The sequence below is a fragment of the Pantherophis guttatus genome, chromosome 3 (assembly GCF_059756535.1).
Source record: "Pantherophis guttatus breed Tessera chromosome 3, ASM5975653v1, whole genome shotgun sequence".
In the NCBI taxonomy this organism is placed as follows: domain Eukaryota; kingdom Metazoa; phylum Chordata; class Lepidosauria; order Squamata; family Colubridae; genus Pantherophis; species Pantherophis guttatus.
The window spans coordinates 139946550-140223753 of NC_142065.1; the positions used below are offsets into that span (position 1 = coordinate 139946550).

Below are 277204 nucleotides of genomic sequence, written 5' to 3' on the forward strand. Positions count from 1 at the left end.
TTTTTGAACCCTGAAATAAGCGCTTGGCCTTATTGCCATGCACTCAAAAGCCCGATTGGGCTTATTATCAGGGGATGTCTTATTTTGGGGAAAACAGGGTATGTTCTTACATTCGTTACTCCTACGCGCTTTACCTCTTTGATATTAAACATTTGGAACAATGGACTCCCTACTACTATATTCATGTGGGAAGCACCGAAGCACTTCTAGGTTGAAAGGATTGAATGTGACATCACTGTTGCCCAGGATATGTCCAGTTGGGAGCTCCTTTCATGTCCCCATTAAGTTGCCCACCAAAGTGGTATCCATCCCTCTAGTCTTGGTTGTCCGCTTTTGAACTGCTGGGTGGGCAAAAGCTGGAATGTGTGACAGGAACTCACCCTCTCCATGGAGCAATCGGGTTTCAAACGCAAGCCTGATGATCATCAGCCCAGTGTCCTAACCTCATGAGTCACCAGTCTCCTTTGCTGAACTGCCTGAAGATCCAGGAGTCATCTTCAATATTGAACTGAATCCAGAATTGGTTTAACATGAATTACCTTTCAGACCCAAATATTCCATTAAAGTGACTTAGTACCAGAGAGTTTTTCTCAATTCAACTACTTTTATAGTTGGGCAGGGGCGGGGGGGTAGGAGCAAAGGTGAAATGTACTACCAAGAGCTTTGGTAGTACAGTGGTCTAAGGCACCCTGTTATTAAGCTGGTTATTAAGACCAGCTGCTTGCAATTATTGCAGGTTCGAATCTCGCCAAGGCTCAAGGTTGACTCAGCCTTCCATCCTTTCTAAGGTAGGTAAATTGAGGACCCAGTTGTGGGGGCAATAAGCTGACTTTGTATAAATATACAAAAGGATGAAGGCTATTGCTGAGCACATTGTAAGCCGCCCTGAGTCTCCGGAGAAGGGCGGCATATAAATCAAATTAAAAAAAAAAAATGCTACCGGTTCAGGGCGGTTTGTCCAAACCAGTAGTGAAAATGCTACTGGTTCTCTGGAACCGGTAGTAAAAAAATGCTTTAAAAAGTAAAAAAAAAGGTTCCGATAATCAGCTGTGACAATAAGCTGTGCCGCACGATCCTCAGAACTTTTTTTTTTTTACTTTTTAAAGCATTTTTTTACTACCTATTGCCCGAACCAGTATTTTTGTATAAAATAAACACACTTTTGTATAAAGTGTGATAGTTTGTTTCTGAACTATCTGTCACTATCTCTGTGACTCTGTGAGGTTCCTGCTTGTTGCAGGGGCCATTTTGTGTGAAGTCCGGCTGCTTTTGTATTGTGTGTGAGTCAGTTCTGTAGCTTTTGTGTTATTTTGTGTAAAGTGTGATAATTGGTTTTCCCTATCACATGACCACCAAGCCACGCCCACAGAACCAGTAGGAAAAAATTTTAAATTTCACCACTGGGTAGGAGATAAGGTTTGCGGAAAACCCACATAGGTTGCTTTAAATTCCCATGATATAAACCAATGCAATAAATAATAAAGTTTTCTTAAATTCGAAAACATCACCCATCATAACACCAAACTAGGCAACTACACTGAAAAAAAATACAAGACGTAAACTTGTCAAGTAGTAGTTAGGAAGTGCAATGGTGCAGAGGATTGGTCTCTGGTAGAAAATTATTTGGGACCAGCACTTATCACATAAAGTATAGCAGAGAGAAGATTGGATGGAGAAATTTAGAATTCAGTTTTTTTATTTGGCAGCTGTGGACCAGGCTGCTTTATTTAGAATATTTTGCTTTGTGCAAGGTAGTTACTTATCATGATGCAACATCTCCCCTCAACTTGTTTCAAGTTGGGGAGGCTTGATCTGCTCTCCTCCCATAATCAGGTGGATTGAAGCTGGGTTGCCTCTTGACTCTCAGAAGAGACACTCTGGCTCACTTTCACGTAGATCAAAGCTCTGATGAAGTAAAGCACACTTAGAAACTCCACACACCCTGTCATTTAAGGTGGTTGCCCAATGAAACTATCATAAGAGATTTCCTAACCTGGAAGTGGAACATTTTAATCCATTTCGTCAGGCTATAGTAAATACCCACATTAGATCTTTAAAAGCACATTGTCTTATTTTAGCGGATTTCTTCCTAACACAAAAGCATCTCGAAGTGCCAAATGAAACCTTCTCTAGGAAAGGTCTGGCCCAGCTCTTCAAGGACTGAAGTAAACCATCCCCTCTCCCCTCTCCTGCACTAATTATGACAAAGTTTAAAAGTTTATGATAGCAATTGAAAATCTTTATCACCCCAAGAACAGATGGCTGATAAGGCAGTTTTGGCTGACCTGTCCAATGAAGTCACCGAGACTCCTTATCTTCCAGAATTTTAATTGTCTTTCCAGAAACTCTGTAATTGGATATTGAATAACATTAGCATGTTTAATATCCAGTGAATTCGAAATGGCTTTTTTTTTTGCTAGTTTATATTCCCGTACAAACTTTGTTATGACAAGTTGAGTTACAATTATGGCTGACATAATCAATGAAAGCTGCCTGGGAGAATATATTTACTTTTCTAACTGGGACTCAAGGCACCCAGGAGTCTATCTGTCTGTCTGTCTTTCTTTCTTTCTCTCTCTCTTTCTTTCTCCTTCCTTCCTTCCTTTTTTATTTACTTATTTATTGGTTCGATTTATATGCCGCCCTTTTCCGGAGACTCGGGAACTTTTTCATTATAGGATAAAACAAGGAGAGGTCACACTATTAATTCTACAAATCACTTTTCAGGACACATTTACCTGTCTTTAGCATTGACTTCAAAATACTACACTTACATATTTATTAATTAATTGACCAAGTTATATGCCATCCATCTCACTGTGTCAGTAACTCTGGGTGATTTATAATAAAAGAGATCATAAATATGATACAAGAAGTCTGAAAGAGCCTCTACAAGGAACCAGTCACCCCATATGGCTGCTTATCATTCTTGGATCCCCAACTAGTTGGCTGAACCAGATCTTAACACTGTCAAAAACAGTAGAGGCCAAACTCACTTCCAGAGGTAGGATGTTGCACAGGATGGGGTCAATGGCGGAGAAGGCTCTCCTCCTAGATCCCACCAATTAAAATTCTTTAGTCAAAGTGATATACACTGTGCCCTTCCTGCCAAACCAAGTGGGGTGAATCAATGTAATAGGGACAAGACAGTTCATCAAGCCTATATATATATCACACATTGCTCCTAGAAGCACAAGGCCGAAGACACCAGCCTGAAGATGACGAATGAGACTTCATCGAAATGTCGCCAAGGTACTTCCAATTTTATGCGGGAGAAAATCTGAATAACCAAAGACCTATGTATGTATGTATGTATGTATGTATGTATATGCCATCATGTCACTGTCAATTCTTAGTGACTGCATTTCTCCATGACAATCTATTCTTAACTTGGTCCTTCAGGTGCACACATTGCCACTTTAATTGAAGCCCCTCCCCTCTGCTGGTTTTCCTCATTTTCTCTTTCCCTCCATTTTCCCCAGTGTTAGAGCTTTCTCCAAAGAAGTGAGTCTTTGCATAATGTGTCCAAAATAGGATAATTTGAGCCTGGTCATTTGTGCCTTGAGTTCATTGAGTATACATCTTCTTAACGGTAGTGTGGCCCAGGCAGAACGTAGCAGAAAAGAGCATTCTGTTTAATACCTTATTATTTCTTATGACACAACAATATGAATAACACTATATTTTCCTTATTTTTAGACCATGACATACTATGAAATAAAATATTTTATTGTTCACAAACATAGGCTGGGGACACGACATTCTTCAGAAAGCATATGTTCTTAAAAAAAAAAATCATTTTTAAATTTTACGAATACAGCTTTGCCTCTCAAAATGGAGACAAAACGTATAAATAACAATAAAAAAAAGCACAAAAGCAAACATGATTTCATTTAGTTTCATTTAGTTTTTTTTTATAGGCCATGGTCAAAGTTAAGCAAATATACTACTGTTTCCTTCCCCCTTATTTTCTCATGTCTTCTGGATCATCTAGATCTTTTTCTTGATGTTCTCGTTCCCACCTCATTTCTTTAAGCTCTTGCCGGTATTTCCGTTCAATGAACCGTTTTTGATGGGCCATCTGAGGAAAATTATCTGAGATAAGAAGAAATATTTCATATCAATAAAATCCAGCCAATGAAATGATCTTGCCACCATCAAATATAACATCCAGCTGTTATTATTGTATTACCAAGTCAGGATAAAGAGTACTTGTTGCACATATTGTTTTGGCTGTAATCCCCTATTTACTTTGAAGTAGCCTACTGATTTATATGAATAAGATTTATGTGAATAAGATTTATCACATTGGTTAGCAATCAGGGGATGATTTAAATGGAGTAAGATAAGGCACAGTGCGATAATAAATATTGGGATTCGGTTGAGATGCCACCACAAAGCTATGGAGTATTTAACTGTATTTTCTATTTTACTAAAGTTTCCACAGATATCTGATTTGAGTTGATGACTGCTTAGAGATCGTATTAGGAATGTAAGAAGATGAGTGATCCTCGTGTTCCATGAAATACTTGTTCAGCAAACTTCTACCATAAAACATGTCAGCAGGAGGGCTGGAAAGATCCTTATTATGATGATAAAATTCTACCATAAAACATAGATTATTAATGGATTATGCTGAGAAGTCCTGAAAAATTCTATCATTCTTCATCAAAGATGAGAAGAGGCCCATCTGGAGCTAATCAAGCCAATTTTCCTCCATTACTATTATAACAGGCATGTGCGTGTGAGAAGCAGAAACAGAGAAGCCATTAGCCTCCTAAAGACCAAAGCACCCAATCTAGAAGCCAAAATCAGTTAATACAACTCAGGAAAAGTGGTGCAAAATAAGGTGTATAAACATATCAACAATGGTGATGCCAGATGGAAGATCAATGTGGAAAGTGTTGCCCGGGTTGAATTCTGTGCCAGAGAACAAATTGCCATGTGTGATAGATGAGCTTGTGCTGATGCTGAAACAGCTGGTGTCCTTGGGAACAGGAGACTTAACAAAACACCACCTGGGAAATGCAGTTGAAGCAAAAGGTGAAGGAAGAGCTACGGAAAGCAGAGCTTTGACGGTTTTTGAACTCAAGAGGATCTTATTAAGTACATCACTTCTCTGAAACAATGTGACATTTTGCAGGTGGGAGAAACCATGACCGAGGGACCAATATCTCCTAGTGGTGAAGTGTCAGAAGTCTTTCCTCAAAGAATGGATGATGCTTTTAACAACTCAGATTTCATCCCAATGAACAAAAGCATTTCTGCAGAAGCTGTGCAAAAAGAAGGTGTTTTGGCCAATTGGTTTACAACGGAAGACAAAGTTTGGAGAGGTCTTTTCTTATGGATTTTCTCCAGAATCAATTAGAAACTTTGACCACTCTTCAACATTTCATTCAGATATACACAACCTGGCTAAGAATGTAATAAGAAACTTACCTAGACAGCTAACATAAAATCTTGTTTGTCATGAGAATCCCTGATTTAGCTTTGAAAATATATGAGCTAAGTTAAAGACAAGAAGTATGCAATCTTTCCTGCTCAGGGCACTGCCATTGGCCTTTAAGGGACCTTCCTCAAATTAGGAGATGATGTGATTTCATGCATATTTATCTTTAGTTAGTATTACTGCCCTTTGATTTATATCAGCCCTCGGAGCAGTGGTGGGATTAAATTTTTTTTACTACTGGTTCTATGGGCGTGGCTTGGTGGGGTGGAGTGGCTTGGTAGGCATGACAGAGGAAGGATACTGCAAAATCTCCATTCCCACCCCACTCTGGGGCCAGCCAGAGATGGTATTTGCCGGTTCTCCAAACTACTCAAAATCTCCGCTACCAGTTCTCCAGAACCTGTCAGAACCTGCTGAATAGCACCCCTGCCTTGGAGGTAGGCCAAGTCGAGAAACTGGCATTGCAGGGATTCCAGGATTGCCATTGTATTGTTGGAGGGTATTAACAACAGAATCTTGAAAGCTTGTCCAAATTTCTTTCCGTCCCAACATATAGAAAATAAGAGTATAGTAAAGAAAATGAAGACAGGGTTACTGTGAGTTTCTTTCATTTGCTTCAATCGCTGGACTGCGTAATCTCTTCTCCAGGTCCCTCCTAGATGGCTTGTTCCTTCCTTCCCCAAGGTCAGCCCCTAAATTCCTTTACATTGAAAAATGCCCCGTGTTAAGTATAGCTTTTTAAGGGAGCTCCAGGATCAGCCTACAATAGGGATCCTCAACCCTGGGTCCATGGATTAGTACCGGCCTGTTGGGAACCAAGCTGTGCAAGCCTGTGTAGGTTGCCTGAGCGAAGCCATCCTCCACACTGTTGGTCTGTGGAAGACAATTCTTCTTCTGAAACTGGGTCAGAAGCCCGAAAGGTTGGGGATCCCTGACCACAAGACTAGAGGCGCCTCTGGCTCAGAGACTTAAGATTCTGTGCCCATGTTATAGGTCAGTGTTTTTCAACTTTAGCCACTTTGACCTAGCATGCTGGCTAGGGAATTCTGGGAATTAAAGTCCACACATCTTAAAATGGCCAAAGATGAGAAACACTGCTACAGGGAAAGAACTGTAGCATGATTTAAAGCTTCTGTCCCAGGTCTCCGTATCTTCCGCATTCATACCATGAAGCAAACGATTAACAAGAGAACGTAAAATGTAAAATGAAAATGTAAAAATGAAAATCTCTCAGAAGCAGGGGTGAAATCCAGCAGGTTCTGGCAGGTTCTGGAGAACCGGTAGTGGAAATTTTGAGTAGTTCGGAGAACCGGCAAATATCACCTCTGGCTGGTCCCAGAGTGGGGTGGGAATGGAGATTTTGCAATATCCTTCCCCCAGGAGTGGGGAGGGAATGGGGATTTTGCAATATCCTTCCCCTGCCATGCCCACCAAGCCACACCACGCCCACCAAGCCACGCCCACAGAACCGGTAGTAAAAAAAAATGGATTTCACCACTGCTCAGAAGCACATATTCAATGAAAGAAAAGCCAAGCCTTTAAAATGTGGGCCAAAGATTTCAAGCTGGCTGATGGAAGTGGACAAGCTGAGCTCCGATAGATAAAGCTCTGCTTCAATAAATAAAAGGCAGAGCAACCTCTGTCAGATGTTTCAATAAGATGGAGAGTTACGTAGGGTTGTAATACAAAGATTTAGGTCCCAATTTGGCAGTAGCTTGTGAGTTTTGCCATCAGTCTTACACGGTGAGCACACTGCCCCCCATCTAACAAAATAGCGACTTTATTTTAATCACTATACCTAGATCATCAATGCCAGAGGAATACTTGCAGGCCTGAATTTAAGCATGGGCTTAAGTGCTTTGCTGGACCCAGGCCAGAGAGCTCTTGTACTTTACTTGACTGAGTCCCTGACGATTAGATCTGAAATATGAATGCTTCCAAGGGATTATGATGATAAAGGGAGAAAGCTAGACATAAAAGTTGTGCAGAATAGCAAGCAAGCAAATATCCCCCCCCCCCAATTTCAGCTTTCACCAAAATACAAGCCCACTTCAAACGGCTCATCTCCTGCAAGTGACATTTTTCAACAGGGGGAAAGGATTTTATTTAGAAATGGAGCCTTCGGTTCTTTTCCACAATGCCCTCATTCCCTATGTAGGCACAGTAGGTACTGTATGTAGCCCGTGTCGACATCAATGGCCCCCTCAGGCTGAAGCCAATAACGATCCCCATCTTCCAAACAATCTTCTGCAGATATTTGCTCCTCTTACTTTTTCAAACAAGTTTCTATAGTAGCTGCCTGGGGCAGCAGTGCACCACATCCTTGTTGTTGCTCAACTCTGTGATAAATTATCACAAATGCTGGCCAATCTGTAACAAGGCTGTGTGAAAATGGCCCTGAGGGACAGGAGGGGTTGGGGGGGAGGGGCTGCAGCTTTAGACAACGATCAGACAAGAGGTATTTCAGCCCACAGAAGAACAAGGAAGGAGAAAGTTCTCCCGGAGTCTCAGGAGGGATTCCCCCTTGTTCTCTGAGAAGGAAGGAAGGAAGGAGGGAGGGAGGGAGGGAGGGAAGGAAGGAAGGGAGGGAAGGAAGGGAGGGAGGGAGGGAGAGAGGGAGAGGGATGCTGTGACTCCCGATGATGTGGACAGGATTTTGGGGAGACTTAGTGCGGCCACATGTTTACTGGACCCGTGTCCCTCCTGGTTGGTACTGGCCTCCCGGGAGGTTACACGAGGCTGGCTCCAGGGTGTTATCAACGCTTCATTGAGTGAGGGTTACTTCCCCGCGGCCTTGAAAGAGGCGGTGGTGAGGCCTCTCCTCAAGAAGCCGTCCCTGGATCCGGCAATATTGGCCAACTATCGTCCTGTCTCCAACCTTCGCTTTCTGGCGAAGGTTGTTGAGAGTGTGGTCGCGCGACAGTTTCCGCAATTCCTGGAGGAAACATCCTATCTGGATCCGTTCCAGTCTGGTTTCAGGCCTGGGCACAGCACGGAAACGGCATTGGTCGCGTTGGTTGATGATCTCTGGAGGGCTCGGGACAGGGGTTGCTCCTCTGTTCTGGTCCTGTTAGACCTCTCAGCGGCTTTTGATACCATCGACCATGGTATCATGCTGCACCGGTTGGAAGAGTTGGGGATGGGGGGCACCGTGTTACGGTGGTTCTCCTCCTTTCTCTCCGACTGGTCGCAGTTCGTGTTGACAGGGGGGCAGAGGTCGACCTCGAGGCCTCTTATATGTGGAGTGCCTCAGGGGTCGGTCCTCTCGCCCCTCCTGTTCAACATTTATGTGAAGCCACTGGGCGAGATCATCCGTGGCTTTGGGGTGAGATACCATCAGTACGCTGATGATACTCAGCTGTACATCTCCACCCCAGGCCACCCCAATGATGCCCTTGAAGTGATGTCCCAGTGCCTGGAGGCTGTACGGATCTGGATGGGGAGGAACAGGCTCAGGCTCAACCCTTCCAAGACTGAGTGGCTGTGGTTCCCGGCATCCCGATATAGTCAGTTGACTCCATCACTGACTATTGGGGGCGAGTCTTTGGCCCCCACAGAGAGGGCTCGCAATCTAGGAGTCCTCCTGGATACACAGCTGTCCTTGGAGGAACATCTGACGGCTGTAACCAGGGGGACCTTTTATCAGGTTCGCCTGATCCGCCAGTTGCGGCCCTTTCTTGATCGGGATTCCCTGTGCACAGTCACTCATGCCCTCGTGACCTCTCGCCTTGATTACTGTAACGCTCTCTACATGGGGCTCCCCTTGAAGAGCACCCGGAGGCTCCAACTGGTCCAGAACGCAGCAGCGCGGGTAGTGACGGGAGCAGCATGGCGCTCCCATGTAACACCGCTCCTGCGCGAGCTGCACTGGCTCCCAGTGGTCTTCCGGGTGCGCTTCAAGGTGTTGGTTATCACCTTTAAAGCGCTCCATGGCATAGGGCCTAGCTATCTCCGAGACTGCCTGCTGCCACCGACGACCTCCCATCGACCCGTGCGCTCCCACAGAGAGGGCCTCCTCGGGGTGCCATCAGCCAAACAATGCAGGCTGGTGACCCCCAGGGGGAGGGCCTTCTCTGTGGGGGCTCCCACCCTCTGGAATCAGTTGCCCCCCGAGATAAGGAGAATCCATGACCTCAGTGCCTTCCGCCGTGCCCTTAAAACCTTCCTTTTCCAACAAGCCGGGCTGGCCTAATTCTTTTTAAGTGTTTTTAATTGTTTGGTTTATTGTTTTAATTAATGGGGCCAAATTTATATATATTTTTTTAACTGTATTTTAATATTTGTATTTGATGTTTTTATTTGGCTGTTAACCGCCCTGAGTCCTCAGGGAGAAGGGCGGTATACAAATTCAAAAATAAATAAATAAATAAATTATCACAAATGCTGGCCAATCTGTAACAAGGCTGTGTGAAAATGGCCCTGAGGGACAGGAGGGGTTGGGGGGGAGGGGCTGCAGCTTTAGACAACGATCAGACAAGAGGTATTTCAGCCCACAGAAGAACAAGGAAGGAGAAAGTTCTCCCGGAGTCTCAGGAGGGATTCCCCCTTGTTCTCTGAGAAGGAAGGAAGGAAGGAGGAAGGGAGGGAGGGAAGGAAGGGAGGGAAGGAAGGGAGGGAGGGAGGGAGGGAGAGAGGGAAGGAAGGGAGGGAGGGAGGGAGGGAGGGAGAGAGGGAAGGAAGGGAAGGGTGGAAAGAACTTCCACTTTTACAGCACATTTACAATACCGTAGAGCAGTGATGGCTAATCTTTTTCTCTTTGTGTGCTGAAAGTGCTTGCGTGTGCGTGTGACAGCATGCATACGTGCCAGCACCCATAATGCAATGCGACTCACCTGCGCATGCACGCATGACCCCCCGCTCCCCCACGCATGTGCAGGTGCCCCCCCGCCCCCCCGTTTTGGGCCTAGTAGGCCTCCCTGCAGCCTCCTGGGCTCAAAAATGGGCCGCAGGGGGCGCTGCCCCCCTCCAAGCATACACACGCGTCCCTCACCCCCCCCCCGCACATCCCAAAAATCAGCTGGCCGGCAGGAGAGAAGTGCTTTCAGACTTGCAGGATTTTTTTCTGTAATCTTAAAATCAAGGAAGCACTCGTGATTTTGATTTTTGCTTTGGACGATCTTGAAGGGTGGATACAGTCTGAGTGAGCGGCAATCAAATCTCGACCTGTTATGAAAACAGGAGTCTGGAAGTCCTTGACTTACAACAATTTCGTTTAGCGACTGTCCAAAGTTATAACGGCACTGAAAAAAGTGACCTATGACTGTTTTTCGCACAAGCATTGCAACATCCCCATGGTCATGTGATCAAAATTGAGATGCTTGGCAAGTGGCTCATATTTATGATAGGCTGCAGCGTCCCGGGGTTGTGTGATCCACCTTTTGCGACTGTCTGACAAGCCCAGTCAATGGGGAAGCTTGGTTCATTTAACAACCATGTTACTAACTTAACAACTGCAGTGATTCACTTAACAACTGCGGCAAGAAAGGCTGTAAAATGGGACAAAACCCGCTTAAAACTCACTTAGCAACAGAAATTTTTGGTTCAATTGCAGTCGTAAGTCGACGACTACCTGTATTTTGTGAATGCTACACAGGTGAATAGAGAAAGTCCATGAGCCTGGAGGTAAATACCTACTGGCAGACCCTGACTAAAAACCAACATGAAGTTCAGCATCATTCATGACCTAATGAATGAGATAATAGAACCTAAAACTGTTTGTTCCACTAGTTAAAAAATTGTTTTACTAACAGGAATGATAATAGTAAACAGGAATGAAAATAGTAAATGTTAGGGCAACATATTCACTTGTTCACTTTAACCTGTATTTTCCCTGTGTTGCACGCAATGCCTACAACTCCTCCCCAGAACTACTCTTTAGTAATTTCCAAGAAACCCACTTACATTTTTCCAGTGCATCCATTGCTGCACACATCTCTGCTTGCTGAATGCTGCAAAAATAAATAAATAAATAAATAATGACAAATGTAATTCAGAAGCAAGTTACAGCTTCCCAGAACTGCTGTGCAGTAACTAATTTTTCAAATAATTACTGGCAGTTGTTACCATAAAAACTTTTCCCGTCCCCCATCCCCACTACTTATACATTACGGCTTTGCAGAGAGTTATTTTTTAAAACAAAGATCCATACTGTTAAACATCCCCCCCTTCAAAATTCTTTGGCGATTTGTTTTAACAAAAGCAATTAAAAGTCAATTAAACAAACACAAAAACCCATCTCCAGCAGCAAAAATGGATAGCAACATTGTAGCCCGTTTCTTCCCAAACCACCTTATTTTACTAGGGATTGCTTTAATGTTATTCTTAACATTAGTATGCTTTGTGCAAAGTCACGGAAAAGTGGGAAAAAAAACCTTTTAAATGTTATTTATTCTGCAGATAGCACTTGGCATTTACTGTGTAGAGAACTTTAAGATGTTTTTCCCATTCTTCTTACTGAAATCATTTTTCCATAAAATGGACAATCAGGTTGGAAGATACTAATTGGTTTACAGATTAGACTGAGTTGCCACTGAGTCCAGATCTAGCTGGGCCTTGACACCAAGCTGGAGAAGGCAACAGTATGCTAAAAGTAAACCATGATTGTGCACCCAGTTCCAGCTTATCTATTTGCTGGAATTCAATTCAATTATTTGAAAAGAACTTGTGAATATTAGAGTGTCTTTCCAAGCATTAAAGCATTAAACAGGGTGACTCTTCTCCAGCTTTCTATATATTACTCCCTCACTGGATACTGTCTTGTGTCCTACCTCTCCCCAATGAAAATTCTTTCTCTCCCTAACAGTCATTCTTTTTAATATGTCCTCAAACACAATTACAAGAGATTTTTTAAAAAATGGAGCTTAGGACTTAAAAAAAAAAGTTAATAATGCACTAAAATATTTGACAGAATAAAGAGTAGTGACTGGCACATTATCTCTTGACCTTTTGGCACTAAGCAATGTCACCAGAAAGAATATTTTATGAACTTAAAAGGTTCTCCCAGGAACAACAATAATTGAAACTTAGTATTGTGTCAAGTTGTTGCTTTTTGCCACTAATAGGCACACTTCTCCACTCTCACCTTGGATACCTGACACTGAGAATCAATGTGCCTGTGAATCTTAGATTGTCTTGATCCCAGGTTAAGATGCACAAAAGTTTTCTAAAATTCACTTTTTTAGGAGTCCTATTTAATACGTCAGTGAACATCATATAGCTCTCCTTTCCCAGGCAGGCAGGCAGGCAGGCAGGCAGACAGGCAGATAGATAGATAGATATGGATGGATGGATGGATGATAGGCAGGCAGCAGACATATAGAATATATAAGTATTCAAACATTTTACGTACCTTGGTCCCTTCCCACATCCTATTCTCTCGCCTTTGAAGTAAACAGCCACAGTGTATGTCCTAGCATGAGAAGGTCCAACTGTTTGCAGTGTTCTAAGCCATAAGACAGACAGCAAAAGAAAAAAACAGTCCTGGAAATGTTCTAAGATGTCTGAACAGAAATGCAACTATTTTAACAAAGGTCACAGCAGAAGGATGAACCTTGACAGATTATTTTATGAGACAATGCCATCCTTTCATTAATGGATATTTATGTATGCTTAATACAGAATTTTCCCTCTGTCAATCAATAATTGCTTCTCTTTCTGATATAACCTTCCACTCTATGTACATAGTTATGCGGCTAACATCCACTGCATTATATATTTTAGAATGATTTCATACTTCAATCTTATAGTCATTTACCTTACCCTTTACCGCAGTCTTACTTCTTATTTGAATGGGATGGAATATACCCTTAATATTTTGCCCTTGACCCAAAAATATAATCATAAATGATGAAACATCTTGACATTTTCTGCAGCCTTTCCCCCCCCCCCATACATATGGTTAAACTGATACTACCTGTTCTAACAGTAACCATTTTGTTAAACAACAACAAAAAACATCTGTTCCTATCATGTCTGAAGACAGCATGAATAGAAAACTACTTGGAAAGCAGGTAGGAATTTTCACCAATGTCTCTTATGCTCCAGGCTGTGCTAACACTACAAGATTAACTTCCCTGGGTGATATTTTTTTTTCTCCCATTCTCTCACTTGCCTTTATAGGATATAGGATATATATATATATATATGACATATATACATATGCATATACATATATTGTCCCCAACAATCTGGGTCCTCATTTAACTGACCTCAGAAGGATGGATGATTGAGTCAACCTTGAGCAAGTCAGGATCGAACTCCTCTCAGTGAGAAGTGAGTTAGCCTCACTATATATATTTTGAGACATGGTGATGCAGTGGTTAGTATGCAGTATTGTAGGCCAACTCACTGCCCGCTGCCAGGAGTTCGATTCTGACCAGCTCAAGGTTGACTCAACCTTCCAAGGTCAGTAAAATGAGGACTCATATTGTTGGGGACAATATGCTGACTTTGTAAACCACTTAGAGAGAGGGATGTAAAGCACTATGACACGATATATAAGTCTAAGTGCTATTGCTATTCTCTCATAGCATTTCCATCATCAAGGAAAAGTAACTTGGGAGATGACTGCTGCACCTGCAGAAGCAATTGGGTGAGCTTAAGAAGCAAAAGCATGCCCAAAGCTATCCTAGTGGAGAAAGTGAGAACTGAGTTTGGGAAAATTGAATGTGTCTGAGACTATCAATGTCTACTGTACATACAGCCATCATATTGCCCACCTGCACAAACTTTCTTGACTATATCTCCAATGCTTTAAACTGAATCTGAGATCCAAAGTGTAACAGTATACTTTCATTTGATCAGAGCAACTAATTCCTTCTTTGAACAAAGGGTGTGATACTTAATTCCAGTCATATGGGAATCTTTTAAAAAAGGGAGTCACAAAATGATAATGCATGTATACAAATCAATCTCCTTACTTATACAGAGGAATGTCTGGCTCCTTCCCTTCTGTTCTGAGAGTTAAACAGCATTGCTGGAGTTGAGATTTTGGATCATTCCAATCCTGATTTAGGATGAATTCCTAAAATGGACAAAAACAAAAAGAAAGATAGAAAAAAAGAAAAAGAAAAGGAAGAAATAACAACTGTTCACAGGAAAAAATGGACTGGAAGTAGGAAAATACTTTTCAAATGTATTTTTCTCTTAGTATAGGTAGGGTTGCAATTTGTGCGTGTTTAAGGTAAAGGTAAAGGTTCCCCTCGCACATATATGCTAGTCGTTCCCAAGTCTAGGACGCAGTGCTCATCTCCTTTTCAAAGCCGAAGAGCCAGCGCTGTCTGAAGATGTCTCTGTGGTCATGTGGTCAGAATGACTGAACGCCAAAGGTGCACAGTTGTTACCTTCCCACCAAAGGTGGTCCCTATTTTTCTACTTGCATTTTTTACATGCTTTCGAACCGCTAGGTTGGCAGAAGCTGGGACAAGTAACGGGAGCTTTACGTGGGACTAGGGATTCGAATTGCTGAACTACCGACCTTTCGATCGACAAGCTCAGCATCTTAGCCCCTGAGCCACCGCGTCCCTATGCGTGTTTAAATAATGCAAAATTTGATTTAGTGTGACTGATAAATTGATACCAGGTCATGCTTAATGCAAGACAAAATCCAAGTAACCAAGACTAACGTAACTGCAATTAACGCTAGTGCATGTGCAGTTAAGGTTGCTATTAAGGTTGTAGATGTTGGGGTTCTAGATGTTTTAGTTTATACAAAATGGAGCAAAGGAAAGTTTTGTTCAAGGGAAGCTTAAAACAAAGAGGCTCATTTTGAAGACAAAATGCAGGAGATAGCAATTACACTTTGGATACAGGTTTATCCACTTTTAATATTGTTCAGCATTTCATTAATAAAATATAAAAATTATATGTAAAAACTTTGCCTATTTCCATTGAGCTGGAAGCAATTACCCTATTTTCCATAGAAATGTCACTTTGAATAGTGCAAATTCAAATAATGTGATCTCTTCATAGGATTCATTAACTGCACTAATCAAGAACTACGTGTATCTAAGCCACTAATGGGAGAGAACAGAGATTTAAAACCTCTATTATTACTCAGGACATGGAGAGCAAAAATCTTAGTTCAGCTGGGACTTTGTAGCAAAGTCAGCTTCTCGGCTGTGTAACACATAACAATCGCTTTGAGACTTACTTTCAATCGTGGGAAAAAGCAGACGTTCATGAAGGTGTGGACATATTCCAGATCTTTATCTATGTACAGAGCAGCGATAAAGGCTGAGGAAGAAGGGAGAACCAAACATTACGGGAATATTACTTTCTTTCAAACACACTTTAATATTTCTAGACAATCTGTTGCAAATATTCCAAGTCAACGGTGGACCTGCGACGGTATATATTAAGACATCAAAAAGACACATAGTTGGGTGAGAGGTGTTTTTACCATTTTGGGAAGAAGGAAAGTCTGAGAGAAGGAAAAATATTACAGGGATATTAAAGTCTACATTATCCACAAAAGAAATGAAAGACATGAGTAAAAAGAGGTAAAAATAAAACGAAAAGCAAGAGCAGATAATTGATTTACTAAATATGTTTTCTCAGAAATAAACAGCAAGGAAATAACTTGTGTCTTTCACTTCAAGTAATTCACACACACTAAAGATTTGTGGAGGGAGCTGTAGGAAAGCTTGTGCTTTTAGCACTTTCTATATCTACACAGGAAAGCATGTTTTTGCCCTAAAGAGCTGTGTGTGTGGGAGTGCCTCTAAGGATTACAGGTACAAGGGCTATACTCTGGATTTTTGTTTCACTCGGTTAATACAGCGTAAACCACAATGCTACAATCTCCATCTAAGGTTGGCTGGGAGAAACACAGAAGATGGAAATGTGTGTAATGGTCTCAGCCTAAATAAGTTTTTTTTCAAATTTGACAAATCTGAATTATGGTAGTAGACATCCAAACATCTTAAACTTGCCAAGTTTGAAAAAATACTCATCTAAATTACAAACTGATCAAATTATTTTCAGTCAGTATTTTAGTCCATGTATTTTAATGAAGACGACTCTTCAGCTTAGTATCCTTTGTATAGTTTGGAACTACAACTGACTGATTAATTCTGGGAATTATAGTCAAAGTGCTTTTAAGAAGACACTACATTGAAAAAAACCAGATTAAGCTGTTGTGTTATTGGTCCACTATGAATATTTTCCTTTTGGGGTGAGAAGTGGGAATTCAAACTCTTAAAATGTGAGTTCCACTTAGACCTGGAAAAAAACAGCAAACAAATATTCTGCTAAACTTTGCAATGTTTCAGTATTGGACTATGGCTTTTTCTTGCTGCTGCTGTTTTACCCTTACAATTTTTTTTTCTTGCAGCTGCTGCTGTTTTACACTTATAAAACAAATTTCTCCCAAATTGGCTTTTCCCATCCCTGTAATCTCAGGATGTGTTTTGGCTTAATTTTCAATCAGGTTGCTACCTTGACATATCAGGTCAAGTATCAGATCAAGAACGATATTTCCAACCCCAATCAAAGATTCTTCCACTTTTGTTCCTAATACACTAACAGGCAAATACCTACCTACTCTTTTCAGAATTGTCTCTTCTATCTTAACATGTAGAAACCAAGTTTCTACTAAGGAAAGTTTCACCTTCCTGCCTGATTCTGTTTCAGAACAGAGTTTGAGGCAGTTGGGTTAATTCAAGGTCACAGAGAAAACACATCATCATTTTTATATTGTGGTATAGCCTTTCTTCTTTAACAAAAATTGAAAACTGAATCAATGAAAAATGCCAAGATCTACAAAATTAATTAAGAAGCAATTCTGAAAAACTAGACAAAGAGACAGTTCTTCAAATCCCATTGTTTAGCCAGGAGACTATAAGTTTTTAGAAATAAATCACAGCAAAGCACACACTCTCAGAGCCTTGGCCATAAATTATGATTGTTTGTGAACTACTTCCATTTACTAAAAGGATCTGGCAAGAGACACTGGGTCCTCTCAACTCACAAAATGTATTAAAATGTTCTGGATAAAGATTACCTTTTGGGCCTAATATTTATTGCCACTTCTCTTGCACAGGAAGAACAACCTTAAGAAAAAAAAAACCCTCAAACAAGCTTAAAATTAAGAAAAAGGCGATGTTCCATTTACAATGTGGGTTTTCATCACAGTGCCTTTGGAAAGAATGCTACTTAGGAAATTATAAATTGATTATATTTCAAATAAAAGAAGGGAGTCAATTTTTTTCTTTTGTTTCTTTAGTTGGCGTAACTAACTAAGAATAGGCGTAACAATGAAAAGCAATTCATTTTCTAATGTAAGTTATAGAGATGTAGTACTACACATTTTAGATCCTCAGGATGGCAGCTAGTGGTAACACATCTATCATATAAATAAACTTTCTTTAAGCCACCACCTTAGAGGTTCTTTGAGCTGGTTCTTGCCTTTAATTGTTGCTGTACCACAAGCTTTTGAAACATTATTTAGCTATCAAACCACTAGAGAAAGAAATGAATTAACAGCATTAGCACTTACATTCCAAAAGATCAGCTAATGTTTTTGTTCGCAGTGCGACAGGCCGTTTGGTCTTATCGTTAGTAATGGCAAACTCCTGCATGCCCAGTTCTTCTGCCACTTTGGCTTGTGTCCTGTTGTTGACCAAAGAGCTGCGCAACAACTGCCAAGGCAAGAGACTCCACTCAGGTAAATGTGCATGGCATTCTGAGGAGCAACACCCAATTTTTAGCTTAGATTAGAGGTGGGGAACTATGGCTATTTTATGACTTGTGGACTTCAACTCCCAGAATTCCTGTGCCAGCATGTCCACAAGTCATAAAAGGGCCATAGTTCCCCCACCTCTGGCCTAGACACATAACATGTTGTTAGCTTTTGCTTGACTAAACAAAAACAAAGAAATGCTACCGTTTATCTGGTCTAAACACCTCCTGTTTTCTTCCAGCAATTTTTAAAAGAAGGCACAAATAGAAATGAAGTGTACACTCTTATCCCATTCCCTCTTTCCTCAACCTCCTCAGGTTAACAGGGAAGATCTGCCACATTCACCCTACTGCATACCTTCAACCAACCTGTAAAGGGCAGAAGAAAAAGGGTAGAATGATTCAGGTGCTCCCAAAATATACAAGCGTTCCCTTTTCTTTCCTGGCCTCAGAAAAGCAGAATGATTTGTGCTGATTTTACACTACTTCTATTTATCTTAAATGTCAAGCATCCTATCCGCTTTGTATATGTTCTCTTTTTAATAAGAAAGGCAAACGTTGAAAAAAATTGCCCACCCACGCAATCAAATGTTATTTGTCTTGGTACCCAGTGATCCTCCCAGCTCTTTTTAATTAGCCACAGTTTAGACCAGTAGTATACAACTTTTTCAGGGAAAAAGTCACATTTTAATGTTGAGATCATATCATAGTTACCCAGAGAACCAGGGAAGTTTGTCCATTTGCAATAGAGATGACCCAATAAGTGAGACCAATCACATAATAACAACTGACCAAAAAACAGACTGGTGAGGCTCATCCTTCCCATCCTCTCTAGCTGTCCTCCTCAAACAGACACTTTGAAGCCCCAGTTTACCTTTTCTGGACTGGTGATGGACACATCTGCACATAAAGCTATGGACTACAGCCATTCATATTCTTTAAAAAGAAATCTAAGAAAGTCTATCAGTCTTGTGTAGAATCGAAGGGTATTCTTGACAATGCTTTTTAGTTTGTAATTCTGTCCAAAATTCAATTTATTTTTAAAATAGTTTGAATGAACGCTTGAAAACAAATAAGGAATTTTCTGCTGTTAGGTTGGTATCTGTAGGCACTATGTTGGGCACATCATATTAATCCTTTCATCTGTATCCCAAATTATGCCTAACTGTAACTCAAGGTAATGGAACCAGCCCAGTTGCTTGAAATGCAATTTGAAACTGAATTCTTGTGCTTGTGGTTACCATGAAGCCCTTCATCGAGTCTGAACAACAGTGGCCAAATCATGGTTAATCAAAGCAAAACTTTTTTGTTTCTCCTCACAGTCATGGGAGAAAGAAGCACAAATGAGGATTATCTAGCTTCTTTTTGTAACTGCTTGGCCACAGTTTAATATCACACTGAAAGTAATCCATAGTGTGCCTTGCTACTTGCATCTGAAACAAAGACAGCTACTTAATGATTTGCTAATTATAAAAATGTCTAAGAACACTGCTTCTAGCTGTTAAAGTAAAGTTGCAAAAATTCACAAGCTGAAGATTTATTATTTCCATATTTGATTTTGTAAGCGTTATTATGGCTTTGGCTAATTGAGCAGAAATAGTTTAAAAACATATAATCCTCTCATACTGGACAAATGAGTTGGTCCCCCATGTGTCCATTGTAAGAAGATAACGAGTTTTTTTTTGCGGGGGGGGGGTGTTGTTTAAAGAAATGCAGCCATCTATGAGACTCAAGAATTAGTTGATGGGGGAAAAAAGGCAAATGCGCTAATTAACAGCAATAACTTTCCAAAAGAATAAGCACATAATATTCTTGGGATTATTTCTGCTATGAATCAAAGCAAAAATGTTGAAATTTGCATAGGATATGAAGAGTGGATGAGTAGCTGAGAAGGTGAAATTTCTGCAGAAGACTAAAATATATGGGTGGTATTTGAAAGAAGATAGTAATACTGGGAAATGGAAGGCACATGACACAGAAAAGCAACCTTCGGAAAACTGTTTCCAATGGATTCAATGAAAAACACAATTTGGAAGCGTCAGCCTGTTAGTAAGGAAGCAACATATAACGTATTCACAAATCACTGTGGGTAAGATCCCAGAGTTGGTCTCCTCCAGGTCCTGTCAGCTAAACAATGCCGGCTGGCGGGCCCACGGGGAGGGCCTTCTCTGTGGCTGCCCCAGCTCTCTGGAACCAGTTACCTCCTGAGGTCCGGACCATCCCCACCCTATTGGCCTTCCGAAAAATGGTGAAGACCTGGCTTTTCCGGCAGGCCTGGGGCCATTGATCTCACTCTTGCGATCCGGCGAGATCCGGCCATGAATGGTGTGATTTGAGTTTTAATGTTTTTAATTTTTAAATGCTTTTTATAATGATTTTAAATGCATTGTGAGCCGCCTTGAGTCTTCAGAGAGGGGCGGCATACAAATTCAATTAATAAATAATAAATAAATCAGATGGAACTATGTCATCAATCACAGTGAATTTAAAGAGCTTGGATGCAAGTGAGCTCAAGGGAATCAAAACAGAAAGGGAATAGGGAGTTATGTTCCACTTTCAAACAAAAAAGGTGGTGTTAAAATTTAAACTGCTTAGAACCGTGATGGCGAACCTATGGCACACGTGCCACAGGTGGCATGCGGAGCCATATCAGTCGGCACGCGAGCTCAGCTCCGGCACACATGTGCGTGCCAGCCAGCCAATTTTTGGGCCTTCTGGGCCCACCAGAAGTAGGGAAACAGGCCATTTCCGGCCTCCGGAGGGCCTCTGGGGGGCAGTGGGGAAGGCCGTTTTCACCCTCCCCAGGCTCCTAGAAAGCCTCTGGAGCCTGGGGAGGGTGAAAAACGGGCCTACCGGACTCACTGTGCCATTGTGTGCCAAAAGCGGGGGGAAGTGTAGGTGGATCACGCACTCATGCAGGAGGGTGGAGCGCATAGAATTATGGGTGTGGGCACGTGCGTGCACGATCTTCCTGCGCTCAACCCACTTTTGGCATGCAATGGCAAAAAGGTTAGCCATCACTGGCCTAGAAGGTTCAAAGATCATACAGTATTGATAAGGGCACCTGCTTTTTTTATCTTTTTAAAGGATAGTGATCGTGAAGGAGCAGCAGAAAACCAATCAGCAATTACCTTCAATCTACTTATGGCTCTTCAGCCCCCAGTTCTTGTGGGCGACGGTCATATACATCCTCTAAGACAGAGGTCTTCAAACTTGGCAGCTTTAAGACTTGTGGACTTCAAGTGAAAGGGGCAGGGGGTTAGACTAGGAGACCTCCAAGGTTCCTTCAAACTCTGTTATTCTGTATTCTATTTATACTCTTATCACCAAACTCTTAAAAATGATTCACTGTCTCTTTTAATGAAAAACAAAAAAACCCCTAAGGGTTATACTTTCTAAGTAATGCAAAGTCAGTAAATTGTATCTTAGCATCTCAAGTCAAGGCTAGGCAGGGTGCCCATACCGGAACGTTTGAGAGTCCTTACTTAATAACAGCACAAGAATAGTCATTTGTTCCGTGACTATTCAAAGTTACAATGGAATTGAATGAGTCGGACTCATGAGTGGTGCTCAAGTTCTGGCTGTCGCAGCATCCCCTCAGTTCTGTGAGTGTGATTCAGACACTTGATACTATACCTGGCCTGCATTTCCAATTGTTGCCGTGTCTCAGGTCATGTGATCAAAATTTGTAACTTTTCCTGCCAGCTTCTCACCGGCAAAGTGAAAGGGGAAGCCTGGAGGCCTTGCCAGCCATGGTTATGTGAGGTTCTCATGATAGTGCACAATTTGCTTAACAATGGCAACTGGAAACGCTGGCACTGCTGTTATAAATTGGCACGGTCACATCATGTTGTGCTTAAGGACAGTGCTGATTAGCAATGAAGTTTCTAGTCCCAATTACCATTGTTAAGCAAGAATATCCGTAACCTCATAATCATTAGCATTGCTGAGGCCAATAAAAGAAGAAGTCTAAGTAACTGGAGGATCAAACCCTGATGAAGACACAATCAGCACACCCACAAATTGTTTTGTAACCCCTTTCTTCCTGCTTTGAAATAGAAATGAAGGATCTTTTGACAGGATAGATAATAGAAGACAGAGCATGAGAGGGAAAAATAATACACGAGGAAGGGGGAAAATGTACCTCGGACACGTGCTTTCTCTGATTTTATCTATTCTTATTATCATCTAAGAGATGTGTCTCTGTAGTTCCTTAAAATTCCTAGCCCCCTAAAAATTGTGCATCCACATCCTAGTGTAATGGAGAGCACTGTTTTTACATGCAAGGAAACTATAGAGATTCCTAGTTGTGTGCACTTATTCATTCACATATACGCGTGCGTTCCTTTTTTTCACATATAGACATTCATCATTCTGCCTCTTTTACCCCTTTTGCTTCTTGAAGCATACTGGTGATTGCCGGTTTCTGGAATGTTTGATTTCCTGCCACGAACGGCAGCAGAAAACCAATCAGCAATTACCTTTAAGCTCTTTATGGCTCTTTAGCCCACAGTTCTTGTGGGCGACGGTCATATACATCCTCTAAGACACTGCTCTAAGATGTAAGATTGTTCGCCTACAGTTTAGCTTATTAATCAGGAAGAAAGCTGGGATGAGGCTAGAAAAAGCAAACTTCATAAAGTTGCTGCTTGAACTATTAGCCCCCAAGAAGCAAGAACAGTGCCCCATATTAATGACCTCTGTTGATTTCAATTGCTTTCGCTCTCCTGCAAATGAACTAGAATTACTTCTAGTTTTTAGAGGAATAACTTAATCACCACGGTTATTAAAGCTATTGATTTGTTTTAAAGAAGAGATAACATCACTCCCAGGCTCCATAAATCACATTTCCTTGATTGTGGCAGGATTCACATTTTCAAATTAACAGAACCGTATTAAGAGCAAATAGAGGGGTGATGTTGCGGATATCCAGTTAAGCTCAGAATAATTCACTTTCACAAAGTTCTTCTCTTTTTCTCCATTTCCTCCCATAACCACTATCCCAGTTTTACTCCTGCCAAGAATAATGGATGATACTCTCACCGTCAAGTGGCCTTCATGATGATCAGGGAAATGTATGAATAAGTACTCGGTGGCCACCAACTGCATTATGGAATCACCCAAAAACTCCATCCTCTGATTATGGCCCCTGAAGCATGAGATTAAAGGAAGGAAGAGATTATACAGAGAAGGGAACAACACTACCTTGGTTTAGAGAGCTGGATATTTTTAAAAAGGCAGAACAATACGCTGCTGATCGTATCAGACAATACAATGTATTTGTATTTGCTAAGTATGGGTATTTGTGGGAGAGGAAAGGGGAGGCAAGTGACAAAACTTATTTAATGTCACCAAGTAAATGTTATGATTATGCATGTAATTGCTGCATTTATGGGATGCCACTGTGCACAAAATGTCATTTTTCAGGTTGCTGCAAATCCCACCACTGCCGGGTAAGACAAAATAATGCTTTTACGGTGTCAGAAATAATAAGGGGGAAACCACTATAAATTTAGCTATGAATCACTTTATGAAAACATAAACTGTAGGAATTGAGGGGATAACATCAAATGTCCCTGTGAAAGAACATTTGTTTGACTATGGTTCTGCATAAGTAAAAAAAAAAAAAAAAACACAAGCTCTGGATACTTTCAGCTATGGTTCTTCTGCACAAATCGGGTGATTTGATCTTTGCTTAATTCGAATGAAAAGACAATTTTTTGTAGCTAGTTAAAAACAGAAGAGATGATTCAACCTATGTTAGGGTCAGAAGCAAACTTTGGGTAGTTAAGCATCTCAATAAGCAAGAATGTTGTTTCTTGTCCTTCAATATTTATGTGATAAAATCTCAACTAATCTGGAACAAACAAATCTGGCAAACCATAGATGCTTTGATGGACCTCTAAGGCCAGAGCTTTTGAAAAATCTGAACTGGGAAAACAGTTGTAGATCAGCATCAGCCCAATCTCTTTTCCTGGAGAAGAACAGCCACTCAGCCTTCCTGCAGAAAGAAAGTGCAAGAGAGAGAGAGAGAGAGAAAAAGTCTCACAGCGTCAGATGGTTAAATCCAACTGTTCTCAAAGTGAAAGCCCGCGCCAAGAGGCGAACGTGAGTAAAAATTACTCCAATAGCATCCTCAAAGTCAGTCAATTTCTGGAGGACAGGAGACGTCTCAATCAGCTGTCTGTCAGTGTTAGATTCTTGCAGCTGTAAGTCAATATTAAACAATGAGGACAACAAATTAGTTTAAGAGGAGAAACTTAAGAGCTGAATTCAGAAAGCAAGGGAAGAAGCTTGATTAGGTACTTTACATTTTACTTTGGTAATATGAATCTTAATCACCACACAGCAGACACTTTGGTAGCTTGCAATGCTATCCTAATAATACACCATCAGCCAAAGATCTACATTTCGTAGGTTCCAGGACTCGTGTCTTCTCTGCTGTGGCCCCCGTCTAAAGGAACATCCTTCCTCCTGAAATTAGGTTAGTTCCATCCCTTTTGATATTCTGGAAGGCCCTCAAGATCTGGTTATTAGGGTTTCGACAGAACTGGGGACTTGACTAGATGGCTCCATTGTTGAGGGGGGCATTTTTTATTCTCCCTTCATTTTGGAGATTTAAGATATATATTACTACCGTTTTTGCATTTGTATTCGTTATTATGTTTTTATCCATGGTTACGCACTAACCAGAATCACCTTCAGTGAAATGGGTGGCAACATAAATTTGATTAATAAATTTTTAAAAAATCAACAATAATGCATGAAGTGAGCATGAAGCTCTTTTTAATGGCAAACTCTAAAGAATGCTATCGCCATCACAAAAATCAATCCATTAATCAATCAATCAATCAAGGTTCAGGATCATCGGGGGTTTTTTCTCCTATGTAGCAATCTTGTTTAATTTTACTATGCTTTATTAAACAAATACTAAAGGTTTCCTACAACTATTTCCCCCAGTCTTATTCACTCCATATTTATTGGACTTCAGCTCTTATAACTGATGGACAGCTCAGCTTTCCAAGTTCCTGGAAGGACGCAGGAGGTCATCCAGTGAAGTCACCTGGAGGTGAAAAACCAATATTTTCTAGCTCTTTTTTGGGGGGGTAGTTTGAGAAAAGATTGTAAAGATGGGAATCAGGAGGCCCCTGTTAAGCAAACAATTCAATCCTTACTTTTAATGCCCTTCAAAAATGGCCTTTGCCAATATTCAAACTAATTTGAGGCCACTGGAGGGTTAGGCAGAAATTAAAGAGGAGGAAATAGGAAGAGCATACCTCTCCTTTTCTTTCTGCACCCTAAAGCCACAAAAGGTGTCCTTAAAAAATGAAGTTGGGTTGAAGGTCAGTTCAATTTTGTTCAGTTGATGAGGAGGAAAGGAATATAATGTATCCTTTGTTCCCATTCCCACCCCAATTCTCAGTTAAAATCACTCAATTCTCTTTATTTCGGTTATCAACCAGCAGTGGATTAAAACACAAATAAAATTCCATCCTCTAACTAGTACAATTTGGTCACATTTCAGCAGCACAATATCATCGTTCTAGACATGAATCATGAAGGGCTATCTGAAAGATACATTGGAGAAAGAATGACTAAATGCGGACTCTGCACCATAAATTTAATCCGAAATGCATTTTGATACGCTAACTAGCAGCATATAGCTGACCTTGAAATGCTAAGCAGAATCGGACCGGGTTAGTAGTTGGATGGGAGATCCCCCCAAAACTCAGGGAAGATGAGAAAAGGCTCATGGAACAAAGCAATAACCAGATGCTGTTATGGTGTTGCCATGAGAACTACACAGCAGTGACTGTGAAGTCAACCAGTCAAGCTCAGTCTGAAGGAGATTTTAATCTAGCTTTGAATATAGGATGATTCAGTAACCTACAAACATGTATAAACATAATAGTTCCAAGAGTTCTCAAAAAAATAATAATTCAGGATTCTCATGTGTTCCAGGTCTGTAATTTTATTGATAATTGCAGAGGTCCTATTCTCTATTCCTTATAAATATTGTACATTTTTAGCTATTGCCAAGTTTTATTACCTCTCCCAGCTGATTTTTTTTTCTTTCAGCGATGTTGTTAACTATGTTATCTATATATTCTATTTTTTTCCAGTGGCCCAGGGATTACCTGCATGCTGAATTTTTTTAAAGATATAAATGTAATCAATGAATCTCTCCATTTTTTCCCTATAAAAACGTATTTCAAAAGGTTTTATTCCACTGTAGAATCCTCTGCCTGTTTTCTTTAATCTAATATTTTCCCATTAAATTATTTTAGCTGGAAGCTAGCAAGAATGCTCGCTGAAAGTGTGAAAATAGGATGCTCAAACTTGGGGATATTGCAGGAACTTAATTACATTTTTTTTATAGGCCTTGTTCCACTTTTGTTAAAATTAGCTTTTCTAAGGGCAAAACCAGAATGTGGGGGATGTTTCAGCCAGTGGTGTGATTTTTTACAAAAGTATCAGAGATAAACAATGCAATGCTCCAATAAATGATAGGACTTACCCATCTTTATAGCACATTAGCAACATTCTGTTTACAGTGCATTTAGGTATTCATATGTAAACCATAGAAATAAAACTTTTAGGAGCAGCAATCATGACAAAGATTGATAGACAAAAATTCATTCTTTTCTTTTACTTTTCCTTACTTTTAACATCTATTTTGCCTTATTCAACTTCCGGAAAAAAAACCCACTTAAGTATTCATACCATAACTGTGAATAACATACTCCCATTTATATCTTGTATCTTTCTGCCCAGGGATACCAAAATTGCATATGATTGGCCATCAGAGAGGAGTCCATTAAAGAACATTTCCCCCAAAATTCTAAGAGCTTTGGAAAGAAGTGCTCTTATTCTATCTTTAATTCAATATATGGGAAGACACAGGGGTGAAATGCTCCCAGTTTGGATTGGATCGCCCGATCAGGTAGCGATGGAGGCGGGTGGTTCGGAGAACCGGTAGCAAAAATTCCAGCCCCCCCTCCCCATGCCCAGCTGAGCCACACAATCATCAGAGGCTTTTTTTTTTTACTTTTAAAAGCATTTTTTCTACAACCTCTTCGGCCGAAAAAATGCTTTTAAAAGTAAAAAAAAAAAAAAAGCCTCTGATGATCGCGCGGCTCAGCTGGGATTTTCAAAGGTTTTTAAAAGAAAAAAAGCCTCTGATGATCAGGCAACTCAGCTTGGATCGTCAGAGGCATTTAAAAGAAAAAAGGCTTTTTTTCTTTTAAATGCCTCTGACGATCCAAGCTGAGTTGCCTGATCGTCAGAGGCATTTAAAAGAAAAAAAGCCTCTGCCGATCAGGCAACTCAGCTGGGATTGTCAGAGCCTTTTGAAAGCATTTTTTTACAACCTCTTCGCCGAAGAGGTTGTAGAAAAAATGGTTTTAAAAGTTAAAAAAAAATGGCCACGCCCACCCAGTCACATTACCCCCCACCCACCCACCAAGCCACACCCACAGAACTGGTAGTAACAAATTTTAGATTTCACCACTGGGAAGATATATTTTTTTTCTTGCATGCCTTGGAGATGAAGGAAGAATCAACCTTCCCAGGAGATGATTAGGGAATAAATTCCTTCATGAAGACATGTTGCTAGCTCAGAAAAGAACCTTCTGCAGAGAGCTGCTTTCTATCTGGTTCTTGTTTTAGCAGAAGAAAGTTCCAGCTGAGATGCTGACAGTCTTCTTGAACCCCCAGAGGAATCAGGTGACATGAAAAGGCCACAAAGGTGCCCTGCCTCCATGAGGCTTTGAAATTTGTTGCATTTTTCCATCCCGAGATAGTCTCACGGTGAGCAAAGTTGCCAGCTTATTCTCTCCCCAGTGCCACCAAGCTGGTGATCTTCCACATGGCTGCCCTGTGACTGACATCTCCTTGCCCAATTACTGCCTGTCTCTTCTAAAATTCTTGCCTGCCTTTAAGCCCAAGCGCTTGACACTTATTAGCTACAAAAATTCACAAAGGCCACGTGTGCATGTGAAATGCTCAAAGATGTCAACACAGCCAAAGACCAATAAAAGGCATCCTTAAACTGTTCTGAAATTCGTTAGTGAAAAGGGGAACACTTACTTGCAGAGGGTGTAGCGGATAATTAAGCCATACTTCCCGCAGGTCCTGCAAATGTAGAGAGATGCTTTTAAAGCTCAAGGGAACCGTTTAACAAGTTCCACATTGCTAAATAAAATGTCATTCTGCAACAGATTGAAATGGCTTAAGATGCTGACTCGGCTTCTTGCAAATTCAATAGTGCTGGCAAACTCATTTTTAAAAAGCAGGCATTCTTTGTTCAAACTGCCTGTAGTGCTTCCATTTAGTTCATGTCAATTAGGTGGATGGAGAACACACACCGTTCAGGAACTACATAATGGGTTCCTTTTTTTTTTTTTTTTTTTTTGCTTAAAGTTCTGTAACTAAAAATTCAGGAGTTTCATTCCAGCCAAAGGAAAGGAAAGGAAAGGAAAGGAAAGAAGGAAAACATCAAGACAAATTAACCAAAGGTGAACGTGGAGCACAATTATATTTTGCACATAACCCCACCTGCATGAGACCAAAAGCTTACAATAAATAAACACTATACATGTTGGTCGTTCCTGCCAATACTTCTCTTGCAACATACAGGTAGTCCTCAACTTACAACAGTCCGTTTAGTGACCGTTCAAAGTTACGACAACATGGAAAAAAGTGACCTTTTTATGACTTATTTTTCACACTTATGACCACTGCAGCATCCCCATGGTCATGCGATTTACATTCGGACGCTTGACAATTGATTCATATTTATGACAGTTGCAGTGTCCTGGGGTCATGTGATGATCATACTTTGAGACCTTCTGACCATGGGGAAGCCAGTTTCATTTAACTACCGTGTTATTAATTTAACAAATGCAGCTCCATTCTCTCAACAAATGGAGCATGAAAAGTCATAAAATGGGGTCAAACTCATTTAACAGACGTCTCACTTGGCAACATAAATTCTGGGCTCCATTGTGGTCGTAAGTTGAGGACTGCCTGTACTTGGCCTGCAATTTGCACTAGAGAAGTGAAAGGGTTGAGGGAAGGCATTCATCCCTTCCTTTATTCACTGTTAAGTTCCCTACATCTTCGCTCAGCTGCATTTCCACAATCACCAAGATGCCTGTACACATCAGGAGATTTCCATACTGATGGTTGAAAATATAACTTTTTTTAAAAAAATCAACTTTTATTGGTTTTTTTCACTCCCCCACATTCACCCACATCTTTTTGAACAGAGTATTGGCCATATCTTATCTTATACAATTTATAAATTCAAATACATTTTACTCAATTACCATTGTTGCCACAATTTTCTTTTTTCCCCTTTTTTTAATCATATCTCAATATTTCTTTGCTTACTTATATAAACAACATCTTCGTTCACCCTCAAATTCTAATTTTCCTGCTTATTCATATTTATTCTCTTTTATTTTTTAACCATTCATTCTTTATCTTAGTATATTTATATATGTTCGGGGTTGCCTTTCTTCCATTTCATCTTTTTTGTTGTACAGCAATCTTTCTTCTCAATCCTGCCATTTCCCTCTCTTCTTTCCTTCTTACTTTCTTTTTCCCTCCTCTCCTGCTCCTCTCTACTTCCTCTTCCTTTCTCCTTCTCCTCCTTTCTTCCTCCCTGTCTAGCCCTCTCTCCTATTCTGATTTCCCCTCTCTTCCATCTCTCTACTCTACCCTGGCTTAGAGTTTCTGATTTTCTCAGAGCCAGCAACCTGTGATGTTTTCTTCTCCTAAATATTACCTTTCCAGCAGGAATTCAAGGGATGGCCAATCAACTTCATGACCGACTTTGGACTAAGAAATAAGTGCTCAAAATCATCCAGTGAACTTCCAGGGCTACAGAGGATCCTGAACCAGCTTCCACAGCTTATTGCTATCTCACATTGGTCTCATTCACTTTTTCCTTCTCCTCATTTGTTCTCTTTTCCCCTATGTTCTCTTCAGCCCTGTCAATCAGTTTTTGTCCCCATCAATCCTCAAATAAATTATGTCAGACATGTGAAAGAAAGTCTGGATACCAGACTTTGCACGCTCCTTCTGAGCAAGATAATAGAAACTTGCGACAGAGTAGTCTTTTCTGGCACCTTGTCTTTACAGCCGAAAACCAGGCATGTCCGTAATTACAATAATCTTTTACTTTATTTAGCTAGATCAAGGCATTATATTCTGAGAGGCAGGATTCTTTTCAATTTTCCTCTGAAGCACTTTGATTTAAAGCACTAGAGAAAAGCAGAAAACACGGTGCGAGCTATAATCAAGGCAGAAATGAAGTCATACCTTGTCGTTAAAGAGCAGGCGTCCAAACAATTGTTTGGCTTCTTCCAGACTTCCCTCCAGGTAAACTGCCCCTGTGCGGGAGAATGTGCCGAAGATTAAAGCCTACATTTAGACCCACTTAAAGAAGCAAGTTGCAAACTTGAGGCTGCTAACACGTGTGCTGCAGTTTCACTTACCTATAAATTTAGGAGATAAGGGGCTGTTTCGTATTCATCTCACTAATAATAGCGAGAAAGGGAAAAAGGTTGGCAGCAACTAGGTCTCACCTATGTATGAGATCTGCATCCACAGTGATTTTTGCCACATGTAAGTGGCAAAAATAGAACAAGCATCCATGAACAGTTGCTGTCTTGTTCAATTCATATGCAAATTCCCTTAAATGTATGGCAAACTCTTTTCTTTGCAGGGAAAAAGATTTTTGCTTTTTCATTTCCCTGCAAAGCAACTAGCTTAAACCAGAGCTTCAAAAGTAAACAAGTCCCTGTCGAACAGATAACCCCTCTGGATCAGGGGTGGTATTCACTTACCTTGCTACCGGTCCGCAAATGGGAGCGCGCTTGCGCCCTCGTTACGCTCACGCACACCTTATCCATGCATGCACAGAGCCTTCTGCACATGCGCAGAAGATCAAAAAAGGGATATGATGATGTCCGGGCAGGTGGGCGGAGCCTGCCGCTGGTGTACCCGGATCACGCAATCCGGATAGAACTCACTGAATTTCACCACTACTCTGGATTCATCTACTTATATTTCAGTTCTTTAATTTCTTATTAAAATCCTATATAAATTTGTTTAGAATAAAAAGGCAATGTCAAATCAATTGTTCATTGTTGCCAGGAAAAGTACCTTAACATGATTTTGATTTTGAAGGAACAAGTACAGATTAGGCAAAACCTGGTTCAAAAACAGTAAATGTGAGAGGGACTAAATAAATCGTGGACCATCACTTAAACACGACCCAGCAGTGTGCGGCAGCAGCCCAAAAAAGATAATATAATTTTTGGTTGTGTAAACAGATGCATAGAATCAAAATCACATGAAGTATTAATAGGGCTTTATAAATCCTTAGTAAGACCACACCTGGAATTGGTCACCACATTACAAAAAAAGATGTTGAGACTTTGGAAAAAGTGCAAAGAAGAGCAATTAAGATGATTAAGGGCCAGGAGACAAAAACATCTGAAGAACAGTTGCACGAATTAGGTACGGCCAGTCTAGAGAAAAGAAGGATTAGGGATGACATGATAGCAGTATTCCAGTATTTCAGGGGCTACCAGAAAGAAGAGGGGGTCCATTTATTTTCCAAAGCACCAGAAGGGAAGATAAGAAACAACGGATGGAAACTAATCAAGGAGAGAAGCAACCTAGTATTAATGAGAAACATTCTAATAGTTATGACAATTAACCAGTGGAACAGCTAGCTTCAGACGTTGTAGGTGCTTCATCACTGGAGGTTTTTAAGAAACATCTGGATAGTCATCTGTCTGAAATGGTATAAGATCTCCTGCTTGAGCAGGGGAGTTGGATTAGAAGACCTCCAAGGTCCCTTCCAGCTCTATTCTGATTGATTGATTTGAGAGACATTTTGCATTTATATTTTCCCATGCTCATGTTAGCCCCTAGTTGAATTTCACATACCGTATTTTCCGGCGTATAAGACGACTGGGCATATAAGACGACCCCCAACTTTTCCTGTTAAAATATAGGGTTTGGGCTATACTTGCCATATAAGACTGCCCCTCTTCCAATGCACACCAAATAAAAATTAAAAAACATCAACTGGCTCAACCTACAATGTAAAAGCAGCTGTGCTAGACCCAAAATGGACCCTGTAACAAGCAGGAATCTCACACAGCCACAAAAAGCCCCCCAAAAAAACTTTCACACTCTAAACACACACAACACAACACAACTGGCTCACCCACAATGTAAAAGCAGCTGTGCTAGACCCAAAATGGCCCCTGCAACAAGCAGGAACCTCACACAGCCACAAAAAGTCCAAAAAACCAACTTTCACACTTTACACACACAAAATTCCACATACAGCTTTGTGAGATTTTGTGTGTTTGTGTAGTTGGAGTGAAACACTACAGAAACACACTAAATCTCAGAAAGCTGCACAAATATTATTTTATTTTATTTTATTTTTATTTTTATATGAAAGCTAAATTTAAAACTTCCTAAACGGCTTCCTAAATGGCTAGGTCTAAAAAAGAACAACTAAAAAAACCCCAATTGACTATTTTTTTTAAAGCTCCCAAAGAGGAAAAAAACTTACCCAATAGAACAGGGGTCTCCAACCTTGGCAACTTTAAGACTTGTAGACTTCAACTCCCAGAATTCCTCAGCCAGCTTTGCTTTGCTGGCTGAGGAATTCTGGGAGTTGAAGTCCACAACTAACTCCTTGCTTGATTGCAGGCAGGGAGTTGCTTGCTTGCCTGAATAGATTCAAGCAAGCAAAGCAAGGCAAGCGTTGCGATTAGCAGCTGAGGTAAGCAAGCTGGAGGGGGAAAACTTTTTCCCTTTTACATGGCTCTGGCCATCCCAGCTGAGTTGCAGGGAACTCAGCTGGGATGGGATCGACCGTCAGAACTGGGACCGTCAGAGCCATGGTTCTGGCGATCCCAGCTGAGTTGCAGGGAACTCAGCTGGGATCGTCAGAGCTGGGATCCTCAGAGTAAAAGGTAAAAAACTTTTTCCCTTTTACGTGGTTTCTGGCGATCCCAGCTGGGATCGTCAGAGCTGGGATCCTCAGAGTAAAAGGTAAAAAACTTTTTCCCTTTTACGTGGTTTCTGGCGATCCCAGCTGAGTTGCAGGGAACTCAGCTGGGATTGTCAGAGCTGGGATCGCCAGAGCTGGGATCGCCAGAGCCATTTAAGGCTCGTCAGAGCCTTTCGGGCTGGTCTGCCTGGTTACAGGAGAACTACACCCGGCGTATAAGACGACCCCCGACTTTTGAGAAGATTTTCATGTGTTAAAAAGTCGTCTTATACGCCGGAAAATACGGTATTTCTTTTTTGGTTAACTACAGTACTTATTTTAATAAGACAAAGGGCAACTGGTTGGGAATTCTTGGAGATATAAGACACACAGGGTCACCAAGCTTGGGAGGCAAATCCTCACTTATGCTCTGCATAATAGAATAGCATATGCTTGATTACAAAATGGGACCACTGACTTATATACAAAATGGGGATAACTGAACTAGTCCCACCCCTTATTTCACACACTGAATGCACAACTCAATCATCACTGGTGGAGACTGTCTTTTTCATGCAAGGAATCTTCAACAATGTGGATAGCCTCCCTGGACAGAATAGTTTGTTCCCTGTTGACAGTTGTCGTTTCCTGTGGTAGATAATAAAGATAAAGAAGGAGGCAGCTTCCTTAGTTACGGTTAGGCCATTGCCCCTCAGCTCTGAATGGACCCCATCTCATTATTTGGATCTGACTGGCTTCACTCTTGTGAAAAATAAGGCAATCCCAGTTCTGAAAAAGCAAAAGTTACAAAAGCAAATCCCGCTGCTAATGCATTTTCAGCAAAACCAAACATAATTCAGACCTTTCTCAAAAACTTTGAATTCAGCTGTTCCTCTTAGGTAAGAGCAAACAGGGGACAAATGCCTGCCTGCCTACCTACCTATTAACTATCATTTGTATCCCTATCTATCTATCTATCTATCTATCTATCTATCTATCTATCTCTCTATCTATCTATCTATCTATCATCTATCTATCATCTATCAATCTATCATCTATCTACCTACCTATATATCTACCTACCTACCTGTTGTTGTTGTTAGTCGTGAAGTCGTGTCTGACCCATAGCGACCCCATGTACAACGTTACTCCAGGCCTTCCTGTCCTCTACCATCCTCTGGAGTCCATTTAAGCTCACACCTACTGCTTCACTCCATCCAGCCACCTCATTCTCTGTTGTCCCCTTCTTCTTTTGCCCTCAATCTTTCCCAGCATTAGGCTCTTCTCCAGTGAGTCCTTCCTTCTCATTAGGTGGCCAAAGTATTTGAGTTTCATCTTCAGGATCTGGCCTTCTAAAGAGCAGTCAGGGTTGATCTCCTCTAGGACTGACTGGTTTGATCGCCTTGCAGTCCAAGGGACTCGCAGGAGTCTTCTCCAGCACCATAGTTCAAAGGCCTCAATTCTTTGGCGCTCAACCTTCCTTATGGTCCAACTTTCATAGCCATACATTGCAACTGGGAAAACCATAGCCTTGACTATACGCACTTTTGTTGGCAGAATGATGTATCTGTTTTTTAGTATGTTGTCTAGATTTGTCATAGCTTTCCTCCCCAGGACCAAGTGTCTTTTAATTTCTTGGCTGCAGTCCCCAACTGTGGAGCCCAGGAAAATCTGCCTACCTACCAGGGGTGAAATGCTTCCGGTTGGAACCGGATCACCTGATCCGGTAGCGATGGCGCCGGATGGTTCGGAGAACTGGTAGCAAAAATCCCTTCCCCCCCCCAATGCCCAGCTGAGCCGTGCGATCATCAGAGGGGTCTTTTTTTTTTTTTACTTTTAAAAGCATTTTTTCTTCGGCCGAAAAAATGCTTTTAAAAGAAAACAGAAGCTTCTAATGATCAGACAACTCAGCTGGGATCGTCAGAGCCTTTTAAAATAATTTTTTTCATCCGAAGAGGCTGTAGAAAAAATACTTTTAAAAGTAAAAAAAAAAAAAAGTTGGCCACACCCACCCAGTCATATTACCCCCCACCAAGCCTCGTCCACAGAACTGGTAGTAACAAATTTTACATTTCACCACTGCTACCGACCTACCTATCTATTAACTATCATCTGTATCTCTCTCTCTCTCTCTCCCTCTCTCTCTCTCTCCCCCTCCCTCCCTCCCTCTCTCTCTCATATCTATCCCGCCCAGAGACCCCACCGCCATACCTCTACTATTTCCAAAACCTGATTTATTATACCAATTAATAGCACTATTAGAGAAAACTCAATCCCCCATTTCATTTCATCTGAAAAACTGAAGAATTTGATTTATACCAGAGATATATCTCTTTGGTTATACATGTTTGCCATTCTAATATTCCCCCTCCTTTTCGACATTAAACACCAAAACAGTGTGAAGAGGCAAGCTGAGTTAAGATGGATGGCTTTCCCCTCTTATTTTGATCTGATGAAACACAATGTAGCCTGAGGCAGAACCCTTATGGCTGTTACGTTGTTTGAAAAAAATAAAAAGATGAGGGGGAAAAAAGACCCAGAATATATTTTTGCAGGCAAGCTAAAATGCATGAGAAAGAGACAAGAAATCCAATAATAATCTCACTGCTTGTACCCCAACCCCTTAGAGGAGAAATCATGCTGAACTGAGAGCAGGGAAGGGAAAAAATAAAAGATAGATCCGGATGTATTGTCAGATCTCCCTGTGACTCACAGTTAAGCAGTGAAGGTTTCAGACTTCCAATTGCTTAATAATAGGAACAACAAAACGGCTCTTTCCTCAGCCCCAAAATTATAATGCTAAAATAAAGTCTTTGCTAACTAGGAATCAATTTTGGCTGCAACACTGTGACTGTAATTCTGGCATTCCAGCAAGTTTTTGAGCCCAGAGTTTATCTATATATGACTATGTTCTTATGTCACATTATGCTTTGGCTTGTATTAATAATAGTTCCAATAAGCCATGCTGGTTTGGTTCACATATGATGCTAAGGGGTGGGTTTTTCCAAGGAAAATGAGCAAACATGTTCTTTACTGTTGGCTGCTTCGTATATATACCCATAACTGAAAAGGCAGATCTATCTGTTGAAATATAACTTGGTCATAGTCAGACACAACTTGATTTTGCTGCTAAGATCAATTCCCTGTTGTCACAGAGATCGATCAATCAAAAGGAGAGTTAAGACCCAAAGCCAGAAATAAGTAGAGGTAGATGCATATAAAACAATCAAACTCAATTTCTTCTGCTGTTTAAGAGATATATTCTATTTTCAACCCTAGGAGCCTATACAGTAGAGTATGAGACACAAAATATGGCTCCTGGATCAGTTCATCACAGCCATTAGAGCTCCTGAACAAATGTCAGTGAAATTGGCAACAAACTGCTCAATTGACCAGAAAAGTGGGAGCAGAAATTGGTCAATCAAATAAATAGGTACTTATTTTTGGCTGGTGATCACCTAGGTTATATATTTCAAAAGACCTATCATCCCTCTCAAAAATAAAAAAATAAAAAATAAATATCCACCCACATTCCAGAATGAGAACATTGCAAACTCCCCTCAACACACCAAGACATTCTGCCCCTGCCTATTTGCATGAAATAATTCCAATTCTACTGGGCCAACGAAATTATTAATAATCCTTTAAAGTATGGCAGCCAAAAGATTGCTTATGTAGGAGAGAGCTTTACATGCTGCCACTTTCTGAATCTCATCATCCAAAATCTGCCATAATATTTTAGGGAGGAAGGAGTTTATTAGGCTCCTAGGTAGCTGTAGCTGGATCTCAGAATGAGTTATCAGATGGACTAAGCCCAGTTTGTAGCCACTTCTCTCTTTTTATGATGACTGATTTGTAATTATAGGGGGGAGGGGGTTGCATCCTATACTCCTAGTCTCCTCATATGTTTTTCTTTTGCTTGCTGGTAATCATTAGGATCTCATTTCCTAACAATGCTTCTATCAGGTTACGATGTCGTAACCTTCTACATTAATCTAGTTTCTGTTCATTATGCTGCATCTTTCATTTTCTTGTGTTTTATTAGATTGTTCTTTAGCAGATCATAAAGCTGCTGTACTTAATAATCTTGCTATCTCTTATTTTTCTGGTTTTCTTCTTACTGAAACAAGCCCAGCCCATTTTTGGAGTTTTGTGTGACATATGTCCAATTTGCTTTTTTTCCTCCCTTTTTTGGTTTTGTTCCAATACACACAAAGGGAATAAACATGTGTATAGCAAAACATGTGTTACTGCAATACTTTTCTGTGAAAAATACTTCATTTTCTGGAAAAATTTCAGGGGTGCCAACATTTATGGCCATCACTGTATACTAACTCACACACAATGTGTAATACAGGGTAGGAGACACTTTACGTGAAATTGGTTTCGGGAAGGAGAAAGATTCAGAGGTACAATAGCATTGAGAACATTCTGGATTGGGTTTCTCTACTTTGTATTTCAAATCAGCTGTTCAAACACCAACAGCAGGGGTGCCAAACGTGTGGCCCGGATGTGTCACACACTGGCCATGCCCCATTTTAGCGAAGGGGCAAAAAAATTGTGATACATCACATGACGACAATGTGACGCCGCAAGTTTGACACCCCTGACCAACAGGGGGATTGAGATATATTTGACATAGGTACTTCACATTTCTATTTCTCCAGTAGAACCATCAATCTCTTGGGAGATTGATAGCCCTATGAAATGATGTTATAGATATTGCCATCTAGAAGTTGTCCAGATAATAATAATAATAAATCAGTAATCCTATTGGAAGCATTACATAGCAAATAACAGAAACTATGAGATGTATCCTGACCTATGTTCAAGAAGCTGTTGCTTCTTGATTGTTATCTGGTAAAGCCAGCAGACCATTCACTATTCACTGTCTGAAACAACCCTGCATTCAATAGGATTATGACAGCAGCAATCCCCAGGCTGGTTACTGAAGAATGATAACGGTAGACCACTGTTTCTTAACTTCGGCAAATTTAAGATATATGAACTTCAACTCCCAGAATTTCCCAGCCAGAAAAAGACTCCACTCATAATCTCTATGTAATCATCTTTTTGAATTGGAAGGATACCTAAGATCTCTTCTGAGTTTATATTGGATATATCTGCACTTCAGGTTGGCCACACTTGTCATAGAGCATCAAGAATGCAAAATAAAGAGGGGGGGAGGAGGGAGAGATAAACAAGAGCCAAATTAGAAGCAAGCAAAACACCACAGAATTCCATACTTAGAATCAGGGAATGGGAATACAAATACTCAACTGATCAAACTTACAGCGTAATAGAATTGGATGAAATATATACAGTAGCAATGAGAAAAAAAACATTGAGGGATATTAAAATGCTGAGATCAGTAAGAGTTAGTGCTACAAAAAAGGGAAAAAAAGATGTAATAATTTAAAAGTTATGTAGAAGAAGAAATAGATAAAGAATTACAAAAAAATAAAATCAAAGGATGAACCAAGAAGCAGTTTCAAATGAATCGTATTCCTCAACTTGAAAACATCCATGGCGAAAAAGATAAAAGTGAGGCACATTTTTAACTGGGAAGATGTGGGGAATGGAAACATAATGATCTTATTTATATGAATACAGTCATTAACGGAAAAACATGAAAGAAAGTTCACAGGAAATAAAGAGGGAGTCAAGAACAAAGGTTATGGAAAGCGTTAGAAAATAAAATGGAAATACTAATGGAAAGAAAGTAATGTTTAGAGAGTTAACATCTGGATTTTTGTTTGATTTGGTTTTATTTTTTAAAAAAATGCACAGTGTGAATACACAAAAAGTGTATGTGGTTAGCAATATACAACGCAATCACAGGTCCCAAAAGCAAGAAGTCGAATGAGGATTTGGGGATTTATTGAAGAAAAGAATAATTATGGCTGCTTTCAGTTACATTAATATGCTTTACTGCCTTCCTTGAACTGAGAAGAAAGCATATTGACATAAATGGAGCTATCACCATTGCCTACCTCAGTGGTTCTCAACCTTCGCAACTTTAAGATGTATGGACTTCAACTCCCAGAATTGGCATGCTGGCTAGGGAATTTGGGCAGTTGAACAGCATACATGCTTTATGTTCGATTCTTGGTGTTGCAATGACAGATGTGATCAACCTGAAGTGCAGATTTAATCAAAGCCTGGAAGAGTTCTTAGGTATTCCTCCAATTCATGGAGACTAGGAGTGCAGTCTTTTTCTGCTAGGTTGAAGAGAGACCAGTTTTCTCTACCCCAGCAAGAAAAACCTCTCTCTCTCTCTCTCTCTCTCTCTGTGTGTGTGCGTGTGTGTGTGTGCGTGTGTGCGTGCGCGTGTGTGTTATAGCAATAGCACTTATATACTGCTCCATAGTGTTTTACAACACACTGGGTGGTTTATAAATGTCAGCATATTGTCCCCAACACTCTGGGTCCTCTTTTTATCAACCTCAGAAGGATGGAATATTGAGTGGGTCAGGGTCGAACTCCTGGCTGTGGACAGAGTTAGCTTGCAATGCTGCATTCTAACCACTACGTCACCACTAAATCATATCTATACGCACACGTACATGTATGAATATATACATGTTCATACATACATGTATGTATGTGTGTGTGTACAAAGGCATGAATATGTGCACATACTCTGCATTCTTCTCATAACTATCTTCTCCTACATCATAAGGATGTTCCACCACCCCCATGTGCCAAACATCATTGGTTATTAACACCATCCCAAAAGGCCATCAAAACTGGAGAACCACTAACAATCAAACCCATATTTACAGGGCACTCCAAGTATACCTATCCAGAAATTCTACTGTTTCTCTCAGGTAAGTGGGTAATGGCCTGTTCTTGTTCTTTTTTTTTCTGAGATATTTTAGTCCTTGTCCCTCTGAAACTCAAAATGTATCATTTGTTCCATTTTCTCTCCTATTATATCTCATTTTGGGATGACATGTCTCTTGATGTTGTAATACCTGAACCAGTTTTTATTTTTAAATTGCTTCTCAAGATGCATTTGTACTCTCTGGCCCTTTACCCATTAGCTAATTTTCTTCCATTCCCTTTCTATTATGTTTCCTTTCCTTTGCTATTTTTCTTTGTTCATGAGATTATAAGCCATCAGACAACACTTGCTGATTTTTACCTGCTGCATAGCATTTGTTTTGAAAGCACTTTAGAAATTATATTATTACACATAATAATAAATCTTAAACATTAGGTTCACACCCTAGAAAGTGCACACAGGATGGTAGCCTTAGTCCCACCAGGGCAATTTATTTTAAAAAGGATTCAGTTCAGCATAAATGCTGTCATCATCTCATATTTAACACTTGCTCATACAGCAGAAGTCTAATCTAATTCCTCATTGTTACACAACAAAAGTCTGATCTAATTCTATCTTGCTGGATCAAGTCACAAACAAGGTAATCTACATTCTGGCTAACCTCAGAACCAGGAGTTTGACTTTCATCAACTATTATTTATGAAGTTGAGAAAGAGTTCAGAGTTGAGTGCTTCTCTAGCACATAACTTTGAAATTTCATTTCTGGCTGATATAAAAGTGTCCTCATTATATCTTGGCCAAGCAGGAAACAATTGGCTTAACATCAATACAGTAAGCATTTAAATAAGTGCTTTGTTTTTATACAAATTTGCACAATACTCTCCATGCTCAGTTTCTAAGAGGGAACTAAAATGACCTCCTTAGTTCATTTTTAAGATCTCAACCTGCAATTTCAATAGCAAGTCTTAATATTTATTAGAAGAGGGTTTAAGGGATACATTGAGGATAATTAAGATAAGCAAATGTAGCTAAATTTATATGTGGACAGAGATGAGATTTTAAATTATTTTTAGGGTTTCTGTGGGAAGAATCTCTCCCCCCCCACCCCATATGCTTTTTTCTTTTCTTTTTGAAAATTAAGTTTAGGATTTCCTTTGTAAGGTACATGTATTTCTGCATCAAAATATAATAAACTGAATTGAGGATTTTTGGCCACTGCATGGTCAAAATGTGATGGTATGTACAACAATGCCAGAGAGAGAGGATTGTTGGTTTGAAAGAGGGGTCAAAGAGGCCATCTATGTCAAAATTGAACAGCCCTCTCTCAACAGAGGAGGAGGGATACACCATCTATCCCTGGGTGTCAAACTGATGGCCCACAGGCTGGATGTGTCACATGCAGGCCATGCCCACCCCAGCTCCGCGAAGGGTAAAAACGTCATGAAACGTCACGTGACAGCAATGTGACACCACAAATTTGACACCCGTGATCTATCTCCTATCTGCAACATAGGAATTGTAGACTTTCAGCGTTTTCAGCAAGGCTCATTTGCACAACTCAGGTGACCGAAAGGAAACAGCTAAATCTCCAAGTGGCCTCTAAAAGAATGCAAATGACCAGCTGTCTGTAAGGAATATAAATCCTTCCATTCCCCACCATCCAGTCACAGCTGATGAAGCTTCTTGGATGAGTAGTGAAACATATTCAAAGAAAAACAAGAAAGTTCAGTTGCCTCTTGAAAAAGCACCTTTGGGATTCCGGAGACTGAAAAATATAATCCTGGGCCTCAAGTTTCCCATTCCTTTCTAATGAATATGAAATCCTCTAACTATCTGTACAGAATGTACATATTTACTATAGCAATAGCACTTAGATTTATATACCGCTTCACAGTGCTTTACAGCCCTCTGTAAGTGGTTTACAGAGTCAATATTTTGCCTCCAACAATCTGGGTCCCCATTTTACCGACCTCGGAAGGCTCGAATGCTGAGTTAACCTTAAGCCAGTCAGGATCGAACTGGTGGCAGTCAGGAGAATTAGCCTGCAATACTGCATTCTAACCACAGCCATACAGTGAAGGCTGACAAAGAGCAAACTTAAAATACATAAAAGCCACAGCATAGTTTTCTTACCTATCAAGGCTTCAAAGCAGTTGGCCATAGCATGCCGCAGGTCTGATTCTCTGCATAAATCAGGTCCATGAGCATAAAGCATAAAACGATCCAGCTCCAGCTTCTACAAAACACCAAGACAGGTTATTTTCTAAAATGACAGATGTCCGAAAGACTGCACCATATGCATCATGAAGAAAGACAGGCACAAACAGGATTATGTATGGATTTCTACAGTGATCTTTCTCAGAAAGAAGGTCAAATGGAAAAGATATCGTGAGCCAGAGACATACTTAATTGACCTGTTTGCTTGCACTAATTATTATAATTTGCACGATGTTTTGATGAATGTAGTGGATGCTAAACTAAAACTGGCAGAAATGCTGCATTAATCTCACAACACTCCAAACACAACCTCTAAAACGTTTTTAAATGATGGATAACATCATGGGTTGAAATATAATAAATACAAGCCTACTTTAAATTTGTCTCTCTGAGTCTCATTTCCTAAGTGATAATACTCTATGTAAACAAGGAATCAAGATAACACTATTGCGACAATATTCCTGATATGCTTAAAAATATTTTTTATTTTTTAAAAATATTTATTTTATTCAGGTGCTCAAAGCAATGTATACATAGATGCCCCTCCTCTTATATTTTTCCCCACAAAAGCCATCTTGTACCGTAAAGAAAGTTCATTGATTGGTCCAAAGTCACCCAGAAACAGTTGAATATGGGTCTCCCCAACACTTTAAACATTACATTACCGGTTTGTCAGTATGTGTGGGCTTCATTTATCCAAAACACATCTATATGCCTATCCCCATGTTGATTTTAATGAAGAAATATTACCCAGACTGGGTTTACTCAGGGTCATTTAAATGTCAACATTTTCAGCCTATATATGAATGTCTCCTAAATCCTTTAAAAAAATACTCTGATGTTAATTTTCTAAGTCAACATTTGCATTTATTTTTAAAAGAATAAATAAATTCTTGGACAAGATGGGGTAGGCAGAAAATGTGAGAATGGGGATAGAAAATGGCTTGGGAACAAACCTGCAAATTGCAACTGGCAATGTTCCATGTACTGATCTACATGGACAAGTGGGGCAGATCAGAAAGCGCATCCTCAAATACAGAGCCTGTGCTGCCAGGGGAACCCATGGTGCTGAGTCAGCCACCAGCTCCACATCCAGGGGTAAAATTCAGCAGATTCTGACAGGTTCTGGAGAACCGGTAGTGGAAATTTTGAGTAGTTTGGAGGACTGGCAAATATCACCTCTGGCTGGCCCCAGAGTGGGGTGGGAATGGAGATTCTGCAATACTCTTCCCCTGGAGTGGGAATGGGGATTTTGCAGTATCCTTCCCCTGGAATGGGGTGGGAATGGAGATTTTGCAGTAGCCTTCTCCTGCCATGCCCGCCAAGCCACACCCGCCAAGCCACGCCCACAGAACTGTTAGTTAAAAAAAAATGAATTCCACCACTGTCCTCACCCCAACTGCAAGTGTCTTCTAAACAGCTCTCAAACACAAGCGGGATGACTTTATTAAAGCATCTGGTTTTATGAATGCATGTCTTGCTGCTCAAAGTATCTAATTATTGGTAGGTATTTCAACATCCGAGCATCTGAGCATTATGAAATAATAATAAATTTACAAGCGTTCTGATTCTGTTCAATATTTGGGATTATTTATTCCTGAAAAATATCCTACTTGACAGAGCTGAATAATCAAATTGTATAATGCAGATTAATGGTGACTTTTATGGATGATTAAAAGTACCTACTGCATGTGTCCACAGGGAAGAATAAATGTTGTACTATCAACTAATACCAACTCAGGATTGGTTTATACTTTGAGAGGAATGTCTGTGATAATACCATTTTCAAACAAATTGGTGTGTTAATTATTAAAGTGTAATGAAACAATCAAACTCCAAGGATCTTCCTTTCAAAATTGCAACTTTCATATGAAAATGAGAATGTTAATTTTTCTGATTTTTAATTATATCACTGGGCGTATATATTAACCTCTGTGCTGAACTGAAATGAAAATGACACTGATTTATGGAATGTTATGCACCCACTTTAGAGCTATTATTTGGCACTTTTGAAATCTTGGCAAGTGCTTGCTTTTAAATACCAGAAATTCTACTGTACTTCCAGCAGTGAAGGCAGGCAAATACATTTGCACGATAAATAAGAAGAAATTAAAATGTGGTCCCTGTGCCAAGGAGAAACCAGGTCTTTGAAATAATTTATAATTAAAAATGGGATGGATGGATCTGAAAAGTGGATAAATACCCTTAATTAGCAAATAACCGGTGATACTTCCTTTTCTTTTCAGATTACATTCAAACCAGTAAGTAAAGGGGACAATGATGGTGATTCCTCAGGCCTACTAAATTAATTGCTACTAAATCATGTACAAACCATAATTTAATCCTGGATTTAAATGCTGACCTTAAATTTAGCGGATGAAGCCAGATGGTACAAGATGCAACTCACCTCTCCCAATTTTATCTACCATGATAATTCAACAGGCAAGGATCAAAGGGTAGAGAGCCTGGTCTATCAAGATTACAGCTTGTGGATCAGGCTTTACCTACATGCAAATTCTGGATGTATACTCCTTCATTTTGGTGGTCAGGTAGTCAGTGTAGGAATTCACCCTATTTCATTACAGTCTGTCTTCCTCAGCGAAGCACAAGATATCTTCAATTTTAGATTAACCTAGGCCCTAAAATCCTGAGGGATTTTAAATGCAGTTAGTCATCCTGAGTACTCACCACAGCAGAAAAGCAGGCTACAGCTCAATCAATACATCAAACATCCAAAGATGCTGAGCTAATTTTTAGGTTTTTTTAATAAGGTCCATGGAAATAAGTTTACATCAAGTTGTACTTAATGTCAACTCCAGAGTGCCTGGCGGCCCGGAGCTGCCATTCTGATGGGGGGAGCTACAGCAGGAGCTAGTTGTCCACCCAGGATCACCCTCGGTGGTCGGCGGCCACTGGTTGGCGGAGTCGGCAGCATGGGAGTCTCCAGCAGTAAAGCGGAAGCACAGCGGCCTGCAGAAGCACCAAAAAGCAATAAACGCCAGCGTGGGTGTTTCCGGCGGCAAGGCAGAAGCACAGCGAGCTGAAGGAGCCTCAAGGAGCAATAAATGGCATTAGGGAACTTGAAAAGCTGGAAAGCCCTCCAGCTGGGAGACGGACCACGTGGTGACGGGCAGGCGCGCAAGAGTGGGGGCATGGTGGCGGGAACAGATTAAAAGATGGTGGGGAGCACCGGATGTTAGCTTTGAGAATTCTTCTTCATTGCATTATTCCTTAGGTGGTCAGTGAATGCCGGAGGAGATAAACTACAGTTGCAATCCTACTTCTTGTTTGGAGGGTTTTTTTGCCTTTGGAACCTGACACTTAAACCAACTGAAATAATGGCACAATTCACATTTAAGGCCAAGTACAACTCTCTGTTTTACCTTCACATGAGGTTAAGTCATAATGTGTTTTGTGATGGAGGTGTTTTTTTCTCTTTCATATATAAATACAAAATCACATCAACAAAATAAACCACAAGTATTTTTTGCAATGAACTACATTTTTTTTAAAAAAAGGGTGAATTATGAATCTTGCCTCCTAACTATGGAGCATTACAAATTACTCTAGAAACTGTCATGTTGTAGTTAGACATTTTGTTGGCTTCCTCTCTTTTAGGTACATCCCTCTCCCCCAGTACTGGGGGATGGGTGACCATTGGCTGAGTATTAAATGATTATTTTGCTCATATGCAAAAGTAGCTTTGGACTTGAGGTAATAAAAACTGGCTTAATGTTATCTGCAAACCAATCACTGCCTTCTCTTTCACCATTAACACACATCAAAAAGTTTTCATTATTGTTTCATTGAAACACATGCTGCCCATTAAATCAGAGTGTGTGACCACAGTCTGAAGCTGATTTGCATACTGTGCTTCTGAGGGAATTGGATTTGTTATGATGACGGATATTAGTTTGAGCTAATATCCATTCATTATGGAACCAATAATTCTAATACGGAAAGGGAACCAATTAACTGAATGAAATCATATATTTCACTAAACTATAATTATAACCCGATAGTGGTTGTTTGTAGAACTTGCCAAACCAGAAACGAACAAAACACTTTATGGCTTATTCCTATTTTGCAAATCATTGTTTGCAAGGAATCAGAATTATCGGATTCTTAAGGAGAAGAAAACAAAATCAAATTGTTTGGTAGGAATATAGACAATACCATTATATTATGCACTTTTATTTGCTGAAAAACATGCATTAAAACTTAAGAACACAGAGATAAAAGCAAAATTATAGAATATCTTATTGCTTATGTAAATATATTCTAGTAGTATTTTTCTCTCTCTCAAAAAAGCAGGCAAACTTTCATGCATCTCTTTCAAAGATATTGATACCTTACTCCACAGCTCCACCTAGGCTTCCATTTCTTTTGAAATGTAGATTCCTGATTAGAAATCATGTTATCTGGTTATCTTCTTTTAAATGAAAAGGAATGTGCAATTTATGGTAATTCTGGCCTAGAAAATTTACTGGGCTTCCACTGTCATTCATTCATCCTACATAGCAGAAAGTGTTTTAGTCATCTGTATTTCCTGTATGCATTAGAAGAGTTCACTCTGCATTTTTGTGTGTTTCTATTGATCAGTGTATTTCACGTTTCACTCCCTAAAAATATTTCATGGAAATGATTATGTAACTGAAACATGCAGCAGTAGAATACTAACAAGGGTTGTACATATTCTGAAAATCATTTGGATCTTGTTAAAATCAACCATCCCCCTCCCATGCATTAAATAAAGGCAAATTCTTATGAGGCTTTGGGCAAACCCCTCCAAAGATGCCTTTACTTTAAGAGTCTTTAAGAGTCTTCAGTGATGCGGTTGCTCAGGGGCTAAGACGCTGAGCTTGTCGATCAAAAGGTCGGCAGTTCAGCGGTTCGAATCCCTAGTGCCACGTAATGGGGTGAGCTCCCGTTACTTGCCCCAGCTTCTGTCAACCTAGCAGTTCGAAAGCACGTAAAAAACGCAAGTAGAAAAATAGGGACCACCTCTGGTGTAAAGGTAACAGCGTTCCATGCGCCTTTGGTGTTCAGTCATGCCAGTCACATGACCACAGAGACGTCTTCGGACAGCGCTGGCTCTTCGGCTTTGAAACAGAGATGAGCACTGCCCTCTAGAGTCAGGAACGACTAGCACGTATGTGCGAGGGGAACCTTTACCTTTTTAAAGAGTCTTTAAGAGTTTACTTTAACAGTGAACCAGAATGAGTAAACTCCTTAAAGAAGCAGCACCTTTTTTTTCCAAGCTCATGCTGAAAAAAGTCAGGCAACTTTAATGATCAGGTAGGAGATTCCGTCCTTGTGTAAGGTCTGAAACATTTTTTCCCACATCACTTTGGAGGGACAAGGATTAGAAATGTAAGATTTTCAGAAATGTTCAGGAATTTTTCTTTTCTTTCTTTTAAAAAAATGGAAATTATGAGGGAAATTGTTACATACAGTAAATGTCAGTCTCATAAAGTAGACCAGATTAAGGAACAGACACCGAATACTTCCCTATGCCCTGAATTCAAGGTCACTGTCTAAACTCACTCCGAGGGACAACATTCATTTTTATTTCACTCGTTACTGATATACAAGTAGTGCTTGACATATGACTGGTCAGTTAATAACGATGGACCTCCCCAGAGCTATGTATGACCTGTTTTCAGAATCACATTGGTCACACAAGCACAGATGGCCATGCAATTGCATTTTAGGTGCTTGGCAATCAGCTCACCTTTACAGATGTTTGCAGCACCCCACACTCACATGACTTACTTTGTGACCTCCCCCCCCAGAAATACAAATTACTTCCAACTTCTGCCCAAAAAAAAACACAGAGGAAAATAAATTTGCTAAACAAATATGGCATTCACTTAATGACTGCCATAAAAATGTTGTAAAATTGGCTCTGGCCATGTGATGCCTTATTACGACTGTAGGGATTTAGGACCATAGTTCTGGTTTCAATTACAGTCATAAGCCAAGGGCTACCCATAAGATATTTTTTTTGCTGTTTTAAGAATAAACAGACAGGCAAATGTACACAAATATATACTAAACTATTAATTGTATTATTTCAATTGTTATAAAGTGCTGGTTGTCACTTATAAAGCCTCACAAGGCATAGGGCCTGGTTACTTAAGGAACCGCCCAGGGGTGAAATCCAGCAGGTTCTGGAGAACTGGTAGCAGAAATTTTGAGCAGTTCGGAGAACCGGTAACGGAAATTTTGAGTAGTTCGGAGAACCGGCAAATACCACCTCTGAGTGGGGTGGAAATGGAGATTTTGCAGTATCCTGCCCCTATCATGCCCAAGCCACGCCCATCAAACCACACCACACCCACCAAGCCATGCCACAGAACCGGTAGTAAAAAAATTTGGATTTCACCACTGGAATTGCCCATCTCCCATAGTATCTGCCTGGCTGATTTGATCTGGCAGGTTTGGTGTGCTACAAGCTTCTTCAAATGAGCAATGTCATCTATTGCAGGGGTCCCCAACCCCCTGTCCATGGAACGGCACTGGGCCACGGCATGCCAGAATCCGAACAAGCAAAGCCCCATCCATGGGATGCAGGCAGCATGTGAAACCACGCCCCGTCCGGTCCACGGAAAAACCTCTCTCCACGGAACCGGTCCCTGGTGGCCAAAAGGTCTGGGACTGCTGATCTATTGGGACCATGGACACTCATCTTTCAGGTTGCATTGTTTGCCCTCTGGAAAAGAGTTTCCCCTCCAAGATCCTAACAGCCCCGTTACTCCTTCTCAGCCCAACCTACCTCACAGGGTTGTTGTGGGGAAAACAGGATCCAAGGGGTGTTGGATATGTCTGCCGGTTTGAATTACTTGTAAAAGTAATAAAGGGGGGAATACTATCTAACTAAGTCCCGTATTTTTCGGAGTATAAGACGCACCTTTTTCCCCCAAAAAAGAGGGTGAAAATCTGGGTGCGTCTTATATTCCAAATGTAGCCCCACCCAGTTCTCAAACGGAGGCTTCAGAGGCTGAAAAAAGCATCAGAAATGAAGCTTCAGAAAAAAAGTCCCCAAACAGCTTCAGAGGCTTTTTTTCTCTGAAGCTGTTTCAGAGGCTTTCAGAGGCAGGAAAGAAAGTTTTTCTGAAACTCCGTTTCAGAGGTTTCAGAGGCAGAAAAAAAAGCAAAAATAAGCAAGGCACGGAGCTCACAACCAAGGAATCTGTTGCTAAAATTCACCTCTGGGAACAGCTGATTGGGGCTATTCCGGGAGACCGATCCACCTGCCAATTAACTTTTTTCTTATTTTCCTCCCCAAAAACTAAGGCGTGTCTTACACTCCGGTGTGTTTTATACTCCGAAAAATACGGTAACTAACTAAATAAATAAATTCAAATAAATAAATAACCCTTCTCTTCACAATATTCTATATGCATGGGTGGCATTGCTTTTCCTCAATGAGATCGAATGAAGGCTGGAGATTGCAGCTAAAAACTCATATGAGGCTTTAACAGCAAAGGGTCAGTATTCAGAAAAAGATCGGCAGAAGTAGGTTTAGAAAACAAGAGCCCTGGGTGATACACAGAGCTTTCTCTTTTCTTGGAGTCCCCTCTATAGAGGGAAAGATGCAAGAGTTCCCTATGGACAATCACTTTAAACCAAACATATAGAAATGTGTACTTTTGATGATGTTCTTCTCATGAAAGTTAGTGGCAATTTTACTCTCCATGGTTATAAACTCACAATCAGCAATGTGAAATAGGTTCAAGGAAAAAAATCCAGATGCTGGAAAATGCTGAAGGAATAGGATTACTTGGTTTTCTTTAAAATATGAGTTTTAAATCTACTCTTTTTTGGATATAGAATCCAAAATACACAAAAAGTCAAGGGAAATTTGATTCAGACATTACTGTATCCTTGAAGCACCTAAACTATCTCCAGGAACCAGGCTAGAAAAGTATGTCTTGCCATCTTTTATCAGTACGGGCATGGAAATAATCCAATTATCCAGCCCTTCTCATAGAGTTTGCATTTCATGTCATTCTGGAACTTTGTAGGAACAAATCACAGGAAACTAAATCTCCCCACCTAACGGAGACCTAAATGCGAGCTGTGTCAACTTGGAGGACAAATCAATTTTGAGTAGACAAGCAAGTAAAAGCAAAAATGACAGAATGATTCCAGTATATATATATATATATATTTTGAAGTCTAGAAAGATAACCAAACCCTCCCACAGCTGGACTACAGCTACTATATAAGAAGAGTTAACCAAGGGGGGAAAAAAACCCAGCTTTTCTGAAATCTCTCCTTTTGCTATTGCTACATGCTCAGAATGCAAAATGAATCCTAAATATGGGGAAAGATGAAACACAACCATCTGAACAACTTCCTATTTACACCCTTGAATCAAGAGGTATAAATCTGGCACGAAGACAAAACATAAACCTGTCTGCTTCATATTAATGATGTTCACGACAGTCAGACAACAATAGCTTCAGAATAAATGTTCACAAGGATGACATCTGGCAAAAGGGGTAGAGAGAGATGATGAAAATTGAGAGAGGGGGACTTAGAGGCATCTAAGAAGTGTAAGGGGAAATCAATGAACTATGTATGTTTAGGAGCATAAGTGGCACTGGTTAAGGGAGAGTAAATTGAAAGATCAATCTAAAACTGTTTCGGTTGTAAGTAAGTCACTTCGACATTTTCAGTATCATCTAGCATCCCCATAAATTTTTCAGAAGGCAGACTCTCGTATTACGGTGGTATTTAGAAGGATTGTTAGTGGGAATAATTTTCAGGCAAACAAAATCAGAACTCAAGGAGAGAGGCCAGAATTCAAATTGCTTCCAGAGCAGGAAAAGAGGAGCCTTGGTGACACAGTGGTTAGAACACAGTATTGCAGACTAACTCTGCCCACAGCCTGGAGTTTGATCCTGGTTGGCTCAAGGTTGACTCAGCTTTCCATCCTTCCAAAGTCAGTAAAATGAGGGCCCAGATTTTTGGGGAAAATATGCTGACTCTGTAAATTGGTCAGAGAGTGCTATAAAGCACTATGAGGCGGTATATAAGTCTATTTGTCACGAGTGTTTCCAGGATTGCTGTGGCTATCTGCCTACTCACAAACAGTATGGTTTTAATCAAGCCATCTGCTGTTGGCAATTACCTGCAAGCCTTCCCCGCCCTAGTTAATTGCAGGTTAACTCCCTATATAAGCAAGGACCTTTTGCTTGCTACTTGGGCCTAGTCTAATCTAGGCCTAAATGCACAGCTCCTGCAGGAAGCTTGGTGCAACGCTGCAGATGGGAGAAGAATGCAGATAAGGACTCCAGACGCCGCTACAGAGAGACTCCCACGGATGCTTGCCTTTTGCTGTTTTGTAGCACGCAAGCTATCATCGGGACTGCTGTTGCTGGACCTTCTTCCTCCCACAAGCTTCAAGCAATGTTTGCTTTTTGAACTGTTTTTACTTCAGGTGACTTTCAGCTGTGAAGCTCGTGCTGCTCCCACCATGATGGCCTTGATGATGTATCGACGCCGAAGCTGCTTACCTTCATGCTAGCTTTATTCTTTTGTGAACTGTTTCGGTATTGTGGAGAGGGATCTAGGGAGATAGCCTTGTTTCACATACCCAGATAAGACTTTGTTTTTAATGTGTTTTCTTAAAGACATAGTGCTTTTTAAATGTTTTAAAGTAAATTATATTTTTACACAAGACGCCTCTGTCAGAATCATTTCAGTCTCAGTGTGTTTACTCATGAGCTGGTTCACGGTCCGGGGTACCCCTCAACCCCATTTCGTCACAATTGGTAGCAGAGGATGGTTTAACGAACTTACGCTCATGTGGTAACGCGCTAGACTGGAATGTCTGCAGTTGAATAGATGTTGACTAGGGCAGCAGCAGCAGCACAAAGTATGAAGTCACAAACTGGACTGTCTGGGGCTCAGGCCAAAAATGTTTTGGCTGAAAAACCCCAAACTCTAATTGACTTAGAGAATAGTGGAGCTATAAGTTTTGGAGCAGAGGCCTCAACTCCTGAAGGGCCTAAGATAGTGAATAAACCATCATCACCAAAAGAAGTAGAGACTGGAAGAACGCCACTTCAGGTCTTGAAAACAAATACAGAGGTGGATGATGAGTTTAGGAAGGCAATCCTTCAGTTTTTAGGTTTGCCCACAGTAAGTCAGAACCCGACTGCTGATTCTAGTGAATTATTAAAGAATTCAGCCGTGAAAGGAAAGAAGATCGAAGTCCTACAAAACACCGGATCGGTAAGAGACTTTCAATCTTTTCCTAAAAACCCCACCTCAGACCATAAGTGTCGAATGGGGGATAACAGACTGCCTGATTCGAATGTTCCTGCTTCTTTGTTAAACCAGCATGGCCAAGTTGACATTGCGCCACCTGCTGTTGAAGCCATCATAGATCAGGCTATAAAGACTTTAGCTCCCTTGATGACATCAGTGACTTCTGCTAAAAAATTAAGAGACTCTCATGTTGAGCGTAAGGTTGCAAGTGTGATAGAGACTTTGGCAACCATTTTAGGCGATGGTTTGCAGGCACCATCGGCTCAACAAATAGGAGCTGCGCATCCCAAAGCCCCCCTGATGTCTGCGACTAATTCAGCGCACGCCACGAGTGGGATATATCCATCCGTGACGACATCGACATCCAGGACGGTTCCGGAGGCTACCTCAACTGAAGATAGGAATTTGGGAGCGCGTCCAAAAATTCCTAGAGATGTGCACCAGAGAGGACCCTCGAGTTTTTGTGATCAAGCCAGGATGAGTTTTGCATCCGCACAACGTGAAGTTTTAATCCCTCCCATTGGGGAGGAACGATCGTCAGAATGCCAGATGGAAGACACTGTGCTGTGTGCTTCCATTCCAATGCCTTATTGCCCGTTCCAGGACGGACCACATTTTGAACATCAATGTCTATTTCCATGTTTAATAATGTACAGGTCCTTCCTCCTAATTTTAAAAGTTTAAGTGTGGGTGGAGGAAATTTTAAGGAATGGGTTAAAAGTATTCAAGTAATTTTAATGAAAGAAAATGTTTTATCGTTGCTGTTAAAACCCCCACCTAGACCATGGTCCTTAGAAGTTGATATTTTACACCATAAGGCCTTTTGTATTTTATTGATGTCCATTAACCCTGCACTATATCCCAGTATACCTAGTAACCTGACCGTAACAGAAGTTTGGGTGAAACTACATAAGCTATTTTGTTCAAAAAGCTCCCATGTTACAAACAGAGTTTATAGGGAGTTCTATTCCGCAAAGTTGAAGGCGGGAGTAGATATTAATGAACACTTATGTGAGTTAAACAGGTTAAGGCAGGAATTGATGTTGAGGGGGGAAACAGTGTCTGAACAAACCCTCATTACTGTTATACTCAATTCCCTTGACCCTAGCTGGGATAATTTTATATCGCAACTGGATAATGTTAGTTGTAATAACTTATCTTTAGAAGTGTTATCTGGCAGACTGATTGCTGAAGATAACTTGCGAAAATGCAGGGCGGCTTTTCACAAAAAGGAAAAACCTTTAAGAAGGCCCGATAGTTCAGATAGAGCATATACTATCGGAGAATGCTTCAATTGTGGTTCAAGAGAACATTATAGAAGGGATTGCCCACAAAATGTGAATGCTAGGGCATGTTCAAAGGCACCTTCTGATAATAAATGTAAAAGGAGGCCATTGCCTCCTGGTAGAAAGCCAAGTATAGATGTTCCTAACCACAGAAGGGGTAAAAAGCCAAATGGAGGCAACAAAGGGAACAATCCCAGGTTTAATGATAGCTCTGTAGGTATAGTGGAAACTACTGAGTCAGAGCTTACAAGGGAACAGCGAGAGCAACTATGGTTAATGGACAGTGGAGCCAGTAACCATGTTGTCAGTGACCGAAGGTTGTTTGCTAATATGAGAAGGCATCAATCCATGGTCAAAGTTGCAAACGGTAAAAAGGTGAATGTTGTTGGCATTGGAGATGTTTATATCCCTGGGATAGGGGAGATTCACGGAGCATTGTATGTACCAGAGATAGATCATAATCTGCTAAGCCTGATTATGTGAGAACCCTAGAGTGGAGATTCTGTTCTCAGGAGAAACAGCTGTGATCAAAAACAACAAATGTGTGATTGGGGAGGTTTTGAAGATAGGTGGCTTGCCTTATTATTCCCCCAATACGAATGCTGAGTCCTGCAGTGATAGCAATTATGCTATCTCATTTGGTAGTAACAATGAATCACAGTTAGAACTAGGTGATGAGGATCAAGACTTTCACCAGAGGAAGCCTTGTAAAGACAAATGTAAAGTTAATAAAAAGTTTTTAAATTTTAACTTAGAGTCAGATAGTAGGAAACCTGAAAATGCTAATGCAATTGCTACAGGTGAGCCGTTGCACAATGAATGCGCTCACTTGATGCATCGTAGATTAGGTCACGTGAGTTTTCCTATAGTAAAGAAGGTAACCGAACACTCAAGGGGAACCAAGATCAATGATTGTAACACATTCCTAGACTGTTCAATTTGTAGGAGTGCAAAGTTGAAGGCGAAATCTGCGCCCGAGAAGTCTCAGAGGTACTCTGAACACCCGTTTCAGCTCGTCCACATGGATTTGGTGGGTCCATTTGCGCCTTCCGTGGGTAAGAGACGGTACTTTCTTACCATAGTAGACGACCATAGCAGATTTGGATTCGTTTTTCCCCTAATGTCCAAGAGTGAAACGTTGACTAAGTTTAAGGAATTTTGTAACTTAGTCCAGAACCAGCACCAGGTCAGAGTTAAGAAGATCTTAACTGACAGGGGGATTGAATTTAATTCCAGGCAGTTCTCCAGCTGGTTGAGGAGTAAGGGCATAGTCCACTTACGCACCGCCCCTTACTCTAAGTTTCAAAATGGCGTTGCAGAACAGCGCAGCGATGTATTACAAACTATGATGCGGTGCGCCCTAGAGGATTCCGGACTAGACTTCGCGTACTGGGTAGAAGCAGTTAGATACGCGAATTACACCTTGAACCGAGTGTGGTCTAGTGTAGTGCAGAAGACCCCATACAAGGTGCTATACGGCCATAAGCCTAGCTTGGCACACCTCCACGTTTTCGGGGTGATGGCCGATGTTCATGTCCCGAAGGAGCTCAGGAGAAAGGGAGACCCAATCTCTGTTAAACTGAGATTTGTTGGTTATGAGCAGGGCTCCAAGGCATTTAGGTTTGCCTACCCTAACGGGAAATTAATGATATCAAGGTCTGCCACTTTTCACAAAGGGGCCAACTGGAGTAAGATCCATGCCAATGAGATTCTTACTCGGAACCCTTCCCGTAGTCGTCATAGGCAATTGGAGGATGTATCGGAAAACCTACCCGAGGATAGGGATACATCTGGTTCTGGGAAGCGTGCATCCCAGGCACCCTTGAAAGGGGTATTGAAGCGCAAGATGGGGGTAGCCAGGAAGGATAGGCGCCCAGCTTCTGAGACGCATAGTGATAGTCACGAGGTAGATGACTCATCGGACGACTCTGATGTAAGTGACTCCCCTAAAGGCAGACCAGTTAGGGTTACCAGGGGCAATAAGCCTAAGAGGTACGACGACTTTGTTACCTCAGTCGACCAGGTTTTGGCCACCCCTCAGAGATATGAGGATGTGTTGGCCTTACCTGACCATGAACGACAGAAGTGGCTGGCCGCCATGGATACAGAATTAGACAGCCTGAGAAGGCTCGATGTATTCATGCCAACAAGATTGCCCAAGGACAAGAGGGTGATCGGCACCAGGTGGCTTTTCAAGCAAAAGCCCATTGAAGGTGGGGGCTTTATCTATAAGGCGAGACTAGTGGCGCAGGGATTTTCGCAGAGATTCCCTGACGATTATGAGGACACCTTCTCGCCCACGGTGCGCCCTGAAAGCGTGAGAACAGCTCTCACCATCGCTACCATGCGAGGCGAACATGTATATCAGTTCGATATTCAGACCGCGTACCTGCACGCCCAGTTAGACAAAGAGCTGTACGTGAGGATTCCTCAGGGAGTAAGCCATCGGGAAGACGATGTGTGGTTGTTGAACAAGAGCCTATATGGCTTAAAACAATCTGGTAAGCGATGGTATGAGTGTCTCACAAAAAGCCTGAGAGAGATGGGCTTTTTACCATCGTCGGCTGACGAGTGTGTTTTTGTCAAGGAAGATCAGGGCATTAGGGAAATAGTACTGTTGTACGTCGATGACATACTATATATTTGTAGATCAGAGAACAGGCTTAAGAAGTTCTCTGAGGACCTAAGTAAGAGTTTCGCCCTAAAACCATTAGGTCACATTAGCAAATTTTTAGGGGTGCAATTCGTAAAAACCGAGAAGGGGTTTCGGCTCTCTCAGGAAGATAAGATTCAGGAATTGCTTAAAAAGTGTAGCATGGTAGAGGCGAAGCCATGCGATACCCCTATGGCAACAGACTTCCTTAAGAATATGTACACTGAGAGTACGGAGTTTGAGGATAAGACCCTTTACAAGTCCGTGATTGGGTCATTGTTGTACATTGCAAATTGGACTAGACCGGATATCAGTCTAAGTGTAAATGTGTTATCTAGACATTCTGAACATCCCACACAGTACCATTGGAGCGGAATCAAACGACTCCTGAGATATTTAAAAGGTACTGTGAACTATTCATTGTTGTTGGAACCAGAAGCAACTAGAGAATTAAGATTGAGTTGTTTTTCGGATGCCGATTGGGCAGGGGATGTTAGATCTAGAAAAAGTACCTCGGGGTACATTGTATACCTAAATAGTAGCCCCGTGTATTGGTACTCTGGGAAGCAGAAGTTAATTGCAACTTCCACAGCGGAAGCTGAGTATGTAAGTTTGTCCAAAGCTTCCAAAAACCTAGTTTGGTTTGACGATCTTCTGGTAAGCTTATGGAGGCAGCCCATGCAACCTATAAAAGTCTATGAGGATAACATGGCTGCCATTAACATATCGGAAGCCGATGCTGTAGGCCAGAGATCGCGCCATATTGATATACAAAACAAACATGTGAGGCAATTGGTGAAAACAGGTTTCATTAAGACTGTGTATTGTGAAACCAAGGAACAGGTAGCGGACGTGTTTACCAAACCGCTGCCCCGTGACCAACACCTCTATCTTCTGGGAAAAATGTCGATGGCTATGTGAATGTACTTACCATTGATGTATATATGTACCCAATGTAGAATGTATGTTTGTTAACCAGTCAAATAGCCGCAGAGAAGGGGATTGTCACGAGTGTTTCCAGGATTGCTGTGGCTATCTGCCTACTCACAAACAGTATGGTTTTAATCAAGCCATCTGCTGTTGGCAATTACCTGCAAGCCTTCCCCGCCCTAGTTAATTGCAGGTTAACTCCCTATATAAGCAAGGACCTTTTGCTTGCTACTTGGGCCTAGTCTAATCTAGGCCTAAATGCACAGCTCCTGCAGGAAGCTTGGTGCAACGCCGCAGATGGGAGAAGAATGCAGATAAGGACTCCAGACGCCGCTACAGAGAGACTCCCACGGATGCTTGCCTTTTGCTGTTTTGTAGCACGCAAGCTATCATCGGGACTGCTGTTGCTGGACCTTCTTCCTCCCACAAGCTTCAAGCAATGTTTGCTTTTTGAACTGTTTTTACTTCAGGTGACTTTCAGCTGTGAAGCTCGTGCTGCTCCCACCATGATGGCCTTGATGATGTATCGACGCCGAAGCTGTTTACCTTCATGCTAGCTTTATTCTTTTGTGAACTGTTTCGGTATTGTGGAGAGGGATCTAGGGAGATAGCCTTGTTTCACATACCCAGATAAGACTTTGTTTTTAATGTGTTTTCTTAAAGACATAGTGCTTTTTAAATGTTTTAAAGTAAATTATATTTTTACACAAGACGCCTCTGTCAGAATCATTTCAGTCTCAGTGTGTTTACTCATGAGCTGGTTCACGGTCCGGGGTACCCCTCAACCCCATTTCGTCACACTATTGCTATAGTTGCCTAGTAGAAGCCTGCCGGATACAGTATCAGCCCATCCAATCTAGCATTCTGTCATACAATAGTAAACCAAATGCATTTAGGAAGACCACAAACATTTCTCCACCACTGTTGCTTCCCTGTAGCTGGCATTTGGGGCATTTTGCCAGTGTTTGAAGAGATACTGAATAGCCATCAAGAAAAAAGAATTCTAAACCTAATCTTTCCTTTATTTAATCTTAGACATAGAAAATAGGGTTGGAAGGAACCTTGGAGGTCTTCTAGTCAGCCCCCTACCTAAGAAGAAGACCCTATCCTAAACAGATGGTCCTCACCTCATCTCATGTCACCAAACTCCAGTTCGATATGTCATGTAAGTCAGTTCTCCTGCTAATGATTCTGGACCAGCTTTGATATCTGATATTGTAAACATGGAAGAAAAAAATATCTCTGCTCACATGTTCCAAATTATGCATCTCTTCATTCAACTTTACTCTCAGATACAGATCAAGACCCTTTAACAGAGGTTTTCAAACTTGGCAGCTTTAAGACTTGTGGACTTCAACTCCCAGAATTCTCCAGCTATCATAGCTGGCTGGAGAATTCTGGGGGTTGAAATCCATAAGTCTTAAAGCTGCCAAGTTTGGGGACCCCTGCCCTGCAATTTTCCCTCACGGGGTGACTAAGGGAGATGTTCTAGCCCTCTAATAATTTTGGTTTCTCTATGCTGCACCTTTTTTGGTTCCTCAATTATTTTTAAAATGTGCTCACCAGAAATATCATATAATCCAAAAAAAGTGGGGAAAGGGAGAGGGATTCTCCAAAACTGGCTGCTTTAATTCCCTTCCTAGTAGTCTTGTGCATGGAATTCTCTCAGGCGCAAAGGATCAGGACTATTCATTAAGTTGCAGTTCAAAAAGGATTTACTGCCCAAGGCTATATACAAGAATCTAATCAACGAAAGTTCAGTTCAAAATTGGTGCCAGATAAGGGTCAGCGGAATTCAAGAGGGGTTGTACTTGGACCATCTGAGGCAACCTAATGACTCTAAAATGATGACGTGCTTAACTCTGCCTCCTAGTTCTGTCTCCTCCTACAAATTCATTCTTTTTTATAGCAGCTGTACACTGTGTTGATATTTTCATAGATGTCTTCACTCTAATTTCAAGATCTCTTTCCTAAACACGCACTGCTATCTCAGCTCCCACTAATATATGTGTGAAATTTGGATATTCTTGGGCACCAACATAAATTTCTTTTTGCTTGCTTACACTGAACTCCATTTGCCATTCTGAGGCCCATTCACTAGCTTCTCTTGTAGTTATAGTGAAAAAACTTACTAAATTTTCAGGGACTCTTTATAAAAGCCTCCGGAAACTTTATAAACCCATGTCAATCACCCCAACATCCCATCTTACATAGTCAATTCCATCTGGGCGATAAAACTTGGGGCCGCTTGGGAAATCTGCAATGGGTCAGGCTAGAAGGAACTGCTAATGAAGGCCATTAATGGAGTTGAGAGGAATACCAATGTAACAAAACCAAAAAAAACTATAATAAAATATATTGTGATAAAATATACTACTATGTATAGTATATAATGAGTGATGTGGTGGCTCAGTGGCTAAGACGCTGACCTTGTCGATCAAAAGGTCAGCAATTCAACAGTTCGAATCCCTAGTGCCGCATAACGGGGTGAGTTCCCATTACTTGTCCCAGCTTCTGCCAACCTAGCAGTTCGAAAGCATGTAAAAAACGCAAGTAGAAAAATAGGGACCACCTTTGGTGGGAAGGTAACAGTGTTCCGTGCGCCTTTGGCATTTAGTCATGCCGGCCACATGACCACAGAGACCTCTTTGGACAGCGCTGGCTCTTTGGCTTTGAAACAGAGACGAGCACCGACCCCTAGAGTCGGGAACAACTAGCATATATGTGTGAGGGGAACTTTACCTTTACTAGTATATAATATATAAAATTATATACACAAACACAAAAGTAACAATGTTCCTTAATAGAAGAGCTCAGGGTTGAATTGCGGAGTCCTTGGTGCTCTCTGAGCTTGATTGTTTGCTTGCAGATGTTTCATTATCAAACTAGATAACATCATGACTAGCACTGATGATGTTACTTAGAAGGCAATGAAGCATCTGTAGAGAACAACCAAGATCAGAGAGCATCAAGAAGTCTAAAGTTCTTTAAAGCATACTATCAATAAACAGGCCAGCTGATTACAAATAACTAGTAAAGGACATATTATTTTCTTTTTTCTATTCTGTTTTAAGTTGGGTCAGTTGGGTCAGAGTTATATGTGAATTACCAAACCCAACTTTATATTTTAGCATCCCAACTAAGAGCTTTCAAGTGCCTCTTCTGAAGGCTGAAATATCAGACCATGTCATCAATAGGGCAACTGCATAGTTGCTCAAACTCACTTTGGCAGTTCTGACCTTTTCAATTTGATCTATTTAGAGTAGGTTTTGCATTCCAACATTTCATTATGGAAATATTTTACCAATTCCCAAGAACATAATTTAGTCTTAAGAATTTGTGATGAAAACCGAATACCCATCACTTTCAGTCATTTCTTAGCAAAGACACACCTTCATTCACAATCACGTTCCATAGACATAATGGAAATTATTAAGGTCCTTTCAACAGGTTGATAGACCAGGTTATAAAAATATGACTTGTGTACAAAAGAGCTCAATGCTATTCCTGCAACGTATTGGTTCGGAACACACCTTGATGTCTTCCAGTTATCTTAAGATTTTAGAATCACAAGCAATGGCTAATCAGGAGATTCCGTAAATTGGGACCAAGATATTAGGAGGAATCAGATTTTATGTTTTGAGTCATAAACTGAAAGGCTCACCTGCAATTGAGTTCTTTCCATAAGTTCCTATTTATTTTAACAACATGCAGAATATTTTAAGCTCCTTATGATCACTGCAAGATTTCCACAATACGAAGCATTTTATCTCCTTTCTGCCCCTATAGCTAACTAAACCTTTGCAGTAATATTAGAGATTGAGTCTCATGATTTGAACGCTTGAGCAGCACCAGCTTTAGGCCACTTTCAAAACCTGAAAACTCAAAAGCTAATCTGAATAACAGAAGAGAATAACAGAATAGCAGAGTTGGAAGGAACCTTGGAGGTCTTCTAGTCCAACCCCCTGCTCAGGCAGGAAACCCTACACCATTTTGACAACTGGTTGTCCAATCACTTCTTAAAAACTTCCAGTGTTGGAGCATTCATAACTTCTGGAGGCAAGTTGTTACATACAAAGACTTTGCAAAAGGGCAAGGGATGGGATGAATCAACCTGTATCAGCCAGACATTATAGTTATCACAAACCAAGATGCAATAATAACCATATATACCTTAGCCAGCATTGCAAGATGTTGATTCTGAACAATGGCAGTACGGTATGTTGCTAATCCTCCTTCCTCCAAGCTTGGGAACAAATAGTACAGATGGACACTGGAAATAAAGATAAAAATCACATAGTAGTAGTGTGCATTCCTAAACTCTACCAGCCTTGAGTATAGTAGAATAAAGGTTTTATTGACAATAGTTTTTTTTTTAAAAAAAAAAACAAGGATGGGCAGGCATCATATGAAAGAGACCTCTGTGATGCAATTCTTTCCTAATTTATTTATTTAGTAAATTTACAATCACCCATCTCATATACATGTCTCTTAATGATCACAACTAAAAGAGAATAAGAAACAAAATCATCCATGTTATTTAATTCTATAGTAAGTTTGTCCATTTCTGCACACTCAAACCTGGAAAAACTGGTATCAATGGATAGAAAATAAAAATATATAGATCAAAATAAGACATAAATTGTGTTTACATATATTTGATCAAGGAGTATCTAGAATATATGAATAGAGTTAAGAGTTATGTACTGTTGGAACGACGTTGAATTGTATAACTATCATGGATGTATTTTTGTTACAGACATATTTGTATTAGTATTTTAATATTTTAAATTTTAATAAAGGTTTTCTGAAAATTAAAAAAAAGAAAGAAAGAAAAAAGAAAAAAAATCACCCAGAGTTAAAAAGCAATGAAATATCATAAAAATAGTGATCGAGAAGACTTTCAGCCATTCAAACAAGCCATGACAGGGGCCCACCCTTACTATCAGGGCCCCAACTCAGTGGTAAATAAGTGCCTTATAAAAGATCAGAAGGATCAGAGCAAAGCTAATTTCTGGGTGGGCACCAGAGCAGGAAAGTTCTTGCAAATGGGAATTGAAGCAGGCCTTTCCTACCAGATATAACAGGATGGGTAGACCTGAAGAGAGATATTTCCATAAGTAACCCAGCACCAACCTGTGAAGATCTTTGAAGCTAACTAACAGTGGCTTGAATTGCAGCGCACAGAGCAGAGGTGTCACATATGCCAAATGACCAGCACCAGGTGAAGCTTCCAAATCCTTTTCAAGTGCAGCCCCATGTAGACCACTTTGCAGTAATCCATTTAGGACTAGCGCATGGGTGACTGTGAACACCCCCTCCTCCAGTCCAGGAATGGCTGCAACAGGAATACAATACCAAATTGTGCAAAAAGACCTCCTTGCCATGGCTGCCACCTGCTCATCAAGCAGGAGCTGTGAGTCCAGAAGGACCCTCTGGCACAGAGGTTCTGCCCAAGGCGGAGCAACCCCATCTAGAACAAGACAGGGAAGTTATATAGAACCAGGGGTGCCAAAACACAAAGCTATTTGATTTTACTAAGATCGAGCTGAGGCCTGTTGTTCCTCATCCAGGCCCCAGCTTTCAGACACCAAGCAGGACTTCTACAGTATCACTTGGATGGTCCAGAGCAGAGATATATAATAGGATATTATCTGCATATTTATGATAGCCCTCCCTGAATCAATGAATAGCTTCACTTAGTAACTTCATGTAGCCAATAAAAAAAGAGAGAAGAGCACGGAGTCTACAGCAGAGGCCACTGGCTGACCTTTCTTCCTCTATAAACATTGACTGGAAGCAGCCTTGAAAAACCAGCACAGCACCCTGCTGCCCACATCTAATCCTTGCAACCAATCCAGAAGGATGCCATGATCAATGTTATTTAATTCCTGCTCCCTCTCTCTTCCTGATTAAGTGAGTAGAAAAACAGATCATACATTTGGTGTTTTCATCCAATTACTGAAGTAGAACAGGGCTGTGAAACTCGCAGCCTGCGGGCCAGATGCGCCACCTGCTGGCCACGCCCACACCCAGTTTAGCAAAGGGGGAAAAAGTCCTGATACATCACATGATGATGCCGTGACGACACGAGTTTGACACTCCTGGAGTAGAAGAAGCCACAGGGAAGTAGCTTTCATACCGCTTATTCCAGTAAAATAAGAACAAGGGTTTCTCTGCTTACTTTTTCATACTTTGTACTGTCAATAAAATATGAATCTATTGAGGGAGGGAGGGAAAGAAAGGAGGATAAGGATAAGGATAAGGATAAGGATAAGGATAAGGATAAGGATAAGGATAAGGATAAGGATAGGGAAGGCAAGGCAAAGCAAGGCAAGGCAAGGCAAGGCAGGAAGGAAGGAAGGAGGAAAGGAAGGAAGGAAGGAAGGAAGGAAGGAAGGAAGGAAGGAAGGAAGGAAGGAAGGAAGGAAGGAAGGAAGGAAGGAAGACCAAATAACAAGTTCCATGATATATTGTGGCTCTCATTAAATTCAGGAGTTTTAGTTTTAGAACAATTCTGCAAGGTACTAAAAGCTTCTTTAAAAAAAGAAGAGAGAGAAATAAATGTTAAAAGAAACAGATAAAATTGATTCTAAAAGCGCATCACTAACCTCATACATACATTAATTCCTGGAAAAAACTGACTTTAAAACATTTATTCATCCTCTTTGCATGTTTTTATAGAAATGATCGGATGAAAATGTAGAATTTCAGAGACATGGCCTAGCCACGGTTCCTTCAAAGTAAATGGCCCTGAATTCAATCTCATTATGTGGAGATTTATCTGGGAGTATATTTAACCTAATAAATCTACAGTATGAACCTAAGCAAGGTTGCTCAAAAGAATGACTGTATCTAAGGAGGATAAGACCCGTTTCTCAAATAATTTTACAGATTCAAGCTTCATGCTTTTAGAGTAGATTTGGAGGATTTGTGTCAGCTGTGGAAAGTCCAAAGTAAGCAGTCTTAGCTTTTGACAAAAAAAAAAAAAAAAGTCCTGAGGAACTTGTAGTCACTCCATAGTTTTCTGCATCTCTATGCTGTTGTGCCATGATTGACTGATATTTGCAGCCCAAGACTGGTAGCATCAGAGTAACATTGTTGTGAAGCAGTGGGACTTTGGTGAGAGGACAGATTCCCTTGCTGAGAGGCAAGGAGATGCTTATGAAAAGAATTTAACTGTGAGTTTGCAGTGTGATGGGAAGATCTTTTGCAGATTAAATTCCCTCGGGCCAGAGATGTTCTCCGTGTTTGCCTGTCTGATCTTCCTCTTCAGTAAATAGGCATCAGAGCTGTGCTTTTGATTTCAGAAACGTTGTGGTGAGGATTCTACTGTATGTGATTCACAGAAATGACATTAGAAGAAGTTACATGTTCACCGTGCCGATTTTCAAATCTCAAGAAAATAAATGAAAAAAAAAGTACTCTGTAATCCAAAATAGTACAACATGGCAATATGTGATGGCATGAGATAAATCAGCTGTCATTCAAAATATATTATTTTTAGGATTTTTTTTTTTAAATTTAATACAAAAAAAAAAAAAAGCTCCAAACTATACTCCTTCAAAGTAGTTGTTAGAAGGCATTAATAGTGGCAGGTTTTTTTCTCCTTTATCTGTAATGCTGCAATATTTTTAGAGTCTCTTTTTAAATAAAACAACTACTTTTCCTAACACAGCTGAGATCTGAAATTGGTTTTGAAAGCTGTTACCTCAGGTTTTTATTTTTTTTATACTGCCTTCTCTCACAAATAACACTTATCAAGAAAATGGCTGCTGTTTTCACTAAGCTATGAAAAGTCAATTTTATGGGGATTTTTTTTTTTTTTTTGGTCATTTTTCAGTACTTTGAAAAACATACAAAGCCAAAATGATTGAGTGATCATCCATTAACTGGAAGGAACTTAGTGATCTTAGTGATTTATTTTTTTAAAAAAACTGTGAATATATATATGTGATTGCCTGCTCCTAAAAAGGCAGAATGCCAAGCTTGCCTTTATGAGGTCAGGATTAATGAATAACAGACTTTGAAAGGGAAGAAATGTTTCGAGATTTACTTGGAAACTCACATCATGCTTGAAATTATAGGCAGAAAGATCAAGGAGTACTATGACAAGATGACGAAACCCATCTCAAAAGATGTATATCTTTTATTTGATGGCTATAAACTTAGAAGCATTTTGGTCCTAAACTAGCCACTGCTCAGAACAGTTGTGAGGAATTCTAAATTACATTTAATGGAACAAAAATATGAGCCTTTTACTTCACTCTAGTACGCTTTTGGGTCCAAATATGGTGTTAAACTTCAGAAATATCTATGGACTTCTCTTATTCTCCTCTATAGTAACATCCAAAAAACGTAACATAGCAATTACTCTGAAACTAATGGATGGAAGAAATGAGCCAATAAAAAAGGGGCAAGGCAAAAACCCAATACTTGGGAAGTATCCCATTGGGATAATAAGTAGACTTCTTGAGTCTTCTAATACTCTTCAGCTTTAGGCATTTCAAAAACAGGCACTAATCTCCAATTGTAGGTTACTAGTTTAAGGAGACTGGAAGAGAAAGGAGATATTTTAAAAATATTTTTAAAAAGAAAAAAAAGAAATGCATGAAGGCCAGGAGATAATAAAGGATCTTCATTTTACCTGTGTTATTCCAGCCACTAAGGAAATAACAGCAATATGAGTGGAAGACTTGGCTCAGTTACAATTTGGGTTTAGTATCATGTCTAAATGACAAAATAACAGAGTTGGAAGGGACCTTAGAGGTCTTCTAATCTGATCCCTTGCTCAGGCAGGAAGCCCTCTACCATTTTGACAAATGGTTGTCCAATCTCTTCTTAAAACCAGTGTTGGAGCACCCATAACATCTGGAAGCAAGTCATTCCACTGATTAATTGTTCTAACTGTCAGGAAATTTTCTCCTTAGTTCAAGGTTGGTTTTCTCCTTGATTAGTTTCCATCCATTGCTTCTTGTCCTGCCCTCAAGTACTTTGAAGAATATGCTACCGGTTCAGGGCAGTTCGCTGGAACCGGTAGTGAAAATGCCACTGGTCCGCCTGAATCGGTAGTAAAAAAATGCTTTAAAAAGTAAAAAAAAAAGTTCTGACAATCATGCGGTACAGCTGATCATTTGAACTTTTTTTTAAAAAAAATTAAGCATTTTTTTTTACTACCGGCTCAGGCAATAGGTAGTAAAAAAAATGCTTAATTTTTTTTAAAAAAAAAAGTAAAAAAAAAAGTTAAAAAAAAGGTCCGACAATCAGCTGTGACGCACGATGGTTTTTTTTTTTGTTTTGTTTTTTACTTTTTAAGCTCTCTGTGACTCTGTGAGGTTTCTGCTTGTTGCAGGGACCATTTTGTGTGAAGTCCAGCTGCTTTTGCATTGTGTGTGAGTCAGTTATGTAGCTATTGTGTTTTTTTTGTGTAAAATGTGATAGTTGGTATTCCCGGTCACATGACCCAGTTGCACCCAGCCAGTCACGATACCAAGCCACGCCCACCCAGTCACATGACCGCCAAGCCACACCCACCAAGCCACATCCACAGAACCAGTAGGGGAAAAAAATGAATTTCACCACTGGTTGACCCCCTCTTCTTTATAGCAGTCCCTTAGATATTGCCATATCACCCCTAATCCTTCTTTTCATTAAACTAGACATAACCAATCCCCCAACTGTTTTTTTTATATGTTTTAGTCTCCAGTCCCTAATCATCTTTGTTCCTCTGCACTCTTCTAGAGTCTCAACATCCTTTTTGTATCGTGGCGACCAAAACTGGATAGTCCAAGTTGGTCTTACCAAAGCATTATAAAGTGGTACTAACATGGTTGTATTTTAGCATCAGATCTTCCCTCTCTTTATAAAAGAAAATCAACTTTTGGGTACATTTTAAAATGAATCCAACTCTTTCTATGATCATTCCTTGAAACAGTCAGGATATTTAAGGGAAGCCTACTTTTTAATTCAACTATTTGCTGGATCATCCTAACAAAATTCCAACAGTTGACAAGTATAGTATTTGTGACAGTATTTAGACAGAGACCTAGGTCAATTCAGAATATAGGCCCAACTAGATTTGGAGACACTTGGTTCATTAGACAAGTTGAGGGAAAATGCACTTGGTGCTTCAATCAATGAAAGGGTGGGGCAGGGCAGAAGTAATGCTAGGCAAATCCCTGTCTAACAGTTTCCGTTTCCTATCTCTAAGGGAAAATGACAATACTCAAAATACGTAAACTCAACTCAAAATATGCCAAAAGGCATATGTACAATTAAGTGCTTGGCACATCAGAAATACTGCATAATTTTGAAAAAGGTACAGATTTGGAGGTCGGTAAGTTTTCTTGTTAAAAATGATGAAGTCATACAAAAAAAATATCACTGGCCAGAGATGTATTGTATAGGTTTAAAAACAGGGTTGGACCACATTTCCCCCTCTAATTTAGTTAGTTATATTCCAAGTCTCCCACAACCAACACAAAAAGGTATGGTAGAATTTGTTGCTGTACAGCACCTTTTGAGGGCTGCCTTTCTGTTCTCAGTGACTAAATGGGGTTAAGAGATGAGAAAAGGATGATTTATTGCCTGGCAGAACCAGAACGCAAACACTTACCTAGTTAAAAACTCAACCACAGCATCTCCCAAAAATTCCAAGCGTTCGTTGTGGTTAATCCTGCAAAGGAATGCAAAGACGATTAAGAGTGGTTCTTGCACCCTTAAGTGACACTGCTGATGGAAAACAGCTACCCATCACTTCTTTGGGCAATAAGCAGAAAAAGTTAGCCTCCTGCAGTTTTTCTTTCGGAATGCTGAATTCCCGATGCACAACAGTGAATATCTGGGCTTCTCCTCCGCCATACAAAAGCCACAGGCGGCCTGAAAGGTAATAAGGCAGATTATAATTTTGTGTTGACTGATTAGTAAAAGAGAGGATAATGACGTGCAAAAGCCTGCTGCGAGGGACTTTTCCGTGTGCTGTTATGCCTGTCAATGATTTAAAAGAAATGCCTCCCCCTAGGCTATCTATAGACTCTTGGTGCCAGGCACACGAAAAAGAAAAGCACCTCGCAGGGAGCGCGCCGTTTCTTGAAACAGCTATAATAGCGAGCCTGACCCTTCGTCTTCTTTAGCGGTTTTATTCTCTAGGTACAAGCAGGATTACAGTTTACAAGGGGACTACATGCTTTGCATGCAAAACATTACATATTCAATCCTTAGCATTTCTCTCTAGAAAAGAACTACTGCCTGAGACTTTGGAAATAGTCGCTGGGCTGTGTAGAAAATGCAGTATTGAAATAGATGGACCCAACGACCTGAAAGGAAGGAAGTTTTCCCTACATTTCTACATAGGTGCTTGCACAGTTCTTAGAAGTATCCTTGCCCTTTGAACAAGAAGGAAACAGTCAGACCTACAGCCAAAGAGATCAACAGGCCTCTAAATATTATTGTGCAGGAAAGCAAAATACTGAAGCAGGACTGGGAGATATTTCTCCCCCCCCCCAAAAAAAAATTGCCATTGGTAATCAGAAATTCAATTATGGTAATCGGGAAAAAATATGGTCAATTCATAGTAATAATATATTTTTAAACGTCTGATACGGCTAGATAGCTAACTAGGCAATCACTTGCAAAATAGGATTACTTCTTCCATCAGATTCCAAAAGTGGCATCATGGCTTGAGGGTACAGATAATAAACACATATACTGTTTATACTGCAATAAACACATATACTGTAGGTCCAGCTTTCTGCTATTTCACTATAAGATTCCTTGGGTAGCAGGTGAATAGCTTCTGGTACCCACAATTAACTAGCAAAACCAGCTGAAATATGTAGATCCAAGATGGTCATATGAAAAATAACACATGGAGCTGGGGAAAGGCATGTGAAAAATAAATAAACCAAAAATTCAATCTAGATCTTCTGGCATCATCGTTTTGAGAGAAAGATGATGATCGTTCCTGGTGGCATTCAAGACAGGGAAGTTTAATGAAGGATGGGAATGAGTTTTTCATGAAAAGCGCTGCCCCAAATCCACTGCCAGATATTGTCAATGAAACAAATCTAAATGGATCACTATTTGGATTCAATGTATGGTAGTTTCCAATGCAACTAAGAAGTAGATTTTAAAAAAACAAACAAACAAACAAACAAAACTGAGATAGCACAGGTCCTTACCCTGCCCCATGATTAGTATCAATACTTTGCAGACCGTATGTAAGAATTCAGTCTTAAATGTCACAGTTTAAGCACAGCCAGGGCCCTACATTAAGATTTGGATGCACACCTATTTATGGTATACATCTCACTTGTATATTACACATACCAGATCTCTTTCTTTCTCTCTCTCCCCACACATACATACAGAGAAAGATTAAAAGTAATTAAGTACAGATTGAATTTAATTAAGAATGAGGGGAGGGAATAAAGATTTGATACAAATATACTATACTTTTCTGTGGAGAAAAAAGAGAACAAACACCATCAAAATAACTCCACAGTAGTATATATGACACTGCTGTAATTGCACAGTATTGTCAGATATAGCCTAAGAATGATACACAATCTATAAAATTCAGCTCTCCACACGAACTGAAAGGCAGGGTTACCATTAAATTCTGAATTGTAAACATTTCTGGAAAATGTTCCTATGCTATATGGATATGATTGGTCTGCACAAGTATTTGGGCTATAATACTTTATGAGAAATCTATTATACTTTATGAAGTTTGAGCATATGAAGAAAACTAATGACATTTAAAGAAAGTAAAAACTGATCTGAAGAAAAATATCTTTATCGGATATTGGAAAAAATAAGCAATAAAGAAATAATATGAAATTGTAATGTGCTTTGCTATCTTAATTATTTAGAATAAAAAGCAAACTCCATATAACTTTGAAATTGTCAGGCCTGCCTGAAATAGAAATTTCCCATGGAATATATCAGCACTGGAATATCCTCTAGCCCCCGTAAGTCATAAGAAAAGAAGGTCCAGGAGCATCATTCTACAGCAGGACCACCCGGCTATACTGACTGATGATCTTTATCACCGCACAGTTTGACAGTGAACATGGAACTCCTTTGAAGTCCATCTCAAAAACACAATTGGCTAAAAGCAGTGTTCCATGTATTGACTGGTGCTAGTCACTATTTTATTTTATTTTATTTATTATTTTATTTTATTTTATTTTATTTTATTTTATTTTATTTATTTATTTATTTATTTATTTATTTATTTATTTATTTAATATTTTATTTTATTTATTTTATTTTATTATTTTTTTATTTTATTCTATTTTTTCATTCATTCATTCATTATGCCGCTCACCTCCCCTATAAGCTTACAAGTTAAAAAATACCGTAAGTAAAAATTATTTAAATATTTAAACATTAAAACTGCATGGATTATGATTTTAAAACTATACTGAAACCAGAACCAAGAGACAGATACGATGAGGGTAACATTTCTTACCGCATCAACCACCTCCAGCAGTGAATGCTCACTTCGGGGGCCCAGGCCAACAGCAAAGCAGAGTTTGATATCCTTCCAGAAGGCCAAAATGGTGGGAGTATTATGTTCGCATTACACTTATGCGGTTCTACCCCATATTGGTTACCAACAGATTTCTAGTTGCAATTCAAAGGGATAATTTTGATTTATAGAGCCGTATGTGACTTGGCACCTTCAGGACTGCCTATTTCAACTAGAGTTCATTCTTTCCTCTCTCTCACCAGCTATAAATGTCACATAGTTGATAGCCCTGCCTAGTTAGACCTCTCAGACAGTGGTGGGTTTTACTTACCTTTGTTACCGGTTCGCTTACTTCTGCGCATGCGCAGAGCGTATTTGATGATGTCCTGGCAGGTGGGTGGAGCCTCCCACCGCCGCTACTACCGGTTCGCCCAAACTGGGGCGAACTGGTAGCAACCCAGCACTGCTCTCAGACCAGAATTTCTCGGCAGTTGAAAACATAATATTACTTATTAAATGATGGTTGGACTTCAGGACTAGGGCCATTAGCCAGAAATTTTGATGTACTTTGAATATTTGAAACAGTACAAAATATTAGAATTGACAATGAAAATATTGAAGTGGTGGATAGTTTCTGCCTTTTAGGATCAACTAACAATAATAAAGCCAACAATCAGTCAAAAAATAAACCACAAACTAGCTCTTGGTAGATTTTACTTGAATCTGACCGCTGAGTTGCAAATCTTAGTTTGTACGAAACCAGCTGTCCTTCTGCATTTGTGAACTTGTATCTTCTCCAGCGTTTTATACCATGTGCTCTCTCATTGTAAATGCACCATGTTCCTATTAATTCAACTGAAATTCTGGAGACTTGTTCACATCAGAGTTAATGCAAGCATTACATAATGTGAATATCACTGCCAGACACTTGTAATGCATCCTTCTTATGCCCAGTGGGGGAAAAAATGTTTATACACATACCTGGAAGGAGTTGGATCATCTTGACCAAGACGTGACATAATATTGATCAAAGTATTTATACCTGTAAAATACAATATCACATTTAAAAATGTATTCATATATTCAATATTGTAGCTTCCTTTCAGTCTGGTAAAATAATTTCCTCTGGTCTAATGTACAGTAGTACCTCGATACTCATTGTTAGTTGGTTCTAAGAGGTTCAATCAGTACCAAAAATGATGAGTATCGAATGAATTTTTCCTATAAGAAATAATGTAGTGAGTCACAAAGCCACCAACATCGACAAATTCTAGCTAGCTTGTGTGTTGAGTACCAAACAAATGATGAGTACCAGGACAAAATTTCCGTGTCAAAATGCGTTGAGTACCAAATTTGGTGAGTTTCAAAGCAGTTGAGTACCAAGGTACCACTGTAGTCTGATAATTACAGGGGGGATATTTATGAAGAAACAATAAACGTTTTGCTTCTCCAACTTGCTTTTTAAAAAAGGTTCAAATGAAGAACTCTTGCAAGCAACTTCGATGCTCACATCAGAGGAGGAAATGGCAACAGGAAAGACAATCACACTGACCTTTCTTCCTCATATGCATATGGTGAACTTTCCTATCCCCATATTTGGGTTGCCGAATCCCACAATTTGATAAGGAATTTCTGGCATGGTCTGGATTCATTCCAAAGTTCAAATGATGGCTTGGGTGAGTCATAGCAAGCTAAAAAGCAGAATTCCAAAATCAAACTGAAACACAACAAACAATGTTCATTCAAGTTCTAATGTTCAGTGAAACCCCAGGGAAATTTAACTATCGTATTTTTCGGAGTATAAGACACACCGGAGTATAAGACGCACCTTAGTTTTTGGAGAGGAAAATAAGAAAAAAGTTGATTGGCAGGTGGATCGGCCTCCCAGAATACCCCCAATCAGCTGTTCCCAGAGTTGAATTTCAGCAACAGGTTCCTTGGTTGTGAGCTCTGTGTCTTGCTTTTTTTTCTGCCTTTGAAACTTCTGAAACTCTGTTTCAGAAAAAACTTTCTTTTCTGCCTCTGAAAGCTTCCAAAACAGATCTTCAGAAAAAAAAAGCCTCTGAAGCTCTGTTTGGGGGCTTCTTTTCTGAAGCTTCATTTCTGATGCTTTTTTCAGCCTCTGAAACCTCCGTTTGAAAAGCTGGGTGGGGCTACATTCAGAGTATAAGACGCACCCAGATTTTCACCTTCTTTTTTTGGAGAAAAAGGTGCATCTTATACTCTGAAAAATACGGTAGGTTTAGTGTCAGGAGTGAGCCATTCGTGGTTTTCCAAATGTTGTTGGAAGTGTTTTATCTAGCTAAGTGAAAGAAATTCTTATCTGCCCTCCCCAATCCTGACAAAAGAAAGCTAGTGATATATAGGTATTAAAAGCACATTTCTCTCTTCTTGTGTAACAAACCCTCATTATTTGATATGATAATCTTACAGGCAAATATACTATGTTAAATGTATAATTATAATACACTGTAATTCTGCTGTGAGAATCTAATTGCTGAATCTAACTCTGATTTTAGTTTCTGTTTTTTGTAAAGAGTTCAAGTATGATAGTATCTGTGAAATGCTATGCATGACAATTCAGAAGGAAGCCCCACTGTGCCCAGTAAGCTTCCTTTCAGATACCTGGGCTTACGTTTAGGTATTCAGCCCAAGAGCTTCTTATATTTTATGTTACATTGTGTTTCATCATCACCAGGATATTTATGTACTTCTTTGTTCATTTTGCAACATTTGTAAACACTGTGATCAATTATGTCAGTAGACGATGAACCACAAAGTAGAATTAAACAGAATAAAATAATGAGGTGATCATTAAAATAATAAACTCTTTGCAGACCCATTATCAATACTGGTCGAAAGCACAGTGGAAAAAATTTATTTTAATTGCCTTTGAAAATGGAAGGAGAGGACCAGACATATTTCTGGGGAAAGAACCATATTTTTCAGACTATAAGACGCACTGGAGTATAAGACGCACCAAGATTTTGAAGAGGAAAACAAGAAAAAAAATAGTTTTTGGCCTCCACGTCAGTGGTGGGTTCTAATCAGTTTTACCACCGGTTCGCATCGCTCACGCGCTTTGCATGCGATCACCGCAAAGTGCGAAACCTGCGCTTCACGCAAGCGCATTGAGAAAAAAAATAGCTGAGACATGGCAATCCCCTCTGCCGCGCCTTATAGCTGACCGAAAAACAAACGAAATAAAGGTAGGTATAGCATGGGGGCGAGGGCCCAAATGACATTCAGAGAGAACTGGTTCGCTCTCCTATGAAGACTTCCACTACTGGCTCTCCGGGACCGGGGAGAACTGGTAGCAACCCACCACTGCTCCACGTGTCCGGTTTTTTTCCTCCCCGGCCCCAGGACCACTCTGCAGGCCTCCCAAACCCTCTGTGCACCCCATTTTTGCAAAAAACAGGCCACACATTTGGAGGGCACTCGTATTTGCGCAAATGGATTTAAACAGCAATAAGACATATATTGGTATAAAATGTATACCAATACATTTCTTTCCTGTTCTCTTCATTTTATCCCAACTTAGTACAGTAGTCCTATTGAAGTATATGATTGTCAACATGAGCTCACCTGCAATAAACACCGGTCGTTAAAAGTGTAGCCTATTAGTCTGTCCAAATGCATCAAACACTGATGGTAACGGATGTGGTGTGTTAGGACAGGAAGCATCATGGCATGCTAGAGAAAGAATCATCACAATTCACGCTAGAAAATCCTTGAATACAACAAGATCCTTAAACACTGCTTTTAGCTACTACTTTACATTCATAATATACACTGCAGCTATTATAAGCACTTTCATAATTTTTACAAAGGCTTTGAAAGAGAGCAATACATTATACCCATGCTGCATAAGGGATATGTGTGTGAGAAAGCAAGGAGAACTAAGTTTTTACATTATCTAGTAAATTAGTGGGTACAGATCAATCTTAGATATGGGAGTTCATTGCTTACCTCTTTATCTGCTTAAATTAAATTCAAAGTGTAACAATCAATTCTCAGAGCTGTCCAATAAAATGTTATTTTTAATTCACTCTCCCCCCCCACTTTTACAGAAGATAAAAATGATGAAGTATAGAATTTATCTAAATCATACAGTATATCCATGATAACAGCCACTTGAGTGGAACTCTAAAGCTTTTGTGTATTGATCTAACGCAGGGTTGTCAAACTTGCAGCCTGCGGGGTCGGGTGCATCATGCGTCGGCCACACCTACATCCAGTTCAGTGAAGGGGGAAAAAGTCATGATACCTCACGTGATGACACCATGACAATGCGAGTTTTCCATTAACCAGTTCTGGTTTATGGAAACCAGAACTGATAGGCACACAGGTTTAGAAAGGAGGAAAACAGAACATCACTGACTGTAAAACTAAATGTTTTTATACATATACACATACTCAATCATAGCAAATAATATTTTGGATAATTAACAGACATAGGGCTTCTAAATCAAGGGAAGCAATAGTCTGTATTAGTGAGACCGCCTTATTGAATACTGTGTCAAATTCTTTAAAAAGTATTCAGACAAACTGGAATATAAAAATACAACAATAAATTGATTAGGAGGTCTGGAAAGTCTTATGAGAAGAGATAAAAGGAACTGAGAATGTTTAGCTTTGAGGAGAAAAGAAGGGGGAAGCGATAGCAGTTTTCAGAAGATGTTAATCAGAAGATGGTCAAGACCTTCATCATTCAAGCAATCTAGAACCCAGGCCAAGTTGGAGTTTGGATAACACCAGGAATTATTCATTTACAAGGAGCAATCCACTGTAGAGCAGAGAGGATCTCTTCAGTGCCTCTCCATGGAGGTTCTCAGGAGAACTAGCAAGGTGGGGAGAGAAGAGCTTTTGAGATGCAGCTCATATGTCTAAACCCCTAAGTTCTTCACTTGCCTTGTTGTGCTGTCTGTCCAAGGGCAGTGAAAATGAAAAGCAGTATGTTATTTACTGAAATCCTTACTGTGAAAACTCTGCAACCATCATGCCCAGGGACCATGCCGCAGGTATTTTGTTAGCAGCATGTTGAACACAGGGACATTTCAAATTTATTAAATTGAAACTCTAATCCTGAACCAATCTATTCCACTGGGCAAGAAAGAAAAATACTACACCAATAACTTTCAACTACTCTGTAATGTGCTCGGGCTCACAGTCTCACTACATACTTAATTGCATCCAATCGCTTTTTAATCTGGCAGAAAACAGCATAGATATCAGTATGATACACATAGATAATAGATACACATACAATAGAGAGACACAGACACACACATACATGTAAAGATACTCCGTCTCCTTTGACATCTTGGGGGAATACATGAATATATTATATGGGTATATTTTATCTAGTTTTCTCTCAAAAACCATGGATTCTGCAATAGAGCAGATCCATTGCCATTTGGTACGTTGCTGTCCTTCACAATAAAAAGAACAAGAACATTTCAGTGTATAAGCTGCAAAGGATTTCAAGGCCATGAACAATGTAAGTGCTAAAAGAAAGAAAGATGCTGTTTGACATGGATTTTGCATTAGAACATTTATTCCACAAAAACAAAAGCTACATATAAAAAGAAAAACATCGGAGGACGGGGAGGGATAATAGCACTGATACCAATTCCACTTTGTACATCTCAGTTTCAAAGTAACCAAGAATAATAAAAATAAAAAGATAGTTAAGCATGATTGAGAATCCTTCTTGTTCAAAATTTCACTTGTGAAGTTCTGCTTTCATATACATTTTTCCCTCCTATTGCCTGCTGTGGGACGGTCCAGAAATGAGTATATGTGCCTTATATCTCCACTTTTCTGAAGTTTGATTATGTGACAACAAATTGGTCACAACTCAATGGTTTATGAGCAGCCATATAGATGTTCTTTAGGACTATTCTGAAAGGAAATGGAATGATGAGTACCCTATGCAAAACCTTCTGTTTACGTCAGAAAAAAAATGCAAGAAATACTCGGGTTCTCCAGGATTAGATCCGCAATAGTAGATTTGTTGAATTTTGAGAGTTTGGGAGCCATGCTCCTCCTCATTTGTATTCCACAGGTTTGAAAGAGCCTTAGTTAAAACTGACTTTCACCATCCCCTAGGAAGACAAAAGGAACTTCAACTCACCTGACAGACATCAGAACGAATTCCCGTCTTCCAGAATCCTTGGCTGCTCAGCTCAACCGTTACTTCCCGCCGCATGGTATTCTTCTGTCTGATTTTTTGCAGGGCTTCCTTTAGAGAAAGAAAAAGAGAACGGTATTTTGCTAAGGAATCAACATCCCCTTGAATTTGTGGAAAACTTGAGTCTTGATGAGGAAACATCCTTCATCTGTTCTTTGGAATCTCACAATGGAATTATCAGTGAAATCAAAAAATATAACTGAGAGCTTGGTCTAATGGCAACATAGGACAACCCACTCTAACACATCTTAGGAGAAAGGATAAATAGGAATGGGTTTATTACTGCCACAATCTGGCATACAAATATGCAGAACCAGGAAGGGCTGGTGGAAACCCTTGAAATTAGGACTGGATGCATCCAAATGGTACACTGTCTTACAGGAAAAAACAAACAGGCTGTGATGAAGGAAAAGATACATCACAAAATATTTCCTATATTATGTGTGCCTTGAAAAAAATATCTGCTGCCTCAGCATCTGTTTGCCTCACAACCTCCATACTCGTCACTTTGCCAGCTCCCAGTAAGGCAGTTAAGAAGAAAAGAAAGAAGCATCTGTTCTAATGTACTTGGGGATACACTGAATTTTAGAAGGGAAATAGTTCAGCTGCTGGTTTTCTTGCAAACCCATCTCGTTCTTCTCAATAAATCTTGCTAAAGAGATTCTTTGAGAATTGTGCTGGAAAAAGAATTGCTTTCAGTTTAGGCAGATGCTAAAGAGCCCCACAGAGGGCAGGATTCCCACCATAGAACTACTTATTATAGAGGGTTATAAAAAGAAGTTCCTGCAAGCACAAATCCACATGTGCAAATCACAGACACCACAATGAAGAATAATGAGGACAAGCAAGTCTTTAGATGTCTCTTTATCTTGCTGAAATCTTTCTACGGTAGGCTTCTGTTAAAGCGACTGCCTTAAGACCCCCGAGTACATCCATGAGAGAAACAAAACAAAACAAAACAAAACAAAACAAATGAAGCAGAGACATTTTCAGGAAGCAACCAGTCGGCTCAGGTGATAAAAATCTAGAAACAGAGATTTACACCGCAGGGTGATAAATGTCAAAGCAGCACTCCTTCTCTCTTTCTGGTTTGCAGTGAAATGTAATCACCCACAAATCCTATCTGCTATAATTTTAACAATAACGTGTCCATTATTCCCTAGAAAGAAATTTCTTCTTTTCTTTTAATAAAAAAAGTTCTTGTCTTCCATTTGTTCTACACTGCAGCAATGAAAGGCTTCTGTAAAGTTGAAAGTATTGTACAGTATTAAAACAACAACAACAAAAAATAGTTCTTGTCTGTCCAAACCATGGGGCAGGTTTATTAGTAGGGCATGGACCTTCCCACTTAAGAAAGGAAGCCAAAAGTTGATTTTGCAAGACTCTAAAGCTTGTAACCCCCTGAAGGCCAACCCAACTGGAATGTTGACACTTGGCTGTGCGAGGCTGCTAAAACATTAATTGGAAGAAGTGCCATTGCATAGAGGTTTTTTTCTGAGTAAATATCTTTAGGTTTACACTATGTGATTAAAAAAAAATAAAGCGTGAACAGGTTCCCTATTTTTCCAGTACAAAACTACTTAGCAGTACAGTAATGTCATTTTTTTTTTAAAAAAAGAGACAATGTTTTGCTTTTTTAAAAAAAGGAACATGACATTTTCTGTCTCCTTCCTTCCCCTTTTGCTCTCCCCATCTCAAATCCATGAAGTTGTCACGTTATTATTTTCTAACCATGCTTTTAGTGTAGAATTTTCTGTTTGTATGGGTGAGATGCCAGAATTTCAAGATTAGATCTGGCTACCTTAGTATGCGGTCTCTCAGCCTTGACCAAGTCCATAAATACACCTCCTTCTTAATTGGAGATACATTTTAAGAGTCGTTAAGTGGTATAGGAGAGCATTCTGGTTTTAAAAGGAAATGTGAGGTTGCAACATTTTACAAGTAATGTATGATAGATAATAGGATTCTGCAATTAAAAGGAAACCCAGGTTGGATGTATGACAGCTATTACATTGCCTAAAGCAACTCCTTTTCTTGTTCAGAAGATGTAAATACTATGGAAGTGAATTTTAATGTCCTTGGGCTCTAGGATATTTCACACAGGCATATCACAAGCACTGAGTACAGCAACAAGTCTTATGATTTGGTTAAAGGGATTGAGCTATCAGCAGCAATTCTTTGTCTGCTCAAATGCAACCCCCTTTTTTTTTACTGATAGAACTCATGGGCTTAATTGTGATTTACTGAATTGAGCAATCAAAGATTGAAACTAAAGCAATGGTGGGCTGCTCCTGGTTCTATAGAACCAGTAGTAAAATCAGTGGGAGGCTCCGCCCACCTTCCACGACATCATAATGGGTGATCTGTGCATGTGCACGCTCCCGTTGCGAACCAGTAGTAAAGGTAAGTAGAACCCACGCCTGAACTAAAGGTACTCCCCGACTTACAACCGTTCATATAAACACTATTCAAAGTAACAACTGAGTTGAAACAGGGAATTATGACTAGTTCTTGTGCTTATTACCGCAGCATCGTGGCATCCTCGCACTCACATAACCAAAATTCGAGGTCTTGACAACCAGCATGTATTTACAATAGTTGCCGTATCCCAAGGTCACACGATCGCAATATACAACTTTCCCAGGAGAAAGCAACGTCGATGGAAAAAACTGGGTTTGCTGAACAACCACATCATTTGCTTAACGGCCATGGTGATTTGTTTAACAACTACAGAAAAATGGTTGTAAAATCAGGCACAATTCACTTAACGATCACATTGCTTAATGACAGAAGTTCCAACTGCGGTCATAAATTGAGGAATACCGTACATTTTAGTACTGTGCATTTCTATCATCTCCTAAGAATTGCAAACAGCTCATATAATGGAAGAAATGTGGCTCATGGACAAAACTAAAATTAATCAGATTAGACAATTCTGAGTTGATGGACCAGTGATCTCATTTATACAACATAGCTTCCTGAATCCCTAGAAAACAACTACTATTATTTTAGAATATTCTAATATATTTTGATATATCAAAAGATCCCCAAAATTGCAGAAGCCATACGCAGTCCTTGGGTAGTTTATTATTTACTAATTTTCATCCTCTCTATCCCCACTTTCCACTCATAAGACTTTCTGCAGCTAAAATAATAATAATGAATACCCATATTAAATTAAAAAGTTAGTAATTTTAAGTAAATAGTAATTAGTAAGGTTAGTAAAAGAGCTGTGGTGGCACAGTTATTAGAATGCAGTATTGCAGGCTAACTCAGCCGACTGCCAGCAGTTCGATTCTCACTGGCTCAAGGTTGACTCAGCCTTCCATCCTTTTGAGGTCGGTAAAATCAGGACCCAGATTGGGGGTCAATATGCTGACTCTGAAAACCGCTTAGAGAGGGCTGTAAAGCACTATGGAGCTATATAAGTGCTATTGCTAGTAATGAAACTTGAAAAACCTGGCTTTTGTGCATACAAGTGAATTACAGTAAATTACATTTTTTAAAAACCCAGTATTCTTCCCAAGAACCCCCAAAGCAAGCAGACACTAGCTTTACTCCCTTAAAATTGCCAACTGCCCTCCTCCCTGTCTATCTCTCGCAAACATCTCTTTGCATCTTCAACCAGAATACAGAATACTGTACCTTCTAGCTGTAAAAATTTTCTAGTTCAGACTCACCCAAACGAATAACAGAATAACAAAAAATAAAACACTCAGATGCCTATAACCTTGGATAATAAACTAGGATTCATGATAGACTGCAGTTAAAGGCAACTGCCAAACCAACAATTACCAGAAGATGAAATTATAACATACTTCTCTCTGAACTAATTTCTGTTTATCCGCTTGTTTCACTTTGGGACTATTAGCCAGCAGGTGGCGTAATTTCACATAACTTTTCCAGAGTTTTTGGTACCTGAAAGAGATGACAGAACTATAGTTACATTTTGGAACATTGTGTGTTTAGCTTAGTCATCTGTCCAGAATTATTTATACACTGGAATTTGCTTCATAACCATACAGACAAACTAATACAGGTTGTCCTCGACTTACAGTTCATTTAGTGACTGTTCAAATTTACAACGGCACTGAATAAAGTGACTTATGATCATTTTTCACAGTTCCAACCTTTGCAGCATCCCCATGGTCATGTGATCAAAATTCAGATGCTTGGCAACCGGTCATATTTATTTGCAGTGTCCCTGGGTCCTGTGATCACCTTTTACGACCTTCTGACAAGGAAAGTCAAGGGGGAAGCCAGATTCACTTAACAACCATGTTACTAACTTAACCACTGTAGTGATTCACTTAACAACTGACAAAAAACATCATAAAAAGGAGGCAAAATTCACTTAACACCTATTTCGCTTAGCAATAGAAATTGTAGTCGTACGTCGAGAACTACCTGTATATTTCCAGTATCATCTATCGCAGGGGTGTCAAACTCAAGGCCTGGGGGCCAGATCAGGCCCGCGAGGTACTTAGATCTGGCCTATGGGGCCACCTCGGAAACAGCGAAGGACCAGCCTGTGGTGTTTCTGCCAGGGAAAACGGGCTCTTGGGCTCTGTTTTCGGTTGCCACAGCCTCCTGCAACCCTCTGCCAGTGAAAACGGAGCTCGGGAGGGCCGCGCTCGGAGTTGGAACCAGAGTTGGCTTGGGCCACTGATAATGGAAGTGAATCTTTCCAATAAGGGAAAAACATACCAAAAATAATTTTTTTTTTTTTAAAAAAATGTGCAATGGGGTATTCAGGGAAAAAGGATGATTTTGCATGATAAAAGTTCATTCAGTTAATTCCATCAAATCTTTGACCACAACTATCTGGAATCTCTCATGGAGACAACAGCACTTTGGCCACTCTCAACAAAAGGAAAAGGAGGCAAACATTTTAGATATGGACACCTGACAATAATATTAAATGTTTCACTACATATACATATTACTTATTTTAAAAAATGTTACGTTGTTTATTAGTTCCATATAATTAATAAGGGAGGAGCTTACTGTGGGTCTCCAGCATAACTGAGTTGAGCTGGTCGTATTCCAAAATGGACGATAATGGGAAAAGTAATCACTTCAGGGTTGAATTGCTCACGATCCAACTGATCAATGCGAACAGAACTGGGCTTCTGCAGGAACAGAAAAGGGAAAAAAAGAAAGAAAGAATAAATTTTCCACTAATAATGGCTCCATCAATGTTTATTTGAACTATGTTGGTGGCACAGTAGTTAGAATGCAGTATTGCAGGTAAACTCTGCCCACTGCCAGGAGTTCAATTCTGACTGGCTCAAGGTTGACTCAGCTTTCCATCCTTCTGAGGTTGGTAAAAGACCCAGATTGTTGGGGACAATATGCTGACCTTGTAAACTACTCAGAGAAGCTGTAAAACACTATGAAGCAGCAGTATATAGGTCTAAGAGCTACTGCTATGGAGTTTTTGGCTACACATAACTTTCTAAAGATACAAACAAACTTCACATATTGAAGATTTCTATGAGCTCTCATGCACTATATCTACTAACACTATTCTGAAAGGAGCTAGCAGCTCTACTTGAAAATTAGCAGTCTGAAACTAGCAGGATCTCTCTCAATTTTAATTGGATTTTTTTTCCTGGGCAAACAAATCATCCTATTCACATGTCCAAATATTACTATATGATGAAAAAGTGTGAATTATTCTTTCTGTTACTCTTTTCACATTCACACACAGAAAAGGGTTGTCTAACCACAGAAGTTTCTTAGGCAATGGAAAATTTTGAGCTGGCTAAATAAGTTCAGCCTGAACATAAGACAGACATGGAGAAGGATAACAAGATGGTCACCTCATTTCATGCTACTACTATTATCCTGTTTCCCCCCAAAATAAGACATCCCCTGATAATAAGCCCAATTGGGCTTTTGAGCGCATGGCAATAAGACCAAGCGCTTATTTCAGGGTTCAAAAAAATATAAGACAGGGTCTTATTTTTGGGAAAGCACCTTAGATTTAAAACACAAAATGGCTGAGGTTAATTTTAGGTTGTTTAAGTTACTGTTATTTATTGATTACAGTAACTTATGGGAGGACTAAAATTAGAATTACCATCCTTCTGTTTCTCCCAAAAGTTCTCACAAAATTAACCATTCATTCTGTTTTTATAGTGTAAGGTTTCACCCAGGAATTAATATGTTAGGACCTCATAATGGCTGAAAGGACTAATATTAATGTAGGCTAGTGGTAGAAACAATAAAAAAATCTGATAAAAGTTTAATTATCTTGCGGGAGCCACTGTCATTCTAAACTTTACAATTAAAACATCACTCCAGAAACGGATGGATACTTAGCCCTGAAGAAGACTCAAAATTCATTTTTATTTAAATAATGCAATGCTCTTCTCAATAAATTTACAAGGTTATGCTCTGTGAAATATTCCTCTTCTCTCTATTCCTAATTTAGTCTTTGCATTAACAAAGAAACAGAAAACCCACACAAATCTTCCTCTTCTATTTGTTCCCAGCAGAAATTAGAATAATTGCTATTGTCACTATAGGGACTTGACAGAAAAGAAAAATATGCACACACAAAACCTATTTTTCTTCCTTTTTTCATTCTCATTTTAAAAAGCTACATGGAGAGACACACACGCATGCAACCAAGAAAATGATGCTCCATAAATCCCCACATGATCTTTAGTCATTATAGACAAGTAGCAAGGTGAGAGGTTCATTATTAAAATCCACAAAAGTTACTCCTGTTGTCAGAAGTACAATACATATTAAGGTGAACACAACAGGAAGAGGTGTTTATGTGACATGAGATTTTCTTTCTTTTGGGAGATGGATAAAACGTTCTGGAGCATGGAGGAGGGAGGGAGACATTCAAGCAGATCATTTATTTAAAACTCATTGCTTGGATTGCTTTCTGCCTGCCTTCCTATTTTTTTTTTTAATTTACTTTCCGAACTTTGTATTCCCTTGTCAGTATTTTATCCTATTGTTCTATGCTTGTTTCATTGGCATTCAGCATATTAGACAGACTCGATGGAACCTAATGCATTTAACCCACACATGAATACAAAGGCATGTTAATATCTTAGATCAGAGTTCCCCAACATTTCCGGGTTGGCGGTCCGGGAGGGGGGGGGCGGCAAGGGGAGAAAGAGAAGATGATTTTGTGCACAGGCAAGCACCTGCTGCTTGTGCGAGTAGGGCTGAGACACTCACATGAGTGGAGCCATGAACGCTCACTTGAGTGGGGCCGCAAGTGCTCAGGATGATCACGCAAATGATACCCCCGAGCCCCAGCAATACTCGCATGAGTGGGGCTACAAATCCTCAAAATGTTTGCGTGACTGGGGCTGCAAGCCCTCACCATGTTCGCAGAAGTGGGGCTGTGCACACCCATGCACATGCACCAGCTGGCACTCACACAGCCCGGTTGCAAATAGGCCGCAGACAATTCATAAGAGGTAGTCCTCGAGTTATGATAGTAATGCAGTCTGCCCATTATGGTCATAAATCCTCATGGTCATAAAACAGAAGAAACAATGAAAGTTTTTTGTGGTGGTTGTTAAGCAAAAGCCACAGTCATAAAATGAACAATGGTTTTAGTTTGCAGTTTTGTCAAAAACCAGAAGTAACTGCCAATTTTAGGGAAAACTACAGTAAAATACGCTTTTGTGACACGGGATGCTATAGACATCCATATATGCAGCTGTGTTGCTAAGTGCCCAAAGATGGTCATGTGACCATGGGGGTGGGAGGGAAGACGGCACGACCACCAGAACTTTTCACCTGGATTGTAAGTCCCCCTTTTCGGGTTAGTCATAATTAATTATAATCGTTAAGTGACCTGTTATAAGTCAAGGATTATCTGTAATCAAATACTAAACGGAAGTGAAAAGTATCTTGTGAATAATGGACAAATGGATAAACCTCTGTAAAAGACCTCTGAGATTGACCCTGACAAGTAACTGCTGGATCAGGCCCCATTTAGCTTTTATTGCATCTGCCACCACCATAGCTCTTCTAGCTTTTGATCTAAAGATACATTTTTGTTTTTATTCTGACCTAGGCTTCCCCAGCAGCACGAAGCCGAGTCCTCATCCCGATAAACCCCTTTTATTTAATTTACAGGGAATTCCTCTCCAGCAAAGTCTTTCCTTTCCCACAGTCTTTCAAGATAGTTCACAATTACCGACCTTTATCAGGCTTGGACAGTGGCCAGGCCGCTATCTTTCAGACTCCACACTGTATTTTGTGTCCTACTTGTGGCCCCCCGCAAAGGGGGCCACAATTGATGCCATGATTTCAATGGAATACTCAGCCTCGTCCAGGTTAGAGGACTCGGGGTGACAAATGGGGTACGGAGTGACACATTGCTCAACTGTAATAGATTCTGTGATAATGTAACATTAAAAACATACACTTGTCAGTAGTAGTTGGGATGGCTAATATTTAGTGTATATTTACTGTAGTTTTATTTCAAGAGAGAACATTTCAATACCATGCCAGAGCTGGTCACTATCATTCCTTTGCATTCCTCGGCATATTTCTGCCACTCCAGCTCTTCCCACTGTAGCATATTGGCAATCTCTTCTTCTGGCACGAGCGGTTTATTGCAGCGTAACAAATACAGGAGGATCTGATGCATTGAGAGAACTTCCTTCCCGCCATCTTAAAAACAGAATGGGACTGGTTGTCAGAATACACTGAAAGCATTTGAAAACTAGCAATGGTTTCAGGGCAGCTAAACACCTTCTGCAGAAAACTTAAACAATCACATTAAGCCATAAGCTACAACTGGTGGGATTCACCTATCACACTAATTTATAAAGCAGTCTGGAAATCAAAATAGCTGGGGTGAGCCAAATAAACCAAAGCCAGGCCAACCATATTTTGGCCTAGAATGATGCACTAACTCAAATATTAAGCCACCCTATATTAGCCACCACACAATTGTTTGAACTTGGGTGGCGCTCAATTTAGTGCTTGCACAAAATCTATAAAAATTCACAAAAAGTCCAAAATGGAGGTTGTGTGTACAACTTGAAAGCAGCTGCCAATGACTAATTCCCCCGTTACACATTATATTAAAAGTTAAATGTAAATTATTTTACAATTTTTTTGTTTCACAAAGCAAATGCAAGAATTTGAGAGAGGGGGGGTTGGAAGCCACGTTATATCATTTTTAGGTCTTAAAATAAGCAGCAAAAAGACTATGTTTTCATGTCAACCTGGACTTTTGCCTTCAAAGCTAGTAGGACTGTGATACCATATCAAGACATGGTATACATAACTTATTTCACAAGCCTGAAAGTCTACAATTGGCTGGATTTTAAACATATTTAAATTTTATATATATATATATAATATATATATATATATATATATATATTTATATTTTACTTAAATATATATATATTTTACTTAAATATTTATAAACCACCAGTCTGGACCCAGTCACCCAAGGCAGTGCAATACATTCAAATATAAGTTTCAGCAATAAAATACAATAAAATTATATTAAAAAGTTCATAACCAAACCTTAACGTTCAAAACAAAAACAAAAAAACCCCCAAAATAATTACATCAAATGTAATTCAAGCAGTAGAAGAAAAGGCACTTCCAGTGATAGACAGAAATAATAAATATCATCAAATCTTTGAAAACAAAACATTTTTAAAAAGCACGCCTTCCAACCCTAATATAAATACACCTTGGCAAGATGTCTACGCATGATAGATAAAAAACAAACTCAAGGGAAATCCTGCTCGCCTTCTCATTATTTGGGCAACAGTTAAATTTCAGTGGAAATTTTGTATGATGGCTGCTGTTGCTAGAAAGTGATAACTGATCATCTCACTGATAGTTCTGACTCGCTTTAAAAGCAGCTTCCTATGAAAATTCCATTAGAACAGTGAAATAATTTGTGCTGCACATTCTCCATTATAGAGAAGAGCATCTAACACAACAGAAAGCTTTTAGTTCAATCAGAGGTGACCATAAGTATAAGTTTCCTATAGGTAGGTCTCTGGAATGAAGAAGAAACCAGAAACAGAAAACCAGCCTCAAAGGTAGTGCATTACAGGAGTGTCTACGGAGATTCTCAGTCATCCAGATCATGGCTGTCCCAAAGGTGCTTTTTCAAAAGGCAACTGGACTGGACCAGTGGTGGGTTGCTCCCGGTTTTGTCCGGTTCTTTAGAACCAGGGGTGAAATACTCCCAGTTCGGACCGGATCACCTGAGCCGGTAGCGATGGCAGTGGGTGGTTCGGAGAACCGGTAGCAAAAATCCCTGCGCCCCCCCCCCCCCGCCCAGCTGAGCCGCACGATCATCAGAGGCTTTTTTTTTTTTACTTTTAAAAGCATTTTTTTTACAACCTCTTCCGACGAAAAAATTTTCAGAGGCTTTTCAAAGCATTTTTTTCTGCAACCTCTTGGCCAAAGAGGTGGTAAAAAAAAATGCTTTGAAAAGTCTCTGACGATCCCAGCTGAGTTGCCTGATCATCAGAGGCTTTTCAAAGCATTAGAAAAAATGCTTTGAAAAGTTAAAAAAAAAAAAGTTGGCCACGCCCACCCAGTCACATTACCCCCCCCACCAAGCCACGCCCACAGAACCAGTAATAACAAATTTTACATTTCACCCGTTTAGAACCAATAGTAAAAGTGGTGGAAGGCTTCGCCCACCCGCCCAGACATCATAATTGACAATCTCCCATTGTCCCATTGCAAACTGGTAGTAAAGGTAAGTAGAACCCACCCCTGGACTGGACGTTCTTTATTTTTTTCCTTGAAGACATTTTGCTTCTCATCCAAGGAGCTTCTTCAGTTCCAAGAAAGTTCCACACCCATTTGCACTATTCAGGTGACCCTGAGGGCACAGATAAACTGAAGAAGCTTCTTGGATGAGAAGCGAAACATCATCAAGGAAAGAAAAAAAAACATAGAAAGTCCAGTTGCCTTTGAAAAAGCACCTTTGGGTATTTCAGGAGTGGCAGCCAGAAATCAAACATTCCACAAAGCTTCTGCTGCTTATGAATAATAACCAAAAATTCTCAACAAGTCCCAAGCAACATTTATACGACATACTTAATCAGGGCAGTGAAAGCAATAATAATAATTCTAAACTTAGTTACTTTTAGGCCTGGTTAAATTGGTTTTCTTATGGGTGCTGCTTAGCATTCCATTTGAACCTTAGTAGCAATCTAAGCTTTGTGCATGGTAGAAAAACAAGTGTTATGGCTGAACATAGATACTAAATTACTTTAAGTATTGAAGTTCTTAAACTTGTAAGAAGTGACACAAATAATATAGATTTATAGCCAAGGTGACAACTGAATGTCTGTGTGGATTCTTCAACACACATTTGCAAGTTTGGAAGAAGCATAAAGGTAAAGATTCCCCTCACACATATGTGCTAGTCGTTCCTGACTCTAGGGGGCGGTGGTCATCTCCGTTTCAAAGCCAAAGAGCCAGCGCTGTCCAAAGACGTCTCCGTGGTCATGTGGCCGGCTTGACTAAATGCCAGAGGCGCACGGAATGCTGTTACCTTCCCACCAAAGGTGGTCCCTATATTTCTACTTGCATTTTTTACGTGCTTTCGAACTGCTAGATTGGTAGAAGCTGGGACAAGTAACGGGAGCTCACCCCATTATGAGGCACTAGCGATTCGAACCGTTGAATTGCCGACCTTTTGATCGACAAGCTCAGTGTCTTAGCCACTAAGCCATTGCGTCATAAACATAGAAATAAACATAGTCATAAACATAGTCATAAACAGAAGCATAGTCCAGACCAATATTTCTCACCCATGGCAACTTGAAGATATATGGAATTCAATTTTCAGAATTTCTCAGCAAGCATAGTGGGCTGAGGAACTCTGGGAGTTGAAGTCCTCACATCTTCAAGTGTCAAGATTGAGAAACACTAGTCCAGCCATAGATTTATATCCTCTCAGAGAGAAGGAACTAAAAGAATAGCTGTCACACTGAAACCAAATACACTTACCTGGAAGAAATCTTACGAAGCGTGGCATGAAATGGAACCGAGGACATGAAGTATCACTGTTTTCTGATGAAGGACCTTATATAACAAAATGAACAGCAATGTGTCGTATATCATAAGGTGCAATTTCATAGAACATTTACCTGCACCTTTGGTACTTCAGTAAAAATCAAACTACTTTTATAGAACTGAATTTGCATTCTACAAATCTGCTACAAAGCAAATGATTTTACATCCTATGAAACAGTTGTTTTGTTTTGTGAAAAGAAAGTTTTTTTATCCCTCCGCTTGGAAAAGATTGGGAACACAGGGTCTTCCAAATATCATTATACTACAGATGGGTAGTATATGGGTGGGACTTATGAGAATTAGCATCTGGAGTGAAACTTAATAGAACTAAAAAAAAAATTGTCTAATAAAAGGAAAACTCAGAACATACAACGGCATGATCTCAGAATTATAGTGGACAATAGAGAGCATTTGCACAAAATCTGCCATGGGCATTGTTATCATAGCTATGAAATATGTAGAAGGTTATAACGTATCAACTATTTATGTCCACCACACAACACAAACCTGGCTTTTTATAACCACTGAACATAATGGATGGGGAAGTTATCCCTTATACTTTTCTCCTTCTGCCTGTAAACTTTGAATTCTTTGAGTATATCTATACCTTCTTTTAGTTTCTCAGAAACTATGCAATATTCATATCCTCTAGACTGGGTATCTCCTTTCCTTAAATATTCTGAATTAATTGACTGCCTCCTAATTTAGGGGTAGAGGCAGTTCAGTGAAGAGGTTAAGGCATCAGGCTAGAAAACTGGGGACTGTGAGTTCTAGTCCCATCTTAGGCAATAAACCAATTGGATGACCTTGGGACAGTCACTTTCTATCAGCCCTAGGGAGCAAGCAATGACAAAACGCTTCTGAAAAACCTTGCCAATAAAACTTCAGGGACTTCTCCAGGAATCTCAAAATGCAAATTCCAAAAAGAATTTGGACATGATTGAATGGGAGGGGGAAAAAAAAATAAGGTTCCCACAAATTTTAAGGTCAATGTCTCAATTTTTCAGAGCATATCATTGACACTTTACACAATATGATGGCGATAGAGGGCAGTTAATTCTATCTAGTCTTAAAAGCAAAATACTTATTTATCAGGAGACAAACTTATTTATATAGCTCTTCATATGGTTTCTAACTCTCAAGGATGCCCTTAACTATCATCTCAAACTAGCTTATCTCTTTATTTTTCTTGGACAAATGTGGGGGGGGGGGGATCACAATATAAAAATGTGATATAAGTCCCTGACTTTTGCTTTTTAACAAAATACCTTCCCTTGAAATATTCTGTAGTCAGGTGGGGGAAGGGTTCTAGCACGCATCAAGAGAGAATCTACCAGCACATTAATACAGCAAATAAACAACTATGCAGCAATTAGAGATCTCCCATAAATATACTTTTAAGATAGTTACCAATCAGATTCCAATCGTACAGTTCTAAAATATCTTTGAAGAGATAAGAAGAGAAGAGTTCCAGGCCTCGGACACAAAAGTTCTGGGGAGGGGAAAACAGTAAGCAATTCATGACCATACAATAAACATCTTCACCAACTTACATCATGAGATTTGAATGTATTCCCTGAAATCAGAGATGGGACGGGACGGGATTGGACAGGATAGGATAGGAGCTAACCACCCTCAAATTGCAGGATCCTCTCCCCTCAGCCCAAGTTCCCATTTCTTTATGCTTATGACAAGGGGACTGAAAAAACAAAGATTACCGTATTTTTCAGAGTATAAGATGCACCTTTCCCCACCCCCTAAAAGGGAGTGAAAATTTAGGTGTATCTTATACACCAAATGTAGCCCCGCCCACCCACTGGCCCCCACCCTATGGCCTCTGCCTCCCAGCAGTTACCTCCTTGCAGCAAGCAGCAAGAAAAAACAGCTCCTTTCAGCTTCAGCACAGCCTAATTAGCACAAGTTGATTGGATCGGCCTCCCGACTCTCAGCTCTTTTGCGCAGACCTCTGCTGCTTGCTGCAAGGAGGTAAATTGCTGGAGCAGATTTTTTTTTCCTTGTGCTAATCAAGCTATGCTGAAAACAAAAATGAAAGCAAAGCAGGCTGTTTGCTGTTTGCTGCAACGAGGCAAAATTGCTGGGAGGCAGTGGTACGGTACTTTTTACAAAATCTGAGAAACCAGAAATGGAGATAGTAGCATCTCCAACAGTCAAGGGGAAAGATAATCCATATGTTATATTGGCAATTTTCTTCACTCACCCCTCACCTCCAGCTGTGCAGCCCGGTTTCTAATGGGCCACAGCCCAGGGACTGGGCCCTGTGTTAGGAGAAACGTTTCCAATTTTCTTTTTTTTTTCCTACTACTTTTAATTGCTTCTGTCTCAAATTGGGAAGGGGGGAAGGATTATTAAATTTTTTCCTGATTTTCTTTCTCAAAACAAAAACACACAAAATGATTCAGAGGTCTTTGTATGTTTCCACGGACGCTTTACTTCTTTAAAAGAAAATGGTGGTGCAGTGGTTAGAATGCAGTATGGCAGGCAAACTCTGCCCACTGCCTGGAGTTCAACTCTGATGGGGGCTCAAGATTGACTCAGCCTTCCATCCTTTCGAGGTTAGTAAAATGAGGATCCAGGCTTTTGGGGTGGGGGGCAATACGTTGATATTGTAAACTGCCCAGAGAGAGCTGTAAAGCATTATGGGGTGGTATATAAATCTATGTGAAATAATGCTATGAAATAATCTCTAAATATGTTACAACCAGAAGATATTTAGGTAGGATATTCACAGTATTCGATCTGATTAGGCTTGTATGCAGAGGGCATGCTATACAGCAGGGGTCTCCAACCTTGGCAACTTTATGATTTGTGGAGTTGAAGTCCACAAGTCATAAAGTTGCCAAGGTTGGAGACCCCTGCTATACAGTATAGCTCTCAAATATAAGATCAAGAATGCATTTCTTCTACTAAGGATCAATGACATTTTCATAAACAAAGCAAGGAGACAGTCCTTCTGTACTGATGGGATTGCCTCTTTTTTTTTTTTTTTCTGATCTCTGATTCAGAGGCTGTTGGGTTTCTACTTGACCTCAAATTATGAGGTGTGAATATCAGGGGAAAAGCCTACGTTGATAGGCGAACCAAGTTTAAACTGCATCTTATAAAATAAAAGCTGTTAAAAATAAATTTTACATAGGTTTCAGAGTTTCCCCAAGTGTTTGTTTCCCACCCCAACCCCAAACAAATCAAGAGCTAAAGAATTGTGTTATTGTTGGTTTTCCCCATTCTTTTAATTTCCAGACTTTTTACTTGCTTAGTATAAACATGGAAGCCTAGAGTTCTTTGCAAGCATCCTACATAGTTTTGTATTAAAATTCCAAAGCCAGACTAACTCCAGATATAAACTCTATATACAGGTAGTCCTCGAGTTACAACAGTTTGCTTAGTAACTGTTCAAAATTATAACGGCACTAAAAAAAGTGACTTATGACCATTTTTCACACTTATGACTGTTGAGGTATCCCCACGGTTTACATTTGGATGCTTGACAACTAACTCATATTTATGACGGTTGCAGTGTCCCGAGGTCACGTGATCATCTTTTTGCAACCTTCTGACAAGCAAAGTCAACGGGGGAAACAGATTCACTTAACCACCGTATTACTAATTTAACAACTGCAGTGATTCACTTAGCAAATGTGGCAAGAAAAATCGTAGAATGAGGCAAAACTCACTTAACAAATTTCTCACTTAGCAACATAAATTTTGGCCTCAATTGTGGTCGTAAGTTGAGGACTACCTGTATGAACAAATGAAATATCCAGAAAGGTGTATCTTTCCCTTAAAATTCACTTATTGGTAAGGTTAGTATTGGTATAATGAGAGATATCCCAGATCATCTCCCATCCAGCACTTATCTTATGAAGAAATGTGGAACAAATAATTTAAATATTCATACTCTACTTTGGAGAAAAAAAATGGACTGTTGAAGAAGCAAGAAATAGAAGAAGGAGGAAATAGAAAATGATCTCAGCAGAGGATCAATATTTAGCTTCCTAAATAGGAACTTTGTCTCTGAAAATATTTATTTCTCTTTTCACAGTACGTTCTTTTCCTCACCGAAACTAGTTAATTTTATCATTTTAAAGACACCTCTTAGGCTGAAAATGTTACCTCTACCCTCAAATATATATATATCTTTTTTTTTTAACAGAGGTACAATAATCTGATTTTTTTTCCCATCTGAAGAAACGTTTCAGCAGCCCTTAATATTTTACTCAGCTGAGGTTACCGGGGGGGGGGCGGGGGGCATATGTTTAACTTGTTTTAAGTCTTGCTTTATTGTATTTTTCTAATTATATTTCAGAATCATAGACATTGTGATTCTAAAACAGTGTATCTTTAATTACAAGTGCCTACCCAGGCATACAATATGTTCCACTTCAGAATATGCATGAATCAAAAATTTAAAATATCTTGGTGCATCGCAAACCAAACAGATGTCTTGAATAATCACACTCATAACTTACTTCAGGCATCATCTCCTCAATGAAATGAATTGTATAATCAATGTTAAATCTGATTACTTTGCACAGAGGAATCTAGAAAGAGACAAAGAAACATGGAACACTTTTAAGGAGCAGTGCAATCAACACTCTTAAGAGCCTTTGCTGTCTTCTGATCAAACGTTGCATGCGCAAAATGTTGCATATGTAAAATAAAGTTTGTGATGACCAGCTGGCAAATGGCATCAAAAGCAGAAGGGTAATGGCATGATCAAATGCTGCCACCTACTGGACATTTAAAGCAGATGCACCAAAGCGACTGAATGTAACAAGTTACTTATGTACTGTGTAATGTACATTCCCTGCAATGAAAATATATACACTGTAATGAGAATACAGGAAAGCTATTCACACAATTTATGCTATTCTAATCCATCAAATAGTTTATACTTTTAGAAGGTGAGATACAAATACAATTACAGAACACAGATCGTTAATAATACCAGTGGACATTTGCTAGTAAAGAAATACTAACATTATTTGATTACAGAAGAAGAGAATAACAGATTTGGAAGGAACCTTGGAGGTTTTCTAGTCCAACCTCTTGCTCAGGCAGGGAACCCTATAACATTTCAGGTAAATGGTTGTCCAGTCTCTTCTTAAAAAACTTTGTTGGAACACCCACTGCTTCTGGAGGCAAGTCATTCCACTGATTAATAGTTCTGTCAGGAAGTTTCCCTTTAGTTCTAGATTGCTTCTCTCTTTGATTGGTTTCCATCCATTGTTTCTTGTTGACTCCCCCGCCTTGTGGCAACCCCTTAGATCGGGGGGGGGGGCAAACTGGTGGCCCACAGGCCAGATGCGTCACGCACAGGCCACACCCACCCCAGCTCCATGAAGGGAAAAAATGTTGCAAAAACATCACGATGGCAACGTGACGCCACGGGTTTGACACCCGTGCTTTAGATATTGGGGTTGCCACAAGGAAGAGGGAGTCAACCTATTCCCCAAAGCACCTAAATCACATAGTATTTATTTTGCTTTAAAAACTTCACATCAGCACTCTGATCCGTAATATTACTCAAATAGTTGCTTGGCTTATCCAACAGTCACTCCAAGACAGGAGTTCCCCAATTTCATGCTCCTGTGATTCCTAAAATATAAGAGAGAGCTCCGTGCCCCTTGCCAGTGAACAGAACCAATGCTTATATTGAGGTGAGGAAATGGAAGCCCTCACTTTAAATCCCATCACTACATTTTAATCTATATTTCATAGAGGTGCACCAACTTGCACAGGCAAAAAACAAAGAAGAAAAACCAGATCAGGTTTTGACAGTCAACCCCTCGCTCTGTTTCGTCTGAGCAAGCCTGCAGCCAGTTTACAGGGCAAATTTTGACAGCATGTAAAAACCCCTCGCAGATGGGATGATGAGAGATATCCCATCTCACACTGCTGCACGTTATTAGCTGAAATAAGATTTGACCAGGGTCTTACTATTCCCAGTTCATGCTCTTCAAACATAGCAGAAAATGAGCTCTCATGGTTTAATTATAAAAGGTCAACAATCCTTGGCTGCCATCTCCATCCAGGCTACAATTTTCCAACTAAAACAGAAGACGTGCTTCTTTCTGAGAGGGCAGCTTAGTCTGGGAAAAAAGTTATGCCTTTTTAAATAAAATGGGTTCCCACTTTTTAAACTCTTTATTGTTCTCTCTTGCAGAATTGTTTGGCCACAGAAGTGCAGTTTTTAGCCAAGAAATTATTCTCGGTTTCATATTGCCTGTCAAAATAGACAGACTCGACTTAGAACAGTTCATTTAGTGACCATTCAAAGGTGCCAAAAAGTGACTTAGGACCGTTTTTCACACTTACGGCCGTTGATCACATCCCTGTGATCACGTGATCAAAATTCAGATGCTTGGCAACTGACTCATAGTTATGACGGTTGCAGTGACCCAGGGTCATCAGATCCCCTTTTGCAACTACCTTACAAATAAAAGTCAACGGAGAAGCCAGATTCACTTAACAACCATGTTACTAACTTAATAACCGCAGTGATTGACTTAACAGCTCTGGCAGGAAAGGTTGTAAAATGGGGCAAAATTCACTTAACAAGCGTTTCATTTAGCAACAGAAATTTTGGGCTCAATTGTGGTCATATGTCGAGGACCATCTGTAGTAGTTTAATTGATAGTTCAATAATAATGCAGGAGGAGGAGATAGTTTACTGATAAACTGTCAATATACAGCAACAGTTTGGAGTTATGTTCCTCTGCCATCAGTCTGTTTATGTAGTATGTGTTAAGCCTTATGAGTTTAAAAGAGAATTGAGAAGATGCAAAAATAGGATGAATGCTCTCTCTTGCAATTGAACAGCTGATGTTTTAGGAAGATACCCTTCTTCAGAGAAAATCCCAATAATAAGGCTCTAGAGAAGTCCAGAACCAAACCTTTCCACTCTATAAAATATGTTGTTGTTGTTGTTAGTCACGAAGTTGTACCCGACCCATCGCGATCCCATGGACAACGTTCCTCCAGGCCTTCCTGTCCTCTACCATCCTCCGGAGTCCATTTAAGCTCACATTGACTGCTTCAGTGACTCCATCCAGCCACCTCGTTCTCTGCCGTCCCCTTCTTCTTTTGCCCTCAATCGTTCCCAGCATTAGGCTTTTCTCCAGTGAGTCTATTTTGTAGACGCCTATAAAATATAGGCGTCTACAAAACAAAAAATGTTTACATGTAGAAATGCAACATTTCATAAAACAAAGTAGTAAACAAAACACCTATATGGAATACAGGCTAAAGTGAGAAACTCAAATGAACCCAAGGGAGATAGGAAATCAGTCTTATGATTAACTCTGGAGAAGTATTGGTTTTCTCCCTCTAGGCACCTTACACATTTCAATCTGGCAGTAACTTCAGAAATAATAAAACAGAAGTAAATAGCTGCACTATACAAAGCCGTATTATTAAGGCCCTTTTATTCCAAAACTATTTATTCTGCTGTGCAGCAGGTTCTTCAATCCTACAGAAAATTCCCTCTGGAGGATTGTTCCAGTAAAACTCTCGAAAATATGGTGGGAAATTAATTGGGCTGTGCTGGCTTGGAAAATTATTTGGAAGAAGGGCTTTGGACTTTACTCTGCTATTCATTAAAGCAGCCTGACTTTTTTTCAGACCCTTGCACGAGCCTGTAAACAAAGATTCCATTATTTTAAGAACTTGGTCATTCAAAGTAATGTAGATTTTAAAATATTGTTTTTTCAAGCATCTGATGCCCAAGGTCCAGAGCACTCTTCCGAGATATTTCAGAAGCATGCATAGTCCTAGGAATTAAACTGAGACTTCTTTAAATACAGAAAAGTAAACACTATACGAAACAGCCAGGATTTGTGGGATCCCTACTGCTCTCTGAGCTTGTTCGCTTGCAGACGTTTCATCACCCAAGTAGGTAACAGCATCAGTACAACTGGAATATAAAAGAAAACATACTTACATTTGTGAGAGGAGCATGGGAAAACATGGAAAATCCTTCAAAAATGTACTCGTGGTCATCGTACTCTATGACGGTGGGTCTGTCTGTCTAAAGAAATAAAACCAGAAGCTGGGAAAAGTTGCCCTGGGGGAGGCTCAAGAAGTTGCTATCACGCTGCAAATTACTTACTAAGAAGTTGGTAGGAGGTGACACCGTAATGCGGTAATGGAACAATCGTCCAGCGTTGTTGGTCATAGGACGGCAAGGTTTAATAGGCTTTAAGGAGAGAAGAACAGAGAAAAGACATGATGAAGGAAACTCAATCCCCACAAGAGAGTAGAAAAATCCTGACCATTTCAGTGGCAACCATTGTGGTTGCTAAATGAGGACTGCCTGTAGAGAGTCTGGATTATGCATGTACGTACCATAAATAGCCGACGCCATTTGTTGCGAAGAGATTTCATTTCAGTTTTTTACAGCGTTAACATTAAGGAAACATAGACATGACAGAATACAAAGTTGTCATTTTTAAAAAGATTTTAAAGGGAAGATTTTAAGCTGGCCAATCTCGTGTTGGTTTAAACCACGACAAATGGGAGATGATATAATCCAACTTTTGTTGGGCAACTCAATATATTTGAGCCCCCCAATTCTTTATTAAGACCACTGAAGAATATTTCTACTTTTTCTGGCTGTTGCTTTTGTTTTATACTCCAATCCATATTTGGTGGGAGTTCTAACATCAGGGCAGGCTGGTTGGTCATTCCATGAAAAATTGTATTATATTTTATTCTACAGTTCGGAGAAGGGAAGAAAATCTATATTGGCTTGGATCCTAAGAAGAAGAGAGAAAAGAAATGATGAAGGAAACTTAATCTCCACAAGAGAGCAGAAAAAATCCTGCTTCTTCTAAACCAGCCACCCTGAATTTAGAACCATTTAAACATCTGGACCGCCTGAATTCCCAGCCATTGCTGAGGGTTGTGATGTCTATACATCTGGAGGGTATCCAGATTGGGAAAGTATTCTGTCGAGCCCCAAGTGAGAATGGCTGAACTGAAGCAGAAGAAATAAAACTAAGCCTGTGTAAGCTAGGGAAAGGAAAGGAATGGACTTTGCTTCAGGAGCACTGTGGGGAGGCCGGATAATTGCCTATTTTGATGCTTCTCAATGTTAAAAATACCCAAGTGTAATTATTTATGTATTTATTTACTAACATTTATACGGCTGCCCATTTCAGGAAAGTGACTCTGGATGCCATACAACAATCCAATAAAACAATAAATCTAAAACAACAATTACCTCAAACCATTATATAATAATTATTTTTAAAAAATAGTAAAAAAAACCCTATACAAGTAGAATAAACCAGAAAAGAAAATAATAGATGGAGGAACGTTAATAATAGGGGAGTTATTAATAGATCAATGCGCTGACTCAGCTCTTCCCACCTGAAGCAAGAGGCTTACGCATGTAAGACATTAACAGAATTGCAGTATTGCACATCTGGAAAGCTGCAAGCTAATCAAGACTGAACCAGCCTATCATTCCCTGCTGGGTATATTTTCTTCATACAGGTTGCCTTCAAACTGCCAGTTGTTCTCCTTCTAGCTACAGCCTTCCAAATATAGATGAAAGATTCCAGCAGCTCCTGAAAATAATAATTTATTAAGACTTGTATGCCGTCTGACTCTCAATGAATTTGGCCTATGGTCGGAAATGCTACAGAGCTCCAGATCTATGCTAATAGAAAACAAAGCCTCATTTTAGTCCTGTCTGGCAGATCTGCCCGTTGTCAGCCATGTCCTTAAGCAATTCTCCTCATTGAGAAACTAAAATCCGGTTACCTCTTCTCCAGGATAGATTCCATGTCTTATCCCTGTTCTCCTGGCTTTGGCACTACATTTGCAAAGAGGCCCATCGTTCATCTGTTTTAAAAGAAAAAAGGGTTAAAGTGATATTTTTAGGAACAGAGACTTTAGGAATAGGAAAGAGGAATAGGAGTATTTAAAGAGAGTGGGCAAATATCCAAAGATCATAGATCTTTTTGAATACTGTAGTCTTCGACTTACAACCCTTCATTTAGCAATCACAGTTATGGTGGATGTCTCCAAGAACTACTTACAACCTGGTTTTGAAGTTTCAATAGCTGCCCCTCACCCCACAGTCACGTGATCGCACTTGGGCATTTGGCAACTGGCCCACATTTATTACCTTCTGCTGTTTTGTGACTTCTGCTGTCATGTGACTCTTGCAGTCATGTGATCATGCTTTATGATGGTTCTTACTGGTAAAAGGTGCTTAACAACCACAGCTTTCACTTAATGACTGGGATGATTCAGTTAAAGACCACTGCAAAAACAGTTGTAAAATCAGGTATGGTCAAAATCAAGAGGGTATAGTGACCCTCTTAATGTCCAGCATGATTTACAACTATCATTCCAGACTCAATACATATGTATGTAAATAGCATACGTATATGTGTGTTATATATGTGTACACTTTTGAGAGAAGACAACAATTTCATTTTTTATGTGTGTCAGAGTGCCCACAGAGAAAAATGACAATAAAGGTTATCTTATCTTACTTTACCTTACCTTACCTTACCTTGTCTCTACCTGTGATGTTGGTTCTACTATTAAACCTCTTTTTTTCTTTAACAGGGAAGCTTTTTCTAGAGAGCGTTAGCTTACTCACAACTTAATAAATCCATTTATTCTTGTCTTATTTTGTTTCCCACCAAAATCAGGATGAAATCCTGATGATGAAATTGCTGTTTTGTTTTGTTTTGTTTTTTTTAATTTGATTTATATGCCGCCCTTCTCCGGAGACTCAGGGCGGTTTACAGTTACTGTTGTTATGGAAACTGCAACAAAGATCTCCAGATCAATACCAGGAGGTTGAAATGTGATCTATTTAAGGAGAAGTACCACATCTGGGTTGCAAAAGTCCAAAGGACGACTAGGTGGCAGCAGAGGTAAGAATTTCCTGCCTCTTTTTGCTACCATCTAGTGTCCATCTGGATTTCTGCAGCTCAGACAAGGCATTTAATTTAAAAATTTAAGGCAATATGCAAAGAAGAGCTGATGCATCTATTTATTTAAACACTGCTTTGAGGTAATAATTATTCATAAAACTAAAGATTTAAAAAATGGATTATAGTACTTTTCAAACTGTCCACTTTAAGATTCATAAATGGAACTGGGCAGAATGGACCCAATAATCTTTATTGGGGGGTATTGAATGCTTAGAATCCAATTCTAGCCTAGGCTTCTTGTCAATATATTAGCTTTCTACCTGAAGTGAAGTTTGACATTAGAAAACACTCCTACATGAATTCTGAAGAGATTACATTATTAGTTCTCAATTTACGACCATAATTGAGCTTCAAATTTCTGTTGCTAAGCGAACCACTTTATGACCTTTCTTGCCAGGGTTGTTAAATGCAGTTGTTAAATTAGCAACACGGTTGTTAAGTGAATCTGGCTTCCCCATTGACTCTACTTGTCAGAAGGTTGCAAAAGGGAATCACGTGATTCCGGGACACTACAACAGTCATAAATATGAACCAGTTGCCAAGCGTCCAAAGTCTTGATTATGTGACCATGGAGATGCTGCGACGGTTGTAAGTATGAAAAATGGTCATAGGTCACTTTTTTCCAGTGCCGTTGTAACTTTGGACAGTCACTAAATGAATGATTGCAAGTCAAAGGCCAGCGGCATGCTTTTTTTCCTGAAATTTCCAGTTATTAGCCTCCCTAATAAAAAGTACTAGAAGTCAGTTCTGATTACAGTAGTCTTCGACTTGCAACAGTTCATTTAGTGACTGTTCAAACTTATAACGGCACTGAATAAAGTGACTTATGACCACTTTTCACAGTTCCAACCTTTGTGGCATCTCCATGGTCATGTGATGCTTGGCAACTGGTTCATATTTACAACGGTTGCTGTGTCCCGGGGTCATGTGATCACTTTTTGCGATCTTCTAACAAGGAAAGTTAATGGGGAAGCCAGATTTACTTAACAACTGGGTTACTAACAACTTCAGTGATTCACTTAACAACTGTGGTGAGAAATGTCATAAATGGGGCAAAATTTCCTTAACAAATGTCTCACTTAACAGAAATTTTGGGCTCAATTGTGGTCATAAGTGGAGGAATTCCTATATTGTTCTATTTAGTTCAGGTTCGGGCTAATGGGAGCAGTAAGGATACTTGCTAAGTCATTTTTTCCCCATGTTCTGGAATTCCTCTATATCGGATGTCCCCGCAATTGTGGACCAGCACCAGGCGCAGCATGACAGAAACTGAGCCGTGCAAACAAGCAAAGCCCCATCCACGGGATGTAGGCAGCATGCCAAACCATGCCCCCTCCGGTCCTTGGAAAAACCTTTCTCTACAGAACCGGTCCCTGGTGCCCAAAAGGTTGGAGGCCACTGCTTTTGGGACAATTTTGGACAATTGTCCAAAATTCAGTAGGCAATGTCCCATCTTTTTAAGGAAAGAAGAGCATTAATTGGGCGAGGGGGACATAGTTCCTCCTCCAAAATCTATTTTGTCTAGACAGAACTCCTTTCTTATTCAGCACTGTAGCACATTTGAAGTTTCTGCTAACAATAGTTTGACGGTCCACAAAGGAACACTATTATGGAAAGAAAAAGATAGCTCAAAAAGCATATGATTCTGATAAAAGCATTGGTGGAAGTTAGTGTTTTTGGATACAGCTTATTATTTGTTCTCTGGGCATATTTCAATTTCCAGTGCCTTCAATACTACAAAAACATAGGCAAAATTAGAACAAAATATAGTGTTCAGATTTAAACTTGGTCTATTGAATGCCATCTTTCAAGTCTCATTCAAGGTGTCAAGAGTAATTCAGAAGATGATCTCAGAACGGAAGGGGGGGAGTGTGTAAGATGCTCAAATTGCTGCTTTTATATCAGAAGAGTAAGTAAGCCTATGATTTCTCCTCAATATAAGTGGCTGATCTTTCTAAATTTATGTCTGCAGATTGTAGCCCTATTATTTTCAAAGCTAGGTTCAGGACACAAAAGCAATACGTCAACAATTTTAAGTGCTTTCCATCCTACAACGGGTTTGTTTTAAATTAAATGAAAGCAATACACAATACACAAGATGTCTTGATACATGGATACAACCAAATGAAAAAGGATAGCTAACACAATTTACTTCATTAGCTCTTGTTTGTTGACAACCATTGTGTTCTCTAGATTAGCGCAGCATTAACCATTTTGGGATTTTAAGGTAAACAGACTTGTTCTACCTGATTTGCTTTTAGAGAAGCCAAGGTCATCAATTTCAATTTCAATTGAGAAGTTCCATTTAGATTTAATAACTAATTGGAGGACAAAAATGTAAGAAAATAAAAGTGGGAGAAAAAAAAATTAACAGAAAAAGAAGGAACTAGAGAAGGAATTCACTGAGGCCATACTTTTCACCTGTAAACAATTGGACATCAGTTGTAAGTAAAAATTCAAATTGGCGAAAAGATGCTACATTTAATTTTCAATTTTGTTCCTGTAAAGTAAGGGGTCCATGTTAAATTTTAGGGGTCTGTGAAAGTGTATGGGAAAAATATAACAAGTTTATTTTCATTAGGTTTTAACTGAAGTTCATCTTATAATTTAATAAAAAATATATGCAACCAAGTAATTTATGCCCATAGACTCCAAAAACAAAGCTTAACTTCAATCAACTTCACTAGAATAATTATTATATACCCTGTTTCCCCCAAAATAAGACATCCCGTGATAATAAACCCAATCGGGCTTTTGAGCGCATGGCAATAAGGCCAAGTGCTTATTTCAGGGTTCAAAAAAATATAAGACAGGGTCTTATCTTCGGGGAAACACAGTACCCTAAAAAAATGAAATACAAATACATTTAGTGTGTGAACTACATTTTCCTCTAAAAGCAGGATCGATAATGGTGAACAGAGTTTGGATTTGAAAGGTTCTTTTGTAGCTAAATAACCATACAAGCCATTAATATTTTAATAGCTGAATTTAAGCACAAGTGGTTTCCTTTGTGATATAAGCCATTAAATGCATAAAATTTTATTTTATGCATTTAAATATATTTTTCTATGAAGCAGTCCATGGCACAAATAATTAAAAATACCTGACATATAGGTTGTGTTCTGTTCTGTTCACTTATAGATTCATTGAAATAGACAATTTGATAGGAGTGCCCAAATTTTTGCATGCAGCTTTATAATATATGTCAGTATATGGGTATATGCATAATTTTGTATTTATTTATTTATTTGTGATGTTTACATAGTGTATATTACAGGTGGTGACCCTTTGAGAGCTCTATACAATGAAATTTCATTTTAATGTATGCCGATCAGTGTACATTCAAAGTGATAATGCAGTTATTCTAAATTTATTTATTTATTTATTTATTGGTTCGATTTATATGCCGCCATTTTCCAGAAACTCAGGGCGATTTACAATGCGTTAAGCAATAGCTTTCATACTTTTGTATATACCTGCTTAGTAGGGCTTTCTAAACTATAGGTTAATCTCCCAACAAAATGAATGGAAAATGAGCATAAGGAAAAAAAGAACATACAGTAAGCCAAAATACTCCTGAAAACTACTGAATTGAACACCTTTTGTTATAAAAACTTCCTTGATCTCTTCATCTTTGACAGTTGCCACACTCTTAGGCTTTCCATTAGCAATTATGTCTAATACTTGAACCTGTTCAGTTCCTTGGGCGTAATTTCTAATCCTAGATCAGGGGTGTCAAATTCGATTTCATTGAGAGCCGCACCAGGGTTGTGTTTGACCTTGGGGGGAAAGTTGGCGTGGCCAGTTCGACATCACTCGATGCTCCGTTTTCAGGTGCCACCGTCTCCTGCAACCCTCTGCTAGTGAAAATGGAGTCCGGGAGGGCTGTATGTAGCCCTCCCAAGCTCCGTTTTCACTGGCAGAGGCACCACGGGTCAGTCCTTTACTGTTTCCAGGGCGGGCCTGCAGGCCAGATCTAAGCACCCTGCAGGCCTTGAGTTTGGCACCCCTGTCCTAGATAGTCCTCAAGTTACGACCATGATTCAGCGACTGTTCAAAATTACAACAGTGCTGAACGAGGGTACTTATGACTGGACTTAAAGTTGTGGCAGTTACATGATTTCCATGACCATGATTCAGGCACTCAAAGGCCCGGCTCACAACTACATCACAGCAAACAACAATCAAATGATTCCCACAAGCAAAGACAATGGGGAAGATGGCAAGGAATGTTGCAAATTTTCTCCGAAGGAGCCCCACTAAAGAGTACCAGTTCCCAGGAAGATGTCTTTTGGAAGTCTATTTGCTTTACTGAAAGGCAGATTATTTGCTCATTATTTACTGAAAGGAAAAAGGCGGGAAATTATTTAAATAAACAAACAAGCAAATAATCTGCCTTTCAGTAAAGCCAAGGCTGATTTTGTACCAGAATGGTCAATTTATCCAGCCAGCAGAACCTGAAATACTTAATACTGCCCCAGCTTGATAAGTGAGACAATGCTCCTCCATACCCCCAGTTAAGTACAGGTAGTCCTCAACTTACAACCACAATGGAGCCCAACATTTATGTTGCTAAGTGAGACATTTGTTAAGTACGTTTTGCTCCATTTTACTTTTCTTGCCACGGTTGTTAAGTGAATCACCGCAGGTGTTAGTAACACGGTTGTTGTGAATCTAGCTTCCCTGTGGCCTTTGCTTGTCAGAAGGTCGCAAAAGAGAATTACATGACCCCAGGACACTGTAACTGTCGTAAATATGAATCAGTTGCCAAGTGCCTGGATTTTGATCACGTGACCATGAGGATGCTGAAATAGTTGTAAGTGTGAAAAATGATTGTAACGGTCGCTAAATGAACTACTGTAAGTCAAGGACTACCTGTACAGAGCCAGGTAAGCAAAAATATAAGCTTGGAGAGGCTGAAACCAATGCAGCAAAATGAGTCACTATTAAAATAAATCTCGCTCCTAAAGGCCTAGGATATAACCTTTCGCCTTTTTCCTCAAGTGGAATACCTGTCCAGGATCATTGTACCACAGCTCCTCGTGCAGACGATCAGGGTGGGCCTTCTTCCGCTTAATTTCAGCAATGACATCAAAAACCTCTGAGTCGGAACTGCTGGAACAGCTGTCATCTTCTGAGTCACACTCGGAATCACTGGAGCTCCCTGAAGGCATCAAGTGACAACAAAACGGGAGATTAAGAAAATTGCCTCCTCATTTGGACTCCTTCCTTGGAAAGTCTTACATGAGTCAGAGGTTGACCAATGGCCTTTTGTTCCAGAAGTGGAGAGACATTGAAGAGGAGGTGGTCAACAAATGCTTCCTTCGAATCAACACAACGCACCCAACTCACTGTTTCTTTGTTTATTAAATCTGATTGCCCCTGACTGAGATGGCTCTGGGAAACCCACCATATCAAACAAATGAAAAAAACAAAAACAAATGAAAAGCACAATAAGATAGGAAGAACCAAGGTGGTATCTGATCACTCAATGAAGAACTTGTATAAAAGTTCACCCAATGAGGGGATCCCATCCTCCCTAGCCCAAAGCTTGGGACAACAACTATAAGGGTGGGGAGGATTGGGAGCCACACGGATTTCAAGAAGGATTTCATTCTAAAAGTTGGGGTATTCCGAATGCACACAATGACATTGTTAAGTGCACCAACTTTACCATCTTTTACCAATTGGGCAGAAGCCATGGGAGATAAGTGGACCCTCAGGATAATGCCATGTAGGGCCATGAAGAGTCTCTCTAGCACCTTGAATTGAGCCCAGAAGCATACCGGCAAACAGTGCATCGGCAAAGCAGAGGTGTTACATGTCCAAACCATTACGTTCTGAACCAGTTGAAACTTCCATCGCCTTCAATAGTTGAGCCATGTTGTGATGAGGGCATGAGTGACTGTCTTACAGCCTCTTGATCCAGCTCAACCAACATCGAAGACAGAATTATGCAAAGGACTTCCAAGCCATAGCTACTATCTGTTTTTCCAACAGGAGCTATGAATCTAAGAAGACCTGCAGATTACACACCGGTCTTGAATAGGGAAGTGCAACTAAGATTCAAAGAAATTCTGATTAAGGAATTTCATAACAACAGCCACTCAATTTTGATAGGATTAAGTTGAAGGTGATTTTCCCCCAGCCTCCAGACACTGAGATAGGACCTTGATTGCACATTTTGGCTAAATCGGGTAAAAAAGATATAATTGAGTATCATCAGCATATTGATGATACCAAACCCCAAACTGGCAGATGATCTCACCCAACAGTTTCATGCAGGTGTTAAATAGGCTTCCATTAAATGAAGCAGACACCGCTCCAAAGGTCCAGCCACAGCATATCAAAAATAAAGCAGAATTAAACTATACTTTCTTCATTTTTGGTAGCCTCTCTTAAAATAGACAGATCATCATAAAATTCATTCAGTATCAGTTATTTCTTTGCATCCAGGCTTTTGTAAAACTGCTCTGACATGTAGAGAATGGCATAAATGGAATGGATGAAAGAAAATAAAGAAGTTGTAGTTGGAATGATAAACCAGAAAGTTAGTGTGAGATTAAAATTGGTTTTAATGACACTGTTAAAAATAGTATGAATCATACAGTGATTTTTTTTTAGCAATTTAACCAAGGAAAAAAATTCAGAAAGAACTGCTGTAGTAACAAGAGATAATTATCCATCTAAAAGACTGTTTTATAAATTCTATTAACTGGATTAGTAAGTGAGAAGTTGAATCTAATTGTTGTCGTTCTTACATTGAATTTTTCTGAAAAGCTAAAAGATTCACTATAAAAAAATGTTATCAAAATGTAAATGAAAAGTATTATTCTCTGATATAAATCTGTAGCAAAGAATATTTTTACTACTGTAACTAATAAGACTTTGGAGTAGGTTGCTCATGTCTGCAACTCCCAATGTTAAAAATGGGAATAGAAAACTTGTGGTCTCGCACTTAAACATGAGTGACATGAAAAACCTGGCTAGTGGCTAAGATGCTGAACTTGTTCATCAGAAAGGTCGACAGTTCGAGTCCCTAGTCTAGTCTCCTGTATGAGCAGGGGGTTGGACTAGATGACCTCCAAGGTCCCTTCTAACTCTTACTGTTACTAAAAGAAAGAAAAAAACATAATCTTTCCGAGTGGAAAAGTCTGTATATTATTGGCTCTGATTCTGCCCATCATTGGCACTTGGGCCTCCAAAGATTACTTCCAGATGTTAACAGACTAAAAAAGTAAAAGATCCATGACCTTATCTTCAAAATATGACACCTCCTTGCATTCCAAAAATCTGCCACAGCCTCCTGAATACAATGGCATAAGTCTCTCGTGGGAAAAAATAATGCAAACTTCATTCTGGTCTTCTCAGACTAAACAATATAATTATGTATCATGCAATGCAATGCAATGCAATACAGGTAGTCCTCAATTTACGGCCACAATGGAGCTCCACATTTCTGTTGCTAAGTGAGACATGGGTTAAGTGAATTTTGCCCCATTTTATGACTTTTCTTGCTACAGCTTTAAAGTGAAACACTGCAGTTGTTAAGTTAGTAAACATGTTTGTTAAGTGAATTTGACTTTGCTCGTCAGGAGGTCACCAAAGATGATCACAGGACATTGTGACTGTCAGAAATATGAGTCAGTTGCCAAGCATCTGAATTTTGATCATGTGACCATGGGGAGGCTGCAATGGTTGTAAGTGTGAAAAACGGTCGTCACTTTTTTCAATACTGTTGTAACTTTGGTCACTAAACGAACTGTTGTAAGTTGAGGACTACCTGTACAATATAGACCCAGTTTGGTTTAGTGGTTGACACACCATGAGGCCAGAATTCTAGTCCCACCTTAAGTATGAAAGCCGGATGTGTGATATTGGACCAGTCACCCTCTCTCTAGCCCACCTCACAGGGTTATTTTTTGTGGGAAAAATAGGAGGAGGAAACAGTATTAGGTATGTTCACCACCTTGAGTTATTTATAAAAATAATAAAGGTAGAATAAAAATGAATAAATAAAGATGATGATGATGGTGATGATATCATCATCTATGGATGTTCTCAATCATCCAGGTCATGGTTGTCTCAATCATCCAGGTCATGGTTTCTAAGAGGCAATTGGACTTTCTGGTTTTTCTCTGAAGATGTTTCGCTTCTCATCCAAGAAGCTGAAGAAGCTTTTTGGATAAGAAGCGAAACGTCTTCAAAGATGATGATGATGATGATGATATGATAGGCTTTCTTATCTTATTCCAGCTTCCCACAACAGAGAAAAAGATTGAAGAACTGAACACTTAATACAGGGTTCGACGCCCTAAAGAAAGCTGAATTTGACTACCCCTTCAAGGGGTATCTTCCTGCAACAAATAGGTTTTGCCCATTAGACACTCACCTACATCTTCATCTAGTTTGGTTTTAGGTGGCTCCCATGGAGGCCTGGCAGCTTTGGCCTTTGCTTGACGCTTTCCTAGCTCTTCTTCGAATTTTTCATACAAATCTCTGAGCCGGCTTGTTCCCACCACTGTGGAATCCCCCTTGCAAATGAAACCATGGGAAAACAGAAAAGTTACAGCTATTTTGAGAGGATAAGGATCTGCTGAAAGCAATCTAGCTATGTAAAAACAACTTCTCCTCAGGCAAATAATTTATATTGGTGTTGCCATGTAAACATAGATATTCCGCCACAGAGTAATATTTAACATCCACCCCAGCATTGATCACTAATGCAGAGTAATAAAAATGTGGGAAAATGTTCTACTCCATACAGATGGACATGAGAGATCATCTGCTCTCTGTGGTTTTGTGCCTCCCAGATAAACATGCACAGCAGCAAAACCATTTCCAAATGGTAAACAGCAAGCAATTCAAGTGTAAATTGTTCTTTTGTGAAATAATCATAAAATCCTATTTATAATAAGCTGCAACCAAACATAAGGCAATAACTGACGGGTAGGACTGCAGGATTTCCTTATCCAAAAATGCCTTTCATGACTGCATACAATATAGGAAGCCCCCACTTACCACCTGCTTCTTTCAGAAACCACTCAAAGTTATAATGGTGCTATCCCTCAGTTACATGATCCTGTCATGTATTCACCATTACACTCAGTATTCATTGTCCTGTTTTGTTTTCCTTTTTTTCCTTTGCAGAGCAGAGAAATTGGAGAAAAAGGGATTACAAGAGAGTAATGAGGCACACAATGGGGAATACACCAGCTTTTAGCTGAGCGTGCTTAAGGCTGCCAGTGCCACCATATTGCTTTTGACATGTGTTGCATGTTGTATGCTTGCTTACTCTCTTGTAATTTCCTCCTCTCTGCAAGAAGAAGAAGAAATAAACAATTTCTGTAGACAGGTGTTTAACGCACCAGGCTAGAAGCCAGGAAACTATGACTTACACCAGCCCAATTCACCTCACAGAATTGTTACTGTAGGGAAAATAGGAGGAAGAAGCAGTATTGTAAATGTTCGCCACCACATTATTCATAAAAACAATGAAGGCAGGATTAAAATAAATAAAAATAAAATAATGAAATAAAATAATTCTCCTCTGCCTGACCCTTTGCATCCTTGCTCCCAGAGCAGAAGGAATGAGAGGAGAAGAGTACAAAACAGTAAGTAGCCACACAATGGGGAATACACTGGGCTGTGTATTTTTATTTTAGGCCTATCCCTAGTTTATATGTCAGCAAACAAACAAACAAAAACACCATGCAATGTTTAAAGTGATATCCCAAATTTCTCCTAAAAGTGATGTTCAAAGCAGTTCACAAAATTGGAATACAGATCAAGTGTAAAACTATAATTAAAAGGTTAACATTAAATCAATTTTACAAAAAGAATCAATGTGGATATTTTAACCTCTGATGAGGTTTTTTTTTAAAATACATCTGATTTTTAATTGTAACCTCAAGCTTTAAAAACTGCATTTTGATAAAGAATATTGATCTTTCAGAGATAAATTAAAGTCTGCTTTCAGAGCTGCTTATCAGCCTACTATTGAATACCATAGTTATTATATATTACTGAAGATCAAACAGTTTTAGTTAAACCTTTTTTCCAACCACTCCTTGCTATGGAAAAAAAATCTTTCTAATAACTGACATTGGAATCCAATATATGATACAGCTGCATATTTTTTTTTTTATTATACTAGATGCCTCTGGGCAGTATTTTTATTATAGATGCCTCTGGGCTCAAAACTACAATTCTGTAGCCATGCACCTGCCCTAGCTTATTAACTTGGTATACATACAAATACCAGAGTTTCTTAATTACTTCCATTAGCTGATATAAACTCTAATTTAAGATATGTAACATTCACAATCACAAGTAGTCCTCATTTAGCAACTGCCTCACTAGGGAACTATTTTCTCCAACCAATGCATGCCTGTATGCCAAAAGTTCTGCACCTGACAATAACACATGCCAGAGTATCACTGTCATTGTTGCATGGGAGAACTTTAGCTAAATACCATGGCAACAGCCAGCAATTTTCACAAGTCTCTCTCTCTCTCTCTCTCTCTCTCTCTCTCTCTCTCTCTCTCTCTCTCTCTCTCTCTCTCTCTCTCTTTTCAAATATCAATCATGTCAGTGACTATTTTGGTGGAATCAATTGTGGTTGCTAAATGAGGACTACAAGTAGAGTCTGGATTATGCATGTACGTACCATAAATATATGGTCCCATTTGGTTGCAAAGAAATTTCATTTTTTACAGCATTAATATTAAGGGAACATATACATTACAAAATGGAAAGTTGTCATTTTTTAAAGATTTTAAAGGGAAGATTTTAAGTTGGCCAATATCATGTTGGTTTAAACCAGGACAAATGGGGAGATGGCACTCAGAATAATCCAGTTTTTCTTGGGCAGTTCAATATATTTGAGCCACCAAATCCTTTATTAAGGACACTGAAGAATATTTCTACTTTTTTCTGGCAGTATATTGTTTGCTTGCCTTATAGTCCAATCCATACTATTTTCTTGGTGAGAGTTCTAAGATCATGACAGACTGAACAGTCATTCCATGAAAAACCGTATTATATTTTATTCTGCGGTTCAGAGGAGGAAGGAAAGATCTATACTGACTTGGATCCTAAAATTAACTAAAATTACTTATGGAAAGTAAACTTCATATTTTTTTTTCTCCCTTTCTGCAGCCCATGAAAAAACTCTGGGAGATTGGGAGATTCTTCCTGTAACATAGCAAAATAGTGTCTAGGGAGAAAGTGGACGAGAATATGACATTGCCCGAAAATCAGGCACCTGTCCCATCACCACAATTTTGAATAATGTTCTGAAAGACACAGCCCAACACTAAAGAGAAACCTTATGGGGACTTCAGAGAACTGCAGAAGTCCTGGGAAAAAAAAATATTACCTCATCTTCTTTAGTCAGTTCTATTTATAATCCAAGTAATTGGTTGCCAGAATTTCTGAGAATACATACCACTTGATCCATGGGATCATTTGAATAGTAGCTTTCTGAATGGGTACAACGAACCCACACTGGCTTCAATAGATCCTGATCTTCTTCCTCGTTCTTTTCACCTGTAGCCTCTTCTGGCTCTTTGTCCTTGATGGAGGTATAACCTTTCTCTCTGTTGGCATTTTCTGACCACCGCTCCCTGTCTTCTTCCCAACGGGGTCTCTTTCGGTCCTGGCTGGGAGATCGACTGCGCAAGAAGGGAAGGAAGTAAAAAAGTCTACATTTAATAGCAAAACTAACTCCAATTCTCATGTAAATGCATCAGCGCCTCATAAAAAGATCGCCATTAAGATCTCGGGACAAACTATGTTTCAAGTAACGGGGTGCTGACAGAATGTCATACAGCCAGTTTAGTGCAGTAGTTCAGGTGCTGGATTAGAAACCAGGAGACTGTGAGTTCTGGTCTGCCCATTGGTATGAAAGCTAGCTGGGGGACTTTGAGCCAGTCATTTTCTCTCAGCTCAACCCACTACACGTGGTTGTTATTTTGTGTGTGTGTGGGGGGGGAGGTGGCAGCATTATATACACCGACTTGCATCGTCACGTCGACGTCATGTGACGTATCGCAACTTTTTCCCATTTTGCTAAACCAGGGATGGGCGTGGCCAGCGAGTGATGCATCCAGGCTGCGGGCCGCGAGTTTGACACCCCTGATGTACGCTGCCTCAAAGTGTAGAAAATAAAAACAGAAGATAAATTTAATTAATAACAATTAAATAAAATTTAATTCCACTTCAAAATTCCCTATCATATCCCCCAAAGTATAATGTATTTAAGAGTTAGGGAGAATATAAAGCCAGGGCAATCATAACAGTTTTCTTTTTACATATAACACTTCTCCTAGTACAAGACAAAACTAATGTTAGCTTGTCTAACCTAACAATTCAGATATGTTGGCTTCATATCCATTATGCTTAACCAAGACGGATGAGCAAATTGGAAGATGCTAGCTGAAGTCCAAAACTTGGTCACATGAGATGGCCTTTCTTGTGAAAATAAAGAAACAGACAGACAAAAAAACCAACAGTCCACTCACTTAACCATTGAACTTACACAGACCCCCCCAATGATCCTCACAGATGACCCTAAATTTACAACTATTCACTTAGCTACTGTTCAAAGTTACAACGGCACTGAGAAAAGAGTGATTTACAACCAGTCCTCGCACTTACAACCATTGCAGCATTCCCATGGTCATGTGATCAAAATTCAGGTGTTTGGAGACTGGCATGCATTTGTGATGGGTACAACAACCTGGGGTTATGAGAGTGCCCTTTGCGGCCAACAAGCAAAGTCAATGTGGGGAGGCCAGATTCACTTAACAGATGCAGTCATTCACTTAACAACAATGGCAAAAACATTGTAAAGCCAGGTGCAATGGAAATTCCTGCCCCAATTATAAGCCAAGGCCTACATACACAGTACCTACAATCTGTCCTTAAAGTTTTGACTTACACACACACACACACACACACACACACACACACACACACACACAGTGTCATATGATCGCATTTCAGGTGCTTGACAACCAGCCCGCATTTATAACTAGTTGCAGTGCTCTATGATCTTTGACCACAATTTGCGAGGTTTTTTGCCCGTTTCCAAATTCTGGCAATTCTGGTTCATTTAACAATAATGTAATTTGCTTAACAATTGCAATGGATCAATTTATGACCAGCATCAGAAGATCAAATCAGATCATGCAGTGAGTCACTTAACCGTGACAATTTACGACCAAAATTCCAGCCTAGGGTTGTGGTTGTTAAATGAGGACTGGCTCTAGCTCTTAAGAGTCAAACGTCTTACCTTCCTGTTCTTTTGTGATCTTTCTTATACGACTTTTCTGTAGATGGCGACCGTCGACTGTCCCGGTGCCTGTGCCTGTCCTTTTGATGTTCCCTTTAAGAATGTTAAAAATAAATACAATTCTCAGTGTGTAGAAATATTCAGGTCCCAAAATATAGGGTGAGAACCAGAAGTGAATAGATTATCAACCTAAAAGCTCCATAGTGCAAGGTATACCATCGCTTATCCCCATGTCACTTATGGTGTAACATCTGCAAGAAACCTTGCTTTTCTTCCTTAACCTGACCTAGTTCACACTTATAGGTTTTCAACCAGGATTTGAACAAAAAAGCCAGACTATAGTGAGTGCAGTGGTTAGAATGCAGTAATGCAGGCTAACTCACTGCCAGGTGGCTCAAGTGGCTAAGATACTGAGCCTGTCGATCAGAAAGGTTGGCAGTTCAGCAGTTCAAATCCCTAGTACAGGTTTTCTGTGTGAGCAGGGGGTTGGACTAGATGACCTCCAAGGTCCCTTCCAACTCTGTTACTGTTACTTCTAGGAGTTCGAATCTCACTGGGTCAAGGTTGACTCAGCCTTCCATCCTTCCGGGGTCGGTAAAATAAGGACCCAGATTTTGGGGGGCAATATGCTGACTCTGTAAACCGCTTAGAGAGGGCTGTAAAGCACCATAAAGCGGTATATAAGTCTAAGGGCTATTGCTATCGCTGCAGACACTATAAAAGATGGTACTGGGATGACCACGGTGGATCTGAAGGAAGCAGTGTGAGACAGAGGGGCATGGAGAGTGCAGATCCATAGGTCAGACATGATTGAATGGCTGATAATGACGATGACTTACGAAGCCTCGGAAGAAGTAAGAATTGCTGCTTTATTCTCAGCTCTACTATAATACAACACAAGGATCAACAGCAGCCTTTTCAAGGAACAGGTGCCATTATATGATCTTGCATGAGGGTATGGGTGCCCACCAATAAAAAATCTTCCCAAACTTTACAAAATGATTGATTACATTTCAACAGATGGTGAAGATTTTATGCGAGGACACCAAACGTTCATGAGATTCGGGTACTTGGTAAAATTTCTTACATTTTTTAAAATCAATCGTAATTTACAATGGGCATGGGTAGCATTAAGGGCACCAAAGTGGGCAAATGGGAGAAAGATAATGCAGATACTTATTCAGGAGAAAGCAAGCCACCCAAATTACCAACAGGTTCTATTCACCTATTTCTATACAGTAGTTGCCAAAATTGTGGAAACCTTTTGGGAAAAGTGTATTTTCTAAAACACCACTTTTTTTGGAGTAGTACCATAAAATTATATATCAATGGAAAGATAAGGTAGGTAAATTGAGGACCCAGTTTGTGGGGGCAATAAGCTGACTTTGTATAAAATATACAAAAGTATGAAGGCTATTGCTTAACGCACTGTAAGCCGCCCCGAGTCTCCGGAGAAGGGCGGCATATAAATCAAATTTAAAAAAAAAGAAAAAAGAAGAATGTAATGCAATAACTTTTATGAAGGATTTGCTATTAGAATAGCAGTTACAGTATAAAGAAGAAAAGTGAAACACGTAGAAAAAATTAGATATACAAAAATTATCACCATAGAAAAAATATACAAAAATTATCACATCAGTTAATACTTAGTTGGGTAACCTTTAGCATGAATTATGGCCTTACAACGTCTTCCCATGGAGTGATCCAAGTCTTTTAGTTCTGCAGCTGTTATAATGTGAAACCAAGATTGATTGAATGATTGGTTCTATTAACTGGGTTTTATTGCTGGGTCGCTTCTGACTAACAAGCTTCTTTAGTCGGCTCTATAGATTTTCAATTGGGTTAAGGTCTGGGCTATTCCCAGGCCATTCCAGCAGTGGAATATGATTATCCTGAAACTCCCAAAAAAAATGGTGTTATTAGCCATCAAACCTCAAAGGTTTCCACAATTTTAGCCACTACTGTACATCTGCTGATTCTACCCTGGTCTTTTAATTTTAGCAATGAAGAACCATCTGAGCAGGAAGTAGTAATCACTTTTCTTTCCAGAAAACAGCACAAGCAAGAGAAGAGAGCACTTCAAAAACCTTTGATATGATAGGAGGAAAGCTAGACTTGATGAACAAAATGAATCTTAAAACTTCTGAGAATCTGGAACTAAAAATAAAACAGGAAGACAAGAAGACGTGGTGACATGAACCATCCCCTCTGGACTGAATGTTCCCAGCATCATTTATGAGGAGAAGCAAAAAAAAAAAAAAAAAAAGCTCTCTTCTCTTTACTCCTTACTCCTCAGTTAGCTCTGAATTTCTGGGATATTCTGCTTTTCGATAATTACAAAGGAAACAAACAACAAGAAAAATGCAAAAGATGCAACAGTGGAAAGAGTTGCATCTGAATTTAAAGAGAAGATGCTTACTTAAGAATATTTTGACAACTGCAAAAGTGTTAGCGATGTTAGTAATAGCTTAGACTTAAAAAAAAAATGGGCTTATATTTCCTTTTCCCCCCTCTTTTTTACAGGGTGGATTTGATTTAAATCGAGTCGATTTAAATCATGATTTTAATCATGATTTAAATCACTAGTAAAAAGACTTGATTTAAATCAACTTGATTTAAATCATAATTTTTAAAGAGCAACTGTCATCTCTGCTACTCCTTTGACCCGCTGTTGACTCTCTGATAGTCCCAGTGTTGGAGAATATACAGCCTCATGCTACATAACTAAGCTCCATTTCATGCTGAATAAACTATTTATGTATCTTAAATAGAAAACTATCTTACGATAGATTTTTACCCCAAAAGTTTTTTATTAAAATAAATTCAATAAAAATCAAAAAAATCTGATTTAAATCAAAAAAATCCAATTTTTTTGATTTTTTTAAAAAAATCATTGATTTTTTTTTGATTTTTTAAAAAAAATCATTGATTTTTATCCACCCTGCTTTTTTATGGAAATAAGTTTTCTTTTTTCTTTTTTTATTGGAGAATGGGTCAAACTACTGACCAAAACATCTGAAAGCAGGGCAAGAAGCAATGGATGGAAATTAATCAAGCAGAGAACCAACCTAAAACTAAGGAGAAATTTCCTGACAGGACAATTAAGCAGTGGAACGACTTGCCTCCAGAGGTTGTGGTTGCTCCAACACTGGAGGTTTTTAAGAAGAGATTGGACAATGATTTGCCTGAAATGGTACAGGGTTTCCTTCCTGAGCAGAGTATTGGACTAGAAGACCTCCAAGGTCTCTTCCAACTGTTATTCTGTTTTTCTGTCTACTTCCACTGATCATTCAAGTTAGTATTATATTTAGAAGTCTGTCAATATTGTCGAACAAGTGTTACCCACCAACAAATGCAAACTTGTATGTACCCAGATATCTGTGAGGTTCAAAAAAAAAACACCAAAGAGGAAGTCTGAACTACAGGTAGTCCTCAACTTACAACCACAGTTGAGCTCAAAATTTCTGTTGCTAAACATGACATTTGTTAGGTGAATTTTGCCCCAATTTTACAACCTTCCTTGTCACAATTGTTAAGTGAATCACTGCAGTTGTTAAATTAGTAAAATGGTTGTTAAGCGAATCCGGCTTCCCCACTGACTTTGCTTGGCAGAAGGATCACCAAAGGGGATCACATGATCCCAGAACACTGCAACCGTCATAAATATGAGTCACTTGCCAAGTGTCTGAATTTTGATCACGTACCCATGGGGATCCTGCAAGAGTCGTAAGTGTGAAAAATGGTCATAAGTCACTATTTTCAGTACCGTTGTAACTTTGAAGGGTCACTAAATGAACTGTTGTAAGTCGAAGGCTACCTGTGGTTTCCCACAACTAGCAGAACTACCACGTGTATCCTCAGTCCCAATAAAAAGCAAGACGGAAGAGAAGAATAGCACCACAGATAATCCAGATTACCTGTACCATTCATAACTCCGATGGCGCGGTGGGGTTTTTCCTCTGACATAATCCGATCTATGACGACTACTTTCTGCCCGCCGGCGATCTGGGCTCCTCCCACGATCCCGCCGGTCACCATGATTAGTGGACCGATGCCGATCCCCATGTCCATGGCTGTGATCTCGATGGCGATGTTCGTCATAATATTTACCCCTCTCTGGAGACCTCCGGTCAGTCTGAGATTTTTCTACCTGGTATTCACTTGGATGCCGGAAGTTACTGCTGGTGCTACCACCGCTATTAGCGCTACCACTGTTGCTTTGATAAGAGTTTGCACTGTGTTGGTAGTTATTAAAGTTAGGAGGCGAGAAGGTCTGCTGGGAATATCCTGGAGAATACGCGGGCTGGTAATTTACCTGTTGAGGCATTACCGGTGGAGGCACGGAATGTGGTATGGATGGAGGTGGCATCATGTAAGGGAAGGTGTTTTGTCCAGTTGCATTGGCTAGAACGGGAGGATTACCAGGATTTGGGACAGGGGGAGGAGCTGGGGGGAAACAAGGAGGAAGCGGGAAGGTCTGCCTCATTTGAGGGCCTGAAAAAGGAGGTCGGGGAGGACATTGGGTGATTGAATTTTGAGGCGAAGGGGGGATTGGTGGGGGATACGGGACAAAATCTGGCCTAGGAGGGACGTAGTTTGGAGTTGGGGGGTTCGCATAGATGGAGGTGGTTGCAGGTTGCTGATCATACTGATACTGCATTGAAGACTGCTGAGGATGTATCTGTCTCAAGTTTTGGGGGCGAAAGGTTTGTGACGAAGCTCGAACAGTAACTCCTCCTCTGCCTCGGGGGCACCCACGCCCGGAATGAAAAGACATTACCCAGCTAGAAAGAGAAGAAGAGAAGGCAGGAGAAAATGATTTTGTCACATTTCTTTGCGTTAGAATAGGGAAGAGCTAGTATCTTAGCAGCAGGCCGTGAAAAGGAGCCCATACCGCAATATTTTAATAGCCCTTATTGATTTCACTATACATTTGTTTGCTTAGTGTGAAGGTCACCATTCGATGTTTTGGAGAAAAATTAAACTAAAAAATCTCTGTCTCTGAGAACTTAAAAATATTTAGATAGCATCATCTAAATTATTGAGTTCCGATGGCACAGTGGTTAGAATGCAGTATTACAGGCTAATTCTACCGATTGCCAGCAATTCAAACCTGGCCAACTCAAGGTTGACTCAGCCTTCCATCCTTCCGAAGTCAGTAAAATGAGGACCCAGATTGTTGGGGACAATATGCTGACTCTTTAGTCTAAACCCTTAGAAAGTGCTGTAAAGCACTGTGAAGCAGTATATAAGTTTAAGTGCTAGTGCTAGTGCTACTGATATATCAATTATTACTAATTATGTAAGTTTATTTTGAAATGGGTAGATGATTATTCCGAACATAAGCACCATTTATTCATACTTGCATTCACTGCATGTTTGAAGCTGCATATGTGCTACTCACCTATGAGCTTTGGTGCTTTATCTTTGGTCTACAAATCTACGCATAATCTTTCAAATGGCAATATTGTCTAATATTGGCAATAATATCTTCCTGCAGGTTCTTAAGCAAAGACTCAACCACTATCAAACTAAATGAATTAAATATTAATTCATAAGGGACTCTTTTAGATTTTGCAACCCTTAAAAATATTAACTAGGAAATAAATGCTGCTTATCTTTTTGGAATTTGTTTCTGACTGAGCATGCTTAAGTCTGCACTCTGCATTGTATTACACTTATTCGTTTTAATTCAGAAAATACCTTGTTTACCAATTGTTTAGTTTATGCATATCTTTTATTATCTTTCCGTAATTCTAGGATAATTTGACGGACAGTTCTTAGCTTTCACGTCCAAGGAGAGATTATACATTTGATTGCTCTCTGTTTTACTCGGGGTTTGCTCTTTTAAAGACCTCCATCTTTTCAAAAGAAAAACAAAATGCGTGGTTATTAAGATTCCTTCTTAACTTCGTGAGATTCCGGTTTTAAATCGGGGAGGGGAGTAAGATAAACAAGTTGAAAATTGAAAATTCCAAGTGTTAAATATCAGCGAAGCTATTTCTCGCACTATATATTTCCGACACTGTGCAGAGCTTTTAAATAAGAAAAGGACAAAATAACTGCATTCACAAACATTCTCATCTTCCACCAGAACAAAGACGACACAGAAAATCATCTAAATCCCGCTTAGCGTCGTAGAACCATTACCTCCCTATCAAGAGTCCCGTGCAACTTTTATTTTACCTGGAAACACTCTTTTTGACATTCCACAAACGCAAAACGCAGGCACCGGCAAAGACAGAGAAAATGTGCGTGTAAAAACCCTTACACCGGAAGAAAACACTTGGAAGGAGGAGCGTGCATGATATCCAAACGGAAGCATAGGGGGAAAATGTTTCTTTTTCTAGCAAAGGAGAAAAGGGCTAGGGAAACTTATGATTAATTAGTTAGTGATTAGTGACACTACAATATTTTGGAAATTCCTGGCAGCCAAGATTCCTTGTCCTAAAAACGGAACAATCGTTGTTCATCCTCCTCCCTCCTTTCCTTTCCCAACATGCCTATGTGTGTCACGTCTAGACACGTCCCCCCGTTCTCTTTGGAGCAAGATCAGGGTTAGAAGTCCGGTCTTGGAACGTAGCGTTTCCCAGCATTCGATGCCCTCCTGCGCTGAAGATCTCGGCGTTCTATTTTAGAACCTTCGATGTCCCGAACGTTCTGTGACCTATAAGCTGATCAAAATGAGTAGCAGCGGCGGCGGGGAAGAGCAGGGCGTTGGACACGAGAGCAGTTCCCTCCGCACGTATCCGAAGTTGCCAGTTTGGGTGGTGGAAGATCATCACGATGTAAGTCAAATGCCGGTCAGCAAATGGTTTCGTCGCAGTTCGCTAATGCGCGGCGCTGTGAAATTGGGGAGCAGCTCCGAAGAATTCGCAGGACTGGTTTGTTATTGAGTATAAGCAGTTGAGGTTGAAAACCTAAAGACTTGGTCACCACTTGCACTTTGCCCTACGCAAAGATCCTTTGATCACAAGTCTTCTCTCTTAGCCCCCCCACAAGGTTGCCCTTATCTGGTCCTCAGCCCAAGAATGGTACCAATTTTAAAATAGCATTTTCCCCCCTTACACTGAATTCTTACACTGAAATTAGCCTACCGGGGCTTCAAAACCGTCACCCTTTGTTAACTAATCATTTTGGAAACCGGGTCACCTGACCTGTTAGGGGTGTAAACACAGGTGTGTTAGGGAAATCTAAAATCACTTTCGTTTCTAAAAAAATATGTATAAAGCAATTAGGTTTTCACTAGGAAAGTCTGGTTTTTCCCTGTAGAAGTTCACTTTTAGCAATAATCTGGAATATTGAGATTTTCTTTTAACCTAGTTCCAGCTGAAGAGGAAGGTCCTTGCATTTTTCTGCTTTAACATTGTTCTGAAACACGGTTTTAACTTTACAGGTGGCAGCCCAGTTTTTCTTCACTGTGGTGTCTCATGACTCTAAATGATTTTTAGGCCACCTTTATTCCATGAATAGCAGTTGAACTCGATAAGAGCCTGAGTATCTTTTAGTCAATTCAGGATACTTGGTACTTAGGACCGTAGTATTCCTTAGGAGCGAATTTTATTGATCTTAGGTTATATAACTGGGCATAAGTTATTGTTAAGATGGTTGGGATAAAGCCAATTATTTCCAGGGCACCCCTATCCTTCTTTCTGATGACATTCCTTGCAAACCTGATGAATCATAAAGTTTATCCATAGTTTTTTGTGCCCTAAAACATCTGCACTGGTGTCATTTCAGGTTCTTCCCTTCATTTACCGAGCTATTGGCTCAAAGCACCTTCCTGTTAGCAACATCAGCTTTGTTCATTTGGACTCCCACCCAGATCTCCTTATTCCACTGGACATGCCTGCAGATACTGTGTTCGACAAAGAAGCTCTGTTTAGGTATGATGGTGCAGTTGTATTGACTGGGTAGAAATTTAGCTTAAGTGAGCATACAATTGTTAGCTGTTGGGGAAGTGTTTTCTATGCCTTGTTCTTGGACTGTGCTGAAATTACATAGACATGTGACAAAAAACTATTCAGCTCACGTTACATAACCAAATAAGTAATTTGGGGCGAAATCAGGTGAAATTCAGCAGGTTCTCACAGGTTCTGGAGAACCGGTAGTGGAAATTTTGAGTAGTTTGGAGAACTGGCAAATACCACCTCTGGCTGGCCCCAAGAATGGGGTGGGAATGGAGATTTTGCAGTATCCTTCCCCTGCCATGCCCACCAAGAACCGGTAGTAAAAAAATTTGAATTCCACTACTGGGCAAAATGTTTACATTCTTTAAGCTTTATGATTTTGTGTATGTCTTATACCTAAAAGGCCCGATGGGGGTGTCTGAAGTTCATACAGTAGAACCTCTGGTCACGAACTGACCAGTAGAACCTCTGATCACAACTAAATCGGGTTCCCACCAGTGGTGGGTTGTTCCCGGTTTGCACCGGTTCACAAGAACCGGTAGTAAAAATTTGTAGTAGTTCGGAGAACTGGTAATAACATTGGCTGGCCACACCCCCGAACCAGTCCCCCACCCGGTCACCGCTCGCTTACCCGCCCACCTCATGAGAGGCTTTTTTTTTTTTAATTTTAAAAGTATTTTTTCTACAACTACTTCGGCTGAAAAAATGCTTTTAAAAGTTAAAAAAAGCCTCTGATGATCGTGCGGCTCAGCTGGGATCGTCAGAGGCTTTTAAAAGCATTTTTTCTACAACCTCTTCGGCCGAAGAGGTTGTAGAAAAAAAAATGCCTTTAAAAGCCTCTGGCGATCCCAGCTGAGTTGTCTGATCGCCAGAGGCTTCAAAAAGAATTTTTTTCTGCAACCTCTTAAGATTGTAGAAAAAATGTTTTTAAAAGTAAAAAAAAAAAAAAAGTTGGCCACACCTACCCAGTCACATTACCCCCCACCAAGCCACACCCACAAAATAAGCCACACCCACAGAACCGGTAGTAAAAAAATTTAGAACCCACCCCTGGTTCCCACCAAAAAATTCACAATTTTTTTTCCCGCAGCCAATTTCCCTTTCCGCTCCATTTTTTTTTGTAAGCGCCAAATTTCCAAAATTAGGTTTGGGTCACAACCAAATTGGTTTGTGACCGAAGTTATGGAACGAATTATGGTCGTGACCAGAGGTTCTACTGTACTAAGAATTCTACTTATCTAAGACTTAGTATATAGAACTAGCTATCCTGCCCTTTATTTCTGAGGTCAGTTCTGTTGCTTTATGTAGAACAACATAATGAAGCCCCAAAGGTGCTTTTTCAAGAGGCAACTGGTTTTTCTTTGAAGAGGCTTCGCTTCTCATCCAGGAAGCTTCTTCAGTTCGGAAGAAGCTTCTTGGATGAGAAGCGAAACATCATCAAAGAAAAGCCAGAAAGTCCAGTTGCCTCTTGAAAAAAGCACCTTTGGGACCACCATGACCTGGATGACTGAGAATCTCCATAAACATGATGAAGTTTGTACATCGTTTAAGAGGAAGCCCCAAAATTAAATGAGGGTGGACCATAGAATGCCGATTGATAAGATAATAAGTTAGAAAGGAATGCCTTGGAATCTAACAACTGAAGAATAGACAGGAGAATAGACAATTTTCTTTATTCATGTCCACTTTGGTAGATCTGATAGGGGCCGGGGCTGGATTTCACTTCCAGGTAACATGTACTGATAGGCTATAGCAATAGCATTTAGACTTATAACCGCTTCACAGTGCTTTTACAGCCTCTCTAAGTGGTTTACAGTGTCAGCACATTGCTCCCATCAATCCGGGTCCTCATTTTACCAACTTGGAAAGCTGAGTCAATCTTGAGCTGTGAAGTTATTGGGTAAATAAAGAGTTCCTTCAGTGACCCTTCATTCTAGACGACCAACCTTTCATCTGCATGTTGTAGGACAATAAAATCACTTCAGGTACTTGACATTCTTATTTCTATCTCTAAGCAAGGATTCACTATGAAAAGGATGTTAAATGTAAAATTTAAATGTATACTGTGCCATATAGCTCAGATTTGCATGTGGGAAATTTACTACGAAATGACATGATAGCAATTCCAATATTTAAGAGGTTGCCACAAAGAAGAGGGAGTCAACCTATTCTCCAAAGCACCTGAAGAAAGGACAAGAAGCAATGGATGGAGAGAAGCAACCTAGAACTAAGGAGAAATTTCCTGACAGGACAGTTAATCACTGGGACAACTTGCCTCCAGACATTGTGGGTGTTCCAACGCTGGAGGTTTTAAAGAAGATATTTGGATAACCATTTGTCTGAAATGGTATAGGGTTTCCTGCCTGAGCAGAGGGTTGGACTAGAAGGTCCCTTCCAACTCTGTTATTTTGGTTAGCAATGCAATATCTCATGAGATAGCGAATTTTAATTTCCTGGATTTAGAACATAGGTGTTCTGCCCCAGCTACGGACCCCAAAGAACGCAGCACACATAAAGTCCGTTCAAACCTTAGTTTACTGAATAAACCAGTCTTTTACAATTGCATTAACAGCGCCAAGAATTCAAAGAATAATAACTGAAAGCTTATTATGGTTGGCAGAATGCCCAGAAGCAATTTGCAGGAAGCTGATAAGATAAGCAAGACAAGACACTAAGGTATGTGAACGAAGTTGTTCCCTGCAAATTGCTTCAGTCGGCGTTCCTCCTTAAATAGGCTAAGGGAGTGGTCAATTAGCCCCAAGCCTTACTCTCAAGGAGATCTCCTCCTGAGGAGCCACTCCTGCCTTTTGGCAACTCTGTGCGCCCGTGCATCAAGAAGAGGCTCTTCCTCTTCGTCCTCTTCACTTAAGGGAGCTTCTGGAGGTTCTGAAGGCCCTGGCCGAATCCCCGCCTCTGGCACCACATCTTCTCCAGCCTCCTCATTGTCCGACTCGAGTGCCAGCTGCACAGGCTGCTGGCGCAGCACCACATCAGCCTCCTCGCTGTCTGAATCAGCTACTAGCTGCACAGGCCGCATACGGGCCACAACAATAGGTTATGTTGTTAGAAGTTAGATCTTCTTGGCTATACATATCTGTACGTTTTATTATTTATTTATCTATTAGAGGGAAAAAAAACCTTAATTTCTCTAAAACCTCTAAGCTAGCAATTTATTGGAGAAACCAAGTGGTTTCTGCACACTAAGTCACTATATATGCTGTTTCTTAGTTTTTAAAAAAATCTTAGAACACTGTACTTCTGATTTTGTCTGATTCCGATTTTGTATCTAAGAAAAGCATTCTAATATTTGTTCGGAAGGTTTCTTTTCGTATGGGTTAGTACGTTGCCAGTACTGTTTTTTTTAATTATGTCATCTGTACTCAGGTTTCTCAGACATTTCAGCCCATATTTATCCTTTGTTCTTTACAGTGAACTAAGCATTGAAAACTGGATTATGCCTGCTGTTTATGCTGGTCATTTTTCACAAGTAATATGGTTACATCCAGTTTGGGCTCAGCAAATAGAGGAAGGAACTCATCATTTTTTGGTGGGCAAAGATGCCTCTACTACTACAATAAGGTAATAATTCGTTTTAGAATGTATTTGCGTGCATGTGCTTGCACATGTATCTGAGTTAGTGTAGGTTATTTTATTATTTATTAATTTTATCTGCCACCTATCTCCTTCACATAAGAGTCCCAAATAAACTTCAGAAAGTGTGTATGGGTTATCCAGTGTCCTAATGGCTGTTAATAAGACCCAAATTTAGGATTAGAGCAATTGCAATCCAAAACATTCTTCATCCATCCACAGTTTATTATATTTTTGCTATCTTTGTATTTTATCATTGTCTGTTTCTCCTGTTTTTATTCTTATTCTGCTGTTTTTATTCTTTCCAACCCTGTGGAATATTTAAAAAAAAGAAATTATGGAAATAGGCTCAGGGGACAGCAGAATAATTATCTGAATGAGACCAAATTTGATGTGGCAGGAGAAGATGGAGAAAGAAAGATCAAGTTCAAACATTTAGTCGATTTAGCCAAGAGATGCAGACAAAAATATTTCAAGAACAATCTTCCAAAACATCTCTATGGAAGAAGCCTTTGAGCAGTGGTTCTAAACATTTCTGATTTTTCCATTCTAAACGTCCTCTCCGTCTTCCTTCTGATCATGCGACCTAGAGCAGCACTCCCTAACCTTTCCCAGCTTTGCGGACCAACAGAGCCAGAGGGGAAAGGGGGGCTGGTTCCGGTCTGTGCAAGTGGCAGATGCACTCACATGCGCAGCTCCATTTACACAAGTGGTGGGTACGCACGCCCCTTGCCCAAATGGAGCTTTACAGGCAAGCGTCCGCCGCTCGTCCACCGCTTGTGTGGCCCGGTTCCGAACTGGCCGTGGCCTGGTGGTTGGGGACCTCTGACCTAGCATGTTGAGACTCTAAAAAGAGTGCAGAGAAAAGCAACAAAGATGATTAGTGAACTGGAGACTAAAACATATAAAGAACGGTTGCTGGAATTGGGTATGTCTAGTCTGATGAAAAGGAGGACTAAGGGTGACATGATATCAGTGTTCCAATATCTCAGGGGCTGCCACAAAGAAGAGGGAGTCAAGCTATTCTCCAAAGCACCCGAGGATAGGACAAGAAGCAATGGATGAAAATTAATCAAGGAGAGAAGCAACTTAAAACTAAGGAGAAATTTCCTGACAGTTAGAACAATTAATCAGTGGAACAACTTGCCTCCAGAGGTTGTGGATGCTCCAACACTGGAAGTTTTTAAGAAGAGATTGGATAATCATTTATTTATTTGTTTGTTTGTTTGTTTGTTCGATTTATATGCCGCCCTTCTCCGGAGACTCAGGGCAGCTTACAATGCGTTAAGCAATAGCTCTCATACTTTTGTATATACCTGCTTAGTAGGGCTTTTTTGCCCCCCCCCCCCAAGCGGTGTTCTATTTTATACAAAGTCAGCTTATTGCCCCCACAAACCGGGTCCTCATTTTACCTACCTTGGAAGGTAAAATGGAAGGCTGAATCAAGCTTGAGCCTGGTGAGAATTGAACTCGCAGTAATTGCAGGCAGCTGGCAGCTAAGTGCTACTTTAACAGCAGTTTAGTCCGCTGCATCACCAAGGCTCCTGTCTGAAGTGGTGTAGGGTTTCCTGCCTAAGCAGGGGGTTGGACTAGAAGACCTCCAAGGTCCCTTCCAACTCTGTTATTCTAAAATTCTAGAGTATAGGGTATGCAATCTGCCATATGTTTCTAATGTATGTATACTATATGCACAAACCCAGAAGGAGCAGAAAGGAAGAGCAGACACATACGAAGAAGCAAGACCTACACAACACCCTGAACAGATTTTCACAAACATATATAGACAATATATATGCTTACAAACTAGTTGTTGCTATTGTTCAGATCATGTCCAACTCTTCGCGATCCCATGAAAATGAAAACACAATCATATTTCATATGTTACTTCTTCATGGGGAAAGAAATAAAGATGTTTTATATGAATATGGCTAGTAAGAGAGTTGGAAAGAATTTCAGAAGCTGTGTTTCTTCTCTATTTTATTTTTTTTAAAAAAAAAACAGAAGTATGTATGTATCTGTACATGATTATACAAGTGGATGAAATTTCATCCAGATTTTAAAGGAACCTCCAAATTGGATAAGTAGTTCTTTTAAAAAATACTATTTTTCAGAAATTGTTTTCACATGAATGTCATGACTTACTACCATAATGGGAAGGCTCCCATTATGGTCATAAATCAAGGATTATCTGTATAGCATACTTAGGAAGGCTTTTTAAAAATACAACCTCTGAGAGCCATGGGCGTTTAGTAATAATACGTTAATTGTGTGTAGGGCCAAACTTTTCTTCTTGTTTTGATGGTGGAGGTTGTTTTCTTTTAAAAGGAAAATGTTATGTAGCAATCTTACAGAGACTTAGCTCATCAATTTTCTTTATGTTTTGAGGGGGGTGGGGAGAAACTACATAATAATTTTGCTTGCGGGGGGAGCTGATGGTTACGGAGGCCTATCCGGCCATGAGCTGCCTGTCCCTTTTTTAATATAAAAAATAAGAATAGAAATAAGCTAACAATAACAATAAACATTTATTATTCCCAGGGTTACAAGCACAGATCCTTACTTCCTTTCTGATGGTCTCTATGTCCCCGCTGATCAGCTGGAGAACAAAAAATCTTTACATCTGGATGTGTGCCTTGTGAATCCCTCCAAAGCTTCTGGTGACTGGGAAGGCAAGCAAGCTCCACGTTCTGCTAAGAAGTGCAAATTAAGTGTGGATGACACAGGTGATGCCTCTTCCTCAAAAGACTCCACTGACCCGAGCCACAGTTGCACAGTTGGACTGTCTGATGGCTTTGGAAAGAGTATCTCTGGGCATGAGAAGCTGAGCAATTCCCAGGTTCCTTCTGCATCTGGTTCCACAGGAAAACACGGGTATCAAATGTCAGAACTTGTCCGTGACATTCTGCAAGTGCTGAAGAAGGGCACGGCTTTTGTTTTAGATATTGACTTGGACTTCTTTTCAGTTAAGAATCCTTTCAAAGAAATATACACACAGGTAACTATCCAGCTACAACACCAATCTTGCCCATCGGTTCTTTTTAAAGAAGACCTATTTCAATCGGTATTTCCCCCCTCCCTTCTTAGTGTGACATTTAGTTCAGAATCTTTGTTACTGCCTTTCCTACTCGCAGTATTTGCCCAAAGCAGTTTACAATGCAGTGTTAAAGCAAAACAGCAAAACAAGAAGCAGTGAAAGAACGGAAACAAACAATATAATTAAAAAACTCAGTTAAAACAGCAGAATGGGAAACAAATCTAGCATTTAAAATACACCTTCTTTCAAATATGTTCCCAACAGCTCAGGCATTTTCCTCTTATGGTGAGTTTACTGACATGTTAAAATTCAAATCGGGAATGTTCTAAATTGGATGTTTTTTCAGTCACGTGTTTTTCTTAATAAATTGCATGACTATCTTTATACCTTAGGACTGAAAATTGCCAGAAGACTGTTGCAGTATGGAAGCTCTTAGGATACCAGTCTCCTAGGCTTATATTCATTCCATACTATTACTCCCAAGAGCCAGAGTTTGTCCACCAACTATCCTTGGCCTTTTTACGGCTGTTTCTAGCTATTCCTTTTTACTTTGAAGGAGTTATTTTTTTTTTATACATCCCGAGGTCGACTCAAGCCTCTTGAGATCTCTGACAATTATATAGTAGTAATAAACTCAGCACTCATTTGAAGACTTCAGCTTGTTACTTGCAGTTAGCACATAACAATCCTACAGTCTGGATCCCTAACATAGCTCCTCTGACTATTGGGAGTATGTGAAATTCTCTGTCTTCAAAATCCATTGTGCAGAATCTGAACTGCGTTCCAGAATTTTGAGTATAGAAGAAAACCTGCTGTTCTTGGCTCAAAAGTAAATATCACCATTGCCGGTGCCTTTGTTATAAATTTTCTTTGCTGTTGTGAACATTAGAAATTTGATTGACTCTAGGTGTAGTAGGCTGAACATCCATCAGACCTTAAATCAACAGCAACCAGGACCATGGCTCCAGCATGGGTTCTCCTTATGGAGCGGTATATAAGTCTTAAGTGCTATTGCTATGGCTATTATCAAGATCAAGAGTGCCAATCTCCTTTTCAGCAGTCATATTTGAGGGATTGTCAGAAGGAAAAGAGGCATGGATTTGGGCTCAGACAAAAGCCTAGATTATTCCAGATTATTGCTGCTACCTGAGTGGGAAAGTGTTTTTCAGGGCACATGACATAGTGCAGCCCAATTGCTCATTTGAATGTCTGTCTGGTCCTTGTACTGAATTGCCTGGGAGATAGTCACTACTGCTTCTCACTTTGCCTCTTCCCTTAATGCACAGTAGTAATGATTCCTCACCCAATAGTTCAGACATGATAGCTGGCAGGTGTACAGAAACCTTGAATTCAGTTGCCTCTGCCTGGGTCACTGATGTACATATAAGGCTATACGAACTGGGACACCAATGCAACACTGGCATTAGAAAAGGATTAATAGCAGTAGCACTTAGACTTATATACCGCTTCACAGTGCTTTACAGCCCTCTCTAAGCGGTTTACTGAGTCAGCATATTGCCCCCAACAGTCCTGGTCCTCAGTTTACCAACCTTGGAAAGATGGAAGGCTAAGTCAACTTTGAGCCGGTCAGGATCGAACTGCTGGCAGTCAGCAGAGTTAACCTACAATACTACATTCTAACCATGACTCATTAAATCAGCTCTATGGGAGGAGTTTGCTTCTGTGGTTTATGATTTCAGTAGATTATTTAACAAAGATACTTTTTGTAACTAGGTTAGCAGTCTTCCCACTAAATATGAGGTAGCTGTGGTGCTGGTTATCATGGCTTGGGACCTGATTAGGGAACAACTAAGTATCTTCTTATCTAAGATACTTGTAAAGAGTTCTTGCTACCCACAAAGATAGGAGGATATTCAGAGGCAAGCATTTCCAGCAAACCTCTCCTCCCACCAGATATAAGGATGGTGGATAGGTTTTTCTATTGTTAACATTATTGTACTGTCGTGTGTACTGTTTAAAGATACTGCTATATGCTGCTTAGAGTCATATGACTGAAGCAGCTTAAACGAATTCAAAATAATAAAAATCTGCTGGATTCAGCTGGATAAATCAAATTTTAAAATGTAATAATGGAATTTTATGTGGAAATTTGTAGCTCTCTGTATATGGAAAAATCCAGAATAATTGCGATCCTATGCCGTTTGGTTTTGACATAAACAATAGAGAAAATGTATTTTTTTAAAAAAACAAAGTATACATTTGATGATGCATTTTTCTTTTTTGCAGGGAGTAGGGGGCAATTTCCTATAAACCGAGTTTAGGACTATAAATGGTATTTTGATTAATGGCATACACCTTGCAGTGTGCTATGAATAACCTTTTTCTTTTATTTATTTATACAGGAAGAATACAAACTCTTACAAGAACTGTACAGTTTTAAGAAGCCCAAAAGCAATTTATCAGAGGTAGGATGTTTGTGATTCTCAGTAGAGAATGGCAGAGGTGGTTTGTCAAAATTGCTTATCTCAAGAAGAATATAAGATGTTTGGAAGAGAAGTGATTGGAATGGGGGTAATGGACAAAGAAGGGATGCCTTCTTGATAGCGCTTTCATATGATTCTCAGAATGTGCTGTGGAGCATGACTAGAACCTATCTCCATTTCCGTAAAGCAGCCAATAACCCCAGGACATCACTGTTTTAAAGAATGACTGTTACTACTATATTCGCCTCAAAGGAGATTTTGGGGAGTTGATTCAGAAGGATTTTGGAGCGGTGTGGTGGTCTAGAGGGGAAAACACTTGGAAGGTTGAGAATTCAATCCTAGGCAGCAGCAGATGTTTCTCTATCAGGACACAAAGAGAAAATATGTGCTATGAACTCTGCATAGGCATCAGGAAAAGCGTCCGGCCAGTAAATGCTCAGTTTCACTCAGTTGCCCCGACTCGAAACAAAGGGATTAAAGAGTTGGAGAAAGAAAGAAACAATTCAGAAGGAATATGCAGTGCCTGTATCTTCAACAGCAAAAAATATAACTGCATTTTCTCAACTGCGTAGCTGGCCTTCTGGCTTCATAAAATTGCTTAGTGCTTTCTGCTTTTATGTTTGAAGGACGAGTTGGTCGACTGTGTAGAGAACCGCACACACCAGCTGGAAGATCTAGAAGCAGCTTTTGCTGATTTATGTGATGATGACACTGAAGAAAACCTGAAAAGATGGGCTGCAAATCCTGGGTATTGTAATTGAACCCTGTTCCTGACTCCAAGGCTACCATGAACTAGACTTTTAAAGAGATAATGCTGGGGAGTATACAGACACTGAAAGGCATAACCTTTCTGGGAACTCAGTTATTTTGGGTGGTAAAACAACTTCACACTTGATGAATTTTTGCTAGAAATTTTTATAATTCCATACAAGACTCTTTTTTTTTTCATATCAAGTCTACCATCATGCATCAAACTTTGTTTATACCAGTTTCAAAATATTGGTTATTTCCATATTTAATCTCTGCTCCTCCTTTCAGCCAGTCTTAGTACCATGTAAGTTTCCACAATAGTATTCACAATAACAAGGTATAAATAATGAAAGAGAGAAATTAAGTATGCACAGATATGTCTGTCAAGGGTTATAGCCAGTTCAAAAAATCTTTGAGGCAGAAAATATTTACCTGAGTTTTTAAAAGCCACTGATTACCAAGACAGTTTAAAGCACAAAGCATGTTTTTAGATAGAAATAGGACAGATATCACCACCAACACCAAAATCCCACACTTCCTCAAAAAATACATTTCTTTTTTTAATAAGAAATATATTTAAATATTGATGATAGGCTATACAATTTGTCCATATTTATGAATAAATCAGGCCTAGCTATAATTTCCCAGGAACTTAAGTTGTTATCATATGATATCTTAAAAGAGAATGGTGCTTCATCCTGATGCCAAGATCTATTTTGTTTTTTCTGGAAGAATTCTGCAGTTGTCATTTTAATGTAATAAAACTTTAAAAATAGGAAGGCATACAATTGTTGTGGTCCGCCAGCAGCCTGCGGAGCTGGCAGTGGAGTTGGACAGTGAGGAGGCTGAGGAGGAACATGAGCCAGTCCTGGAGTCTGGGGAAGGCTCGGATGAGGGCTCTGCATCGGAGGCATAGATGGGGCCAGAGCCATCTGGGAGTTATGCACGGACTCTGGAGCCTTCAGAGTCGGACATCAGAGAGGCAGAGGAACAGGAGAAGCCTGTTCCCAGTGCACGCATGCGCAAAGATGCCAGAAGGCAAGAACAGTTAAAACAAAAGGGACGATTCGGGAGTAAAGCCTGGAGATGATTGGTCCCTCCCATAATTTCATTGTATGGGTATACTGTGTATACACATACAATGACAATAAAGTTATTATTATTATTATAAGGCTTAAAAGAGGAGCAAAGGCATGTGGGCCCTTTGCAGGAAAGCAATGTTGTTAATTCTGTTCCCAGTCGGCATCTCTGTTTGATTCTGGACTCCCTGTGGCTTTGCCAAGTAGGTCTTGGCAGCATGTCAAGGGAGATAAAGGTTGGTGATTATCCCGAAGGACTTCTCCCAAAGGACTTTTTGCAACTAATTGGGACTCAGTTGTGAATGAACGTAATTCGCAGCTGTTGCAATAAAAGAGGTTTTTGGGACTACTCGGGTGTTTTAATGACTCAGGAAGCCTAGGTCACAACAACAATTTGTAGAATGAAGGGTATTGTATATCATCATTTCTCCAGATTCCTTACAGTTTATGCCTAGAACATTTCCTCTTTATATTAATTGCACAATTTATATTTTAATTCGATGTAGAATGAAACCTCTAGTTCAACTGGTGCGTAATTTGAAAGATCGAATGGGAACTCCAGATTATGAGATGGTAAGCCTATTCATTTTTTAATTATTATTATTTCCAGACCATGATACTGTCACGTAGATATTGACCCACAGATATTGGTTGCATTGTAACCTGTGCTTATCGCAACAAGATTAACTTTTCTCTTCCCTTGCATTCATTTAGCTGTAAGATTAGAAGTGGAAATTAAGTCAACCATAATTTAGTCTTGCTCTTAAAATCTGCAATTTTGAAACAGTGATTTGTTTGAAAGAACTCATGTTCATAAACCAAGGTTGGCTTAATTTTGGCAAATATACTTATTTCTCAAGCAAACCATTTTTAAAGCAAGCACGGTAAGAATTTGTTCAATTGGTTTGGTTTGGTTTGGTTCTCTTCGCTTGTTTTATCTTTCTATTTCTGTTTTTTTTTTATCTACCTTTTTTATTATTACAGGTAGAACTCGACTTACGACTACAATTGAGCCCAGCATTTCTGTTAAGTGAATCTGGCTTTCCCATTGACTTTGTCAGAAGATCGCAAAAGTTGATCACATGACTCTGGGAAACTGCAACCGTCATAAATATGAGTCAGTTATCAAACATCTGAATTTTGATCACATGACCATGACGATGCTACAATGGTCATAAGTGTGAAAAATAGTCATAAGTCATTTTTTTCACTGCCATTGTAACCGCAAATGATCTGTAAATTGAGGACTACTTGTAAATCGAGGACTACTTGTATTGCTCTGATTTATCAGAACACAAGACACTTTGTGTGCTTCGTTTGATTGAAACCAAATAATCTTGGGACATCCCAATGTATCATTCGAAGCAGAACTATTTGTTCTGAGATCTGATCTGAATTTTTCCTTGAGTTTGAAAGAAGGAATGTAAGAGGGAAAGGACCAAGTTCTTTTCCATCGAGGTACAATATAAACATGGATTATAACATTAAATATATCTAATTTACATGATTTTAGGCCTTATATTGAAATATGTCAAGCATTCTTGCCCAAAATAGCATTTTCTAGCCACATGACCACAGAGACGTCTTCAGACAGTGCTGGCTCTTCAGCTTTGTAACAGAGATGAGCGCCGCCCCCTAGAGTCGGGAACGACTAGCACATATGTGCGAGGGGAACCTTTACATTTACCTTTAGTTGTGGCCAAATTGGCATTCTGCAGATGCAACATCAACATTTCTAATCATCCTGGCTGTAGATCCTTGGGAGATCAGGTCTTAAATCCTAGAGAAAGACAGGGAGGAAAAAATGGATCTAATGTCATCACCTGACAATGTAATCAGAAAAGTGTTTTAACATCTTTTAAGGATTTTCTCTTATTGCCTACACTGATTTTGCTTTTTTTAATTTGCTTGGAGAGGGAGTTCTTGAGCAGTGCACTAACAAACAAATGTGTGTCATTCATTTCTCAGGTTCATCAGGCTGGCCTTACATGTGATTACTCAGAAATACCTCATCATGTTAGCACTGAAGAGGAGATAGAGAGTTTCGTACAGACGATACAACATCTCTTGGGAAGCTTACCGAAACCAACCCTTGTGACCATAGCCCGGTAAGTTTAATGTTTTTAAATATAATTTTTATTAAAACCTTTTTTAAAAAAAGGAGGTTAAAAAACCAATACAAAACTAATATAAAGAAGAAAAGAGAAAAAGAAAGCATAGAAAAAACAGAAAGTGCAAGAAAAGAAATTTCTTGCAGATTTAAAGAAAAGAAAGAAAATCGTTCCAAGAAGTGTGTTCTCTTAGCAGTTAGAAATACAAACATATTTAAACCTCCCCCTCTCTTTCTCTTTCTCTCTCTCTCTCTCTTTCTCTCTCTCTCTGTCTTTCTCCCTTTCTCTCTCTTTCTTTCTCTCTCTCTTTCTCTTTCTCTCTCTCTGTCTTTCTCTCTCTCTCTCCCCTCTCTCTTTCTCTCTCTCTCTCTCTTTCTCTCTCTCTCTGTCTTTCTCTCTTTCTCTTTCTTTCTCTCTCTCTCCCCTCTCTTTCTCTCTCTCTCTTTATCTCTTTCTCTCTCTCTCTCTCAGTCTTTCTTTCTTTCTCTCTCTCTCTCTCCCCCTCTCTTTCTCTTTCTCTCTCTCTCTCTTTCTCTTTCTCTCTCTCTGTCTTTCTCTCTTTCTCTCTCTTTCTTTCTCTCTCTCTCCCTCTCTTTTTTTTCCTCTCTCTCTCTCTCTTTCTTTCTCTCTAAAGTTGCATCACAATACTCTTTTTTTCTTTGATAAATCGCGTTCATGATTTTATACAAAAAGTCCATAGGAGTTTTCTAATTCACCAATAAACATAGTATTTTTTATCCAGTTAAGAAAGTTAATTAATTCATCTCTGTCAGTTTCACCAACTATTCTTCCATAGCGGGTAGTATCAAAATCTTTCCATCTCTGTGCATATAATAATCTCACCACAGTAATCGTATAGTGAAGTATTCTTCCATGGCTTTTTTCTAACTTCTGGTAAGTTTAATTGTGAGTGTATCTTCGATGCAGCTTGATAGGCTGAACATGCCTCACCCAAAATGCTTCTCTAGGCTTAGTAACCTACGGTAGTTCATATTTTACGCTAAGCCTTAATTAGGTTTGCTTTGGCTTTGAGTGACGCTTACAGTTGTATGCTGTAGTTACCACTATAGTTGATTCATTATTCTGATTTAGTGCACCATGGTTTAATCCTGATTTAAAGTATTATGAATTTAGTGGTTCAAAAGGTATAGATGTTGCAGATGCAAAGGAAGGAGAGGCAATAGCATTTCCGTTATTTCAAAATAAAAGTAGTCAGAAATCAAGCACCACTTCTAATGAGAGATGGCATCTGCAAGTCCCATAATATTTTGTTTCATAAAAGAGAAAGCATTTTTTTTAATAGAGAAAAGGGAGAGGTATTTATAGAACAGGGGAAAAAAACCCACATCTACTGCAAATGCATTGTGCTAGTTGTTCTTGACCTGTTGGAATTTTGCAGGTATGTTTCTTAAGGGTAACTGATATTTCCAGGTAGCATTTCAAACAATTAGCAAATGGAGACGAATGAAATATTCAGGTTAAAAATGGGCATTAATGAGAGAAGCTCAAATAACCATGTAGGAGATGCTGTCAATGGATTTAATTTGAAAGCTAGCTTTCCTCCTTGTAGTTTTTGCCCAGCCACTGATTGCTCAGCTACGCTATTCAAATTGTCTGATTATTAATACTTCCTTCTTTCAATTCTTGAGTAAATGTCTGGCCGAGAAACACTTGCATCGTCTCCAGTGATATGGAAACCAAGCACAGCAATTTAAGCATAGTATAGCCAGACAAACTGTCTGAATAAGCAATGAGCCTGTCATTTAAAATGCTATTTTGCAACGAAAGAAGATGATAGCAATTATTTGAAGTATTTCATTATTTTTCCCCTATCTCTAGTAAGCTGCTAAGATATCACTTCCACCCCAATAGCTGCCTGGCTGAAATCTCTGGAGCTCCAGCTAACCAGTTATATGTTTCAGGAAACAGAAAGGAGCTAGCATTTCCATTTTAGACCAGGCCACCCTGAGATTCTTTGAAAACTTGTCTGAGCTACCCCATTGAGAAGATCAATGGAATAGAGGGTGGATTTTAAAAAAAAAAAAAAATCATTGCAGGCTGAGCTGTGTGGGAAAATAAGGAACATTTGCATGAAAACTGGCAAAATGAAGGGAAAAATAAAGATGAAACTGTACCTTTGAAGATCAGCAGGAAACATTGCTCTTTTGAAATAAACTGAAAAGTGTTAAATGTTGGTGTTCCCAGATCGAGCTTGGATGACTACTGTCCTGCAGAGCAAGTTGAGTTCATACAAGAGAAAGTCTTGAACATACTGCATTTGATATACGGCACCCTGGATATTCATTTGGAATACTTGGAAAACGCAGGTCCTACTGGAACAGAACATTCATCTACAGCATAATCAACCTGGCTGTAATCTATGGATGTAAAAAAAAAAGAGACTTTGATACTGCAAAAGTATTGTGTTTTGCTTTCTATGGAGTGGTATTCTTAAAGAAGTATTTTAGGAAGCTGAATTGGCTATGTAGCACTTATTGATGATATTTGTGATCCCAAATATTTCTCTTTTTTAAAAAAAAAATGAATTGTTTTTCTGCTATTGTTGTGTAGATTATTTTTGTTTTCCATATTACTTTGCTTAAGAAGGTGACACAGAAATTTGAATATGGAAAAGCTACCCTGTTTCCCCCAAAATAGGACATCCCCTGATAATAAGCCCAATCGGGCTTTTGAGCGCATGGCAATAAGGCCAAGCAGTTATTTCAGGGTTCAAAAAAAAAATATATAAGACAGGGCCTTATTTTCAGGGAAACACGGTAGCAGAGAAAATTAATTTTCCTTCTGTTTGTATCTGGTTGCCATAAAAACCTTAAAAAAAACCAAAACTGCCAGATACTAAACCTGTATGTTTTAGGAATGTAAAAAAACAACATTCAAATTCCATCCATTTCAAGTTAAAAGTATCCATCCTGAGGGTGAAGCACGCTTGTCCCAAATGTGAAGCAAGATTGCCTCAAGCGCTTTGAAGGCGTTTTGTCTCAAAACAGGATATTTTGCACTCAAAATACAATGGTTCCAAGCTTTCGGAATGCCTGACAGTGGGAATGGTTGCTTTGCACCTGAAATTGGCATTGCAAACTTGAAATGGAGGTTTTCAGGTTCAAACCCCTCTAATGCCTTTTCAAGTACTGTATGTGCTTTTTTAAATTTCTGGAATATGCTACATTGGATGGCAGTGAGAGTCCCTAGTATCACCCACTATCTTACAAATCTGAGGTTAATGATTTCCCAAAATTGTTGTATTAAAAAGAGAGAACTTAATTATCAAGATTAATAATAATAATTTATTACATTTATATGCTGCCCAACTCCCGTTACAGTCGTGTGTGACTTCTGAATGAAATGGTACAGAATTTAAAGCCTGCCATGATTTAGTTGTGCATGCGGTAAGCCAGGAGCCTTATCTATCTCTTTAGAAACAGGTACGAGGAGCTCAGTGAATAGTGGGTGGGTAAGGCTAGAAGACTAAATTCCATATTCAACCGGAACTTTCAAAGTGCAAGTGAAACAAAGGCAGAAGATACAACCTTCAACCCAACAATTATGATTTAATTTCTGACTTTTTCTTCTTTTGCGCTTTCAAAATCTGTATCTCAATCTTCTGGAGCAAGTGTGAGGCGATCAGGGGTTAGGAGGTAACTCTTTTTGAGAATTAAAGAGCAGTGGATCCAAGTACGGTTGTAGTTAAAAGCATTCTTATCCTTGGCTGAGACCATGAAGACTTCTTGTTTAGTCCCACAGAAGTGCTCTGCCAATGTCTATAATAATTCGTGTTGAATCAGTATCAATGTACCTTATAATTTACCATTTAAGTGAAATATTGTTATTAGAGAAAAATCTAGCCAGACTGTCACCTTCTGTTAAAATTACTATTCCATACACTTTAATTATTTTTTTTATGAAATCTGATGGATATTACTTAGCTCAGTTGTGCTAAAAAGCTCTAACAGCTGTTTAAAGTTTTGGAGAGCGAGAATTTTCTCAGCAAGATTCTGGTGTATTTGAACTGCTCTGCAAATAAAGCATGTTCTCTTTCATGGACCTCATTTACAGACACTGGAGGTAAACGGCCTCTCATTTGCAAACAAGAAACCAAATGGAATTATAAACCTTATTTGAGAAGTTTAGTTCCTTGTTATGGAGTACTCTCCTGAAGTATGTCTCCTTTTCCCTTCAGGATTGGTTCATATATTAATGTTCAAATTAAATCAATCTCTAGTTCTCTCTTATACTAACAGTGGGAAACTGATGTTCCTTTGTCTGATTCAGAACAACCGCTGAGAGTTTAGCATAGGCTGTCGACAGAAATGATATCTCTTATCCTAGATTTGTTTGCTGGTAGGGAACAAATTGCGGCCTTTGTCTACTACAACTTTGATCCTATTAGATAGGCAACTGTCAGTCCTCCCAGGTAAACCAGACAGGAAATGGGATTAGATGAACTAATTCTACTTTATTGTGACACTACATTAACAGAATCTTGCAAGTCTGAAGGCACAAGCTTCCCTCAGGCCATTGGTTCATTAGTGAAGGTCCTTCCTAAGTTTATTTCTTTTGACTGTTAGGCCACTGGGAGCTTCTGCCTATTGTCTGATTGTTTCTTAGGCACCATCTCCACTCTTTGTGCCCCAAAGTCATTCACACATTCCCTAATACCAAACACCAGTAGATTGTGGCCCTTCCCTGATAAAAGGTCTCCTAGATTGGCTCTAGCTGGAGGCTGCTTCATCTATGAGTTTAAATGGTAGGATTGAGATTTATAGAAGAATTAAAACAAATCCAATTCAGTTTTGTTGAATGGTTAACAGCAATTCTTTTATCCTTTCAGTAGGTGGTGTAGTTTACACAGAGTTCATTGATTTCCTCATTTCTTAGGAAATAAGTTTCTTTGTGCATGAGCGATTCTTTTACAAATGCTTTACTATTTAAAATTAATATATTAGAGTTTATAATAAAAATGAGAAAGGTTTATACTTACAGCATTTTCACATACTGTGCAAACACCATTTATTTTCTATCAATATCGATCAAGTGTATACCGTTTTGGTCCCATCATGGCAAGTGCAATTCATCACTCTTATATTGCAGCCTTCTCAGTAAACGTATTAGCCTTCTTGCCTTCTGGGAAGGTGTAAAATAGGATTTGTTTGGCACCTGACTATATGTTGATTAACTCAGGAGTCTGAGACTGAAATTAGATGACAAAAACCTGTAACGGGAAGCAGGCAAAAAAAGTGAGTGTGGATAGTGAGAGAAGATAATTTGAAAATGGCCACCATCCCGAGCCAATTTTCTTAACTTTCAACTGTGAATCTAATATAACAATATAAATCTCCTTTGATTTTTTTTGTAACACTTTGAAAACAACCCCTATTGAGAAATAACAAAGTGAAACAGCTACCCAGCATTTTATACATTTATTTTTTAAAATCAGATTTACCGAGCTGCCTAACTCAATGAACTCTGGGTGGCTTATGATAAAAATGATCAGTCAAGACTCCAGAATAAGGTGGCCTGATAAAAAACAGAAAAGGACAAGGCCCAATAGTATATGTTTATCTAAGGAAAACTACTGATCCCAGATCTTGGAGAAATCTTCAAGATTCTTTTAATGATCCGCATAGTCAGAGCAATGCAAAACTTGCAGGAGAGACTGTTCCAGAGGTCAGATGTCACAACAGAGAAGGCAAGTCCTTTCTCTACCCTTTAGAGGACATTGTTTCAAGAGTGGGATCTGGAGCTTGGATAGCCGCCTGGGCCCAGAACAAAGTCATCCTAGCGCTTTTCTCTTTCTATGTAGACATAACTTCATTAAGGATCCCATGGTAGATATTGCAGGTCAGCCAATTGTACATTTCTTTGGAATTGGAACCGTCCAGTATTCATTGTTCCGTTTTTATCAAAAGGGAGGCTATGGTCAACTTAATCAAATGCCTTATTGAAGGCTAAGTACACTCATACACAGCATTCTTTTGGCTTAATAATCTTTTTTTTGTATCTATGTGTGCCTTCAAGTCAGTATTGACTTCTGATGACTGCCTGGACAAGTCCCTGCAGTTTTCATGGCAAGGTTTTTCAGAAATGGTTTGCCATTGTCTCCTTTATAGGGCTGGGAGAGAATGGCAGGCCCAAGATCACCCACGTTAGGCACTTTTATGCCTAAAGTAGGACTAGAACTCAGAGTCTTCCAGGCTCTAGCTTGATGCCTTAATCTCTACCTATCTGGTCATTACATTTATTTACAAATTTATTTATTTACAAATCTAGCCACTTTATTTAATTAATTAAATTTTGAGGCCACCTAACTCCTTAACGTTTCCAGGCAGCTTACAATTAAGAGGAAAAAAATTCAAAATTCATAGATTAAACAAATTTAAACACAACTGATTGGAAAATAACATGCTACCAATAATAAAAAAAAAATCGGAACTCTGCAACCATTCTAACCAAAGGCCTAGGAGAACAACCAAGTTTTTAATGATTTTCTGAATGTTACTAGGGTGGGAGGTGTGCACATTTCTGGGAGAAAGTCATTTCAGAAAGCAGATGCCACAATAGAGAATGCACACTTTCTGGTCCTGCAAGGGGGCATGGTTTAATCGACAGGACCTAAACCAGACCCACCCCACCTGACCTCAGCAGACAAGAAGAAGTAACTGGAGCCAGGTGGTCCATTAGATAATCAAGTCCTTGGTTGTGAAGAGTTTATAGATGATAACCAGCATCATGAATTGCATTCAGAAGCCAACTAGTAATCAGTGCAGCGAGGACATGTGGGCCCATCATTTTGCCAAAAGAAAATAGCAAGATTTTTCCAGCACAATCTGATTTGAATAAATCCATGTGGCTTCTAGTAATCATCATCTCCATAGTGGGGCAATGGTCAGAATGCTGTATTGCAGGCTAACTCTGCCAGCTCAGCAGTTCGATCCTGACCATCAGACTTCCATTCTTCCGAAGACAGCAAAATGAGTACCCAGATTGTCGGGGGCAATATATTGACTCTGTAAACCACTTAGAGAGGGCTGTAAAGCACTGTGAAGTGGAACATAAGTCCTAAGTGCTATTGCTATCTCATTCTTTTCTAAATGCTTGCAAACCCACTGCCTGAGTACATTTCTAGGTACAGATTGGTCTGTAATTTATTTATTTTAGAAAGGGAAATCTTCTAACTTGTGTGCCAATACATTTAAATAAATGTTAATAATAAGAAGTTCTCTTCCAGTCTTCTGGCACTTTCCTTATGATGAAATTAAACTGGTCCCAAAGACTTGAATTTAATTGATGCAATCTGTCCAATAGGCATTTTGTCACTATTCCTTTACTAGATAAATTCATTTGATAAGAAATCTGCATTCAACATAGATAGCAGCTGTTCATTGTCACAACAAATGGAAAAACACAGTGAAAAACACAGAAACGCACCTGCAACATCCTAAAAGCTTTTTGTATGTAATTAAATGGATTGCACTGATTTTTATTTTTGACAAGAGAATTTAAGAAGATTATTACAGGTTATAATCTTAAAAGAAATGAGATGAGGGATTTGCTTTTGCCTGGGAAACCAAACCAACCTCAAGGTTGATGCTAGTCTGCAGTATTCAGTGGGGGTGAAATTAAACGTTACAATTTAATCAGATCGTATCTGTGCCTTGGAATCAACCGGGAGCAAAGAGTGGCAGAGTAGTATGCAGCCTGCAGTGTAAGAATAAAAGCAAAGCAGAGTTATACTACTGATTTAGTTTTTGCTCAATACCTATGCAATACCTGATTTCAGCACTGCCAAAAAACTTCCATGGTGGGGTATTACATAAAAATAAAAATAAATATTAAAGCATGTTTATTTTTTTCCTTTTGATTGTCCAGTGGGGAAATGGAAAGTACATTTCTGATCTTATTTTCTGCGCGGATTTCCACGAGTAGCTCCAGTTCTCATCCTTGGGGCGATATATAAAATAGTATCACGGTGTACTTGTTTTTATTGTTGCGAATTGTAATGTTTAATGTAATCACTATTTTAAAAAAAAAAAAAGACATTTCCAGATTCAACTTCTGCAACACTGGAAGCAGACTGAGTATTCTCTGTATATCCTCCATGTACGTTTAACAGGACGTAACAGTTGATACAACTCCTGTAGTCCTGCATTTACCTTGTTTCTGTTATATAAATCAAGACATTTTAAATGCATTATGGATTTTTTAAGACAGATTCTGCAGGTTTTCAAAATGGTGTAAAATCCGGTATTATTAAACTCTGAAGGTGACATCTAATGTTTTCCATCTAAAATGTTGTGCTAACAAGCTAAAGTTGTGAAAAGGAGCGTGTGCCCCATGCTCTCCGAAGCATTCTCACATTTAGATGGAGAAGGAACAACTAACAATCTATGCAGGTAAATGCGTAAACAAGAGTAGCTGCTGTGCTTCTTGAATAAAATCATGCTTTCTTTCACAGAAAGGATGATTTAGAGATCAGGGGAGATATACAATTGTCAGAGTAGAAGAAGGATATGAACTCTACAGGTGACATTATTACTATAGAGCCGTATCCATGGCCATTTCAACTGCCAGAATACAGGTAGACCTCGACTTACAACAGTTCATTTAGCGCAGGGGTGTCAAACTCAAGGCCCAGGGCTGGATCTGGCCCATGGAGTGCTTAGATCTGGCCCATGGGCTTGCCCTGGAAACAGCGAAGGACTGTCCCGCGGTGACTCTGCCAGTGAAAACGGAGCTAGGGAGGGCTGCATGCGGCCCTCCTGAGCTTTGTTTTCACTGGCAGAGGATTTCAGGAGGCTGTCGCAGCTGAAAACAGAGCTCGGAAGCCCATTTTTGCTGGCAGAGCACGCAGGCCACCATAGGTGCCCCCAACATGAGTGATATTGAGCTGGCCACGCCCAACCTGGCCACAGCCACCCCAGCTCCCCGAGGTCAAACACAAACCTGATGCGGCCCTCAATAAAATAGTGTTTGACACTCCTGATTTAGCGGGACCATTCAAAGTTACGACACTGAAAAAAAATGACCTATGACCATGTTTCACACTTACAACTTTTGCAGCATCTCGATCATGTGATCAAAATTCAGATGCTTGGCAACTGGTCCATGTTTATGACCGTTGCTGTGTTCCAAGGTCATGTGAGATCACCTTTTGTGATTTTCTGACAAGCAAAGTCCATGAGGAAGCTGGATTCGTTTAAGAACCCGTTTACTAATTGATCAACTGCAGTGCTTCCCTTAACAACTGAGGCAAGAAAAGTTGTAAAATTGGAGCAAAACTCACTTAACAAATGTCTCACTTAACAAGAGAAAATTTGGACCCAGTCAAAATAACAGAAATGTTGGACCCAGTTGTGGTCATCAGTCGAGGACTACCTGTACTTATCAATGGCCATGCTGGTGGTGGAATTCTGGGAGTCTGCACCAGTGGTGGGTTCCTCCCAGTTCGGTCCGGTTCGGCCAAGCCAGTAATGGTGACGATATGATGTCACCGAACCGGTTCTCCCCTCCGCCCTCCAACCCCCCCACGTTATTCTTACCTTTTATTTGGTCCCACCCCCAATCTATTGCTGCCTCCTGAGTCCCAGCTGATGACTAGAGGGAAAAAACACTGTTTAAACTCTTGCCGCGGGGCTTCAAAGGGCTGTCCTACAGCTGATCAGTGTTAAAAGCAAACAAATGAGCCGGGTCGTAAGTGTGAGGACTGGTCGTAAGTGCGAGGACCTTCCAGAAATGACTCTGACCAGCTAGCCATGCCCACCTAGTCACATGACCTCCAAGCTACACCCACAAAATAAGCCACGCCCACAGAACCGGTAGTAAAAAAATTTAGAACCCACCTCTGGTCTGCACATCTGGAAAGGCAACATCTCTTCAATATATCTTCATCTGTGGGCAAAGATGAATTCCTGAGCTTGCTGCTCTTAGATTTCTGGATGGGTTCCTTCCACGTCATGCAAAGCAGAATGCGTTTAATCTAAACCTGTGAAGGTGTCTTGGTTTGATGAGCTCATTTGTGTTGCAGAAACATTGATGTTCTCATTGAGGAGAGTGTGATTCAGGAAGCGATTTGTATCATTTTAAGTTCTTCTCCAACACTTGCAGTAGCAGGAAAAGGAGCTGAAACAGATGGAATATTTTTCTGGTTTTGTGCAGCATGTTGGAAGAATTCTCTTCTGGGCTCCTAGAACTGCCATAGCAAAGTAACACAGTTCATCTCTTCACTTTGGAAGCAGGAAATTATATTTCACTATGAAATAGCTTTGAAAAGGTACTTCACAGAAATCTTCATCAAAGCAAAACACACATTTGAAGCTTCCATATAGCCCTAATGGACTCCCCTTCAATTCCCCTCCTGTACTCAGTAAAACATCTTCCTGGTCGGAGGGGTTTCTTAGCATTGTAATGTCTCTAATATATTTGATTTTGACTGAAGATTTCAAGGCACTTCATCCAATTCTATCCTGGTATGAAAAACTTTGCAACATTGTTTTCTCTGAAAAAGCAAGAATGAAAGGATTGGCTGTATACAACATACTGGCCTATATTTAGACTTTTTTTTAACCCTGATACTTATCTCTGCTCTTTTTTATATTGCCACCTTTCCTCCTCTGTGTACAAATACAGAATTTAAAAAAAAACCCTTGGAAATGCACACATTTTTTTATTATGTTATTTAGGAGAAAAAAAGACTAAACACAGTATATAAGTCAGTGATGGGAAAGCAATGACATGAGTATCAGTTGTTTATTCATGCCAGGAGCATCATAATTAAAATAAAGAATACTATATGACATAAAAATACAACTTTAAAATATGTACAGATTAAACAGATCTTGCCCAGAAGCTAGCAACATTAATTGCATTCTGCTGCACTGCCATGAGCAGAGGTGGTATTCAGCAGGTTCTGACCAGTTCTGGAGAACCGGTAGCAGAAATTTTGAGTAGTTCGGAGAACTGGTAAATACTACCTCTGACTGGCCCCACCCCCATCTATTCTCTGCCTCCCGAGTCCCAGCTGATTGGGAGGAAATGGGGATTTTGCAGTAACCTTCCCCTGGAGTGGGAAGGAAATGGAAATTTTACAATATCCTTCACGCCTACCAAGCCATTCCACACCCACCAAGCCATGCCCATAGTAAAAAATTTTGAATCCCACCACTGGCCACGAAGTATCAAATGTGACATGTCATGACATTTTGGGTGACACAAAAACATTTGCCAATTCCTTACAATTAGTCTCAAAAATGCACCCCTTTCTCAGCAATTTTCAGAAACATTGAAGGCTGCTCAAGTGGGGTGCACTAAAATAAGGCCTCTGGACCCTCTGGAAGGTGCACAAGTGGGCTGCGCTCCTGCATGGTTTCCGGAGCATCCAAAAATTGAGCAAGAACAGGGAGCATTTTTGCATTATTATTATTATTATTATTTTTTGAGATGGCAGAGATTGCAGAAGAGCATTCTCTGAAGCCACTTCAAGAACAAAGACCTAGTGTAAACTAGAGGTACCTCAGGTAGGCTGGGGGGATGTCTCAACAGAGAGAGAATACTACCTGAAGGTAAGTGGCATGAGGTAGATCCTAGGAGTCCCACACGATTGGCTTGTATTTTTTTTTTAAAAAATCAATGATTGTATTGTATTGTATTGTATTGTATTGTATTGCATTGCATTGCATTGCATTGCATTGCATTGCATTGCATTGCATTGCATTGCATTGCATTGTATTCTTCTATTCTATTCTATTCTATTCTATTCTTCATAAATCATACATCATAATCATAAAACATATCTTCAATTATGTATATTTTATACTTATTATATTTTCAATTTCTATAGCTGCCCCTCTCAGTAAATGACTCTGGGCATCTTACATAGAATAGAGTTGGAAGGAATCTTGGAGATTTTCTATTCCAAACCCCTGCTCAAGCAAAGACCCTATACCAGGGACCCTATACCAGTAGTGGGTTGCCCCCAATTCAGACCGGTTCGCAAGAACCAGTAGGAAAACTGGCGGGAGGCTCTGCCCATTGCCCTGGATGTCGTCATAGGCTATCTGCGCATGCGCAGAAGTTCGGCATGCGCGCGATTCTATTGCGAACCAGTAGTAAAGGTAAGTAGAACCCACCCCTGCCCTAAATCCTATACTTTGTGAAACTCGTCGCCTGCAGGCTAGATGTATCACGTGTTTGCCACACCCACCCCTGGCTTAGCGAAGGGGGAAAATGTCACGATACATCATATGACGATGTGACTCCACAAGTTTGACACCCCTGCCCTATACCATTTCAGACAAATGGTTGTCCAGTCTCTTTTTGAAAGCCTCCAGTGACGGAGCATCCACAGCTTCTGAAGGCAAGCTGTTCCATTGGTTGATTGCTCTCACCGTTAGGAAATTTCTCCTTATTTCTACGTTGCTTGTCTCCTTGGTTAGTTACCATTCAGTTTGGTCTAATGGTTAAGGCAGCAGACTAGAAAGCAGGAGATCCTGAGTTAAGTTCCGCCTTAGCTATGAAAGCCAGCTGGGTGACTTTGGGCCAGTCATGCTCTCTCAGCCCAACTCACCTCCCACTTGTTATCTTTTTGGTTCTGGGAGTGTGTTGTCTACAACACCAGCCAAGTCAGATTAGATATTTTCTGAATTTTTAACATGCCATGGCCAAAAGTTCACCATCACTGATATACGTGATTATCGGCTGGATTTTTTGTTTCACGCAGGTGAGTAGTTCTATATAAAAAGATTCCCTGCCGCATTAGATGTATTTTAAGATTGTTGCTGGCACATAATGGACTGCTTTTGATCAAAAGAGTGGCGCAGTAGAAAAGAGGTCGTGATTTATTGATGGGATACAGTGAAACATGTTGTAAGAAAGCATTGATTAGAAGGCGGTCTGAAAAAAAAGCATAGATCTGGAATCTCTAATGGAGGAATAAATGTCTGATAAATAATACATTTCAGATATATGATATATATTATACAATTCAGTGATTTTTTTTCCCCTCTCACATGCACACACACTCATACATCACTTGTCTACCTTGTTTCATTTTTACTCTACCTGATCTACCTGCCCTAATCCCCCCTAATACAACAATAATACTTTTGTTGCATCATCTTATATTTGCTTGCCAATCTTATTGCACTGTTATAATGGTGGAGTGCCTACCTCTCATCCAGTGGTGGATTTCAAAAATGTTTACTACCGGTTCTGTGGGTGTTGCTTGGTGGGAGTAGCATGGCTTGGTGGGCATGGCAGGGGAAGGATACTGTAAAATCTCCATTCCCACCCCACTCCGGGGGAAGGATACTGCAAAATCCCCATTTCCTCCCGATCAGCTGGAAGTTGGGAGGCAGAGAATAGATGGGGGCGAGGCCAGTCAGAATTTTTACTACCGGTTCTCTGAACTATTCAAAATTTCTGCTACCGGTTCTCCAGAACTGGTCAGAACCTGCTGAAACCCACATCCCAAAATCATACCCAGTGGAGTGTCTACCTCTCATCAACAAAAATCATACCCAGCAATCAACATGACTCCCAGATGTAATTCCTGCATCATCCTGCACTTCATTAACCTTTCTTAAAAGAACAGTCACCACCTACCATAATGATACTTAATGTTTCTGCCATGGGAATGTTCCCCTTAGAGAATTAATCCCTACTTTGTGTGGTCTGTGCCTGCAGTATTCTGAGATATGCCACTAATAACTGGCTACCTCCACATATACCTATTACACCAGGGGTGTCCAACTCAAGGCCTGCAGGCCAGATCCATGCGAGCCTCCCCATGTTCCGAGCCCCCCCAATCCCATTTTGGCCAGCGAAGTGCTGCAGGAGGCTGTACAGGCTGAAAACAGGACATGGAGGCATGGGGAGCCTCATGCCCCCCCCCTTCATGCCCTGTTTTGGCTGGCCAGCAAAGTGCTGCAGGAGGCTGTCCAGGACAAAAATGGGGCATTTTAGGGGCCTCACATGGCCCCACCATGCCCCTTTTTGCCAGTAAAGTGCTGCAGAAGGCTGCCCATGCTGAAAATGGGGCACGGGGGGGACCTCACACAGCCCCCCCCCCCCGGTGCCCTGTTTTCGATGGCAGGGTGCTGCAGGAGGCGTCAATCCCATCTCCCCATCCCACCCCGGCCGGCCCATGGATGAGATCTACAATGCTGATCCGGCCCTCGAAGAAATCCATTTTCACACCCCTGTATTAAACACATTGTGGGTCCAAGTCTGATTATTCCCAGATTTCGCTCTTCGGAGGGGAGAGTTATATTTTTCTCCCTCTGCATCAATTTATATTGGAGCAAAACTGGACATGTTCATTTTCTGCTGACTTCGTCAGCTTGATCCCAGTTCCTGACAACAAGCTAGTTCTTGCTTAGTGTTCACTGCAATCTAACCTGATTAGCTAGGAAAGATTTCTTTATTTATTCATGTCAGAAGCATCATTATTAAAATGGTATGCATAGGTCTAAGTACAAACATAAGAACATAAAATGTATAAAAGGCTAATTTAGGCCGTGTTTGTCCAGAAGCGTGCAACTTCCATTCCATTCTGTTGTGCGGTCATAAAGTCCTCAAGAATACATTGGGCAGGGCACAAGGAGCAAGTGTACATGTGTGTGGCAGTCTGCAGGTCTCCACATTCACAATAGGCAGAAGTCATTAGATATCATATCACCATTTATTCAAGGGATCTCTGGATCTTGCTGTATCTTTGCATAGTCTATTTAGCAATTTTCAAACTTGTCAGCTTTCTTCATGGCCAGGTTCCAGTACTTCTGCAGGTTCCATCAATGTTGATCTTTTGTAGCTTGTCAGGAAAAATTAAAGGAACCAGATATTCAACTTTCTAATCAGCTCCCTCTCTTTCTCTCTTCTCTCCCCCGCTCTCTCTCCCTCCCTCTCTCCCTCCCTCCGATTTTCCCCCTGCTCATATAAGTGACACACAACTAATGCTCACTTCATCTCACATATCATTAAAAGGAAGGTGAAATACATTACCGTATTTTTCTGACTATAAGATGCACTGGAGTATAAGACGCACCTACCTTTTTTGGTGAGGAAAAGAAGAAAAAGAAATCTCCCTCTACTTCTGCCTCTGAGCAATTTTGCCTGGTTGCAGCAAACAGCAAACAGCCTGCTTTACTTTTGTTTTCGTTTTCAGCATAGCTTGATTAAGACAAAGGGGGGGGGAAATCTGCTCCAGCAATTTACCTCTTTGCAGCAAGCAGCAGAGTCCTGGAAAAAACAGCTGAGAACAAATCAGCTGAGAGTTTGGAGGCTGATCCAATCATCTTGTGCTAATTAGGCTGTGCTGAAGCTGAAAGGAGCTGTTTTTTTATTATTATTTATTAGTTTGATTTATATGCCACCCTTCTCCAGAGACTCAGGGTGGCTTACAATGCTTTTAAGCAATAGCCTTCATACTTTTGTATATACCTGCTTAGTAAGGCTTTCTGGCCCCCCCTAAGCGGTGTTCTATTTTATACAAAGTCAGTTTATTGCCCCCACAAACCAGGTCCTTATTGCCCCCACAAACCAGGTCTTTTTTCTTGCTGTTTGCTTGCAAGGAGGTAACTGCTGCAAGGCAGAGCCCAAAGGGTGGGGGCCAGTGGGTGGGCGGGGCTACATTCGGTGTATAAGATGCACCTAAATTTTCACCCCCTTTTAGGGGGGAAAAAGGTGCATCTTATACTCTGAAAAATAAGGTATATAAAATGCATAAAAACATGCAAGAACTAGCTTTCCCTTGTACTGTCTTATTGAGCCTTAAGAACTGAGTATTGGAAATTCATGGCATGTTCAAGCATTGATTGTTAGACCTTCTCTGAGTTATATGCTACTCATATAGTCTAGAAATGCAAAGGAAGGAGTGATTTTTTTGAACTGAATGGATAAAATGCAAGGACTGCATTTTAAAGTCCACAACCAGGTGATTATAAAATAAATTGTATCTCATTTCTCTGCTATTTAAAAGGAAGGTGCACAGTATTTCTGAAGTAATACTAAAAGTTGCATGAACTCCCCACCTCCGTTTTAATAAATTATCATTTTGCACATCTAGTATCAGCTGGGAACCTAACAATTTAGCCAATCAAGCCTTTCCCAGCTTAATGGTACCTGGCGATGAAAGCTTCATCTCTTAAATGGCCTAGCCTGCTATTTCAGACACCAGAATGCTACTTTGTAGGACAGAGCAATCCTGAATAAAATGTTTCTTTGACCCTGCTAATTGAGAAGTACATTCTCCTTTTCAAATATATCCGGAAACTTCCAGGAGGTGGAAAAATCATGCTTTTTAAATGGTCCAACTCAACCACTATTCTCTTAATGGAATACTTTTTTGGGGGGGGGCGTCATTGAGTCCTTAACTGCCATGGCTGAATATTCTTGTTAGTCTTACCATATACTCTTATCTTTAGGGTCAATCCTCCTAAAAGAAAAACATCATTGGTAACCAACTATAGTTGCCCTTGATTTACTATCACTCTCATATATGGGAACAGAATTTCTGTTGCTAAGCAAGGCAGGTTGTTAAGTCAGTTGCACTTAAATTTACAACCTTTAATACCGCAGTTGTTAAATGAAACACTGTAGTTAAATTATCGATAACGACTTTGGTTTTCCCCACTGACTTTGCTTGTCGGTAGCCAACGAGGAAAGTAGCAGAAGTGATCACAGGTCACTGAAATGTGCCAACGATCATAAACATGCTGGTTGCCATGTGTGAATGCCTGAATTTTAATCATGGGACCATGGACATGTGAGAACTGGTCCTAAGTTACTTTCTTCACTGCTGGTGTAACTTTGAATGCTCATGAAGTGAATGGTTGTAACTTGAGAATACCTAAAGCTTTACTACTTCCTTTCCTCAGAGAAAATATAAGTTGAAAGTTTTCTTGGATAATTCTGATTATGATGTGGACATTATTCATTCTTGCCATTCTCAGACTCACTGGACTATTGTAATGCTCTCTACATGGGGCTCCCCTTGAGGAGCACCCGGAGGCTCCAGCTGGCGCAGAGTGCGGCCGCGTGGGTGGTAATGGGAACATCATGGCGCTCCCATGTGACACCTCTCCTGCGCGAGCTGCACTGGCTCCCGGTGGTCTTCCAGGTGCGCTTCAAGGTTTTGGTTACCACCTTTAAAGCGCTCCATGGCTTAGGACCTGGTTATCTACGGGACCTCATACTACCACCAATAGCCTCCTACCAGCCAGTACGCTCTCATAGAGTGGGACTCCTCCAGGTGCTGTCAGCCAAACAGTGTCGGCTGGCGGCCCCTAGGGGGAGAACCTTCTCTGTGGGGGCACCTACCGTCTGGAATGAGCTCCCCCCAGAGATATGGAGGATCCCAGATCTGCGCACCTTCCGCCGCGCTGTGAAGACCTTTTTATTCCATCAAGCGGGCTTGGCCTAATCTCCTCCCTCTTTTAATATTTAAATTTTAATCTGTTTTTAAATTATTGGGGTGTTTTAATCTGTCCAGGCCAAAATGATTTAATTTGATTTTATCTGGTTTTTTAAATTTTTTGTATTTATGTATTTTATTGTTTGGCTGTTCACTGCCCTGAGTCCTTCGGGAGTAGGGCGGTATACAAATCAAATAAACTAAACTAAACTAAACTAAACTATCCAGAAATTGTCCATAGTCCCTTTGAACCAAAGCAACAGCCATGTAGGAGCTAGAACTCATGAAGACCTTCCTTAGTGGTCACTGATTTTCCTCCCCCACCTGACATTTTTCAATCCTCAAGGTCGCTTTCATGAGATATCCATCCTAGTCAATATGTCCCAAAGAACAGCATTTTGTAGCCAACCCAGTGGTTGCTTCCGGTTCTGTCCGGTTCTATAGAACTGATAGTAAAAGCGGCAGGAGGCTCCGCCCACCCAACCGGATGTCATAATTGATGATTGGCACATGCACGCACGCTCCTGTTGTGAACCGGTAGTAAAGGTAAGTAGAACCCACCCCTGAGTCAACCATGGTCTGACAGTCCACCTCTCTTTTACTTTTATAGAAGAAACTTTGTTAAGCAAGTCAACAAACTTAGTTTTATTTCTGCTAATAGCCTTTTTAAAAGCCTCTTGTCATCTAATCATCCTATTTATTATATAAGCAAGGAAGTTCTTACTTGAGTCCTAGGGGAAGTTACATGAAAAAGCAAAGCAGGAGTAGTAGGGTGCTGTTAGAAGAATATTTCTGCTTTATAATAATTATTTCAGATGACTTTTATTTCCTAGGCTCCTAGCTATTTGCCCAATTCAACCAATTTAATTACAAGATGGATAAGATGGGTAAGTTGAAACAAACTATAATTTAAATTAAGGCTAGGTACAGATAACAAGGCAAAGCAAACCATAACATAGCCTACTAAGAAAATCCAATCAACATATCCATCAGGAAGCCTTTTTTTTTTAAAATACCAATTGAATTATAAAGTGTAGGGAGTTAGTACCCATCTCTCTCCTAGAAGAATGAAATATTTTAGGAAATATTAAAAAGGCAGAATATTATATTTCCCTGGATGAGAAATGGAGAAACGTATCAAAGACAAAGCAGCTCCCTGCAGCTTCCTGCCTCCCCCACCTTTGTCAATGGGCCATCTACAACACAATAGGACCCATCTAGCAACAGAAACTCACCAGATGGCAAGACTCAAGCAAGCTTGAGAGACAACCTACAAAGTTAGCTAAGACCCTAGACCACCTGGGAGTTCGACAACCAATCAGGATACATTTCTTATACAGGAACAGGAAACACTAAAGTGGGGCCTAACAGAGGTTATAAACTCAGGCACTCTCAGCATCTTGGGCTCTTTCTTTCCTCTCTTCGGTTCTTCACTCAACATCTTGAAGCATGTGATCACCTTTTCTGTTCAGGAACTCAAGCCATGGGATTCCTGACCACCATTAAAACATCTTTCCAAGCAGTCTCCATGTTTCCAGTGTCCTATTCCCCACTTGGAACTGAACCCAGAAGGATATTTCTTCCAACACAAGCAAAGAAAATGTAGATCAGTAATTTAGTATCCAAAGCATAGCTCTGATCAAGATCCCACCCTACAGAAACTAGATCAGATCTCACCTGCTTCAGAATCAAACATCAACATATTAAATAAATTTTTATTGTTGTCAAAGACCAGCAGATTGTCAACAACGCCCATCACTATATAGTCCAAGATCTTTTTTTTTTCTTTTCTTTCAATATAATCATTTTTAGGGTGACAAATGCTTTGAAACAGTTCCTTGAATTTCTGAAGCTTCCGTGAAATCATGTCATCAAAGCAGAGTCATGAACTCAAGAGGTAACCTGTGTCCAAGCTCTTTTCGAAATGGCAAAGCTAACATTGGTGTAGGCATTATTCATTTTCTTACTTCTCAACCTCTTTAGTGTGACCAGTCACAAGCCTTCATTTTGTGTTCTCTTTATATATTTCTATACTGATTTTCTGATTACAATTCAGAGTTCAATTCAACTGAGAACACGAGCTCGAAGCTGACCAGTCTAGTACATGCTCTTGAATCCAATCTTTTCTGCAAAATTGAGATTGGATCATCTCTCAGCATAGAATGAATGGATGATAGATAATGGCTCAGATGTTTACTTCTAAGGAGTGTTAAGGGTTTGAATCTTGTTTTTACTGAGCCTGCTTCTTTCACTTTGGGATTTTATTTCACTGGGCTGACTTGCTTCTGCTAAATAACTAAAAGAAGACTATTGCCAGCAAACAACAAACCTAACATAACTTAGTTCTGCCAGTGACGAGAGTATCCCTTCTGTGATAGGACCAATTGCTAACTAGCTATGCAAACTCTCCTGTTAATCTATTAGACCCAATGAACAGAGGCAGGAGATTCCATGCGCCATGGTGGTGCAGTGGTTAGAATGCAATATTGCAGGCTGCTGACTGCAAGCAGTTCAATTCTCACCGGCTGAAGGTTGACTCAGACTTTCCATCCTTCCAAGGTAAGTAAAATGAGGACCCAGATTGTTGGGGGCAATATGCTAACTTTGTAAACCACTTAGAGAGGGCTGTAAAGCATTGTGAAGCGATATATAAGTCTAAGTGCTATCTCCCCAAAGTGGTTCTTCTGAGTCCTAAGTAGAGGGGACTGAATTTAATGGACCCTGACCACCTTAGTAGATCACTGAAGCCAGTGATAAAAATCCTTTGAGAATGTTTAAACCTGACAATCAGATGATCCACCCTTTTGGAACCCCAGAAAACCCAGTGCTCGCAGGCTACAAAGCTTTGAAAACAACAAAGCCATGAAGACAAGTCAATAGTTCTTTTCCAGTGTTATGGCTGGCACACCAGAATAACAAGATAAGAGCTTGCTTCTTTAATATTTTGAAAGATACTATTTTATGTTACCTATTGCTTTAAATCAATATTAGCAATCTAATATTTGGCGTGATATGAAAGCTACTAGCCGTCTTTCATCCGTGATTCCTGATTTATTTCAGGGGCAATTTTTTTTTTCTTGAAATGAAATACTTGTAGCTATTCAGTTGATATTTAGCAGGATTAGTATCGAACAAAAGGTTATCACCCATGCTATTTTTTTTAAAAAAAAATCCTATTCCGTAAAAGATAAGGCTTGCAAGCATTTTATTGCTTCCCCATTATTAATTCAGGGACAATTTTTTAAAATATCAAATCTTGAATTTCTAAACAGTCTGAATAATTGCTTTTGCATCACGAACTCAAGTTGAATCATGACCTTTCATAAATTATGAACCATGATGATGTGTGCTAGGACACGATCATAGAAATGATGCAGCTGAATCATTTATATGTTTTGTGATATCTGATACAGATATGTAAGAATATTTTCCACAAGAATATCTGGAACTCTGCATTATTGATATATGTTATAATAACAGATTCTTAAAAGCATAACAGCATTTCTTTTTTCAGAGTTAAGGCAAAGCTAGTATGAATTATTTTCTCATGTTTCCTTGCTGTCCTCAAATTATTCTATTTCCAGTTGCTGCTCCAAAATTTATCCAAGGTCATCTGCATGGTTCTCCATGCAAACAGTCCTCAATTTATGGACACAATTGGGACCACAACTTCCATTGCTAAGCGATGTGGTCATTAAGTGAGTCAGCCTTGATTTACAACCTTTTTGCCACAGCCATTAAGTGAAATCACAGCGGCTAAGTGAATCACATGGTTATTAAACAAATCTGACTTTCCCATTGATTTTGCTTGTTGGAAGCCCTTGGCAAATGTCCATCACATAACTAGAGGTCCCTGCAAGGATCATAAATACAGTACATGCCAGTTGACAAGCACCTGAATTCTCTTTTTTTGAAAAATAAATTTTATTAATTTTCTATTAATTACCTTCCTTAGTGCTTAATAAACATCGTGTTGTCTGGGTATTTAATTTGCTTAACAATACAAATGCCATTCTTACTTTCCACCCCTTTTTTCCAACCACTGGTAAAATAAATTCCAAGTTTGATAATATTCTGTAACTTCTTCCTGTTTGATTTTCAATGTAAGTCTGTCCATTTCTGCACAGTCTAATATCTTTTTAATTATCTCTTCATCTTGAGGTGATTCTTCATCTTGGGGTTTCTTCATCTTTCCAATATTATGTGAAGATAATCCTCGCTGCTGTTAAAACATGTAATACTAAATACATACTACTTTTATCAATTTTTTCAGATATCATCCCTAATAAAAACAGCTTAGGTTTAAAGTCTATATGTTTCCCTATTATCTTTTCTATGTATTTTTGCCCAATTTTTTTTTAGCACAAGTCCACCACATATGATAAAATGTGCCCATCTTTTGATTACATTTCCAACATTTGCTAGACATATTTTTAAACATTTTTAGCTAACCTCACAGGTGGTAAATCCCATTTTTAAAACATTTTATATGTTTTCTTTGTAAGAAGTAGCCATTGTTAATCTATAGTTCTTTTCCCATAAATTTTGCCATTTCTCTAATTCTATGTTATAGCCAAAGTTTTTTTCACCATTGTACCATTGTATCTTTTATTTGTTCATTCTCTCCATTTTTTAAATTTAGCAAAAAGTTATATACCTTCTTAATTAATTTTTCATCAGCGTTCAACAGTGTCTTATCAAATGGTGTTTGTCCTTTATAAAAGCCATATTCAAGTGTCTGAACTCTGATCATCTGACCACAGGGAAGCTGTGATGGTTGTAAGTGTGAGGACTAGTTGTAAATCACTTTTTCCAGTGTTTTCATAACTTCAAACAGTTGTTAAATGAATGGCCGTAAATCAAAGGCTATCTACACTAACTTCTATCATTTGTGTAACTATGATCATGATACTTGAATCTTTAATTCAAATCTAATCAAACAGAGGGATGCGGTGGCTCAGTGGCTAAGTCAGTGAGCTTGTTGATTGAAAAATCAGCAATTCAGCGGTTCGAATCCCTAGTGCTGCGTAACGGGGTGAGCTCCCGTTAGTTGTCCCAGCTTCTGCCAACCTAGCAGTTTGAAAGCACATAAAAAATGCAAGTAAAAAAATAGGGGCCACCTTTGGTGGGAAGATAACAGCATTCCATGCACCTTTGGCTTTTAGTCATGCCAGTCACATGACCATGGATATGTCTTTGGACAGTGCTGGCTCTTCGGCTTTGAAATGGAGTTGAGCACCACTCTCTAGAGTTGAGAACGACTAGCACATATGTGCGAGGGGAACCTTTACCTTTAATCAAACTGGTTTGTAAATGCCTGGTAATTTCTGTAGAAGAGCAGCATAAAATAAGTCCCGCTTTCTGTGTTGTGATTGAAAATGAGTAAAAAAGAGGATTGGCATACAGTCTTTCCTAAGGATAGAGTGTAATCACCCATACCTGTTCACATGACAACCATATTTTTTTCTGCACAGTATCCTTCTGAGAAAAATGAAGCCCTTGGTAATTGGTAACTTCAGTTGTTATACATGTAGCAGGCACTGCAGCTCGAGGTTGCTGTAATCAATTATTGACTTAGAAATAAAGAAAAGATGATATAAGTTATTCCAGTTGTGTAATATTGAGAAAGAAAAAAACCCATTGCTAAGCATCTATTAGAGTTCTGATAGTTATTCGGTTAGATGTAGTGTATGTATATTTATATTTATATAAATTTTAAAATTTTTAGGTAGGTAAAAGTTAAAGACATAAATATATAAAGAAAAGTTAGAAAAAGATAAAAAACAAAGTGAAGAAAGCACTTTTAAAAAAAGAGAATTAAGGAAGCAACTTCAGTCTTTTTATCTGCAGGAATCGCAGATAAAGTTATTTATTCCTACTCTCTTATTTAGATTATGTAATTCCTTCTGTCCTCTATTCGACTCCTTTTTCAATCAACAAATCCACAAATTACTATTTCACCTTTTTCCCCATGTTCAGCAAGTAATCTGTAAAAGGTTTCCAGTCTCTTATAAAAGTAATTATTGTTTTATCCGTGTTGAAACAGGTCAGTTTCTACTGAATCAGTCATCCTTACAATTCATTTTTCCATTGTGTTTCAGTATAATATTTCTTGTGCATGTAACCTTGCTGCATTGCAGCTATTACTTGTTCAACAGTAATATTATATTTATATTCATTGAATATGTATATACTTATTTTTTCCTACTATAACTTAAAATGCAGTCCAAGCATTTTAGTCTATGAATGGAGTGAGAATTTTTTCAGGAAGTCATAAAGTGTCAAACCATGGAACTAGAGAGAAATAGAATCAGCTGAAAAGGCACAGAAAGGCTGTGTCATACCAAGAAAGATGGAGATCTCAAGAATAATATTTATTTTTTTTAAAAAAAAAGTTACAAAAGATTAATGATATAAGCAGCAGCAGCTGGAGAAATGCCAAAGATAGCAAAATTGATGAAGACAAACTTTTGAAACTAAGGTGTGCCAATGAAACTCTGACCTCTGAAGAAATGTACCATACTCTGAAAAAAAACATATCTTTTGCTGCGTGGAATAATAGAGAGTGAGTAGTAACTGGAATGGAGATTCATAAAACTGAGTTGAGCTACTGTAATCATTCTGGCTCAGTCTGTAGAGATTTTCAGTCATCCAGGTTATGGTTGTCCCAAAGGGGTTTTTTCAGGAGGCAACTGGACTTTCTTGTTTTTTCTTTTGAAGACATTTCGCTTCTCATCCAAGAAGCTTCTCCAGCTCTGACAGGATAGTGGGGAATGGAAGGATTATATTCCTTGCAGACACTTGGTCATTTACATCCTTTTAGAGGGTCATTGAAGCACTTGGAGATTTATCTCTGTCCTCAGGGTGCTCCTGAGTACCTCTGTACTACTCAGGTGCTATCTCTGTACTACTCACCTGTACTACTCAGGTGACCCTGAGGACAGAGATAAATCTCCAAGGGCTTCAACGACCCTCTAAAAGGATGCAAATTTACCAGCTGTCTGCAAGGAATATAAATCCTTCCATTCCCCACTATCCTGTCAGAGCTGAAGAAGCTTCTTGGATGAGAAGCGAAATGTCTTCAAAAGAAAAAAACAAGAAAGTCCAGTTGCCTCCTGAAAAAACACCTTTGGGACATTGTGGCTCAGTGTTAATTGTATGTGGGGATGACTTTGAGGCACAGGAGGAAGAGCCACAACCTAGACAATCATCACACAAAAGTTAATACACAGAAATAGATGAAGTATGAGAAGCGTTTCAGAAGCAACCCAACCTAGTTTTAAGGAATGTAAAAGTAAAGAGGGACACATACTTTCAAACTTGCAAGATTGTTACTGTAATTTTGACAATAAAGAGTTAGTACTCATAGTTGTGCTTCTTGTCTGGAGTACTGAACCTTGAAAGGCTAACATTCATATACAGTGGAGCAAGGAAGGTAATCTCTCTAAACAGAAATGTACATAAACATTTTTCATGCAGCAAAAGATTGCCTTATAATAATACTTTAAGTATTTTCTATGTCCAAATTCTATGTTATTTCTGGAGAAGTCCATATGGAAATGTGATGAATACTATGTATAAAAAAAGATGAGTATTAAATTAAAATGGTTATCAACTCAACCATCTGTTCAGTAGAACAAATAGGCATTTTATCTATTTTGATGTCTTCTCCTGGCTTTCAGTTAAGAGTAAAGATCAGTTGACTCCCTCAAATGATGAGAATGTGTAATTTTCTTTATAATGTTATACAAGTGTTTAGCTTTTTTTGGCAATCAACCAGAGTCACGAACTGCCACTTGCTGTGAAATCTTTCAGTTCAAATCCTTAATTATCTACAGGATGTCATATTGTAGTTCTATTTGTTTAATGACCTGGTTAAGTTTCTTATAAAAGAACTCTGAGGTGCTTCTCTGTTTGAAATTGTAATCCATTTACTGAAGAACAAGCAAGCACAACATTATGCATTGAATCCAATTAAGAAGGGCCTGGTGGCTCAGCAGACTAATAGCATTGTGATTAACACCAGCTGTCTGCAATTACTGTAAGTTCGAATCTCCCCAGGCTCAAGGTTGACTCAGCCTTCCATCCTTTCTAAGGTAGGTAAATTGAGGACCCAGTTGTGGGGGCAATAAGCTGACTTTGTATAAATATACAAAAGTATGAAGGCTATTGCTTAATGCCTTGTAAGCCACCCTGAGTCTCTGGAGAAGGGCGGCATATAATTTTTTTTTTTTTTTAAAAAAGAACAGTTGGTAGAATCTTTCAACCACAATACAGGGCAAATTTTAAATATAGCATTAATATCTTTTATTTTTAAAATTTAAGAGAAGATGGTCAAGAAAATAAGCAAGTAGAAGGAAAATATGTGCGTGTGTTTTTTAATTTTCAAAATTCAAGAGAAGGTTGGCAAGAAATGGAAGAAGCAAGTGAAAGAAAAAAAGTTATCAGTTTTAAAAACAATATTTGTCCATATGGTAAAAATGTTTCTTAAAAAACCTTTAACCCTTAAAAAATGTTTACTAAGAAAAACATGCAAGAATTGTGTCATCAACGTTTAACTGGCACTTGCTCTGCATATACTGTATATAATTAAAATTGATGGATTCCCCCCACCCCCAAAAAATACAATGGTACACTATCAATTATTTTTCAGATCTCATGGACATCTGTTGAAAACAAGTTTCTTTTAATAAGTGCATGTGGGATTTAACCAACAGTTCTTGAAAGGTATAATTAATTTAGAGATTTGGGTAAATTACAGAGGTGAGGGGGAGGTAATGAAGCAGATTGACAAATGATGCAATTGCCTACCTTGAGGAATTGTTATGTGTGTTACTTGCTGTTGAGAAGATCTGCCTTTCACAATGAGATAAAGCGATAACATTTATTTAACCAATTAGATGTTTACTTAATTCACACTTGTGATTCCAGGAAGCTAGGGAAGGATTTAAAAAAATCACAAAGGCCTTCCTGGCCAAGCTGCCACTTGCTCTCATAAAGTAGGGACTGCAAGTCCAAGAATACCCCCAAAATGCACACCACCTTAATAGGAAAGTACAACCAATTGAGGGTTGAAGATAGAATATTCCCAGATCCAGGTGGCTGCTACAGCCACAGCTTTTATTAGAACTGAACTGCAGATAGTTCCCTCCCCACACACACACACACGGTCATCCCCAGGTAAACCAGACAGTAAGTGCAACTAGATGTACTACTACTTTATCGTAAGCCTATATTAACAGAATCTTGCAAGTCCGAAAGTACAGACTTACCACTGTCACTTTTAACTGCTTGATCCTTAGGTCCAAATTTTTTTTCTTTGACTGTTAAGCCATTGTGGCCTCCTGCCTCTCCTGTCTCTTATTTCCTAGGAAGCATCTCTTCTCCTCATTTCCAAAGGTCATCCATACATTCTATTACACTTCCATCCAAACCCATACAGCTTCTACTTGCTAAGCATCAAACGAACATCAAACAATAGTCTAAATATAAATTGTACTGAAGATCCATAATACTGCTCCCACAAATAGGTAAAGTACATAAAATGGGGTCATTTAACATCTTGGCTCCATGCTGTGAGGAATATCCAGGTTTTTAAAGTCAGGATCATACCATTATTGGTATATTATGCTGTTCCATATAGTGGGGGTCATGATGGAAAGGCACACATATTGGATCCTACCAGATGGCTATTTTTAATAGTCAGCACCTGGATTATGTCCACTGAGATGGGATGAGACAACCATATCAAATATATCCATATCTGAAAAATGTTGGCCTGCTCATTGTTTATACACAAAAGATTGCTTTGTGCATTGTTTAGGCACAAGAACCTGCCTTCATTTCAAATGGCTTTTACTTTCAAATGGGTCCTGAAATCCAACACTGACAATGTTTTAGCAAACTGCTGGTTGTAGTAGAGATGGTGATTACCAAAAGGAATTCCTTCCCCTTCTAGTAATAATTATTTTATCAAATATTCTAGAATTATTAGAATGTTTGATAAAACAATTTGAATTGTGCTCATCTATAGAAGTACAGAAAATTTATTCCTGTGTGTTATAATACAAAATCTATAGAAGCAAGTTCTACTTTATAACTTTGGGAGGATTGTGTTACAAGGGCTGTAATATATCAGCAACCACCTGATTATTAGCTATTAATAATTTGTGCACAGCACTACTTTCAATGAGACTTTGCTTTCAGCCAGACGTTGTTTATTCAATTTTTTTAACAGTCTGCTTCTTTATGAATGGCTCTTTGGAAGCTGTGTTGTTTTGTCACATTTGCAGCAAACAGATGTGAGGGTGAGATTTTTGGAAAAGTACTCAAAAATTGTTGAATGGAACACAGTATGAAGTGTTCTATTTTTTTGCTAAAATTAAAAGCAACAAGAATACAAAAAGAAAAATAGCACGGTCTTGGCAGCTTTTATCACCGTTGGAGGCTCTGTAAGAGTTATTCAATTCTTAAACCAAGGGTACAATTAAAACCTGAAGTTATTGTTTTAGATTTGATGGATAAACAATTGAATAGAAAACACGGATTTGGTTTTTATATATACTGTAACTGTGGTGAAATTTTTATATGCAGAAGACTTACAGATTGTCAAGGTCATCTCCTACACTACGGGTGTCAAACTCAATCGCATCACATGACGTATCATGGCTTTTTCGCCTTTGCAGAGCTGGGGTGGGCGCCGCCAGTTTGACACCTCTGTCCTACACAGATTCCACAATTGAAGAATGGATGGTGAAGTTTATGGAACCGGCTAACATGGTGAAAATAATCTTCTTGATTAAAGAAAAGACTTCATATAGCTTTGTTTTTATATGAACTCTACTTTTGGACTTTTTGCTAGAAGCTGAAAGAAATTCTACATTAATTTTGAGATTTGATGATTAGAAATATTTATAATAACAGAAATATTGTGAATTGAATGAGATCAAAAGATTAATGTATTTTATATTTATCACTGTAGAAGAAAGTTGGAAGCTATCTTTTTCTATTTCTTTTCTTTTTTTCTATTCCTTTGCACTTTCCTCTCTCTTATTATTTTTCCTCCTTAATTCATTTTTTCCCTTTTTCTTTTGTAGAGATTTAATTAAGCATTTTTAAAAACATATTCTCAAGTGCTAGCCTATTACAACTACTTCTCTGTAAGTCTAAGAGCAGATTGATAATGAATTTTGGAAGTAACAGCAAATTATTAAACCATTTAATGTATTTTCACTGTATCATCATCATCATCATCTATTCATTCTATGAATATTGCAATCTTTGGGACAGATATTTTTTGATGATGTAGTTCTAGTCAAGAGCCTTAGAAATCATGGAGGTGTTTGGAAGTTCCAAGCAACTTTTTTTTTTTTGCAAAGAGAATGGTATAAAATCCAGTAAATTTAAAATTTCCAATACTTGGTAGGGCTCTAATTATGGTTGGTTATTATAGTTGACACTTTCTTTCAAGCTTAATTTGCAAATTGCTATTTTTTCCATTTGGATTTGATCACTGTGATTATCTTTTGTTACTGCTACCTCTATGAACTACAATTTTTCAGGAAAGGTAATGTCTGACAGGTTACATTTGAAATATCTGTTGGTTTGTTTTTAAAAAACACATACACATAAAATATCTTGATCTCCTCATTGTCCTGTTCAAATGTGCAGTACCAGCAATTTTTATTAATGATAAAGGCAAATGTTTTACATACATTCCAACCAGAGGTGGGTTTCAGCAGACCAGTTCTGGAGAACCGGTAGCGGAAATTTTGAGTAGTTCGAAGAACCGGTATTCTGACTGGCCCCACCCCCATCTATTCTCTGCATTCCAGCTGATTGGGGGGAAATGAGGATTTTGCAGGAACTTTCCCCTAGATTGGGGTGGGAATGGAGATTTTATAGTATCCTTCCCCTGCTACACCCACCAAGCCACGCCCACAGAACCGGTAGTGTTGTAAATGACCACACTCACAAAAGGTGAAGATATATGTGGTGTCTTTACTGCCTTACATAGTGACATTATATAGTTTGTTACTTTCAGCTACAGAACACTTGTCAGCATCTCATTGGCTCACAAAAGTCTTCCAGCAACTATAAGATCTTTGGTTAACCATTACTACTGCTTGTTTAAGCACTTATAATGTTTAGCTATAGTTAAAGTCTAATATACATCCCACTTCCTCTCCTCTTATTTACAGATTTAGGGTCTTATTTTCTAATGCCACTTCCTGGTGTCTACGTGCATGTAACCTTCTTTATCTGAGGTTTGCCTTCGAGATTAGGAAAATTCCAGCATGTATGCAAACTCCTACATCGTAGTAAATATTTTTGAAAGCCACCACTGATTCCAACCTATATTTTTGCAACCATAACATAACATTGCTTATACTTATTTTTAAAATTAACAACTCTAATGAGGTCATCTACAATTCCAGATTCATCTTACACAAATGGTATTTGTCATTATTTAAGATCAGTTTTGGCTATAATGATGTGAGATTGCATAGCCTATTCCTTTTCTGTCATGGTTATTCCTTTAATTTCTTAAGAATTCTAATTCTCACCCATTGCCAAGTCATATTTTTATCTGATATTTCTTCAAAATGATGTCTATGATGCCTATGAAGAGGTTTAACTTCAGCTTTCAGTGGCTTCCTTTTTGCAATCTTCTTTCCATTTTTCAATTTTCAGTAGCTTTTCTTTACAAACATCCATCCAAAATAATTCCTTACTATGCTTGATCTCATCATTCTGGCTATGTTTCACTTCATCCACTGTTTGCTTTACTTGGAGTAATTCTTACTCTCTTTTATATCTGGGAAAATAGAGCCATCTATATCTCGTTTGGTGGAAAGCATGAATTCACAGTCATTAATTTTCTTGTTTTCCTATCAAGTCTAATGCAGCTTGGGTCCAAAGAATTGCATCTCCAGTCTAGAAAATAATTGGGACAGCCCAATTGTTTATGGCTTTAATTATGTTCCCTGCATTTCATTTTGTTGTCAAACTTCTGAATGTATATATTTAGAGCTAATACTCTATTCACTTGTGTATTGAATGAGAATCTTGTATCTATCGTCATTATTTTCTTCTTCTGGTGCCAATTGGCTTAGGCCCTTCCCATTCATTAGCTGTAATCCATCTTCAACAATTTTGTCTCTTTTAATTGCCAAAATTGCACATTTGTCTAGAGCAAATTGCATTTTTGTATCCCTTGCTTTATCCATGGATTGTGTTCAGCAGGGACTTGAATTCTGCTTTGGATTTTGTGAATAATTGCAGGTTATCCATGCATAGCAAATGGGCCATTTGAGGGCTTTGTTTGTGAACTGATAGGCACATTCTGCTTTGTTTAAATTATTTGTAAATGATATTTCTAAAATAAATAGTGAAAATGATTCGCCTTGGGATGTTAGAAGATAAATATTCCATGGTGAATTGTTATCATCTTTACTATTTATTAGGAAATGTTGATTGTGCCAGTCTATTTACCACTGATTGTCTTTCATGCATTTATGGATGGCAATCCCACCTCCCCTACCGTGAGCATCCTGCCCCTTCCTTCCCCTTCTTCTAAGTATAATTCTGTTTTTGATCCTAATTTCCATTGTTATTATTTTAGAAATGTTCATCTTTTATGATTTTAATACTGTAAGTCGCCCAGAATCATTTCTAAATAAAATGGGCAGCATACATTTAACAAATCAATAATAAATACATTTATCAATGCTTTTAAGTATCTTTGAATTATTTTTTACTAATCAAAAGATTTCTAGTCATTTTCTGCTCAGGCTGTGGTCAGGAAGTGAATGAAGTGCCTTTCTTTATTCTATCCTAAGAGTTCATTTTTTTCCCTCGTTGGTTTCTTATTTTTCTATTATTCGCTCCCATGTAACACCTCTCCTGCGTGAGCTGCACTGGCTTCCGGTGGTCCTCCAGGTGCGATTCAAGGTGTTGATGACCACCTTTAGAGCGCTCCATGGCTTAGGACCTGGATATTTACGAGACCGCCTTCTGCCACTGAGAGCCTCCCACCGGCCAGTATGCTCCCACAGAGAGGGGCTCCTCGGGGTGCCGTTGGTCAAACAATGTCGACTGGTGGCCCCCAGGGGGAGAGCTTTCTCTGTGGGAGCACCTGTCCTCTGGAACAAGCTCCTCCCGGAGATACGGACGATTCCGGATTTACGTACTTTCCGCCGGACCCTCAAGACTTTTTTATTTCAACAAGCCGGGCTGGCCTAACTTCTCCAATTGTTTAATTTTAATTTCAATTTTAAATGGGGTATTTTAATTGTTCGGCCAAATTGTTTAATATATTTTAAATTGCTTTTAAATTTCTGTATTCTATGTTTTTTACCTTTGGCTGTTCACCGCCCTGAGTCCTTTGGGAGAAGGGCAGTATATAAATGTAAATATAAATAAATAAACAAACAAATAAATAAATAAATAAATTATCAATAGTAATTGTACATTTTTAATGCATAACAAATGGGCAGTGCTTCTCTGTCAGTGCCCGTCCCCCTTTACATTTATTCTTAAAAGATATAATAGCAGAATATTGAGTTTCTCTCTACCACATTTTATGGTATCGACACCTACACATCTAAAGGAGGGGATTTTTTTGGATTCTTTTTCATCCTTTCCTCTTTCTCAGCACTGAATAATTTTTTCCCCTAAAATAACTTCCTTAATGATTTGTTTTCTGTGCTGTTTCACTCTGCCTCTCCATGTTCATGGTATAATGCTTTGCACTGGGATTCCAACATCTCCCTTGGCTCATTTATTCAATCCAGTTTAGTATTTTGCCATTCCTACTCACAGGAGAAACCTTCTTTAAGACAGCTCTGTAGTATTGTTAAAGTTCAAAGTTAAACCTGAAATGAGCTTATGATGATTAGTGTCTGCAATTGTTACTGTTATGGTGTGCTATACTGTAGGAGGCACTGCACCATAATGAGAGAAGCATACCTGCTAACTCAACAGCAGTGTAATATTCATCTGATCCTGCAAATGAACTCCCATCAGTTGTAACATAAAAGAGTCAGACGTTGGGCAACTTGGATATACAAGAACTCTTAAATATCAGCAAGAGCTGTCAAAAACAGGCTTCATATTCTGTTGCCTGGTTACTCTAAAGAACTGTATTTAAGAGGCCTCGCTTAAATCAAGATATTTCCTGGTGTTTTGCATTTTTCTTGGCCTTCTTTAGAATGTTGTAGTCCAAGTTAAGCACTAGCTAACCCTGTTGCAAACTCCCTGCAATCCAACCTCGAATGTTGGCTTAAGAAACAGGTAAGAGCAGCACGGGAGACTTGTTTAGGCTACAGGGTGGTTAGATGCAGATTTAAATCACTTTGGGAAATCCAAAACTTCACGCCTATCCTTGAATTTACCGGAAAAGTAAATTGAGCAGTTGAGTTTTATTTTCTTTCTTTTTGACAATATCAAGTGGCATTTTATAGTTATGGGATGTATATACTGTATGTGCACATCCCAAAACTATAGTAGTTTGGGCTCTGCTGATTCTGACCAGGGATCTCAAACCCTTCTTTTCATAATCCCACTAAGATATCCTAGCTACTCCTGCAGAGAAGTATTCTGCCATCAGTTACTTTACTCCACAGAAATTGTCTCTGTCACAGGTTTATCAGATAGGAGAAAAATGACCCTTCCTTCCTTCCTTCTTTCCTTCCTTCCTCCCTCCCTCTCTTCCTTCCCTTGACCATCTGGGTAAGCATGTGCTAAATGTTAGATCATTTTTCCAGAATGAGCTCCACTTCTAAATCTTTGTTACATGCAGCAAGACAGAAAGGCAGGGCAATCGTTTTCTCAGAAGACTGAGCCATCTGCTTCCTCCAGCCTAAAATCCAAAATCTCAGCCAAGCCCCAATACCAAATAAAATAAAATATGTGTACTAGCCATTAAATAAAACATAATTGATTACAGCAACTAGACTCATTGATACCAAACTCCTGCCACATGGCTATTGGCTGAGGTTTTGCTGTTACCTGCTTTTCAGCCAGCCTCAGAAAAGCCTTATCACTTCCTAATCACAATGAGGCCAATATACACAATATACTGTGCATTGTAGCACTTGAGTCAAACTCTCTGTTCCCATATTTCAGTTGCAACAGCACATATCACTATGTAATGGGACATATTTGTGTCATGATATGACATGCATTGTATCACACACACACACACACACCACAAACACACAAACACACACAATGGGTGCTTCTGCTTAGAGAAAATAAAGAGATAAAACCCATTAGAACATAACCCATTAGGAAAATATGAAGACTTCTGTAATAGCCCACCTTTAGTGGAAATGCACGCTTTTGATTTGGTGCTCGGAATTTTATTTTTATTGGTTTTGGTTTTCTCTGCCAGTTCTTAGATTGTCATGGTTCAACTCTTTCAATGTCTAAACCATTGGGAAATGGAATTTCTCCACATGAGATACAGTAGTCTCTTCTGAATGAGTGTATCTTTCCAGATTTCAGGCAAATAATGTCAGTAGTTCGTTTGTTTTGTTTTTTTCCTTGAGAAGATCAGATCTTTAGAGTTTAGAGATTTTTTGAAAAAAAACTTATTTTCAATTCCCTATCTTATTTGCTTCTGGGAGAAAGCAATTTATATGAAAATTATGTACTTGCTCTAGGTGGCCCTAGGGAAGAAATTACACTATTTCGAAAGGAGAGCTGTAAAAGTGTTTGTGCTATTCCGTTCAAAGTTGATGGGGATGATTAAAACATGAATTACTTCCTGCTGTAGGATTTCAAAAGTCCTTAAAATGTTTTTTTAAGGGTAAAATTGTCATACATAATTGTAATAATAAGGAGAATAGTTTCACCTTTGTCAGAAGCATACATAATGTAAAGAAGACCAAGAACAATGCTCCAGTCATTAAAACTGCCTAGAAACCATGAATAATGGACATCATGTAGTTGCTATTAAGAAGTTGTAGGCAACAATTCTACGTGGAATAATCCAGAAGTAAGATCTAGTGACTTCAGCAGAATTTAATTTCAGAAGATAGTCATAGACTTAAATTCTTTATTTAATTATTAGTATTAAGTGTGGATCTAAAACAGAAGTTTCTCAGCTGAAGCTCTTGATTTACCAACTTCTGTCCCTCATTCACAAATGTTATCAAATAGCACATGAGTAGCTGGTTTCCATATCCTTTTTATTCATCCCACAGTGGATGTGTTGGTAACGTATCAGTCAGATGCATATGAAATGAAGAGACTTTCATGCGGGTCCAGGGAAGTTGTTAATTATGTAGCAATCACACTATCCCATTTCCCTCAGGACTGGGGCTCTTCAGAGGTACAAGTCTTTTAATTACTGACACATTGTGGGATGATTTCTCTATTCAATGACTCACATGCTAAAACAAAGTGCCACTTGTTATTTATTATAAGCCAGCAGTCATTATGTTTGATATGCGTATCACTCTGCTAATAACTCAGGCCCTTCAAACAGGTGAAAAGAAGCCAAGGTTTGTTGCCAAGGTTTGGATGGAGAATTTGCAATATAACTCTAAGCAACTAACAGAGATGAAAGCTTACTAATAGGTACTTGATGCTAATATCATAATAGCTTGCTTCCAAGATGCTTCTAAAGCTAATTAGCAGTATTTGTACTTTGTATGTCGTGTACAGAGCCACATTAGCAGTAAATGTAACAGTTGCAAAAAATAAAATAAAAAATACTTAACAGTTTGTATTGCATGTAAAATGTCTGATCTTATTAACCTATTGCCTGCTGTTTATTGATTACTTTTTCATACTCTAGAGGGCAACTTCTATTAAAGTCTAAATTGTTTTGATGCAAGAACATATGAGATGATGAGCGATACATTTTGTTATTTCAGTTTCTATATATGTTCGGAAAGTACAAGACGGAAAACATTTTAATGCAGATGGAAGGTGCAGCATCTGCTTTCATTACAAACTCAATAGACAGTTAAGAAAGGTTTCCATATTTCTTCATAAAATGTGTCTTTCATTTGCAAATTCCAAGTCCTATACAAACATTATACAGAAACATGAAATAAGTATAAAGTAAGTACATGGTCAGTGTTTGAAAAACCAGGCATTGTTTGGTTATTTTAATGAAAGAATTTTAATAAAGCATAAATAATTTGGGAAATATGAGATTAGGGGAAACCACATCTTTTGGGGAAATGAAAATATTTTCAGACAAGCTCAGATCACTAAATAGTGATTTTAACAATCATCCCTTTTGCTCTGGTGCGATAGGACTAACCTTAGAAGGCTAAATAATGCAATATAAACTACAGAATCCAATTAATCTTCTGCAGAGGAAATCGAGAAAAATAACGAGGCCTCTTCAGCAGCTATAAATAAATGTCCTTCAAAGTACAAAATGCAGCTTTAGTTTCTCCATTTGGGCTGGCTTTGAATATGTATGCTACAGTTGCTACACAAATTGCAAGTAGTTAACTATAACAAATGGCATTTTCAAATTACATTTCTGTTTCCAACCATGTCTGTGTTTATTCAGGCTTCTTTTGGATTAGAGAGAAGCTTTCCGAGCACAAAATGTTCCTTTCTCAATGCCCTCCATATTAGAATAAGCCTTTTTTTTTCTTCATGTCATAATTATTATGGTTCATGATGTACATTTAGTTTATGTGTTGTTTAAAATTGTGTTTTTTTGTTTACTGGTTCCTATTAACTTTTCCCATAGTAAGAAAAAAACAATATAGGAATATTGCTGAAATTTATTGAGAATCATAAAAAACCACGCCAGTTTTGTATACTTCGAAATGATCTGCAAGATAAGGAATAAAAAGGGGGGAAAGACTACAAATGGAGAAGTCTACAAAGGCTAGTTTATGGTTAATTAGAGTTGCTGAAATTCTTTTTGAAATGGCTTTCAGCTTTCTTTAAGGAATACTGTTGTTAGTTGCGAAGTCATGTCCAACCCATTGCAACCCCATGGACAACATTCCTCCAGGCCTTCCTGTCCTCTACCATCCTCTGGAGTACATTTAAGCTAACACCGACTGCTTCAGTGATTCCATCCAGCCACCTCATTCTCTGCCGTCCCCTTCTTCTTTTACCCTCAGTCTTTCCCAGCATTAGGCTCAACTCCAGTGAGTCCTTCCTTCTCATTAGGTGGCCAAAGTATGTGAGTTTCATCTTCAGGATCTAGCCTTCTAAAAAGCAGTCAGGGAATATTACTTATTGTTAAATCTCATCTGGATAGTTCTAGTCTATTGTTCAACTAGGAAAGAAGTGAATTATTGTTCATAGTTTGGGGTGGAGGATACTAATGAAAATAAATATGAAGACAGATAAATTTTATATAGAATAGACATTTTAAATTTATATAGAATTCTTTATGTGTGTGATTGGACACACAAGGAATTTGTCTTTGGTGCATATGCTCTCAGTGCACATAAAAAGAAAAGATATATTCATTAAGAATCATAAGGTCTGATATGGAAAAAACTGGAATTCAAATGGAACCAAATCAGTTGGATAAAATTTTATTAGGCCCCAATGAGAAATCAATAACCAAAATTTATAATTTTCTATTGGAATATAAACTAGCAGAGGAAGTAGTTAAAGAAAATATGATCACATGGGCGACGAATTTTGGGTATGCAATAGAATTAAATAAGTGGGAAAAATGGTGGAAAAGTATTAATAAATTAACATTATCTGTACCATACAAAGAAAATGCTTATAAATTGTTCTATAAGTGGCATCTACCACCGGCGCAAATTTCTAAAATGTTTCCCGGCACATCTCCACTCTGTTGGAAATGTAAAGCGCATAAAGGGACATACTATCATATATGGTGATCATGTCCCAAAGCTAAAAAATTCTGGAACAATATAAAAATGCAACTGGAACAAATAATAACTCAAAAGGTACCATTAAAACCAGAAACTTACTTATTAGGAATACCTACAAGCAAATATGAAAAAGAAATAATATATTTAATAACACACATTTTGACTGCAGCAAGAATTATATACGCACAAAATTGGAAACAAGAAGAGGTCCTGACTCAAGAGAAATTAATTTCCAAAATTATGGAATGCGCTGAGATGGATAGACTTACCAAGGAGATCCAAGGAAAGGAAGAATCTGAATATTATCTGGTCTGGCAAAAGTGGTATAAATGGTTAGAGGGAAGTGAAAAAAAAAGAGAAGAAGAAAGAAAGAAAAATTAAATAAAAGGAAAGATATCAATAGAGTAAAATAAATTTTTACATCAAATGAAATTTAAGAAAGAGACCCGAGATATCAAAAAAATAATATCATTATATAAGGTGAGAGAAATATTGTATATTGAAGAATATAGGATATTGATATTGTAACAATTCAGATATTATAGGTAGATGTCATTAAGATGATGCTTGTTGTAAATTGTTTTACTTGCATTTATAAATGTATTATGTGGTTTCTTAAATTAATAAAAGTTTAAAAATTAAAAAAAAAAGAATCATAAGGTACAACACTTAATGATAGTCATAGGGTATAAATAAACAATCAAATAATAATAGGAAACAATCAGTATAATCGTATTGATGATGCATAACAGTGATGGTAGATAACACATAACAATGCAAGCTCTGTCCTTTTGTATGTCCATAGAAGATACTATAAAGTATAGAATCATAGAGCTAGAAAGAACCTTGGAGGTCTTCTAGTCTAACCCACTTCTCAGGGCAGGAGACCTTATACCATCTTGATTCGGTTGTCCAATCTATTTTTGAAAACCTCCAATGATGGAGCACCCACAACCTTGGGAAACAAGTTATTCCATTGTATTGTATTCATTGTGTTCTATTGCATCAATGTAGTACACACTCATCACAGTTGCCGTTCACCATCTTATCAATTTTGACACACCTACACAGATGCCAGGGATGGAATAGAAACACTATGGGGGTGAACAGCAACCTCGCTGATTTTGTCTTCTGTATATAGATGCTTTGTGATCGGCCATACTCGCCCTGGCAACCATTTTGTGAAAAGCAAGGCCTCTCCATGACAGATGTTTTCTAAGAATGCCCACAAGATGTTGCAAATGTACCCACCTCTGCTTTACCAGATCAGAATGATTTCCAGGCTGCACAGTTTTTATATAAAAACATTAAAAATTTTCTATTACTCAGAATCAGTCTTTGTCCTGCTGAGTTAAAAAAAAAACTCTGATGTTTTTAAATTATCTACACCAGCAATAATATTAGATGGTGAAATAAATGGTTTTTAAAAATCATTTCTGGGTAGTTTAACCAAACAAATCAAGGTGATACATCCTCAGAGAATAAATTTCAACTGTTGAATAAGAACTCAGAGTGAAAAGATATTTGTACTGTAGTATTCTTAAAGAATACATGGTAGAACACCAAGTCAGATATTTTTTTATTAGAGCTGAGTGTAAAAACAGGCTGAGAAATTAGAATCTTTCAGATTCTGAAATTATGTCCCAGTCATCAATAACATCCAAAAAAAACCAAAAAACAAAAAAAACAATCAGAAGTAGACATAAATTTTCATTTTCAATGTTGGGATATACTCAGTGGTGGGATTCAGCCAGTTTGCACCACTTCGGGAGAACTGGTTGTTAACTTTCTGAGCAGTTTAGTGAACTGCTTGTTGGAAGAAATCATTAGGGCAGAGGACTGGTTGTTAAATTATTTGAATCCCACCACTGGATATACTGTTGCCATCAAGATATTTTTATTACCTACATTCAATTCTTCTAGGTAGTCATTCATAATATAAAGAAGTTAAAAATATATTTTTGGCCTTCATTATGTAAATAAAAAAAACATGCAATATAACATGTTCTAAATCAGGTCATTGTGGATTGGTTATTCCTAAATCTGAGTTTAGAGTTTTTTTAAAAAATTACACAATTGAGAAATGCAATGGGAATGGCAATACAAAACCCAAAGCATGTTTTTTATAGAACTGCATGGCAATTAAAAAATGAATTAAAAGTTTTGAAACGTATATACTATATGTGAGCTATTCAGTGGTGGGTTGCTCCCAGTTCCCCCCAGTGAAATAAATCAGGCAAACTGGTAGTGGCCGCAGCGGAAGGCTCATCAAAAACACTCTGTGCATGCGCAGAAGTGCTATGCGCTCGCGCTACCGATAGCGAATTGGTAGCACCGGGATTTGAAACCCACTACTGGAGCTGTTTATAACAAATTCTAGACTTGGCAAGGAATGATTGTTGTATTATTTAGAGTTCTCTGATCTACACAGAAGTTAGGGAAAATACTTTTGCAAACATGTTTGCAATCGTGAGGCATCAACAATGAAAAATATTTATTTATTTATTTATTTATTTATTTATTTATTTATTTATTTATTAAATTTATATGCCGCCCCTCTCCGGAGACTCAGGGCGGCTCGCAATACATTAAAAAAAAAAACCATTCTAAAAACATTTAAAAGATTAAAAAACATTAAAAACCTTAGAACGCATTCACACCATTCATGGCTGGATCTCGCCAGATCGCAAAGCGAGATCCAGGCCTGCCAGAAAAACCAGGTCTTCACAGCTTTTCCAAAGGCCAGTAGGGTGGGGATGGTCCAGACCTCAGGAGGTAACTGGTTCCAGAGAGTTGGGGCAGCCACAGAGAAGGCCTTCCCCGCGGGCCCGCCAGCCGGCATTGTTTAGCTGATGGGACCCGGAGGAGACCAACTCTGTGGGATCTTACCGGTCGCTGGGAGCTATGCGGTAGAAGGTGGTCTCGAAGATAACCTGGCCCTGAGCCATATAGGGCTTTAAAGGTAATAACCAACACCTTGAATTGAATTTAGTAGAAAAATTCTTTTCTACTGTAATATCCATCTATATGATTATCTTTCTTTAACTCTTTAAACAAAGTGGCAGGCAGTCTTAATAACCAAGATAACAAAAGTGCTCTCTGTCAGAAGTTCTTTATTTCCAGCTGTGTTACGAGTAAGACAATTCTTAAAAATAAAGCAATTTGAGGTATCTGATAGAATAGACAATTGACCATGCTTCTTATGATCTACTCATTTGATGTTAAGCTAGAAATGTTCCCTGGCAGACGTATAAGTCCAGAGTTACCAAATGAATGGTTATATGGGAATGGCATGGCTTATGAGTGCATTTCAGCTATTTACAAACAAAACTCTTGGATACCCATATCGTATGGCAGACAGCTTTACAAAGTAGCATCAGTTTTACTTGTGTTTAATTTCTTTTGGGGTTCGGGTTTCACTTAATGAAATCTGCCAAAGTTCAGCAAAGAATCTAAGTTTATCACCTCCTCCCTATTATTCTGCTGTGTTTGTAAGTTTTGTACATTATTATTATGGTTTGTTGCACAGTCAATCAGATGTTTAGACTTGATTTGGCATTTTTATCCACCTATTTGAGTCCTTTCTAAGGACCTCAGATGGGTATATTATTACTAATATTACCATCTATTCATCCAGTGAATATCACAGACTCTAGGTTAGATATTTTCCAGTCAATGAGATTCTAACCAAGAGCTTTGGTATAAAATAGGAAGATGGCAAAACCTAGTAAATTTAAAACTTCCAAATGTTAGTAAAAAACCCTTGTATTTCTTTTATACATCTCAAGAACTCCAAATACTAATGGTATTATATAGTTGGCTTTTTCTTCCAAGGTGTGTTATGTTTCGTGTATTCGTTTGCCTCTATTTCAAAACCCAAAAATCATAACCTAATTTTCAAACATTTGTTCAAATATTTGGTTTCAGCAATTTTTACATACATTCCAAAAGACAATTTTTGCAACTGTAACATAGCATTGCTTGTACTTAGTTTGGGCAATTTTTGTACAGCTCTAATGAGGTCAATTACAATTCAAGATTTCATTTTAAACAATTGGCATTTGCAATTATTTAAAATCAGTTCAGTTTTGACTATGATAATGTTAGATTAAGTAGTTTGTTCCTGTGCTGCCATGACTGCTCCTTCAATTTATTGTTTAAAATTTTCAAAGTTCCCCCATTGTCAAGTCATATTTTTATTTGATATTCCTTCAAAATGATGTGTATAATGCTCGCAAAGAGGTTTAATTTCAACTTTCAGTTGTTTCTTTTTGTAATTTTCTCTTGATTTTGCAATTTCCAGTAGCTTTCTTTACAAACACACCTAAAATGACATCTTACTGTGCCTGTTATCATCATTCCAGCTGTGTTTCTCTTCATCCGCTGTTAGTTTTACTTGGAGTAATTCTCTCCCTCCTTTACTTCTGGCAAAACAGAGTCTGTCAACATCTCTGTTTGATGGAAAACATGATTCACAATCATTAATTTTCCTGTTTTCCTCTCAAGTCTAATTCAGTTAGTGTCCAATCAATCATACCTGTGTATGGCAAACACAAGTGTTTATGGGTGTAATTATGTTCCCTACATTTCATTGGCCGTTCAAAATTTTTGGATTTGTTTTATATAATTAGAGGTAGCATTCTATTTAATTTGCTTGTCTAATAAGACAGTAGCTTGCATTAAAACTCAATATTTGTTTCCTTCTTCTAGTGCCAATTGTCTTAAACCATGTTTGTTCATTAGCTATAATGCATTTTCTTTAATAATTTTATCTCTTAATTGCCAAAATTGGACATTTGTTTAGACCAAATTGCATTCTTATAATCTCACTGTATCCATGGTTTGTGGTCCATAGATGGTGTCTTAAGTGCTTCTTTGGATTTCGTGAATAAATGTAGTATTTGATAGCCACATTTGGTTTTGTTTAAATTATTCGTTAGTAGTATTATTGCTAAAATAAGTAGTAAAGATGTCATTGACAAGCTTCTTTTGATTTTTAGTTTGTTAGTCTCTTCATCATTGATTATTAGATTTGTTTTCCTTGCGGTTATTGACACTTTAAAGTATTTTTAAATGTTTTTACTAATCTCTAAGATAGAATCATAAAATGATATGGTTGAAAGGGACTTTGGAGTTCTCCTAGTCCAGGGGTCAGCAACCCGCAGCTCTGGAGCCGCATGTGACTCTTTCATCCCCCTGCTGCGGCTCCTTGTTGCCAGTCAGCTCCACAATTGATAGGGCTTTTGGTTAGGACAGGTAGAAGAAAAAGGATGCTGGACTTCCGGTCGTCAGAGGAAAAAGGACACCATGCTAGGAGGAGACTCTATGGTGGGGGAACTGGACTTCCTGTCAGCTCCAGAATTGAACAGGGGGCTTCCGGTTAGTACCCTTGTGTCTCTTTGAGTGCATAAAGTTGCCTACCCCTGTCCTAGTCCAACCCCCTCAATAAATTGAGCTTATGCCACCCCTGTTCGCCATGGGGATATGAGAATTTCTACTGTCCTGATGCTGCCAGAAAACCCCAATGAAGGAACATTCAAAGTCCCTAACCTGTTGAGGAAAGCAAACTGACCCAGCACAGAGCCACCCAACAAACTGTCAGCCAGCTGGTTGACCACATCCAAATTTTTGAGGCATAGTAGCATTCACAGCTGGGTAGTTTCACTCACACTTTTCTTTTAAAGCAATTAAATATCCATAGCCAAACCCACTTGGTCTACTTCACCTCATGGGCTCCCTTAGAACAGAAAAGCAAAAGCTAGCTAGTGCAAGGTTGAGCAGAAGAACAAGAGAAGGAAAGAATCAGTCAGGCAATAAAAAGGATTCTATTGAGGAAACTGTGGAATGTAATAAGTGTTGTGTGAAGTATTCACACTATGGCATGTGTGATCATAGCCAGAAAAAAAAAAAAAACCCAGCTGTTGGCTGGATAGATGAAAACAGACTCTTATTGTTATGTCCTTATAAGGACATCCGCCCGGATTGGCTGCCAGCCATCGGGCGGGAAAGTTTGAATCGCTGTCAGGGGCGGTGCGACTGCCGGAGCGAATATAAGGAGAGCTCCGGCAGCGCACAGCCAGTCTTGCTACTGTTTCTTGTTCTCAATAAAGTTACTAATGTAACGAGCTGGTCGCGTCTTCCATTCCTGCGCCGATCTAACACTGGCGACGAAGGACTAGAGGAAAGAGATGAACCTCGTGGCACCAAGCCAACAAGACCAAGACGCCGGGACCTGAAACCACAGTAGGCATTCCCGAAGGCATGGCATCCGCTGAAGTCACTTTGCCAGCCCTTGCGCCTTTCCGCCCAAGGAAGGACAAGTGGAAATCCTACGTGGTCAAATTCCGGCAATACCTGAGAGGCAACAACATCAGGGATGCCGATGATGACCGGAAAAAGGGCATCTTCCTGGCCAACTGCGGCTCCGAAGTCCTGGATATGGCAATCGATCTCGTAGCACCACGAGACATCGAAGAAGTGCCATGGACGGACCTGCTGCAGACCCTGGAAGAATACTATGCCCCAACTGGAACACCAGTGGCGAACCGTTTCACCTTCCATCAGAGGGACCAAAAGGAAGGTGAGACCATCAAAGAATTCGTGGCTGCCCTGCGCCAGATCGCAGCCAGCTGCGAGTTCGACCACGTGGACAACGCCATCGCTGACCGTGTGGTTTTCGGCATGAGGGACAGAAGCCTGCAAAAGAAATTCCTGAGCAGGAAGAAACTCGTGCTCAAGGATGTGGTGGAGGAAGCCACCGCATCCGAAATCTCAGAGAAAGCGGCTGCCGCAGTAAGCAGAGCTAAGGGAATCCACAAGATTCGCTCATCACAGCAATCATCAACCGAGGATTCCACAGCTGGATCCGAGTCGGAGGTGGAGTCCACAGTACACAAGGTATCCAGACCCCCAAGGCGGGAAGCCGCCCAACAAAGCTACAAGGGGGAGCGCTGTGCCAGCTGCAGAGGGGACCATGCCAGGGCGACCTGCAAGTGGAGAGATGCGACCTGCCGACGCTGCAACAGAAGGGGTCACATCGCCGAAGCTTGCAGAGCCGAGGAACCAGCCACAGAGCCATCCAGCCACCGTCCCCGCGAGATTCGGAAGGATTACCAGAGATCATCCAAATGGTCCTCTGGCCCATCCAGACGCAGAGACGATGATTTTCCCCGGAGCGGAGCGGTCCACCAGACGACCATCGCATACACGGACTCACACAATGCCACCAAGTTCCACGTGACCATCCACGTGGAGGGAGCACCCTGCGAAATGGAGGTAGACTCGGGCTCGGTCTACTCCATCATAGACTGGCAACAACTGAAGCGCCTGCAACCCAGCATCACCAAACGTGACCTGAAGCCATTACACTCCAAGCTCATCGACTTTGGGGGCAACCCCATTGGAGTGTTAGGAAGAGCCATCATCCGAGTCGCCTACAACGAGTTCAAAGGCAAGCTCCCCATCACCGTTGTGAAGGACAGCTGACCGAACTTGCTAGGAGTGGAGTGGTTTAAGCCGCTGGGGCTTTCAATCGAAGGCATCAACCAAATTCGCAGGGACGAACTCGACAACCTCATCGAAGAGTTCAAGGAAGTCTTCGATGGTAAGCTGGGGAAATTTGTGGGGAGGCCAATCTCTTTTAATCTGGACAAGGGAATCACCCCAATTAGGCTGAAGCCCCGCCGGGTTCCATTTGCCCTGCGGCCGAAAGTAGACGAGCAGCTGGATAAACTGATCCAGGGCATCCTGGAACCGATCGATCATGCTTCATGGGAGACCCCCATTGTGACCCCACTGAAGCATGATGGGTCTGTGCGCATCTGCGCCGACTATCGTTGTACCATCAACAAGGCGTTGGCACAGAGCGCATACCCAGTCCCAGTAGTGCAGCACCTGTTGCATTCCCTGGGAACTGGCACAATTTTTGCAAAACTGGACCTGGCCCAGGCTTACCAGCAACTGCCAGTGGACGAAAAAACGGCGGAGGCCCAAACCATAGTCACACACAGGGGGGCATTCAAATGCAACCGTCTCCAGTTTGGAGTCAGCGCTGCCCCCGGCATCTTCCAATCAATGATGGAACGCCTCCTCCAAGGCGTTCCAGGGGTGGTGCCATACTTTGATGATGTGCTGATCTCCGGAGACTCACAGGCACAACTCCTTGATAGGCTCAGGCTTGTCCTGCAGCGCTTCAAGGCCAAGGGCTTGAGAGTCAGGAGAGATAAGTGCATCCTAGGAGTACAGGAAGTCGAGTTCCTGGGCTATCTCATTGATAGCACTGGCATCCACCCCACCAAATCTAAAGTGAAGGCAATCCATGAAGCTCCGAGCCCCAAAAACAAAACGGAACTTCAGGCATTCCTTGGGTTGCTCAACTTTTATGCAATCTTTCTTAAACAGAAAGCCACAGTTGCTGAGCCACTCCACCGCCTGCTGGGGAAAGCGGCTTCCTGGAAGTGGGGCCAGGAAGAGGAAGCAGCATTCCGAGCCGTGAAAGGACTTTTAACCTCAAAAAGCGTCCTCATCCAGTACAATGAGACGCTCCCCATTAAGCTAACCTGCGATGCGTCGCCCTACGGGGTGGGGGCAGTCCTCAGCCACGAACTGCCCAACGGCTCTGAAGCCCCAATAGCATTTTTCTCAAAAACCATGTCTGGCGCGGAACGCAACTACAGCCAGCTGGACAAAGAAGCCCTGGCCATCGTTGCAGGAGTGAAACGATTCCACGAGTATCTCTACGGGAGGAGTTTCACCATAGTCACCGATCACAAGCCACTCCTGGGGCTCCTCGCAGGCGACCAACCCACACCGACCTTCATGTCCCCGCGGATGACGAGGTGGGCCATCTTCTTAGCCGGCTACTCCTACAGGCTCGTGCACCAGCCAGGCACAGCCATAGGAAACGCCGATGCGCTGAGCAGATGCCCATTGAAGGATCCTGTAGAAGACCCAGCCCCCACGCTCCACCTATTCCACATAGACGACGACGCCAGCTGTCCAGTCTCGTCTGCAGATGTGGCCGTCCACACCCAGAAGGACCCCACACTCCGCCAAGTGAAGTCCTGGATCCTCAGGGGGTGGCCATCGCAACAGACGGAGGAGAAGTTCAGCCCGTTCGCCAGGAAGCAGAAGGAGCTGTCCACCATGAAGGGCTGCTTACTATGGGGAGACAGGGTGCTGATCCCAAGCACTCTGCAACGGCGGACACTCGAAACGTTGCATAAAGGGCACCCAGGCATCGTCCGCATGAAGGCCCTGGCACGGAGTTACGTCTGGTGGCCCGCACTGGACAAAGACATTGAAGAATGGGTCTCCAGATGTGACCCGTGCCAGGAAGTTCGCCCAGCGCCGCCACAAGCCGAAACAGCGAAGTGGGAGACCCCCAGCAACCCCTGGTCGAGGATACATATCGACTTCGCGGGCCCGATGCAAGGGCGCCACCTCCTCATCGTGGTAGATGCCTTCTCCAAGTGGCTCGAGGTGGTACCCATGGCATCTACCACAACGGAAGCGACGATCCGGGCCCTGCGCCGCCTTTTCGCCACCCATGGCCTACCGGATGTGCTGGTCTCCGACAACGGCCCCCAACTCACATCCCTGGCCATGGAGGCGTTCCTGGCAGGACTGGGCATCCGCCATGCCCTGTCCGCCCCGTACAGGCCAGCTGGGAACGGACAAGCGGAACGCATGGTGAGGCTCACCAAGGAGGCACTCACCAAGATGGGCACGGGCGACTGGCAGGAAAGAATAGACAACTTCCTCCTCACCCAGCACATCACGCCGCATGCCACCACCCACAAGAGCCTGGCCGAACTGTTGATGGGCAGAAGGTTGAGGTCACCACTGGACCGGCTGCACCCACAATACAGCCCAGAAGTGACCGCAACGGCCAGCTGCCCGCTTCGCGCCTTCAGCAAAGGAGATTCGATTTTCGCGCTGAATTTCCACGGCTCTCCTAAGTGGCTGAAGGGGAAGATAGACAGCACAACCGGCCCAAGATCCTACACCGTGGAGCTGGAAGATGGACAGGTCTGTAGACGTCACATCGACCAGCTCCGGAAAAGGTGGGGGGGAGTGCAAGAAAACCAGCCTGACGGGGGAGGCCTACAACACCCCGACGAGGTAGGCCTGCAACACCCCTGCGAGGTAGGCCTGCAACACCCCGGCGAGGAAGGCCTACGACACCCCTGCGAGGTAGGCCTACGACACCCCGACAAGGTAGGCCTACCACACCCCAGCGAGGCAGACCACCACCACCCCGACGAGGCCGGCCAAGCACACTACCAGGCGCTGACACAGCGGCAGTCCGGAGCGGTAGACCGGGGTCAGCCGAATGGAGGGTGGCAGCACCAACCCAGCGAGGTGGGCACCCGGCACGACAGGGCGAGAGACCGCCATCACAGCACACGAGTAGACCGGGACCTGCCCAGAGGGGAAGCACCACACCCCGCCAGCGAAGGCAACCCACATCAGCCCTGCCAGGGAGACCTCCACTCCAGGCGAGTAGACCGGGGACCATCGGAGATGGGCACACCGCAGCCCATGGGCAAGGGTGGCACACGACTCCCCGGCGAGAGGGATCCCCGTCCAGCACAGAAGACAACCCGGCAACAACAACAACCCAGCCCAGATGACCCCAGCCACCAACCTGCGGTAGACCAGGGACTAGGGCGAAGGGAAAGCCGACAACAACCCGGCCAGGGAGGCCTGCGCCACCCCGACAGGGGAGACCGCCACCAACCCGCGGAGGTAGCCCCGCAACGACAGCCCGACCAGGGCGACCACTACCGACCTGACGGGGGAGGCCAACACCAGCCCGGCCAAGGAGACCTGCGACACCCCTGCGAGGTCGGACACCACAACCCGAACCAACACCATCCACAGCTGGCAGACCGGACCCGAGGGCACCGATCCGAACCACCCACCAGGCAACAACGAGCCGAACCGCGACCGAACCGCAGCGCCCGGGAGACCGGGGAAGAGCAAGTGACAGCCGGTGACTTACCAAGACTCAGACGCTCTTCCCGGGTCGGAACCGAGCAGCATCAACGAGGCGAGAGATCCACAGGCCAGGAGGAAGACCACCAGAACCAGCCATCCAGGGCCTGCGGTCCGGCTGGAGGCGCTGAGGGTGACCCCGCACACTCGCCAGCTGAACCGAGCCCGGTTCCGGGGAAGGAACCAGAAGACGGAGGAGCCCCGTCCGTCCAGGGCGGGGACGAGGAAGAAGTGAGACTGCGCAGGTCAACTAGGGCGCTGAGGCGTCCTACGTACCTGCGGGACTACGTGACGTTTATAAATGAACTTTGAAATTTTTTTCGGACTAAGGGGGGAGGAGTGTTATGTCCTTATAAGGACATCCGCCCGGATTGGCTGCCAGCCATCGGGCGGGAAAGTTTGAATCGCTGTCAGGGGCGGTGCGACTGCCGGAGCGAATATAAGGAGAGCTCCGGCAGCGCACAGCCAGTCTTGCTACTGTTTCTTGTTCTCAATAAAGTTACTAATGTAACGAGCTGGTCGCGTCTTCCATTCCTGCGCCGATCTAACACTTATGTTTCTGCTGCTAATAGGAAACAGTCTGCAGGAAGTACAGGAGAAGAGAATTTTGAAAAGGATATTGTGCCACCTCAACATCACTAACATTACTTACAAAGGGGGACAGAGCTTATGGGGCAACGTTTCTTTCATCATTTTGATGAAAACAGAGACCTCCCATAGATGGTAGGAAAACAAGTCTTTGTCATCTTCTCTGTGGGAAGAGGATTAATCTGGAATAGTCCTACTTTTCAAAAGAATTATCATTCTCTGATCATCAAACAAGAAGTTTTCAATCTCCTCTGAGATGAAACTGGTTGGAGGTAGGATGAGTGTACATGATTCATTCATGAGTAACTGTCCACCATGTTATGCAATAGTGACATATAAATCTCCCCAGCCATCAATGACACATCAAAGCTGTCCTCATTACTATTACATCAATATAGCATAGATGGATAACTGAACAGTCTTCATGGATTCAACCTCATATTCCCTTAACACGAACATGTTCCACAAACCGTTTATGCCAGGTTCACATGACTCTGTTCTTATCTCACTCACAAGGCACAGCAGATATCATTAAAGGGTAGTCACAGCAGTTCTGCTGCTATGCTGTGACATGGTTTTGTCACAGGGGTTTTGATGAGACATGTTAGCATCTGCTTAGGAGACAAAAGGAAGCCTTTTGGATCATATTGATTAGAATTGATCCTGCCAATTTCAAATAGCAGCCTGGGTGCTAATTAATTAATCATAGTTGCAGAGCTGAGCTAACCTGAAGTTAATACCTTTCAGGAACGCTCAGCCTGCACACAAAGAAAGCCAGGTTAGGAAGGGATGGCTTGTTTAAGCAATCTCTTCCCTCTGCAAGAGAGGAAATTTTGGGAAATGGGGAAAAGGGAGAAGTGTTGGAAGAAATATCCTTCTGGGTTCAGTTCCAAATGGGGAAAAAGACACTGGATTCATGGAAGTTGCTTGGAAAGAAGGTTTATTGATGAACAGGATCACATGCCTTGGAGATCTTGGGCAAAAAAAGGGAAGAGATACTGAGAGTTCCTGGGTTTTATACCCTCTCTGGCTTTGAACTTCCTGGGGTACAGGAAAACTATCCTGACTGATTGCTGTCAGAGGTCATGGCTAGCTTTGTCGGTTGTCTGTGTGCTAAGTTTGGTTGAATCTTGTTGGGTGATGCAATGAAGGGCAATTAAATAGCTCTGCCTGAAGGAGGTAGATCTTTGTTATGTAGAATGGATTGGCTCAGGCCTTAATGGCCATTAACAAAGGTGGGTGGGTGGGGGGGCTGAGTTTCTGCCTCCCTTTTAGGGGAAATATTATGCCCTTTTAATATTTCCTAAAATATTTCATTTTTCTAGGAGAGGGGTGAGTTTTAACTTCCTACAATATAAAAATACAAGTTGGGCAATCAAGCCCAGGCAGCTGGGTTTTTAGTGTTTTTATATATATATAGTTTTATTGTGAATCACTCAGATGTTCTAAGATGGGCAGCCATTACAAATCTTTGAAAATAAATAAGTTCAATGAATAAACGTACCAATTTGTGATCAGGACACAAATAAGACCAAATTATTTTCTTTTGAGATTTCTTTATTGCATCTTCTGCTTAGTTCGGGGAAAGAACAGTGTCTGCTAATCCTAAAGAGTCTTGAATCATCATCAACCCACACATATCAAAGGCACTTGCCTGTGGCACCAATTCTCTTTTCCGGTCTCTCCAAAGCAGTATGAAATGGATTGATCTTTCTTTCTATCATCTCCAGACTGCTGCTCTAGGAATGCTGAGATCGTGCCGAGAGTAAACTAGCTGATCTGGGCTTGTCTCTGGCTGACAAATGCTTTCCTGCAAAAACAATAGTTAAGTCACTGCTTATCGAAGCAATTGCCACTAGGCAAACAATTTTTAAAAAAAAATCCTCTCACCTCCACTCCAACCAGCAAGGAAATTAAATTCATTCCTAGCAGTCTTTTCCTCCACATTAAATAAAAAATAAAGTGGGTGAAAGGGGCAACAGGTTCTAAGCAAAATGCATACTGGCTACTGGCAATACTGTATGTGTGTGTGTGTGTGTGTGTATGTGTGTATGTATGAAAGGGCATTTCAACATTGCTGCTACGTATTGGAGTAATGAACAGCCTTTTATCCATATATAAGAGCCTTGGTGGCGCAGCAGACTAAAGTGCTGTTAAGTAGCACCAGCTGCCTGCAATTACTGCAAGTTCAAATCTCACCAGGCTCAAGGTTGATTCAGCCTTCCATCCTTTCGAGGTAGGTAAAATGAGGACCCGGATTGTGGGAGCAATAAGCTGACTTTGTATAAAAAAAAAAAAAAAAAGAACACTGCTTGGGGGGGCTGAAAGCCCTACTAAGCAGGTATATACTAAAAGTATGAAGGCTATTGCTTAACACATTGTAAGCCGCCCTGAGTCTCCGGAGAAGGGCGGCATATAAATCGAACCAATAAATAAATAAATAAAATAAATAAATAAGGGAAAGAAAAATATAAGAAAAACCTTATTCTTTGCAGGTTGCTTGTCCTCTGAGCAGAATGAGGAAAAAAGACTTCATGTCTTGTTTCTTTTTTTTTTCTTTTTCTAAAATAATTTTTATTAAACAGTTTGTCTTTAAAAACAACACACATATATAAAAACAAAATATGTCAAGACCATAGCCTATTATCATACTTTTATCCTATTCTTTAACCAGTTATACCAAATTCTATCTATCTATTCTATTTACTACTCAATAGTAGAATAATAATATGTCTTGTTTCTATTCACTCCCATTAAAAGACCTACTGAACCCACTGAAATTCAAAAGATGGAAGGATGGGATGAGGCATAGCAGTGTTCCAGTATTTGAGGGGATGCCACAAGGAAGAGGGGCGGGGGGTCAATCTATTCTCCAAAGCAACCTGAAGGCAGAACAAGAAGCAATAGATGGAAACTAATCAAGGACGGAAACAATCTAGTACTAAGGAGAAATTTCCTGACAATGAGAACAATTAACTAGTGGAATGACATGCCTCCAGAAGTTGTGGATCATTGGAGATTTTAAAGAAAAGATTGGACAGCCATTTGTCTGAAACAGTACAGGGTCTCCCACTTGAGTAAGGGGTTGGACTAAAAAATCTCCAAAGTCCCTCCTAATTTTTTTATTCTGCTTTTGTATTGGTGCATATTTTTCTGTGAAAGTGCACTTAGGGATTCTTTTCCATTCAAAAGTATACAGATCAAGTTAAATGTATTGGAGCTGAGTTAAAACTTACCTGTCATTATTGTGTGGACATGACATCTTGCTTAAATTAGGTTTCAGATACTATGCATATTAAATTAGTGAGGGTGGTAATTACTGAGGCAACTCGGGCAGCAGAGAACATCATTTATTGAGTAATGAACATAACCCAGTAACAACAACAACTGAAGAAATTGCCTGACAGCTTTTATATAGCTGCTGTCAGAAATGCTCTAACCAATTAGGAGCTGCAGAAACTCCCGCTAAAACAAAAGGAATAATGTGGCCAATTAGGACGAGGTGACTCCGTTGTCAGGGCAACGTGTCAATGCAACACCCCTTCCCCCTGGATGGAGCATGCGTAATCCTGCAAGTAAAGAGGGCACCTGCACACTCGCTCAGATCGCCGTGGCGCAGGGACCACTTGCGGTGCAGATTCCTGATCCGTAGGCAAGTCTGGCAAGGTTTCCACCGGGGGTTCAGCAGGAGTAACTTCTCCAGGTAAGTCCAACGGCGGGTTGTGTATTATGGTGGGCGGAGAATCAGCATCAGACCCCAGAAACAGTGGGAATTCCTCCAGGGACAGGCGCGGTACATCTCTCACAATTGGCTGCGGACTAGTTGTAGCTCTCTCTCTTAATTGGTCCACATGGCGCTGCCAGGTTCTTCTATCATCAAGTTGAACCCTGTAAGAGCAGGGACCCATTACTTGGGTCACTTGTCCCGGCACCCAACGTGGCTCCCCCATGTAGTTTTGGGCGAAAATCAGATCTCCCTCATTGAATGTCCTGGAAACCCCACCGGCATGTCTTGGGCCCAAGAGCACGTATGAAGGATGCAGCCGGTCTAGCCTTGTCTGTAAACGATGGCCCATCAGCAGTTCCGCAGGGCTTAGGTTAGTGGATAGGCAAGGGTTGTATGTTGTATGAGTAGATAGGTGGACATCCGCTCCTGCACCCCACTGGTCTTAACCTGGCCAACGCTTCTTTGGCCGACCTCACTTCCATTACTGGCCGGATGGAAAGGGGCTACCTGGGCATGGCAGATACCTAAAGTGGCTAGGAATAACTGGAATGCAGCGGACGTAAGCTGCGGTCCATTATCTGACACCAGGACATCAGGAAGACCGTGTGTGGAGAACAACCTGCGCAATATCCTGATAACGGCCTCCGATGTGGTTGAGGGCATCGTTTCCAGTTCCAACCACCTAGAGTAGGCGTCCACTACTATAAGGAAAGTGTGGCCCAAATAAGGGCCTGCAAAATCAATATGAATCCTTGACCATGGACCCTGGGATCTTCCCATTCCCTTGGAGGAAAGGCTGGGGCGGAAGCTCTGGATAGCTGACACTTTTGACATTCTGTGACCAAACTGGTGACGTCCTTATCAATCCCCGGCCACCAGACATAACTCCGGCTCAACCCCTTCATTTGTATAATACCAGGATGGCTTTCGTGCAACATCTCGAGAACCGAGGGTCACAATTTGGGGGGAATCACCACCCTACTCCCCCAAAGCAAATAGCCACATTGTACTGACAATTCATGCTGCCGGATCTGAAAGGGCACATACGGTTCGGTCACCTTTCCTACAGGCCATCCTCTCATCACCCAGTCAATGACCTGGGCGAAAAGGGGGTCCTTCTGCGAATGAACGGCAATGTCAGTAGCTGTTAAGGAGGGGTTAAGTTCATCTAGTAAGAGAATGGAGGGGGCTGTGGCGGGATCGAGAATAGAGATGGGCAAGGGGCAATGGCTGAGGGCGTCTGTGTGTGGTATCTATTTTCCAGGGTGGTAAACTAAGGTATACGAATAGGCTGACAAAAAGACCGCCCAGCGGGACATCTGGGGTGACAGAATTAGAGGAGTTTGCCGGTCCCCAGCCAACAAACCCAATAGTGGCTGATGGTCCATCACCAACTCAAATGGTCGACCATACACATAATCATGGAAACATTTGATTGAGGCCACAGTTGCTAATGTCTCCCGGTCCAGCTGGCTGTAATTGCATTCCGTAGAGGAGAACATCCTTGAGTAGAATGCAATCAGAGATCCCAACCCGTTCGGGAGCCTATGGCTCAATACGGCTCCTATGCCGAATCGGGTTGCATCAGCTGTCAGGACAAAGGGAAGGTCTGGATTATACTGTACTAGGACAGCTGAAGAGGTGAGCAAGTCTTTCACAGCCTGGAAAGAACGGGATTCCTTAGCCCCCCAGGACCAAGGTGCGGATTTGTCCAGCAATCTGTGAAGAGGCTCAGCCACCGTAGCCTTATGTGGCAAGAATGCACTATAGAAATTTAAAAGGTAAATTTGTAATTCAAATTTACAGGTGGGCACAGAAGCAAGTTTAATAGCGGCCACCTTGGAAGGGGTAGGGTGAATTCCAGAGGCATCCACCAGGTAGCCTAGGAATTCCACCCTGGGGACACCAATTGCATATTTAGTTTTCTTTAATTTAAGACCAGACTTCCTAAAACGTAATAAGACAGACCGAACACTATCGATGAGCTCACTCCAGCACGAAGCGGAGATGAGCACATCATCGAAATAGGGGATGGCTCCAGGCAGGCCATGTAATAAACCCTCCATTAAATTTTGGAAAAGACCTGGGGCTATGCTAATACTGAACTGTAGATGCCGGCATTTAAAGGCTCCCGAACGGGTTGGAATCTCCGATTGCGTTCTACTCGAGGACATTGTCACAATTGTTTGAGCCTCTGCCGCTGCGTCATCTACCGGGAGCTGCTGGTAAGCCTGGGCCAAATCCAGCTTAGCAAAAAGTGAGCCTGGCCCTAGGGAATGGAGCAAATGCTGAATTACTGGTACAGGGTAGGGATGGGCTTGTAACGCCTTGTTTAGCGTACATTTAAAATCACCACAGATACGAATCGAGCCATCTGGTTTTATAAGAATTACTATTGGAGTATCCCACCGGGAGTGGTCAGTAGGTTCTAACACCCCTTGGCTGATAAGCTTGTCTAATTCTGCGTCCACCTTTGGGTGCAAGGCGAATGGGACACGCCGGGGCTTGAGCCTAATAGGGGCTACCTGAGGTCTAGATTTAGGGAGATTGGGGACCCAACATATTTACCCAGGGATTCTTTGAACACATCAGCAAACTCAGTGAAAAGTGCGTCAAGATCTGCCACAGCTGTGGAGTGTATCCCCATAATACCCAACCACAGCGAGCCAAACCAAACCAACCCTAAAAGACTGGGGAGGACTCCGTCTACGACTATCAAGGGAAGGCAGCCAGTGAACCCATCCTTCTCTATTAAAAATCGGCCATGCCCAACAATTAGAATATGATTCCCTTGATAATCTCTAAACTGAATGGGGCAGGGCCATAGGCTGCTTTTCCGCAGGTTGGGCAGCAGTTTCTTCATGGTGGACCAGGAAACGATCGACTTGAATGATCTGGTGTCCACCTCCATCTGGCAGGTTGCACCTTCTATCTTGACATTCATAAGGAGCTTGGCAGATTGTGCTGGACTTCTGGGATGTGCGGTCACTTCAGTGACCCGGCGGCCACGGGTAATGGCAAAGCAATCTTCGTTAATTGGAGTTGATCCGCCAACAGCATACTTAAACTTTTGGCTGGTAGTAGACTGATTCCCCGAGTGGCAGACCCGTGCGATATGTCCTTGCTTCCCACAACAGCAGCAGGCGGCATTGGGAAATGACAAGTGGAGTGGGAGTGATCATCTCCACAACTGAGGCACAATGCCGGTGGATTCTTTTTTCCGGTCAGTTCTTTTGGACAGGGGGCAGATGCCCGGAGGCGGCTGATGTCTGCCTCATCATCTGTGGCCTTATTGGAATTGACTTCCTGGAAATGAACGGCTGCAGGCTGACTAATTGGGGTTTGAAACTGGCGTATGTCTGCAGTAGATTTTTTGGACATCTTCGCCGCCTGGGCTTCTTCCACAGCTGTTTGGAGGTCTAAGCTCTTCTTTGCCAAGAGCCTTTTTTGTAAATGGATATCATGCACCCCGCAAACTAATTGTTCCACCAGGGAATCCTCTAACTCCCTGAATTCGCAGTCAAGAGCAGCAGTTCTGAGGCGAGCCACATATCGGTTAATTGGTTCTCCCTCCTCTTGTAATATCTGCCTTAATTTGAAATGGTGGGCTATGTGGGACAGAACCGGAGAATAGTGGCCCCTTAACTTTTCCTTCAGGACATCCCACAGAATTGTGTGGACTGGCTGGGGTGCTACTAAAGCTCGGGCTGTCGCAAAAACATCAGGGCCACAAGCGTTTAAGAAATGTGCCCGTTTGCGGCTGCTAGACAAATCAGTATAGTCATTTGCTCCAAAAAACATTCAAACCTCTCTTCGTAGGCATCCCAGGTTTCAGTGGCGGAGTTAAACGGGGCGAACACGGGCGAAGCCATTGGTATAGTGCTCTTTAAACTGGATGTTTATTAAAATCAGCTTTCCAGTGCGCCTCTTCAGGAATCAGCCCCTTCCTCAGGACTCCAATAACCGTGTGCCTCAAAATCCCATCCTCGTCGCCAGTATTAAATTAGCTAGGGTGGCAACGCGGGCGGCAGAGAACATCATTTATTGAGTAATGAACATAACCCAGTAACAACAACACTGTGTGTGTGTGTGTGTGAGAGAGAGAGGGGGGGGAGGGAGGGAGGGAGGGAGAGTTTGGAGATTTCTCAAGACGCCTCTACTTTTCTAGGTTTGACTTTGACTTTGACTTTTATTAGATTTCTATACCGCCCTTCTCCCAAAGGACTCAGAGCGGTGTACAGCCATATTAAAACACATATAATTTACAACATTTAAAAAACCATTAAAATCGGATATACAAAAATTTGGCCCGCAAATTAAAACTAACATACACCCATTTAAAATTCATATTCATGTTAGGCCAGCCTGGCTTGTTGAAATAAAAGGGTCTTCAGGGTGTGGCGAAAGGTGATCATACGTATATCTAGGGGCAGCTCATTCCAGAGGGCTGGTGCCCCCACAGAGAAAAACGGAGGTTTTCTCTCTTTCTGTAGTGATGTTAGATTGTATTATTATGGCAGAATTGATTATTCTGTCATTAAACTATGGTACTATGTGTGTAGGCTGATTCTCTTTTGATGCTGAGTTCCTAACACACAACTGTTTTTCAAATTAAGTCTGCAATAATCCTTGAGGAGACAAAAGATAGATTTTTTTTAATGATTGTACTAGCCCTGGCCTATGCCAATTAATTAGCAATTCAAGGTCATATTTCATCAGACAAAGCCTTCAACATACATAGAATCCAAATTAAAAGGAGATGCAGTACTTATTGAAAACCAGAAGTCACAGCAAGAGAAGTATTCATAACTAGACTCAAATAAGGGCTGATTCCCAGTGAGATATAGCTTTCCATGTAGTTTAACAAAAGGTACAAGGTTGCATTATTTTGGAGAGTTATTTCAAAACTGGATTGCACTTCAGTCAGATCTTCAATAGAAAATGCTCTGAATTCACATTTCAGTATAGCTGGTACTGATCAGTTTTGATTTCCAATGCAAAGATGCTCTCAAGAGGATTTATTTGTGCTATGGAAACAATAGAATTTCCATGGGGTGGCTGGACAAGATTGTGATTCTAGGCCAGAATCTCAAATTCTCACATTATTCATTACTTTTACAACCCTCAAAGTGAGATCAGGATTGATTGGAACGAATGTCATCTTTCATCTGTTGCTGCAGCTACTTTCTTTCTGACTATATAAGCACTTCACCCTGGTCTTCCTTTTCCTCTTCTGATTGGTTATGTGCCATCAAGGCATTTTTGACTTCTAGCAACCACATAAATAGATTTTCTCCATAGCAATCTATCCCAAACTCATTCTTTCATGTCTCCCAATAGTGCACCCTTCTTTGGAAGATGGACAATCCTATCAAATACTATCAGAAAGGTGAGCATCCTTCCAAAGCACCGTAAAGCATCCAATGAAGACGCCAACACTTTTAATTGACTTACCAGTGCACATGACTAGGCAGATCACACATTAGCATTTTATCACACAGCTGCATTTTACAGAGGGTCAGATGAGTTGTAATAGAATCCATCGATGGGCCTTTCCATATACACCCAACAATGTGCATTCCTCCAGTCTTCAAGTATTCTTTCCCTTCTTACAAAAGGTAACAGCTCTGGCTATTAGAAGGCTACTGCTGGGGAAGAGAGATGTAGGGCTAGGTGCAACAAAGGGCAAATGAACAGGAAAACTTAAAGATCCTTTGTGTTCTAGGTTTTTATTTTATGCAACAGGCCTCAAACCAGTGGTGGGTTGCTACCAGTTCGCCCCGGATCAGACAAACTGGTAGCGGCGGCAGTGGCAGTGGGAGGCTCTGCTCCCCCAGACGCTTCTGCACATGTGCAGAAACATCACGTGCGCACACGAGCAAACCAGTAGCAAACTAAATTGAAACCCACTGCTGCCTAAAACATGTTGAGAACATGGAATGGAGAAAAACTTCACAATTTTTGTGCAAGGCAGCAACAAAGTTGGTGAGAATGGCAACTTCATGGAACATCTTCATGGAAAGAGAACAAAAGGATGTTTTTTGATTGCTGGAGAAGTTCTGCTCTTTCCAGCATACAAAACAGAAATAGCCAAAGTAGGACAGAGCCCTGCAGCTAAATGGGAGGAAGAATTCCAATTAGAGCTCAGCAGATCATTCTCCTTTTCTATTCAAATCAGAATATCCATCTGCATTAAATTATCTTGTGGGACACGCCACTTGCTTGCCCGATCACTTTATTAAACAAATGAGATATGATTATTTCCATGTAATTACCAAATAAACTCACATTGCTAGAGTTGAACCCCACAAGTATGAATGGGAATAGGGATATTCAGTATGTTATATTTGTTGATATGCTTCCCACTGATAGTATACGATGCCGTCAAAAGAGTAAAAGAATTGACATGGAAATGGGCTGGTCATATAGCAAGAAGAATTGATGGAGGACCAAGGCAGTCATAGAATAGATTCTGCTTGATGAAAAGCATCCATGAAAAAAACAAGATGAAATCATGATATCAGCAAGTTTTGTGAGCCCAACTGGCAAAGGAAAGCTCAAGACTGTACTGGTTGGAAAAATGAAGAAGAGGCCTTCATCCTGCAGTGATAGACAATAGCTAGGATGATGATGATGATGATGCTTCCCACCAAATAAGTAGTAGAATATGTCAATGTGAATGCATTACCTATCTCCCAAATTTATGACATTGAGTGAATCAACAAGATGCATGTTGCACCAATGCCCCCTGATTCTTTGGCATGCGGACCTGGCAGGTATTACAGAGACCTGGCTGGGCCAAGAGGGGGGGTCCCCCTCGTAGAGATGTGCCCACCAGGTTTCCGCACATTCCATCAGCCAAGGGCCCAGGGCAGGGGTGGGGGGGTGGCGGTCATTATAAAGGAAGGTCTTGATCCGAGGGAGGCCACTGTACTCAGATAGCCGGATGTGAGTCTCTCCCGGTGAAGTGGGGCCATGGGATGCAGGTGGGCCTGCTGATTGCGTACCTGGCTCCCTGCCACATGACAGCGGCCCTGCCCGAGCTTCTCAACGTTATTGCTGGGGTGGCGGTTGATACCCCCAGACTTTTGGTCATGGGGGATTTCAACCTGCCGTCTGCCGGTGAGGCGTCTGGGATGGCTCAGGAGTTTATGGCTTCCATGACAGCCATGGACCTGACACAATTAATTCATGGCCCCACTCATATGGGAGGACACACTCTGGACTTGGTTTTTATCTCTGGTCAGTGGCGGAGTGGTCTGGATATAGGGCATATAGTTACTGAACCCCTGTCATGGTCGGACCATTCTCTCCTGAGGCTGGACTTTTTGACCGCTGCACCCCACTGCAGGGAGGCGGAACTGACCAGGTGGTTCCGCCCCAGGCGCCTGATGGATCCTGATAGGTTCCAGAGGGAGCTTGGGCCAATTCCTGAAACTCTGGCTCACGACTCGGCTGAAGATCTGGTGGCTGCCTGGGATAGGACGGCCGCCGGTGCTCTGGACCGAGTCGTGCCTTTGTGGCCTCTGACCCGACACTGAACCTGCCTGGCCCCTTGGTTTTCCGAGGAGCTGAGGGAGATGAAGCGCCGGAAAAGACGCCTAGAGAGCGATTGGAAGGCTAGTTGCTCCGAATCCGACCGAACACTAGTTAGGTCTCATATTAAGACCTATCTAGTGGCGATAAAAGCGGCAAAGCATAACCACTTTTCCGCTCTTATTGCATCGGCAGATAACCTCCCAGCCGCCTTGTTTAGGGTGACTCGCTCCCTCCTGCATCAGGGAGCATGGGAAGACCCCTTGCAAGGGCAGGCTGAGGATTTTGCACAGTATCTGCACAATAAAATCGCTCAGATTCGGGAAGGCTTGGACTCTGACTGGGTAGATCCCGGTGGGGTGACTGAGGTTGGTCTTGAGAATGTTATCTGGGATGAGTTCGACCCTGTGACTCCTGAGGACGTCGACAGGATTCTGGGGAGGTTAAATGCAACCACATGTTTATTGGACCCGTGCCCCTCCTGGCTGGTACTGGCCACCCGGGAGGTAACACGAGGCTGGCTCCAGAGGATTATAAATGCTTCTTTGAGAGAGGGTTTCTTGCCTCCCGCCTTGAAAGAGGCAGTGGTGAGGCCCCTCCTCAAGAAGCCTTCTCTGGACCCGGCCATTTTGGCAAACTACCGTCCGGTCTCCAACCTTCGCTTTGTTGCGAAGATTGTGGAGAGTGTGGTTGCGTGACAGCTCCCACAGTACCTGGATGAAACCGTCTATCTAGATCCGTGCCAGTCCAGCTTCAGGCCTGGGTACAGCACGGAGACGGCATTGGTCGCATTGGTGGATGATCTCTGGAGGGCTCGGGACAGGGGTTGTTCCTCTGTTCTGGTCCTGTTAGACCTCTCAGTGGCTTTTGATACCATCGACCATGGTATCATGCTGCGCCGGCTGGAGGGATTGGGGGGTGGGAGGCACCATGTTGCGGTGGTTCTCCTCCTATCTCTCTGACCGGTCGCAGTCTGTGTTGGCAGGGGGGCAGAGGTCGACCTCAAGGCGCCTTGCTTGTGGGGTGCCACAAGGGTCGGTCCTCTCGCCGCTCCTGTTCAACATTTATGTGAAGCCGCTGGGTGAGATCATCCGTGGTTTTGGGGTGCGATGCCATCTGTACGCTGATGATACTCAGCTGTACATCTCCACCCCAGACCACCCCAATGATGCCCTTGAAGTGATGTCCCAGTGTCTGGAGGCCATGCGGGTCTGGATGGGGAGGAACAGGCTTTGGCTCAACCCTTCCAAGACCGAGTGGCTGTGGCTTCCAGTGTCCCAATATAGCCAGCTGGTGCCATCGCTGGCTATTGGGGGCGAGTCACTGACCCCCACAGAGGGGGCTCGCAACTTGGGCATCCTCCTGGACACACGGCTGTCTTTAGAAGAGCATATGACGGCCGTGGCCAGGGGGGCTTTTTATTAGATTCGCCTGATACGCCAGTTGTGCCTCTTTCTGGATCGGGACTCCTTGTGCACAGTCACTCATGCCTTGGTCACGTCACGCCTGGACTACTGCAATGCTCTCTACATGGGGCTCCCCCTGAGGAGCACCCGGAGGCTCCAGCTGGTGCAGAATGCGGCCGTGCGGGTGATTGTGGGAGCGACGTGGTGCTCCCACGTAACACCTCTCCTGCGCGAGCTGCATTGGCTCCTGGTGGTCTTCCGGGTGCGCTTTAAGGTGTTGGTTCTCATCTTTAAAGCGCTCCATGGCTTAGGGCCAGGATATTTGCGAGACCGCCTGCTGCTACCGATAACCTCCCACCGGTCAATACGCTCTCACAGAGAGGGCCTCCTCAGGGTGCCGTCGGTCAGGCAATGTCAGCTGGTGGCCCCCAGGGGGAGAGCCTTCTCTGTGGGGACACCCGCTCTGTGGAATGAGCTGCCTCCTGGAATACGATTGAGCCCGGACCTCCGTACCTTCCGTAAAGCCCTGAAGACGTTTTTATTCCATCAAGCCGGCCTAGCCTAAATGGTTTTTAAATTGGGATTTTAAATTTTATGGATTTGGGGGTTTTAAATTGGGAAGCTAGTAATTTAATTCTTTTTAATTATCTTAACTTTTGTATTTGTATGTTTTTTAATTTTGGCTGTTCACCGCCCCGAGTCCCTTCTGGGAGAAGGGTGGTATACAAATTAAATTAATAAATAAATAAAAAATAAATAAGCTCTGACTAGAATAGAAATGATTTCACAAGTGATTTATAGTTACTAAATGAAACTAATGTGAATTTCTCTCGAGTTCTGCTTTTCTTTTGATGACCATTCTTCTTTTGAAAGATGAGCCTTCAAAACTGTTCATGCTAATTCCTCAATTAATAATAATTATGCTCTTCACAGGTTATTATCATGGCTAGGCCATTATCTCCCCTTTCATCTCATCTCCTTCGATAGTTTCAATTAATTCCTTACCATCAGTGATTATGCATCAAGAGATGCTTAGGGAAACAGGTAATATGAATGTCAGGGAACTTGATTGAGGCCATAATGTATTTATCCATCTCTTTTTCATAATAAGTTTTGCGTAATTGGTCCTCATCTGGAATAGAGGATAAAATATTTCAAGGAAGAAAGAGACAAAATTAAGTGGGTTCAGATGATGGGAACAAATATAAAAAAATATATATGAGAAAACTGGATATGTTAAGAAAAAAGATCTGAAAAGATATAACGGAAGATCAATAAGAAAAAAGATAAAAGAAATATTGTGTCTGTAATTTATTTTATATAAAAGTGAATTTTTTTTCAGATACAGAAATGCCTTTCTTCCCATTTTCTTTATTAAACGTAGAAAAAAAGTGGCATATACAAAATCAAGTTCAATATATGTTAATACGTATATAGACCATGCATTATTTAAATTAGGTAGGTAGGTAGGTAGGTAGGTAGGTAGGTAGGTAGGTAGGTAGGTAGGTAGATAGATAGATAGATAGATAGATAGATAGATAGATAGATAGATAGATAGATAGATAGATAGATAGATAGATAGATAACCCAAGATCCACAGATTGCAACCAACTCTATTTTTAGATTCCCAAATCATGTCACCCATAATTGGAATTCAGTCAAAGTTTTTAGTGGTATTATTTCTCGTTTTTTAAGGAACAAAACTACGCATTATACTAAGTGTGTTACAGCTGAAGTTAGTCTTTATGCATATACTAGCCTTAAAAACATTCCTGCTGCTGGCCCAAATACATTATTCTCTACTTACACTTCTCAAAGGTGGCTTTTCTTCCAACAAGTCACTTCTTGACTGAAATGTACAGCCAATATATAAGATCAGAGAGTTGATTCTTAAGAAGATTCTTGTAGTATTTTCTTATATATTCTTGTGTCATGAAAAAACTACTGGTGGCATTTTGGCATTGTAAAACTTCTCAATTCTTGTTTGCTAAGTACTGTAACATTATATATCTCTTTATGTATTATATTTATATCCTTTTTCCCCCTCTGTCATTCTGGGCATTATCCCTCATTTTTTCCCTTCCAACCACAACCCAATTGGCTGGGTTGAGAGATTATGACAAACCATATTGAGGTCTGGGTTTTCTCAGTTCTAATTTAACATCATAACACTTGTGCTACCCTGATTCTCAATGTACACTACAGATAGTTCTCGAGTTACGACCACAATTGAGCCTGAAATGTACGTTGCTAAGTGAAACATTTGTTAAGTGAGTCTGCCCCATTTTACGACTTTTCTTACCACAGTTGTTAAGTGAATCATTGCATTTGTTAAGTTAGTAACATGGTTGTTAAGTGAATCTGGCTTCCCCATTGACTTGGTTTGTCAGAAGGTCGCAAAAGCTGATCACATGACTCCCGGACACTCCAACTGTCATAAATATGAACCAGTTGATATGCATCTGAGTTTTGATCATGTGACCATGGGGATGCTGCAAAGGTCATAAAGGTGAAAAATGGTCATAAGTCACTTTTTTCGGTGCCGTTGTAACTTTGAAGGTCACTAAATGAACTGTTGTAAATCGAGGACTACCTCTATTAATATTTCCATACATTACTTCAAGTTAAGTCAACTCATCCGAATCTGATGTTAAACTACAATTCCCATAATTCTTAGTAAGTATGGGTTAGATTGTTTTCAAATAAGTTGGTGTCTGCTGACTTCCAGGCTATGGATGCAGTGATAAGACCTTTTGTTTGGTTGCACATTTGATGTCTACCCTGTTTCCCCGAAAATAAGACATCCCTTGATAATAAGCCTTTTGAGTGCATGCGCTAAAATAAGCCTCCTCCAGAAAATAAGCCCTCCCTGAAAATATTTAAACGCAGAGCTGGAAATCAGTTAAGACGGCAAGAGAAGCCCCATCTTGCTCCACGCACCCCAAAATAATAAGACCTCCCCGAAAATAAGGCCAAGCACTTATTTTGGGGTTCAAAAAAATATAAGACAGGGTCTTATTTTCGGGGAAACACGGTATCTAAAGGGGCCATGGGTACAAATGAGGTACCTCCTCCCGCAAAACTGCATATACAGGACTCCTTCACACACACATAAAATACACATGTGATGAAGGCCCAGGCACTGTGTACGTTATTGGTGGAGGCAATTTGTGTAGTATCTTATATCTCTATTATGTTTTTTTTTAATGTAGGAAGGAAGAACTTGAAAATCTCTCTATAGAAATGCAGTAAGTAAAGCCAGACTTAATAAGAAAGATTATGGTTTTTTTCCTAAAGCATAATCCTTTTTCTTAAGTTTATTGTGTTATTATCTAGACAGAAAGCAATGACCTGAAATATTATGAACGTATTTTCAACTTTCTGAGTCATTCTTACTTTTTTTTTTCCTATGCTGCAATAAAAGACCAACAGAATCAGTTCCAAACTGTTTCATAAAGATAAAATCCAGTTATGTCTGTCTCTTACTTCCCTTTTTCAAGTTTCATTATAATGAAATTACTTTGGGATAATTTGCTTGGATAAAAATGAATGTATTTCACATTCTTGAGAGATAACATAGATTCAAACCGGAAAGGCTGATGATAGAAAGGGAATAACAGCAATTTGGAAAAGAGCGGGTGACCTTTTTGTCTTATTTTGTTTTGGTGATGATGGAAGCCCATAGAGGAAATCAAGCCAAGGGCTATTTTTAGAATTTTAAAAGATTAATACAAAGGAGAAGAATCTGATTCAGTTAACCCATACATGGAGGGAGTTGTGCTGAGCTGTCCTATAGATGTCACATACTGATACAATTGTGTCTTACAGAAACCTTTAATGCCTGATTCCAAGAAGCCAGCTGAACCCCTCCCATTAACCATTCTACCTATTGCTTGTCTTGATTTTTGGACATCTGTGCTTTTAGAGGTGCAAACAATCCCAAAGGGTATGCTTAGTGTTACTTAACTTGTTTTAATAGTGTGGAGCAGTGGTGGAATTCATTTTTTTTTTACTACCAGTTCTGTGGGCTTGGCTTGGTAGGCGTGGCTTAATGGGAGTGGCAGGGGAAGGATACTACAAAATCCCCATTCCCTCCCCACTCCTGGGGGAAGGATATTGCAAAATCTCCATTCCAACCCTACTTTGGAGCCAGCCAAAGTAGGGTTGCTGGTTCTCCGAACTACTCAAAATTTCCGCTACCAGTTCTTCAAAACCTGTCAGAGCCTGCTGAATAGCACCCCTGGTGCAGAGTAATAGTTATGGTATTGGGCTATGACTGGGAAGATGCACGTCCACACTCTACAAATAAATTTACTGGGTGACTATGGTCCAGTTCTTTCTTTTTCATCTCACCCTAGAAGACCATTTGACGGCTGTGGCCAGGGGGGCTTTTTATCAGATTCGCCTGATCTACCAGTTGCGTCCCTTTGTGGACCAGGACTCCTTGCACACAGTCACTCATGCCCTCGTCACCTCCCGTCTGGACTACTGTAACGCTCTTTACATGGGGCTCCCCTTGAAGAGCACCCGGAGGCTCCAGCTGGTCCAGAATCCAGCCACGCGGGTGATTATGGGAGCGACTCGACGCTCCCATGTAACACCGCTCCTGCGTGAGCTGCACTGGCTCCCGGTGGTCTTCCAGGTGTGATTCAAGGTGTTGGTTGCCATCTTTAAAGCATTCCATGGCTTAGGACCCGGGTACTTACGAGACCGCCTTTACCTTTTAACCAGCTTGTAATTTATTAAATACAATTTTAGTTAAAACATGAAATAAGTGAGAAGCACCAAAATTTGGCATCTTTATTTCAAAGAATGCTTGTCTTAATTCTTTAAAAAAAATAATCCCACAATGGAGAATCAACGCAAACCAGGCCTTAGTTTGAAAGCTTCCTTTGTGGGGAAAAAAAGGAAGTCGCATTACATTAGGGTCATCTCCAACTCTGAGGAGTCTGGGGAGAAGAAGATGACCCTTCAGTTGATCTTGTGGGACAGCAGCCTGCCTCAGAGAGCAGTGGGGAGGCACCTGTTGGTGATTTGGCTGTAGAGCATTCAGAAGAGCAGGAAACAGCAAAGGATGGTAGACATCCTTTAAAAGTTTCCTTCAATCCTTCAAAATTTTAGCAAGGGGTTCTCTGCCTGGTTGCTGGGTGAGCGTGGGCATGGCCTAGTCAGCCTCCTGCACCACAGTAGGGGGTGCAGGTTTGCCCTCCCCAGGCTCCAGAGGCTTTTTTCGAACCTCCGGGAGGGCGAAAACGGCCTCCCCAGGCTCTGAAGGACCTCTGGATGCCAGAAATGTGATGTTTCTGGCCTTCCTGAACTTCTGATAGGCCCATTTTTTGCCCTCCCCGGGCCTCCATGCACACCCTGCACTTACCTGCATCCAAAACAGGTCGCGTGGGGACTCCTGGGAGGGGCAGGATGGGGTCGGCGGGGCCAGCCAGGAGTGGGATTTGGGGGTTCTCCGAACTGCACAGAATCTTAGCTAGAGGTTCTCCTGAACCCCTGCGAATTCCCAGCAGCCCACTCCTGATGGTGGACCTCCTTCTGGCAATTCTAAGGCTTGAGCAAGGGGCAGAATGAAGGAGGTCTGCATGACTCTTTGCAAGGCATGAGTGTTTCCAGCACCGATTGCTTGCATCTGGTGGGAACTATATTTTAGCTTTAGCAAGCACCCCCTTCTTGGGAATAAATAAGCACTCTGCTACCCAATACTGATGAATTCTTCATCTACCTTGATCTTTTCTATACCATTTCTACTGTTATCACAAATTCTTTCATTTCTGCTTTTTTTTCCTTTCTCCACCTCCTTTCTCCAAGTTGCATGCATTTGTTAGCGTTGTTCCATGGTTATGTGCAGAACAGCACTGTTTCTTCTTTGACAGGTGTTGGCTGGTTCATTGCAGTCTCTCCATTGATGGATTGTTGGATACCTTTCAAATTTGGCTGAAACTGGAGGTTCTCCTTGTAATGTACAATTCAAGCTTCCTATCTGTTGATTTTATATTTTTGCTACAACTGTAATGTTTTCCTTTATTATTTCCAGTGCTTCCTTAACCTTCCTTGTCTCTAGGTGATATTTTTTGATCAATTATTCTTTGGCCTTCTTGTCCAGCTTCTTTTCTTTCATCTGTTCTAGCTTTCTTGCATCTGAACGTAGTATGCTGATCTTATTTTCCAATCTGATCTTCCATTTGATGATGCACCTTTTGGCTTTTTTTTTTCTTGTTTGTGTTTTACATCTTAGGTATTCAGTTATAGCTGCAGCTGTACTGTACATCAATTGGCTTGTTTCTTGAAGTGAGCTGGTGTTTATATTGGCATATTTTAATACTTGTGCTAGCTATTTTTTAAACAAGTTTCAAGGCTGGCAAATTTACTATGTTGTTTTTGTGCTGTTCTAGATACTCAGTTATTCTTCATTTCAGTCCATCTTGTTTTTCAATTAGAGGATTTTGCTCTCTCTAAGGAAAAGATAGAGGAGACAGTTTTTGATTTGAGGATGAAAACAGTTCAATAGTGATGCTGGCTTCCCCTGTGATAAACTTCCCCTGGTTTGTTTCTACTTTCTGAGCCACTTCTGGTAAGGCTTCAATTCCTTTGCCCTGGGTAGGCCTTTGTAGTTCTTTCAGTTCTACTTCTGCTAGCTTATGTTCTGTTATTTCTGATTCTGGATGTCAGTGTATTCTTTTTAAGTATCCTCCTCTCATTGGACTTGACTTGTAATAGTACATCTTTATTACTTTGTTTTCAGTCTTTAATTATTTGTGATGGGAAAGCAACTTTTCTTTCAGCAGCAGATAGTCTGGTTGCTCAGTCACCAGTCCTGATTTCTGAGGCCTACTTGTTACTAGATGTCCAGAATCTCTGACACTTACCTTAGTCCTTACTAAGCTGGATAATGACAGATGTGATGTAAGTTTCTGAAAGTTACAGTTCACCATATTGCTTATTGGAAAGGACATCTTCATCTGGTTCCTCTGATGACACCTGTGTAGTGTGGTTGAGCTTCTGGCATAGCATTCCTCTTCCTCAGAACATGCAAGTTCCACAACCACGTCAAGATACTTATTATTATTTTCAATTTATTGGCTGCCCGCCTCTAGCAGCTCCACTAGCTACATTAAATAGACTAGACTAGACTAGACTAGACTAGACTAGACTAGACTAGACTAGACTAGACTAGACTAGAATAGAATTCTTTATTGACCAAGCGTGATTGGACACACAGGGAATTTGTCTTTGGTGCATATGCTCTCAGTGTACATAAAAAGACAAGATACATTCAGCAAGAGTCATAAGGTACAACACTTAAAATGATAGTCATTGTACAAATATTACAATGTTAAGTATTATAAATCTAAGCAAACAAGTACTTATAAGCTATCTATGAAGTAAAAGTTTAACAATGTATTTCATTTCCTATCCCCATTGCACAATTTACTAGGCAGAACAAATTGCTAAGAAAAATTGCTTCCACAGATTTTCATGAGTTATAGCCTGTTCAACAAAAATAGCTGCTAGTTTTTGTTTTGTTTTTTTACAATGAAGCTTGTAAAGATTGGAGTGGAGCGGAATCATAAATTAAAGCCTTTACAAACAAGAGTGAACAAGAGTGTCTATTTGATCCCTTGAATATTTACATAATGATTAACTGATGTATCAGTTCTCTGTGGGAGTAATTATCAATGTTTTTTAAAAAAAGGAAAATACTCCTTTGTTTTAGGTTGATTGTACCCTATGCAGTATATTTCTTTTGATGATAACGATATTGAACAAAAATATTCCCCTTCTCCCAGCCAATTGAAATTTAGATTTTGAAGAGTGGAAGATTACTTCTTTCTATTATATTAAGAAAACTTTTCAATAACCTTATTATATTTATTTTTCCTATGTTCTATTTAGGGTTGAGCTGGAAAGTCTGTGATCAAGAGTAGGGTCTTTCTGCTTAGTCTCCCAACCAGGTACTATTGATGGGAATCTGCAGTTTCTTTTAAGGTTTTTGATTTTTATTTGGATTTGAACAAGTCAGCCTTTCAGTAGAGGTCAAGCATAGCATCCTTTAAATAGAAATAGCAGGAATGAAGATTTTTGATTTTCTACGTTCAAAACATGCACTCGTCAGCTAGGCCCAACTTAGATGGGACAGTCTTTGGGGATAGGATGCTTTCAAGAATGATGGTCTTCTGAAGTCTTGGGATGAAATCTGGCTATTTCAGGTCAAATTCACTGATTGACATTAGTAGTGAATTTATTTTACTTTGATGTAAAATTGTCATCATGTATTTGTCAGGCAAAAGCAACTAGATCCACACATGAAGGGTTCTAGTTTACTATTTTATTGTAATCTACCTATACTACAAGAATCTTCACAGACTCCTAGCCTTCTCTTGGAAACAAGCATATATGGTCAACCCTAAGTTGGTGACTACATGATGACTGGAGTGTAATTCATCACTTGATCCCTCTTCCTTACCTGGCTGGCAGTTCCCCAATGTTTTTGCTTTTATTTACACTGCATATTGACAGATTATATATTGTTGGGCTAATTGTACACTGTTTAGAGTTGTTCAGTTCAAAGCAGTATCTTAATACTGCAATAATTGCCCTTGCCAAGATTTAAAATTAATTAAAATTAATTAAATGCATGGCCAGGTAAATAAATAAACATCCTAACATCTCTTAAAGCAGAGATTAGGACATTTTATACTAGATAGATAATTATTTGCTTAGAAACATCCCTGAAGAGGAGCTGTAGGAGCTTTTCAGATGAGGCATAAGTTCGTATGTACTTCATCTGTCAAAACCACATTTTTCTCTGTATCCAATTCCTTTATGCCCATTAAACTATTCCTCTCTATTAGTTACTTTAAAGATTGTGTTTGTTTTGACAGCATGAAACATTTTGATAAATTGTCCCGTTTAAAATCGGCAGATATTTTTATGTGGGATTGTGCTGCCTTGTTCTCTGTAAACTACTTCTATAACCTTTCTGCATAATGTTGTTTATTTCCTTTCCTTCACAGCTTCCATCTGCTCAGGGACCACTAGGAAATTATTTTTGATAGTGTGAAAATAATGATGAAAGCTATCTACTGCCATTCAACATGTCTAGAAAACCAACCCATAGTCTATATTAGAATCATAGATGAGATGGAAGAGATGATTTAGAACATCATTTATTTAAGGGTCTAAATAAAAGTATTCCCACCAGATGACTGTCTAGCTTCCACATGAACACTTCTAAAGAAGTGTTGCTTACCGTAAATCTGGGTAAACAATTCTACTGTCAAACTACTATGACTCCAAGAAAGTTTTTTTTCCTAACATTTAATAGATATTTACTTTTTTGTAATTCACTCTCTTGTATCATGCCCTCTGGAATGAGAAAGTACCAATCCTGATTTCCTTTTCTGTAACGTTCTTTAAGATATTTGAAGAATGTTATCAAATTCTTTTTTCTTTTTTTGAAAAGATAAATATACCCATCTTTTTCTTGCTCTTTTTATACAGCTAAGTTCTAGGCCCCCATGGATCATCTTTATTGCTCTTCTCTGAACCTGCTCCAGTTTCCTGAATCTCTTCTTAAAAGTGTGGTACCTACAACTGGACACAATGCTTGAGTGTGATCAAAGCAAAAACTGTAAAATGATTATTTCCCAGAATTTGGAAACTTCCCTCCCCTTGCAGCCTAAAATTGCAGTTGCCGTCTTTGGAACCGCAGCACTGTATTGACTCATATTGAATTTGCAATTAGTTACTATTCCAAGATTAATTTTTTTCTCTCTATCATATTTAATTCAGTTACCTTCAGTCCATTTCTCCATTCTATCAAGATTACTTTTATTTCTATCTTTTAGGCTATTAACTCTTACATCCAGCTCTATATCCACTGCAACATTTTCCATCCATCCATCCATCCATCCATCCATCCATCCATCCATCCATCCATCTATCCATCCATCAAATTTCTACACTACCGATCTCACCTAAGTGATTCTGGATGGCTTACAATAAAACTAATAAGAAAATACAGTTAAAAAGCAATAGTAAAACAAGGTTAAAAAGTTAAGAATTATAAAAGTTAAAAGAGAAGATATGAAAGTAACCAAACTGTGGAACAAATGTATGGTGAAGTTATCAAGGCTCCCCCCCACTCTTTTTGAAAATGTAGCATAAATCTCTGGGTTGCATTGTAGCAACAATGGGAGAGAACAGGCTATTATATCAATATTCTGAAGGAATCTCTCTGCTCACAGATCCAGCAAGATTAGTTGCTATGGGGTTTCAATCCAATTTTCTCTGGAATGGAGTAAACATTTCTAATGAAAATAGAGGTAGTTGAAAAGGTTATTGAATTTGATATATGAAAATCTGCTCTGAGAAATCTTAGAAAACAGCCACAATAAAAGGATTTAAGCTCTGTTTCTAAAATATGACAGCATCGTGTCTATTTCGCAAAGGCATCACCCACAATCAGAACACCATGAGATCTCTAGAATGAATTGCTATCTGAACTTTGACTTGAGGAAATGAGTATTGGGTATATGAGGCCTGAGAATCTTGGCAATAGAATCACTCCATTCTATTACAAACACTTTGTTTACTCCTGGGAAGAAGAGCTGTTCTGTTGCCAAGAGCTTACAGCTGCAAACAAGCTTACTTGGCTGGTCTTCAGACTCGAAAACTTTCTTAATAACTCATTAAGAACTTCACTCATTCTTTAGTCAACTGTCAAACTGTGCACTGGGAATAAAAAAGCACAACTTTGAGATGTACTTCTGAGAAGAATAAATAATGGAAATTGATTAGCTTAGATTTATGACCAAATTTTCTTGCTAGGATGTTTGCTACAGTGTCAGAACTTGCTTGTAAATATACCGTGTTTTCCCCATAATAAGACCGGGTCTTATATTAATTTTTGCTCCAAAAGATGCATTATGGCTTATTTTCTGGTTAAGGTCTTATTTTGGGGAAAATACAGTACTAAACGCCTCCATCTGGTTGACGATCTTAACTGGGGCTTATTTTTGGGGTAGGGCTTATATTATGAGCATCCTGAAAAATCATGCTAGGGCTTATTTTCCGGTTGGGTCTTATTTTCGGGGAAACAGGGTAAACTATTTCTGGAGATAAGTTGGAATTTATTGGACTGATGGCTTGTAGACTCCAGGTTGCATTGAATCACTTTGCAAATCTTCAAGTTGGCCTTTCAAGTAGCAAAAGTAAAATCTTGCTTGAGCTGACCTCAATTCTACATGGACATATCCATCAGTGGGGGCTTTGTGTATAAGTAAATTGGCAACAAGATGGAAGTGGTTGCCATTGCCTGTTTATAGGATGCCTTATTTTATTTTCTCCAAACTAGATTAATGTTGTAGGATTTCTTGGTGGTCTCCTATCCAAATATTAATTTAGTCCCGCTCAGATATTTTTTTGAAGTTAGCCAAGACTGGCTAAATGCTGCCCCCTGTTCTGGTGCTTTTGGATTGTCATGGCAACATTGTCAAGGGCATGATATGTCCAGAGTTTAGCAGAATATAGAAAGCCTCCAGTGCATAACATTAAAACGCATACATTTTTATGTTTTATGCATAACCAGTGTGCATGCATGCATATGCACATATTGGACAGAAACGGGAATAACTTTTTCTAGGTTTTCTAGATACAGATGAGTAAGAGAAAACAGAAGTACTTTAGAGAAAGAAACAGGGATCAACTCATTGCCTCAGATATATAAAAAACTGGAGGAGAAATCCATATGGATGCTTGGCACCACTCACTGGATGGCCTTGGACTTGTTATTCTCTTTTTCCCTCTGTATGAATCATTTCCTCTCATTCTTGAAAATATAAACCTTTCCTGGAGAAAAGGGTGAATATAAATGAATTAAAATAAGGGGATGAGGGCAAGTGTTTGGTATTATTACTAGTTCAAAATAAGCTCATAGAAAATGAAAAATCAAATTTACACACAAGGAGACCTTGGGGAAGAGAGCAATTCCTAAAAAATTGACATGGAATCCTGTTACTAATTCTAAAAATCTAGTATTTGAACAGGGCGTGATGATCTTGCTTCTCAGTTGCCCAATTTGCATGGTTGACTCAATCTTCTGTAGCCCTGAAGGCATAAAGCCATACCTGTAGTTGGAGTCAAATCCCGGCGCTACCGGTTCACTATTGGGAGTGCGCGGGCATGTTGGCTCGCTTCATGAGCATGCAGCACTTCTGCGCACACGCAGAAGGTTCTGTGCACACGCAGAAGGTTCTGTGCACGCACAGAAGGTTCTGTGCATACACAGAGCATTTTTGATGACATCTGGGTGCGTGGGCGGAGCAACCTATCCCTGAGCCACACCATGCAGATTTGCTTAGAAAAAATAATACCTTTCCTTGCAATGTGTCCTGCTTTAAGGTCTGTTAGCCTCTTATGTTATTGTATATACCTGTTTATTAAAACATTCAGCTGTATTCAGTAAGAGGCAATATAATGGCAGTCTAAATCTCTCTTCTCTTTGACTACTGGGTAATTCCATTTCAAAGCAAAACAACAACAGAAAAACTATACACAAGAACATTAGATTGGAAAATACAACTGGACAGCTAAACTAGGCCAGGATCTTCCTCAAAAATGACAATGGTGCTATATTCTGCCTCACTTTTGCCCTTCCTAGTAGCTACCAGATCAGGGCACTATATCAGAGGTTGTATTCAGCAGGTTCTGACCAATTCTAGAGAACTAGTAGAGGAAATTTTGAGTAGTTCGGAGAACTGGTACCACCTCTGAGTGGCCCCACCCCCATCTATTCTCTGCCTCCCGAGTCCCAGCTGATTGGGAGGAAATGGGGATTTTGCAGTAACCTTTCCCTGGACTGGGGTGGGAATGGAGATTTTACAGTATCCTTCCCTGGAGTGGGGTGGGAATGGAGATTTTACAGTATCCTTTCCCTGCCATGCCCACCAAGCCACGCCCACCAAGCCACGCCCATAGAACTGGTAGTAAACTTTTGAATCCCACCACTGCACTAGACCACTGAAATCCTGGGAGGAGAAAAAGGATAAATGCTAAATGGAAAGCACTGGGATGTATACTGACCTCTCTGGGTTTCAGTGCAAACCAGATGGGACTTCAATTAAAGTGATAGTAATCAATTAAGGAGCTAGTGGTTCCTTCTGGAAGAGAAGGTGTCTTCTGGCGCAATGGGCTCGCACACTCAAGCTGTTCATCAGGAATAAGAGCAACAGCAGTGCCTATGAGTTGTGGCCTGCAAAACTCCATATATCCAATAAAGGGCAAAATTGGTTTGCTGTAATTCTTTGAAGACGTTTCACTTCTCATCCAAGAATGAGAATGAGAAGAGAAACAACTTCAAAGAATAACAAGTCCAGTTGCCTCTTGCAAAAAAGCACCTTCGGTACAACCATGATCTGGATGACTGAGAATCTCGATAGACATTTACTTTTTTGTAAGTATCTATTTGCTACCATCTAATAGTCTTCGTACTAATCATTCACCTACCCTGTTTTGTCAGTTTTGTTACTTTTGTCCATCTGTGGACATTGTGGCTTCACTGGTGCCTTGAATGACAGCTACCATCCTGCCTTGTGCATTGAGAAGCATTTATCCTACATTGTGAGTTTTCTTTCTATTTTTTTGTTATGCCTATTGATATATACAAAAGGATTTTTTGGGGGGTGGGGCGGGGTAAGAGTCCTTTTACAAGCTGACTTGCAGATTTAATTGTAGAACTAAAATCTGGCACACATAATAAATTGCAGTAAACTTAAAGAAGAATAGAAAAAAAGGATTAAAATGGGAAGGAAGGAAAAGAGAGAAAGAAAGAAAGGACTTCTAACCATCATCACAACAAATGTGTTCACAACAAATTTCTACCCCCTAAGGTTACAAATCTTTATTTCTTCTTATCACATCACATCTCTTGAACAAATCCATATTAATTGCTAATTTGATGACATTTAGGGTTAACGTGCCATTTTTTACAAGATTCTCTTCATGTCTGTTTGTATTCAGAAACATAGAAATAGATCTCAGAAGGGAATGAAATATAAAGGAAATAGCACCAATGTTCACAGCAATTCAACTTACTGTATTTATTCATAAGAAAGACAATCTGAATTTAGGAAATCGTCAGTCTCCTTCAAATAAACAAACAAACAAACAAATCACCCTCTGTTTTCATATTCCTGAAAAAATTAAAATAATTCTTGCAATCTGACATGTATAATTTAAAGATAAATAGTTTGGAGTGAGAGAAACCTAGTCTTCCATTTAGATAATTAAAATATTAATGTACTTCACTGTTCACCCCCACCCATGGACAACTGAAACTAATGCCTTTTTCATGTGAATAAAATTTATAATGAGGTATTTTACTCTCGTTCCATTAGACAGATTACTGGGAGAAAAAAAACCCACATTCCTTATAATTAAGGAGCTAAATATTTATTCAAGAGAAATAGAATAATTAGGCACCACATTCATTTCAAATGCTAGCCTTTATTGCTTTATAGTTTGCCTCATTCACTCTCATTCTGAATCTGAAGCATGCTTCTCTTGGTTTCATATTTTTGCTTACAGGTTACAGTTTGAAAAGTAACTTATGTATTACTACAAACCACAGACACTGAACTTGGTCCGATGAGGATGCCAAGACAATGCTACACCTCTGCTCCTTCCTTGACCGGTTGGCTGATTCAACCCACGATCTCACTTCATGATCGCTTACTATCTTCGCAGAAACTTTATTGTTCTTTCCCTCGCTGTAAAATAGGTTTTTTTCTTTTCTTTTCTACATCCACTCATCCTGCTGGCAAGCTAGAAGGGATTCCGATTATGCTCACCATCATCAATCACAACATCTACACAAGCAAAAGGAACCTGCCAGCCTGTGCCGATTTGGACTCCTTTGTATCATTCAGGATACAAATTACATACAGGAATTACATCGTCTTGGAAGCCCTCCTGCAAGAAAAAAACGTAGAAAAACTGAAAAGAATTCAGTGCCTCCCGCACTCCCTCTTCCCTTCCTCTCTATTGGCTGATCGCTAAATTAAAGGGGTGGGGAAGAGCTGCCTTTAAGTACCTTTCTATGCCATCTCCGTATAAGAAGCAGCAGAAAGCAGGCAGTCGGGCAAGCATTGCATAGATAGCTGAGTGGTATTTTTATTCTGAAACAATTGTTTTAAAAATCCCAAGCAGCAGCAGCAAGAGCATTTCATTTCTAGTGCTTTTGTTTTACCGATTCAGGAGATAAAAGAGAAGAAAGCCACTTTCAGATGTATTCATCCCAGTGAATACAGGTACTTGTGGAGTTGGCAAAGCATTAATTGCCAGACACCTGACTGATATATATATATATAGATATAGATATTGCATAACGAACCTGCTTTCTTTCTGATGTGCACCCTGCTGCTCTTTGGAATGGCATGTAGAAAAATCTAGCTACTGAAAATCCCAGGGTGCCATTCAAAGAGGGACGCTTGGAAGGAACGCATGGAATTAATCTGCAAGCTGCAAGTTGGCCAAACATGATGTGCTTGTGGATGAAGACCTTGTAAGAATGAATTTCACTTACCGCTATGGAATTCATCGGCCTCTTCATGCATGGAACCACAGCCATGGACTACATCACAGTGATCTGAATAGATCGATGGAAAAAGGCTACTCTTCAGAAGGCTGTTATGAGCAACTTTTTGTCTCGCCAGAAGTATTTGTGACCTTAGGCTTTGTCAGCTTGCTTGAGAACATACTGGTGATCGCAGCTATAGCCAAGAACAAGAATCTGCACTCCCCGATGTACTTTTTTATTTGCAGCTTAGCGGTGGCTGACTTGCTGGTGAGCATCTCCAATGGATCAGAAACCATCGTCATCACCTGGTTGAACAATACGGAGGTCGACACACACAGTTTTACCGTTAGCATCGACAATATCATTGACTCGGTGATTTGCAGCTCTCTCCTGGCCTCCATTTGCAGTCTGCTTTCCATAGCTGTGGACAGGTATTTCACAATCTTCTACGCTCTCCAGTACCACAACATCATGACAGGGAGGCGTGTCGGTATCATCATCACCTGTATCTGGGCCGCTTGCACAGTTTCAGGTGTCCTGTTCATTATTTATTCTGACAGCAGCGTTGTCATCATTTGCCTCATTGCCATGTTCTTCACCATGTTAGTCCTCATGGCATCTCTCTACGTCCACATGTTCATGCTAGCCCGGCTGCACATGAAAAAGATTGCAATTCTACCAGGCACAGGCCCAATTCGTCAAGGGGCCAATATGAAGGGCGCCATCACTTTGACCATCTTGATTGGAGTCTTTGTCGTGTGCTGGGCCCCACTCTTCCTCCACTTGCTTTTCTACATTTCATGCCCTCACAATCCCTACTGTATCTGTTTTATGTCCCATTTTCACCTGTACCTCATTCTAATCATGTGTAACTCCATTATCGATCCGCTTATCTACGCTTTCCGAAGCCAAGAGCTGAGGAAAACCTTCAGAGAGATTATGTGCTGCTGTAGCCTGAGAGAGTCATGCGATTTCTCAGGAAAATATTGAATGCATCTGAAGAAGCTATTGCCTCATAGATTGATGTCTCCTCTCTAGTGCTGCAGAGCATCTGGCTTCACTAGTCACAAGAAATATATTTTGAACAGTATCTGGTATATGAATGTTTGCTTCTGTTCTAAGCTTGTAAACTACATATGTAATCATTTCAAGGATGAAGTGATGTTAGTGGTGGGTAGCAACGACTCAGCAGGCTGCCAGGCATGGAAAATGCCCACATATTTTCAGAATGATGAGAGAGAGCAATGAAATGATGTTGAGGAATAGGAACAAAAGTATTACACACAACTAAGTCCTTCGCTTTCCTCAGCTATTTATATTTAAAATTTGGGAGCTTGCATTGTCTTGGATTTGTATGTGTACGGTTAAATCAAATTAGAGTTTATTAGAGAGTTGTGCTTTATGTCACATTTTGCTCAATTCATTGTTAAAAAATTGCATCTTGCATCTTGTTCTTAAGACAATAGACCCAGTGAAGATAAAATATAACTCAGCTGGAATCCATTCCTGGAGTGGATCTGGTCTGGGAAATTGGGAACAGTACTTTGAAAGGATTTTATGCTTTTGACTATGACAATAAGAGATATATTTGGTATGTACTGTATGTATTTACTTTCTTACTCAATTGAAACATTTTTCTATTAAGTAGTCTAGATAACGTACAGTTAAAATTGTGTCATTAAATATATGTAATGAATTGCAATGAAAATGTACATGAGAAAAGTCTGCTAGGGCAAGAAAAACCCAAATATGGGACACCCAGGCATAGCCTTATTTCTTATTCTTTACTGAAAGAAGAATGAAAAGTGTAAGGTCAGTTGTTAAAAACCATGTCAAAATGAATGCATCAAAGAAAGGCAACAATAAAAGTGCGGCTTTAAACACCAAGCAAATGTGGTAAAAATTAAATATTTATCATTGGTTTTAGAACACAAACTGATTCACCTTTGATACTGCTTCATCAATATCAACTTATAATCAGTACAACTGAGGCAACAACTTCTGGAAAATGGTTTGAATGGTTGTTGTACTATTATATTATTATGATTCATTAGTCAGCCAGATGTTCAAACTGAATTTGGCATTTTTATCTACCTTTCTAATCCTTCCGAAGGACCTAGGTTAGGTAGGTAGTTATTTGATAGTATTAAAGGTATTGTCACACATGTAAGCTGTTTAAAGTAACAATTGACTTTGTCAATGCCAATTGCTATTACTATTGGTAGTAGTAATACGATTATTTTTCCTCCTCAGTTGTGGAGAGATACTACTTTTGCCTCAGGAACAATAACAAAAAATGCTTTTAATTTTATGAGGGAGGGAGTGTAATCCTCATTGTTGAGATGGTAAGGTCTTGTACTTACCTTTGCATCCAAGAGGTGCAGCTAAATATCCAGTCTTTCATTAAATAATAATTACCTACCAGTTTATAACCATCCTTGATACTTTACGCTTCAGTTAAGTCCAAGACTATCTAAACTTTTGGAAAGTAAGCAAATGAAGTCTCATTCCGCACCTCACCTCAACAACCTCCATGTTTAAGAGTTTTTCCCTCCACAAAGCAGTAACCAAATAAAATAGCAAGCTGCAAGGAACAGTCATACATGCAAGAAAAATTAAAAATATGTTTATACCAAACTAATATAATTTAAGAGAATTAACAGCTGATGTATAAGTCATACCATTGGTGTCAGCATTGGTGTCAGCTCGGCAAAACATTAAATAACAAACAATTTAAATAACAAACAAACAAACAAATAAATAAATAAGGTTGTGTTTGTCCAGTCTTTTTGAGTCAATTTCTTTTCAATCAAGTCTAAACTCAATTTCTTTCGGTACCAATCAACAAGAGTAAAAACATTATTATCCTCTATTTTAAAGCAACTCCTTCATGTGCTCCAATCAATATACTGCTGCTATATCAAAATTGCCACCTTTAAGGTCACTACAATTCACTAATGGAATACTCCTCAGGGTTGAGGAGGATCTGAGATGGAAGAACCAGAGTTTCTAATCTTTTATTTATTCACACCAGCTGAGCAAGAGAGATACAACTTTAATTTGGCCATATCACTTAATTTCCATCCATTGATTCTAGTCAGAGATAAATTTATATTCCTACAGAGTACCCACACAATATCTTTTGTTTTGTGGTTTTCCAAAATGTCAACTGAACATTCTTCTAAACTTTGTGATTTTAATATCCTTCTCCAAAATAAACCTATGAGCTGAGAAACCATACAAAACGAAGAGTTGTTGAAAAAACTCCCATCACTCGGAAGTATGACAAATTGAGGTACCTGATTCTAGAAGCCCATTCAGTTAAAGCATTTATAGATATATTTTTTAGTTTTTTTAAATTAAAGTATTGCAAGAGTCTCTATGAATAATTTGTCATATCAGGAACAAAGGATTCTGTGCATGCTCCCTCATACCCATGTCATGTCACCCTGTGAAATGATTTTTATTCATATTTTGATTGTGATCTGAAAAATATAGCACTCCTATATTCTTCAATTTCTGGAAACACTGATGTGTTAGATTTTGAGTTTTTAATTATCTCTATATTTGACAGATCTTTCAAACAGAAAACATACTTAAAGCGGCAAAATGCTGTTTTAACTGGATATTGATATTGATGCAAAAGTTTGCAAATGGCAATTGCAGTATGTTCAGATATCTCATCATAAGAGAATAGAAAGTGGGTAGGCATTGCATGTATGATCACATTTAAAAATTTCAAAGTATATTATTCAACAAACGTACAAGACTTTGTAGAATAGTATATGGAAGTGAACGCTTTTGCGGTGTTGTAGTTTATACTGATCAAAAGTAAAATTAATTAATACTTGAATATCACAAAGGTGCTTTTTCAAAAGGCAACTGGACTTTCTCTGTTTTATCTTGGGGACATTTCACTTCTTATCTAAGAAGCTTCTTCGATTCTTCATTGAAGCTTCATTTCAGAACTGAAGAAGCTTCTTGGATGAGAAGCGAAACATCTTCAAGGAAAAACAAAGGAAGTCCAGTTGCCTTTTGAAAAAGCACTTTTGGGACAACCATGATTTGGATGACTGAGAATCTTCATAGACGTAAGAGTTGCCGGGGCGAGTGGGGCAGGAAATGGGCTCCAGGAGGAGGAGGGGACCCAGTCTCCCCCATTGTGAAGCACGCAAGAGCAGCAGGTAGGCCATGGAGGGGATATTGGGTCTTCCCCCTGCCCCATGCCAAAAGGAAAGCCAGCCGGGCTTCTTTTCAATCCCACTTCCGGACACAGGAGCGTGCGCTTGGAAATGCATGTTGGGGTGACCCTCTGGCACTCGGCCTGCAACTCTCCACCATCCTCCAGGCCCAGCTCGCTAAGGAGAGGGGAAGCAGCCCTGATACCTCTTCTGTCCCCCGTCCCCCCCCCAGCCCGAGCCATCGCTGCCTGTCTTCCTCAAAGGCACAGCACATTTCAAAGGTGGCCACTTGCGTTGGAAGTGCCAAATAGAAGGACAGCTGTGAGAGCTGGGCCAGGCCTCTCCACCGTCCGACTTGCCAATGGGGGCACTTCTGCTAGGCGATCCCCCCTCCCCACTGGGCTTTTGTGCTCAGTGCTTGGCAGGGGAGGGGAGTGCTTCCCCACGCTGCCCCTTTCTTTCTCTTAGCCCCGCTGATGAGGGAGGAGGAAGCCCAGGCCTGGGGGATGACCCCCACCCCGCAAGATCTGCCCCTGCCGTTCTCTCCCAGCCCTCTTTGCTGGCTGCAACAGTAAACGTACCAGGCGGAATCCTGTTGCTGAACAAAGGCAAGTACAGGGGCACTTCCACAGGTGAAATCCAACTGGTTCTCACTGGTTCTCCTGAACCGTTAGTAAATTGCTTAGGAGCTCGGAGAACCAGTTAAAAATAAAGTGCAAGAGAGGTTTTTTTTCCTCTCTCTCTCTCTCTCTCTCCCTTCAGTTAATAGCTCCACTTAACAGTTGCAACTGGAATGCAGCTATACACGCTGAATCAAGTCAATAAACAACAGAAATTGACAGGATTAGGGCAGGAAAACCCATCAATCACTCATTTAGGATGGGATTAACCTCTTCCCTGCAGGAAGAAGGACAAGATTACAAACATTTTCATTATAAAGAGTATTAAGTAACACTTCTGTGATCAGTTTAAACTCCCTGGAGTTTCCCAACACCTTTTATAGCTGCTGCAGTGTTGGCTACTTCTCGTTTCTTCCTGCGGGGAAAGATACAGGAGGGGACAGTGATGCAGCTTGATCATGCAGGCTGTGAATTTAATGCATGTGTGGTCCAGCCAGCTGTATTGCTTCTGCTGTGAAGCACCCAATTTAGAACATAGAGAACATAGAATAATAGAGCTGGAAGAGTTAATGGCTTTTGGCAGCATGCCCAGGCTTTCAATTAGCCTGAGTTAATTGACTAAGCTGCTCTTAGTTTCCCTCTAAGCTGCTGCATTTGCTTTGGGGTTGACTTTTTTTAAAAGGGGGAATAGCTGTTTTAAGTTTTCTGCATTGTTTTAGTGGTTCCTGGCACTGTCCTTTTGGGGTGTACTTCCCTCACTCTTTTTGAAAGCCTCTAGTGATGGAGCACCCATAACTTCTGAAGGCAAGCTATTCCATTGGTTGATTGGTCTCACCCTTAGGAAATTTCTCCTTAGTCCTAGGTTGCTTCTCTCTTTGGTTTAGTTTCTATCCATTGTTTCTTGTTGTGCCTTTTGGTGCTTTGGAAAATAGATTGACTCCCTCATTTTTGTAGGAGCCCCTCAAATTTCCTGACAGAACAATTAATCAGTGGAACAACTTGCCTCCAGAAGTTGTAAATGCTCCAACACTGGAAGTTTTAAAGAAGACATTGGATAATCATTTGTCTGAAGTGGTGTAGGGTTTCCTGCCTAAGCAGGGGGTTGGAAGATCTCCTTTCCAACTCTGTTACTCTATATTCTATTCTAAATATTGGAACAGTGCTATTTTATTGTGCTATTTTATTGTGAGTTGGACTAAGGAGAAATTTCCTAAGGGTGAGACCAATCAAGTTGGCCACGCCCACCCAGTCACATGATCTATTTCCCACAGAAAACACCAGGAGCCACAAAACCTGGGTTTTTTTTCATATGACTGGGTGGGAGTAACATTGAGTTGGCCATGCCCTCCCACCCAGTCACATGACCACAAAGCCACACCCACCCAGTCACATGACCACCAAGCCACGGCCACCAAGCCACGCCCACAGAACTGGTAGGGAAAAATTTTGGATTTCTCCACTTTGCTCCCACATTAAGGCGACAGGGTGACAGCTCTTTCATCCCTCTGCCGCTACTACAGGGCCACAGGGAGCCACAGCAGAGGGGTGAAAGAGCTGCAGGTTGCCGACACCTGATCTATAATAACTGAAGGTGTGTCAGATGGTTTCAGAATGCATTTCCCAGTCTTTTCAGAATAACCCTGCTAGCATGGATGGAAAAATGGTGTGCAATCACTTCAAATCATCCATTTCAAGACATTAATAAAAAAAAGAAGGTGCAATTGGACCTTTTCAGGTCATCTCAGTAATCAGGACTGAGTCTGCTGCTAGAAACTCAAACATTTTGTTAACACCATAAACCTAGGTAACTTTCTGTCCTATCCAGATTTATAAAATCATCTGTGTTTCAGTTCGGTACAATAGATGTTGGAACGAGGCAGACAGCAAATAAAACTGTTATTATTTGCTTTCTCCCTAGGGTTTATTGTAAAGAAGCCACCCAAAGATTTATTCATTCTGTTTATAACAGTATGGCCTGTAACAATAAAGTATAGATACATCTTCTTTTATTTTGTCCTTATTGGAACCTTACAAGATCATGCCATCAAAATTTGTCGGGAAACTATTTAAAAAGTGCAGTGATTTTTTGAAGACTTTTGTCAAAAAATGAAACAAAATAAGTATTAAGATTAGGACAGAAATACACTGAAACTCCTAATCCTGCACACTGGTTTATTTTTTAAACAAAGGGCATTCACTGGCATGAAAGGTATCCATCATGGCACTAAACTATATAAAAAATAGCAGTGAGTTGGTAAGAGTTTAAGCATCTTTATGGTGATTTGATGAGCACATTTTATTTCCTTATAGTCAGTGGTGGGTTCCAACCGGAGTTACCACAGGTTCTCTTTGCGCACGCACTTTGCACGTGATCACTGCGCGTGTGCTCGCTTTGCTCACATGCATGCCGAACTTGCACTCTATGCAAGCACATTAGATCTCTGCCCAGCTGAGGCGCAGCAATCCACTCTGCCACACCTATCAGCTGGGATAAAAAACGACAAATAAAGGTAGGTATACATGGGGGCGGGCAGGAAGGCCCAGCTCACAGTCATAGAGAACTGATTTGCTGATGTCACATTGTTACCACTACTGGATTGCCCGAACCGGGCCAAACCGGGAACAACTCACCACTGCTTAGAGTATGGATAATATTACTAATTAAAATACCATTTGTTGGCATATCTGTTACGATATATAAGAATGAACTATAAACAATTTTTCGAACCATCTGAGGCTATGTAAATGGTACATAGAATCTACCTTTTCTTATGCTGTCAAAAAAAAAAAAGATATAGATATTACAGATCTTTTTCATGTACAAGATTTTTCATGACTTCTCATGTTTTTCATCACTACTCCTCCGCTCTTAGAGAAGAATGGAAATGTCTTTATTTTTATACAGTGTATAACCTGTGTGTGATATCTTCAGCCATACTGACTGCCAAGAGATATAACGATACAGCATTCCTGCTAACTTGGAATCAACTGAGGTGAATCAGTATCTAGAGTAAAAGTATTAGAGTAATTTTAATCTACTTAATTATTATAATTTTAGCTAAATAAAATAATGTATAATTAAAGACCTAATATAACTATCATTATGTATGATCAACTTACCCAAAAAGATCGATACTATTTTTCTTTGAGTGGGGGGGCTGTGGCAGATGGAAAGAAAATAGAAGATATAAACAACATATTATTGCATTCTGACAATGAATCAAATTCAGGGGTGGGATTCAGCTGGTTCATACTGGTTCGGGAGAACCGGTAGTTGTGACCTGTGGGTGAATCCGCCCATCCACCCTGGTGCTATGCTGTCCTATTTAGGTACATTTTTAAAGCCATGCGCATGAGTGCAAGCGCAGCATGGACAAAGCACATGCGCAGAAGGCCACACACACTCACATTTTTGGTGCTGGGGTGAACCAGTTGTTAAATTATGTGAAGCCCACTTCTGATCAAATTACTTGCACTACCATTAGTCTCCCAAAAAGATAAATGTTTCCTATTTCAATTTTATCACTATTTTTAATTGACAAGAAAATGTCTCCAAGTAGTTTACAAATCCATTTAAACAAAAAAAAAAAAAAGGAAAAGAAAAAGAAAAAAGAAAGAAATCAGTGGCCACAGGCTCAGGATCTATCAATAAAACACAAGAGGAATAAAGATGACAAGGAAAGAAGAAAAAAAAACAAATCAACAAGGCATTGCATTCATTATGGAACTAATTTCTAAAATTAAATCAACTGGGCTGGGGGGGGAACTGAGTTTAAGGACCATAGAAGAGGATCGGCTCAGCATTATCTTCATGGGATGAAATAAAATCTCCTCGCTTTCAGATTGGAGCTTCCACAAAACAGCTATAGATTTTGAAGTTCAAACTTTGGAACTTTTGTATGGAGTATTGAAATTTTGCCGGTGAGTTACAACCCTACTGTGCCCAGTTTCATTCAAATCATACCTGTTTTCCCCATCCTCTAAGAAAGCTTAAAAGGGCTTTCAGTAAAGCATGGCTGACCAGCTTTCAATATATCTTTTATAACCAGTAGTGTAGTGGGTCTTAATCTGAGTTAATTATCTGTTTTCTTGGTTTGGGGATTACATATATTTATATAGTTAAGTTTTTAGATTCTGTAAAAACTGATCTTTAGAATGACTAGAGTAGAACAGAACAGAACAGAACAGAACAAAATAGAACAGTAACAGAGTTGGAAGGGACCTTGAAGGTCTTCTAGTCCAACCACCTGCTCAGGCAGGGAACCCTGTACCATTTCAGATAAATTGTTGTGCAATCTCTTCTTAAAAACTTCCAGTGTTGGTGCATCCACAACTTCTGAAGGCAAGTGGTTCTATCGGCTTCATCAATACTAGCACAATTTTCTTCTTCTATAAAGGTATTTATCAATCCAAGTCATGTCATGTCATGTCATTTCCTTTCCTTTTCTTTGTTAGGCAGATTCTTCAGGGAACTTTAATCATAGTGGCCTGGGAATAAACCTAAAACAATGTATTGAAAAGATGTTAATCAATGCTGTCTTATTGTTCATCAAGATGACTGTTACTGTGATAGCTTTTTGTTTCTTCATAGGTATAAATGTAACATCTTTCAACATAGGAAAAAACCCTGATTGCAAAAATATCGCACATTTATACCTATGAATCAAAAGAAATAAATATTTGACCTCTACAGGGAGGAGTCACAAAATATGGGTGTGTCTGGCTGAAGAGGCCTAAAAAGGCCGAAATAGTGCTATCCCAGTCTCCCATAAGTCACAGAAGAAACAACATAAAATTTCTGACAGGTCTGAAAGTGATGAATAGAGATTTCATCCCACCATGGCCATTTTAACATCTTTCAACATAGGAAAAAACCCTGATTGCAAAAATATCGCACATTTATACCTATGAATCAAAAGAAATAAATATTTGACCTCTACAGGGAGGAGTCACAAAATATGGGTGTGTCTGGCTGAAGAGGCCTAAAAAGGCCGAAATAGTGCTATCCCAGTCTCCCATAAGTCACAGAAGAAACAACATAAAATTTCTGACAGGTCTGAAAGTGATGAATAGAGATTTCATCCCACCATGGCCATTTTAACATCTTTCAACATAGGAAAAAACCCTGATTGCAAAAATATCGCATATATATATATATATATAGTTTTCTGAGGTTTTCACCCGCATAAAATTGGAAGTGTCTTGGCGATGTTTCGACAAAGTCTCATTTGTCATCTTCAGGCTGGTGTTTTCGGCTTTGTGCTTCTAGGAGCAACGTGTGATCGCAGCTGTTTCTTCCTTTTGACTGCCAGTGGGGGTGTGAACTGATTGGGTGGGAGCTTGGCTGTGTTCTGATTGGGTGGAGGTGTGTTCTGATTGGTTGGGGGCTTGGCTGTGCTCTGATTGGATGGGGGGGTGTTCTGTTTAGGTAGGGGCTGGTTGTGCTCAGGTTAGTCTGAGTTGCAGGGGGATTTGAGCTGGTGAACTGTGTTGCTGTTGTTTCCTCTATTTGGAACAGAAATTAGGAATATAAATTAATTATTTCAGGCTATTCCATAAATCCATTACAAGAATCTGCTATGAAGACCAAATTAACCTGAGATTTTACATTGTTAAATTTCTTTTCTCAAACATACAAACTAAATTCCAGAGAGTACTCCTAATTGAAATGCAGCTGAACCCATATGAAGTGTACAAGGATAACAGAAAACAAAGCAATTCCACATCGTCAAGTCTTAAATTCCATATTAATGGAATGTCAAATTAGAAAATGTATTCTAGTAACGTTGTTCACTGAAACTCCTTGGGTATCTCTTTGACGTGAAGGCATTGAACGGGTGTATATTAAAGTGTATTGACTTGCTTAAGCATTGGTTATTTCACTCTGGGAAACAATCAGCATGAAATATATTCAGGCACCAGATATAATAGCTTAAATAGAAAAAGATTTATCATGGAGAGTCAAGCACTCATTAATAAAGTCTGCATAAATGATGGCAACCCCAAAAATTTCCGAAACAAGAAATTTGTTCTCAGTGTGAACTATTCTAAAATTCAGCCCTGAAAAGCTTCCTTCACAAATGCAGCCCATAATAAATATTTGTTTCTAAAAGATCAGCTCTAATAAAAGCAATTCTGATAAGCTACGGGAAAGGCCCCAGTGAGAAATCTGCCTGGTTGGTTAATTCTCATCAGTTTTAATATTTAATTTGCAGCACAGAACATTTCTTTTTAATTTGCAAAGCATCCTCCCAAATTTCACTTTATTTTAAAATTTCTACAGAAATCATTGATTTCTTTTCTATTTCAGCAAGCTGGCCTGGCCTAACTCCCATCTTTTAAATTTTTAAATTTTTTAATTCGTGATTTTACAAATTGGGTGTTTTAATCTGTGTTTCGGCCGAAATATTTAATAATTTTAAGGGATTTTTTAATATTTGTATTATCTGTATTTTATCTTGGCTGTTCACCGCCCTGAGTCCTTCGGGAGTAGGGCGGTATAGAAATTTGATTAATAAATTAATTAATTAATTAATTAAAATAATAATTTGCTTCCTGCTTTTCTATTTTACTTCTTGAAAGTATAACCAACCTTTGCTTACTGGAATTTTAATGGGCTGGCACATTATTTCTGAAAAATAAATTCAGATGGGTATGGATATTTGACTGAACTACCACAATAAATCCATCCCCTTGGTCACCTCTGCAACTGATCAAATATTAGTTGAAAAAAAAAGGAAATTAAGTACATCTCAGAAATAGAAAATATGTCACATATGTAATCTAAACAGAAACGGATGTTGCTGTTTTTTTGACATAAATTCTTAATATTTAATTCATGGATTATTTGTTCTATATGGATAGATTTCTTATTGATTAGCTAAGACTGAAACTTTTCATTTTAACTTACATTTCATACTGATTACTGTGATCGATACTCATACATTAATTTGATCTAGTTTTAAAATGATTCAATATATTAAATTTATTATTTATTTATTTATTTATTATCCGAATTTCTATACCGCCCTTCTCCTTTCAGACTCAGGGCGGTGAACAGCCAAAATAAAAACATTTATACATAAAGTACGATTAAAAATAGATTTAAAATAATTAAATTTGGCCCATAATTTAAAATTTATCAATTTAAAATCCATATCAAAATTTAAAACCAACCATAAAATCATAAAATCAAGAGAGACCGGCTAACTGAAAGAGATAAGTTTTTAGGGCCCGACGAAAAGTCCGGAGGTCGGAGATCACTCGTATCTCTGGGGGTAGATTGTTCCAAAGGGTAGGTGCCACCACAGAGAAGGCTCTCCTCCTGGGGGTTTCCAGCCGGCATTGTCTGACCGACGGCACCCTGAGGAGGCCCTCTCTGTGGGAGCGAACTGGCCGGTGGGAGGCTATTGGTGGCAGAAGGCGGTCCCGTAAGTACCCTGGCCCTAAGCCATGGAGCGCTTTAAAGGTGATCACCAACACCTTGAAGCGCACCCGGAAGTCCACCGGAAGCCAATGCAGCTCGCGCAGGAGAGGAGTCACATGGGAGTGCCCCGTCACTCCCATAATCCCCCACACGGCCACATTCTGCACCAGTTGGAGCCTCCGGGTGTACCCCAAGGGGAGCCCCATATAGAGAGTGTTACAAAATTTAATGGTGTTATTAATATTCTTCTGAGAATTTGTATCCAACTTGCTTAATGCTTTAAAATCTCTGGTTTATTTGTGTATTTTTTTCTTGCTCTTGTTTGTTCATTTTTTAAATATTTGAGCAAAATTAAATACATATGTTGAAATGACTTTAATTCTCATGTTCTCATCTTATTATATGCTAATCTATAATGAAATAAAGAGTGGGCTGATTGACTGCAACATAAATTATTTTTAAAAAGAGATCTTATCTGTAATATACTCCACAGGCTATTTGAGCACATCAGCATACATATAACTGTTTTCAGTACTGGCTGGCTAGTATTATACCATTACTGCTCTAGGCAATTCTACTGTCACTTCATTACAGAAAGCAAGTCAGTAAATCAAGAAGAATTCCTGGACTGGGGACCAAAGACAGGTCACTAGGGAACAATCTCCTTGAAAGTCATCTTCACCTTGTCATCTTCATGTTCCAGAGATTGACAAAAACAGAACTGCCTGCAAGATCTCTCATGATTAATTACAAGTGCCATGGCCACAAGGCTACGCCACTAAACCATGTCTTTATCCAGAATTAAACCCTTGATGACATCAGTTTTATTGTCAAGATCAGAAAGGTAAGGCAGTAATAGAAATAAGACAAAGCTAACGGGATCATTATAAAGTCTTTCTGGCTCTGATAGACTTGAAGTTAAGGCACTCTGTTCCCTTAGTTCTTGATTAAGATAGCAAACAATTACTTGGGACTACTGACCTGATTCTTACTGCTATTCTTCCTGAATATAACCAAGGTCAGATGGTGTTCTCAATAGAATTGACATCTTGAGCAACAAATGTATTTCCACTTAATGTATCTGAAATATGTGTTCACTATAAGCATCCTGTTGGTAGCTGAGCTGTTCACAGAGTGACTAAAGCCCAATCTGAATCTTTCTGCCATTTGCTGGAATATAATGAGACTGGAATATAATAATGCAATCATTGTACCGTTTCTTCCCCTATTCATCTGGCCAAGTTTACCCAATTATGTGGTTGTTCTTCTCTTATAGAGTGTCATTTTGCAATTGCTCAACCAAATTTCATCTGATGGTGATGTTCCTAAAAAATAGGCCCCTGTCAGAGGCACTGAAGGCTGAGCCATTAACTATATCAGAGATATATAACCTAGGGCCTCAAATACTCTCTGAAGCTTCCAAGTTGTAATGTTTAAGAGAAAATGTAACTCAAAAAAATGGTTAAATACATGGGGAGTAATGGTTTTAATGCTCCCCTGGACTTCCTGCATAAAATATGTATTTCAACGGGGTCTATACTTTGCAGATTTGTGGAATGGATTTAGTGCATTTGTGAAGAATCATTTCAGTTCCAAGTATAATTCTCAATGTTCCTCACCTTTGGCCATATTGGTTGGAAAGCTGCAATTTGTAATCCATTAGTGATCAAATACAATTCTCTATTTCAAAGGACACTTTCAAACCATAATCTGGAAAAAGAAACTCCAACACACAAGAATAAAGATTTATATCTACAGAAAATGCCAAACTTCAGGATGACATTTTCATTTTATATTTAAGAAAATATGTTTGTATGAAAGATAAAAATAATTACATAGCCAGAGAGAGCTAGACAAACAAACAAACAGAAAGAGGGGGGAAATCTGTAGAAATCTAGAGAACTGGGAGAACATAGATCTGCTGTTTAAAATAAATTGTTTAATCCTTCCCTCCTACATTAATATATAAATTGACATATAATTACTCTTTGGACAGAAAACTATCATCACATTTCTGTGTTCAGAAATATAAAGAAAAAGTTACATATATATGTATATTTAAAAAAAAAACTGTATATCAAATATATGCAAGGAAATTGCATGTGGAAATAAAGTATGATTGTTTGTATGATGTTTTTAAAATTACCCACTACTGGACCCCCAAAAAGAACTACTATTGTCCAGTGGGGGCAGTATAAAAATAGTCCTTTCCAGCTTTCATGCCCATGTGGAGATGGCTCTGTGGAATCCAGAGCCATAGACTTCTTTGATGTTCTCTCTATAGGGAATCTTGGAAGATATACATTTATTCAATTTTAAAGAACTAACATGACACAATGTCTATCTGTCACTGCTTCTGTTTGACCTGCTCTCTGACCTAACTTTCCAGGTTGCCTGATTTTGTACTACCATTTGTTATACCCATTCCTACCTACTGTTGAAGTTTAGCACAGATTTTGTTGATTGTCATTGCTATCTGTGTGACAGCTACCATAATAATTGCATCAATTTAATTATATTGCATTTATGTTTTTTTTTACAGTTTTGTTAATAATTACAAGTTCATGAATTTTAATGTGATGTGGGGCACAAATATCTAAAAAAGTTTTTAATAACTTGTCTCATTTTATTGGATCTTGATGCAAAGGACTTCTCATGCAGTGGATTGAATTCCCAATGGCATCATGGCATCATCATGTAACTGAGGTAATTTTCATAAACATACATTTCTTGCATAGTGATGTGTAACACATCACTTTTGGAGCTTTACACTCCAATTCAATGGGTAGTTCTCAGTGATGGAAGCCCTTCCTCCTGGTGAAAATAAGGTTACACTGCATAATTGATCTTCACAGAAAGTAAGCACCCATTTGGCACAAAAACTTCTTCTTATGATGGTTTTATTTTTGTAATTAATTAGGACTGTTAATACACTTATGAAACCCTTTCTACATTTACAGAACACACAAGCATTATCAAAAATGGTGTTCAGAGCAAGGTTGTGCACTGTGGGCCTGCTACACTCTGTAGGAGATTACTAATTCCAAAGATGCTGTATAGAAAATCTGCATGGTTAAAATCCGTTCCACAATTCAATCAGATTTCCATACACAAAACAAAGTTTATAATATAGGAGATATATCACCTTATCCTTTGTTAATTTATTACATATTCTAAAATTCATATAAATTAACCCAAACAAGAAGACTAACCCTAACAACCCTATATTTTATTATGGAAATGCAGTCTATATGTGGCTCATTAACATGACCAATAAATAAAGACATACTTTGTATAAAGCCAAAAAGAAAGCTTGCAACCCCAATCCTCTTTAGGGTTTTCTTTATTTTTGGAGCTGTATCTGTCAATAAAATGTATTTGTGCTTCAGTATAATTTTGTCTTGATCTCTGATCCAAAATTCTCCTACAGTACTTATCACACTGTTAAACCAATACTCTGGTATTCTGGGCTAGAGACAAACATTATTGTGAGTTGTGGCTGGTATGACTATCTTGGTCCTGCACTGTTAATTTGTGGAGGTGAGAGAAAACATCCGCAGAGAATTTGAAGTTTAAATCCATTCAGGGAAGTGCCTGAAGCCAAAATAGTTCTCTTCCACCAGCTTGCCATCCCCATTTTAGCTTAACTGGTAACCAAACAGCTGTTGCCTCAGGGACACTAAGCTTGCAGGATGGGCTGCTTCATTGTTTAAGATGTTTAATAAATCTCAGAGAGGAACAATATAGTGTACCTTTGTAATCATATAAATTAATCACATCAAGGTAGTTCATGAGTTGAGCAGAGGAGAATTAAATTATCTCTCAACAAAATCAGCTTTATTCCATCCATTTTATGAGGGAATCTTGCTAAATGTGGAATTTTCTATCCAAACCCATAAAATGAAAGCAGCAAGGAGCACTCTGATAGCAGGCACTTCAAAGCAACTCTAAAATAGCTTGTGCTTTGGATATGTCATGGCCACAGCTGAATCAGTCAGGAGAAGAGAAAGCTCTAATATTGCAATCTTTGGCCATTCAATTTTTTCCATAAAGTAGGCAGGACACCATACGTTGGCGTGCCATTTCCAGCTGATGAAATTATTAGTTATATAATATTTCCTGATTAGGTTTTAAAAATGTAATAGATCTTTAAGTTCTTAAAGGAAGAAACTATGTGATAGCAGTGCTAATCTGTCTCTAATTCTTACAGAACAACAAGGTGGCTGCTAATGGTTTGCTAATAGTATATGAAACAGTTTCCCTCAAATAGGAAATCATAAACGCTTTGGTTCTTTTATAGGCATTTATAACCATAGAGGATAAGTTGTAGAAAGCATATTATATACATATACATATACATAATATCTATCTATCTATCTATCTATCTATCTATCTATCTATCTATCTATCTATCTATCTATCATCTATCTATATATCTCATGAAAGAAAAACATATATATGATATTTTATAGATATAGATATAGAGAAATAGATGGATGGATGATCGATAGATAGATAGATAGATAGATAGATAGATAGATAGATAGATAGATAGATAGATAGATAGAGGAAAGCATGTATCAAAGATGCAGAATTGCCTCAAAAGCAATAACTACAGTGCCCATTAATTATAGAAGAGGCAATATAATTCAAAGGAATACCTACCCATACCAAGATTCACACACACACAAAATACAGCCAAAGCAAATAGAAGAAGGTATCAGCTGTAAAAAAGCTGTGATAATATTGCCCATAAAACTCAGGCACCAAAGTTGGCTTGGAAAAGACATATAGTCCTTGAATTTGAGGAACACCCAATATCTTTGCAAAGTGGCTGTTTTATTCCCCCCCCCAATACAAATCTCAAATATTTTAGGCAATGTGAAAGGCATTTTATTAAGGTGAAGCTAACTCTTTATAACAATATGTACATTGAAGATATATGATACATCAGAAAACAACAAATCAAACAATAAAAGGTATCTATTAGATATGAGAAAAGACAGACCTCTTAAAAAATGTGTTTCTTCTTTCCCACCAGGTTTTTTTTTTAACACTTGCAACATTCAAGGACTGCATAATGCTGCACTAATGTCTGATTGGTGATCCCTGAAAGGCTAGTTTTTGCACATCAAAAGAAATGACTTTGGCTCAAAGGATAAACATGGTTTCCTAAAACTTCAAAATGAGGCATGGATGCCATGCTGAAATGCTAACATCAGCTTTATTAACATGCTAATAATAAAGCTACATTTCAACATAACAATAGCTGAACAAAACCTTCGTTTTTCCAGTCTTGATTAGTCAGATCAAGATTCTAATCATATCTTACAATCAGGACAGAAAATTGCCCTCACGTTTAGCGGATGTCTGAAATTATTATTCATAGAACGCTCTGATATTCCAACAATCATACAATTTCAAAGAAATCCATGCTTGAGCTACCACTGTTATTTCAGCTTGCCATAATTTTCAGGTTCTCAAGTGTAGTTTAAAATTGTGAAATGTAAATAATCATTTGTCTGAATATTTAACCAATGAATATTTAGTAATGAGTTTTTCAAAGTTCATTAAATTTTCCTGGCTATCACTGCACAGAAGGAAAAGCATAAAAGAAGGAAGTTATCCATGCAAAACCCCCTAGTGATTCCTGTCTTTTGTTCAGTGCCTTCACCAGTGCTGAACTACTTATTTGTTCACACTAAAATAGGAATAGTATGATACATTACAACATCATCTCTACCTGTCAATGTAAACTGATTTGAACATTGTATGTCTTGCCATTCTTACTAGGAGCTCTGGGAATTATAATTTTCCAACTGCTGACCTTAGCAGAAGTCTGTCCCTTATAGTTTTGCTCCAGATACATTGCAATAATTTCAAGGAAGATTTCAAAGGACAAGGAAATTCTGTTTCAAGCTGCTCTTTGTCCTATATATGTGAAGCTTGACACTAAACCAGTTTAAGAAAATCCTGTTCAAATTGAGACACATCAGCACCAGTGTGAAGTCATTCAGTCTGGTCTGCAAGCTACCACCCGTCTTTCTTTCCTTCCTTCCTTCCTTCCTTCCTTCCTTCCTTCCTTCCTTCCTTCCTTCCTTCCTTCCTTCCTTCCTTCCTTCTTCTCTCTCTCTCTCTCTCTCTCTCTCTCTCTCTCTTTCTTTCTCTTCCCTCCCTTCCCCTCCCCTCCCCTCCCCTTCTCTTCTCTTTTCCAACCATCTCACATTTGCGACTCTGGGTGGTTCAGATAATTTCCCTACATAATTTCTTCTTCCCACCTTTCAGTTCCAGGAAATCCATAGCCAAATCTCTTTCCCTTCAGTGGAAGACTCTTCTGAGGCATATTTTGCATATATGTGTGTGTTATGTAAACACATACACAATTAAGGTACATTTATTTTGACAAAATGCAGATACAGGCACAGAAAACCCTTCTTTCCATCATACGCTAACTGGCTTCGTACTTCTCTGTACCAAGACTTAGCAATACTGACTAAGGTCTTTGCTTAGTATGAGAAGATTGCTGGTTTGAAATCCAATAGAAATGTGTGCATATGTGTCTTATGACATTTCTGAATAGATAGTTCCCCCCTTTGCTTCCTTTCAGTCCAGCGTTTTAACATTTTTCCCAGTCACTTGGGAAAAATAGAAAGGTTTATCCCCAGCCAAGGCTGGCTCTAAACAGAGTACTGACTAGATACTCACCTAGGAGCACCAAATTTTAGGGGCCAACAAACTTAAAAGACTTCCAAAACACACAGAAACAACAACAAAAAAGTGACAGCGTACTTCATGAGCCAACACACCTGTTTCAGAGTTAAATATAACTTTGCAGAATTGTTGCTAATGTAATTAAAATTATTTACCGTGTAAAGAGGATGAAAATGTCAGAGAAAAAGAAAAAAATGTGCAGGGTTGAAAATCCTAAGTAGAAAGCTTAAATACTTGAAGGGGAAAAAAAAGAGACAAGATGGTGCTGTTTTGAATTTCCTAACAAAATTGGAAGATTGGGCAAATCATGGATGACCTGGCCTAGGCCTTCAAAATGGCTGCCCTCAGCTCCCAAATAATCTGAACCAATTTAAGCATTTAAGGTGACATACTTAATGATCCCACCTCCTATTTTTCCCCACAACAACAGACCCACAGACTGGACAGAGTGAGAAACTGCTTTATACATCCAGGGATGTTTTGTGGCTGAGGGTAGACTAGAACCTGTTTCTAATCCATTACCCTTAACCACAACACTATTTTGCCTCTCAGTAATTAAGTGCCGGGATATGTCCTGTGTTTAAAGACTAAATCCTGTATCATCTGTAGTATTGCAGACTCCAGCTTTTTTCAGACGTTAAGTCCTCATTCCACTCATCATAATTTCCAATATTAATTAAAAAAAAATCTGTGACTTGAGTGAACATGATGAAGTAATTTGTGTGATCTGTCACCTTATATATAGGGTTTTAGAAAGAAAAGAAAAAAGAAGGAAGGAAGGAAGGAAGGAAGGAAGGAAGGAAGGAAGGAAGGAAGGAAGGAAGGAAGGAAACCACACCAGAAGGCAATATCAGAATACTTTTACATTCAGATAGCCACCTGCATAAAATGGAAATACAATAATTTTTTTAAAAAACCTATCAATTTGTGGGCCAATGTTCTATAAGATCAAGGAGAATGTACATTTCCCAAGTAGAAATTGGTAAATGTTGCTTAAATAGCATTTATGGATGGCAGAACTATGGGGGAAAAGTTGTATGATGTAGCAAAGGAAGTTTTTGTTTTGGTGAAACTAAAAAAATAAAAATATATTATGTACATTTACTGTAGAAGTGTTGACCCAGCTCAAGACCAGGTTCATTTTACCCATCACTATATGAGCCAATAACCACAATGAGAGAGGAACATGGGATTCTACACTTTATTGCTGTTTAGAAGTAAAGATTCATGTTTGGGATTAAGCGTGCCTGATGACATACAATATGTTGTTTTTATACTATAAAACCACATACCGATATACACCTTAGTATTTCTTCAGAACAAACTGCCACCTAGACTAACCTTCCTATAATTGAAATGTTTGAGGAGAGCCTCTTTAGCTTCTTCTGGTAAGTGTCAAAGTTTGTGTTATTTAGATGTTCATTCTAACAATGATTATATCAAAGAAAAGCATAGGCAGATTAAGATGGACTAGCTCTGGTTGAAACTAAGTCATGGCTCACTTGCAAAGGCCACTGACCATTGCTAATAAATTAATAGGTCAGGCCCTCATAAGGAAGATTAAATTTGCACTCAGTCTGGATTATATCAATCTACATATAACTACATATAACTTTTTTTTCCTAGACCATTTCATTCAGAGTCGTCTGCTGCAGAGGAAGGAAAGAGGGAGAATGGTGTTATACTAGGAATTAGTTTCTTCTATTATTTTATTATCTGCTAATTGATCTAAGCTTCATCAAAATGCCTTTTGGTGTGGTAAAATATCTTCATTTTTAACATATACTAAAATAAAAAAGTACCTAAATATGGGATCAATAGGCTAAATTCATTCTAATACCACCAATATTGAGGGCAAATATTTCTTAGACTTTACACAATATCTGGAGTCATGTATTGAATTCCTTTATACTGGGTGGTATTGGAATGAATGTAGTTGAAACAGGGATAAAACAAATGTTTAGATCCTTTGTGGTGCCAAGTCCATCTGAAAGCTGAAGAGCACATATAATTAGGAAGGAAAGGTTTACAGTACTTCTTGAGTTTATAGAATAGCACTATAGCAATAGCACTTAGATTTATATACCACTTCAAAGCTCTTTACAGTAAGTGTATGCTCTCTAAGTGGCTTACAGAGTCAGCATATTGCACCCAACAATCTGAGTTCTCATTTTATCGACCTTGGAAGGATGGAAGGCTGAGTCAACCTTGAGCTGGTGAGAATTAAAATGCTGGCAGTCGGCAGTCAGCAGGATTAGCCTGCAATACTGCATTCTAACCACTGCCCCAACACAGCTCTGAATAGAATAGAATTTTTTATTGTCCAAGTGTGATTGGACACACAAGGAATTTGTCTCTGGTGCATATGCTCTCAATGTACATACAAGCAACAAGTGATAAATCATGATAATAATAAAAAAATACAATCACTATAACAAACAACAAAGTGATAGTCATAAAAGACTAAAGAAACAGGGAGTAGGAAAGATGAGAAGTATAATAGTAATACAACCCTTCTACATGGTTAGATATCCTAAGGCATAAGAAAGTGTTGTGGGAATTAGCTGTTTAGCTGAGCTAAGCTAAGATCCAGTATTGGGATAAAACTCAAATATTATAATTCCAAATCTTTGGTCAAGACAGAAGTGCCTCTTCCGTGCCAAGGTGCTAAGATGGCAAAAGGTATTTGACGTAGGCACAGAATTGTAAAAGGGCAAACTGACCCTAAACAGATACATCCTGTTGTTTACTGTTTATTGCACCCCAAATGTCATGTATATTCCTAGATAAGAAGTGCGGCATCCTTTACTGCTCTTGAGGCATCTTCATGCCTCTTATCTCCCTTTTATTATGTCTTAAGCTCCGGAGCTGAGAACCTGAGCCCGTGAGAACAGAATTGTTATTTCCTTTCCTTCAGATAGATGAAAGGGCAGCTTCTACGTGTGAAATATATCACCCTCTGTAATAACTCTGCCTTTAAACTGTATAAATACATGGCCAAAAGAAGCCATCAATGTTCAGACTTTTTGCTTGTCTTTGGACTGTTTGAACCGTACACAATAAACTCTTTCCTGCATTGAAGAGCTTGGCCTGGTTCCGTTTCTTTTCCTGCAACATAGCAGAGTGGTTGAAATGATGGATGGTGATAAAAATTACAATTAGAATTGCAAGTAAGATTTACTTCTGTGATAACTTTCCAGAAATATATTACAATAGGATTAAAACTTCATAGTGTGCATAACTGCACAGCTTTTGCATCATTCAGAGAGAGAGATTCATTATAAAACTTTGTTTCCCCAAACTAGCAGACGAGAAAATTATAAAGAGTTTTCTCCCACTTTCACAATAAAAAATAAAACTTAATCAGGTTATACATCTAATACTGGAGTCACTCAGAATCCCCTAGGTACCATTTTGATCCTTTCCTCAGAACTGATTTATTTTTAAGGTGGCCAACCAATTTATGTCACTCATATTGAATATCATAAAAAAAAACTGTACTTTTTCTCCATCCATTTATACTTGCCTGCACAGCCAGTTTATAGAAGCCTTCCCTGTCTTTATAGCCATCATAGAAGATAGAAAGAAAGCTAATAATTCAATAATGGTGTTTTAAGAACTCCATTTATAATTTCAAGAGCTCTCACAAAAAAATTGGCAAGGGATGTTTGCTTATTATCCATCATTCATGGTCTTTCAAGGATGAAGGAAGGATATTTGGCACTCAGAGCATCAACTGGGACAATTACTTCCCAGGTTGCATAGATTGGCCTTCATTAATAAACCACACTGCACTTCTGTCAGAAATCATTGTAGTAAGCACACACAGGCATTGTCTGCTGTAATGGTGAACATTTTCTGATTCTCTCCTGATAGTTTGATAATCAAGTACAATAGCACCACCTACTTGTCAAAGAGCATGTCAGCATACCAAGCTTATTTTCCCATTAAGCCTGTTTTAACTCCAAAAGAAATGAATGAAAATTGTAGGTTATATTCATGTAACAATAAGGTGACCAGACGTCCCGCTTTTGGCGGGACAGTCCCGCTTTTGAGCAATTTGTCCCGCGTCCCGCGGCGTTTCAAAAAAGTCCCGATTTTTCTTGAGCCCCAGCTGATGGCTAGAAGAAAAAAAAACTGTTTAAACTCTTGCCCGGGGCTTCAAAGGGCCGCCCTACAGGCAATCAGTGTAAAGCAGTTTTTTTTCCCCTAGCTAAGCTTCAGAAACGAAACCGAAACCAGGGTCTTTGGTGCAGTGTGACAAAATGAGGCAGAGAGAGATTTATTTTTATTTTTATTTTTCCTCCCCAAAAAAGGTAGGTGAAAAACTGCAAACAATGGGAAATTTAGGAGGAGAGTTCAAGATTTTAAAACACAAAGGAAAAAAAGCTGTATTTAACTAGGGAATTGTAATAATTGAGATACTATTAATTGTATATTGTGTTGAAAGCAGAAATGGTTAAGTTGTGGTTCGGAGGAATATATGGGAGAAATTATTTGGTTTATTATTATTGGTAAATATAATTAATTGATTTGTAAGAAATTGGATTGGATGGAAATAATTGGAATATTCATGTTCATATTGATTAATATACAAAAAAGATAGTTTTATAACTAATTGATTTATATTAAAATGTTGAATTTGTATTAAACAACTGTATTACATAATTACATAATTAAACAATGTGAGGATGGATATAAAAATAGATGACAATGGGAAGGGGTATAATATAGAATAGAAGGGAAAAATTGAATTTGATTAAGATTAGAGATGAGGATGAAGGGTAATATTGGTTTTTTAAAAAAATAGATGAGGAATAAATATGGCAAAAAGGAAATATAGAAATTGTAAATTTAATTGAAATGACTAAACGCTGTTTAAATTTGTGAACCAGCCAAATATTCTGTTCAAAGAAAATACATTGTATGTTTGTATGTGTGTTTCTAATTATTGCTATTTATTCATATTTGTTCTCTTTTATTCTTTAAAGTTTAACAATTCATTCTTTATCTTAATATCTTTATATTTGCTTGGGGTTGGCTTTCTTCCCTTTCATCTTTTTTATTGTACAGCAATCTTTCTCCTCAAACCTACCACCTCTCTCTTTTCTTTCCTTCTTACTTTCTCTTCCCCCCACCCTCTTTTTCTCCTCCCTACTTCCTCTTTCTTTCTCCTTCTCCTCCTCTCTTCCTCCCTCTCTTACCCTCACTCCTACTCTAATTTCCATTCCTTCATCCCTCTCTATTGCTGTAATCCTTTAATGCATATGGACTACTCAGAGGGCTGAAAAAGTTATTTTTGACTGGTCCTCACACTTTTGACCAGTCCTCGAACTTATGACTGTCCTCACATTTTACATTTTTGCCCTATCTTGTCATCATGGTGAAGAGAAGCAGTTGTGAAATGAGTGACATGGTTGTTAAGAATGCTGCATGGGCATAAAAGTGAGGATGGTCATAAGTGTGAGGACCAGTCAAAAGTGCGAGGACCTATCAGAAATGACTTTTTTCAGCTCTCTGGTTAGTCCTTTTGTGCATATGGACTACTCAGAGGGCTGAAAAAGTTATTTTTGACTGGTCCTCACACTTTTGACCAGTCCTCAAACTTACGACTGTCCTCACATTTTACATTTTTGCCCTATCTTGTCACCATGTTGAAGAGAAGCAGTTGTGAAATGAGTGACATGGTTGTTAAGAATGCTGCACGGGCATAAATGTGAGGATGGTCATAAGTGTGAGGACCAGTCAAAAGTGTGAGGACCTGTCAGAAATGACTTTTCAGCCCTCTGAGTAGTCCCTATACACATAGCCATGGCCACCCGGTCACATGACCAGGTAGCCACGCCCACCCAGTCACATGGCCTCCAAGCCACGCCCACACAATAAGCCACGCCCACAATGGTGTCCTTCTTACCAATGTTAAAATCTGTTCACCTTACCCTATAGACATAGCCATGGCCACCCGGTCACATGACCAGCTAGCCACGCCCACCCAGTCACATGACCAGCTAGCCACGCCCACAAAATAAGCCACGCCCACAATGTCCCTCTTTACCAATGTTAAAATCTGGTCACCTTATGTAACATGCTAAGCTAAAGTGAAGCTTGCTTGTTTGTGGTCTAAAAGATTGAATAAAACTATATTTTACCGCATTATTATTATTATTATTATTATTATTATTATTATTATTATTATTATTATTATTATTATTATTATTATTATTAATTGAATTTGTATACCGCCCTACTCCCGAAGGACTCAGAGCGGTGAACAGCCAAAAGATAAAATACATATAATACAAATGTTAAAAAACCATTAAAATACAATTAAACAGACCCCGAAATCATGGACAGAAGCACTAATAACTCTTTTGCCAAAGGACGATAGTGACCTATCTCAGATTCAGAACTATAGGCCCATCTCGCTCCTTAACGCAGATTATAAATTATTCTCAGCAGTTTTAGCAGAGAGACTCAAAGGGTTTCTTAACCAATTTATACATGAAGACCAAAATGGCTTCTTACCAGGCAGACAGATTAGAGACAACGTAAGAATAGTTATGAATGTTTTGGAATACTACGAAACCCATATTGATAAACAACTGGCCCTGGTATTCATGGATGCACATAAGGCCTTTGATCATGTGAACTGGAGCTTTTTAATAGGTTTACTGCAACATATGCAATTTGGAGAAAGATTTATTCGGGCAATCCGTGCAATTTACTCGAAGCAGACTGCTAAAATTTCAATTAATGGTGATGTATCCAGTCAAATTGATATTGAGAAAGGAACTAGACAAGGGTGTCCGCTTTCCCCGTTGTTATTTATTCTGTCATTAGAACCCTTACTGAGGGAAATTAGACATAATACAGGGATAAAAGGTCTTTATATCCAAAATCAACAATATAAGGTGCAGGCTTACGCTGATGACTTAGTATTTATATTAGAAGATCCGTTGATATCGGGACCGTGTCTGACCCAGGAAATAGAAAAATATGGTAAGGTGGCGGGATTAAAAGTCAATAGGGAAAAAACTAAAATTATTGCCAAAAATCTGACAGTAAAGCAAGGGAAAGAATTAGAAGCGAATTTGGGGTTCCAAATTGTAAATAAACTAAAATATCTAGGTATTATTATATCAGCCAAATGCTCCACGATCAAAGAAGACAACTATCTGAACCTTCTCAAGAGAACAGGTTAGGATCTAGAGAAGTGGAAGAACATGCAGATATCCCTACTAGGTAGAATAGCAATTATAAAAACTTACATACTCCCGAAATGGATATACCTATTCTATACAGCACCAGCTAGATTGGATAATAATTTTTTAAAAAAACTAAATTACTATGTCCTTAAATTCATTTGGCAAAATAAAAAACCCAGAATCAAACTTAAAATCTTGAAGCTCTTGAAGCTTAACTTAAGCTTCAAGAGCTTAAAGAAAGAGGAGGATTTGGTGTTCCAAAATGTGAATACTACTATCAGGCCACAAATTTAGTCTGGATCAGGGATTGGATATTGTTGAGAAGAAGGAGGTTGTTGATCTTGGAAGGGAAGGGGCTACATCAAGGTTGGCATTATTTTCTTTGGCAAAACAAAATCCCAAAGCACAGGTGCCTTGCAGGACATTATGTGAGGAATATTCTAATTGAGTCCTGGAGGAAAATTAAGGGTAAATTTTCCTCTTCAATCCCCTCTTGGCTGGTCCCACTCGAAGCTATAATGTATAGGCCTCTATATAACAAAGAAAATCACCTCTCTTACCGGGAACTTTTGGACCCCCATGGTAGTCTGAAATCAAGAAATGAGTTGGAGTTGCAGGGAAGACAACTGGATTGGTGGGCTTATGCCCAAATTTGCTCAAAATTTAAAAAAGATAGGGAACAAGATGGTATTAATTTGAATCAGCATGATCTGGACAATATCATTCTAGGAAAAGAGGACAAAATGTTATCAAGGATATATAAACTTTTAATAGACTATTGGATAGGGGATGAAATAGTTAAAGACTCTATGACTGCCTGGGGGAGAAATATTGGCTATCCAATTGATATGACAAAATGGGAAGAAATCTGGCTTAAACATATGAAATTCCTGTGGGCAACATCATACAAAGAAAATGTGTACAAGATGCTGTATAGATGGCACCTTCCACCTGCTCGTCTTTCTAAAATGTATTCAAATCTCTCACCAAACTGTTGGAAGTGTGGGGAGATTGGCACCTATTTCCACATGTGGTGGACCTGCTCCAGGATGACTGAATTCTGGAAAATTATACAGGCATGGATCATGGAAATCACAGGTTATAACCTAATTCTGAAACCAGAGTACTATCTACTGAACATCAGGCCAGACAACATAGGCACAAATATACGGTGTCTGTGTGTATTTATCACCACGTCAGCAAGAATATGTTTCGCCCAACATTGGAAGGGGAAAGACCTGCCGGCTGAAGATTTGATTTTGGAGAAAATTTTGGATTATGCGGATCAGACAGACTGACTAAAGCATTGAGAGATCAAAAGGACTCCGTATATTTCCAATGTTGGGACAAATGGTACGTTTGGTTGAACAACAGACACCCAAAAAGTCAAGTATAACCAGGATTATGTTTAATATATGTTAAATCTGACTGAAGCCTACATACCATAGAAAGTGTAAATATCATGTAAAGTTCCTGTCACGATCATTTGTTTGACTATTTCTTTTTTTTGATGTATTGTTTTAAATAAATAAATAAATTTAAAAAAAAAAACACAATTAAATAATTTGGCCCAGAAAACAAAATTTTAAAACACCCCAAATTTATAAGACAAATTTATAATTTTATGTGTTGTATGACCTGACTAGGTGGCTCAGTGGCTAAGACACTGAGCTTGTCGATCAAAAAGGTCGGCAGTTCGGTGGTTTGAATCCCTCATATAGGTCTCCTGCGTGAGCAGGGGGTTGGACTAGATGACTTCCAAGGCACCTTCCAACTCTGTTACTGTTACTGTATGAAGGCAGCAAATTGTGGTTGTATCTGCAAGGCATGACTAAATAAATCATGGTTTAGAAAAGGGGTGAACTTGTGTCATCACGTGACATATCGTGACTTTCCCCCCCTTTGTTAAAATGGGAGTGGGGGAGGCCAGCGCGTGATGCATTTGGCCTGCAGGTCACAGGTTTGACACCCCTGGTTTAGAATATAGAATGAACATTGCAATTTTAATGACCTATAAGGACATCAGAAGGAAATTGATTTCATTTTTGCTAATCCATGCTTGTTTATAAAGTCTATGCTTGTATAAAGTCTCTAAGCATATATTTTTCTTCATGGCAAGAGAAATGTTCTCCTGGTATGATTATTCCTAAAATGTCTTAGGAATTAGGAAGAATAGAAAGATTACATTACAATAAAATGAAAATGTTGTCACATACGAAAATATTTGTATCAATATTTATTACTATAAATATTAAGTAATAATTAGTTTATTAATTAGTTAAGTATTAGTATAATTATTAATATATATAAACATATTTATTAAATTTATTAATTAAAATAAACATCTATACAATAAGTATTAATATAATTAGTGTTTAAATAATATTAATATTTCTATTTAAAGTCTATAGCTGAATCTCATTGAAATCCATAAGATTTTAAGTCAATCAGACTGAAATCTTATTTTATTTATTTATTAACTATCCCAACTTTCATTTCTAAAATTCAAGGAAATGTACATAATTCTCCTCTATTGTATTTTTGCCACAGTAACAACCTTGTGAGCGGTGGTGAAATCCAATTTTTTTTGCTACCGGTTCTGTGGGCGTGGCTTGGTGGGTGTGGTATGGCTTGGTGGGCGTGGCTTGGTGGGCATGGGAGGGGAAGGATACTGCAAAATCTCCATTCCCAACCCACTCCAGGGGAAGGATACTGCAAAATCTCCATTCCCACCCCACTCTGGGGCCAGCCAGAGGTGGTATTTGCCGGTTCTCTGAAGTACTCAAAATTTCCACTACCAGTTCTCCAGAATCTGTCAGAATCCGCTGGATTTCACCCCTGCTTGTGAGGTGTGTTGGAATGAAAGAGAGTGACAATGTCAGTCAGCCAGCTTCCATACCTGCGCAAAGCATAATTAAGTCTAAATTTCATTTCACAGATTCCTTTCTCAGAGTTGTTAATGTAATTTCTGTGTGTGGTTCCGGTACTTGTAAGATTGGGAAAAGCTAGTGTAAAAAGTAATTAAAAAGTAAAGTGATTTTAAAAAAAGAAAACACATTTTTTCATTTCCTTTCACTTCTTATCAAAAGATATAGCCCTCTGCTGGCAAAGTGAAACATTGACAAACAGCAAATATACTTCATATTATTCCACCAGCATTGGTTTTCTGAAAAATAGTTGCATGTGTTCACTTGTTATGGTTATTTATTCCTTAACAGTTTAAATCTATAATGAAATTATGTCTTTTTTCTGATTGATACATTAATGTTATCCTTTATTTGCACTTGGAGGACTTTCATGAGGACTTTTTCAGAAAAAGAAGAAAGAAAAAAAAATACAGCTGCTCAGTAAATCCCACCAACTTGGATTATGAGGCCTTCCATGTTTTTGCTTTAGGCTTCCAACATTTACAGTATATTTTATGCCTGTTGCTGCCTAAGCCATGGCTTATAAATTGCAGCTGTCTGAGGGACACAAGAAGACCAGGGTCCTTCTCCCTTTGGACAGGCCTGAAACCTAACCTGAAATATAGCGGGATTTCTGTTCATAGGTTCCTCTTTCTGATCAATGATTTCATAAATCATTTTGCTTACTTACACGCTACAAGTACCCCCGAAGATAGAACAATTGGACAATAAATCCTAGTGACAATTTCTATGCTACATAGGCTGCATATAATTTAGGGACCAGTTTCACCTTATGCTTTGCAATGCTTGGGAGAGAGTAGCAAAAAAAAAAAAAAAAAAAAAAGATTGAACGAGTGAACAAAGGAAAAGAGGGACAAGAATTATATGTCAGGGGAAAAGGCAGACAAGCAACTTAATATTCCTTAACTCCAGTGAAGTTTCTGGTATAACAATAAAACTCGTGTTTCTCTGATGAATGACAGGGAATTATTATCGCTTTAAAGGTAAAGGTTCCCCTCGCACATATGTGCTAATCGTTCCCAACTCTAGAGGCAGTGCTGATCTCCGTTTCTAAGCCGAAGAGCCAGCGCTGTCTGATGACAATTCCATGGTCATGCGGCCAGCATGACTAAACGCCGAAGGCACATGAAACACTGTTACCTTCCCACCAACGTGATCCCTATTTTTCTACTTGCATTTTTATATGCTTTCGAACTGCTAGGTTGGCAGAAGCTAGGGCAAGTAACGGGAGCTCACTCCGTTATGTGGCACTAGGGATTCGAATCACCAAACTACCAACCTTTCTGATTGACAAGCTCAGTGTCTTAGTCGCTGAGCCACGGCGTCCCCTACTTTCCACCAACTAATTAACAAAAGAAAAAGAAATACAACATAAGATAAGCTCAATAGTAATGATAATAATGATAACAAAGAGGACTGGGAGTGAAAAGGAGAAAAATGATTTAAAAAACGCCTTCAAATAATAACTTTACAATTGGGTGTAGGTTTGAAACAACAGTGATTTATTTTTGTGTTTGATGTTATCATTTGTTCTGAGATGGATATATCACTACATCTACCATATTTTTCGGAGTATAAGACGCACCTTCGTTTTTGGGGAGGAAAATAAGAAAAAGGCTGATTGGCAGGTGGATCGGCCTCCCAATCAGCTGTTCCCAGAGGTGAATTTTAGCAACAGGTTCCTTGGTTGTGAGCTCTATGCCTTGCTTTCTTTTTCTTTTTTGCTTTTTTTCCTGCTTCTGAAATTTCTGAAACTTTGTTCCAGAAAAAACTTTTTTTCCTGCCTCTGAAAGCCTCCGAAACAGAGCTTCAGAAAAAAAGCCTCTGAAGCTCTGTTTGGGGGCTTCTTTTCTGAAGCTTCATTTCTGAATTATTCAACAATTTCATAAGTGAAAATGATTCATTCATTTATGCTCTGCTCCTATACAAAAGAGTCAAGCCCCATAGCAGCTGGGGTCTCTACATGTCTTTAATCTCTACATTGTGGAATTGTCACTATTTGTGCCAGAAAGTAAATCTCCCTTTGTCTGGAATAACTGTTTTGAATGCAAAGGGGGAAAAAATGCATCTTTAGCTTTGTCAAATGCCCATCATGGTCATGCCCACCCGTGGCCACGCCCCCCAGCCCTCCGAGGTCAAACACAACCCTGATGTGGCTCTCAATGAAATCAAATTTGACACACTCTTGTTTTAAATGCTCTGAATAAAAAACTACACAATGTGTGTGTGTGTGTGTGTGTGTACCAAAACAGTCAGGATGTTGGCCATAAACATGTGTTCAAAATTTTGCCTAATTTTTTACATGCACATAATGCAAATTAAAACCAGAAATGTCTTAGGCTCCATGTACCGATTGTGAAGGAATGACTTGACCTGATATGAGGAAGGAACATGGGGGCTTTTAGCAAAGATTACTTGATCTTGAGAAAGAGGAAAAGGTGAGAAAGGGTCTCAGAAACGATTCTGCCTTGATTTTGTTTGGTATAAGACTGATGTCTTTCAAGATAGATGCCACTCTTTGAGGTGGCATATTTGACAAAGAGGTAGGGCAAAAATTTCCAGGAATGGTTTAATGTTGTAGACAGAATAAACACCTTGAAAGTGTCTCATAGTTTCTGCAATACTATTTTTTTTATTGTTGCTGTGGACGGTAATAAATGCTATTTAATTCCAGAGCAAGGTAAAGTGGTTATTACCTCTCCCTTTAATTGGATGAGTCAATCACAGAAGGAGGAAGGGTGGATACCTCAGGCCAGGGCAATGAAAGGGCAACATTGTTTGAATGATTAAATTCAATAGAGAAATGATAATAGAGAAATTGTGATTAAGACTATAACACCTGGAATTGTTCTTTTTGTTTCATTTGGAAATGGAATTACCCTATTTTCATTCTTCCGCTGAGGGATTGTGAGATCTGAACTTTACAACTTCCAGATTATTTAACTGCCCATGTGTTTTATGAATTATGATATTTGTCTTGCTTCAGGCAAAATTATGCTACAGTGAAGTATAAATTTGGCAAACTTTAGTCACTATATATTTGGTATATTAATAATGCTTTAAAAGATTCCCTTTAGATGGACACATATTATTTGAGATTAATATTAGACTAAAATATTTGATTTTTTTTTCAAATTCATATGGTTATATTCATATAAATAGAGAAGACATATTCGTAGTTTTAATTTTTTTTTAACTTTTAAAAATTCTATATTTTCATTTTGTAACAATAAAAAAGCAATAGAAATATATACAGAAAATGCAACTTCAAAGAGGTTTGGTTTTTTTGAAAAAAAATAGTCTTTGCCTTAACTCTGACGTGCTTTGAGATTTTAAAAAGAATAATTAAATAAACATTTCAGATAATTGCTATATTTCCCACATAATTTTAGTAATTTTCTTAAATATTACTATTAAAAAGATAAAAACAAATACAAACTAAGAAAAAGAAAAAAGTGCAGAAAACAAAAAAAGAAAATTGAAAAATAAAATAAAAATCAAAATCAAAATGATAGTAATTTATCATTTTTTTAAAACACTTTCTCCCTTATTTTACCTATTATGTATAAACAAATCTATAAAACTTTATCATTCAGTCCTGATCAGCAAAAGTCCATTATGGGTTATAGGTAGTCCTCACTTAACAACTGGCTGCTTAATGAATATTCAAAGTTACAATGGACATCCAAAAAGTTATTACGAAATTCTGACATCTGTACCACCCTGCACTCATATGTATGGATATTTTTGGTACTTGGCAACCAGGTTGCATTTATGCCTGTTTGCAGTGTTTAATTATCATATTGCAATCATTTTTAGCTGGGTTTTGGTGCTCACTTCTGGTTTCTGGCAAAAAAAACCACACCCATTGGAGTGAGTTTTCTTCAATTCAGAGCAAAAGAATAATGATTTAAGAAAAATTGTTCATATTGTTGTTCTGATGATGATAGTGGTGGTGGTGATTGGAACTTAATTGTAAGAATCTTTCACATGGAAAAATGCTATTGCTTTGAATTCTTAAAAAAAATCACAAGATGATGTTGTAAGTTGGGCACTGGAGGAACCAGAAGGCTCTAAAGCATGGGTGTCAAACTTGCCATGTCATATTGCCGCCACATGACATTTCATGACGTTTTCCCCATTTGCGTGGCCTGCGCATGACCCTGAGTTTATATGCCACCCTGAGTCTTTGGAAAAAGGCGGCATATAAATTGAACTAATAATAAAAAAATGACGTATTAGGCCTGCAGTCTGCCAGTTTGACACCCCTGATCTAAAATTTACAATTAAAGGAGAAGAACATTTAAGATAGTTCTCAAGTTATGACTGGTCATTTGTTGAGTGTTTGACGTTACAATGGATTCCCCAAAGCTATTTATGACCTGATTTTGATGACTTAGTCCCCCACATGCACCACCTTGTGAGCACTTGGCAACCAGCCCACCAGGGGTGAAATCCAGCAGGTTCTGACAGGTTCTGGAGAACCAGTAGCAGAAATTTTAGTACTTTGGAGAACTGGCAAATAACACCTCTGGCTGGCCCCAGAGTGGGATGGGAATGGAAATTTTGCAATATCCTTCCCCCTGGAGTGGGGTGGGAATGGAGATTTTGCAGTATCCTTCCCCTGCCACTCCCACCAAGCCACTCCCACCAAGCCACTCCCACCAAGCCACACCACATAACGCCCACCAAGCCATGCCCATAGAACTGGTAGTAAAAAAAATTGGATTTCACCACTGCAGCCCACATATAGCTGTTTGCACCATCCCATGCTCACACAGTCATAATTTATTATGGTTTTGTGAGAAACTAATATTTACTTCCTGTTCCTGGCAAAAACTGGCACATAGCGAATAATGGGTTCTCTTAATAACCATGATACTCACTTTACAATCACTGTATTTGATTAATGACTACCATACACACAAAAATATAGTAACTTTTTGTGGTTGGTGATAAGATAAACTCACTTTATGGCTATTAGAACTTACAACTGTAATTGCCTGGATCAATTATAGCCATAAATTGAGAACTACCTGTATACGTAAGACCAAAATAAGACTGGATATATTGAAGTATAGCTGTGAACAATGGACCCAGAAGTTAATTTTAAGGCTCTCTTTGATTATAGATGAACTGTCTTTAAAAAATATTGTGAAAGAGGAACAAATTTTACTGGACAAAACTGAGACGGATCTGAAAGTGGATGGAAAAAGTTGCGAACCAGATATACAAATGAAATTAGCTGATGTCTTAATAATTAAAAGATATATATAAATAACCAACTGAAAGAATGACCTGAATTGCTTTCCTATAAAGTGCTTCCATTTCAAAGTAAATGTGGGATCAAACTATAAGATATTAAAAGACTTCATTTTTGACTGCCACAGAAGTTTATTAGTGCAATTTGAGTCAGTCTGCTCTGTGGAATTCATTAAACGGGGTAATGAAAAAGTTCATTCTTTATTAAGTTTTATTTTCTATGTGCCCCAAGGAGAGTAAATGTATTAAATTATGGGTTCTCCCACTGCCTTATGGGTTCCCCCACTGCCTTGTATAACTTCCTTAATAAGGGAAATTATTACACATACTATAAGATTCATTTTGCCCCGATGATGAAAATGATATCAGCAGAACAACTGTTTAATAGGCAATTAGCTTTCCATAATGTTTCTGGTAGATAGTTAGTGTCCACTTAAATTTTTAATACACGATTGAGCTAGCATTCCACTTTTTAGAACGTTGGAACTATAGTATGAGTAGAAAACCCACTCCAACCAGTGTTTAAATCAGAGTAAAAAAATGATACTTTCCAAATATTTGGAATTAAATTTCCTATGAACTCCATTCATCATGGTCCATATACAGAGAGGGCGAGATTCCTAATTCTGAACACTGGGAGGGCACAAGATGGTGTGCCACCCTCACCCTCCCATTTATATATCACAGTCTAATGTTAAAGATATTTTGCTGTTAATATATCAAGATAATTCCAGTCAATATGGAAAAGGATAGCTGTCTTTAGGAACTTCTAGGAAAGAATTTTGAGAAAGAAATTGACAAATCTCTGACAAAGTGAGGTTGTTCCATTCACCCTGCCAGATTTCAGTAATATGTATTAGGTGTATTGCCTTGTTCAACACCAAACTATGAATAAAGGTGACTGGGTTGCAGGCTGTTCTGCCCCAGCTCTGGATTCCCGAGGATATAGACACACACCAACGGTCCTCATCAAATTTATTAAGTAGCAAGAATAAAGCAAAGTCCAGCAAAGGTTGGCAACCAGCCCAGAAAACAAGATACGATAAGACTTTTTCAAAAATGCTCTGATGATAATTACAAGTTGTTTCCAGCAAGAAACTTACTAACGATGTGTGACTTAAATAGGTTAAGGGAGTGGCCAATTATCCTCAAGCCTTACTCTCGAGGAGACCTCCTCCTCCTGAGTAGCCACTCCTGCCTTTTGGCAGCCCTGCGTGCTCTAGCATTGAGAAGAGGCTCCTCCACTTCGCTCTCTCCACTTGAAGGAGCCTCCGGAGGTTCTTAAGGCCCTGGCTGACTCTCTGCCTCTGGCACCACATCCTCTTCAGCCTCCTCGCTGTCCAACGCGAGCGCTGGCTGTGCTGGCTGCTGGCGCGACACCACACCAGCTTCCTCGTCGTCGGGATCAGCCACAATCCGTGCAGGCCGCTGGCGGGCCACAACACAGGCTTGGTATTAACCATCAGCATTTTAAGGCCAAGAACACCATCAATTTGGCACCTGGTCCTGAGGATGTGGAAGTTGCGATTGTCACTGAAATTGGTATGGTATACAGGTAGTCCATGACTTAAAACCACAATTGAGCCCAGAATTTATGTTGCTAAATGAGAAATTTATTAAGTGAGTTTTGTTCAGTTTTACTATTTTTCTTACCACTTTTGTTAGGTGAATCATTGCAGTTGTTAAGTTAGTAACATTGCTGTTAAGTGAATCTGGCTTCCCCATTGACTTTGGTTGTTAGAAGATCTCAAACTCTGATCACATGACCCTGGGACACTGCAACTGTCATAAATATGAACCAGTTTTCAAGCATCCGAATGTATATCACATGACCATGGGAATACTGCAACAGTTATAAGTGTGAAAAATAATCATAAGTCACTTTTTTCAGTGCCATTGTAACTTTGAACATTCACTAAATGAGCTGTTGTAAATCAAGGACTACCGGTAATTTTATGCTCCTCATAATATCTCTTATGGTCCCTCACAGGGGTGGGTTCCACTTATCTTTACTACCGGTTTGCAGCAGGATCATGCACGCTTGCTTCACTCTCTCTCTCGTGTGCTCTTCTGTGCATGCACAGAAGTTTCTGCACATGCGCAGGTCACCAATGATGACATCGTGCCAGGTGGGTGGAGCCTCCCACTGGTTTTACTATTGGTTCTATAGAACTGGACAGAACCGGGAGCAACCCACCACTGGTCCCACATGGCAGGGATATGTTACATTGATGCAATGTAGTATATAGAGAACAAATACCATCAAGAGATTAGAAGCTAGTAAAATCCAGCAAACGGCATCCAACGGTTTTTAAAGGCTGATCTACACAACAACTCCATTGGTATATTAAATGGATAATTAGAATGTTATTGAATTTATGTGAATTACTTATATAACAAGTTTCATTTATTAATTTATGTTCCCCATGTTAATATTTTTAAAAATTTGTTTTTTCATGTACATTTAAAAAAATATACATAGAAATAATTTATTTATTATATTTATATTTATTTTATTTGTTCGTCAAACATGTACAAGATAACAAGTATAGGTATGAACATAAACATGAACAAAGGAAGTAAATACGCCTAGAGAGTAGTTGGAGGGCCAGTCTTTCTGAATCTGACCGGACACTGGTAAGAGCTCATATTAGGAATTACCTAGTGGCGATAAAAGCAGCGAAATGTAGCTATTTTGCTGCTCTTATTGCGTCATCAGATAATCGTCCGGCCGCCCTGTTTAGGGTGACCCGCTCCCTGCTCCACCAGGAAGCGCGGGAGGACCCCTTGGAGGGTAGAGCCGAGGATTTTGTCCAATATCTGTATGACAAAATCGCTCAGATTCAGGAAGATCTGGACTCCGACTGGATAGTCTCAGGGGGAGGGACTGGGGCAGGTCTTGAGAATGTTATCTGGGATGAGTTTGATCCTGTGACCCCTGAGGACGTGGACAGGATTCTGGGTAGACTGAACGCGACCACTTGTTTATTGGACCCGTGTCCCTCCTGGTTAGTGCTGGCTTCTCGGGAGGTGACACGAGGCTGGTTCCAGGGGATTATAAATGCTTCGCTGGGTGAGGGTGTCTTTCCTGCCGCCTTGAAAGAGGCGGTGGTGAGGCCTCTCCTCAAGAAACCTTCCCTGGACCCGGCAATGTTGGTAAATTATCGTCCGGTCTCCAACCTTCGTTTTGTGGCAAAGGTTGTTGAGAGTGTGGTTGCGCAACAGCTTCCCCAGCACCTGGATGAAACGACGTATCTGGATCCGTTCCAGTCGGGCTTCAGGCCCGGGTACAGTACGGAAACGGCATTGGTCGCGTTGGTTGATGATCTCTGGAGGGCTTGGGACAGGGGGTGCTCCTCTGTCCTGGTCCTGTTAGATCTCTCAGCGGCTTTTGATACCATCGACCATGGTATCATGCTGCACCGGTTGGAAGAGTTAGGGGTGGGAGGCACTGTGTTGCGGTGGTTCTCCTCCTTTCTCTCTGACCGGTCGCAGTCCGTGTTGACAGGGGGACAGAGGTCGACCCCGAGGCCCCTCATATGTGGGGTGCCGCAAGGGTCGGTCCTCTAACCTCTCCTGTTCAACATTTATGTGAAGCCGCTGGGTGAGATCATCCGTGGTTTCGGGGTGGAGTACCATCAGTACGCTGATGACACCCAGCTGTACATCTCCACCCCGGATCACCCCAACGATGCCCTTGAAGTGATGTCCCGGTGCCTGGAGGCCGTACGGATCTGGATGGGGAGGAACAGGCTCAGGCTCAACCCATCCAAGACCGAGTGGCTGTGGTTTCCGACGTCCCGATATAGCCAGTTGACACCATCACTGACTATTGGGGGCGAATCATTGGCCCCCACGGAGAGGGCTCGCAACTTGGGCGTCCTCCTGGATTCACGGCTGTCTTTAGAAGAGCACTTGACGGCCGTGACCGGGAGGATTTTTTATCAGGTCCGCCTGATTCGCCAGTTGTGTCCCTTTCTGGATCAGGACTCGTTACGCACGGTCACTCATGCCCTCGTCACCTCCCGCCTGGACTATTGTAATGCTCTCTACATGGGGCTCCCCTTGAGGAGCACCCGGAGACTCCAACTGGCGCAGAGTGCGGCCGCGCGGGTGGTAATGGGAGCGACATGGCGCTCCCATGTAACACCTCTCCTGCGCGAGCTGCACTGGCTCCCGGTGGTCTTCCGGGTGCGCTTCAAGGTTTTGGTTACCACCTTTAAAGCGCTCCATGGCTTAGGGCCTGGTTATTTACGGGACCGCCTACTACCACCAATAGCCTCCCACCGGCCAGTACGCTCTCATAGAGAGGGACTCCTCCGGGTGCCGTCAGCCAAACAGTGTTGACTGGCGGCCCCTAGGGGGAGAGCCTTCTCTGTGGGGGCACCTACCATCTGGAATGAGCTCCCCCCAGAGATACGGAGGATCCCGGATCTGCGCTCCTTCCGCCGTGCTGTGAAGACCTTTTTATTCCATCAAGCGGGCTTGGCCTGATCTCTTCCCTTTTTAAAATATGTAAATTTTAATCTGTTTTTAAATTATTGGGGTATTTTAATTTGTCTGGGCCAAAAAGTTTAATTTGATTTTATCGGGTTTTTAAATTTTGTGTATTTATGTATTTTATTGTTGGCTGTTCACCGCCCTGAGTCCTTCGGGAGTAGGGCGGTATACAAATCAAATAAAAAAAAAAATACAGATGAATGGGGACAGTAAAACAGGGACAGTAGGCACGCTGGTGCACTTATGCACGCCCCCTTTACGGACCTCTTAAGAGTGGGGTGAGGTCCAAGGTAGACAGTTTGAGATTGAGGGTTTGAGGGTTTGAGGCTGTAACAATGGAGTCGGGTAGAGCATTCCAGGCGTTGACCACTCTGTTGCTGAAGTCGTATTTTCTGCAATCGAGTTTGAAGCGGTTTACCTTGAGTTTGTATCGATTGTTTGCCCATGTATTATTGTGGTTGAACCTGAAGAAGTCATTGTAGCAGACAATTTTGTATACTGTGCTTAGATCATTATTAGATTGTTATTCACATGTTCACTTCATGCATCAAAACTACTGTAGAACAAATCTACTGCTAATACCTGGCATCTGATCACTTCAGAGAAATGATTAGATATCTAGCATTTTGAAAAAAAATAATTATAACTTCATGAAAATGATATATTTAGTGAGCCCTTGTTTACAGCACTAATGACGGCCCATCTTCATGTATATGTATTATCTGTTTACAAATACAGTTTTGTAACATTACTGTAGCTTTCCATCTTAATATATCAAAATATATGAAGCAAAATCATCTCAAGAATTCTTTTGAAACAAGGATAAATATTAAAGATGATAAATGAGTCCCCAACACAAGTTGTATTCTGTTGTACATCACAACTGAGTTCATAGTTATAGTCAAGATGGATGACATTGCCAGCAGTTTTCTATTTTTCTAATCATAAGTTCATTTCAGCCTGTTTTTGCATCAGTTTGCAAATTTAATACAAAAGTGTTTCTCCAGCAACTAATGTCAGAAATATACTTCTGCTGATCTGGAGATGCTGTTCTGTCCCCAACCCCCCCCCCCCCACACACACCAACAGACGTTCAGGAGTTAAAGACCAAACCAGCCGGCAAAATCCTTTTCCTTATGATAATGGAACTTGGCAACAACCTAGTGGCTGCCTGCCAAGAGTTTATTATTTACAAAGAGGAGAGATAACTTCTCCACACTTCTGATACATCAAAGGAAAGCAGCTCAATAATTACAATCAAGTCCAGAGATAATCCAGTCTTAAAGCAAAAGTCCGGCAATGCAGAATGGCGTGGAAGCTTTCAGCTTTGTTCGTCACAAGGTTTGACTGGCCACCATGCTCCCTTTTATATCCTGTGGGGTGTGGTCCAGTGACTCAGTCTAATCTCGGGCATGCCCTTTCTTCTGTTGCACGTGCTTATCTCTGCGACGCTGGCGTGGGTCCGGCCAGAACTCATTACCCTCATCACTGTCCATCTGTGGCTGCGTGGACGTGCTTGGCCCTGGCCCTATCTCTTGCCCTTCGGCGGACATCAAAGGCATTGCCAGAGAGGAGGGTCCTGGAGAGGGAGGCCTTGCCAACTCCTCCCCTTCACTCTCAGAGTCCTCTCCTGATGATGACACAAGCTCTGGTAACGGAACCACAACAGATGCTATATAATGATCATAATATATAGACATTAATAATCTTAGTACACATGAATTTGATGAATCTCTTTTAAGCCTGTCTGAATTAGCATCCTCACTTCATCTTCTGCTAAATCTATTCAACAATAATAATTTTTCATTTTGAACATGTTCAATTGGGTGTTTGCCTATAAAAGTGTGCATCCCCAGACACCACAAAATTGTTCATTTTTCTAAGAGAAGGTTAATACAACTAGTTCTAGAGTTTAGCCTAGCTATTTATTAAACTAGCTATTTTACCGAACAGATTGTTCAACTAATAAAAGTATTTTGAAACAGAGCACACGTAAAAACATAACGCAATAAGGGGGAAACAAGCGAATGATGTAAGCTACACAAAAATAAATTAAATCATTAGAAAAATGGTCTAGTGTCAAAGACAATAAAAAAGGCAGCAATATCTCACAGGACAACTAAAAAGAACCCTGTTTTCTGGCTCATAGCAGATGCTGGAATAGATGACCCAACTGGGGTTTTCAATTTTATATGATGATACCAACAATAAACTCTAGAATAATGTACAATAAGACTTTTTAAGGATGTGGCAATTGTTTTATTATGCAACAGATGCTTTGTTCTCTCTTACAGCATCTTTGATGTAGGTTTTAGTTATAGGAAATTCTGCATCTTAGTAAGGCATAACTTTATCACCTTCAGAAGAGTCCAATTTCACTGGTTGGTTTAATTTGAATTCATGCCTTGTCATTGGCAAACTTTGTTGGCATTGAGCAGAGAGTTGCTTGGGGAGTCTTATAATATTCACTTTAAAAAGAGCTTCATGGGGCTCTAATTCTAAGATCCGAGCCTCTTAAGAATTCCTAATTTATAATAGAAGAAATGGAAGCATATTTTATTTCAGTAAACTTTGAAGTTGCAACCATAGGACTCGGGAAGTCCTGGGCTATAAAGAATAGATACAGCATCAAAAGTCAGTGTGATACAAGAAAGTTTTAGGATCACTCTTTTATTGTGAAGGTTAAGAAATGCATATATTAGATGCACATATTAGAAATTCAGCACTTCTGAATATTTCCTCAGAGCATAAAATTACACTTCCAGCATGTAATGGATTAGGATATTCAGGTGTGACCTTTTGGAGTTTATGTCCAAACTTTAAATCAATAACTAATATTTTAGATTTTAACTGCAGCTCTAGGAAGGATTAATTGCCCTTCTGGATGAAGCAAGGGACAGCCTGTGCAATTTCTAAGTAGATTTGACAGACAAATTCACATTTTAACCATAAAATCGATGTCCTTTCATAATGTAGATGATTAAAACAAGACACATTAAAAGAAGTCACCTGTCACTTGGGCATTTATCAGTTTTAAAAGCCCAATTGGCAGAAATATGTCAGTTCCATTTGTCATATGGAAACTGGGCTTTTCTTTTAGTTTTTTGTTCATTCATAAAAGATCCAAACATTTTTTATCACTTGAAATGAAACAGGTCGATTTCAGAAATTCCAAGGAGGAATTTTGCAGCAGTTATTCAAGACATTTATGTGTCAAGCATTTGTTGTATATTAATAACAGGCTCAAAGACAGCATGTTTTAATTGCCAGCTGCTAAGAAATAGTATCTTCCAATAGTTTTCCAGTAATACCGTACATATGATAGGAAGAAATAATGTGCCAAAATGAAGGAGAAAGGTAAATTCTAGAAAATAGTGTTAATAAGTCCCTGCATGGAAATGGCAGAGATCTTAGATGATATCTCCTATTTCAGCCTCATCAGCTTTATCAGTCATTTCCAAATTACTATATGCGACCCAGTGGTGAAATCCAAATTTTTCTGCTACCGGTTCTGTGGGCGTGGCTTGGTGGGCGTGGTGTGGCTTGGTGGGCATGGCTTGGTGGGAGTAGCAGGGGAAGGATACTGCAAAATCTCCATTCCCACCCCACTCCAGGGGAAGGATACTACAAAATCTCCATTCCCACATCACTCCAGGGGAAGGATACTGCAAAATCCCCATTCCTCCCCAGTCCTGGGGGAAGGATATTGCAAAATCTCCATTCCCACCCCACTCTGGGGCCAGCCAGAGGTGGTATTTGACGGTTCTCCAAACTACTCAAAATTTCTGCTACCAGTTCTCCGAACTGCTCAAAATTTCCGCTACCGGATCTTCAGAACCTGTAAGAACCTGCTGGATTTCACCCCTGATGTGACCTCTAAAAGTCTGTACTAGACTAAGGCAGATGTATTTATTTATAAAACTTAGATGTAATATTTAAATTGGTTTCTTAAATCAATTAAACAGACTGTCAGCAAAACATTTAAAACCCTATAAAGCTCATTATATATAGAATTCATAAGTAGGATTAAAAGGAGAAAAAAAAACAGCGTTTACATGACATGATGGTACAAAGTGATCTCCACGCGAAGCCAAATGACCTCCCAAATTGGATAAAGAAGCAAGTTTACAGTAGGTATTCAACAAAGATCTGAAATTCACTGTGGGATAGTGGTTATACTGTCCTTGATAAGAAACCTAGGAAACCAGCACTGTGGGAGGCTGAAGGATTCTGTGTGTGCATGTATGTGTTCCCAAGACGCAGAATCTGACTTGCACAATGATTAGTGAAGTAAGTTTTTAAACTATAACAGAAATGAGATTTATTTACAGGACTTATATTTTAGGGATAGGTAAGTTGTAGTACCTGGCTAGATGCTTTCTATCAGAGGAGCGAAAGAATATGTGCTCTGTGCATGTGAGCCTGGGAAGAAAGCCAAAAGGGATTTCAGATTAACTCTCTCTTAGACAAAGAACAAACAGGCGGTTAGATAAAGAGAAGGCACAAAATACATTCTTAACTCTTTATTTACATCTTCTGCTTTTTATGGGTCAAGCAGTGCTGAAGAATCAGTGTCTACTCAACATCATTGGAAATGTTCACTGCAATGAGGACAGGACCTGAGAGGACATGAGGAACAGAATGTGAGGTAAAATAAATAAATGTGAACTGGATCCAAATATGTGGCTCTGTTTCTTCTCATGTGTAATTCCTGCTGGCCACAAAACAATAATCTCACCAAGTGTATTCAAGTACAGAATTTGGCAAACAATCAAGTTGGAATTGAAATCATAATATGGGAAATTAAGTCTGATAAATTATGTTGTCACCAAGGTTTGGTAGGTATTTCAAGTACTATATAGTACATGCTAAACCAAAAGAGAAACAGAATTGTGACAAAAGACATTTGCCTAGATGTTATTTCATGATTTAGATTTTCCAAACGTAGCCCTAGTTAATAGCCAAGATAAAACACCCCACTCAAGGCAGCACGATTGGGTTTACTAATTAAAGGAAATAAATTAGTGTTGGTGGTAAGATTTTTTTAATTAGTAATATTTCAATTTTCTATTTCAGAAAATTCTTTGGACCAGACGTGTCATCCCCAGGTTTAAAATCTGATGTTACTTTTTTTCTTGGTAAACCACAAAACTGATGGCATTATAAATAACAGTCACATCTTATTTAATGTTGTTATTTGTTTGCTTTGCTGTTTAATTTTCACAAGATGCTTGATCTTCCCCACTAGCATGAAAGATTATTGCCACAACAATCTCTTGACAACAAAAATTACAATTACACCTGATCTCCTCTTACTCACCCATGACAGAATTTTAGTATTAAAAGATTTGCAGCTAAGAATTGATCAATTATTCCCATTTTCACCAGAGGAAGAAAGCTGATGTGACTTATGGGTCAGCAGAGAAACATACAAACAACAGTAATAAAAATATCTACAATAAATAATCTCCCACCATAAAAGAAATCACATAAGATTACATAGCGAATTATTTTTGTCCATAAATGAAAGATGTGAGAAATTACCTAGTCTATTGAAAATACTTCAGTGGTGTGAATAAAAAGGAATATGTTATCATATTTGTCTGCATATTTAAGAGAGAGTAAGTCCCATTAGACTAAATGGGATTTACTTTGGAGTAAATAAGTTTTGTTACTCGGTATATAACTGTTTTATTAGTTTTAGAAAATAAGACTCAGTGAGCAGAACACATATAATTTAAACTTCACTGGGGAAAATGAAAATTATTATTAATTTATTGCTAATCTTTTATACTTTGAACGTAGCATGTTATATTTACTGTTGTTTCACAAAGAGCTATAATAAATGCTTAGTGTTTGGCAGAGAACTGGTATGCTCTCTGAACAGAACAGCTAGTCATGAAGGTGCTGGGAGCTGTCATTTATCAACCTTTGTAAAGCCATATCTCATATAGTATTCTAGAAATTTATGCCAGGGTTGAAGACTGTACGAAGAACAGAATCTGGAATGCTACAGGAAATGAGGAAATGATTTAGCCAATGTGCCAATATTCAGTTCTGTCCAAAAAAAATGAGAAACCAGCAATCCAGACATAAAATCTTTTAATAACTATTAGCTGAGCTAAATGATGTATTCTTTGTTCAAATCTCAGTCTAAAATTTAAACATATTCATTACTATCACCTTCATTAATAGTATATTAATTATTTTTTTAAAAAATACTTGAGGAATAATTAGTTTATTCATTCTATTAATGTAATGATTCAAAAAGCATGCAAGGTATGCATGAGTCATCCTGACTCAATTTATGGGACAGAATTTGCTTTCAAAATGAATTTCAGAGAAACAGGATAAGTTTATCTAGTGTGGCATCTGCTATTCCTTCACTAATTTAGCTGCGAGGTGAACAAGTGTATATGTGATATCCTGTATCATTGCATAGTCATCTTGTCAGTCTTTTGCATTAATGCATTCAAAGAAAGAATGTGGTGTACCAGTTATTGAAGACATCATACACATCCTGTTTGATAGAACACTATATTCTGAAGAAATGGCTACTTACTTAGATTCTTATCTAAAAAGTAAAAAATATTGGGACACCCAGGAAAAAGTGTCTTATTTCTTGAGGAGAATAAACTTACATATTATTTGAGGAGAATAAACTTGAAATAAAAATAAATTTTTATTTCAAAGATGAAGAGGATAGACTGAGACTGATCGGAAAGTGATATAACAGATTACAGGAATGATAAGTAAAAAGATGCTACACTGGATGTACAAATGAAATTGACTCATGTCTTAATAATTAAAAGGGTTAAGTTGAAAGAGTGACCTGGATAATTTCCTTATAGTGGATTTATAAGACACTTGTTAAAATTTTGAAGAATTTTATAAGAAGAGGCACAGAAAAAATGGAACGAAATGAAGTTCTAGGACATTATTTGATCAAATTAAAGATCAAGATTGTTAAAATAAGGACAGAATTTAAAGGTGGTTTACTTAATCAAGGTTAAAATAGATACATTTTCTTCTCTACCATACTAACTGAGTTCGTTTATCAGGTCTTTTTGAAGGGTAGTTGCATTGTTGGTGGTGTTGAATAGTTTAACATCATCAGCGAAGAGAAAACAGTTTAATATGATCACAAAGGACATTTATATAAAGTATGAAGAGTGTCGGACCTAAAACACTGCCTTGGGGAACACCACTATTAACAGGTACAGGATTTGATAGAGCACTTCCTATTTTGACACTTGTTGTCTGTTTGACAGGAAGGCAGCCATCCGTTTATGTAGGAGTCAAGAAATGCCATAGGATTTTAGTTTTAAAAGTAATTTGTCATGTACCACTGAATCAAAAGCTTTACAGAAGTCTATGTAAATTGCATCTATTGCTTTGCCCTGATCGAGATGTGTAGTCCATATGTTTTTGCAATGTAGTAGTTGTAGATTACAGGATAATTTTTTTCTGAAACCAAATTGTTTGTTGGAGAGTAGGTTGTTTGTCTCTAGGTGGAGTGTAATAGATTGGTTAATGATTGATTCCATGACTTTGCAGGTGACACAACATAAAGAGATTGGTTTGTAATTTTCAACTAGGCTAGGATCTCCCTTTTTGAAGATAGGGATGACCGTGGCTTGTGACCATTGGTAGGGCAAGGAGCTGGTACTGAAAGATTTTTCAAAAATTATGCTTAGAGGTTCTGCAATTTCAGTGGAAAGCTGTTTTAAAAAGTATGCACATAATCCATCAGGTCCAATAGATAGGGATGGTCCAATAGATAGAGATACTATCCAATAGACAGAGATAGATCCAATAGATAGAGATGATCTCCTGGTTTCTAGACTGATGCCTTAACCACTAGTTTTATCTTTTTAATTGTAATATTTAATAACATTACTTTTTTTAAAAAAAATGAAGAGGATAGAAGAGCTAAAATAGAGTTATCTGCTGGAATAACAACCAGATTTCTGGAAGAGGAAAAAAAGTTTTGAGAAACTTAAAAGTAGATTTTGGCATAACATTATTTCATTCCACCCCAAAGAAGAAATAAATAGAGCTGTGGGACATGACTTAGCAACCAACAACAACAAAAGAAAAACCATTGTGCACAGTGCAAAGTACTTCCATAGGTGTTTTCCTGTACTTTTTTGTTTCCCATCAGCTATTTCTTAAAGGACAAAGAGGTAGTCATTCCAAATAACAAACACAGATTGTCCTTTTTATCTTTAGATACGTCCTGCTTTGTGTATGTCCTGAAGATTGCAAGATATTTCATGGAACGGTCTTTTTTTTTCTTCCTGATTCAGCCAACAGCACATTCTTTTCAAAAACCTCTTTTCATAAAAACTTCTTTTCATGAAAAAGTTTGTTCAAGGAAGATAGGGAAAAAGAAGAGCAAGTCAAATAAATGGCTATGTATTTTTTCCTATCAGTTCTTGTTCAGTTTGCTGAACTTGAATAAGAATGAACAAATGGCTATAGTCATAAAATCAACAATGTCTCTTTAAAAAAAAAAGATCCTTATAAATTAAATCTGAAACTTTTGTCTCCACCCATTTTCCAATCATGTAGTGGAACGCCCAGAAGCACTGAGCAGTCTAGAAATATAAAACTATGTGCTCCGTAATAAAATAAATAAGTTCAGCAAGACGTACATTTGTGAACACTTATGTTCAGTTCTATTGCTACAATTTTTTCTTGTCTTTTTTGTTTTTAGTATTGTGGATATTACTCAGTGGTGCATGATAATTCAGAGGAAAGCAGATGGATTTCCAGATGATTACCCATACAACAAGTAAGTCTAAAGGTATTATTGTCTCATCATCTACCCCCATCCTTCCAAAAATATCCTAGCTCTTCCAGAGTTCCAAAAATAGAAAACAGCTTTAGTTTGCTCTGCAACTGATCAAGATCTTGGGAATGGGGAAGATGGATGATAGTTTTGAGATGGATGACAGTTGGAAGTTCTCTATGGGAAAATACCTGTAAGAAGGGAAGAAAAAGTTCTTGCAGGTAAAGCTTGTATTTCTGTGGGCATCTCAAAACGACCCATGTAATACATGTGTGGGTTTTATGAAAAAAAATGTGTGCTGGAAAAGAAATACTTAAATCTTAAAACCCTTTTTCTTTTCTTTCCTGGGGAGTTAGAAGAGATTTTTTTTTAAAAAAAAATTCAAATACATTAGTTTATTTTTAAAAAAATAACCAAAGAAACCTTCTTGAAGCTTAAGTATGTTTAGAATCTCATGATGGAACTTCATAACTTCACTTTTCACATGACTTTTTCACCTGCTTTATTCTGAATCTTGGGCATGTGCTTTTGATTAAAAAGGAAAACAGTATTCTGTTTTTGTTTTTCAGATGATAATTTCACTTTTCCAAGCAACCATTTGCGGTTTTCATTTGCCAGTAGATTCATTGTTGCAATATGGTGGTGCAGATGTACTGTAAGCTAGTAAGAAACTGATGTGCTCTTAGAAGTAATGAAGGAAGGTGTGTTTTTGTAGGGTTTTGTCTGCTTGTTTGTTTTGTACCTTCAAGTCAGTACTGACACCTGACACCTGGTTTGCTTGAAAAAGTCCCTGCAGTTTTCTGGGCAAAGTTTTCCAGAACTGGTTTCCCCTTGCCTGCCTCTTGGGATGATGGTTAGGAATGGCTAGTTCAAGATGCACTTATGCCTAAGGCAGGACTAAAACTAGTCTTTTGGTTTCTACACAGGAGCCTTAACCACTATTCCAATCTGGGTCTCTAGATGTAATGATACGTGGGAATGGTCTTGGGAAATTTGGGGCAGGGGGACACACGCTTCATAGAGAATGATCAGATGGGAGGCTGTTCCCACAGCTGCATAGTGGACAGAGAAAGGAATTCAGAAAGTATCCTACCTAACCTATCAGGCTGAAGATTTGTACTTCCAGATTTGAAAGGTTCTGTTAATGGTTCTGTTCTACAATAAAGTAGAATTAGCTCATTAGAAAAGGAGCACAGTGGCTCACAGTGGTTAGGATTCTGGGCTGATGAATTGGCAGGCCTATGTTCGAGACCTGGTTGATGGCACAAGATAGAGCTCCTGACACATGCTCCATCTCCTGACAATCCAGCAGTCTAAAATTGGATGACTGCGAGCAGATAGATAGGTACCACGTTGGTGGGCAATTTAATGGTGATATGAAATGATCCCCAACTGGGCATCTCCTGGACAACGGTGGTGTCACTGTTCTATCCTTTCAACCCAGATGTGCTTTGTTGTTCCCAACATGACTGTAGTAGTAGCTTATCAGTTCAACTTTCCTGTCTACTCTACCTGGGAAGGCTGACACTAATGCAGGAAAATGCATGACTATAAAACCTATGATTTGCTTCTAGGTACAATTAAGGAAACTAAGAAGACCCTTAAATACTTTGGATCCAAGATGATCACAATGTGGTACTTTTCAGGATTCCTCAGGATTCTCCTTACTAAAGTATTAGTAAGGGGAATCACAGCTCTTGGAAGATGTACCAATCAGTTGGTACTCAGATGACATAACACTCAAGACCATAACTAGAAAGTAAAGACAGATAAACCAGAAGACAACACCATACAAGTGGAACGCTAGTACAACAATCCCTGCAGGAAAGGTTATGGACCCAAACTTGGGAAAATACAAGAATTTGAATTTTAGATAGCGTGTATTATTCCTTCTGAGCAGCGCATTTAGTTCAAGCCCAAATAAAATGGTTGTGCATCGGAGCAAAAAGGAAGAGGTGGTATGTTTCTTCAACAACACATACTAGTCCATTGTTTATACTCAGTGAAACGTAGTAGACAAACCAGTTGTCATCCCTTCTTCTATCAGAAAGTGAAAAACACTAGTTCTGAGGTAAAGTAAGAAAACATTGGCAGACATTGTGTCCACCTTGATTTCTGTAGAAGGGCAAATAGTCAGGTGATGCATTCTGGCACTTCAGAACTGATGGATGAATCATGCTGGATCAAATAGGAAATGCAGATAGTTGCGAATGCATCATTTTGAAAGGAAAATAGTGAAGGTAGAGCACAGAGACCAAAATTTCTACTGTAGTGGCATCATTGGAAACCTGCAAGAATAATTAAGGAAGTAGCAGGTGTTCCTATGCTCATAGCAGAGAATGAGCATAGGAACAAAGTAAAATGAGGTAGGATAAGCAAAGCCATAGATTGCACACAAATGCGTGGGAAATATTTGATAGGTCTTTAAAACTGCAAGAATGTTTAAGGCATGCAAGGAGAAGGAAGTAGGAACATTTTAAAATAATAGGCTTGGATGTCAAAATACTAAGGTAGGACTGGTCTTTGTCTTGCTTTGTGTGCTTCACCATTTCCCCCACCCATTAAAAAAAAAAAATCTCACACGTTCTAAAGAAAGCATTGTGTTTTGTTGGTGGTGGATTTGATTATATAATTTGGGGAATGAAAACAGTTAATTGGGGTTTGGTCCTGTGATTATTTTAAACACTGAAAAGAAAAGGTGGAAATATAGAACAAAGGAAAGCAGACAAGACATGCTTAGTCTTTTCTTTGAATGCCATAAACCCAGAACACTTATACAATTTAGTGCTTGCATGGTGACATCATTTTAATCTTTGTCATATTGTGGGGTTTACACCTCCACAATATAATGATTTGTTCTCTATTTTTTTCAGTTTATCTTTAATCAAATTAAAATTTCCTCTGAACACTGAGAATTTGGCAGAGGTTTCAGTCTACCAAAGCATAAGAATTTCATGAGATGAAATTCTATAAGACTGTACTTACATTTAGGAAATCTGATATTTAAGTTGGTTTTCCTTTGTGCATATTAAATATGGTATTCTGTGTCACAAAATAAATTGGCATATTAAACATTTGCAGTCACACTGAATATGTTTTCTTCAAATAATTGTTTAAAAAGCAAATATTGTTTCAGACTGAAGCACAGCCATATAATAATAAAGATGGGCAGAACATCACCTCTGTCAATGTTTATTTCTTTCCAAATCATCATTGGCATTATATCTAGCTGCTGAAAGTACTAGAAAAAGGGGCCCACCAAAGTCTCATTGATTGATTTTTAAGCTGAAATTCAGCTCAAATCAAATACCTTTACCAATGCTTTACCAATGCTCTTTCAAATTAAAGAAACCAGGGCATTTTCTATGTTTTGCACCTGTGCTATGAGTGGTTATTATTTTCAGTAACATCAGACCAAAGAGAAGAAGATTAAATCTCTTTCACACATGCAGTTAGAGGTGTGTGGATTTGTACAAGTACATGTTGAAGATTTAACAATTCTTATGATTTTCAATACAGTATAGCTCCGTGATGGTGAACCTATGGATGCGTGCCACAGGTGGCACGCATAGCCATATCGTGGGCATGTGGGTTTAGTTCTGGCGCGCATGTGCGTGCCGGCCACCTGATTTTCAGACCTTTTGGGCCCACCAGAAGTAGGGAAACAAGCTGTTTCCTGCCTCTGGAGGGCCTCGGGGGGTGGTGGGGAAGGCTGTTTTAGAAAGGCTCTGGAGCCTGCAGACAGCAAAAAAATGGGCCTTCCGGTCCAACCGGAAGTTTGCAAACGGGCCGTTTCTGGCCTCTGGAGGGCCTCCGGGGGGGGGGGAGGCTGTTTTCACCCTCCCCAGACTCCTATCAAAGTTCTGGAGCCTGATGATGGGCCTACCGGGCCATCCTGTGCCAGCAGCGGGAGGGAATGGGGGGTCGCACGCACATGCACAGGGGCCGAGCAGATAGAATTATGGATGTGGGCATGCACGCATGCAACCAGCCTCCTGGCACGCGATGGCAAAAAGGTTAGCCATCACTGGTATAGCTATATGTTAGGTAAAGGTGTTATGAAGAATAGAGCAACCTAGACAACCTCTTCGGCCAAAAAAATGCTTTTAAAAGTAAAAAAAAAAATCCTCTGATGACTGCCCGGCTCAGCTGGGATCGTCAGAGGCTTTTAAAAGCATTCTTTTCTACAGCCTCTTGTGCCAAAGAGATTGTAGGAAAAAAATGCCTTTAAAAGCCTCTGGTGATCCCAGCTGAGTTGCCTAATCGTCAGAGGCTTCTAAAAGCATTTTTTTCTGCAACCTCTTAAGGTTGTAGAAAAAATGCTTTTAAAAGTAAAAAAAAAAAAAAGTTGGCCATACCCACCCAGTCACATTACCCCCCCCCACCAAGCCATGCCCACAAAATAAGCCATGCCCACAGAACCAGTAGTAAAAAATTTTAGAACCCACCCCTGGGAAGGATATTACAAAATCTCCATTCGCACCCCACTCTGGGGCCAGCCAGAGGTTGTATTTGCCGGTTCTCCAAACTGCTCAAAATTTCCGCTACCGGTTCTCCAGAATCTGCTGGATTTCACCCCTGGGGTGTTTAATTAAATAATTATAATTCACTGTAGTGGGGACATCAGTTGGCTGAATTCTGACTGGAAGTCATACACATCAACAAATAAGAGATTACTCAGAAAACTCCTGAAGTTCATATAGGTTTATGAACAGGAATGTATGTAATCTACCCACAAGTTTATGTTCAAGCTTAAAAAAATACAATTACATATGAATAACTAATATTTCAGGAACTAATTGATTTATAGGCTTACTTTGAACCTACAGAAACCAAGACAGGAAAAAAAGAATCAAAATGTAAGGAAATCAGAAACCAGAAATAAAGGCAATAACTCTTTTAGGATATTCATTTTTCCTGTGATGTATAGAGAACCTGGTCCTGATGTTCACTATTTATTTATTTACATTAAATTTATTATGGCTGCTTACTCCAATAGACTTCAAGTTTCCTATATGACCCTGATGGCATGCAAGCCGTCATCTCAGTTCAGCTCCGCTGTGCATGCACGCACGCCTCATGCCAGCCAGCTGGTCTTTGGGTCTCTGCCGCACATATGCAAGGGTGGGGTATGTGCAGGGGACCATGCATGCATGTGCGGAGTGTGGGGCATGTGTGGGGGGTGCACACATGCATGGAATGGGATGTGTGGGGCTGCATGCGCATGCATGGGGGGTGTGGGGGTGTGGTACATGTGCAGGGGGCGGGGCATGTGTGGGGAGTGCACACATGCACGGGGTGGGATGCGTGTGGGGGGCTGCTTGCGCATGGGGTGGGGGTGGGGCGCATGCACGGTGGCTACACACACATTGCATTTTGGGGGTTTAGGTGCACATGCTTGCATTTGCACACACGTGCACGTGCTTTGGCCATTTGGTTCAGGAAAGGTTAGCCATCACTGCTATTTGACATAGAACTCTGTAGAGGGGCTATGTGTTGTGGTCTGCCAGTGACCTGCGGAGCTGGCAGCAGAGTTGGACAGTGAGGAGGCTGGGGAGGAACATGGGCCAGTCCTGGAGTCTGGGGAAGGCTCAGTCGAGGGCTCTGCATCAGAGGCAGAGATGGGGCCAGGGCCATCTGGAAGTTATGTGCTGATTCTGGAGCCTCCAGAGTCAGACATCAGCAAGGCAGAGGAACAGGGGGAGCCTGTTCCCAGTGTGCGCATGCGCAGAGCTGCCAGAAGGCAAGAACAGTTAAAACAAAAGGGACGATTCGGGAGTAAGGCTTGAAGATGATTGTCCCCTCCCATAAGACATAAAGGAGGAGCAAAGGCATGTGAGCCTTTGCAGGAAGCAACGTTGTTCGTTCTGTTCAGTTTAAATTCTGAAGCTCCGTTTTGACTCTGTGCTCCATGTGGCCTTGCAAAGCTAATTACCAATTGGGTCTTTGGCAGTGGGTCAAGGGAGATAAAGGTGGGTACTTATTAGCCTTATCCCAAAGGACTGTGGCCAGACTTCTGTCGGGCTCTTTACCAACTCTTTGTGACTCATTACGGGCTGTGAATGAACAATAATTCACAGCCATTGAAATAAAAAGAGGTTTTTGAGGACTAATTGTGTGCTTTTTACTGTCTCAGGGAGCCTAGGTCAGAACACTATGGTCTCTCTGCTAGCCAGAGTCCTCTGAAACCAAGTTGTACATAATAATAAGGCTGAGCAGGAGAAACGTGGGACCAGCATGCCTTGCTCTGTTCTCTCTGTCCATGGACCTAATCTCATAATGGACATGAAAATTGTAAATACAGCATATTCAAGTCTACGAATCACATTTACGGCTGAAGATAAAAAAAAAAATAGTTGAAATGATAAGCCAAAGAAAGAAAATAAAATGCTGGAGATGAAAAGGGAGTCACATGCTCCAACTCTAGAAGACTGATCATTAGAATATAATCAAAGCTATCAACCTTTTAAGACCACGTACCAAAGCATATAAAAATGTCAGAGGAAGAAGATGACAAATACATCAGTTATTTTATTTTTGCTCCTAAAATTCTGTATTCCTGTTTGAGGCTACCTTTTAGGGCAGTTGTTATAACCTTTAGGTGTGACAGTTAATCATCTAAGATCTTCTACCTGCTACTCAAACATTGGTATGATAACTTTTAAAAAGATGATTATTCTTGTGTTACTTTCCCAGATGGGCTGGCCCATTCAGAACCTCACCGACAAAAATCCAAACATATTTCTACTTTCCATGGAGAATGTGAAGAGAAAGAAAAAAAATCTGGTTTTCAAAACTTTGAAAGAAATTTTTCAAACATATATGGGTCAGGTAATACTAACATTTATTTAAAGATAAGTTTTTCAATTTGTGCCTTTTTCAATTTTTCAATTTCTGTGTTTGAAAGGATACATGTTAACATGTATAGGGAAATTTCAATGGCTTTGTTTTTTTCTAAAGAGAATTAGCATTTGCAGACATTTGTTAATGCATGAAAAGTAATGGAATTAGCTTAGCTAGTAAAATCCTCAGAACCTGCTTGGTCAGGGTGGAACAAGGCAATTGTGTGCACAAGATACCTGAGGGCCACAAAATTAGGGAACAGATGATTATACTGAAATAAATATATATTATTAGTTACCTGTTTTAACACCATATTTCAAGGTGTCCCTGCAGTCTACAAGAATTTGCTCCAGAGGTTCAGGGTGATCAGAGAGTTCCAAATTGAAGCCTTCTAGCCCTTCCAGAAGCTGATGTGGATGGTGGAAATCAAGCACTTTGCTCTTTCTGTCAACGGCCTTTTTGATATAACTGAAGATAATATCGACTACTTCATGAAGAAAATGTTTGCTGCATTCCTCACCATTCCAAGCTGGCAACAAATCTAAGGAAACAGCCCCCAATATAAAATAACACGATGGAACTGAAACAAAGAATTGCCACACAGTTGGAGGATTCTTTCATAATTGTACTTCTCCAACTGGATAGAAAGAACAAAGTTCTCCTAGTTCTTTCACTTGTTTCTAAGGCACTTTTCCAAATAGACCCATTAAATTAAAAATGTTAAGCCATTTCCTGAGAATCATAGGCCAAAAGATCTGATAAACAGACAATTTTACTGAGAGTGATACCCTACACCAGTAGTGGGTTGCAAATCCCGTCGCTACCAGTTCCTCATGGACGTGTGCATGCTCACACGTACGCACAATGCTTATGCGCATGCACAGAAGGATCTGGCTGGGTGGGCAGAGCCTCCTACCACTGCCGCTACCAATTTGCCCAAACCAGGGTGAACCGGTAGCAACCCACCACTGCCCTACAGAGATTAAGAAAATAAGTAAACTAGTCAAGCAAAAGTTTATTCTCTATAGAGATTATAATTTTGTGGGGGAGAGGGTCTTTTGCCTTTCCTGATGCTAGATTTTATGATTTTAAACTTTTCTGATGCAGACATCTAAAATATAAATCTCCACAGCACATACTTTCATGGACTGTATAATTTTTGACACTACTCTTTCTTGGATGCATCTCTCAGAAATGTCTTTTGTAATGCAGATTTTTGAAGAGATTTTTGTTCTTTGTTCACTGCTGTGCCATGAATGTTTTGAGGGATATTATAGTCCCATAAAAATGTGAACTCTTTTTACATATAAAACAACCTAGGCACGTGGGCAAAACACTTTTTTATATTATCTTCCAACTACCTGTGGCTGCTTTATTGCAATATTAAGAGTGTCTTAAAATGATGTATTTCTAACATTTGTATATTTAAGGACATCCCCGTTATTTCAACCAACTTTCCAGTGGCCTTGACATTATAGGACTTGTTGGAGAATGGTTGACAGCTACTGCAAATACAAATATGTATGTACTGTAATCTCAGTTTTATATAGGATTAATATAAGATTGAAATTTTAAATGATGAATCCTTGATACATTGTGTCTAATTGACTGGTTGGATCATGTGCAATAAGTAATAAGTACAAATAAAAATTACGATATTTTTCGGAGTATAAAATGCACCAGAGTATAAGACACAACTTAGTTTTTGGGGAGGAAAATAGGAAAAAAAATCTGCCTACCAGATATTCATCTGGCTAGTGTCCTTAGTCTGGGCAACTTCAGCACATTAGTTTGCTGGTTTTGAGCACGCGTGTGCACTTTTTATCTCCTGCTTGGGGATAAAAAAACAGCTTCTAAAGCACAGCTGATCTTTGAAGAGAAGCAATGAGAAAAGCAGGTGAAGGTCGGAAGATCGCTTCACTCGCTAGGGCCTCATTAGGACTAAAAAACAGCTTCTAAAGCACAGCTGAAGAGGGAGCAGCAATGAGAAAAGCAGGCAAAGCACGGAGATCGCTTCATTTCCTAGCACCTTGTTAGGGCTGAAAAAAAGCTTCTAAAGCACAGCTGAGAATCAGAGGTATCAGACAAAGCGTGCTTCACTCACTAGTGCCTTGTTAGGGCTGAAAAAAAGTTTCAAAAACTTCTACATTCGGAGTATAAGACGCACCCAAATTTTCAGCCTCTTTTAGGGGGGAAAACATGAGTCTTATACTCCGTAAAATATGGTACTTCTTAGAAGTAGTATGTTGACATTGTTTAGTTCTTTGAAAAGTTCTTTTTTCTGTTGATCCAGAAGGAAAGCCCTATGAATGCTGACAGTTTTGTAGTCTCCTTAGTAGTACACATAGTCCTCAACTTATGACTACAATTAAACTCAAAATTTCTGTTAACATTTGTTAAGTGAGTTTTGCCCCATTTTACAATCTTTCTTGCCACAGTTGTTACTTGAATCACTGCAGTTGTTAAGTTAGTAACATGGCTGTTAAGTGAATCTGGCTTCCCTATTGACTTGGCTTGTCAGAAGGTCTCAAAAGTGGTTCACAAGACCTTGAGACACAGCAGTGGTCATAAATATTAACCAAGCATCTGAATTTTCATCACATGATCATGGAGATGCTGCAGAAGTTGTAACTGAAAAACAGTCACATTTTCAGTGCCATTGTAGCTTTGAATGGTCACTAAATGAACTATCGTAAGTTAAGGATTATCTGTAGCTTCTCCACCATTTTTTTCTTTATTCAAGAGAAACAAAAATAATTTGGCATTTGTTGTTGAAAACAAACTTTAATGCTCAAGTAGTTCACCTAGCAATATTAATAGGGCTTAGAGGATATAGGAGAGGGTGATCCTTCTACTCAACACAGAAAAATTGAAATACTTTTGCTCATACTTCAGTCACATGTTTAACATTTTGAGCATCAGAATTCATCTCCATGGTAAAATTTTAACAAGATGGCTATTGTGCAAGAAATGTGAAGAAAAAAAAAAACTGTTGGAAAAAAATCACAGGAGTCAGTAGGAAGGTTATTAAGAACTTCAGATACAAAGAGAATTAACAGTCATGGTAAATTATACAAAATGTCAGCAAATGTAATCATTTTTCCGTTCTGGGTTAAGTATCTAATAATTTGGATGGAATAAAGAGAGCTATTTATGATACAAGATGGCATCAGTTCAACTCTTCAAAAGCTTTGAAAAAGGTCCTTTTTCATTGCTAAACAGTCTGATTTATGTGCAGCCTGTTTGATATTTAAAATTAGTGTATACAATAACATCTTTTAACTCTTAGTTGCCCAGGAACCTAAAACCTTAAGGTCTACAATATGCGACTATAACTCCAACTCATTCATTTCGTATGGATGTGAAAACAGTTTGTACTACTGTTCATATTTTATATACATTTTCTATTAGGAAGTTTCTTACAGTTCCTTTTCTTACAAGGACATGCTCCTGGAAATGTAAGTTTCAATATAGAAAAGTTAGAATGGGCAAACACAACTTGTATGTATTGATTTATTCAATTTATATGCCTGCCCATCCTAGCAAGTTACTTCATGTGGTACATAAAGCAACATGAAATAGAAATAAAGTTCTCTCATTCCAAAGTGGTAGGAAGAAGGTGATTCTAGGATGGTGATGGCGAACCTTTTCGGCACCGAGTGCCCAAACCGGAGTGTGCATGCATGCACGTGCATGTGTGCGTGCCGGAGTTCCGGAATCCTGAAGACCAGCTGGCCGGCACGCACATTCCTGTTTTTTGGCTGTTTGGGGGGCTGTTCTCAGGCTGTTTTTTGGGCTGTTTTTGGCCCAAAAACCAGCCCGAAAGCAGCCCGGTTTTTGGGCATTTTTCAGGCTGTTTTCCGGTGCTCCAGCACCTGTGAAGACCAGCTGGCCAGCGTGCATGTGCACACTGGAAACCAGAAGAGTAGCTGGTGACGGCACAGGTACCCACAGAGAGGACTGTGTGTGAGCACCTCTGGCACGCGAGCTATAGGTTCGCCATCAGGGTTCTAGGACACAAGTTGCCCTTCTGCATATTTTGTTACATTGATATTTTATTGAGAGAGTTTTAGAACGGCTCAGACAAAAATGTAAAAATGCACTATAGAAGGGTTCAATCAATATTACAGAGAGGTACAAAATGGAGAGGCAGAAGTAATGGGAATCTTATAACCGTAAAAAAAAAAAAAAATGAAACAGAATGGCCATCACATTTTTCCTGATAAGAGTTCTTACTTGTATGGGTCTATGACCATGCTTTTATATCAAATGTATCTGGTACTCTCATAGTAAACAGAGAGAATGGCTGCTGGTTGGTGTGACCAGGTGTATGTGAACATCCTACCAAATCTGAAGTTGATTGTGAATTCTAGTCTGGTGGTTAAAACAAATTGAAAAATCGTTAGGTATTCACTTTCAAGTCATTCATTCACATAAGGTATTTGTCCGCACTTCTAGAAATACTATGTCTGGATTTTATGGAGTACCACAACATTTCAGAACTTTACTAATGGAACATATTTTGGGGAGACCACCCTGCATCTTTCTGGCCTCTGCATTCTGGACTTACTTTTGGTACAGTGGTATTTAAGGAATGAAAATAGGAAAGACTTCTATAGTTGATAAATGCTATTTATGGAATCTATAACTCTATAAGAATGGTTCATTCCATCCTTTTTTATAGTATGTCTAAGACATTCAAGAGTGGATTGATATTGGTTTAAAATCATTAAAATGCGACGTATAATAATTGTAAAATGCTGATAAAACTGTGACTAAAAACATTTAAAATCTGGGAATCATAAACTATGAAAATAACAGAGGACAAATCAGGCAGATAAAAGCCTTTTGTTCTAAAGAAAAAGGAAATCTTATTGGATTTGGCCTCAAAACCTGTTTGGCCCTGCTGCTTTTCTGCCTCTATCTTTGAATTGTGGCTTACATCCCACCCCACCCCATCACCCTCAGTGAGCTGAGATTATGCCAATAGGGAATGATGGAGTTTTGTAAATCCAGGTTAGGAACTAGCTTAGTTAAAGAAGACTGACTTTATAGATGCTTTTCTATTTATTATTGGCCTATTTTAATAAGGGAACACCCAAACACAATTAAATACAAGTTAGTATAAATTACCTAACCGCAACTAGTGTCTACATATCACCAAAGGCTCACACATACACGTCACTGTCTTTAAAAATCTAATTAAATTAGATTTAAATTAAAATCTAATTTAAAAGCCTTAAACATTCACATTCAAGTGTAATATATACCAGAAAGGTTCATCAGATTATAGTACAATATAAAATAACATGAGAAAAAAATAGGATATTATAATTAGTAATTCAAAAATAGTTGGATATAATTTCCTTAATATTTCAGATAACACTGAACCATGCTTAGCGATTAGTTAGAATATGGCAAATGGATAATAAGAAAAGCACTTGAAAAAAGTAGGGGTGACTCTAGGAATTTTTCAAAGGTTATTCTAAGTTTAGCTGCACATAAATAGTCATAAGTACTTGCAAGTCATAAGTACTTGCAAGTACACCAAGAGCCTTGGTGGCGCAGCGGACTAAAGTGCTGTTAAGTAGCACTTAGCTGCCAGCTGCCTGCAATTACTGCAAGTTCAAATCTCACCAGGCTCAAGGTTGACTCAGCCTTCCATCCTTCCAGGTAAAATGAGGACCCGGATTGTGGGGGCAATAAGCTGACTTTGTATAAAAAGAACACCGCTTGGGGGGGGGAAGCCCTACTAAGCATGTATATACAAAAGTATGAAGGCTATTGCTTAACGCATTGTAAGCCACCCTGAGTCTCCGGAGAAGGGCGGCATATAAATCGAACCAATAAATAAATAAATAAATAAATAAATAAATAAATAAATAAATAAATAAATAAATAAATAAATAAATATTGCGGGCCCAATTGGCAAAAGAAGGCTCAGGACCGCATAGGTTGGAAATATGCAGAAGAGGCCTTTGTCCTGCAGTGGATAGACATTGGCTAAAATGATGAAGGACTAGCCCAAGGTACATATCCCATGTGATATTCTGTTAGTTTCTAGGTGAGCCTTAGGGATAAAATGCATGCATACATCAGTCTATGTTTCTATAGTTTTATTTGTATGTATAGCTACTGGATTCTTTGAATAGATCTTTTCTAAATGAACCAGATGGAATTCTGCATCACTGCCTTGCTTTTATCTTTGTCAAGCAATTTGGATTTGTTTCAGTTTCTGTGTTTGCTGACTGTGTTATGTTGATTACATTAAAATATTTTAACAGGTTTACATATGAAATAGCACCAGTATTCATCATAATGGAGGAGATCCTGCTGAAGAAAATGCAGGAAATTATTGGATGGGAAGAAAGGGAATCAGATGGCATATTTTCTCCAGGTAAGTAGATTAAAAATGTTCAGTGTTATTCAAATTATGGAACCAGTGTAGGTTGTTGACATTTCAAATAGTGAGTTCTAGTCTCTTCCTAGGGATATAAGGTGGCTGAATGACTTTGGGCCAGCCACTCTCTCTCTTAGCCTAATTCACTTCACAGGTTTCTGGTTGTGGGGAAATAGGAGGAGGAGAGAGTATTAGTATGTTTGCCCTCTTGAGTTATTTATAAAAATAATAACGGTACATTATACATACATAAGGATAATATATCTTCCCCTTTCTTCCTGTGTACACACAAACATGTGATGTCACTATAAAGCAGAGAAAGGAAACTTTGATCTGCACATAATGGTCTGTCCTGCAAGGCCTCTACATCCAGCCTGTGGAGGTCCTTCCCCTCTGTTTCCAGTGAGATGGCTACCTTTTCCTTACTCTTTCTATGTGGAAATAGGTGGCATCTTCATACTGAGAAGACAATAAGAAGCAATTGCTTTTAATTCCTCAGGAGAAGAAAAGCTATGGGAGGATAATGGGGTACGACTTCAGTAGAGGGAGGGAAGCAAAATCCTGGTTCCTGGCATTATCTATATTACCACAGATTTGAAGACAGCAATCTCAGCCTTGCTGAGTATTGCTGCTCAATACTTTCCTCCTTCCTTAAAATGAATACAGAAATGGCAAAATCATTGCATTGGATGTGTTGTAATAAGAACCTACCAAGAAAAAAGTCATACTTAGTCATCCTGTTCTACTCTCTGTTCTCAATTATTTTTGTGGCACCCAAAGCTTTATAACGATGCTGCAAATCACCAGTGGATGAGAGATAATAATGATTTTCACTGAATGATGAAGATGGACCATACCAGATTGAAACAATGATATGCCATCTGAGTATCGTGGAAGGTTGTAGAATTCAGCATGTTGGAATCAATGCAACATCATTTTTAACACTAATAAATTATGTTGTATCTTAGTGGATGAGAATGTAATCAGGTTAGTTTTACTTACATAGCAAGCTTTTCATGGCTTTTCTACCTAGACCTTCCTTGGCATTGAAAAATGTCTTGAATGGAAATAAGCTGCCTCTAGAAAATTGCAATTGAGAACATTACCTGTGTGGATGATCCATATTCACTACATGAAATAACTTAAATTAATCTGCCTTTGGTATCTGAAATTTGTCTGTTTGACTTAAATGATGAGATGAAGCGTTAATTCCCAATGACACTCAGCTATTCAAATGGTAATGAAATCTAATTTTTTACCAGGGGGAAGCATATCAAACCTCTACAGTGTTTTAGTTGCTCGCTATAAATACTACCCTGAGATTAAAACCAAAGGCATGGCAGCCCTTCCAGAGATCATATTATTTATTTCTGAACATGTGAGTATTTATATGTGCAATCACACTTCTATAAAGTTGTTTGACTGTGGCAGACTGCAATTATCTTACTAATACATGATAGTTGAATGAACTCTGTGTGATGGAATGCCACAAGAATGTAGAGCCAGTACAGAAAAGATATCTGAGTCCTGGGAAAGTAGAAACCATGAGAAAGAAACTCAAAGCAAGTCCACTTTCATTGTATTAATTATATGTTGGAATAGAGGAGGGCTTTAATAGGCTTCCAAAATTCTGTTACAATACCAAACACATTAAAGTACATTTCAAGACTCTTAATGAATCTTTTTTTCTGACTTTACCTACCTCAAAGGACTGGTATTCACCATCTCTCAATTCCACTCACCCTGATTTTAGCAATTGATTACTTACCACAAAGAAAGCTACCTTGTCAAAAGGGAGGAAAATGAATTTTTAATGTATAATTCATGGCTAGTTATAAAAGTGAGGAAATATTGTCATGACCACTACAAGAGTTGTGCAAAACACAGAGCAAAGTCAATGTTCTGTCCCCGTCTCACACATGCACCCCCACAGACAGTCAATAGTGAAATAAACCAGCTGACAAAGGTTTCTCTAAGAGCAGAATTGGCAGCAACCCAGTGGCTGGCTTCCAAGAGTCTTTTACTTACGAAGGGAGTGTTTTTCAAAGCCAACACACAACAGATAAGAGAATATTCAAAAAGTCCAGCAATGCAGAGAGATTTGTTCAATATCAGTTTTTGCTCGTCAGAGAGCTTGAACGGCCACCACACCCCCTTTTATACCCTGTGGGGTGTGGTCCAGTGACTCAGCCTAATCCCTGGCACGCCTCTTCCTCTGCTGCGCGTACTTATCTCTGCGATGCTGTCGAGGGTCCAGCAAAGACTCATCATCATCATCATTACTGTCCACCTGCAGCTGTGTGGAAGTGCTTGGCCCTGGGCCTATCTCTTGGCCTTCGGAGGACACCGGAGGCATTGCCAGAGAGGAGGGTCCTGGAGAGGGAGGCCTTGCCAACTCCTCTCCTTCACTCTTGGAGTCCTCTCCTGCTGATAACACAGGCTCGGTGATCGGAGCCACAACAGTCAATGACTGGTATCTAATACATGAATCTTAGCCTAGAAACAATTATTATAGTTGCAGTCATCCCTGCTCCATGTTGCTGACACAATACGATTTTGTGTCAACCTAATGTTGCTAATTTCAATATGGCAACTGGCTCTAGGTGTGCTATAATAGCAATAGCAATAGACTTATATACCGCTTCACAGTGCTTTACAGCCCTAACAATCTGGATCCTCATTTTATCAACCTCGGAAGGATGGAAGGATGAGTCCACTTTGAGCCAGTGAGAATTGAACTCCTGGCTATTATTCTAGAAGTATTATTATTATGTATTAAAGATATAATTGGCAGAACTGGAAAACAGAACCCCCATATCTAGAGAACATCAGATGTGAAAGATTTGCCTAACACAAATTCCAAAGTGCATAAAATGTGACTCACTTTGTCACAATTTAAGGAAGATGACTAGCTTAAACAGTTATAAATTAATAAACTGTAAATCAAAGAATTATGAACTTTGATTATATTTTCCACGTGGATCACAACTGTACTGTATCATAGATTATATTATGGTGATATTTTGGCCATAGTTTAGACAAGGCACACTCAGTTGGTAATTTCACTTATGAGGTAAACTTTCATAGAAATAATTTAGCTTATTTTGTTGTTATTTTTTTCACTCTCCCTATGCTAAGAAGGTAACTTTCTCAAAACAGATTCAAATTGTTTATGGTAGTTGCTATTTTTCTGCATAATGCCCCACAATTATATTAAATTAACAGTACTGAGAAAAAGCACTTGCATCAGTAACAAACCCCAAAAAGAAGTAAATTGTATTATGGCTATTGCTAATTGACTCTCAAAAATACTTTGAAATCTTTTCTCCTTAGAAGTATTTAATTCCTTGATGACCCTACAAACAGTATTGAGAATTTTGAAAGTCATCTGCTGCCTCCTCTAATATCATCACTATTAAGTCTTAATTTGTTTCTTATTTATACACACCTATTCACAGGTTCCTCTAATTTGATTCAATGGGGTTTGCTCCCAGGTACAATTATAAGGATTGTTAAAACTGAACTGTAGTCCCACTGATGTTAGCAGACCAGTCATGGTTTTAAACTCAATGTTACCGTGTTTCATTTTTCTTAAGAAAAAGAGCAGTTATAAAATTGTTTATCTCTAATGCATTTTGTGAAGTCTTTTTTTTTCTCCCCTATTTGATGATTTCTGCTCTAAATTATTTCAGAGTCACTATTCTATAAAAAAGGCAGCAGCAGTTGTGGGAATTGGGATGGATAATGTTATTGCTATCAAATGTGATGAAAGGTAAGGTTCTCAAAGTTTTCCTGCATAATATCAGTATGTACAATTCACTTCCTCTAATGTTCTTTGATAGAGATGCATTTTCATCTTCCAGCTTCATTATTTTCACAAAATGCACCCCTCCCCTCCCCTCCCAGTAGGTTAAATCTCCCTGAGCAAATGACTTAGTTGTCAGTTATTTGACAATAATTTCTACTTCCTTGGAGCATTTCACAAACAATGAGAAACAGGTACTTTTCCCAGAGCAGCAATTTTTCCTCCAGCATTGTACAGATCTGCCATGAAGTCAAGGGATTCTTGTAAAATGTATCAATTAATTTATCATAAATAATATATCAGCTCAAACTGGGTCTATTGTCCCCATCGGTGTCATCAAAATGTAGCTGCTGAAGTTAGTTGTCACAGAAAATAAAAATGGCTTTATGTATAAGGATATCAAGAACATCTATGCATAGAATGAATGAGTCCATTAGAAAATGAATGATGCTTTAACAAAGAATATTAGTACAATTTAAAACAATAAATGACATTCCCCCCCCCAACTTCTACTGTAAATCCAAGCAGTAAACAGATTTTATTTTATTATTTTATTTTGTTTTCTGAGAGGGAAAAAAGGATAAGGACTTCATTGATATCCTTGAACATTCCTTGAAGAGGGAAAAAGGAGATTTTCATGGCTTTATGACTTCTATTGTGTCTTTATTTCCTATTCTCACGGTTTTCTGCATATTCAAAGGTGATTGTCTATTGGTAGATGCCTCTGCTTGTGCAGGTTCCCACATAATTATTAATGTAGCCTCTCTCTACAAATGGATTTTTAATGAAAATATTGTTTTACAGTACTGAGGAAGTTTATCATGTATCATGAAGAAAATGAACAATGGAAGAATTAGACCTACAAGCTCTATCCTTTCTTCTTCACTTTACTGTATGGTTTTTTTGTGTATGTAGGTGGGTCCATTTTGAGAATGATTGCATGGATTCTTGATTGTCATGGGGATTTGTTCAGAAATACATATCTGTGATTTGTTTTGCTTGCAAAAAAAAAAGGTTTTTTTACACGTTTGGAAAATTTGAGCATGCCATCTTTATCAAATCTACATTTCACTTTTTAAAACATTTAAACAGAGGGAAAATGATTCCATCCGAACTGGAGGAAAATATTATCAAAGTCAAGAGACAGGTTTGTTTGTTTGTTTGTTTTCTTATTGTATTTGAGTGGCATATT

The 277204-nt window shown here is 39.7% G+C and overlaps 4 protein-coding genes and 2 long non-coding RNA genes across 10 annotated transcripts in view; 4 read left to right on the forward strand and 2 right to left on the reverse strand.

The window, feature by feature from the left end:
* Positions 1 to 3708: 3708 nt before the first annotated feature.
* Positions 3709 to 119630, reverse strand: DROSHA (drosha ribonuclease III). Of its 3 annotated transcripts, none has more exons than XM_034411937.2 (32): positions 119499 to 119630; positions 117230 to 118096; positions 113313 to 113405; positions 111465 to 111690; positions 108408 to 108549; positions 105028 to 105179; positions 98826 to 98906; positions 97168 to 97254; positions 97000 to 97086; positions 93527 to 93598; positions 90450 to 90531; positions 88974 to 89048; positions 85471 to 85640; positions 81990 to 82114; positions 80801 to 80900; positions 76926 to 77033; positions 74375 to 74482; positions 72339 to 72477; positions 71768 to 71828; positions 67928 to 67987; positions 61486 to 61585; positions 42076 to 42178; positions 30455 to 30525; positions 28217 to 28261; positions 24177 to 24334; positions 23171 to 23276; positions 17946 to 18087; positions 15600 to 15682; positions 14368 to 14471; positions 12798 to 12890; positions 11351 to 11397; positions 3709 to 4095 (listed from the first exon to the last, which is right to left on the reverse strand). In XM_034411937.2, exons 2-32 carry the CDS (start codon positions 118087 to 118089, stop codon positions 3965 to 3967), a joined length of 4011 nt encoding a protein of 1336 aa, XP_034267828.1. In that variant the 5' UTR covers positions 118090 to 118096; positions 119499 to 119630; the 3' UTR covers positions 3709 to 3964. The 3 variants fall into 3 exon arrangements, with proteins under 3 accessions (XP_034267828.1, XP_034267829.1, XP_060547112.1); XM_034411938.2 differs by having other exon boundaries at positions 117236 to 118096; positions 119499 to 119594; XM_060691129.2 differs by lacking the exon at positions 113313 to 113405 and having other exon boundaries at positions 119499 to 119583.
* C3H5orf22 (chromosome 3 C5orf22 homolog) lies at positions 119582 to 138308 on the forward strand. 3 transcript variants are annotated; one of them, XM_034411939.3, is made up of 9 exons: positions 119582 to 120100; positions 121053 to 121198; positions 124652 to 124801; positions 127352 to 127808; positions 130211 to 130273; positions 130918 to 131039; positions 132627 to 132693; positions 134089 to 134228; positions 136437 to 138308. In XM_034411939.3, exons 1-9 carry the CDS (start codon positions 119996 to 119998, stop codon positions 136591 to 136593), a joined length of 1407 nt encoding a protein of 468 aa, XP_034267830.1. In that variant the 5' UTR covers positions 119582 to 119995; the 3' UTR covers positions 136594 to 138308. The 3 variants fall into 3 exon arrangements, with proteins under 3 accessions (XP_034267830.1, XP_034267831.1, XP_060547114.1); XM_034411940.3 differs by lacking the exons at positions 119582 to 120100; positions 121053 to 121198 and adding an exon at positions 123067 to 123207; XM_060691131.2 differs by lacking the exons at positions 119582 to 120100; positions 121053 to 121198 and adding an exon at positions 123875 to 123898.
* Positions 138309 to 148646: 10338 nt separating this feature from the next.
* LOC117662523 (uncharacterized) lies at positions 148647 to 152080 on the reverse strand. Its single transcript, XR_004590458.3, has 2 exons — positions 151981 to 152080; positions 148647 to 149055 (listed from the first exon to the last, which is right to left on the reverse strand). It is a non-coding gene; the product is annotated as an uncharacterized LOC117662523 (long non-coding RNA).
* Positions 152081 to 155240: 3160 nt separating this feature from the next.
* Positions 155241 to 165388, forward strand: LOC117662524 (uncharacterized). The gene is made up of 3 exons (XR_004590459.3): positions 155241 to 155354; positions 160310 to 160383; positions 162250 to 165388. It is a non-coding gene; the product is annotated as an uncharacterized LOC117662524 (long non-coding RNA).
* Positions 165389 to 210894: 45506 nt separating this feature from the next.
* Positions 210895 to 214124, forward strand: MC4R (melanocortin 4 receptor). Its single transcript, XM_034411941.3, has one exon. It carries the CDS (start codon positions 211330 to 211332, stop codon positions 212326 to 212328), a length of 999 nt encoding a protein of 332 aa, XP_034267832.2. The 5' UTR covers positions 210895 to 211329; the 3' UTR covers positions 212329 to 214124.
* A 44689-nt stretch (positions 214125 to 258813) lies between these two features.
* Positions 258814 to 277204, forward strand: part of LOC117662493 (glutamate decarboxylase 1-like) — a 34839-nt gene continuing 16448 nt past the window's right edge. The window contains exons 1-7 of the mRNA XM_034411942.3: positions 258814 to 258967; positions 265661 to 265795; positions 267238 to 267328; positions 272092 to 272204; positions 273470 to 273585; positions 275900 to 275979; positions 277105 to 277159. Of these exons, the coding sequence (XP_034267833.2) occupies positions 258937 to 258967; positions 265661 to 265795; positions 267238 to 267328; positions 272092 to 272204; positions 273470 to 273585; positions 275900 to 275979; positions 277105 to 277159 (621 nt within the window). The 5' untranslated portion in view covers positions 258814 to 258936. The remainder of the gene's footprint in view (positions 258968 to 265660; positions 265796 to 267237; positions 267329 to 272091; positions 272205 to 273469; positions 273586 to 275899; positions 275980 to 277104; positions 277160 to 277204) is intronic.

Coding starts and splice junctions, on each gene's coding strand:
- DROSHA (XM_034411937.2), bottom strand. CDS start 118,089: ATGTCTTTTCATTCCGGGCGTGGGTGCCCCCGAGGCAGAGGAGGAGTT. Junction 85,641..88,973: donor CTTCGTAAGATTTCTTCCAG/GTAAGTGTATTT, acceptor TCTGTTTTTAAG/ATGGCGGGAAGGAAGTTCTC. Junction 11,398..12,797: donor GGATGTGGGAAGGGACCAAG/GTACGTAAAATG, acceptor TTATTTTTGCAG/CATTCAGCAAGCAGAGATGT.
- C3H5orf22 (XM_034411939.3), top strand. CDS start 119,996: ATGAGTAGCAGCGGCGGCGGGGAAGAGCAGGGCGTTGGACACGAGAGC. Junction 120,101..121,052: donor TGGTGGAAGATCATCACGAT/GTAAGTCAAATG, acceptor GTGTCATTTCAG/GTTCTTCCCTTCATTTACCG. Junction 132,694..134,088: donor GAACTCCAGATTATGAGATG/GTAAGCCTATTC, acceptor TTCATTTCTCAG/GTTCATCAGGCTGGCCTTAC.
- MC4R (XM_034411941.3), top strand. CDS start 211,330: ATGAATTTCACTTACCGCTATGGAATTCATCGGCCTCTTCATGCATGG.